General features: G+C 44.6%; 2 protein-coding genes across 2 annotated transcripts; one reads left to right on the forward strand and one right to left on the reverse strand.

Moving 5' to 3' along the window:
* Positions 1–8,295: 8,295 nt before the first annotated feature.
* On the reverse strand, positions 8,296–132,527 carry LOC141153177 (phosphatidylinositol 3,4,5-trisphosphate 5-phosphatase 2A-like). The gene is made up of 23 exons (XM_073637877.1): positions 132,393–132,527; positions 129,786–129,944; positions 119,946–120,009; positions 114,258–114,387; positions 109,100–109,295; positions 53,740–53,827; positions 52,359–52,430; positions 51,627–51,728; positions 51,470–51,548; positions 37,678–37,874; positions 33,424–33,541; positions 33,208–33,304; positions 32,970–33,108; positions 29,046–29,145; positions 27,758–27,843; positions 26,794–26,875; positions 19,894–19,977; positions 19,711–19,809; positions 17,279–17,367; positions 17,088–17,175; positions 16,828–16,995; positions 12,081–12,159; positions 8,296–9,904 (listed from the first exon to the last, which is right to left on the reverse strand). The coding sequence occupies exons 2-23, from the start codon at positions 129,917–129,919 to the stop codon at positions 9,691–9,693; spliced, it is 2,505 nt and encodes an 834-aa protein (XP_073493978.1). The 5' UTR covers positions 129,920–129,944; positions 132,393–132,527; the 3' UTR covers positions 8,296–9,690.
* Positions 132,528–135,779: 3,252 nt separating this feature from the next.
* ARR3 (arrestin 3) lies at positions 135,780–199,246 on the forward strand. The gene is made up of 16 exons (XM_073637878.1): positions 135,780–135,831; positions 167,733–167,761; positions 168,044–168,074; positions 168,160–168,220; positions 168,308–168,352; positions 168,679–168,875; positions 168,972–169,031; positions 170,075–170,142; positions 180,486–180,621; positions 186,037–186,121; positions 188,731–188,803; positions 191,775–191,912; positions 192,083–192,166; positions 195,731–195,754; positions 195,948–196,016; positions 198,615–199,246. The coding sequence occupies exons 2-16, from the start codon at positions 167,745–167,747 to the stop codon at positions 198,706–198,708; spliced, it is 1,182 nt and encodes a 393-aa protein (XP_073493979.1). The 5' UTR covers positions 135,780–135,831; positions 167,733–167,744; the 3' UTR covers positions 198,709–199,246.
* Positions 199,247–257,014: the final 57,768 nt, after the last annotated feature.

Genomic DNA, 257,014 nt, shown 5'->3' on the forward strand with positions numbered 1-257,014 from the left:
CCCAAAATGATATCAGTAAAAATGTGCTCCATCCGCGGCTGTTAAAGGCACATGATGGATGATTAAATCATGACATATGACGTAAATCTACTTCATATGTCGTGAAGGGGTTAGTGAAATGCTATAAAGGTAAATCCCTCGTTTAGGCCTTGTGGGCTTCAAGAGTCAAGCCTATAGATCCACCTGGCTTCTTCTTGCAGCAGGGCTCTGTCTAGATTACCCTTTCTAGGTCCCAGATTTGTCTTTCTAAAATAGTACCACAATATATGTTTTTTCTGTACACAGTCAGTGATCTTTAACACAAAAGAGATGTTTAGCTACTGTTTAATAGATAAAATGTCTTTAATTTGGAATTAATGTATTAGCAGTAACCAGAATTAAATACATTGCAAAGAAGAACTGGTGTTAGGTCATCATTACCATGTAGCATACAGTTTATTATTATTTTCTTAAAATGCAGAAGGAAATGTAACAGCTGAAAAGATTGAAAAATACATGAGTAGTCTAAATTCATGTAAACATATCCACTGCCAAAATATAAATGTGTCTAAAAAATATATACAGACATAAATTTTACAACATAAGATTCTCAGCCTTTCAACATGGGGGAGCCCTAGGAATTTTTTTCTCTTTGACTCTGATTCCCATCCCTATAAAAAGCATTAAAGATGCTTAATGTGAGGGAAGGTAGAGCCTTGAGTTGGCCATACATATTTGGTCGAACCTGCCTCTTTCAGCTGGCCCAGCTGACCATCTTCTGTTATATAGGAACCCTCCAAAAGAGTGACACTGACAGCACATAAGATTTCATGCAACTCAATGACCCCGATTCATCAATGATGAGGAGGAGTGATGGAGTTAGATGCTCGTGGTGCATACCCCTCCATGAATCAGGAGCGTCTGACAAGTGCATCTCGACACAAATTCTTCTCCAGTCCTGACCTGGAATAAGATTTCAGGCGTAGTAAATGCCACAGCTCGTCATGAATTAGGCGAGCTGTGACGTCACACCCCAACACAACCCAGCCCTACCACAGCTCCACCATTTTGGTGTAGCTTGAAGAAATTGGTGTTAAAACACCAAAAGTCACCAAATTTTTGCAGAACCTTAAGTTGAACAAAATTGTTACGACTTTTCAAAGCAATTTTTGCCACAATTCTTCCAAAATTGCTTTGATGAATCGCAGCTAATGTATTCCTTTATTCTGCACCTGGTAAAAGGTAAAATCAGTCAGTTCAGCAGCAATACAAAAAGTCTCTGTAGCGATAGAAGAAAAATGAGCTTAAAGGGAACCTGTCAGCTGATTCATGCCCAAACCCAGGCAGCAAGAATCAGAGCACGGCAGGTATGTTTTTCTTGGGCATTTTAGATAAAATATAGTTTGAAGATCCGTCCAGGGACCATAGTCTGGTGCTTCCTTTGGCTGCTTTTTCCCAGTGCTGTGAAAGGTGATTGACAGGTCTATCGCTGTGGGAAAGACCTGTCAATCACCTGGAGTGGCACTGAGAGAAGCCAGCTGGGGACAGCGCCAGACTAGTCTTGTCTCCGGTTATGGTCACAGCTGGATCTTCAAACTATATTTCTGCAGTTTTGTTTTATTTAAATGCATGTATTATTGGCTAAAAACAATTTTTGCATTTTTCTCAAAGTATCTTTACATGATTTTAGCTATGAAATAATATTTTTTTTTCCCATGATGTGGTGAGTGGTGTTATCTTCTACTACAAGGGACTTTCAGTGACTTTTTGTATAATGACAGAGCACCACTGACTCAGACAGCTATGTGTATGGACTATACCTGTGTATATCATTGTGCATTTATGGGAAGAAGACGGTAAGCCAACTGGCTTCCCTTTTGCCTGTTAAAATATGTTAAAGTTAAAACTACCTTGAAGAATCTAATTATCATGACCCGTATATGTTTTATACCCTAGTTTTTCTTCCATTTCCTTCCCTCTCCCCCCACTCCTTTATTCTATAATATTACTTAAGAATTTTTGTTCTTTAGGGTTTTAAATTGATATAGAAAAATGTATAATTTCTATTACACACCCTGTTATATAATTCCCCTTTTATTTTCTGCATTCCCTACGAATTATGCAATGTTATAATAAAATCAATAAAATTATTTGGAAAAACAGCAAAGATAAGCATTATAAAGTGTGCTGTCAGAATGAGCTCGCTGATGGATACTCATTTAAACATTCTGCAGCCAGTGATAGACAGAGCAACACATGTATTTTGCAAACATGTATGACGTCCTATTTTACACATAAATAATGTAAAATAATAATGCCCAAATATCACTTTAATACTTTTATAGCATTAGGCATTAGCAGCCATCTTGTTGAGCAAAATGAATGGAGTAGCAGTGCTGGTGACATGTTAGAAGCATTTTAGACCTCCTTCGTAATAAAAATACACTGATTGCCATTCATAATGATAGAAACTGTCTATAGGCCCATTTAGACAAGTTAAAATTTAGGGAACAAGAATTTGTAGGAACGCTTATTCCCAATTATCGGCATGTCCGCACACTTTGGAAAACACCCAATGAATTAGCAAAATGCTGGTTTGTGTTAAGGGCTCATCTAGTAATAAGGTGTATTCTCTAAACTGTAGATCCGGGTGAGGAGCATGGACAGAGGCGATGAGGAACCCGGCACGGACTAGTACATAGGAAGCAGAGACATGGAAGAAGGGAGCAGGCCCGGCCCTGGAGCAGGGACAGGTAAATGACAGCACCCACCTTTTAGAGACCCTTCCAGAAGAGACTGTTAAAAAAGAAAGGGGATGATTGGTATGACATCTAATGAGAAAGACTGGAGCATTAATATGGAGTGCTGCAATATGTTTAATTCCTGGAGTAGCCAGAAAGAAGAGAAGAAAGGGATTAGACATTTCGGCAAAGTACTTTCAAAACAAGGTAACATCTTTTAGGTGGAGAATTAGAAGAAACAGAAATAGAAACAAGAAAATGTTAGGGGTTCAATTATATATGGTGGTAAGTCATCAGAAGTGTTATTTGGTTTAAAGAACCTGGAAAGGGCACGTTCTACATTTGTTTTTGGTTGGATAGTAGGTGAGGATGAAATCAAACCACAAAAATAAGTGACTATTGAGCTTTATGGAGATGCATCCTATGGGCTGACTGAAGATACTCCAGATTTTTGTGGTCTGCACATTATAGATGGTCACCAGAAACTTAGCTCATTCAAGTGAATATCACCATTCCTCTAGAGTTAATCTCATTGCTAAATTCATGACTGCCAATGAAGCAATTCTGCTCTAATAAAAATAATTTCTTCAAGTAGAAAACTCAGTAATAATTTCAAGATTCTGAAGTATTTAGTGATAGAACTGCTTCTACATCAATAGTGGATGCATCCACTTCAAGGAAGAATAGTCTGTCAACACTAGGATGTTATAGTATCAATGTAGTCGAAAAACAAAATTCAAATTGCTTGAACAGTTGAGCAGCAGAATCCAACCACTTCCAAGAATTAGATCCCTTCTGAGTGAGAGCCATAAAGGGAGCCACCACTTGGGTATAGTTGTTAATGAACTGGCAGAAAAAGTTTGCAAAGCCTAAGAACTGTTGGATAGCTTTAAAGGGGTATTCTCAAGTTGTCTCTAAGGCTATGTGCCCACGTTGCGGACCTGAAGCATATTTTTTACGCTTCTCCCTGGCGGGAAAATCGCATGCGGATATTACATGCGGTTTTCCCGCCAGGTAGAAGCGTTTGTGAGGGAGAAGCGTAAAAAATATGCTTCAGGTCCGCAACGTGGGCACATAGCCTTAAGCAATGCAATCAGTTTGGCGTTTCCTTACATCTTGATTTCTAGCAGATTGGGTTCTCCTTCTTGAGTGACAGCACTGGTGAATAGGACTGTAGTCCTGGTAGAACTATAAGACTATGTGCCCATGTAGCAGATTTGATGCAGAGCGTTTTTGCCTCTCTCTGGCAGGAAAAAACGCATGCAGATTTACATACGTTTTTTCTGCCAGAGAGAAGCGTTTTTTCAGCGTTTTTACATGCGTTTTTTCAAGCACTTTTCCAAGCGATTTTGAGCATCACTTGGAAAAGTGCTTGACAAGTGGGTCACACTATATAAATCCATGCAACCGGCATGTATTTATATTGTGTGACCAACTTAGATGCTTTAAATGCAGCATCTATAGTAAAAAAAAAGAATTAAAAAGTTAAAAATGAAAAAACCTGTATATTCACCTCTCCAATCTCCTCCCGGCAGCGATCCTCTCTCCTTGGCGTCCCGCGGTGTACTTGCAGGACCTGCGGGGTGACGTCATTTAGTCAGCTGATGGTCACGCGACCATCACCTGACCGCTGACGTCAGCGGTCGCGTGACCATCAGCTGACTAAATGACGTCACCGCAGGTCCTGCCAGTACACCGTGGGACGCCAAGGAGAGAGGATGCGGCCGGGAGGAGACCGGAGAGGTGAGTATACAGGTTTTTTTATTTTTAACTTTTTTATTTCTTTTTTTCACTGCGTGGTAGCAGGGATGAAGAGGAGTTGTAGTCTCCTCTTCATTCTGGATACCACACGCACCGCGATTACACCGCAAATTTGCGGCTATTGAATTTAATTGAAACGCAGCAAATCCACATATACCTGCGGGTTTGCTGCGTTTCAATGTTCCTCCATAGCCACGAATTTGCAGCATAATCGCGGTAGAAATGGTCATGCTGCGTTTTGCAACGCAATGTGAATCCGGCGTGCTAATTAGCACATCATGTGCACAGCACATCCGAATTCACATTGCTTAGTATGGCGTACGGTTTTACAAGCGTTTTCGCGGCTGTAAAAACGCCGCAAAAACGCTACAAAAACGCTACGTGGGCACATGGCCTAAAGCTCAGAACACGTTCTGCTATAAAACAATTAGCTATAAGTGGTCTGTTCTGATTCTACACTGTTATCCCTGTATTTATACATAGAGATAACAAGGCTTTTGAACAAGCACACAGCTCCAGATCTGCTGTGAAAGCAGCTGGACTGGTAATTTATAACTGCATCTCTTGAGAAGATGAGAGGGAGAGGGGGGAGGGGAGCAGCTAACTGCCCTATAGAAATCAATGGACTGGAGAGAACTGGCTGGGATGTTAAGAGTTAACCCCCCCTTCTGGAATGTAGTTACTGCATAGTCTTGGTCAGGCACTGGGTGCCAAGCTCCATGGAAATGAGTTGTACACTATAAAAGATAAAATATCTCATTGCAGGAGAATGATAACAGATAGTAAAAAGCAAGTAAATTGCAAACTTGCTTAATTTCATGCTAACTAATTAAAGAAATGTAATAACTTGAGAACATCCCTTTAAGACCAACAAGTTGTGACCAATCCAACATGACAGAAATTTTCTCTGGATCCATATGCAGACCTTAGGAATAGATGTTATAGCTGAGAAACAGCAATTCAAGAAGCCCAAATAAACATTCTTCTAGCTTGCCATAAACATGGTGTTGACATAGAGTAATCTATTCAAAATAGAGCGGACATGAAGACAGTGCTAATCCAAGTCTCTGCGGAAGACTAGGCTTTCATCCAGATAGACTAGTACATATTGGTACAGGATGTTGTGCAATATTTCCTAAAAAAATGATGGAATACAGCCTGTTTACTGCATAATCCAAAAGGCATTATAAGATATTCCTCATGACCATCATGGGTATTGAATGCAGACATCGATTTTTCATTGTCTTTAACCCCTTCCAGACTGGTCGATTTTCCATTTTTGTCACTTTCATTTTTTCCTCCCCTTCTTCCAAAGGCCATAACTTGTTTATTTTCCCATCGGCATATCCATATGAGGGCTTGTTATTTAAGGGAGGAGTTGTAGTTTTGAGTTTAGCTTGATTCATTTTACCATATAATGTACTGAAAAACAGAGAAAAAATCCAACTGCAGTAAAATTGCAAAAAAAAACCCCAGCAATTCTGCATTTGTTTGGGGGTTTTATTTTTACAGCATTCATTGTACTATAAAATTAACCTGGAAACACGATTCTCCAGGTCAATACAATTATGGGAAAAACAAACTTGTAAAGTTTTTTTTTAAAGTGGTTAAAAAAAAACAGAAATTTATTTTAAAAAATAAAACTTGCTTGTATCACCATTTTCCTAGATCCATAATATTTTTTTTACCTTTTTATTGATACCATTTTTAGGTAGATACAATGTTTTGTTATTACTTTTCTGTCGTAGTTGTGGAAATTGAAAAATCACAATTCTGGCATTACGATTTTTCTTTCTGTTTACAGCATTTACCGATCATGTTAGTTAATTTTATATTTTGATAGATCAGACTTTTACAGAAGCAGCAACACCACATATGTCTATTTTTCCTCATTTTTATTAGAAGAAAAGATGGAGGTGATTTGAATTTTTACATTTTTGAAATTTTTGTTTTCATTTTTTTAAACATTTATTTCAATGTATTTATTTTAGTCTAATTCTACTGTATTGCAGCATATTGTAAAAATCATTGTCTCCTATGAAGCCCAGCCACAGGCTGGTTTTCACAAATACACCATTGTGCCAAGGGCAATGGAAGTATCTTGCGCTGCTGATTAAATGACAAGGAAAAAACACAAAGTGAGCTGGGGTTTAAGTTGGTATACATGCTACATATAAATGCATGTTCATGTTACTGTAAAAGTCAGAAGGCCGGTAAAACCTAGGATTTACCGGTCAATCTGGACATTTACCGAGGCCGTCGGTAAAAGCTCAAAATGAAAAGTAAAATTGGACTTTTACCTGTGAAGTCTTGGTAAATGTTGACATTTACCGTCGAGCGTGGTAAAAGTTGCACAACCTTTAGCCAAAATAACTGCGAACAACCGCTTACTGTAACCATCAATGAGTTTCTTACAATGCTCTGCTGGAATTGTAGACCATTCTTCTTTGGCAAACTGCTCCAGGTCCCTGATATATGAAGGGTGCCTTCTCCAAACTGCCATTTTGAGATCTCTCCACAGGTGTTCTATGGGATTCAGGTCTGGACTCATTGCTGGTCATCTTAGAAGTCTCCAGTGCTTTCTCTCAAACCATTTTATAGTGCTTTTGGAAGTGTGTTTTGGGTCATTGTCCTGCTGGAAGACCCATGACCTCTGAGGGAGACCCAGCTTTCTCACACTGGGCCCTACATTATGCTGCAAAATTTGTTGGTAGTCTTCAGACTTCATAATGCCATGCACACGGTCAAGCAGTCCAGTGCCAGAGGCAGCAAAGCAACCCCAAAACATCAGGGAACCTCCGCCATGTTTGACTGTAGGGACCGTGTTCTTTTCTTTGAATGCCTCTTTCTTTTTCCTGTACACTCTATGTTTATGCTTTTTCCCAAAAAGCTCTACTTTTGTCTCATCTGACCAGAGAACATTCTTCCAAAACGTTTTAGGCTTTCTCAGGTAAGTTTTGGCAAACTACAGCCTGGCTTTTTTATGTCTCGGGGTAAGAAGTGGGGTCTTCCTGGGTATCCTACCATACAGTCCCTTTTCATCCAGACGCCGACGGATAGTACGGGTTGACACTGTTGTACCCTCGGACTGCAGGGCAGCTTGAACTTGTTTGGATGTTAGTCAAGGTTCTTTATCCACCATCCGCACAATCTTGCGTTGAAATCTCTCGTCAATTTTTCTTTTCCGTCCATATCTAGGGAGGTTAGCCACAGTGCCATGGGCTTTAAACTTCTTGATGACACTGCGCACGGAAGACACAGGAACATTCAGGTCTTTGGAGATGGACTTGTAGCCTTGAGATTGCTCATGCTTCCTCACAATTTGGTTTCTCAAGTCCTCAGACAGTTCTTTGGTCTTCTTTCTTTTCTCCATGCTCAATGTGGTACACACAAGGACACAGGACAGAGATTGAGTCAACTTTAATCCATGTTAACTGGCTGCAAGTGTGATTTAGTTATTGCCAACACCTGTTAGGTGCCACAGGTAAGTTACAGGTGCTGTTAATTACACGAATTAGAGAAGCATCCCATGATTTTTCAAAGGGTGCCAATACTTTTGTCCACCCCCTTTTTTAGGTTTGGTGTGTAATTATATCCAATTTGGCTTTAGGGCAATTCTTTTTGTGTTTTTTTCATTGAAGACAAATTAAATGAAGAGAATAATACCAAAGAATTTGTAATTGCAATTATTTTCAGGAAGAAACTGAGTATTATCTGACAGAATTGCAGGGGTGCCAATACTTTTGGCCAGCACTGTATATGCTATCAGGTACATTGATAGCAGAAATTACCTAGTTACTTTTAGGTGGATTCAACAGAGCGGAGAGAGGATTCACAGGTCTGATCTCGGAAAAAGGAAATAGATTGAGTAAAGCAGACAGGGGGCAGAAGGCAATTAGCCAGCTTGCTGGATCAGAGTTTTACATTAGATGAAGTAAATTACTGTAAAAGCATGTGGTAGCTAAGTTCTAGACTTTGCTGAATACTCAGGAAGGTGGCAGCTGGCTGAGGAGGCCTAAAGAGGCCTTGTGTGATGATGTCAAAGGCGTGGACAAGTACAGAGAGAGGCAGCCATATGAGAAGGGAGCAAGGCCCGGTGCTGGAGCCGGGGCAGGTGAGTTACAGTTAGTCAGTTGCGCTAATTTTTAGGCAGGCTTAAAAGTCATTGTTATCAGCAGCACATTTTCTTGTGTAAACAGGTGAAATGCTGCCAATAATATGATATTCTTTGGGCACAGAACAATCATATTATTGATCGTTCTGTGCGCATAGAGTGTTTGTTGGCCTGTATAAACAGCTTATATACAGCCAAAGGTCATTTAACATCCTGGATCATGCCATAATAACCCATCATAACAGGACTTTATCAAACATGATTGTTATATGCATGTACGATATGCACCCAGCTGTTCCCAATATATGGTAGTCTCCACAAGATCATATAGTTGAATGTTGTTGCCTACACCAAAAGCAAAGAAAAATATATAAATGACTCTCAACAAAGCATGAACTTTAGTTTACATCCGCCATAACTGTATGAGGATAATTTTCATTGTATATATAGCATTTGAAATTCAATAAATCTTTGTCTGTAATTCTTCGTGTTTTTTCACTGCAGTCACAAGATGTATGATTTCCTATTTGTTTATAGTCGACCATAACAACCTATTATTTTTTATATCTAAGTAAAAATGGATTCGATGCATATTTTACAGAATGGCAATAATTTTAGTGAAAATGTATACAAAGAAGAGATGCAGATTAACATGCATTTTTTTCTCATGATTAGACTGATAATTCCAGAATGTGTTTCATTACATTCCCGGAAATATTGTTTCATGGATTGTAATAAAAGTGCTTCCTTCCACCATGAAAGCCTTTACCCATGCCAGTTGGAAGTTTGTTGTTCACACCCTCTTAGTGGATTTTGGGTGCTACAGGCTGAACGGCTTTGCTGGTAAGGCAATTTGTTTTTTATTTTTGACCACCATTTTTTTTTTCAAATATGTGCTCAAATATGGCATTAGTGATGACGACCATAAAAAGATCAAATGTTGCTATTGATAATTTATTTTTTTCAAAATATATTTCTCTGAATTGTGTCTTTTTGGACACAATCACAGAAATCGTTGGTCCGTTTTGTATGGTTAAACCCTAAAAATAAACATAAAAACCATATACATTTCCTTTTTTGTATGAGTGCTGTCTTTCACCGGAAGGTGGGTCTCTTAGTGTGAGATGATGCAATTGCCCACTCTAAGTCATCCCGAAATAATTTTTGTCCATGTTCTGGTGTTTTTTCTCCACTCACTAATGCAGAACGAGGCCTTGGAGATGTTGGCGTGGAAGAGCCACTTAAGCTCTCGAACATAAAATATTCAGCGTTACTGTAACTTTCACAGCAGATACTTGCAGGACGTTGTCTGTAAAGAAAAATACATTTTGCAGCAAAGTTGCTTATAAGAAATATAAATAGTAAAGGCCGTGGTGGCCAAAAAATGCACAAATCCTGAGATATTAAAAGGAATTTATCAGTAGGATTAACCCTCCTAAGCCATCTATACGGGCATGTAGGTCATAGGAAGCTGAACAAAATGATACCTTGATATCTGCAATCTGATATCTTATACCAGAGAAATCCATATTTATCTTACTATGTGAATGAGCTATTAAGATCTTTTGGCCGGACACAAATCTCCTTAAGAATCTGCCTCCTGAGCTTATTTTAAATGTAAGCGGGTGTTACCAGTGTGAGACATATAATGACTGACAGTCTGCTTTTCTGATCTCACTGCAGAGCTGTGCCTGATTATAACTAACACAGTATAGTAGAGATGAAATGTCTCATTACAAACACATTTGCAGTAGCAGTCATTGTCTCATAGTGTTGTCAGCTCTGCTGAAGACCAGTGCCTATTTTCAACTTACACAGTATAGCAGAACTGAACATTGTCTCATACCAAACACATTTGCAGTTGTCCTCTCACAGTGCTGTCAGCTCGGCTGTACTGCTCTTCCCCCCACGCTGGCTGAGAGAGGACTGCGGCTACAAATGTGTTTGTAATGAAAAACCTCTTCTCACAACTTTGAACAAAGCTGCTTGATACCGCACAGGCATTATCCATGCATAGTGGATTGTATTGCACAGGAAACCAGGCTGAACAACATACATATATTGGGTAGGGTGATCTATATCTACAAACCTTTTTATATTACTGTGTTTGTAATGAGACAAAGTTCAGCTCTGCTTGATCTTACTGACAGATTCCCATTAACATAAACATTTAGGCTTCACTCGGACATCAGTGTTGCACGTACGTGATGTATCTGCTTTTTTATGGATGTACCGTCATATGCACCCATTATAATCTATGCAAATCTCATGGAGACAAATCTGTTTTTTTCTGGTATGGTGAATGAAAAGTACCATTAGAAGTTTATGTGTCCGTGAAAAATGCATGCAGCACACAGATGGCTTTCGTGTGCTGTCCAAATTTAACATTGCAAACGATAGGAGAAGCTTTGTGATATTTTTATTTATGTACCAATCCATGAAAAACACTTATGACACTGATCAAACGCTGATGACGCATTAATGGTAAAAACGGATGCACAGGCTGTACACTGATAACACACTGATCCAAAACACTGATGTTAAATCAACCTGAAGCACTTTGGAATTTCCTGTGCTCTTCGAATATTTAAATAGTTTGGACTTTTACAGGCCTGACAATGTCCATTGTGTTTATTTTTATTTTTTACATTTTTTTTATTTTTAAAGGGAATCAGTCAGCAGGTTTTGCTATGTAATCTGAGAACAGCACAATGTAGAGACAGACAGCCTGATCATAGGCCTCCAGGTGTTTTGCCAACCCATCAATACCACCCTGTCTAATCTTTAGGCAGCATTCATTGTGTAGTGTAAATGGCGTGACAACTTCATTTTGTGATTTATTATGATTATAGTGATTTTAAGTTTATATTTTGTTATATTTAAATAATAAAAACACTTAAAATGTTATGGGTCTTTGAATGCGGTAATAGAAATAATTTTTTTACTTCGCTTTTAACGAAGCCGTGTGAAATTTTTAACGTTTTCATTATTTTCGAGCAACCTATGCTCTGCCTCCCTATACTGATTGGCGGACATACAACATTTCTAATCCAAACCTTATACTAAATTTTGAGTTCTAATTGTATTAAGCCCAAATGTTTACGCCATGTGTGCGTTGCAGCCTATCGGCGGCTGTGGCCATCACAGTTCTATTAGGGCAGATGTATGATGGAACTGTGAAAGCTGCAGCCGATCATTGGTACTGATAGACTGCAGTGCCCACATGGCAAAAACAAAATCAGGAGATGATCGGGATACCCAACACCGACATAGGAGGAGTTGGTCCAATCTGGGAAGTAAGTATGCTTTTTTTTTCATTTTATTCAGCACATATCTCCAATAGAGAAAACCCCTAAAATTCATCCAGCGTCTGTCACACAAACAATGATTCATTTTCCTAAAACTACAGTAGTATTTTCTTCACTGAAAAAAAGGTGCATTCAACAAGGCTTACTACGGAGAATTACACACGTACGGCACAATACCTGGTGAAACGTGATGATGATCGTGACTTGCCGCAGAGAGATTCAGCAGCACATGCGACCTGGGCAGCATTTCCTCTCACTGTGGAGTCACCAAACAATATAAATGAGCAGGGAAATTATGGAAAATTGTATTCTAAAGCTTACTGAAGATATATTAATAATATATCAGTCTTTTAGGACATAGACATGGCATCAGATCTCAAGAGGTTTTCTTATGCAGAAAAGTCTGTCTATATGGATATAAAGTAGGGCATAAGGCAGTCCTAGCTGGTTGCCCTCTGACCAAAACCCCCTCCTGTAAGGCGTATTTAATAAATTTTAAATTCAATGTGTATAATCAACTATTTGACATATATGTGTGTAGATATACAGTATATATATATATATATATATATATATATATATATATATATATATATATATATATATATATATATATATATATATATACAGTACAGACCAAAAGTTTGGACACACCTTCTCATTTAAAGATTTTTCTGTATTTTCATGACTATGAAAATTGTACATTCACATTGAAGGCATCAAAACTATGAATTAACACATGGGGAATTATATACTTAACAAAAAAGTGTGAAACAACTGAAAATATGTCTTATATTCTAGGCTCTTCAAAGTAGCCACCTTTTGCTTTGATGACTGCTTTGCACACTCTTGGCATTCTCTTGATGAGCTTCAAGAGGTAGTCACCGGAAATGGTTTTCACTTCACAGGTGTGCCCTGTCAGGTTTAATAAGTGGGATTTCTTGGCTTATAAATGGGGTTGGGACCATCAGTTGTGTTGTGCAGAAGTCTGGTGGATACACAGCTGATAGTCCTACTGAATAGACTGTTAGAATTGGCAAGAAAAAAGCAGCTAAGTAAAGAAAAACGAGTGGCCATCATTACTTTAAGAAATAAAGGTCAGTCAGTGCGAAAAATTGGGCAAACTTTGAAAGTGTCCCCAAGTGCAGTTGCAAAAACCATCAAGCGCTACAAAGAAACTGGCTCACATAAGGACCGCCCCAGGAAAGGAAGACCAAGAGTCACCTCTGCTTCTGAGGATAAGTTTATCAGAGTCACCAGCCTCAGAAATCGCAGGTTAACAGCAGCTCAGATTAGAGACCAGGTCAATGCCACACAGAGTTCTAGCAGCAGACACATCCCTTCAACAACTGTTAAGAGGAGACTTTGTGCAGCAGGCCTTCATGGTAAAATAGCTGCTAGGAAACCACTGCTAAGGACAGGCAACAAGCAGAAGAGACTTGTTTGTGCTAAAGAACACAAGGAATGGACATTAGACCAGTGGAAACCTGTGCTTTGGTCTCATGAGTCCAAATTTGAGATCTTTGGTTCCAACCACCGTGTCTTTATGCGATGCAGAAAAGGTGAACGGATGGACTCTACATGCCTGGTTCCCACCGTGAAGCATGGAGGAGGAGGTGTGATGGTGTGGGGGTGCTTTGCTGGTGACACTGTTGGAGACTTATTCAAAATTGAAGGCATACTGAACCAGCATGGCTACCACAGCATCTTGCAGCGGCATGCTATTCCATCCGGTTTGCGTTTAGTTGGACCATCATTTATTTTTCAACAGGACAATGACCCCAAACACACCTCCAGGCTGTGTAAGGGCTATTTGACCAAGTAGGAGAGTGATGGGGTGCTATGCCGGATGACCTCCACAGTCACCAGACCTGAACCCAATCGAGATGGTTTGGGGTGAGCTGGACCGCAGAGTGAAGGCAAAAGGGCCAACAAGTGCTAAGCATCTCTGGGAACTCCTTCAAGATTGTTGGAAGACCATTTCCGGTGACTACCACTTGAAGCTCATCAAGAGAATGCCAAGAGTGTGCAAAGCAGTCATCAAAGCAAAAGGTGGCTACTTTGAAGAGCCTAGAATATAAGACATATTTTCAGTTGTTTCACACTTTTTTGTTAAGTATATAATTCCACATGTGTTAATTCATAGTTTTGATGCCTTCAGTGTGAATGTACAATTTTCATAGTCATGAAAATGCAGAAAAATCTTTAAATGAGAAGGTGTGTCCAAACTTTTGGTCTGTACTGTATATATATATACATACCAGACATGAAGCTTGCCTTTATTACCCCCAAGGTGCAACAATGTCCTGGATTTTAGTACTGAACTCCGATTATTTTCCTGTTCTCATGTTGTCATACCAGTAAAACTTGTGTCCACAGATGATGTATTGGTATACGCTGGTGTGAAAAAGTGTTTGACCCCCTTCCTGATTTCTTATTCTTTCACATATTTGTCACCCTTAAATGTTTCAATCACAAACCAAATTTAAATATTAGACAAAAATAATACAAGTAATCACAACAGGCAGTTTTTAAATGAAGGTCTTTATTATTAGGGGGAAAAGAAATCCAAACCTACAGGACCCTGTGCAATCAAGAAATCACTTACCTAGGACCTGCCTAACAAAGTGAAGCAGACCAAAAGATCCTCAAAAGCTAGACATCATGCTGCAATCCAAAGAAATTTAGGAACAAATGAGAAACAAAGTAATTGAGATCTATCAGTCTGGAAAAGGTTATAAAGCCATTTCTAAAGTTTTGGGACCCTGGCGAATCACAGTGAGAGCCATTATCCACCTTCCCAGGAGTGGACAGCCTATGAATATTACCCCAAGAGCGCAGCAACGATTCATCCAAGAGGTCACAAAAGACCCCACAACAACATCTAAAGAACTGCAGGCCTCACTTGCCTCAGTTAAGGTCAGTGTTCATGACTCCACTAGAAGAAAGAGACTTGGCAAAAATGCATGCATGGCAGAGTTCCAAGACACAAACCACTGCTGAGCAAAAAGAACATAAAGGCTCGTCTCAGTTTTGACAGAAAACATCCTGATGATCGCCAAGACTTTTGGGGGAATACTCTGTGGACTGAAGAGACAACAGTTGAACTTTTTGGAAGGTGTATGTCCCATTACATCTGGCCTAGAGGTAACACAGCATTTCATAAAAGGAACATCATACAAACAGTAAAATATGGTGGTGGTAGTGTGATGGTCTGGGTCTATTTTGCTGCTTCAGGACCTGGAAGACTTGCTGTGGTAAATGGAACCATGAATTCTGCTGTCTACCAAAAAATCCTGAAGGAGAATGTCCGGCCATCGGTTCGTCAGCTCAAGCTGAAGCGCACTTGGGTTATGCAGCAGGACAATGGTCCAAAATACACCAGCAAGTCCACCTCTGAATGGCTTAAGAAAAACAAAATTAAGACTTTGGAGTGGCCTAGTGAAAGTCCTGAACTTAAACCGATTGAGATGCTATGGCATGACCTTAAAAAGGGGCAAACATTTTTTACACCACTATATATCTCATATTATTTCACTCCTTTGACTTTCCTGTCAGTTTTCTTCTAAAATTATCCTTGCTCACTTCTCCAAACAATGGCGCTGACTTTGTCCCTCAATTTAACTCTCTAACTGACCCTAAAGCCCTGTTCACACTGCATTTCTCCAGTGAGGCTAGGGCAAGGGTCCCCAACCTGTGGCTTGCAAGCCCATGATGTGTGCTCACGGCTGCTTGCAAGCTTTGTGCATTAGCAACTATGAAGAGCAGGTCTCCAGATGGTGAATTTTGTGAGTAGTCCTGCAAAGAAGAGCAGATCTGGATGTGCACATTCTGGCCTTGAGGGTTTGGAGATAATTTAAGTATGCTAAGCTGGAGACCATATGATGCTAACTGTCAGAGGAGGTGCTTGATGTCACCGCTATTCATTTCGGCTCTTGCACTGTCCTTGTGAGACCCTGCGCCTGTGAACTGAGGTAACTTTACAGACTTCATCTCAGTTCACAGCCGCCGGGCGGGAGACCTGCTTCAGTCTATGGTGCTTCGTTCTCTGAACAGGGCTTCATACACTGGACCACGGAGAACGAGATCTTCGTGCAACCTCGATGTGAACTACGGCAGGCCGGAGTGTTTTTTTTTTTTTTAAATAACTGGGTTATTAATGAGGGTGTCTGACAGATGCTTCTCCATTACTAACCCATGGTCTTGATTTCAGCACCAGTTGCTGACATCAACCCCAAAACCATCACCCCGGTTGCCAATGTACCAGGGCAATTGGGAAAAGCCGAGGCTAAGCGCCAGCATTGGCACATCTAATGGATGTGCCATTTCTGAGGTGGCTGAGGGCTGGTCTTATTAGGCTGAGAAGGGTGAATATCCATGGACCTTCCCAGCCTATTAATATCAGCCCGCAGCTGTCTGCTTTGCCTTTGCTGGTTATTAAAAATAGGAGGGACCCCACATAATTTTTTTGGTCCCCCCATTTTTAATAACCAATAAAGGCTAATCAGACAGCTGCATGCTGATATTAATAAGCTGGGAAAGTCTGTGGTTATTGGCCCCTTCCCAGCATAATAAGACCAGCTCAGAGCTGTTTGCTTTTCCTTGACTGGTTATAAAAATAGGGGGGACCGCACATAGTTTTTTTAAAATATTTATTTATTTCTTTAACACGCTTATATAGGTGGGGTCACGTGGTGCACCGGACAATCACAACCATGCCAATAATTAAGGAACTTGTTTTTACGGATTTGAATTCCACCCTTTGTCAGAACAGTTGTGGTATGAGGGGTCCTTCCCAATACAACACACATATTTGCCCACACACATTGGGGTAAATCTAAAAGAGGTATAAAAAGAATTAAACTAGATCAAGTAATGTAAATGACACTTGTCGGGAGGCCAAAAATGTTACAACTTTTCTCACTTTCTCTGCCTGCCATGTTAGGACTTCTCTTGGGATTAACTGCTGGGATGTGGCTCATTCTCAGCTGGCCCCTCAGGGACCCCGTTTCTTCTCCTCTCTGGGACAGAAATACTTGAATATGATGCGCAGTATTAATGCTTTCTGACTGTAGGGGCACACAACATTCACCTTGAAGACAAATGGCAAAACAGAAAAGATGGAATAAATAAGCATAAAACATTCAAGCATGCATCATGAGCAATACAGATACTTGCACTTACCATAGGAGTCTCCCCCATCTGTTGGACGAATACTTAAGAGTATGTGCCCAGCACAGGTAGATTGGGTGAGATCTTCAATCAAGGTGAGCTATGAGGATATATACAAAGTAGAGATTTTTTAATGCAGAATTGTGTATTTTCACGTTACAGAAAATATTTCATAATTTCTTCTCAGTCATTCGGCTTCTCACCTCAGGCAGATCTTGCTCTGACCAACCAAGCTTTAAGAATGCTGCCCCTTCTGAACTGTGGGCACTGTTTACACTACTTTGTGGAGCGCCTGAGAAAAAAGACCCGAAAGATATAAAGCAGTAATAAAAATAGGATCATAGGAATGATGATTCATAATGCATCTCATCAGTGTTAATAAAATGGCTGAATCTTGTGCAGTTTGAAATGGGTTGGATTTTGAACACATTATTTTTCTTGATATTTGACCTTTGGGTGAAGCATACAATCAGCCAAAAGTGAATTTCTACCTTTTACCAGCATGTCGCTTTTAAGTTCAAATCTATGTACTAATAACTTTCTTAATTTGTTGTTATTAATGGCTGGAGACCCACTTTTCTGATAGCCGCCTTCCTTGCAGAGACACAGACTATCACTAGAGGAGCTTATTGCATATTGTGATGGCGGCAAACCAGCATGTTATTTCATTGTATGTAGGGAAAGGTGAAATGAACTTTACAGCTGCATTTACACTGAAAGATAATTGTGAATGAGCTTTCTTAAAAAGGTTCTTTTCATAATTATCTTGCCATGTAAACAGGCTGTCGATCACCCCCGTGCAAAATGCTTATTCAATGGGAGAAAAGATCTTTTGTGCAATGTAAAAGATCATCGTTCTTGGCCATGCATTGTCCAGTGTAAACAGGTTTTGAACTGCTGAAAACCATGACAGCCTATGTGCAAGGAGCGATCTATCTGTCAGTGCACATTGTTTACTTTGGTCTGCCTGTGCAAATAGACTATTACACGACCTATGATCCGCAAAGGTTTTCTGATTGGCGGTCATGTCATGCCGCTGGTCAGTCCATGTAAACAGACTCGAAGGTTACAACAGATTATCAGACAAAATGATGGAGCTTATTAAAGAACTAGATGGTGGCCCGATTCTAACGCATCGGGTATTCTAGAATATGTATGCGGCCGACCGGGCGCAATCAGCAGAGCGGTGTTTAAATTTGGCGGCAATATCACTGATTGGTCGCGGCTGGCGACCACGACCAATCAGCAGAGCGGTGTTTAAATTTGGCGCCAATAATGTTGATTGGTCGCGGCCGGCGACCGCGACCAATCAGCTAAGCCGTGTTTAAATTTTGCAGCAATAATGCTCATTAGTCGCGGCCGGCAGCCGCGACCAATCAGCGAATCCTATTAGTGAGGACCGGGGAGCGGCGCTGCCTGTGCGGGTACTTCCGCTGCGATTAGCCGGGAGATGAGCGGCTGCTCGCAGCAGAAGTATCCCGACCGGCGGCGCCGCTTCCCGGTCCTCCCTTCACACTTGCCGTCGGGAGATCAGCGGCCCTAGGCGCTGATCTCCCGACGGTAGCCGCATGGAGGGCTGCGGCGCCGCCGGTCGGAGTACTTCTGCTGCGAGGAGCCGGGAGATGAGCGGCTAGCGCCGGTCATCTCCCGGCTGCATCGCTGCTGACCTCCGTGCGGCAGATGAGCCGCTAACGGCCGCCATCTTTTTCTGAAATCTCGCGTCGCTGATTGGCCGCGGCCGGACCAATCAGCGACGCGGGATTTCCTGGACAGAAGGACAGACAGACGGGATAAGACAATTATATATATTAGACTAGATGGTGGCCCGATTCAAACGCATCGGGTTTTCTAGAATATGTATGCAGTACACCGGGCGCAATCAGCAGAGCGGTGTTTAAATTTGGCGCAAATATCGCTGATTGGTCACGGCGGGCGGCCAATCAGCACAGCGGTTTTTAAACTTGGCGCCAATATCGCTGATTGGTCGTGGCCGGCGGCCGCGACCAATCAGCACAGAGGTTTTTAAATTTGGCGCCAATATCGCTGATTGGTCGTGGCCGGCGGCCGCGACCAATCAGCACAGCGTTTTTTAAATTTGGCGCCAATATCGCTGATTGGTCGCAGCCACCGGCGAACCGTGTTAGCGAAGGACAGAGAGCATGTTTAAATTTGGCGCCAATCAGCACAGCGGTGTTTAAATTTGGCGCCAATATCGCTGATTGGTCGTGGCCGGCGGCCGCGACCAATCAGCGAACCGTATTACTGAGGACCGGGCAGCGGCGCCGTCCCTCTCTTCACACTTGCCGTCGGGAGATCAGCAGCCCAAGCCGCTGATCTCCCGACGGTAGCCGCATGGGGGTCAGCGGCGCCGCAGGTCGGGGTACTTATGCTACTAGCAGCCGGGAGATGAGCGGCTAGCGCCGCTCATCTCCTGGCTGCATCGCCACTGACCTTTGTCCGACAGATGAGCCACTAACGGCTGCCATATTTTTCTGAAATCCCGCGTCGCTGATTGGCCGCGGCCGGACCAATCAGCAACGCGGGATTTCCTGGACAGACGGACAGACAGACAGACAGACAGACGGGATAAGACGATTATATATATTAGATAATGAGTTAACATGGACTGTTATACCTTTAAGGCATAATGATCGGAACTCAATGTATCCTTGGGACCGGCTTTGCGTTTTAATAATGGCTTCAATACTCAGGAATTTAAGGCTATACCTGCAATCTAGACAAGTAAAAAAGGAGATATGAACAGAATTATTCAGAGGAAGCTTGTTATTCTGGCACAACATTATACTTTATATTTTACCTCTTTGAGACAAAGCATGAAGTCCAACATCAAATGTGGTGAACACTGGTGAATGGTCACTGGTTACAATATCATCTGTACAACCTGCAGAATAAAAAAAAATATATAGAAGCTTTATAGCGATGAAGGAAAAATATCAGAACAGTGGGGGTCCGACATACACAATCCAATAATTAGTCGTTATTAGCTCCGGCAGTTGCTTGATGTACATAGTATACAGAGCAGAATACCACAGCTCTGTACACTGTATAGAGGCCATTACCAGGTACTGCAGCTAGCTCCTAATGGAATGAATGGGAGCTGATCTGTGCTGCGCAAGAGTGGACTCTACACAGAGCTGTGCTGCACAAGAGTGGACTTTACACAGAGCTGTGCTGCGCAAGAGTGGACTCTACACAGAGCTGTGCTGCGCAAGAGTGGACTCTACACAGAGCTGTGCTGCGCAAGAGTGGACTCTACACAGAGCTTTGCTGCGCAAGAGTGGACTCTACACAGAGCTGTGCTGCGCAAGAGTGGACTCTACACAGAGCTGTGCTGTGCAAGAGTGGACTCTACACAGAGCTGTGCTGTGCAAGAGTGGACTCTACACAGAGCTGTGCTGTGCAAGAATGGACTCTACACAGAGCTGTGTTGCGCAAGAAAGGACTCACTACTGAGAGGAACAGAAGCAGCTATCTGCAGACCGGACATACACAGAGCTGTGCTGCGCAAGAGTGGACTCTACACAGAGCTGTGCTGTGCAAGAATGGACTCTACACAGAGCTGTGTTGCGCAAGAAAGGACTCACTACTGAGAGGAACAGAAGCAGCTATCTGCAGACCGGACATAACCGCAAGAGAAGTATGCTGCCTCCCAGGGGCGAAGATCAAGGATGTTACCGATAGGATACCGAAGCTCATCAGTTCCAATCATGTCCACCCATTTCTTCTGATACATGTTGGTACCAATGACACGGCAAAGAAGGACCTACCGACAATCTGCAAGGACTTTGAAGCATTGGGGAAGAAAGTAAAAGAACTGGATGCGCAGGTAGTTTTTTCTTCTATCCTTCCAGTAGACGGGCATGGCGTCAGGAGATGGAACAGGATCCTTGATGTGAACAACTGGCTGAGACGATGGTGCAGACAACAAGGATTTGGATTCCTGGACCACGGTGTGAATTATCTCTATGACGGACTCCTTGCCAGAGACGGACTACACCTCAACAAACCCGGGAAACACACATTCGCCAGGAGACTCGCAACACTCATCAGGAGGGCGTTAAACTAGAAGAAGAGGGGATGGGAATAAAAATGCCGGACACGAACATGCAACCAGAGAACATACTAATGAAAGATATGAAGTGCGACAAAGAAGGTCCAAGACAAGATACTTGGAAGGGAGGTAAGAAAATTTCTAATACAATCCACAGGGAGAAGATTGGAACAAAACAAAATCGTGTAAACTGCGTGCTAGCAAATGCCAGGAGCCTGACAAACAAGATGGATGAACTGGAAGCAGAAATATCTACAGGTAACTATGACATAGTGGGAATAACCGAGACATGGTTAGATGAAAGCTATGACTGGGCAGTTAACTTACAGGGTTACAGTCTGTTTAGAAGGGATCGAAGAAGTCGGAAAGGGGGTGGAGTCTGTCTATATGTAAAGACGTGTCTAAAGCCTACAATACGGGAGGATGTATGGGAGGGAAATGAGGAGGTCGAGTCCTTATGGGTGGAGATACAAAAAACAATAGTAAAATAATCATAGGAGTCTGTTATAAACCACCAAATATAGCAGAAGCCACGGAAAGTCTATTAATGAGACAAATAGACGAAGTAGCAAAAAATAACGAGGTGATTATTATGGGGGACTTCAACTACCCCGATATAGACTGGGAAGCCGAAAGCTGTAGATCTCAGAAAGGAAACAGGTTTCTGTCAATTATCAAAGACAATTATTTGTCACAACTTGTGCAGGAACCAACTAGAGGGACGGCCCTTTTAGACTTAATATTAACTAACAGGCCAGACAGAATAACTGAGGTGCAGGTCGGGGGGCACCTGGGAAATAGTGACCACAACATTATACAATTCCACATGTGCTTCAGTAGGGTGCCCAGCAAGGGAGTCACAAAAACACTGAACTTCAGGAGGGCAAAGTTTGATCAGCTAAGAGATGCCCTTCACCTTATAGACTGGGATAGTATCTTTAGTAATAGGAGCACGGATAGAAAATGGGAAATTTTCAAAACAGTCCTACATAGTCACTGTAGAAGGTACATACCTTATGGGAATAAAAGGGCTAGGAATAGGAGGAAGCCAATGTGGCTAAATAAGGAAGTCAAGAGGGCAATGAAAAACAAAAAAAGGGCTTTCGGTAAACTTAAACAAGAAGGCAGCGAGGAAGCGCTAATATCTTATAGGGAAAAAAACAAAATCTGTAAGAAACAAATAAGAATAGCTAAAGAGGAGGCAGAGAGACTAATTGCCAAGGAAAGTAAAAAGAATCCCAAACTGCTCTTTAACTATATAAACAGTAAAAGGATTAAAACTGATGGAGTTGGCCCATTGAAAAATAACCTGGGTAAAATCATAGAGGGGATGAGGGTAAAGCAAACCTACTGAATAGCTTCTTCTCCACTGTTTTCACAAAAGAAAACAATTTATCGGAGGAAATGCAGAGTGATAAAGTAAAAACCCTCCGCTAAATATCACCCACCTAACCCAGGAGGAAGTTCAGAAACGCCTAAATAATATCAAAATAGACAAGTCACCAGGCCCAGATGGCATACACCCCCGGGTACTAAAAGAATTAAGTAATGTGATAGACAGGCCGTTGTATCTTATATTCAAGCACTCTTTATGGACAGGGACTGTCCCACTAGACTGGCGCCAAGCAAATGTGGTACCAATATTCAAAAAGGGGTCTAAAAGTGACCCTGGGAACTATAGACCAGTAAGCTTAACATCTGTTGTGAGTAAATTGTTTGAAGGATTTCTTAGAGATGCTATTGTAGAATATCTTAATGATAATAACTGTCTAACTCCATATCAACATGGATTCATGAGGGATCGCTCCTGCCAAACAAACCTGATCGCCTTCTACGAGGAGGTGAGCTCACAGCTGGACCGGGGAGAGTCAGTGGATGTTGTATACCTTGACTTCTCCAAAGCGTTTGATACCGTGCCACACAAAAGGTTGGTATATAAAATGAGAATGCTTGGTCTGGGGGATAATGTGTGCAAGTGGGTAAATAGCTGGCTGAGTGATAGAAAGCAGAGGGTGGTTATCAATGGAGTAAGCTCAGGGGGTGTCAGGGTTACTAGCGGGGTGCCTCAAGGGTCTGTCTTGGGCCCTATATTATTTAATATATTTATTAATGATCTAGTGGAAGGGTTGCATAGTAAAATAGCAATATTTGCAGATGATACTAAACTTTGTAAAGTAGTTAATACAGATGAGGATAGGGCACAGCTACAGGAGGATTTAGATAAATTGGGGAGTTGGGCCAAAAAATGGCAAATGGGGTTCAATGCCGATAAATGTAAGGTCATGCACATGGGAAAGAAAAACAGCAGTCACCCATACATATTAAATGGGAAACCTTTGGGGAAATCTGACATGGAGAAGGACCTGGGCGTCTTGGTTAATAGCAAATTAAATTGGAGTGCGCAGTGTCAGGCAGCAGCTGCGAAGGCAAATAGAGTCATGGCATGCATCAGAAGAGGAATAGGGGCATATGATGAGAACATTGTTCTTCCTCTGTATAAAGCGCTGGTAAGGCCGCACTTAGAATATTGTGCACAGTTCTGGGCTCCGGTGCTCAGGAAAGACATATTGGAGCTAGAGAGGGTACAAAGGAGGGCGACTAAGGTAATAAAGGGAATGGAGGGACTAGAATACCCAGAGAGGTTGTCAAAATTAGGCCTATTTACGTTGGAAAAGAGAAGGCTTAGGAGAGACCTCATAAACATGTATAAATACATCAGGGGGCAGTACAGAGATCTCTCCCATGACCTGTTTATACCAAGGATGGTGACAAAGACGAGGGGGCACACTATGCGTCTGGAGGAAAGGAGGTTCCTGCACCAGCATAGAAGGGGATTCTTTACGGTCAGAGCAGTGAGACTCTGGAACTCTCTGGGAGAGGAAGTGGTGATGTCCAACTCACTTAATGAGTTCAAGAGAGGCCTGGACGCCTTTCTTGAGAACAATAAAATTACATCTTATGCTTAGTTAATTAATCCAGGGATTTAATCTGACTGCCAGATTGGTGTCGGGAAGTGAATTTTTCCTCAATGATGTAAATTGGCCTATACCACATGGTTTTTTGTTGCCTTCCCCTGGATCAACGCTGCGGAATAGCTGCAGTGCACAAGAAATAGGCTGAACTGGATGGACACTTGTCTTTTTTCGGCCTTATAAACTATGTAACTATGTAACTATGACTATACACAGAGCTGTGCTGTGCAAGAGTGGACTCTACACAGAGCTGTGCTGCGCAAGAGTGGACTTTACACAGAGCTGTGCTGCGCGAGAATGGACTCTACACAGAGCTGTGTTGCGCAAGAAAGGACTCTACACAGAGCTGTGCTGCGCAAGAGTGGACTCTACACAGAGCTGTGCTGCGCAAGAGTGGACTCTACACAGAGTTGTGCTATTCCAGCTCAGTACACTGCTTACATCTGGCCGGTGTGTAAGGGTGTGGACTGTAATGTAGTGTTCCTACTCCTGAAAAAAACAATCTCACAAAGTGAATAGTATCATACTTTTTTGTGTATGTATTGTGATATGTGAAGTGTGAACTATGTCATGCGACTTTAGGAATGTAATGTGTAGTAATACATAGTGTTTTAGGTAATGGAGCTGCTGTGTGGGTACTGTAAAGGTAATGCCTAGTATGAGTAAGGTACACTCCAGCTCGAGCATAAGGTAAGCACAGGATAAGACATAGAATAAGATTTAGGACATAAGACAGAGTGTGATAGGCAATGTAAGTGTAATACTGTTAGAAGATAGTGACTGTAGTTAAGTAGGTGAAAGGTTAAGGTTGCCCAGCAACAGACTGCTGGGGCAGAAAGAGTAAAGAGACAGTTAACAAATTGTCCAGCCCACAGTTTGAGGGCTTAGAGCCATTAAAAGGGAACCACTTCCTGGTTTAAAGAGGTAGTGAGAGAGTTCGTTGGTGACAGTGACAAGGTCAAGTTCAAGAAGCAGTGGGCGGACAGCTAGAGGAATACATTTGGAGTTCGATAGTATGAGACCTTACAAAATATCCTGCGAACATTCCTGCAACCTCCGGAGTCAAAGGCTTGATACAGGTGCAATGGAGAGCACTTTAACCCCTTCCGTATAGATGAAGATGAATGTGGAACCGTGTGACGGAAACTTAATGGATTTTGGAAATACTGAAGAGCCTGATGGGAAATCCTTGGGGGTGAAAGAACCAGTAAATGTAGGGATAGTTCAGGCTCAACAAAAGGAAAATATGAAAGTGTACTGTGCTAGGGACCTAAGAAACGGAAAAGGTTGTGATCAATACTGCGTGTTTCTTTATGATGAAAATGGACAGTTAAGTAAACTTCTTTATTACAAACCAAACTAGGTGTCCCCTGACATGTGTGTGTCTGTCCCTGAGGATGGAGACCAGAAGGCAGTGGAGGCCTGCAGACTGCAAGTGAGTGTGACGCACCCTACACGAGAAAGCACACTGGGCCGGGGACATGAATTTATTGTAAAGTGCGAGGGTGTAATGGAGCAGTATTTAGATCATGGCTACCGCCTGGTGGCACCTTAGAGATGCTGGAGCGCATAACAGATAATTAGTGGAGATGCCAGTGTTGGATCCCTAACTATCTGATAATAGTAATCTATACATCAAAGCCCTTGACCAATCCTTAAAGACATCCCTCCTATTTACAGTAAACATAGCCTACAGAAATACAACTTTTTCTGTACAGTTTATACCTACTGTATTTAGTGTATTAAAGGCATTTTCAAGGTATAGGAAAAGGTCATTTATATCAGAACGGTGGCAGGCCAACACCCGGTACCCCCACTGATGTGAAGTTATTATCTCCAGCAGAAGCAGGATGTAAACTCTGAATGGAGAGGACAGCACAGCTCCATTCAATGTGTAGTGGCTCCTGCCGAGTGCTGCAATGCAGCTCCATTCAATGTGTAGTGTCTGCTGCTGAGTACCGCAGTGCAGCTCCACTCAATGTGTAGTGGCTCTTGCTGAGTACTGCAGTGCAGCTCCATTCAGTGTGTAGTGTCTGCTGCTGAGTACTGCATTGCAGCTCCATTCAATGTGTAGTGGCTCCTGCCGAGTGCTGCAATGCAGCTCCATTCAATGTGTAGTGTCTGCTGCTGAGTACCGCAGTGCAGCTCCACTCAATGTGTAGTGGCTCTTGCTGAGTACTGCAGTGCAGCTCCATTCAATGTGTAGTGGCTCCTGCTGAGTACTGCAGTGCAGCTCCATTCAGTGTGTAGTGTCTGCTGCTGAGTACTGCATTGCAGCTCCATTCAATGTGTAGTGGCTCTTGCTGAGTACTGCAGTGCAGCTCCATTCAATGTGTAGAGTCTGCTGCTGAGTACTGCAGTGCAACTCCATTCAATGTGTAGTGGCTCCTGCTGAGTACTGCAGTGCAGCTACATTCAATGTGTAGTGGCTCCTGCTGAGTACTGCAGTGCAGCTCCATTCAGTGTGTAGTGTCTGCTGCTGAGTACTGCATTGCAGCTCCATTCGTTGTTTACATCCAGCTACTAGAGCTGCTAGCAGCTAATTGTTGGTGTGCCAGGTGTTGGACCCATACCAATCTGATATTGATGTTCTATCCTCAAGATATCCCCGGAGAACCCCTTTAAGGCATATCTTGACAAACGTTTTCACCCAATGTTTATTTTGCCGTCTTACCATAAGAGTTACATTTAACCTCAGTGCCTGGGTATGATGTCCACAGAATACGATCACTCCAGGATGGTGAAAATATACGGGTCTTAATAAAAAACACATTGAACAGAGTAAAAACTATTAGAAGCCTATTTATTATTGATATGGTCAAGCAAGGTTGCCAACTTGACTTTTTATTTTTTTCTGGACAAAAAAATCACAGACAGACAATATTTTTTACGGATACACTTGAAAATTCTAATAAATCATTATGATTATAAGTGATAGGTTTCTACAGCCCATAGTTCTGATATGGAGACATCAGATGCATTCACTGTAAACTGTAAAATGATAGTTACAGTCATAATAATCTATATAAGTTTCTTCAGCTTCAAAAAAAAATCAAGGACGCCTTAAATTTTTTTTTTTACGGACAGGTCAAAACTTTGCCCTATCTTTACAGACTTTCCTGGAATTTCTGGATGGTTTCCAACCCTGTGATCAAGCTCGGAAATAAGGATCTCTAAGTTATCAATATCCACTATGACTGATCTCCTCTTCACTATAAGAGTGCACTATACTGTTCATTAGGGTCCCATCTGCAGGCCGCCACTAACCAGACATTTATGGCATATTGATGATAAGAAAACCGCTTTATACTAGAAAGCTATTGGCATCAGTTGTATTGCAGTCTCAGTGATTCCTTTCTCTGCTATAACTCTCTGAAGTTTTTTAAAAGTGCACAAACTTCTACTGTCACCAAAAAATTCTTCAGTCTATAATTTGTAACATTGCCATGATTTATTTTTACTTTTCCTATTTCTGATAAAGGAAACAATACTACACCTTTTTTTAACTAAGATGCAGTAACATTTCATACTACTAAATCAGATTTTTTTCCTTCATGATTCAGATATGGATAATAGATAGATGAACACATTAAGAAGTAGCAGAGAGAAAATTTATAAATTCAGTAAATTAGTCTCACTCCAGTTTTCTTGGCTTTCTGCAAATCATATGAACGGGAACCTCTCTCGTAGCGACAAGTGGGTGGAAATGTGATTAGATGCTCCTCTGAAGAAAAAAAAAAAATAATAATGATAAGAGAAGGTTCACGGTTAACGCACGATGATGAGCATTTTGTCAGGGGTTGGTCTGAATATCAAAAAAATGGTATGCGAATGTGCCCTTGTGCATATTCAACCACTTTAATGTGGAAAACAAAGTCCAAAAGATGACATTTTGACCTCCAGTTTACCTGTTTTTCAGAATTTTCAATTCAGGGGTAAGATCTGTGAAATTTGACTTCATTAGTTACTGATTTTCCCATTACTGAGATAGGAACTGAAAGTTACTGATCATAAAATTCTATGGGAAGGAGGAGAGGGCTAGAGACAGACACCGATCTCCTGAAATGACCGTTACACCTTAAGATAAGAAGTCAACCCCTTTAAAGAAAATTTGCCATGTCATGAAACGTTATTAACCTGCAGATAGGGGGTTAATCTTCAGGTTAATAGTGTTCTAAAGCTCCCCGGCCGCTGCACAGAAAGCCCGGCTGTTAGAAGGGAATGAGCTTTCTTCTTTCAGGCAGCCTCCGGCTTTCAGTCATAGTGGTGTGGCTTCAACCACCGCTCAGTACATAGTGAGTGGTGGCTGTAACCATACTCTGGCACTGACTGTCAGCCAGCTCTGTACTGATGCTGGGGTGTGGTTACCGCCGCCACTCACTGTGTAGGTAGCGGTGATTGAAGCTGTGCATCTATGACCGAAAGCCGGGGGCTGCCAGAAAGAATAAAGTTAATTTCCTCCCAGAAGGCAGGCCTTCAGTGTGGCGGCCGCATGGGTTCTAAACACTATTAACCTGTAGATTAACCTCATATTGGCAAGTTTATATCGTTTTTTGACATGACGGGTTCCCTTTATACCACACGAAATACTAAAGGGAAAAAAGTTGGACGCACTGATCTAAAGTATTGTTAAATAATTTACATATTGTGTTTGTTCTTCTCTTTCAGAACACGTGAATTACTGAACACAAAACATCAGAGCAGATTTCACAATATATTTACACCAGTTTTCCGATAGGACTACATTAAATTACTTCCCATACTTTCATGGCTGCTATATTAGCTACATTGTAGTCAAATTACTAGTGTTTGTAGCCACTAAACACAACTAGAAAATAACGTGACGTATGGTAGTGATATTAATATACAGGATGCAGTAGCCATGTATGTTTGCCAGATCTATGGTAGTAGAACAGTGTTTCTCACTGAATCCCAGGAAGATTTTCTTTTTTTCACGTTCTTGGTTCAGTTGATCGACAGGAAGCAATAGTTGGTGCTGACCACTGTAGATGCACTGCAGCACATCCTACATGCAAGGAACAAAAATCTCTGGATCAGGTGTAAGAACTATTGTAACAAAACTGGCTTATGATTTACTGTGGAATATTGTAGGACTGAAGTGATAAACTGAAATGTACCCTCCAGAGAGCAGCACAGGTATCCTGGGAAGTGTTGGCACCGTGCATAGGTACTATGATAGGGCAATAGATTGTTTAAATGACACAATCCCCATTTGGAAGTCATTCACTTTAGAAGATCTTTGAAAGGGGTGTTAGGCATGTTGGACTTTTTGCTATAAAGGGAATGTGTCATCAGAAAAATGGTTAATTTTTTTGTTCACACCACAATCTTCACTAAAAATAAAAATGAGAAATCTTTCAAGAAATTCACATGTCCATTAGCAGCAATGAGCAGACTCCAACCCTGTCTTTTGTAAGGCCCCCTTCACACGTCCTGATGATACCGGTACCGGAAAAAAACAGTACTGGTGTTATCAGTGTTGCGTGTCTGTTTGACATTCTTGTGTACACGTGCGTCATCCATGTCACATCTGTGTGCCATCCATGTGTACGTGTGCATCATCCATGTGCTGTCCGTGTGCTGGCCATGTGCTGCCCGTGTGACACGTAGACATCTAATTTCACAACACCAAAACACATTATAAAAAATGGCACCATTTAGTGCCTTATATGTTAACCTAATGTTACAGCTATTAAACTAATAAATAAATGAAAAGAATGATGTGAGTTCCCACCTTTTTTATAACCAGCAAAGGTAAAGCAGATAGCTGAGAGTTGATATTATCAGGTTAGGAAGATCCATGGTTATTCGGCCTTTTCCAACCTAAAAATACCAGCACACAGCCGCCCCAGAAGTGGCACATCATATTAAAAGCCTCAATTCTGGCACTTTGCCTTGGCTCTTCCTGATTGCCCAGGTGTGTTGACAATCGGGGTAATGGTAGTTGGGGCTGATATCAGCTGTGAATTGTCCAAAAACACAGCTGACATCAAGGCACCCCCATTACTAACTCAGTACTAAGAAGAAAAAGACACAAACACAAAAATACTTTATTTAAAAAAAAAACTCCTGAACTTTTTCCCTGGTTCACCAATATATATATATAAAAAAATCCCACGCAGGTCTGACATAGTCCACAAATGGAAACTTGAAAAACATAAAAAGAGAAAAATAAAAACAAAACTCTGTCTCTAGTTCATGAATTTATTATAAATAACGTTCCCATGCAGGTCTGACATAGTCCAGAGCTTCCCACAACGTTCCCCAAATCCATCATCCAAAGACTATGGAGCCTCATTCTGAGGCTTCATAGGCCTTAGCAGCAGCCACTCCCGGCTCATGCTAAGCTCCGCGAGACCAGGCAACTGTGAAGAGCGGTGATGTCGGTAACGTTACTGCTCTTCACAGTCGCTAGGTCACACAGAGAGCAACGTGAGCTGGGAGTGGCTGCTGCTAAAGCCCATGGAGCCTTAGAATGAGGCTCCATAGGCTTTAGACAACGGATTTGGGGAACAAAGTGGGAAGCGCTGGACTACGTCAGACCTGCATGAGAACTTTTTTTTAAATAAATTGGTTAACAAGGGACAGTGTCTTGTTTTTTATGTTTTTCAGGTTTCCATTTGTGCACTACATCAGATTTCCTGGACTACATCGGACCTGCGTATTTTTTTTTTAATAAAGTGATGAAACAGGCAGTGCTGGGGGACGGAGGAGAGAATTGAAAGTGTTGAATAGCTGTTTAGGGTTGCGAGACAGGGAGGATATGAGAGATGAGAAGTAGGTTTGTTTACTGCAGTGAGTGTGGACTTGAAAGTAGTGAGTAACTGTTGAATGCGATGAAGTGCACGTTGGAGTGGGACCTTTTCAATCTCCGCTCAGCAACCCTGGAAGCCCATCTCAGTTCTTTAGTCAGGCTGGTGTGCCAGGGTTGCCTGTTGATTGTGCAAGCTTTGGTATGTAGACCGAATCGAGAGCTGCAGCTGTTCTGGTATTATATAAAGTGGCAGCATCATCTGCATCGTGTAAAGAACTTATGTCTATAAAAGGGAGAAGAGATTCAGAGAGTGACTGTTGGTCAAGGTGTTTGAGGTTTCTGCGAGGGTGTGCAAGTTTGTGGAGTGAGGATTGTGGACCTGGGGAGGAGAAGGAAGAAAATGTAAGTAGGTTGTGATCAGAAAGAGGGAGAGGCACGTTAGAGAGGTTAGATAGGGAACAGAGGTGGGTGAAGATGAGGTCCAGTGTGTGACCCTCTTTGTGAGTGGGTGCGAAAGACCATTGAGCAAGGCCAAAGGAGGAAGTGAGAGATAGAAGCTTAGAGACAGATGAGAGAGAAGTGTCAATGGGGATGTTGAATTGCCCATGATGATAGTGGGGATGTCAGCAGAAAGGAAGTAAAGTAGCCAGGCGGTGAAGTGAACGAAGAAAGTGGTGGCTGGCCCTGGGGGCCAGTTGGAGGCTGGAGGAGGATTAGATGCGCACATAGTGCACCTCAAAAGAGGGGAGAGTAACAGAGGGTGGCAGTGGAATTTGAGTGAAGGAGCAGTTATCTGACAGGAAAAAAACAATTCCTTCGCCATACTTGCCGCTGGGGCTGGGGTATGTGAGAAAGGTGGAATCCACCGTACGAAAGTGCAGCTGGAGAGGCTGGGTCAGAGGGGTTGAGCCAGGTTTCGTTGATGCAGAGGAAGGAAAGTTTGTTAGTAATGAAAAGATCATGGATGTAGGAAAGTTTGTTGCAGACGGAGAGAGCATTCCATAGAGCTCCTGTTAGTGCGACTGGGGAAGCGGGGGCAGGGCGGATGGGTATAAGGTTAGAAAGGTTGCAAGAGTTTGTGATAGATCATGGATGGGAGGTAGATGAGGAGGACCAGGATTTGGAGAGATATCGCTGGCAGTGAGGAGGAGCAGATAAAGTGTTAACAGGTGGGAGCAGGAGAGAGCATGAGGTGGCTGTCTGTGTTCAGAGACACAGGATTGACTGTTGAGGAACAGTTCTCAGGAGGAGGTGAGATGGATGAGGAGGATGGAGGGAGAGATTACCAGTTTCTTACTAGGTGAAGGGATTATGGGGTTAGTAGAAAATGGAGGACTGTAGGGGAGAGAGTGAAAACAGAAACATTGTTACTTTCACTGTGCATCCAGTTTCCTTCAGTTCCCTTCTGGTTCAATTCAGGTCTTATTCAGTGCATTAAACTTGTATGACACACTTGTGTGATACACTGGGCAGACTCCCTACTCACAATATATGTGCTAGCAAATGCATTCAGGTGTGAAGCAGGGGGGATAACTAAAAATCTTTAATTTCTATGTCACACGAACAGCACACGGATGTCACACTTATGTCATCCGTGTGCACGTATGCGGGACGTATTATCATCCGTGCTGCCGGGAAAAAATGGACACGTCTACGTGTGGTTCACATGGACACACGGTCCGTGTGAAAACACGGACATATGCGTAGCCCCATAGATTATAATGGGTGTGCATGTGTACGTGTCTCTGGTACTTGTGAAAACGGATGCCACAAATACCAGAAACACGGAAGTGTGAAGGGGGTCTAATGAAGCATCTAAAAAGCATGTGCAAAGGTCATTGTGAAGGAAGGGGAGGCAGGGGAGCTGTGACATTTCCTATTATGATTGGTGGATATCCTATGTAATTGTGTATAGAGGTGGTATCTGTCAATATAATCCTGCCTCTGGTGATAATGAGCTTGCTGAAAACTCTTCCTGAAAGGGCAGGAACTATGTGTGTAAAATAAACCTGATTTAAACAATAGGTCATTTTATGAGGACACATTCCCTTTTAGACTTAGTTCTCTGGCTATACCTGAAAAGGCATGTCTAGTTTATAGTTTAAGTCGCCAGCCCAAAACAGATATGTTAGTCTCAGAGGCAGCTGGAAGCTTCTTAAAGTTTCATCTCCAAGTGTTAGACCTCGTAGGATATCTCCAAAACTCTGGTTCCTCCTGCAACAATTTATCTGATAAGGACAAGACTCTGAGAATCAGGACAACATGCAATGAGAAATACAGTACATATACCCATACAAAGATGGATCTACTCACTTTTGGACTTTCTCTATTCCAGACATAAGGTGACAATTAACAAAACCCATTGAAACCCCGTTGATATTGAAGGAGACACCAACAGCTCCTCTGATGCCTGCAATAATTATTAAAGTGTTAGTATCTGCAATGAGATCATTAGGTTTTCTCCATTATACTGTATATTATATAATGAACACATCGTAGGATCACATTATCCCATGTTGAGAGTCATACCCAAGGTGTTGCTGATTCCCGTTCTCACAGTTGATGTTTGCACATTTGAGACAAAATATTCATATTCTTCTTTTATCAGTAATGTAAGTTTTATTCCACCAAGGGAGTGAACACAAACCTTGGTAGAAAAAGAAGAAAAACCACTGAAATATCTTGGTAAACACACAAGCTGAGCATACGCACATTCCATTTCCTTATTTAATCTAAATTAGAGACTTTAAGGCTGCGTGCCCACGTTGCATATTACAAGCGTATATGCTGCGGAATTTCCGCAGAGTAAATGCTTGTAAAACGCATGTATATCCGCACCCCATGGTCCCCAATGGCATTCCGCAATGTCAATGCCCATGCTGCGGATTTTTCCGCAGCGTATATGCTGCGGTCAAAAATCTGCAGCATGTTCATTAATTTTGCGGAAGCGCAGCGGAATCAATATGCGGATGGTACCCAAGTCTGGAGGACAGGAGACTCTCATCCAGACCTGGGTACCAAAGAACCTGTAAAAAAAAGAATAAAATAAAGTTTATACTTATCTTCTGATGTTTTCCCTCCGTCGCGCTATTGTGTGAAGGACCTGCCACGTCATTGAGTTATGTGCCATCACATGACTCAATGACTTCACCGCAGGTCCTGCACACAACAGCGTGAGCCGCTCAAGACTCCGGACGGGGCAGAGAATGCATCGGAAGGTGAGTATAAACTTTATTTTTTACCATTCTGATTCTTTTTTTTTAACTATTACTTGGTCACACTATATATGCCGGTTGCATGGATTTATATAGTGTGAACAAGTTGTCAAGCACTTTTCCAAGTAATGCTAAAATCACTTGGAGAAGTGCTTGATAACCCGTATGCGGAAATGCATGCAAAGACGCCTCACAAACGCTTCTACCTGGCGGGAAAACCGCATGTAAAATCCGCATGCGATTTTCCCGCCAGGGAGAAGCGTAAAAAATATGCTTCAGTTCCGCAACGTGGGCACATAGCCTAAAGGGTTTTCCCACGAGCAAAAGTTCATTTTAAAAATTGTCTGTGTCTGACCGTGTATGGAGCATACCACATCTCCTGGGCAGGGGAAGAAGCAAAAGACAATATAGACATTACAGTATGAGATCGCAGAGGACTCATTTTGTGAGGTAAAACATTTCATTTTGTGAGGTAAAACATTTCACTGCCTGCTTTTAAATAATATTTTACCTCACAAAATGAATCCTCTGTGATCCCCTGTTGTAAATCTGCATTGTCTTTTGCTTCCTCCTCTGCCCAGGAGCTGTGGTATGTTCCGTATACGGTCAGACACAGACAATTTTTAAAATGAACTTTTGCTCGTGGGAAAACCCCTTTAAATCAGTTCTCAAACACTTGTGACAAAGTCCCTGGTAGTGTGTCACAAGGGAGGTATGTGTCGCTGAGACTCTTAAGCTCAGTGATGTGAAAACATGAAAGTTCTCCTGCACAAGTAGGTGCTGAGAGAGTTAATAGAACCACATTTACAAGGGAATGTTTTTATTGGATAACGAAAGTGCAGGGCGGGACGTTATCCACCATCCCTCCCAATCAGGGGAGTGTCTGGGCTTTAAATAGCCAGCCCTGACACTCAGGTGTGTTCAGTACCTGGGGAAACTTTGCTCCAGGAAGGTTCTAGCACGGGGTGTGCTGAACCTGTGCGTGGCTAACTGTGTGTGGCTACCTGTGTGTCTGGTCAGATCTTGGCTGAGATACAGACAGTGCTGCAAGTTTGGTATTTTGTTTTGTCTCTTTAGCTGAATGGGCTGTGTTTTCTTTTTTGGACTCCATGGTAAATTATGACTGCTAAATAAACTAACCCGAAAATTTAAAGAGACAGTATCCCATGTTTTACCTCCGCATACAGCTGAGCTTGTCGCTATACCACACATTGAATACATAGATATTAATGGTTTTAAAACTATAATAATAATCTTTATTTATATAGCGCCAACATATTCCGCAGCGCTTTACAATTCAGAGGTTCATATACAACAGTCATAAGTAACATAGCTAAAGATAATACAATAATTAAAGCAAAAATAATAACGACCCTGCTCGTAAGAGCTTACAATCTACAATGAGGTGGGGGTAACACAAAGTACAGGGACTTATTTACAATGAAGGTCCAGCCATCATGAGGGGATGAGGGATAGATAGAGGCTCCATGAGCTTGTCAAGCCAGTATTTGTAGTGCTTTTGGGTGCGGTGGAGTTTGATGGAGACTTATGTTTGGAGAAATAATGAATGGGCTATAAAAATATAAAGGACTTCAATTAGGGAATGTGAAAGGCCACCCTAAACAGGTGTGTTTTTAGGGAGCACCTAAAACTGTGCAAGTTGTGGTTTGTCCTAATTTCTTGGGGTAGAGCATTCCAAAGAATAGGTGCAGCTTGGGAGAAGTCTTGGAGAGGTACGGATTAGTGCAGATGTTAGTTGAAAGTCGCTTGCAGAGCATAGAGAATGGGTAGACCGATAAACAGAAATGAGGGAAGAGATGTAGGGGGGTGCTGCACTGTGGAGAGCTTTGTGGATGAGAACAAGCAATTTAAATTGGATCCTATAATGTATGGGCAGCCAGTGCAATGACTGTCACAGAGTGGAAGTGTCCGAGTAACGATTAGTCAGATAGATGACCCTGGCTGCAGCATTAAGGATGGACTGGAGAGGAGAAAGTCGAGTGAGGGGGAGGCCAATTAATAGAGAGTTACAGTAGTCAAGATGGGAGTGGATCAGGGCAACAGTGAGGGTTTTTGTTGTTCCCAGGGTGAGAAAGGGGCAGATTCTAGAGATGTTCTTTAGGTGCAAGCGACAAGAGCAGGTAAGAGATTGTATATGGAAGGTGAAGGAAAGATTGGTGTCAAACACAAAGCCCAGATAGCGCGCCTGCTGGCTCGGCGTTATTGTGGTGCCACTCAAGGAGAGGGAGATGTCGGATTTAGGGAGGCAAGTAGACGGCGGGAGCAGAAAAAGTTCAGTTTTGGAAAGGTTGAGTTTTAGATAGAGAGCGGACATGATGTTGGAAACTGCGGCCAGACAGTCACTGGTGTTACTCAGCGCTAACTATTCTTTTTTTTGTGCAAAAGTAGAACGGACATCACTAACACTGCAACGTACGTTCCCCTAATTTTCTAGCTAAAAAGTTACTCAGTGCTAACTATTGTTTTTTTCTGAAAAAGAAAAACGGACGTCACTAACACTGCTACATTCGCTCTCCTAATGCGCTAGCTATTAATTTACTTGGCGTTAACAATTTTTTTTGTGCAAAAGAATAACGGACATCACTAACACTGCGATGTCCGCTCCCCCTAAGGTACCTGCTACAAAGTTACTTGGCGCTAACTATTCTTTTTTTTTGTGCAAAAGAAGAACGGACATCACTAACACTGCGGCGTGCACTCCCCTAATGTGCCATCTAAGAAGTTACTCAGAGCTAACTAACACTGTGATGTCCGCTCCCCTAATGTGCTAGCTACGAAGTTATAAGGTGCTAACTATTCTTTTTTTTTTTTGTGCAAAAGAAAAAACGGACGTCACTAACACTGCGATATCCGCTCCCCTAATATGCTAGCTACACAGTTACTTGGTGCTAGCTATTCTTTTTTTTGTGCAAAAGAAGAATGGACATCACTAACACTGCGGCGTACGCTCCCCTAATGCGCCATCTAAGAAGTTACTCAGAGCTAATCATTCTTTTTTTGTGCAAAAGAAAAATGGACATCACTAACACTGCAACGTCTGCTTCCCTAATGCTCTACTTCCATACCTATAAAGCAAAAACATATGCATCGTTTTCATGGATTGTGTGAAACAAGTACAGAAAGTTCACAGAGAATTTAACAGAGTGACACTGAATAAATCACAAACTAATATTAAAATACGACCTGCAAAAATATATGTACTATAAAGGCAAATATGCAGCCATGTTTAACATGTTTGATAAACAGTCAGGAAAATTAGCTGCTAGCAAACAGTTGACAGCTATCTGATGTTGGAAATCAGGGAGCCAAACTGCTTGTCTTTTTTGGACAACTCATCCACAAATCACATACCGCCAACAATTTCTATTGACACATTTTAAAACCATAAGTCATTAAAATAATTAATGATCTAAATAAATATGTGTATAAATCTGTTGGATCTACAGTGCCATATTCCCTCCATTATATATAGATACTAAATCTTTTATAAAGGGATCTTTGTGTACATTTCACACCTTGTCAAGAAAGTTTTGCATTTAGAACTTACTAATTTATATTGTTTCATTGTTTGAGAGATCAATGTTGTTCTAAGGAACTCGGCCCATTCCCGGTCTCCTTGTGGATTTTCCTGAGTTCCAATCATGTACAAGTCATGGGACGCACAGACAGAAACGCTATCCAGGTTCTCTTCAATCTTCTTTGCGGATAGCCATGAAGAAAGAGAACGAGGGGGAGTTGAGGCACCTGAAGAGTCAAAGCATTAATTATTGACCGTCTTCACAATGTTCATAGTATATCTAATGCCTTTGAAAAATTATTTACCATTCTCCTGACTAATAACTTTCAACAATGAGATCCCTTTGCTGTGTTGTAAGCTGTTTATGGATCATGGCTTTTGCTATAAAATGCAACTAAGAAAATGTAAAGAAAATCCTACTAGAACAGCTAAACTTTATTTGGGGTTAATCAGATTCACTGTAAATGATGGCAGCTGTGTACTGACTACTATTTAACATGACTTTAAATGTGATTCGCTAATTCTGACCACAACCACATTCTCAATTATAAAAGGGGTTCACACTTATGCAACAAAATTATTTTAGTTTTATTATATTTCTTTTTTCCAGCTTAAAAGATTTCAGTTTATTTTTCAAATGAATTGTGCAGACTATGGGTGGAAAAAGTTCTGAAATGATTGTTCTTGTTAAGATTTTTTTACATGACAAAAACCTTGCATTTCAACAGGGGTGTGTAGATCTTTTTATACTCACTATAGCTTCCCAAGATGTGGGTACATATAAGCTAACTGAGCTCACCTTGTATAAGATACGTACATGTGGTTTACTTTTGTTTTCTTTTGTTAAATACCTTGGTTCTACATCCAGGTTTGGTTGTATCTGCTCACTTGTGTTTGTGCTTATGCTTACTACAGTTATTTGTTTAGAAATAGTCTGATCACTTTCAGTTTTCATTTTCATACAATCATAGAATCATAGAATGGTAGAGTTGGAAGGGACCTCCTGGGTCATCTGGTCCAACCCCCTGCTCAAAGCAGGATTCACTAGATCATCTCAGACAGATGTCTGTCCAGCCTCTGTTTGAAGACGTCCATTGAAGGGGAACTCACCACCTCTCGTGGCTGCCTGTTCCACTCATTAACCCCTTACTGACATCTGACGTACTAATACGCGTCTGTGCACTGGGACTTAATGCCCAGACCCGTATTAGTACGTCATATCTTTAATGCGGCACCGCGACTTAAGTCGCGGTGACAGCATTAAAGTTACGGTGCCATCCTACCTCCTGGTAGATGGCGTCATCATCCCGGGGGCTGTCGCCGACCCCCCGCACCAGCGATCGCTGTGATTGGCTGTTCAAATCTGAACAGCCAATCACAGCATTTCTCACTGTTTCCGGCAATGTGATTGCCGGAAACAGTGATCTGCAGCCTAGGATCGGTGCTCCTATGAGCACCGATCCTAGACTGTTGCTAGGACACCCCAGCCCTGGCCCCGGACTGCTATGATCGGTGCGATCGCCGATCACATCGATCGCACCGATCGTAGCGCGACCGCGCGGTGACAGGGCGGTCATGGGGCGGTGACCGGCTTGTGACCTGCCTGTCACCGCCCCATGACCCCCTGTAAAGTGATTCAAGCCCCCAGACTGCTGTGATTGGAGCGATCGATGATGACATCGATCGCTCCAATCAGAGTACTTGAATACAGGTGACCAGGCGGTCACAGGGAGGTGTCACCTTTCTGTGACCCCCTGTGGTGCGTGCTCTGCTCCAGCCATGTCTGATTGGTGCAATCAGTGTCACCAATCAGATGGCTGGGGCACAACATGCACCACAGGGGGTCACAGAAAGGTGACACCTCCCTGTGACCGCCTGGTCACCTGTATTCAAGTACTCTGATTGGAGCAATCAATGTCATCAATGATTGCTCCAATCAGATTACCTCCACCTGTCACCACCCCATCATCACCCTGTGACCGCCCTGCAGACCCTCACATTTGGTGAGGATTTCTACAGAGCGATCACATCTGATGTGTCTGTGCTGGGCCTTGTAGTGCCACAGAATATTCTGTGACACCACAAGACCATCTTCTCACTGTTCCAGTCGCTGCTGCTGCCGCTGCTCCTGGATCTTCTGTTCCAGCGTCCTGGATCTTCTGTTCCAGCGTCCTGGATCTTCTGTTCCAGCGTCCTGAATCTTCTGTTCCAGCATCCTGGATCTTCTGTTCCAGCGTCCTGGATCTTCTGCTCCAGCTCCTGGATCTTCTGCTCCTGACCTGCTGTGGTTCCTGCTCCAGAGCCTGCTGCTGATCCTGCAGAGAAGACTTTGGTAAGTCTGTTCTCCCCTCATCCACCCCAATCCCCCCTCCCCCCTATTTTTACCCCCCCCTTACCTTTTTTTCTGTGTCCTGCAGCGGTCTCCAGCTCTGGTCCGAGTATCCAGCTCCACTCCCGGTCACCAGCGACGGGCTCCTGGTCACCAGCGCCGGGCTCCCGGTCTCCTGCTCTGGGTCTTCTGTTCCAGTCCTGCAGACCCTTTGGTAAGTCCATCTCTGATCTCCCCTCATTCACCCCAATCCCCCTCTTCCCACTCCCCTGTCTTTTTACCCCTCTTCCCACTCCCCTGTCTTTTAACCCCCCTTCCCACCCCAGTGTCCCTGTTAATTCTTTTGCTTCTGATCTCCAGCTCCAGTACCGGTCTCCTGCTCCGGGCTCCTGGTCTCCTGCACCGGGCTCCTGGTCTCCTGTTCCGGGCTCCTGCGCCGGGCTCCCGGTCACCAGCTTCGGGCTCCTGGTCTCCTGCACCGGGCTCCTGGTCTCCTGCACCGGGCTCCTGGTCTCCTGTACCGGGCTCCTGGTCTCCTGTTCCGGGCTCCTGCGCCGGGCTCCCGGTCACCAGCTTCGGGCTCCTGGTCTCCTGCACCGGGCTCCTGGTCTCCTGCACCGGGCTCCTGGTCTCCTGCACCGGACTCCTGGTCTCCTGCTCCGGGTTCCTGGTCTCCTGCTCCGGGCTCCCGGGCTCCTGCTCTGGGTCTTCTGTTCCAGTCCTGCTGACCCTTTGGTAAGTCCATCTCTGATCTCCCCTCATCCACCCCAATCCCCCTCTTCCCACTCCCCTGTCTTTTTACCCCTCTTCCCACTCCCCTGTCTTTTTACCCCCCTTCCCACCCCAATCCGCCTCACCCCAGTGTCCCTGTTAATTCTTTTGCTTCTGATCTCCAGCTCCAGTACCGGTCTCCTGCTCCCGTCTTCCTGCTCCGGGCTCCCGTCTTCCTGCTCCGGGCTCCCGGTCTCCAGCGCCGGGCTCCCGGTCACCAGCGCCGGGCTCCCGGTCACCAGCGCCGGGCTCTCGGTCACCAGCGCCGGGCTCCCGGTCACCAGCGCCGGGCTCCCGGTCTCCAGCGCCGGGCTCCCGGTCACCAGCGCCGGGCTCCCGGTCACCAGCGCCGGTCTCCAGCGCCGGGCTCCCGGTCACCAGCGCCGGGCTCCCGGTCACCAGCGCCGGTCTCCAGCGCCGGGCTCCCGGTCACCAGCGCCGGGCTCCCGGTCTCCAGCGCCGGGCTCCCGGTCTCCAGCGCCGGGCTCCCAGTCACCAGCGCCGGGCTCCCGGTCCTGATAGAAGAACAGAGAGGACTTTGGTAAGTAATCTGATCTCCCCTCATCCTCCCCTCTTCCCACTCCCCACACATTTGTGCGCACATCCAGCAGCCGCCGAGTGTTGATCGGTGGCATAGTTCACCAATCCACACTCGTGCTCGCTGTTTGCACCACATACAGTATTTCCTTTTTCCACACACTCTAAATAAAGTACTGACACACACACACTCTCAAAGTATTGACACACACGCACCACATACATAACAAACAATGTCCTGCTCATCCCAAACTCAGTATTCAGCGAAGGAGGCTTACGCTATTCTTGCCTCCGACACTGACACTGACAGTGAGGGTGAGGATCCCACATTTCTTTGTTTCTCCGACTCCTCGTCGTCTTCCTCCTTCTCTTCTTCCTCCTCTTCCTCAGGTTCTGCTGGCCCGCCCCGCCGTCGTCGCAGGAGAGATGTTCCAGCGCCCCCCACTACTGAGCCTATATGGACTTCACCCCCCGAAAATTATGAGCCGCTGATTCCTGATTTCGTAGCGGAATCAGGAATCAAGTTTGACACCACCGGCCTCACAGAAATAGACTTTTTCAAAGTCTTTTTCTCTGAGGATTTTATAAACCTCATGGTGGGCCAAACTAATTTATACGCTCATCAATTTTTTGAACAAAACCCCTCTTCATCATTTTCTAATTGGTCTCCTGTAGACGCAGTAGAAATGATGAAGTTTTGGGGCCTGGTCCTTCTTATGGGGATCTTGAAGAAGCCCGAGCTTCGGCAATACTGGAGTGTTGACGTTTTGTATAACACTCCAGTGTTCCGAATGGTCATGCCCCGGACACGTTTTGAGGCCATCCACAAGTTCTTGCATTACCAAGATAATGCAAGGTGTCCTGCACGCGATGACCCGAACTTTGATCGTCTTTTCAAAGTTCGGCCAGTTATCGAACACTTCAACAACAAGTTTGGTGAAGTGTACGTGCCCCAAAGGGACATCTGCGTGGATGAGTCCTTAATTTCTTTTAAGGGGCGGCTTGGATTCCGGCAGTACCTGCCCAGTAAGAGGGCAAGGTATGGGATCAAGCTGTATAAACTTTGTGAGAGTACCTCAGGATACACTCACAAGTTTAGAGTTTATGAAGGGAAGGACTCCCTGATTGAACCCCCTGAATGCCCCCCTGTTCTGGGAGTGAGTGGGAAAATTGTGTGGGACTTGGTGCACCCACTGCTTGATAAAGGTTATCACCTCTACGTGGATAACTTTTATACAAGTATCCCGCTCTTCCAGTCCCTCTCTGCGCGACGTACCGCAGCCTGCGGTACTGTCCGCAAAATTCAGAAAGGCCTCCCAAAGACGCTAATTGGGCAGCTGCTCAAAAGGGGTGAGAGCAGAGCCCAATGTAGCGACCACCTGTTGATGGTCAAGTACAAGGACAAAAGGGATGTCCTTTTCTTGACCACCATACATGGTGATGGCAGCACACTCAGCACTGTACGAGGTTCCACTACACAGGTCGTCAAACCAGACTGTGTAGTGGGGTACAACAAGTACATGGGGGGAGTTGATCTCTCTGATCAAGTCCTCCAGCCATACAGTGCTTTGAGAAAGGCCAGAGTGTGGTACAAGAAGCTGGCCGTGCACATTGTACAGATGGCAATGTACAATGCTTTCCTTCTGTCACAATGTGCAGGCCAGACTTCTGCGTCGTATCTTCAGTTTCAGGAAACGGTTATCAAGGCCCTGATATTTGGCAGCGGTGACAGAGCGGGCCCCAGTACTTCTGGAATTGAAGGACCAAGAATTGTACCAGGCCAGCATTTCCCAGGGCAGATCCCTCACAGCGGAAAAAAAGGAAAGTCACAAAAGAGGTGCCGAGTGTGTTATAAAAGTGGAATACGCAAGGACACCATTTATCAATGTGACACCTGCCCTGACAAACCTGGCCTGTGTATGAAAGACTGCTTCAAAAGGTACCATACTTCGATGGACTATTAAATTAATTTCTGAAGTATGACAACCTGACGAACACTGCACAGCTGACGTAGTGTTCGTCAGGTTGTCATACGTCACTTGTGTAGTGTTCGTCAGATTGTCCTACACAACTGATGTATAACACTACATTACAAAATTCAAAAATCAACTAACACTACCAAAAAGGGGGCACTTGTTAGGCATTTCACTGTTTAGGCACATCAAGGGTTCTGAGAACATGACCTGACGCCCGCAGACCATTCCATCAAAGTCTGCGTTCAAAAGCGTCACTCCTTCCCTTCCGAGCCCTTACATGCGCCCAAACAGTAGTTTTTTCCAACACATGGGGTATATGAGTACTCAGGAGAAATTGCACAACAACTTATGGGGTGCAATTTCTCCTGGTACCCTTGTGAAAATATTTTTTTTTGCATTTTTGTGGAAAAAATGTTTTTTTTTATATTTTCACAAGTCAACATTATGATTTTCTGTGAGGCACCTGGGGATTCAATGGGCTCACCACAAATCTATATAAGTTCCCTGGGGGTCTAGTTTCCAAAATGGGGTCACTTGTGGGGGAGCTCCAATGTTTGGGCACACAGGGACTCTTCAAATGCAACATGGTATCCGCTAACAATTTGAGCCGACAATTTGTTAGCGGATACTATGTTGCATTTGAAGAGTCCCTGTGTGCCCAAACATTGGAGCTCCCCCACAAGTGACCCCATTTTGGAAACTAGACCCCCCAAGGCACCTATCTAGATGCATAGTGAGCACTTGTAGCCCTCAGGTGCTTCACAAATTGATTCATAAAAATGAAAAAGTGAAAAAAAAAAACACTTTTTCATTTTTATGAATCAATTTGTGAAGCACCTGGGGGTTCCAAGTGCTCACTATGCATCTAGATAGGTGCCTTGGGGGGTCTAGTTTCCAATATGGGGTCACTTGTGGGGGAGCTCCAATGCTTGGGGACACAGGGGCTCTCCAAACGCAACATGGTGTCACTAACAATTTGAGCCGATTTTCCGTTAAATTTGTTAGCGGACACCATGTTGCATTTGGAGAGTCCCTGTGTGCCCAAACATTGGAGCTCCCCCACAAGTGACCCCATTTTGGAAACTAGACCCCCCAAGGCACCTATCTAGATGCATAGTGAGCACTTGGAACCCTCAGGTGCTTCACAAATTGATTCATAAAAATGAAAAAGTGTTTTTTTTTTCACTTTTTCATTGTTACAAATCAATTTGTGAAGCACCTGGGGGTTCGAAGTGCTCACTATGCATCTAGATAGGTGCCTTGGGGGGTCTAGTTTCCAAAATGGGGTCACTTGTGGGGGAGCTCCAATGCTTGGGGACACAGGGGCTCTCCAAACGCAACATGGTGTCGCTAACAATTTGAGCCGATTTTCCGTTAAATTTGTTAGCGGACACCATGTTGCATTTAGAGAGTCCCTGTGTGCCCAAACATTGGAGCTCCCCCACAAGTGACCCCATTTTGGAAACTAGACCCCCCAAGGCACCTATCTAGATGCATAGTGAGCACTTGGAACCCCCAGGTGCTTCACAAATTGATTCGTAACAATGAAAAAGTGAAAAAAAAAACACTTTTTCATTGTTACGAATCAATTTGTGAAGCACCTGGGGGTTCCAAGTGCTCACTATGCATCTAGATAGGTGCCTTGGGGGTCTAGTTTCCAAAATGGGGTCACTTGTGGGGGAGCTCCAATGCTTGGGGACACAGGGGCTCTCCAAACGCAACATGGTGTCGCTAACAATTTGAGCCGATTTTCCGTTAAATTTGTTAGCGGACACCATGTTGCATTTAGAGAGTCCCTGTGTGCCCAAACATTGGAGCTCCCCCACAAGTGACCCCATTTTGGAAACTAGACCCCCCAAGGCACCTATCTAGATGCATAGTGAGCACTTGGAACCCCCAGGTGCTTCACAAATTGATTCGTAACAATGAAAAAGTGAAAAAAAAAACACTTTTTCATTTTTATGAATCAATTTGTGAAGCACCTGGGGGTTCCAAGTGCTCACTATGCATCTAGATAGGTGCCTTGGGGGGTCTAGTTTCCAAAATGGGGTCACTTGTGGGGGAGCTCCAATGCTTGGGGACACAGGGGCTCTCCAAACGCAACATGGTGTCGCTAACAATTTGAGCCGATTTTCCGTTAAATTTGTTAGCGGACACCATGTTGCATTTAGAGAGTCCCTGTGTGCCCAAACATTGGAGCTCCCCCACAAGTGACCCCATTTTGGAAACTAGACCCCCCAAGGCACCTATCTAGATGCATAGTGAGCACTTGGAACCCCCAGGTGCTTCACAAATTGATTCGTAACAATGAAAAAGTGAAAAAAAAAACACTTTTTCATTTTTATGAATCAATTTGTGAAGCACCTGGGGGTTCCAAGTGCTCACTATGCATCTAGATAGGTGCCTTGGGGGGTCTAGTTTCCAAAATGGGGTCACTTGTGGGGGAGCTCCAATGCTTGGGGACACAGGGGCTCTCCAAACGCAACATGGTGTCGCTAACAATTTGAGCCGATTTTCCGTTAAATTTGTTAGCGGACACCATGTTGCATTTAGAGAGTCCCTGTGTGCCCAAACATTGGAGCTCCCCCACAAGTGACCCCATTTTGGAAACTAGACCCCCCAAGGCACCTATCTAGATGCATAGTGAGCACTTGGAACCCCCAGGTGCTTCACAAATTGATTCGTAACAATGAAAAAGTGAAAAAAAAAACACTTTTTCATTTTTATGAATCAATTTGTGAAGCACCTGGGGGTTCCAAGTGCTCACTATGCATCTAGATAGGTGCCTTGGGGGGTCTAGTTTCCAAAATGGGGTCACTTGTGGGGGAGCTCCAATGCTTGGGGACACAGGGGCTCTCCAAACGCAACATGGTGTCGCTAACAATTTGAGCCGATTTTCCGTTAAATTTGTTAGCGGACACCATGTTGCATTTAGAGAGTCCCTGTGTGCCCAAACATTGGAGCTCCCCCACAAGTGACCCCATTTTGGAAACTAGACCCCCCAAGGCACCTATCTAGATGCATAGTGAGCACTTGGAACCCCCAGGTGCTTCACAAATTGATTCGTAACAATGAAAAAGTGAAAAAAAAAACACTTTTTCATTTTTATGAATCAATTTGTGAAGCACCTGGGGGTTCCAAGTGCTCACTATGCATCTAGATAGGTGCCTTGGGGGGTCTAGTTTCCAAAATGGGGTCACTTGTGGGGGAGCTCCAATGCTTGGGGACACAGGGGCTCTCCAAACGCAACATGGTGTCGCTAACAATTTGAGCCGATTTTCCGTTAAATTTGTTAGCGGACACCATGTTGCATTTAGAGAGTCCCTGTGTGCCCAAACATTGGAGCTCCCCCACAAGTGACCCCATTTTGGAAACTAGACCCCCCAAGGCACCTATCTAGATGCATAGTGAGCACTTGGAACCCCCAGGTGCTTCACAAATTGATTCGTAACAATGAAAAAGTGAAAAAAAAAACACTTTTTCATTTTTATGAATCAATTTGTGAAGCACCTGGGGGTTCCAAGTGCTCACTATGCATCTAGATAGGTGCCTTGGGGGGTCTAGTTTCCAAAATGGGGTCACTTGTGGGGGAGCTCCAATGCTTGGGGACACAGGGGCTCTCCAAACGCAACATGGTGTCGCTAACAATTTGAGCCGATTTTCCGTTAAATTTGTTAGCGGACACCATGTTGCATTTAGAGAGTCCCTGTGTGCCCAAACATTGGAGCTCCCCCACAAGTGACCCCATTTTGGAAACTAGACCCCCCAAGGCACCTATCTAGATGCATAGTGAGCACTTGGAACCCCCAGGTGCTTCACAAATTGATTCGTAACAATGAAAAAGTGAAAAAAAAAACACTTTTTCATTTTTATGAATCAATTTGTGAAGCACCTGGGGGTTCCAAGTGCTCACTATGCATCTAGATAGGTGCCTTGGGGGGTCTAGTTTCCAAAATGGGGTCACTTGTGGGGGAGCTCCAATGCTTGGGGACACAGGGGCTCTCCAAACGCAACATGGTGTCGCTAACAATTTGAGCCGATTTTCCGTTAAATTTGTTAGCGGACACCATGTTGCATTTAGAGAGTCCCTGTGTGCCCAAACATTGGAGCTCCCCCACAAGTGACCCCATTTTGGAAACTAGACCCCCCAAGGCACCTATCTAGATGCATAGTGAGCACTTGGAACCCCCAGGTGCTTCACAAATTGATTCGTAACAATGAAAAAGTGAAAAAAAAAACACTTTTTCATTTTTATGAATCAATTTGTGAAGCACCTGAGGATTCCAAGTGCTCACTATGCATCTAGATAGGTGCCTTGGGGGGTCTAGTTTCCAAAATGGGGTCACTTGTGGGGGAGCTCTAATGTTTGGGGACACAGGGGCTCTCCAAACGCAACATGGTGTCCGCTAATTATTCAAGAAAATTTTACAATCAAAAAGTCAAATGGCGCTCCTTCCCTTCCGAGCCCTGCCGTGCGCCCAAACAGTGTTTTTTCCCCAAATATTGGGTATCTGCGTGCCCAGGGGAAATTGCACAACAAATTTTGGGGTCCATTTTTTCTTGTTACCCCTGTGAAAATAAAAAAAAATGGGTCTAAAGTAAAATTTTTGTGAAAAAAGTTAAATGTTCATTTTTTTCTTCCACATTCAAAAAATTCCTGTGAAGCACCTGAAGGGTTAATAAAGTTCTTGAATGTGGTTTTGAGCACCTTGAGGGGTGCAGTTTTTAGAATGGTGTCACTTTTGGGTATTTTCTGTCATAAAGACCTCTCAAAGTGACTTCAAATGTGATGTGGTCCCTAAAAAAATGGTTTTGTAAATTTTGTTGTAAAAATGAGAAATCGCTGGTGAACTTTTAACCCTTATAGCTCCCTAACAAAAAAAAATTTTGGTTCCAAAATTGTGCTGATGTAAAGTAGACATGTGGGAAATGTTATTTATTAACTCTTTTGTGTGACATATCTCTCTGATTTCAGGGCTCAAAAATTCAAATTTTGAAAATTGCAAAATTTTCAAAATTTTCGCCAAATTTCCGTTTTTTTCACAAATAAACGCAAGTGATATCGTAGAAATTTTACCAGAATCATGAAGTACAATATGTCACGAAAAAACAATCTCAGAATCAGGGGGATCCGGTGAAGCGTTCCAGAATAATTACCTCATAAAGTGACAGTGGTCAGAATTGTAAAAATTGGCCTGGTCATTAACGTGCAAACCACCCTCGGGGCTTAAGGGGTTAATCACCCTAACTGTCAAAAAGTTTTTTCTAATATCTAATCTGTGTCTCCTGCCATTTAGTTTCATCCCATTGCTTCTAGTCTTTCCTTGTGCAAATGAGAATAAAGATGATCCTTCTACAATGTGACAGCCCTTGACATATTTGTAGACAGCTATTAAGTCTCCTCTCAGTCTTCTTTTTTGCAATTTTACAGTGAGTTCTTTATCTGTCACAGGTTTTCTGGATAGCAGTTCTCATTCTAGACTCGAAACATACAACACATCTTTTACTAGTATGGCTAAATTCTGTCCATTGTTAGTGGGGCACATGAGGACTTTATGTTCAATATCTTCTAAATTTATCTACTTTCATCAATAAAATACATTTTTCCCTTGTTATTATAGTTAAGTCCTATGAAAATGCTTCGGTCATTTGTCATATGACTTGCTCCGGAGTCGATGCATAAACCTTGTAATGTCCAATTATTTGTTACTTTTAATGTTATATTCCATTTATCTACACATGGATCAGAAATTGTAGCTTTAACCTTTGTTTGGTGCTTTTGGACATAATTTCTGTTGTTCCATTTTCCATATTGTACAGTTTTTCTTTATGTGTCCTTATTTAATGTTCTTGTTTCTTTCTTGTGTAACCTTGTATACATTGCTTTAATAGTGATTCCACTGTCACCTTTTGCGGAGTCATGTATACATTCTTTTATTTGTATTCATCTAGCCTGGTTATTACAAATTCTAGTGTCTAGTGTCCAGTCTGTGTCAGCGCTTGTTTCTAGTACATTAATTTGTAACCTGTATGTGTCAGGTAAACCGCATATCAACATGGTTGTCTTTTATATCCTTACCCACTGATCTCAGTTGTGTGATTACTTCTGACATTATATAAATATGTTCCTGCATATGTTTTTTTTGCTGAGTCTTATTGTGTCTCATTTCCTTAACAGAAATAATTGCTTCCTTAACAAGTGTTTTTGCAATGCATTCCATGTGCCATTAGCAGACTTCTCATATCTTATATGGATCCGTTGGTCATCCTCCACTAATATGCTGCCTGTCTGGTTTTCTTGTTCCATTCCTAAAGTCTCTCTTTAGTAGTAACCTCCCACAAGTCATCTCTGAATAATAACGTTTACACTTTAAACTTTCAAAGCTGATAATTGTGTCATGGCTCGACTCTGGGACTCGATTCAGTGACCTCTGGCTGTGTGATTGGTTTCCCTTTCTGTTAGACCACAGCTTGTGTTTTCTCTGTCCAACTGCTGATAATGCTCTTGTCTTTCTTTTGCTTTGCTGTTTTGCTTCTGTGCAGGTGTTTTCACTTCCTTCTTTGGTTTGTCCTATTACATCTTCTGAGGGGCTATTTATACTCTCCAGGCACATACCGTCTTTGCTGGCTAATACAAGTTAGATGGTTGTTTGGAGTCCCAGCTCCCCAGTCAAGGATTATCTTGCTGAGGTTTTCTCTATTGCTTCTCCTGCGGTTTGTTTGTGTTTTCCCCTTTCCAGCACTCTTCCCATTTTGTTACATTTAGAGTTTGGGGGGGGGGGGGTTCTCTTGTTGTTGTTTTGGGTTACACTCTGTGTATAGTTAAGGCTGCAGTTAAGGAAACTCAGGGTCAGCCAACGTTGAGTGGGGGCGCCATTGCATAATTTTAGGGTGCCAACCTCTGTGGTCAGACAGGGACAAATCAGGGTCAAATTAGGGATTTGGATAATCTGTAAAAGAACCTGTGGTGTGCAGGTTTAACATCTTCCCTGTTTTTTCATTCCCGTGCGAGTGTTAGGGCTCAGTCATAACATTTTGTCATTTTTCAGCTTGGTCACTGTAAGATTAAGCTATGAACCAAAGGCCATTTTTATTCTCTTATATATTTATATATATAGACTGAAGTTATTTACTTATATATCAGAGATATGAACCTCTGAAAGATTCCTTGTATCATCCTATTAACCATGCTGTGCTCTTTCTGCGTCTGGGTCCATAACCTGCTGCAGATTTCAGCTTTCAGTAGAATCATCTAATACTCACCAATACTCAGATATTGTGGAAGAATGAACTGTTTGACATACAGCAACCATTATTTCCATCATCTCAACATGGAGGATATATAGAGAGTTGACACAAATAAAACCAATATTACAATGCAGTCTAGAGGAACTAAAGGCCCCGTCACACTTAGCGACGCTGCAACGATCCCGACAACGATACGACCTGTCAGGGATCGTTGCTGCGTCGCTATGTGGTCGCTGGTGAGCTGTCAAACAGGCAGGCTCACCAACGATCAGGGGAGCAGCGACATCGTGGAAAGAATCTTTCCACGATGTCCTGCTCCTGGTTACGAGCCTGCTGAAGCAGGAGCAGGCTGGTAACCATGGTAAACATCGGGTTACTAGGGGCACTCGCGCACCTAGTAACCCGTTGTTTATCATGGTTACCGCTCTGCTACGGTGAGCGGTTACCGCTCACTTTAGTAGGCTCGTAACCATGATAAACAACGGGTTACTAGGTGCGCGTGTGCCCCTAGTAACCCGATGTTTACCATGGTTACCAGCCTGATCGCTGCTCCTGCTGGTCACACACAGCGATGTGTGCTGACCAGCGGGAGGGCAACGACCAAAAAATGGTCCAGGACACTTTGCAGCGATCAGCGACCTCACAGCAGGGGCCTGATCGCTGCAAAGTGTCACACATAGTGACATCGCTGGTGAGGTCGCTGTTGCGTCACCAAAACCGTGACACAGCAGCGATCTCGCTAGCGATCTCGTTATGTGAGACGAGGGCTTAAGAGTATGTTAACAATCTCCAATAGTTAACACAGCACATCTGCAATTTACTTAACATAGTCTCTCCAGGATAAATCTGAAGCTATTGCTATTTTGCCAACACACAGAAAGGAATGTTTGATACCTAATAATTTGGGCGTTTAAAGCAATTTATCTAATTGGTGCTTCAAACACATCCTTGTTATATTTACCCATATTCCAGGTCCCGACAAATACAGACAGACTTTGGGGAGCACTCTTTTGGGTTCGAAACTGGTCACTTTGTTTTAGCTATAGGAAAAGTATCATAGTCAGTCTAATGAGAACCATCAGCTACATTGCTAAAGCATCCTTTAATTTCCTACTTACATGTTGATATTCTTTTGCTTTGAATGTCTTAATACCGGGTGAATGACAAGATGCCAGAGGAGTGGAGCAACCAGAAACACCCTCGTTGTATGTCTGTTTGACCTGTAAAAGTTTAAAAAGTAGCACCAAAAATAAATGAACTTACACTAATACTAATTCAATTAATAAACTTGAATTAAATTTGACCCAAAAAACTAATAATCACGACAATTAGATAACAAATGAGCCCTTATCCACTACCCTGGTAAGTAAAAAATGAGAATTTGTAAAGAATGTATCCTCATAAAAATAGATCTAAAATAAAAAATTAAAAGTGTTCTGAAAAACATTAGTGCCAATGATATATTTGTGAAGTGTTCTAGCGCTTTATGCATCAAAGATATATATTATATTATTATTATTACAGCACAACATAATACACCAACAATTTAATGTCTATGGAGACCGCCGGGCTGTCCCCCTGACATCTAAACATGGGAGACTTATATTATAGAAGTAAATAACAATTGAAAAAATAATAGATAAGCCATTAATAAAGAAAAAATAATGTAGAAAATGGATCAAATGATTTTCTCTTTTCTTATTATCTGGTCTTATATTTAATGGGGAAGCTGGGAATCGCGCTCCTATCTGATACTGATGACCTGTTCTAAGAATAGGCTAGGAATGTTATAAGCCCAGAAAAATATTTTTTTTAATTTTCATCTGATCTTTTTAATTTTTGCAAATCACCTTGTGTTCCAGAGCAGAAGATAACTGCAGGACAACCGGAATGCTGCACAGGAGACCGTCAAGTATATCAACCTGAGGTGAAAAAGAAGAAACCATGATTGAAAGCACTAAAATATAAAGAGAAGTCTTCAAGGAATATTAACTTTCTCAAGCACTTTCACATTGCTAAGAGAACCTGTCACCTTCCATATCAATAATTAATTACATGTCTGATATTTATTTTTACCTTGTTACTTTCAATAGTATACACAGCTGTATGTTTCGAAACAGGTAAGTATTCATTGTGTGTCAGAGTTTTGAATAAACTAAGGCTATGTTCACACACAGAGTTTTTGCTGCTTTTTTTTCTGCAGTCAAAACCTGCTGTCTTGGCAGTAGAGACACTGCGTTCAAAATGCACGTTTTTCAGCTTTAGTGCATCTTTTTCAATGTGTTTTGTTGCTTCTTTTGCAGCGTTTTTTTGGTTGCGGATTGCAAGTTGCATTGTCTACAGTACGTGTTAAAATTATTTTTTTTCACAAAAAATGCCACAAACACTCTGCAAAAATGCTGTGAAAAATGTTGCATTTTTTTCTGCAGCGTTTTTTCACTTTCTTGATGCTTTCTATGGGTAAAAAAAAGCTGCAAAAATGCTAAAAGATTTGACATAGTGCCGATCTCAAAAACACAGCAGTTCTTAAATTCAGCCGGGAAAAAAACAAACAATCGTGTGCACGAGATTTCTGAAATCTCATCGCTTTTGCTAGTACTGTAAAAAGCCGCTTTTAATTTGCATAAAAAGCTGAAAAAAATGCGGCATGTGAACATAGCCTAACACAGATCTGATTCCTTAGGGTACGTTCCCATGATGAGCTTTTGATGTTGCTGCATTTCTGCACTTATTAAGTAAATTTGGTTACTTGTGTTTTTCATTGCATTTTTCAGTGCGTTTTTTTACATGCTTTTTTATTGCGTTTTTGGCGCTGAAGTTTTTTTCTCTTTTTGGTATGTCATGGTTTAAATAAAGCTGCTTTTTTATATATTTCCCAGTATTTGGCTTTGACTAAACTTCACTTGTGCAGATTACACACAAATCACATGCATTTTTTACCTGCTGATTTTTTGCATTTAATGCAAATCTATGTGCAAAATCCGCACTGAAAACTTAGTGTACCTACAAAAGAAATTGACATGTTGCGGATCTGAAACACGCACCGCAGGTCAGTTTACGCTGAGTAAAAAAGAAGCGCAGTGTTCAGGAGATTTCTGTTAATCCCATCCACTTTGCTGGAACTGTAAGACGCTGCGTTTTTGACACAGTGAAAATACACAATGTCAAAAATTCACCAAAAACTTATCGTGGGCACAAAGCCTAAAAGTACAGTAAAGATCAGTTACAGACCTGGTCACTGGTAGGAAGTAATAACATAGATGTTTGTCCAAAGACTTGATCGAGTGTCTTCAAACTGTGCAACGTGTCTTTAACCTCTCTGGAAATAAGTCAAAAAAGATAATAATGACATGAAGTTAGCAAAGTGTAAATCTGCTTGGACCATAAGTGGATGTTATGTGCATACAGTATATTACCAGTTATTATAAAATAACACACATTATAAAATGTATCCTTTGTCTTGCATGTTATAATCCACCGCTTAATGCCATGTAGTATATTACCTAGTAGCTCTGATTCACAGGTGGGAGAGTGTAGCCAGCTGTACACATGCACTCATATAAAAAAGTGAGAATATATAGATATTCATTTTTTATTGAAACAGTCTATAAAGATAAAAGATAAGTCAACTCATATTTATTACAACCTTATGGTGGATGCCCTTTTTTATTAAAAATATTACAAAAACATTATCAGCCCCATACTAGACATTTTTCTAAATATTTAAAAAAAACTCTAAGACATAAACAGAATAAACATATACCCTGCTGTAAGTAAATCAGTAAAAGCAATAGTGCATATAAACAGGGTACTTAGTAAACACCGTTTTTGATCAAAAAAGCGTAAAAGCCATCCCACCAATGCCAAGGTGTGCACAAATTTGGGAATATTTAGAAATCAGTAGTGGAAAGAAAATCCATTGTCACATCTGCTCAGGGACCTGCTCTTCCAATGTCTGTTCCCGTTACTAGGTGCCGCTGCATGCATTCTGCCGGAGGGGCAGGTGATAGGTAAGATGTCAGGACCAGAAGATCTGAGTGGCGCATACTCCTTTCAGCCATTGAGACTGGGGTTTCTGGGACCTTTAGTGTCATCCTGTCTGGCAGTGTGGGTGCTGTCCAGATGGAGTAATCAGCTCCCTGCCCTGCCCGGGCCACTGACTCACAGTGTAATGACTAGGCCCTTCACCATAGTTTCATACTGGAGTCTCTGACCAGATCAAGGACATATTAGCTCAGATCCATTCTCCTGACTCCCACAACTCAACCATATCTCTGGCAATCCATCTGAATAGGCGGTTACACAAAAATAGACAGGAACGCACTGCTAACGCTGTACCACCACCTAAAATGTTGTACCACCACCTAAGACATGTGTACTATTACCCTTCCTGAGGAGCCTATGCAGATTGAGGTGACCAACTCTCATCAACAACAAGGGATCAAGCAATAAAAACAGTTTTTTGGAAGCAACAGTAGAGAGTCAGGATGTTAGATGTATGTCTGCTAGGGTTGAGCGAGTATGTTTTGTCCGAGTATGCTCGGGCCGAGCTCCGAGTATTTATAGCTGCTCGGTGATATGGTTGAATCGCTCCCGTGTGCATGATTTGCAACTGTTTGACAGCTTTATTACATGGGAGGAATGTGTAAGAAATAGACATTCCTCACATGTAATAAAACTGTCAAACAGTTGCAAATCATGCACACGGGAGCGATTCAACCATATCAGCGAGCAGCTATAAATACTCGGAGCTCGGCCCGAGCATACTCAGCGAAAGGGTTAATAGAACGTACTCGCTCAACACTAATGTCTGCCCAAGATAATTACTGCCAGATTGACGACAGTGCCTAGGTGGGCCCTCCCACCCTGTACCATGGACCAATTTAACTTATGTATAGTGAACATTACTTACACTTCTAATGATCGCGATGTGATCAATGGATATGAGATTTTCTTAATAAATTCTAATTAATCATTTCCATGTACCTTTCAGGATGCAGTTCCTTCCTTCTATCTAGTACAGTTGAACAGGTGCTCAGTACTTTGCTCTAAAGAAACTTGCACCCTCCACAAATTAAACCATTTCCTAAAGGTATGCTACCTATTCGTTTGATGATTTGTTTCTGAAAAAGCTAAGGCGACACTGCGTCGTCGGGGTGGTAGCCCAGGCACACACAGATCTTCACTACTACAATTGTAAGTTATACTACAGAAACTTCTCATTGACTTGCTCATGTCTCTTGTATGCATTATATGGATATTTACATGAATTATGTCTTGTTACTCCAACGGAGGGTCCTTCCTGTAGTCCCATAAGCACTTGCACCTTATACCTTTCTATTAATATCTCATTATAATACTATGACTATCAGAGACTCTTCCTAAAAACAAATATACCTTTCCACCTTACATAATCACTAATTTCTGATACTATAAAAACTATGTAACGCCGTATTTGGAAATTAACAAATCAATATAGGCACTATGCACTTTATGAATCCGATTTCTATATATATGCTATAATATTGAATTTGTGGTGATTCTTAGAGTCTCTCTGAAATATTTAATTGTAGACCTGATATGCCTGTTTGCTACAGGTAGAGATACCTATAGGCTTGATTTTTACTTTATTTTTATATTTTGAAACATCAATAAAATCTACATTTTAATCATATTAGTGTCAGTACCTTCGTGTACAGGGACTCATTGTCTCTGGAAGTGATATAATATGATCCATATCAGGGAAGGGGACGAGTGGAAGACTGATTTTAAAGGGAACCTGTTATGTCCCCAAACACTATCAATCTGTAGATACAGGGTAAATCTGCAGGTTAATAGTATTACAGTGCTGTTCAGCTGTCTTATTGAGAGCGCGACTACCGGGAGAAAATTAACCTTATTCCTCTCTAGAATATCCGATTTTCAGTTATAGAGGCTTGCCCGAAGCAGCTACCGTCACTGCTCAAAGCATTGTGAGAGTAGTCTGTAAGCACCCGCAATAATAACTCGCTCTGCAAAGATGTGATGTAGAACAGGCTAGAAATAGCATGCTCAACCATAAAAGATTCAACCCTAGGCAAGCTAGATGATCATCGTTCTTTTCTTGATTTCATTTTGTTGTGAAGTTCAGACTTGGAACTAAAGACATTAAAGCCAACGCACTCTTTCTGTCTGTCTCAGTTTGAGGACTGTGAACTACCGTATTTTTTGTACTATAAGACACACCGTACCATAAGACGTAACTAGGTTTTAGAGGAGGAAAATAGAAAAAAATAATTAAGCAAAAAATGTGGTCATGATGCACTGTTAAGGGTGAGGGGGTCTGCTGCTGACACTGTTATAGGGGTAATGTCCCGCAATTCTGTTATTATCCCCATCCTGGTATATATGGCCCCCTCCTTCCTGTTATACATGGCCCTCATCCCCATCCTGATATGCATAGCACCCATCATCCCCATCCTGGTATGTATGGAACCCTTTATCCCTCATCCTGGTATGTATGGCACCCTTCATCCCTCATCCTTGTATGTATGGACCCCCTCATCCTGGTATGTACAGCCCCCCTCATCCTTCTTCTTGGTATGTATGTCACCCTTCATCCCTCTTCCTGGTATGTATGGCACACTTCATCCCTCATCCTGGTATGACCCCCCTCATACCTCTTCCAGGTATGTATTGCACCCTTCATCCTGGTATGTATGGCCCCCCTCATCCCCATCCTGGTATGTTTGGCACCCTTCATCCCTCACCTGGTATGTTTGGCACCTTCATCCCTCATCCTGGTATGTATGGCCCCCCTCATTCCTCATCCTGGAAAGCATGGCCCCCCTCATCCCTCTTCCTGGTATGTATGATCCCCTTCATTCCTCTTCCTGGTATGTATGGCACCCCTCATCTCTCTTCCTGGTATGTATGGCACCCATCATCCCTCTTCCTGGTATGCTTGGCACCCCCTGATCCCCATCAGGCTGCAGACAAAAAAATAAAAAAATATGCTCATCTCCTCTCTCCTCCAGTGCTGCGTCCTGCTCTGCTGCGGACAGGGATCTCACTGTGTGAGCCGCGCATGGCGTAACTGCCATGTGACCTCACACTGTGAGATGCTGTGCCGTAATAGTCACTGCTCCCCACGCCAGGACTGTGTGCATGGGGAGCAGTGTCCATTCAATTTCCTTAATAGCGCACACAGTACCCGGAGCACTGCTCCTGCTGCGGCTTGGCAGTCGCGTTTGCCCGCTATTAAAGACCATGAATATTCACTTTAACCCACCCCCATGGGAGTGGGGAGGGGTGAATATTCATGGTCTTTAATAGCGGGCACACAAACCGCAGAGCGGCAGCAGGAGCCGCGCTGCGGGTACTGTATGCCAGATATTAAGGAGAGTGAATGGTCACTGCTCCCCACGTCCATAGTCCCGGCGTGGGGAGCAGTGACTATTCCGGCACAGCATCTCACAGTGTGAGAGTGCATGGTTGTTACGCCATGAATGGCTCACACAGTGAGATCCCTGTCGGCGGCAGAGTGGGACGCAGTGCTAGAGGAGAGAGGAGTTGAGCATAATTGTTTATTTTTGTGTCTGCAGCATGATGGGGATCAGTGGGTGCCAAGCATACCAGGATGAGAGATGAAGGGTGCCATACATACCAGGAGCCGCGCTGCAGGTATAGTGTGCACGCTATTAAGGAAAATGAACATTCACTGCTTCCCACGCCCATGGGCGTGGGAAGCAGTGAATATTCATTTTCTTTAGCAGCAGGCACAGTGTTGGATGTAGCAGCGGGCCACTACCTCCTGTGTCCCGCTCCTCTTCCGCTGCTGCTCCCCCCACCACCCACACCACCCACAGCCACAGTATATTATATATATATATACAGTACAGACCAAAAGTTTGGACACACCTTCTCATTTAAAGATTTTTCTGTATTTTCATGACTATGAAAATTGTACATTCACACTGAAGGCATCAAAACTATGAATTAACACATGTGGAATTATATAGTTAACAAAAAAGTGTGAAACAACTGAAAATATGTCTTATATTCTAGGTTCTTCAAAGTAGCCACCTTTTGCTTTGATGACTGCTTTGCACACTCTTGGCATTCTCTTGATGAGCTTCAAGAGGTAGTCACCAGAAATGGTTTTCACTTCACAGATGTGCCCTGTCAGGTTTAATAAGTGGGATTTCTTGCCTTGTAAATGGGGTTGGGACCATCAGTTGTGTTGTGCAGAAGTCTGGTGGATACACAGCTGATGGTCCTACTGAATAGACTGTTAGAATTAGTATTATGGCAAGAAAAAAGCAATGTACAATTTTCATAGTCATGAAAATACAGAGAAATCTTTAAATGAGAAGGTGTGTCTGTACTGTATATCATAGAATGGTAGAGTTGGAAGGAACCTCCTGGGTCATCTGGTCCAACCCCCTGCTCAAAGCAGGATTCACTAGATCATCTCAGACAGATGTCTGTCCAGCCTCTGTTTGAAGACGTCCATTGAAGGGGAACTCACCACCTCTCGTGGCAGCCTGTTCCACTCATTAATCACCCTAACTGTCAAAAAGTTTTTTCTAATATCTAATCTGTGTCTCCTCCCATTTAGTTTCATCCCATTGCTTCTAGTCTTTCCTTGTGCAAATGAGAATAAAGATGATCCTTCTACAATGTGACAGCCCTTGACATATTTGTAGACAGCTATTAAGTCTCCTCTCAGTCTTCTTTTTTGCAAGCTAAACATTCCCAAATCCTGCAACCGTTCCTCATAGGACATGGTTTGCAGACCAGTCACCATTCTGGTCGCTCTTCTCTGAACTTGCTCCAGTTTGTCTATGTCTTTTTTAAAATGTGGTGCCCAAAACTGTACACAGTATTCCAGATGAGGTCTGACCAAAGAGGAGTAAAGACCGATAATGACTTCACGTGATCTAGACTGTATGCTTCTGTTAATATATATATATGTCGAACTATAAGACGCACCCCCCACTTTCCTCCAAAATTTTGTCTGAAAAATATGGTAGTTTCTATTCTCAGGTATAGTTGTACCCTCTGTTTCTCTAGATCTTGTAGAGGAGATCCGTAGGTGCCAAAATTTAGCCCCTGACTAATACTTCTACCCAAAAATTATTAGTTCCTCCCAAGTTTCCTCTACATATTCTTCATGTTTCTGTGCTTGCAAGTCACCCTAGAATTAATATTACTTGTGAAATTTGTGCCCAAGCCAAGATATCCTGAACCCGTCCCATTGTTTTTCTCCAGCCTCTACCTGCTCCTAGGAGCAGGGCCGGTTCCAGGTTTTTCTGGGCCCCGGGCGAAAGAGTCTCAGTGGGCCCCTTTAACACATACCACGATTCATGATGCACAGATACCGCAGAGAATACAGAATACTGGCCCCCATAAAACGCTCCGTACAGGATACTGACCCCCATAAAACGCTCCGTACAGGATACTGGCCCCCATATAATGCTTCGTACAGGATACTGGTCCAGTTATAACGCTCCATACAGGATACCTGCCCCCATATAATGCTCCATGCAGGCTGCCCCCCCCTATAATGCCCCATGCAGGATGTCACTCCCCATATAATGCCCCATGCAGGATTTCACCCCCCATATAATGCTCCATTCAGGATGTCACTTCTTCCCCCCATATAATGCGCTAGGCAGGATGTCTCTTTTCCCCCCATATAATGCCCTATGAAGGCTGTTCCCCCCACTATAATGCCCCATGCAGGATGTCACCCCCCATATAATGCCCCATGCAGGATATCACTCCCCCCCCCAATATATTGCCCCATGCAGGATGTCACCCCCATATAATGCACCATGCAGGATGTCACTCCCCATATAAAAATAGAAAAAAGAGAGGGGTCGCTCACTGGTCTATTCGGGTGCTCTGAAGAAAAAAGTAATCTCAATTGCAAAAAGAACTTCGGCACTCCATACATGAATATATAACAAATATTGTATCTAGACTAATGTCACTTTGAAAAATGAAGTTTTTTTGCGCATAATTTGGCCAATTTATGTGTGCCCATCAACCATATAATGCCCCATGCAGGATTTCACCCCCCATATAATGCCCCATGCAGGATGTCACTTCTTCCCCCCATATAATGCCCTATGCAGGATGTCTCCTTTCCCTCCATATAATGCCCTATGCAGGATGTCCCTTCCCCCCATATAATGCCCCATGCAGGATGTCACCCCCCTTATAATGCCCCATGCAGGATGTCGCTTCTCCCCCCATATAATGCCCCATGCAGGATGTCACCTCTCCCCCCCATATAATGCCCCAATGCAGGATGTCCCTTTCCCCCCCATATAATGCCCCATGCAGGATGTCCCTTCCCCCCCATATAATGCCCCATGCAGGATGTCTCTTCCTCCCCATATAATGCCCCATGCGGGATGTCCCTTTCCCCCACCATATAATACCCCATGCAGGATGTCCCCCCCCCATATAATGCCCCATGCAAGATGTCACCTCTGCCCCCCATATAATGCCCCATGCAGGATGTCACCTCTCCCCCCATATAATGCCCCATGCAAGATGTCACCTCCCCCCCCCATATAATGCCCCATGCAGGATATCACCCCCCTCTCTTTAAAATGCCCCATGCAGGATGTCACCTCCCCATATAATGCCCCATGCAGGATGTCACCCCCCATATAATGCCCCATGCAGGATGTCACCCCCCATATAACGCCCCATGCAGGATGTCACCCCCCATATAACGCCCCATGCAGGATGTCACCCCCCATATAATGTCCCATGCAGGATGTCACCTCTCCCCCCCATATAATGCCCCATGCAGGATATCACTTCTCCCCCCCCCCATATAATTACCCATGCAGGGTATCACCCCCTTTCTTTAAAATGCCCCATTCAGGATGTCACCCCCCCATATAATGCCCCATGCAGGATGTCACCCCCATATAATGCCCCATGCAGGATGTCACCCCCCATATAATGCCCCATGCAGGATGTCACCCCCCCCACCATATAATGCCCCATGCAGGATGTTACCCCGCCATATAATGCCCCATGCAGGATGTCACCCCCCATATAATGTTCCATGCAGGATGTCACCCCCCTCCTCCCATATAATGCCCCATGCCTCCGTACATAAAAAAAAAAAAAATGATATACTCACCTCAGTCCTCCTCACCTGCTGCCGCTGCTCAGGTCTGGACTGCAGCGTCGCCGGCGTCGTCCCACTCTGCGCTGCCTGTGATGGCTCAGGGGAGGGCGCGGTGGAAAGACGTCACCGCACCCTCTGACCTGAGACGTCACAGGGAGTGCACAGCAGGAAGACAGTGGATCTGCGGAGGCACAGGGAGAGGTAAATATCCGGCTGCCGGGGCCCTGAGCAAGCGGGGGAGAAGGGCGGGCGCCCATAGCCCGGCAGGGTGCCCGACCGCGAGTGGGCCCCCCGCCTGCTCAGTGCCATGGCACTTGCCCGGGTGCGCCAGGTGCTGACGCCAGCCCTGCCTAAGAGTCCTTGGACTCACCTCTCCATGGACTTCATTTCTGACCTCCCAGAAGGGAAGACTTATCTGGGGAGGTGGTTGACAGGTTCAGTAAATGATGTAATTTTGTCCTGTCTGTGTTGCCTAACTCTCAAACCTGAAGTAAGTTATTCATTAAACACATTGTGCACTCTCATCGTATTCTGGAAAATGCAGTTTCTGACCAGGAGACCCAGTTCATTTCTAGATTTTGGAGACATTGTGTAAAAAGATAAATTCTGAATATCTTTTATCTTTTGCCTATCACCCAAAGACCAATGGTCAGACAGAACTTATTAAACGCTCAAGCAATATATTCGGTGATATATCTCAGATGATTAGTCTGAGTAGAACATCTTCTGTAGAGATGAGCGTTGTTCTACTCGAACTGTTCGCCAATCTCAAATTCGAGCTGTTTTGGGCGGTGTTCGAGCCGGTCGGCGAACACGAACAATTTGAGAAAAATTCGGCTGTTCGAGGTTATGTTCGATAACTGTTCGTGCACCAAAATCATAACTGGATTTTTTTCTCAGTAATGATGAAAATTAATGTTAATACGCAGTTTGAGTGTACAGCGGGGCGGGGGGAGGGGCAGGGGATGGATCTCTGCAGGAACAATGAAGATCTCCATTTTTTTTTCTCTTTCCCGCATTTGCAGTGGGGAGGTGCAATCTGTCAGCCTATCAGCAGCGCACACACGGAGCGAAGTGCTTTTTTTCACACAAGCAAGGGCATGTGTGATTGGCAGTGTATGTCACATGTCCTTGCCCTATAAGACCAAGCCATTTTCCCCGTCGCCACCATTTTCTCACTGCTGCAGCTGCGTGTTAGACGGCACCGCTGTTGCTGTGTGCGCTATACCTTGTTAATTTCAAGCCAATTTTCGCACAAATATACAGATAGCTTGGGAGTAGGGAATAGTTGTGATTGCAGTCCTTTTAAGGACTAGGTTACAGCATTTCCTACGACTTTTATCAAGCAGGTCTGTGCTCTTAAATAGATAGATTGTGGGAGTAAAGACTAATTGTAATTGGAGTCCTTTTCAGGACTAGGTTACATCAGTTCCTATCAGTTTTTGCCAGGCAGGTCTGTGCCAGTGCTGTGCAAGTTTTTTTCACAGCATTTGGCTGAATCTAGCAAAGCTAATCCTTTTTGGCCTATTGCAGAGTGTGTTAGTCAGTGGAGTAGCCTATCTGTGTTGCAAGATATACCACCTGTGTATAGAATACCAATTTTTTTACTGCACCTAGTGAAGTAAAATCTTTTGGGCATAGCATCATTCTATTAGTCCATCTATACTGACCTCCATCAGGTTGCAAACTGAATATAATTTTTTTCTGCATCTAGCTCTGAAAAAATATTTGGGCTTCTAGCGGTGTGTGGGACTTGGTCTATTAGTCCATCTATACTGACCTCCATCAGGTTGCAAATTAAAAATAATTTTTTTCTGCATCTAGCTCTGAAAAAATATTTGGGCTTCTAGCAGTGTGTGGGACTTGGTCTATTAGTCCATCTATACTGACCTCCATCAGGTTGCAAATTAAAAATAATTTTTTTCTTCATTTATCTCTGAAAAAATATTTGGGCTTCTAGCAGCGTGTGGGACTTGTTCTATTAGTCCATCTATACTGACCTCCATCAGGTTGCAAATTAAAAATAATTTTTTTCTGCATCTAGCTCTGAAAAAATATTTGGGCTTCTAGCAGTGTGTGGGACTTGGTCTATTAGTCCATCTATACTGACCTCCATCAGGTTGCAAATTAAAAATAATTTTTTTCTTCATTTAGCTCTGAAAAAATATTTGGGCTTCTAGCAGTGTGTGGGACTTGTTCTATTAGTCCTTCTATACTGACCTCCAGCAGGTTGCAAATTGAATATAATTTTTTTCTGCATCTAGCTCTGAAAAAATATTTGGGCTTCTAGCGGTGTGTGGGACTTGGTCTATTAGTCCATCTATACTGACCTCCATCAGGTTGCAAATTAAAAATAATTTTTTTCTGCATCTAGCTCTGAAAAAATATTTGGGCTTCTAGCAGTGTGTGGGACTTGGTCTATTAGTCCATCTATACTGACCTCCATCAGGTTGCAAATTAAAAATAATTTTTTTCTGCATCTAGCGCTGAAAAAATATTTGGGCTTCTAGCAGTGTGTGGGACTTGGTCTATTAGTCCATCTATACTGACCTCCATCAGGTTGCAAATAGAATAAAAAAATTTTCTGCATCTAGCTCTGAAAAAATATTTGGGCTTCTAGCGGTGTGTGGGACTTGGTCTATTAGTCCATCTATACTGACCTCCATCAGGTTGCAAATTAAAAATAATTTTTTTCTGCATCTAGCTCTGAAAAAATATTTGGGCTTCTAGCAGTGTGTGGGACTTGGTCTATTAGTCCATCTATACTGACCTCCATCAGGTTGCAAATTGAATAAAAAAAATTTCTGCATCTAGCTCTGAAAAAATATTTGGGCTTCTAGCGGTGTGTGGGACTTGGTCTATTAGTCCATCTATACTGACCTCCATCAGGTTGCAAATTAAAAATAATTTTTTTCTGCATCTAACCCAGCCAATAGTTTTGGCCTAATACCATAGTTTGGCCACTCAGCTCTGCTCGGTTACCATCCATTGTTTTTTTGTGCAAACAACTCCAGAGTTGTGAATTAGTTAACCACCAAAATGAGTGGAAAAAGGCCTGCTGCTGGTGGAAAGGGGAATAGGCGTGTTGGGAAGGGGAAAAAAGGTTGTGTCCGTGGGGTAGGTGCAGAAGAAAGACCATCTTCCAGCCAAACTAAAATGTCTACTTCTTTTAGCGGACAATGTGATAAGATCCCTTTCTTACGGCCACGTCAATCGCTACAAATTCCAGATGAGGCACAAAAACAGCAGGTGCTTCAACGGATATCAAGTGCTCCTTTAAGTGGGCTCTCCTCCACATCAACTTCAACATCACAAATACTCCAGTCCTCAAAGGTGTCACCCAAATCGCACTTGCTTCCTCACAGCTCCCAAATCTCCAGCTGCCCGTCTGAGTATGAGGTAGAACAGATGGTTGAGTCTGCAGAGCTGTTTACTCATACTATAGCCTGGGAATCAGAGGTCGACTCCAGCGCTTCTGTGAATCCAGACGAGGAAATGATCTGCACTGATGCCCAGAATCTTTATGAGTCGGATCCAGGACCAGACGCAGAAGGTTCTGACCATAATGTAGACCCTCATTCCCAAACTGTAACTCCTGTTGGTGGAGACAATGAGGAAGACGATGATAAGACTCAAATACCTGATTGGAGCGACAACTTTAGTTTTTTGTCAGGGCAGGAACAGGTTGGCTCTGAGGACGACGGGTGTGATAACGCACAGGGTGATGATGATGAGGTCGGAGATCCCACTTACTGTCAACCCACAGTCAGCCAAGAGATGAGGTCAGCAGAGGAGGTGGAGGAAGATGCTAGTGACGACGAGGTCAGGTTGCGCCTTCCTGGACAGAGACGTAGTACTGGAAGCACGTCAACAACTGCATCCTCAAACACAACTCTGCCTCTCACCACAAGTCGTGGTGGCTCTTCAGGTCGCATGGGTGCTAAGCCTTGCATAGCCTGGGCATTTTTTCAGATCATAAAGATGACCCAACTCGTGTTATCTGTAACATTTGTCAGCAAAAGCTAAGTAGAGGCCAAAAAATACATAGTTTGAGTACTTCATGCATGAACCGGCACATGGACATGAAGCATAAGTTGCAGTGGGAAGCTCAGTGTGCTACAATGCGGCCTAGCCGGCCGGGCCAACCACCGTCTGCCATATCTTGTGCATCCGCGGCCTCTTCATCCTCTGTGACTGGGGGGACAGCAGTCACACCTGTTTTGGGGCGCAGACCTGCCACCTCTTTACCCGCAACAGCCAGCGTGATTGGCAGGTCATCATTTTCTTTGGAGGTGGTAACACCAGCTGGTCTTGAGCGCTGTCCGACATCGATAGCACCACCTTTGGATCAAGGCAACCTAACATGTCCGCCTGCATCTTCCTCACAGACCGGCAGTTTGCCGGGGACACCCTTATCAACCCCGTCTAAGCACAATAGCCAGCCCTCGGTCCCTCAGATGTGGACAAGTAAAAGACCATTTCCTCCTAGCCATGAGAAAGCTAAGAGGTTGAATTTCACCATCTGCAAGCTCTTGGCTACAGAAATGCTGCCTTTCCGCCTGGTGGACACAGAGGATTTTCGAGACCTTATGTCCGTCGCAGTGCCCCAGTACCAGATGCCCAGTCGGCACTACTTCTCAAAGAAAGGTGTGCCTGCGCTCCACCAGCATGTCGCACACAACATCACCGCTTCTTTGAGAAACTCTGTGTGTGACAGGGTGCATTTCACCACAGACACTTGGACGAGTAGGCATGGACAGGGGCGTTACATGTCGCTGACTGGGCACTGGGTAACTATGGTGACAGCAGGACAAGGGGCTGCTGTCCAAGTCTTGCCGTCCCCACGAGTTGTGCGTCAATCCTCTTTATGTCAAAGTTCCTCCACTGCTTCTGCCTCCTCAACCTCCTCTCGGTCTTCCACCTGCACCCAAAGCCTGTCTGGTCATGCCACAAGCTTTCTAACTGCGCAGAAGGGATCCTGCACACCTCCTTACTATGCTGGCAGTAGGGCTCAACGTCATCAGGCGGTTTTTACATTGAAATGTCTGGGAAATGTGAGTCACACAGCTGAGGAGTTGTGGTCAGCTCTGGAGAACCAATTTCATGAATGGTTGTCTCCACTGGACCTGAAACCAGGGAAGGCCGTGTGCGACAATGCTGCAAACCTGGGTGCGGCCCTTCGCCGGGGCAATGTCACACACGTGCCTTGTATGGCTCACGTGTTGAACCTGGTTGTCCAGCAATTTTTAGCCCACTATCCCAGACTAGATGGCCTTCTGCAGAGGGCACGGTCGCTGTGTGCTCACTTCCGCCGTTCGCATCCCGCAGCTCAGCGACTTACATCTCTACAGAAGTCGTTGGGCCTGCCACTTCACCGGCTAAAATGCGATGTGCCTACCCGGTGGAATTCAACTCTGCACATGTTGCAGCGACTGTGGCAGCACCGACAAGCCCTGGTGCAATACGTTCTGACGTATAGCCTGGGCCAACGAGATTCAGAGGTGGGGCAAATCACGCTGGAGGAGTGGTCTCAGATCAGGGACCTATGCACCCTTCTGCACAGTTTTGAAATGGCGACGAAGATGTTTAGTGCTGACGATGCCATTATCAGCATGACTATTCCGGTGATTTACATGCTGGAGCACATGTTAAACAGAATTCGGAGTCAGGTGGTGGCACAAGAGGAGGTGGAGGAAGTAGAGGAGGAGGAGTTGTATGCGGAAGGGCTAACATCTGCAAGGTCCAGACGGTCGGCAGCACCAAGGCGGCAGGCATGTGAGGGTGGGGGAGATGATTTTACCAGGGCGCATGGTAGCAGCCAAACTAGTGAGGAAGGTGCAGGAGCCCAGGAAGAAGTGGAGGACGAACTGATGGAAGACTCATCAGATGAGGGAGACCTTGATCACATTTCTGTTGTGCGAGGTTGGGGGGAGAGGACAGAGGAAGGAAGCATGATTGTTACCTCGCCACCAACACAACAGGGACTTGGTGCTCCTGGATGCGCAACACACATGAGTGCCTTCTTGCTGCACTACCTGCAACATGACCCTCGAATTGTGAGAATTAGAAATAATCCTGACTACTGGGTTGCCACACTGTTAGATCCCCGGTACAAAAGTAAATTTGCAGAAATTATTCCTGCCATAGAAAGGGATGCACGCATGCAGGAGTATCAGCAGAGACTGTTGCAGAATCTTACATGTGCTTTTCCACAAAATACCAGTGGTGCACGTAGTGAATCTCACAGTTCCAACTTGCCAACCGTGGAACCGTCAAGTGTTCAGCACTCAAACCGTAACAGAACCACAGTATCTGCTGGTAACATCAATTTTGCGGAATCATTTCACCACTTTTTTAGCCCATCCTTTGCAAGGCCACAGGAGACAAGAAGTCTGACACATAGTCAACGCCTAGAGACGATGGTACAGGAGTATCTCCAAGTAAACATTGAAGCCACGACTGTGTCACTGGACCCTTGCTCTTTTTGGGCTTCCAATCTGGATAAATGGCCGGAGCTAGCCACTTACGCCTTGGAGATCTTGTCATGCCCCGCAGCCAGCGTTCTGTCTGAACGTGTGTTCAGCGCTGCTGGTGGTGTGCTGACAGATAAGCGCACGCGGCTCTCCACTGATAATGTAGACAGACTCACGTTCATAAAGATGAACAAATCATGGATCCGAAACGACTTTTCTACCCCTGTGTCATCCTGGGGAGAGTAAAAGCTTGATGATTGGTTAAAATCACCCTACCAACCGTTTTAAGCTTTCAAATTACTAATCATGTTTATCTGTATCTTGACTGGAAAATAATTTGGGCTTTGTAGCAGTGTGCAGCACTGATCCTATTAGGCCATCTATAATAAGCTTCACCAGATTTAAAATTAAAAATAATTTTTAGCTGCATCTAGCCCGGAAAATAATTTTGGGGCTCCGAGATGCGCAAGACACATAAGTGCCTTCTTGCTGCACTACCTGCAGCATGACCCTCATATTGTCAGAATTCGAAGTAATCATGACTACTGGGTTGCCACACTCTTAGATCCCCCAAACTTTTCGATCAACCTTTTCATTTTAATAAAGACCAAAAAAATGGTCATTTTTGAAATTATAAGCATTAGCAGGTTGTTAGAAACTGAAATCAAACAGTTTTCAACTCAAAACTTTATTCTAGGTGATGTTACATTTTCACATAGGACCCCTTGTTCGAAAGGAGCTTCTGAACTCTCTCGTCCATTGAATTTGTCAGGTTTTGGATGGTTTCTGCTTCAATTGTTTTGCATGAGGACAGAATACCCTCCCAGAGCTGTTGCTTAGATGTGAACTGCCTCCCGCCATCATAGACACTCCTTTTAATGATGCTCCAAAGGTTCTGAATGGGGTAGAGGTCAGGGGAGCATGGGGGTCACACCATAAGTTTGTCCCCTTTTATGCCCATATCAGCCAGAGATGCAGATGTTTTATGTGCAGCATGAGATGGTGCATTATCATGCAGAAAAATGATCTTGCTGTCAAATACACGGTTCTTCTTCTTGAACCATGGCAATAAGTGCTGTTTGAGAAAATCCACATACATTATGGAGTTCATCTTTAGCGCCTTCAGGGATCCTAAAGGGGCCGACAATCTCTCTCCCCATGATTCCAGCCCAAAACATTACTCCACCTCCTCCTTGTTGGCGCTGTAGCCGTGTTTGCGTGGGGTGTCCATCAACCAGCCATCCTCCACTCCATTCATCTGGACCATCGAGCGCTGCACGGCACTCATCCGTGAACAAAACAGTTTTGAAATCAGTCTTCATGTAATGTTTGGCCCACTGGAGCCGTTTCTGCTTGTGTGAAGTGGATAGAGGAGGTCGACAGGATGGCGTATGCACAGCTGCAAACCTCTGAAGGACCCTGCATCTTGTTGTTCGGGGGACGTTGGAGGCACAAGCAGCTTCAAAAACTTGTCTGCTGCTATGACAAGGCTTTTTTGCCGCTGCTCTTTCAACCTGACGTAATTGCCTGTAGGAAAGAGTCCTCAATTTGCCCTTATCAGCACGCACACGTGTGTACTGTGAATCAGCTACATACTTCTTGATTGCCAAGACACTTCATCCTGATCATCGCACAATGTTGATTGTAGTCATGCCTTGACCTAAACACTCCACAATTTGTTGCTTCTCAGCAGCCGACACATCCTTTTTCTTTCCCATTTTGGCAGAAAATGTAGGCTGCTTAATAATGTGAGAGAGCCTTCTTAAGTAGTCTTGCCTTTCATTGGACACACCTGCCAAACTAATTAGCACAGGTGTCTGCAATTGCTTACAGTGATATAAAGAGCCCTGACACACATCACCATCAATGAGTTTAACTGACAAACAAACAAATTCTTCCCTTATCACTCCTAAACACTTTTTGCATAATAATTTGGAACGCGGTGTACATGTGCTTTTCCACAAAACACCAGTGGTTCACGTAGTGAATCTTACAGTTCTAACTTGCCAACCGTGGTCTGTATGGAATTGTTCAATAAAGGGCCCAAAATTAAGATAACATAGATGGGAGAGGTCTCTATGAATAGGAATTCCTAAGTATTTGATACCCTGTGAGGGCCAGGCAAAGGGAAAGTTGGACTGGATGGAATCCTATATGGATTTAGGGAGGGAGACATCGAGGGCCTCAGACTTCGCTGCATTGATTTTAAAATTTTACCATGTAACAAAGTGATCTATTTCAGCCATAACAGCAGGGATGGATATATGTGATTGAGTGATATATACTAGGACATCATCAGCAAATAGAGAGCACTTGTACTCGGTGCCTCCCACCTCAATCCACCTAATATTGGGGTTATGGTGAATTGATGAGAGCAGGTGCTCCGTCACTAGGATGTATAAGAGAGGGGACAGAGGACATCCCTGCCTTGTCCCATTGGTGATTGTGAAAGGTGATGAAAATGTTCTGACGCACCCCCTGGGCCTTGGGACACCCGGAGCCGGACCCTTTTTGGTGGATGCTGGTGGTTGTAGTCTTCGTGGCGGCGATCCGGTTCCGTGGCTCAGGGCGGTCAAACCAGTGGCGGAACTATTTATGTGGTTTTGATGTTTAAATGTCCGACTACGCCACCCGTGGATTGCGGTCAGAGTGAACCGCCGCTACAGGGCAGACCGCTAAGGCTGGTGTTGTGGGTGCAGCAGAGCGTAGCATAACTCCCCACGGGAGGAGTATAGCCTCAGGGCAGTGTATGCGGAGGATGGGGGTGATGGTGCAGGGCAGCAGCAGTAACGACACGGAGTCAGTGATGCAGTTCAGGGCCTTTACTCACAGTTCTTATTATCCAGACCACGTCTGCAGGTAACGGCTGCCCACGTCGTACTGTGCTCACCAGGTGAGGGGCTCAGACAACTCCCAGATAACTTTGGAGCGCTTCACAGGACCCCATTTGTGTGTCCTTTGTCTGGCCTTTCTTACCAACACTTCTGTCCGGCTGCCTCGGGCCTCCTCTTGGTAAACTTGGCGCCAGTTTCCCTGACCCTATGTGGTGCCTTCCTAGCGGGTGGAGCAAGGGGCTGCGCCACATAAAATGTCAGAGCCTCCGGTTTCTAGCTGAGGGTCGTTTCCTGCCTCCACTAGTTCGGGGACCGGTCTCCCCCTTTGGCCTGACCCCTCCACGCAGGTGGATTCGGGCGTGCGGTGGCGACTCGCCCGTCCGCACCCCTGGGATCCCTTCATTCCTCGTTCCTGGAGCCTTCTCCGCTCCTCTTCCTTCCTTCTCCCTCTTGCAGGCCTGGGCCTCTGTTACTAGGCCCGCCTCCGGAGCAGAGCTCATGCAGAGCCCCTGCTCCCTGCCACTTCTGCTCAGACTTCTCTGCACTGAACTAAGATGGTGCCCACCTTTTATACTCCCTTCTCAATGCACCCAGGAACTGCTTCCTCCCTGCTCCTGCACTACAGGGTTCCCCTTCCCCTAGACCCCTACCCCAAGCTCTTTAAGAGAATCATATATGGCGTGCCAGGAGACTCTATGGAATGCTTTCTCAGCATCCAACGAGAGTATCTAATTACAAATTTTTAACTGCATCTAGCCCAGGAAATACTTTGTGCCTAGTAGCAGTGTCTGCTAGTCAGCGGATTATCCCGGCTGTTAAGCAAGCTACACCACCTGTAGTTTAGACACTTAATTTTTTCAAAGGAAATGCTTCGGGACCATGGGATACTTAGTGAAGAGCATCAGGAGGCACCCCAAGGCATAGGGGCTGGGACTGGCAGTAGGATGCCTTGCGGTGGACAGCCGAGCTCGATCCTTATAAAAGCTTTTTAACTGCAGCAGCTTTAGTGGACGCTACTGGAGCTGGAATTACGCAGCTGCTGGCATGAGACTTGCCCTCCAATAGATCCTTGTAAATGGATTTAAAGTGTATTCATTCAAATTAGAGAGACAATTTAAATTAAAAAGCTTAGAGCTGCCTCCACCACAGGGGGGCTCGCTCGACCCACCAGCGGACAGGCACCAGTATTGGGAGAGGGGGGCTGGCCGTCAGGGTTCACCACGGCTCTAGCACAAACCCGGCGACACGGAGGTGGCACGGGCAGGAGCGGACTGGCCGTGTCGGCTTCTCACTTTTTGGATTTTAGAAGGGCATGACATGCCTATATCTGTGTCTCCCCCTCCTTTTACTCCTCCACCTCTTTTATTTTCGCATGACTATATGTACTTGTCACTTTTCCATGTGTTAGTTATGTCTTCTGAGCAGTTTGTCAGCTTTTGGACACCTTTGAAGGTGTTTTCTATGTGTTTCTATGTGTTTTTGTTTGCCTGCCATTGGTTTTAACGGTGTTCGAAGGTGTTCGACGAACAGTTCGACGAACAGTTCGGCGAACACACGGGTGTTCGACGAACCGAACCGAACTCGAACACTACGGGGGTGGCTCAACACTAATCTTCTGTTAGTTGGATTTGCTACTTAATATCAAGAATCCATTAAAGCCTTTCCATTTCTCTGCAATCTTAGGTTGCATCCTTATGTTGGTTATTTTTCAACCACCACAGAGTTGAAAAATCTGTAGCTAAATTAAAGGTTATCTTGTCTGAAGTCAGAGAGAACTTGAGGAAGATGCAGGGTAGTCAGATCTCAGCAGCTAGTAAGAGACGTTTTAGGGGCTCAAGTTTTGGTGTTGAGGATGTAGGAACCACAGGGTAGTAGTTGTGGAGAGGGGCTGATGTGTTCTGATACACCGCACGTATTGATGTTCACTGTCCGTTTGTCTTGAGCTGTCCCTTCCATAGCGGACCTTCTTGGCCTATGAGACCCTCGCAGTTTTAAGAATCACGTACTGTCTATTTCCCGTCTGACTTCCCCTTCAGTGAAGGCTTTTTGTGGACCGTAGGTCCCGAACGTTAGGAAATGTCTGTTTCAGAATATCTGAATACGGGTCCTTTGCTGCTGAACAGACTGTGTCACTGGTGCCCCCTGGACCACCAACTCCTCTCTTCTCACATCTCTCTCACTTCCTCTAGAACTGCCTGCAACCAGGAAAAAGTCTCAGTCCTTCACTGAACCTGCTCCTCCCACACTGAGCAGCTCCCAAACCCATTAACTCTTTCCTGACTTACAAATACATCTGCTTCAAGCTACAGTGCCCCCCTTAGCCTTACTTTTCTACTATTCTAATACCCTACCTGCACTAACCTATACTGACCCTATAACTGACACATCAGACAATTGATCATAACACATGTTAACATTTAAAACAGGATATACCATTATGTGCAGACACAAAGAAAAAGGTGCATGACCAGGTCCTGGTCACCTTCTTACATGCCTCCCTCCTAAAACATGGTGGTCCCGACCATGAGAGCACCTGTAAAGACACCAATGCACATTTTAAAATTTCAACCACAATTTTATATAAAATACACAATATTTTAACACGTTTTCATCAATCTTCGACCTCGGTCCCACTCGGTTGGGACCCTGGAACATAAAGGTCAAGTCCCTTTGGATATGGGTCAGTCTGACCCGGTCCCCTTGCTCCTGGGACCCACAAAAAAAATGTCCATCACAGGCCCGCTGGCCAACAAATCCTGCTCTGACAGTCCTGGAGCAGTGACTCGGCACGATCCTCGGGTCGTCCTGACAGTTTCTCCCCCTCCCTCCTTTTACTGAGTACGGTCCCTTTAAGGACCATGTACTGCTCAATAGCTCCTATATTAGGGCACAGTCCATGGAGCAGATGCACACAGTCCTTCAATTAACCCTATTAGGGTTCAGTCCCGTAATCCAGCAGGGGAATACGCAACCGTGCGCTACAGAACTTGGAGGGGGGGGAAACACACAAACACAAAGTTATCTTCTGGCCGTCCGGTCAGCACCATCTCTTCCTGGTGCTATCAGGGCTGCTTGCCCTTTAAGAGACGCAGAACAGTCTCTTTTAGTGACCACATCCTTGGCCACCTCCAGTCATCACCGGGCTGAACAGGGGCTCCTGCCCCTAGGAACGCAGAACAGTTCCTTTTGCTTTTCCCGTGCAACTAGCACAACCAGATACTTTTAAAGTAGCCGTTCACACTGGGATTCCCCTGGGACCGCCGTAATGGGCCACTCCCTGGCCTTGAATATAGATGATGGTGGTCCCAGAGGATGAATCACTGGAGACCGATCCTCCGCTGTTGTTCCGGATCCTTGTTTCCGATGCTGACAATCTCGGGGACTCCGACCGCACGCTCCCTTGAGAACCGGCTGTCGCTCCCAGTGACTCCAGCGCAGGGGATCCTACTCTGGGGTTTATGTTTTCACTCTGGCCCACAGCTAGCTGTACTGCGGCCACCACAGTCGGCCGCACAGGTTGGTTCATCGCCTGTTCCACTATCTCGGGTAGGACAGTGACGGCCACCGCGTACGGCCCTCGGGGCCCATATTCTTTGATGAACTCGACTCGGCTACCCACGAGCAAGGGACCGGGGACATCAATAGACCCCTTGTTGACATATATCTTCTCGCCGGTCCCCGCTTCTTGTAAGAAACCGTAGCCGCGAGACAAGTCGAAGTGTCGCACTAGGCCGCAAGTCATCTGGCCGGACATTGCTCCTCCCCCCGGCCTCCGCAGCTCTTCACGGATGCGGCACTCCCACCTCTTCTTTTCGGCGATTACCCCGGCGATCCACCGGGCCTCCTCTTCCCCGGGGGGTACTCACTACTTCCTGGTAAGTAGGGGGTTGGGGGCTGGAGACAGGGCCCGCGTTGCGACTCACCGCTGTCACGGTCACCGGAGCTGGCTCGCCGTCATCTGCTGGCACCTCCGCTGCCGTTGTTCCTCCGGCCGCCTCTTCCTGTACCGCTACTTGTTTCCCTCCTGGGCTTGTGATCACGAGCCCCTTTAAAGCCTCCGCTAGGGAGACGGTATCCCCCCGCGTATCGTGGAAGGGGTACCAGCCTGGCACAAACGGTAAACCGCTCTCTATGGGGTAATCATGGAGGTCAAAGACTCCCCAGCGGCCTCCTGGGCGTTCTTCCTTCTCCTTGCGCTCCCTGCGCCGGCTCCACTCCATTCTCCCGAAGCCACCATGATGAGACATGTTCCCAGGCTGTCGCTGTTTCACTGTCTCTTCTCGCAATGGCGCCGTACTGCTCAGTACAAGGGGTCCTCCTCCTAGGCTCCGCCCGTTCCTGGGTGGAGCCTCCTTCGCCAATTCTTCCCACTCCATTTCTGGGATCTTCAATGGTAGGCGGAATTTCTTCTTTCTTCGCCGTGCCCATCGTGGGCGAATACCACTCACAGGGGGCCGCAGTCTGAGTCTGGCCCGGCGTCCATGCCATACCGCTCTCCGCGCCGTTTTGAGCTCAGGACGCCCACAATGGGCAGAACCATCGCCAGTCTCCGCGCCATCTTCCGCCATCTTGACATGTGCGCTCCCCAACTCTCTACGTTTCATTTTTCCATCCTCAGGCGCCTCATCTGCGCTGCGGGTCCTCTCCACTCCGCTCTCTTCATGCTAGGTACTCGCATCCTGCCGACTACGTCAATTTTGTAGGAACCTCAGGGTAGTAGTTGTGGCGAGGGGCTGATGTGTTGCCATACCCTGGTCCCCTGACAAAGATAAATGTCCCAATTCTACTGTATTATGCTTGTGGTGCAGAACACTCACGTTTGAATTGCAGATCTCTGCTGTCTTCGGTTCTTTCACTTCAGGAACCGCCGCACACACATTTAGGGACTTCCATTCCGTTTTATAAAAAAGAACTTTACTAGAACACTTGAAATCAACTCCATACAGCATGTAGCATTGATCACATACTTTTCCAGGGTTACCGTCTGATACACCGCACGTATTGATGTTCACTGTCCGTTTGTCTTGAGCTGTCCCTTCCATAGCGGACCTTCTTGGCCTATGAGACCCTCGCAGTTTTAAGATTCCCGTACTGTCTATTTCCCGTCTGACTTCCCCTTCAGTGAAGGCTTTTGGACACACACTTCTCAGTGGATCCTGTGGACCGTAGGTCCTGAACGTTAGGAAATGTCTGGTTCAGAATATCTGAATACGGGTCTTTTGCTGCTGGACAGACTGTGTCACTGGTGCCCCCTGGACCACCAACTCCTCTCTTCTCACATCTCTCTCACTTCCTCTAGAACTGCCTGCAACCAGGAAAAAGTCTCAGTCCTTCACTGAACCTGCTCCTCCCACACTGAGCAGCTCCCAAACCCCTTAACTCTTTCCTAACTTACAACTACATCTGCTTCAAGCTACAGTGCCCCCCTTAGCCTTACTATTCTACTATTCTAATACCCTACCTGCACTAACCTATACTGACCCTATAACTGACGCATCAGACAATTGATCATAACACATGTTCACATTTAAAACAGGATATACCGTTATGCGCAGACACAAAGAAAAAGGTGCATGACCAGGTCCTGGTCACCATCTTACAGAGGACAAGGAGTAGTTGACACAAAAAAATAAGATTAAGGCTCCTTCTGCTAATCTGGATCCAAAAATTATTTGTCCTTATCAAATACTCAAGTTCATCAAACCTGTTTCAAATGTACCCCTTTAAGTCATATAATTCGCCCTGTCAGAGATCCCCTGATAGTCAAAAGCAACGTGGAGTATGGATTGCAGAGAATCCTGGATTCTCGTGTGGTGAGAGGGTCCTTACAATATCTGATGCATTGGAGGGATTATGACCCAGAAGATAGATCCTGGGTCGGGCAAGTAATATCAATGCCAATAAACTTATCACAAAGTTTCATCTACTGTTCCTGGATACACCTGGTCCTAAGAGTCTAAAGGCAACTTTAAAAGGTGGGTCACAACTCCTTCGGTACCTGCTACTGTGATATCTGCTACTGTCACCAGGCACTGTTGTATTCATTCTACTAAGCGGTGCTGGTGATAGAGAAGACGTTAGGACCAAGAGCTCTGGGCAGTACATGGCTCTTTTGTGCAACTGAGCCTAGGGTTACTGGGACCTGTAGTGCCATCCAGTCTGACAATATGGGGGTGTGCGCTGTCCAGCTGGAATAGCGCGTTTCCAGCGTTGGCCAATAGGACAGCACCACACCCTACTAATATTCTCAGTTTACTGCTGTTAGCCGCCAGATATACTGTAGTTTTACTTGTCTGATTTACTTTTCTAGATTTTAGCTCTTGTTATTCTAAAGCTTTTTCCTGTTAAAGACCTTGTCCATTCCCTGGTTACTCATCTGTCTTCTGATTTTGTACCTTTACTGCTCTGATCCGGCTACCTGTTTGCACCATCGGCCAGAAGCAGACTTCATGGCCTCAATGCTGTGGCCTCTGTGTAAGTCCAGATACCTATACAGAGGTTAAAGGGTGAAGTCCATGGCAACCCCAGAAATCTGACTTGCGCTAAGCCTATCCTGATAGCCATTTTTAGGGCTACTACCACGTGACTACTTACAGACCCACATTATACCCATCACTTAATAAAACCTAGAATAATCTTTAGCATCCTTAAATAACTAATAATACAATAAATTAAATAAATGCAAAAAAATAAATTAGACATTAAATTTATTTTATTAACAAAAAAAGTGAAAATCACAACTCTCAAAAAGAATTAAAAAACAAACAAACAATAAAAACACCTTCAGGCCAGTGAATACAAAATTGGATGGAAAACAAAGGCAATCATATTTTCCCCCCAAAAAAACAAGCACACAAATATTACAAGATGGTCCATATAAGCCACAAATTCTAGTTACAAGGCAGTCAGAAATATGTCATACACATATAAGTATCCAAACAGCTCATTAAACATACCCACCATGAGCCATAATTGTCACAGTACGTGTAACTGTCCTTTACCCAAGTGTTTCATGTTATCACTTCGTCAGCTGGTATTGGAATAGTTCCCTCCACCAGTTTAAATAATGTGCATTCACTCTGTAAAAAATTGCTTTAGGCTAAACTATACAGTACAGTGCATGTCACGTGACCACATGATCCGCTCCACCTAACCCCGATGCCCCGTCAGCCACGCTGTGCAAGTGCACTGCAGGAGAATCATATCTGGACCTAGGAAGAGGTAGGAGGGAAAGCGTGTCATCACGTAAATGTGCAATGCCCAGAAATTTTAGTGCACCAGATTTAGTGAGGGCAAAGGAGTTAAAACGAGTCTCAAAGTTTGTGTTGTGATTATTGATTCTAAATGATTGCTATAGTGATGATTTACAGGGATGATTTACCATGAAAGGATTACTAGCAAATGTAATTTACCATGAACGGACTTAATAATAAGTAAGAAAAACTCGTCTAATGTCAAAAGATGAATTAACAAAATAAGGAAATTATCAAATATCACTAAATATATAAAGTTAAAGCATATATACAGTACAGACCAAAAGTTTGGATACACCCTCTCATTTAAAGATTTTTCTGTATTTTCATGACTTTGAAAATTGTACATTCACACTGAAGGCATCAAAACTATGAATTAACACATGTGGAAATATATAGTTAACAAAAAAGTGTGAAACAACTGAAAATATGTCTTATATTCTAGGTTCTTCAAAGTAGCCACCTTTTGCTTTGATGACTGCTTTGCACACTCTTGGCATTCTCTTGATGAGCTTCAAGAGGTAGTCACCGGAAATGGTTTTCACTTCACAGGTGTGCCCTGTCAGGTTTAATAAGTGGGATTTCCTGCCTTATAAATGGGGTTGGGACCATCAGTTGTGTTGTGCAGAAGTCAGGTGAATACACAGCTGATAGTCCTACTGAATAGACTGTTAGAATTTGTATTATGGCAAGAAAAAAGCAGCTAAGTAAGAAAAACAAGTGGCCATCATTACTTTAAGAAATGAAGGTCAGTCAGTGAGAAAAATTGGACAAACTTTGAAAGTGTCCCCAAGTGCAGTTGCAAAAACCATCAAGCGCTACAAAGAAACTGGCTCACATGAGGACCGCTCCAGGAAAGGAAGACCAAGAGTCACCTCTGCTTCTGAGGATAAGTTTATCCGAGTCACCAGCCTCAGAAATCGCAGGTTAACAGCAGCTCAGATTAGAGACCAGGTCAATGCCACACAGAGTTCTAGCAGCAGACACATCTCTACAACAACTGTTAAAAGGAGACTTTGTGCAGCAGGCCTTCATGGTAAAATAGTTGCCAGGAAACCACTGCTAAGGACAGGCAAGATGCAGAAGAGACTTGTTTGGGCTAAAGAACACAAGGAATGGACATTAGACCAGTGGAAATCTGTGATTTGCTCTGATGAGTCCAAATTTGAGATCTTTGGTTCCAACCACCGTGTCTTTGTGCGATGCAGAAAAGGTGAACGGATGGACTCTACATGCCTGGTTCCCACCGTGAAGCATGGAGGAGGAGGTATGATGGTGAGGGGGTGCTTTGCTGGTGACACTGTTGGGGATTTATTCACAATTGAAGGCATACTGAACCAGCATGGCTACCACAGCATCTTGCAGCGGCATGCTATTCCATCCGGTTTGTGTTTAGTTGGACCATCATTTATTTTTCAACAGGACAATGACCCCAAACACACCTCCAAGCTGTGTAAGGGCTATTTGACCAAGATGGAGAGTGATGGGGTGCTACGTCAGATGACCTGGCCTCCACAGTCACCAGACCTGAACCCAATCGAGATGGTTTGGGGTGAGCTGGACCGCAGAGTGAAGGCAAAAGGGCCAACAAGTGCTAAGCATCTCTGGGAACTCCTTCAAGATTGTTGGAAGACCATTTCCGGTGACTACCTCTTGAAGCTCATCAAGAGAATGCCAAGAGTGTGCAAAGCAGTCATCAAAGCAAAAGGTGACTACTTTGAAGAACCTAGAATATAAGACATATTGTCAATTGTTTCACACTTTTTTTGTTAAGTATATAATTCCACATGTGTTAATTCATAGTTTTGATGCCTTCAGTGTGAATGTACAATTTTAATAGTCACGAAAGTCCAGAATAATCTTTAAATGAGAAGGTGTGTCCAAACTTTTGGTCTGTACTGTATATATATTTATACATCACCACATTATTTACCAAAACCTTATTCAAAATAAATACATTGAAATTAATAGTAAACTAATTCATAATTTGGTATATATATATAAGATATAGACGTAAGATAGTACAGAATTTGCAGAGTCCATTTTGGAAACTACACCCATCACTGAATTCATATAGGGTTGTAGTGCCAAGTTTGGACCCAAAAGGTGCTGCAGAAAAGTTTATAGCATTGTGAAGTGAAAATGCTGAATTACCCTAAACTGTAGATCTGTAATAGTTTCTGAAAGGCCTCTTATGCAGAGATTGCTTTTACATTCCTGCTTCTCAAGCTCCACTAGTTTGTTGTTGAGCGTGTGAATTTCTTCGTATAGCTTGTCCATTTCTTTTTTGTGGGGGGCGTCAAGGGCCAAGGACACACTGTCCGTTCTGTCTTCTAGGGTGGAAATGTGAGCGCCAGGCTCTCTGATCTCATTTATGAGATCTGTAGTAAGTTTAGCAGACTTTTTGGATAGTTCATTATGTAAGATAGATTGGATTTGGGCCAGAATGTCTATTTGTTTGTCTGAAGTGGAGCTTGGTAGCTAACAAGGTACTGGGGTCAGCATCCATTACATCAGGTGAAGAAGAATTAGACTATTTGTCTAAGAGATGTGGCCCAGCAGGCACTGTTTTGTCCAGGTTTTCTGATGCCTTGCTTTTGCTTCTGGGCTTTGCTGAAAATGAATGGCTAGGCAGGTACTTGGGAGACGAGTAGTGGCAATAGTGATGGTAGAGGACAGTGCAGCCAAGGTGGGATTTTTCAAGAGAGAAGCATAGGTTGCACTGCATTCTTCCAGTAAGGGGGAAGAGCTGTCAGGACATAGTCGCCTAGTGGGTTACAACTCAGAAAATTATATCTTAATCACCATAGGGTACAGTTTTTATGGTCGTAGAGATAGGAGAGTAGTCTCCAAAAATATTACAGTGAAGCCTCTATTTATGGTGTAGTATGCTAAATTCTCAAAACCAGAGAAGATCACCTTAACGGAGATCCCCAACAAATTAAGGCTATGCCCTCAATGTAGGTTGACTTGATTGATACAGCAAGCTAGATTTCTATGCTTTTTGGTCTGTGTGGTATGCTTAGAGGCCACTAGGTGGCAGTGCTGGCGCAAAAATGCTCTAGGGGAGTGATTATTATGAGTGATTATAATAAAACCATAATAAAGATGGTTAAAAAAAAAAAAAAGAAAAGACAGCGTTCTGATGCAAAAACCCCAGCAAGCTAAAGCACGGTGTGTAAGGACAGAAGAAAAGGACCGTACTTGTTGTTCATCTGGAAGGCTGAAGCCGTGGCAGTATGTGCGCCAAGTTCTGCATCTTGTCAGCAAAGGATAAATGAGGAGCTGAGGACTCAGAAGCAATATAAGTCTCAGTCTGGTGACAGCCAGGTGTATGGCCATGGGACCTAGAGGGGGTTGGGATTCACCTCTCTGCATCTAGACCTACAGGCCTTAAGTGGTCCCAGCAGGCTGTTGCAGGATCTGAAAAGCTGTGTGGCAGGTGATGAACAAGAGTCCTTCTGTTCGACAGTTTTTGTCCGAGGGCTCAAGGATCATCCACTAGATCCGTGGGAACAGATGATGCAACTTGTGGTAGGCATGTGGCCGAGTAAGCCTCCGGTGAGGCTTACTCTAACTGTTAGGTCTGTACTTGCACTATCAAGATGAGGATTATGTAAGGCTGATTCCCATGGATAACAAATTTAAAGCTGTGTCTGTCTCCCTCGGCTGCAAGCCATGCCCACCCGCCATATTTTTATAAATGGAACCAGACTTTTTTTTTTACTTTTTTTACTTCGTCCCTCGATGGAACTTGACTTTTCCCTAATTTGATCACTAGTCTCCTACTCTGCAATACTTCTGTGTTGCAGGGTATTAGACCTGTCAGTTTTATACCAACAGGCAGCCTGTTAGACCCTGCTTATTGCAGGGACAAAGAGGCCACCATAGCTGGCTCACTCCAAGGCCATTACATGGCAGCCATCAGCATCTTGTGATCATGGGTTGCCAATAGGGTTAAAGCTAAAGCCTCCTTCTTCAAATAAACATCTGGATGCCACTGTTGTGATTGACAGTGGTATCTAAGGGGTTAAACTACCGCAATCAGTACGAGAACCAATCACAGCCATTAAAGCAAGGTGTCAACTATAATAAACAGCCAAGACGCCATTACTTAGCCTGAGGTTGCTATTACAACCATCGAAATCATGCAATCACGGGGTGACAATGTGATTAAAGAGGGAGCCAACTCACAAACATAACCATCTAGATGCCGCTTTCACTATTGACTGTAACATACCTGGTGGCGGGCTTGCATGGTGCACCATCTCCCACTATGCAAGATCGCAAACTTGATCTTCAGTCCAGTCTGCTAGCCTGGCTTCTATTCATGCTGTCTGCTTGTCTCTGTTCTGACTGCTTAGGGCGACGGCCCGGTCACTTCCCGTTTCTTGTAGCTGCTGTGGGCACACCCCTGGTGCTTCCCCAGCCTATTGCTGTCTGTCACTTGATATTTAAACCAGCTCCACCTTGGAGCTGATGCCTGAGCAACTCTATCATTCAGTGTGCTTCTTGTCTCTGAATGTGCCAGGTCCTGTTCTGTTCTTGCCTGTCTGCCAACCTGTGGGCTGTATTCCCAGGCCTGTCTGAACTATCTCCTAGCCTGTTGTCTGTCCGCCTTCCTGGAGGCTGTATTTCCAGGCCAGTCTGAACACGCTCCTAGCCTGTTCATCCCGCCTTCTGGGGGCCGCATACCCAGACCCGCTCCTGTATCTCGCTGCAGTGTCAGTTCCTGTCTGAACACTCAGTTCCTGTCTGAACACTCTCCTAGTCTGTTACCTGTTTTTCTCTATGTCCGTACCTTCCCTTTTTCTGCAGAATCTGAACCTGCACCTAACTCCTACTCGTTGTCGCTGTACTTCCGTTTGTGAGTTTAGAGTCCACTCGCTACTTCATTGCAAGTATCTTGTGTGTATCTGGTTCTGCCTTTCCCTTCCAGTCTGTTCCGTGTGAACAGAGCCCTGTTCCCTCTGCTCTGCCTTGCTCACTGCTCCGGCGGTTCCTGCCTGCTCTGCCTTGCTCACTGCTCCAGCGGTTCCTGCCTGCTCTGCCTTGCTCACTGCTCCGGCGGTTCCTGCCTGCTCTGCCTTGCTCACCGCTCCGGCGGTTCCTGCCTGCTCTGCCTTGCTCACCGCTCCGGCGGTTCCTGCCTGCTCTGCCTTGCTCACTGCTCCGGCGGTTCCTGCCTGCTCTGCCTTGCTCACTGCTCCGGCGGTTCCTGCCTTCACTGCCTTGCTCACCGCTCCGGCGGTTCCTGCCTGCTCTGCCTTGCTCACCGCTCCGGTGGTTCCTGCCTTGCCCACCGCTCCGGCGGTTCCTCTCTGCTCTGCTTGTCTACCGCATCTGCGGTTCTGTTCCTGAATCCCAATCTGTACTGGACCCTAGCCAGCGTGTGCTCCAACCTGCTAGTACCTCCCCGTCTGCATGCCAGCCGTACTTGTCAGTACCTTCCTGTCTGCATAACAGCCGTGCCTGCCAGTATCCTCCTGTCTGCACGCCAGCCGTACTTGTCAGTACCCTCCTGTCTGCATACCAGCCGTGCCTGCCAGTATCCTCCTGTCTGCACTCCAGCCGTGCCTGCCAGTGCCCACCTGTCTGCATGCCAGCTGTGCCTGCGAATACCCACCTGTCTGTGTGCCAGCCTAACCTGCCTGTTCCTGTATTCCCCGGTGTGGGTCAACAGCCGTGTCCGGGGTCTGGCCAGGAATAGCACCTGGTCCCTCTGTTCGGTTGCTCCCTGGTGCACGGCGTCGTTAGCCGTCGTGCGACCTTGGTCGGATCGGGTTGATACTTAGTTACGCCCCTCCAGGAACTCTCCGGTTCATGGCACAGTGGAATCACTAAATCACGCACACGTCAGTCAGCCCGGGCGTGTGCATAACATTGACAGTGGTATCTAAGGGGTTAAACAGGTGGCATCAGTTACAGGAGTGTGTCAGCTATAATATATAGCTGACACCTACTGATGATTAGAGATGAGCGGTGTTCGACTAGAACTGTTCGCCAATCTCAAATTCGAGCTGTTTTGGGCGGTGTTCGAGTTGTTCGACGAACCCGAACGATTTGCAAAAAATTCGGCTGTTCGAGGTTATGTTCGATAACTGTTCGTGCACCAAAAGAGTGTCCTGCATGTCTGGCGCTATTTTGAGCACCAATCATGCAGGGATTGCCTGCCACTCACTGTAATGCCACAGCCATGGTGGTTGTGGCATTACAATGATTGCCCAAATCGATGGGAACAGTGCCAACAGTGAAACATGAAAAGCGGCAATTCAGCAGCGGCATAGACCGGTACCCGACAATTTAGAACAGAAAGAATAGAGCATGACACATAGATTAGATAGATAGAAACAAGTCAGCCACATATATACGAAGTACAGTGACAGTGTTGCTTACTGTACTTGTCATTTAGTGTAAAGGATTTATCAAAAAAAATAATAGTGTTTTCATGCACCGTCTCTTTAAAAAAGCCGGCCGGCAATTCAGCAGCGGTACCCGACAATTTAGAATAGAAAGAATAGAGAATCACACATAGATTAGATAGATAGAAACATTTCAGTCACATATATGAAGTACAGTGACAGTGTTGCTTACTGTACTTGTCATTTAGTGTAAAGGATTTATTAAAAAAAATAATAGTGTTTTCATGCACTGTCTCTTTAAAAAAGCCGGCCGGCAATTCAGCAGCGGTACCCGACAATTTAGAATAGAAGGAATAGAGAATCATACATAGATTAGATAGATAGAAACATGTCAGTCACATATATATGAAGTACAGTGACAGTGTTGCTTACTGTACTTGTCATTTAGTGTTAAAATAAAGGATTTATTTAAAAAAAAATTGGCGTGGGGGTCCCCATAACTTTAGGCTCTAGCGGAGGTTAAGCAGACGGCTGGGGCAGATGTTTGAAGCCTGGGAGGGGGGTAATACCCATGGAGCTTCCCAGGCTACTAATATCAGCCCCCAGCTGAATACCTAGCCTTTACTAGCTATTAAAATGGGGGACCCCCCCAAAAAAAATGACGTGGGGTCCCCCCTATTTTAATAGCTAGCAAAGGCTAGGCAGACAGCTGGGGGCTGATATTAATAGCCCAGGAAGGGTGCCATGAATATTGGCCCCCTCCCAGGCTAGAAACACCAGCCGTCAGCCGCCCCAGAACTAGCGGTGTTTCAATTTGGCACCAAAATCGCTGATTGGTCGCGGCTGGCAACCGTGACCCATCAGCAGAGCGGGATTTAAATTTGGCGCCAATACTGCTGATTGGTCGCGGCCGGCAACCGTGACCAATCAGCCGAGCAGGGTTTAAATTTGGCGCCAATACTGCTGATTGGTTGCGGACGGCGACCGCGATCAATCAGCAGAGCGGTGTTTAAATTTGGCGCCAATAATGCTGATTAGTCGCGTCCGGCATCCGCGACCAATTAGCAGAGCGGGGTTTAAATTTGGCGCCAATCTCACTGATTGGTCGCGGCCGCTATTTAAATGTGGCGCCCAAATCGGTGATTGGTCGCGGGCAGTTTCCGCGACAAATCAGCAGAGCGGTGTTTAACTTTAGCGCCAAGATCACTGATTGGTCGCGTGCGGAGAGCGCGACCAATCAGTGAATCGTATTGGTGAGGACCGGGGAGCGCCGCTGCCTGGTCGGATACTTCCGCTGAGAGAAGCCGGGCGATGAGCGACTGCTCGCAGCAGATGTATCCCGACCCGCAGCTCCGCTCCCCGGTCCTCCCTTGACACCCTAGCCGCTGATCTCCCCACAGTATTCGCATGGTGTTACAAAGATCCGGACATTTGTGTTAAAAATCGCTGATTGGTCGCTGGCGCTGCCCGCGACCAATCACCGATTTGGGCGCCAAATTTAAATATCGGCCGCAACCAATCACCGATCTTGGCTCCACATTTAAACACCGCTGTGCTGATTGGTCGCCGACGCTGGGCGCGACCAATCACCGATTTTGGCGCCACATTTAAATAGCGTCCGCGACCAATCAGTACAGCGGTGTTTAAATGTGGAGCCAAGATGGGTGATTGGTCGCGGTCGATATTTAAATTTGGCGCCCAAATCAGTGATTGGTCGCGGGCAGCGCCAGCGACCAATCAGCGATTTTTAACACAAATGTCCGGACCTTTGTAACACCATGCGGATACTGTGGGGACATCAGCAGCTAGGGTGTGAAGGGAGGACCGGGGAGCGGCGCTGCGGGTCGTGATACTTCTGCTCCGAGCGCCCGCTCATGTCCCGGGTTCTCGCAGCGGAAGTATCCGCACAGGCAGTGCCGCTGACATCCATGCGGCTAGGGCGTGAAGGGAGGACCGGGGAGCGGCGCTGACATCCAATTGGTCGTGGCCGCTATTTAAATGTGCCGCACAAATCGGTGATTGGTCGCCGTCTTGACCGCGACCAATCACTGATCTTGCCGCCAAAGTTAAACACTACTGTGCTGATTGGTCGCGGACGCTGCCCGCGACCAATCACCGATTTGTGCGCCAAATTTAAATATCAGCCTCATGCACGTCACTGACAGCGTGGGAAAATTCTCCTGCACTCAGCGCTTCAGCGTGAGAATTCTCCCACGCTGTCAGTGACGTGCATGAGGTGAGCCGAGCTCATTGGACATGACCTCGGCTCATCTTTATGCCGTCACAGCCAAACACTGAGGAGCGCAAGCATGCCTGCGCTTCTCAGTGTCTGCGGGATGACAGGCTGGATGGCAGCGTTCCGCTGCGGTCCAGCCTGTCATCTCGATGTAGCAGAGCTGAAGCTGTCGTGGGAACCATGGAAAGGTAAGGATGATGTTGCTTTATTATTTTACTTTTATTGCAGGAGATCGTTGGCTTCAGCTGGAATGGGCGTGATGGTAAGTATGGTTTAATTTAGAACAATAAAGAATTGTGTGTTTATTTCAATTAAAGGACTTTATTCTGGGTGTTTGTGTTTTCTTTTAACTTTGACTATGGGGTTAGTAATGGGGGTGTCTTATAGACGCCTCTCCATTACTAACCTGGGCTTGATGTCAGCTGGCATTATAAGCTGACATCAACCCCAGCCCTATTACCCCACTGCCACCGCTACAGGGCAGTGGGAAGAGCGAGGCTAAGTGCCAGATTTGGCGCATCCTACGGATGCGCCATTTCTGGGACAGCTGACGGCTGGTGTTTCTAGCCTGGGAGGGGGCCAATATTCATGGCACCCTTCCTGGGCTATTAATATCAGCCCCCAGCTGTCTGCTTAGCCTTTGCTAGCTATTTAAATAGGGGGGACCCCACGTCATTTTTTTGGGGGGGTCCCCCATTTTAATAGCTAGTAAAGGCTAGGTATTCAGCTGGGGGCTGATATTAGTAGCCTGGGAAGCTCCGTGGGTATTACCCCCTTCCCAGGCTTCAAACATCTGCCCCAGCCGTCTGCTTAACCTCCGCTAGAGACTAAAATTACGGGGAACCCCACGCCAATTTTTTTTTTAATAATTCCTTTATTTTAACACTAAATGACAAGTACAGTGATCAACACTATCACTGTACTTCTTATATATGTGACTGACATGTTTCTATCTATCTAATCTATGTGTGATGCTCTATCTTTCTGTTCTAAATTGTCGGGTACCGAGGCTGAATTGCCGGCCGGCTTTTTTAAAGAGACGGTGCATGAAAATGACGCGCCCCTGGGCCTGTGTCGCGCTGCGTTGCGCACGCGGGAGCCTACCCGGAGCCGGATCAGTGGAGGGTTGTAGTCTCGTGGCGGTGACCCGGTCCGTGCCCAGGGAGTCAAACTAGACGGCAGTCTATTAGTAGTAAATAGTTGAGGACTACGCCACCCGTTGAGTGCAGCCAGGGAGCTGCTGCTGCAGGGCAGACCGCTGAGGCCGGTGGTAGGATTGTGCAGCGTGATAGTATAACCCCCAACGGGAGGGGTATGGCCTCAGGGCAGCCGACGTGGATGATGGGGGTAGCAGGAACCACTCAGAGACGGTACGGTGTAGTTCAGGGTCTTTACTGGTAACAACGACAGACCCTCCCGGAGTACTTGCTAGCAAACGGGGCCTGGTCAGTCTTTGAGCAGATGGGATCTCCCCTGGCCAGGCGTAGTTGTAGGCCTCCCAAACTGACTGTACTCTTCTGGCTACCTTGCTAGAAGCTGATGTAAGTAGCCCACGTCCCTGAGTGTACCGTGTGGTGCTCACCCGTATGGCCGGTGACTCGGGGCCTTCTAATGGCTTCCGCTCCACGATGGCGGTGCTGGTCCCACTCGTGTGACCGTGCCTTCGGGCTTCTGGGCCAGAGGACCTGAAATCCCCTGCCTGACGGATTCTGCTGCTGGGTAGGAGTTAGTCCCCACAGCCTCGGACTCCGGGTCCGGTAAAGAATCTTCTTAGTCAGGGCGAACTCTGCAGCTGCCAGCCCCTGACTCCTTGTAACTCTGCTGTTTCCTATGCTGCTTCTTGTCTCCACTCTCCTTGTCTGACTCTCCCTGCCTCAGCCCCGGGTTTATACAGGGGAAGTTCTTCCCCTCCCAAGACTGGGCAGGAGGTGTGGCATGCACAGGATCCCTGACCAAAGGACCTCCCACCTGCTCTCAGACATAACATTACATTACTGTGGAAAACCAGACCCCTGGGGTGCCACATTCCCCCCTAGTGAAATTTAGTACTCCGGGACTAAACACATTAGAAAAACATAACAAAGTATAACAATAACAACACAATAAGAAAAACACATAAGATGGTTACGGCGTGTCCGCAACCGGGTGCAGTCTTTGAAGAAAAGCAAAGGTGTCCATTTCACCAACACAGGGAGACGTAACCAGGTAGGGGTCTGTCCTACCCCGAGTCCTTAACAGTCTCTAGTCCATCCTGGGTTACGCTCCAACTATATACAAGGATTCCCGGTAAATCCACCAAGGTTTCCTAAAAACAACTGGAAACACAAAATTATACACAAGCAACAATACACAGATAAACATAAATAAAACTATTTTTACACTTCAAATTCTCCAGCGTGCGGGTAACTGGCCTCTAGTGGCCCTAGTGGACCTACGGAGCTGACTGTCTGGCCCCGAACTACAGGGTGTAGGAGCTGTCAAGGGTAAACTGGGCAGCTGTCTACCGGCTCTTTGTCTCACTAGGGGTACGGCAGGCTCACTATAAGCAGAGGGTTGATTCTCCTGTTCTACTCGTGTGGAGTCTTCTGCCTCCTGGACCGGCTGTTCTTCCAGCTCTACCCGTTGCTCCATTGGTTCTTGGGATGATGGTTGGAGGAAGGTGAGTACGGGTACCACAACTGCACCATTGACTTGAGTCCAAGACCGAGGGAAGTCCCCGAGCACGGTACTAACCATATCTTCCCTTTCTCCCACGGGTCGATGGTTTTCTTGTTCCTCTTCAGGGTTCCTCAGTTGTTCGGGACACTTCTTCAGGTGGTCCCGGGACACAATGGCTGTGGTTTCCCCTCCGTCTTTACTGATGGTACAGACCTTCGGGTTCTCGTGGCTTGAGGGCAGTACGGTGTACGGGTCCTTCTCCCACTGGTCATCCAACTTGTGGAGCCGTCTTTTCCTCTTCAAGACCTGCTCTCCGGGTACCAGGGGAACAGCGGGAGCATACTGGTTGTAAGTCTTCTCTTGTCTTTCCCTAGCCTGACAGAGACTTCGCTCCACGCTCTCTTGTACTCTCCGGTACTGCTGCTGCCTCTCTGTGTCCCAGTCTGTTTCTGGTGAAGTGTCCTCAGGTGTCAGGACTCCCATTTCCAGGTCAACAGGTAACTTACCAGGTCTCGCCCTCATTAGGTAAGCCGGGGTACAGTTGGTGGAACCTACCGGGATGTGGTTGTATAGGTCCACCAGATCGGGCAACTTCTCAGGCCACAGACTGCGTTCTTCCAGGGGCAATGTTTTTAGAAGATCCATTACCACCTGGTTCATTTTTTCACAAAGTCCATTAGTTTGCGGATGGTAGGGTGTCGTCCTTATCTTCCGGCAGCCATACAGATTGCAGAATTCCTGGAAGACCTCCGCTTCAAAGGCAGGTCCCTGGTCCGTCAGCACTTGGTCCGGGTACCCGTGTGGACGGCAGAAGTGCTGCTGGAAGGCTCTAGCTGCTGTTTGAGCCGTTAAGTCCTTGACGGGGACGACAACCAAGAACCGGGAGTAATGATCCACGATGGTTAACGCGTAGACGTAGCCACTTCTGCTTGGGGTCAGTTTTACATGATCCAAGGCTACCAGTTCCAACGGTTGCCGGGTGACGATGGACTGCAGGGGAGTCTTCTGGCTGGCCCGGTCCTTCCTTCTCAGATTGCACGGGCCACAGTCTCTGCACCACTTCTCGATGGTTCCCCTCATGCCTACCCAGTGGAACCGCTCGCGCAGCAGGAACTCCAGCTTTTTCCACCCGAAGTGTCCAGCTCCGTCGTGGTATGCCTCCATCACCATGGCTGCGTCTCTTCGTGGCACCACTACTTGCCAGAGTAGTTCATGCGTCCGGGAGTTGACCATTCTGCGGCACAACTTCCCCTTGTAAAGGAATAGTCGACTCTTCTCCGCCCATAGTTGTTTGGCTTCCTCCGGAGCGTCTGGTTCAAGGCGAGCCTCCGGCCGAGTCAGCATCTCCTTCACTAGTCGGACGGCAGGGTCGCTGTCTTGCGTTTCCGCCCAGTTGTAGTGGGGTAAGGGGTTCAACGTAGCAGCCTGCTTACCCCTTACCCGGTGGGAATACTGGATAGTCCCATGACGGTGGAACGCAGGGAGTTCAACTTCTTCCAGTCCCTCCGGATCTTCTCCTTCGTCCGGCAGGTTGGGCATCCTGGACAGGGCATCCGCGTTAGTATTGGAGCGTCCTGCCCGGTATTTGATTGTGAACTCGTAGTTGGACAGACGGGCCATCCACCTCTGCTCCAGGGCACCGAGTCTTGCCGTGTCCAGGTGTATCAACGGGTTGTTATCCGTGTATACGGTGAACCGGGAAGAAGCGAGGTAATGCCTAAAGCGCTCGGTGACTGCCCATACCACGGCCAGGAACTCTAGCTTAAATGAGCTGTAATTCTCGGGGTTCCTTTCGGTGGGTCGCAGTTTTCGGCTGGCATAGGAGATTACTCGTTCTCCCCCCTGCTGAATCTGGGACAGTACGGCTCCTAGCCCGATGTTACTGGCGTCGGTGTAGAGGATGAAGGGCTGGCTATAGTCCGGGTACGCCAAGATTTCATCCCCCGTGAGGGCCATCTTCAGCTGGCGGAAAGACTCTTCTTCTAGCTCTTCCCATTTGAAGGGCGGCTTCTGGTTCTTGGCCTTCCGGGACTGGCCTATCAGGAGGTCCTGCATAGGCGCTGCCTTTTTGGTGAAACCGGGAATAAACCTTCGGTAGTAGCCTACCAACCCTAGGAACTGCCGCACTTCTTTTACGCTGGAGGGGCTTGGCCATCCCTTAATTGCGGTGATCTTATCGGGGTCGGGAGCCACTCCGTCAGCGCTCACCACGTGTCCCAGGTATTGCACCTTTGGTTTCAGGAGGTGACACTTGGAGGGTTTCACCTTTAGGCCGTAACTCGCCAGAGCTTCGAACACCTCCGCCAGGTGTTTCAGGTGGTCCTCATAAGTTTTGGAGTATACGATGACATCGTCCAGGTACAACAGGACCGTCTCGAAGTTTCTGTGGCCCAGACAGCACTCCATTAATCGTTGGAAGGTTCCTGGGGCGTTGCAGAGTCCGAACGGCATGCAGGTGAACTCGCTAAGTCCCATCGGGGTGGTGAATGCGGTCTTCTCCCGGTCCGCCTCTGCTACAGGAACCTGCCAGTACCCGCTAGTGAGATCCAAGGTAGAGAAGAAGTTAGCAGATCTTAAAGCAGCCAATGACTCCTCTATCCTTGGTAAGGGGTACGCATCCTTGTGTGTGATACGATTGATTTTCCGGTAATCTACACACATCCTCATGGTGTTGTCTTTCTTTTTGACTAAAACTAGTGGGGCTGCCCAGGGGCTACAGCTATCCCGGATTACCCCAGCCTCCTTCATGTCTCGAAGCATCCCCTTGGCGTGTTGGTAGTGTGCAGGGGGTACGGGTCGATACCTCTCTTTTATGGGAGGATGATCTCCCGTGGGGATGCGGTGTTCTACCCCCTTGACCCGCCCAAAGTCTAACGGGTGTTTACTAAACACTCTCTCGTACTCTTGAACCACCCGATAGACTCCTTGTTTCTGATGTGAGGGAGTGGAATCAGTACCCAAATGTAGTTGCTGACACCAGTCCTCCATGTCTTTCTTAGAGCCGTTACCTTCCTCCGGGTGAGATGGAGGCAAGGGTTCCACAGATTGTATAGAATTTTGATTAGTGGTATATAATTTGGCTAGCGTGGCATACCGGGGCAGGTACACTTCCCTCTCCCCGATATTTATTATGCGAATGGGCACCCTCCCATGGCGTACATTGACCACCCCCCGTGCTGTCAAAATGGTGGGCCTACTGTCTGAGTAAACTGGTTCTACCATTGCCTGGTAATCTCTTCCTCTCAGACCAATAGCTGCCCGGCACCAAATCATCATTTCACTTTTTGGGGGCATGGCAATAGGAAAAGGGTCACACATTCTTACGCTACCAATCTCACCGCCGGAGAGTTCCACTTGTTGCCGTTGCATCAGTGCCCGGATCTCTTTCTGGAGCACCCGCTGCTCGCCGGAGCTGGCGTTCTTGGCAACCTGCTGTAAAAGGAAAATCACCTCTGCAAGACAATTTTCAATTACGTTAGTTCCTAGAGTTATTTTTGGGTGACTCTCATGTTTATCAATATCTACAATGATCAGTCCCTGTGCGGCCAGTTCGACTCTACCGATTTTGAGGGCCACCTCTTTAAATCCGATCTGTGGCACGGGCTGGCCATTGCTGGCGATGATACTCAAGTCGTCGTCAGGGTAGTGGGTAATATCCGAGTCATTCCAGTACTGCTTGAAGAGCACGTACGGGATGGTGGTGACCTGTGACCCGGTATCCAGTAGGGCACTCATGGGAATGCCATCCAGTACCACAGGCAAGACTGGACGTCCTCCCACATATCTGTCGCGCCAGTTCGATGGGCCTGGTGATCTTTTTCCTGGGGGTTGGCCCTCTACCCCAGGTTGTGCCCGTTTAAAGAACAGTACCTTTCCATATGTCCGGATTGATTGCAGCGGCGGCAGATGGGTCGTCCGTCCTCGCTGTATCGGTCACTGGGTCTTCCTCTGGCCGGTGGGGTCCTCCTTGGTCGACGCCACGGGATGTCCTCCGGTCCGGATGCCAGCTGGATCTTCCCTGGGGTGGAAACCTGTAAAGACTGCACAGTTCGGGTTAGCGCAGCAACGCTCTTAGCTAGCTCTTGGACCTGATGGTGTAGGTCTGGAGCCGGGTCATTGTCCAAAGCCTGCGCATCAGCTCCCACAGGCCCTGCTGACAAGGGCGCCGCCTCCTGGTAGTAAGTGGTAGTGGGGCGTCTGTGGGTCACAACGCCACCTGGTGCCGGTTCTCGGAGCACCCGGATGGCTCTGTCCTTGAACTGTGCAAAGTCCAGATGGGGATCCTGTAAGGCCATTGCCCGCAACTGGGTTCGGTGGGCATTGCAATATAAACCCTCTATAAATTGTTCAGTCAACAGCTTGTCCTCGTTTCCCACCCCATCAGGGTCGGTCTGCTTTATGGCCCTCAGGGCCTCTTGTAGGTTTAGTGCATAGTCCCTTATACTCTCATGCGCTCGCTGCTTGCACCCGTAGAATCTAAGCTTAATCTCGGCTGAGGTGCGGGTATCAAAGGTGTCCTTCAGCCGGGTTAGTATCCTTGCGACAGTCTTCCTCCCAGGTGGCCAGGATTTTACTTCCCTTTTGGCTGCCCCGGTTAGTTGGGCCACCAGGATGCTCACTTTTTGCTCTTCTGTGAGGGGGTACACCTGGAAGAGGCTATCCAGCTTTTCTCTAAAGTCATGCAGGGTATGTGACTCCCCTGAGTACTGGGGTAGCCAAGCTGCTCCCGGGATATAGGGCATGGTGAAGGGCATAACTGCAGCAGCGGTAGCGCTGGCGGGGGTTGGGGCAGTGAAGCTCTCCTCCGTATCCGACATCTTCCTCCCCCCTAGTGGACCGTGGCCTACCTTGCGATGATCCTCTTCCGTAGGCCGCGGCTCCGCAGTGGATCGTCAGGGTTGAGGACCTTCCGTCGCGCTCCTGTGACGTCGGCGTCTGCTGGGCTCCTTCCAGGACCTTACGCAACGTCCGGACGTGAGGCGGGGCTTCAGTTCTCGCGCGCTTTCAGAGTCCACGCCCCTCTTCTTCCCGCGCGGCGTCCCCAAGATGGCGTCCAACGGCGGGAAAACTCCACGGATGGCGGGAAGAAGGCCGAAGATGGCGCCGGATGGCGGGAAACTTCACCGATGGCGGGAAGAAGGTAGAAGATGGCGCCGGATGGCGGGAAACCTCCACGGATAGCGGGAATCTTCACCACTGGTAAGTTTGAACAGTCTTTGCTTTTCAGGCACGCAGTACCCGGTGGTTGCGGGCACGAGATCCTGCCGACTACGCCAAAGTTGACGCGCCCCTGGGCCTGTGTCGCGCTGCGTTGCGCACGCGGGAGCCTACCCGGAGCCGGATCAGTGGAGGGTTGTAGTCTCGTGGCGGTGACCCGGTCCGTGCCCAGGGAGTCAAACTAGACGGCAGTCTATTAGTAGTAAATAGTTGAGGACTACGCCACCCGTTGAGTGCAGCCAGGGAGCTGCTGCTGCAGGGCAGACCGCTGAGGCCGGTGGTAGGATTGTGCAGCGTGATAGTATAACCCCCAACGGGAGGGGTATGGCCTCAGGGCAGCCGACGTGGATGATGGGGGTAGCAGGAACCACTCAGAGACGGTACGGTGTAGTTCAGGGTCTTTACTGGTAACAACGACAGACCCTCCCGGAGTACTTGCTAGCAAACGGGGCCTGGTCAGTCTTTGAGCAGATGGGATCTCCCCTGGCCAGGCGTAGTTGTAGGCCTCCCAAACTGACTGTACTCTTCTGGCTACCTTGCTAGAAGCTGATGTAAGTAGCCCACGTCCCTGAGTGTACCGTGTGGTGCTCACCCGTATGGCCGGTGACTCGGGGCCTTCTAATGGCTTCCGCTCCACGATGGCGGTGCTGGTCCCACTCGTGTGACCGTGCCTTCGGGCTTCTGGGCCAGAGGACCTGAAATCCCCTGCCTGACGGATTCTGCTGCTGGGTAGGAGTTAGTCCCCACAGCCTCGGACTCCGGGTCCGGTAAAGAATCTTCTTAGTCAGGGCGAACTCTGCAGCTGCCAGCCCCTGACTCCTTGTAACTCTGCTGTTTCCTATGCTGCTTCTTGTCTCCACTCTCCTTGTCTGACTCTCCCTGCCTCAGCCCTGGGTTTATACAGGGGAAGTTCTTCCCCTCCCAAGACTGGGCAGGAGGTGTGGCATGCACAGGATCCCTGACCAAAGGACCTCCCACCTGCTCTCAGACATAACATTACATTACTCTGGAAAACCAGACCCCTGGGGTGCCACAAAAACACTATTATTTTTTTAAATAAATCCTTTACACTAAATGACAAGTACAGTAACCAACACTGTCCCTGTACTTCATATATATGTGACTGACATGTTTCTATCTATCTAATCTATGTGTGATGCTCTATTCCTTCTTGTCTAAATTGTCGGGTACCGGTGTATGCCGTTGCTGAATTGCCGGCCGGCTTTTTTAAAGAGAGCGTCTTCTGAGCAGTTTGTCAGCTTTTGGACACCTTTGAAGGTGTTTTCTATGTGTTCCTATGTGTTTTTGTTTGCCTGACATTGGTTTTAACGGTGTTCGACGGTGTTCTAAGGTGTTCCACGAACAGTTCGACGAACAGTTCCTCGAACATCCCGGTGTTCGACGAACCGAACCGAACCCGAACACTACGGGGGTGGCTCAACACTACTGATGATGAAGTTGGCTCTGCTTGTGAGGCAACTTGATTCCCATAAACATTGGGTGCCGGAAAAGGGTTAAGCAGGAGGATAAGGGAGGGAGTATAGCAGTATGAATTGTAGTTCAATAGGTGTCAGAGTCATTTCGATACTTTTTGTGTTTTAGAGAAATGGACAGTAATCCACAACTCCTCTTTTAAGAAGGAATTGAATAAAGTTTTGCTGTAAGCAATGGAAAAAGCATCATTCCTCGTTCTTTGTATGAAGGTTTATTTGTGGAAGATTCAGTAACATCAGCATTATACTTGTTACCAAACATCCACAAAAATATTATGGATCCACCAGGCCAACCCATTCTCTTTGGCAATGGGGGTCTGTTTGAGCTAATGTGTAATTGTGTTAAACCGTTAATGTGTGCTATGCCTTCATACATACAGAACCCTACAGTAAACAGACTGAATGATGTGATCTTAGAAGTGGATTAGAATGATCTGGAAGTCATGAACTTTTATCAAAGGAAAACAAATTTGGATCAGGATCTCATTGAGTTGCCGACTACACTTAAAATTTGTATTAACACAGTTATATTCTGATCAAAGATCATTATTTTTTGCAAGAGAGAGGTACTACTATGGAGGCAACTTGTGCACCCTCATATGCAAATCTCCTTGGGTTTTTGGAGTGTGGTATCCCATTTTTATCTGGTCAAAACATGTTGTGAAGTCCTGCTGCTGATACGTTTTATTGATCGCAACACTGGAGACCATGAGACCAAAGGGCCTCAATGAATTAACTAATTTTGCATCCTTTTTGGCTGTTTTTGTCTTCTGTTGTCCTACAGTTCTAGATGGGTGTGGAGTGTTAAACTTACTTTATGTCTTTATCTTATATACATACTCTAATTTATGATTTAGTTTAATATTATTTCAATGTATTTGTTTTGATTACAGTAGTGGTAACTTATGTGATAATGCACTCACTATATATATAATCCTATATATTTAGTTAAATTTGATAATTTCCTTATTTTGCTAATTCATCCTGTTACGCCCACGTCCGGACTGACTAGCGTGAGCGTGGTTAGTGATCCCACTGGACCATGTACCGAGGAGTGCCTGGAGGGGCGTAACTAAGTATCAACTCGGTCCGACCAAGGTCGCACGGCGGCTCAGTCGACTCCGTGAACCAGGCAAGAACCGAGCACAGGGACCAGGTGCTACTCCAGGTCAGACCCGGTCACAGCTGTTGACCCACACCGGGGAATGCAGGAAAGGGCAGGCACAGCTGGTATGCAGACAGCTGGGTACTGGCAGGCATGGCTGGTATGCAGACAGGCGGGTACTGGCAGGCACGGCTGGTATGCAGACAGGAATGTGCTGGCAGGCACAGCTGGAATGCAGACTGGCAGATACTGGCAGGTATGAACGCAGGCTGGATAGGGACCAGTACAGACTGGGATACAGGAACAGAGCCGTGGGTGCGGTGGACTAGCAGAGCAGAACCGCAGGCGCGGAGAACAAGCGGGGCAGAGCAGAGCGAAACTGCAGGTGCGGTGGACAAGCAGAGCAGAGCGAAACCGCAGATGTGGTGAACAAGCAGAGCAGAGCAAAACCGCAAGTGTGGTTAACAAGCAGAGAAGAGCAAAACCGCAGGTGCGGTGAACAAGCAGAGCAGAGTGAAACCGCAGGTGCGGTGGACAAGCAGAGCTGAGCAAAACCGCAGCTGCGGTGGACAAGCAGAGCAGAGCAAAACCGCAGGTGCGGTGGACAAGCAGAGCAGAGCAAAACCGCAGGTGCTGTGGACAAGCAGAGCAGAGCGAAACTGCAGGTGCGGTGAACAAGCAGAGCAGAGCAAAACTGCAGATGCGGTGAACAAGCAGAGCAGAGCAAAACCGCAAGTGTGGTTAACAAGCAGAGAAGAGCAAAACCGCAGGTGCGGTGAACAAGCAGAGCAGAGTGAAACCGCAGGTGCGGTGGACAAGCAGAGCTGAGCAAAACCGCAGCTGCGGTGAACAAGCAGAGCAGAGCAAAACCGCAGATGTGGTGGACAAGCAGAGCAGAGCGAAACCGCAGGTGCAGTGGACAAGCAGAGCAGAACAGAGCAGAAGGTGCAGGCAGACAGGACAGGGCTCTGTTCACATGGAACAGACTGGAAAATACAGGAAGATAGTTAGAACACAGGATGTAGATACAGAGGCAGGGAAACGGGACAAACAGAACCAGATACACACAAGGTACTTACAATGAAGTAGCGAGTGAACACAAAACTCACAAACAGAAGTACAGAGACAACGAGTTGGAGTTAGGTGCAGGTTCAGACACTGCAGGAAAAGGAAAGGTTCGGACATAGAGACAAACAGGTAACGGGCTAGGACACAGTTCAGGCAGGAACTGAACCAGGAACAAGATGCAGGAACGAGCCTGGGAACTCAGCCCCCAGGGTGGCGGAAAAAGACTAGAAGTCACAGATACAGGTAACAGGCCTGGGTATACAGCCCCCAGGGTGGCGGAAACAGACAAGATACAGGACAGGACCTGGCAGCTCAGTTGCAAGGAATACACTGAAAGTGTTGCTCAGGCACCTCCTACTGGGTGGAGGGGGTTTTAGTATCCAGTGACTCACAGCAATAGGCTGGAGAGGCATTAGGAGTGCGCACACAGTAACTATAAGAATCAGGCAGTAATGGCGCCGCCGCCCTAAGCAATCAGACAAGAGACACAGCAGGTACTGGAGCAAAGTGTGCAGCCTGGACTGATAGGTAAGATGGTGGTCTTGCATGGTGGGAGGTGGTAAAACATGCCAGCACGCCACCAGGGATGTTACAGTACCCCCCCCCCCTTAACGCCCCCTCTTTTCAAGCCTGCAAGGATTTTCTGCACAAAATTTGGAGGCAAATCCTTCTCTTCAAGAAGATTACCTCTTCTGTCCACTAGAGGGAACGAAACTGGTCTCAACATCTTGGTGACTAGGATGCTTTCTCCCATCAAGCCATCCTCAGCAACAGATGAAGTGAGTGAAGAACCAGGAACAGGACACAGGAAAGTTTCTCTCCATTTGTTAATATCGGGTAGCACCCCAAAGGATTCAAGGGACAACTGGAGATCCTCCACCGGGTTGGAGGGGTGCAGAGACTCGGGGGTAACCACCGCCTTGATGTACACTTTGCCAAGCTTACTGGATGAAGTGGGCGAAGTACCAGGTACAGGGTGCAGAAAAGTCTCTCTCCATTTATTATCAGGTTGCACCCCAGAGGATTCAGGAGACAACTGGAAGTCCTCCGCCTGGTTGGAGAGATGCAGAGACTTGGAGGTAGCAACCGCCTTGATGGACTTATTGCTAGATTTATTAGAGATGGAGGATCCTTTCTTAGGGACCAACTTCAGTCTGGTTTCTGAGATGACACGTCTGCGAGGCGGGGTGGTAGCTGAAGCCAGATCATTGGTACAATCATCGAGAATGAGTGGGGACAATGCCTCCGCTTCCCTTCCTTTGGAGACTTCAGCGCACAGTGAGTCAGCGACTAGAAGATCTGGTGAAGAAGAAGAAGAAGAAGAAACTGCTGATTGTCCTGAAGATATGGGGACTGGACACCCCTTTTACCTCAGCAGTCCCCCAGGAAACACCATGCAGGATCTCCAGACCTGAGTGGGCACTAGATCTCTTGGCTCTGGACAACCTGTGGGTAAACCAGACAGCCCCTAGAATGTGAACTTCTTCATGTGTAATGCTCCAATCTGGAGCTTAATTTGTACAGACATATTTTGACTGTTTCTAAGTAGGGCTCGTCCTTCCGCTGACAATGCCCAAACCAGATTCTGGAGTTGTCGGATGGGAATCAGACACCGACTCTTCAAGGCTTTATGCCCGAAACTTCCAGTTAATCCGAGGCCTTCACTTGCCACGGAGACAGTCACGGTCATCTGTGGAAAGAAAACACTAATGCCAAGGGCAGCCTCTCCTACAGGCCTTATGTCTTGGGATTCTCCAACCTTCGCTGGACAAAGACCATCAGGGTGTCCCAAACAACCGCAGTGGGACCGCAATCCGATTTTGTGACTGAGTTCCGGCCTCTGCTTTGCCTGACGAACATGGTCATCCTTCATGGATTCTGTGCGGGTAGCTGCCTCTACAGGCTAGGGAACAGGTGGTCTTTGGGAGGACAGAACCTGGCGTGACGGTTTACCTCTACGCCTTACACGTCTGGACTGCCTCTTGAGGTTAGGAAGAGAAGTATTCTGTGGAGCATTGTCATACTGTGTGGATTCTGTGTGGGCAGCAGCCTCTGATGGCTGGGGAACTGGTGGGCTACCTACACGCATCACCCATCGGGACTGCTCCAGGATATTGGGAAGGGAAGTTTTAGCAGAAGCTTCAGGGTTAGGGTCATCGAAGACCATTAGAAAGGCCACCAGGAAGGCCTGCAGGTCAGAGACGATAGGATCCCATGCTTTCCATAGGGGGGTGATCCAATTCAAGGCATCACCCGCTAGGTAGGGCATCAGAAATGCTACTTTAACCCGATCAGTGGGAAAATAGTGAGCATAGAATTTGTAATGCAGCGTGCATTGCTCCACAAATGCACGGCTTTGTTTTGGATCCCCATAGTACCGTGGTGGACCCACAGGAACGAGTGCTGATTGTTCCATTTGGGCTGGTGCGTAAATCGCCTGGACTTCAGCTTGAGAAAATGTTTTTCCTTGGTGCACGTATTCGCCAGACAAGGATTCAAATGTCTCCGAGAGCAAAGGGCCGTGGGGCTCAATGGGGACCATGGCCTGAGCAAACTGTTATGCTCACACCCGGACTAACTGGCGTGAGCGTGGTTAGTGATCGAACTGGACCATGAACCGAGGAGTGCCTGGAGGGGAGTGACTAAGTATCAACTCGGTCCGACCAAGGTCGCACGGCGGATCAGTCGACTCCGTGAACCAGGGAGTAACCGAGCACAGGAATCAGGTGCTATTCCAGGTCAGACCCCGGTCACAGCTGTTGACCCACACCGGGAAATGCAGGAACAGACAGGTTAGGCTGGTATGCAGATAGGTGGGTACTGGCAGGCACGGCTGGTATGCAGACAGGAGGGTACAGGCAGGCACGGCTGGTATGCAGACAGGCGGGTGCTGGCAGGCAAGGCTGGAATGCAGACTGGCAGATACTGGCAGGTATGAGCGCAGGCTGGATAGGGACCAGTACAGACTGGGATACAGGAACAGAGCCGTGGGTGCGGTGGACTAGCAGAGCAGAACCGCAGGCGCAGAGGACAAGTGGGGCAGAGCAGAGCGAAACCGCAGGTGCGGTGGACAAGGAGAGCAGAGCGAAACCGCAGATGCGGTGAACAAGCAAAGCAGAGCGAAACCGCAGATGCGGTGAACAAGCAGAGCAGAGCAAAACCGCAGGTGCGGTGAACAAGCAGAGCAGAGCAAAACCGCAGGTGCAGTGGACAAGCAGAGCAGAGCAAAACTGCAGGTGCGGAGGACAAGCAGAGCAGAGCAAAACCGCAGGTGCGGTGGACAAGTAGTGCAGAGCAAAACCGCAGGTGCGGTGGACAAGCAGAGCAGAGCAAAACCACAGGTGCGGTGGACAAGCAGAGCAGAGCGAAACCGCAGGTGCGGTGGACAAGCAGAGCAAAACCGCAGATGCGGTGGACAAGCAGAGCAGAGCAAAACCACAGGTGCGGTGGACAAGCAGAGCAGAGCGAAACCGCAGGTGCGGTGGACAAGCAGAGCAAAACCGCAGATGCGGTGGACAAGCAGAGCAGAGCAAAACCGCAGGTGCGGTGGACAAGCAGAGCAGAGCGAAACCGCAGGTGCGGTGAACAAGCAGAGCAGAGCAAAACTGCAGGTGCAGTGAACAAGCAGAGCAGAGCAAAACCACAGGTGCGGTGAACAAGCAGAGCAGAGCAAAACCGCAGGTGCGGTGAACAAGCAGAGCAGAGCAAAACCGCAGGTGTGGTGAACAAGCAGAGCAGAGCGAAACCGCAGGTGCGGTGAACAAGCAGAGCAAAACCGCAGATGCGGTGGACAAGCAGAGCAGAGCAAAACCGCAGATGAGGTGGATAAGCAGAGCAGAGCAAAACCACAGATGCGGTGGACAAGCAGAGCAGAGCGAAACCGCAGGTGCAGTGGACAAGCAGAGCAGAACAGAGCAGAAGGTGCAGGAAGACAGGACAGGGCTCTGTTCACATGGAACAGACTGGAAAATACAGGAAGATGGTTAGAACACAGGAGGTAGATACGGAGGCAGGCAAACGGGACAAGCAGAACCAGATACACACAAGGTACTTACAATGAAGTAGCGAGTGGACACAAAACTCACAAACAGAAGTACAGAGACAACGAGTTGGAGTTAGGACAGGACCTGGCAGCTCAGTTGCAAGGAATACACTGAAAGAAAGTGTTGCTCAGGCACCTCCTACTGGGTGGAGGGGGTTTAAGTATCCAGTGACTCACAGCAATAGGCTGGGGAGGCATTAGGAGTGCGCACACAGTAACTATAAGAATCAGGCAGTAACTGCGCCGCCGCCCTAAGCAATCAGACAAGAGACACAGCAGGTACTGGAGCTAAGTGTGCAGCCTGGACTGATAGGTAAGATGGCGGTCTTGCATGGTGGGAGGTGGTAAGCCATGCCAGCACGCCGCCAGGGATGTTACACATCCTTTGACACTAGATGGCGTTTATTATGATGCTAAATATTCTCAATTGTTTTAATTGTCCACAAGTTTATTTAGTCCCTTCATTGTCATTTACATACATGTATACTAGTAATATTTTCATGGTAAATTATACGTGTAAATCATCTACTACAATCATGTAGGATCAATAATCACAACACAAATTTTTAGATCCATTTTGATTCATCTGCCTATCATTTTACTCTTCCTAAATATGGCTCTTAAAGAAGTTGTCAAACCACTAAATCCACATTTTTGTTTAAGCTAATCTGTGCTGTGTTGTAATATACCACACCTCTACAAAAAATTTTTTGTTTCTGCCTTTGGTTCCTCCTGAATTTCACTTCATTCCCTGCACCCACTTTGTTTACCTGTGGCCCTACCAAATATGACAGCTTCCTGTGCTGTATTATCTAACTTCACAGTCACAGCTGGCACTGCCCGGCCTCAGTGTCCAGCACCGCCCTCTGCCCACCCACTGCCCACTCACTCCAGTATTGGAAATAACAGAGCAGTGTTCTCATGTGTTGAAAGCAGCATAATCAGTGCACTCCACATATATGCATACTGTATATACCACATAATACACCTCAGCTGTTGCAGAACCTCAATCTATAGTGATGTATACGCATACAGTACAGAACAAAAGTTTGGACACACCTTCTCATTTAAAGATTTTTCTGTATTTTCATGACTATGAAAATTGTACATTCACACTGAAGGCATCAAAACTATGAAATAACACATGTGGAATTATATACTTAACAAAAAAGTGTGAAACAACAGAAAATATATCTTATATTCTAGGTTTTTCAAAGTAGCCACCTTTTGCTTTGATGACTGCTTTGCACACTCTTGGCATTCTCTTGATGAGCTTCAAGAGGTAGTCACCGGAAATGGTCTTCCAACAATCTTGAAGGAGTTCCCAGAGATGCTTAGCACTTGTTGGCCCTTTTGCCTTCACTCTGCTGTCCAGCTCACCCCAAACCATCTCGATTGGGTTCAGGTCTGGTGACTGTGGAGGCCAGGTCATCTGGCGTAGCACCCCATCACTCTGCTTCTTGGTCAAATAGCCCTTACACAGCCTGGAGGTGTGTTTGGGGTCATTGTCCTGTTGAAAAATAAATGATGGTCCAACTAAACGCAAACCGGATGGAATAGCATGCCGCTGCAAGATGCTGTGGTAGCCATGCTGGTTCAGTATGCCTTCAATTTTGAATAAATCCCCAACAGTGTCACCAGCAAAGCACCCCCACACCATCACACCTCCTCCTCCATGCTTCACGGTGGGAACGAGGCATGTAGAGTCCATCCGTTCACCTTTTCTGCGTCGCACAAAGACACAGTGGTTGGAACCAAAGATCTCAAATTTGGACTCATCAGACCAAAGCACAGATTTCCACTGGTCTAATGTCCATTCCTTGTGTTCTTTAGCCCAAACAAGTGTCTTCTGCTTGTTGCCTGTCCCTAGCAGTGGTTTCCTAGCAGCTATTTTACCATGAAGGCCTGCTGCACAAAGTCTCCTCTTAACAGTTGTTGTAGAGATGTGTCTGCTGCTAGAACTCTGTGTGGCATTGATCTGGTCTCTAATCGGAGCTGCTGTTAAACTGCGATTTCTGAGGCTGGTGACTTGGATAAGCTTATCCTCAGAAGCAGAGGTGACTCTTGGTCTTCCTTTCCTGGGGCGGTCCTCATGTGAGCCAGTTTCTTTGTAGCGCTTGATGGTTTTCGCAACTGCACTTGGGGACACTTTCAAAGTTTGCCCAATTTTTCGGACTGACTAACCTTAATTTCTTAAAGTAATGATGGCCACTTGTTTTTCTTTACTTAGCTGCTTTTTTCTTTCCATAATACAAATTCTAACAGTCTATTCAGTAGGACTATCAGATGTGTATCCACCTGACTTCTGCACAACACAACTGATGGTCCCAACCCCATTTATAAGGCAAGAAATCCCACTTATTAAACCTGACAGGGCACACCTGTGAAGTGAAAACCATTTCCGGTGACTACCTCTTGAAGCTCATCAAGAGAATGCCAAGAGTGTGCAAAGCAGTCATCAAAGCAAAAGGTGGCTACTTTGAAGAACCTAGAATATAAGACATATTTTCAGTAATTTCACACTTTTTTGTTAAGTATGTAATTCCACATGTGTTAATTCATAGTTTTGATGCCTTCAGTGTGAATGCACAATTTTCATAGTCATGAAAATACAGAAAAATCTTTAAATGAGAAGGTGTGTCCAAACTTTTGGTCTGTACTGTATATACCACATAATACACCTCTGCTGTTGCAGAACCTCAATCTATAGTGATGTATACACATATATACCACATAATACACCTCAGCTGCTGTGGATGGATGAGGGAGAGATGGATGCACACAGCACATTATACTCACCTATGTAGTAGCCTTTTCCTTCTTGGTCCATCCAATCAGCTGAATCATTCTCTTTCTACCTCGCACTGTGAGCTGCAGGCTGGAAGAGGAGCAGGGGGAGGGTCTGGCAGAGAGTGGGGGTGGCGTCAGTTGCGATATCACTGACTAGTCTCTGTCAGACAGGAAAACTCTAGTCTGGGAGTGAGCAGATCCTCCAGAATCAGGAGAGACCTGTTCACATGACTAGGTGTGCTATCTAGGAGACCATGCAGAATGCTGACAGGGAGTATATTACAAACTGTCAGCATTCTGCAGCCTAGATACACACACAAATTATACAGCACAGAAAGCCCGGACAACCCCTTTAAGTTTCTAGGAAGTGCAAATGATAATGTGCTTCCCCTCTGACCCCTCCCTAGCGCCACCTATGGTTCTCGTACTGCACACATGTACACAATGTGACTTCTTGAATACTGCGGTTGGGTCTAGCGGATCACATGGATGCGTGACATGCACTGCATAGTGTTGCAGTAAATGAACATTATTTAAACTGGCAGTGGGCACAATTTCAGTACCCCCTGATGAAGCGATAATGCAAAACTCATGTTGGGGTACTGGACAGTGTTACATGTGGTGTGGAAGTTATAGCTCATGGTTTTGTGATTCATCTGGCTACTTACTGTATATCTAGTGTTATATCAGTGCTTATTCTACATGTTCTGGAAAATTACTTAATAATGTATAACATACGACCCCAATTCCAAAAAAGTTGTGATGCTGTGTAATATGTAAAGAAAACAAAAATTAAATGATTTAGAAATGGAATTAAAATTAATAGAGTTAGAGATAAAGATAGATACATCAGTCATAAATGATAATATAAAGGCATGGGCAGACGTACAGGGGCCCAAAGCTCTGGGGGGGGCGGCCCATTGCCAGATTGCCCTCATCATTAGTGTTGCACTGGGCATAAAGCATTCCGTTAGTTCCACTGTGTACAGTAGAAAATAGCAGCGGAGCTGCAGGAAACCGTCCTCACCTTCCTGCCCGACGCTTTATCTATGACTCAGCACGCCACCTGCATCATTTTGGAAGTACTTGACCAGAAGGGGAAGGAATTGTGAAATGCTTTGTATTGGAGCAGCTTTGATGAATCTTAACAATCTACTACAATTTTTTGTCATTATACCAAATGGTCATTGAGTGTGAAGTGAAAACATGTTAGAAGATTGAAGCTCACCCAAAAATGGGCATATCGGCAGGACAATGACTCTAAATACAGTATAACAGTACATCCCCCCAAGGAATGGATTCTAAAAGAAGACCTGCAGCAAATCGCTTTGATGTTCTTTATATTTTAATGTAATTTATCTTATACTTCCCATATCAATATCGTATTTGTTTTTAAATATATGCTTCAAATAAAAAGATGCTTAAAAACACTAACATCTATTACTAAAGCACACTGTTATCTCATGGTTAACTTCCATATCCTTCTGTGGTTTATACAAGTGCACTCAATTTCGGCTTGGTTATCATTAAAAGGCTCGCTTAGATGTGGAAACTGCATCACATACTTTTCCTTGAAACATCACAAGATTGCTAACTATTACATTTCATCTAATATGAATTGTGATCTCTATTTGCATATATCCACGTGCTACAACACGTGGGCAGACCTCTGCTAGAATCTATGGTCTGCCATTCATTAACCACATAGTTATTAATCTCTGCATGTAAGTTTAGATTTACACTGCATACATACAAATTATTATACAGTATGATATATATATATATATGCTCCTTCATCAGGTTTAGCTTCTACTATCCGGTGTATTATAGTATTGTTTAAATAACCATAAACATAAACCTATGTTCTATGCGATATCCCTTATAGTGCGGCAGTGTTCACACTGTGCGGTAATGAGGCAGTGACTCAAGGAAAGTTAAACTTAAATGTCTTTATTTGCAAAATCTCACAACTTAAATGCAAATGGTGTCCTCCGGATCACAGCCGGGTGGACCAAACAGTCCATGTAAACTGGTTGCCGTGGGCGACGGCAGCGCCGTTTTGCCCTGAGATGCACCAGTTACGTTGCCTTTACAGGCCTGTGTTATGCCTTCGCACAGGCTTTCAGTGCACAGAGCCTCCTGCTCTGCAGTTTGCAAACAAACCACTGACACCCAAACCTGCAGGTTTTTAAATGAAAACTGTGGCCATGAGCCACTTGTAAGACCCGGGCTGGAGGGAGCGATCCGCCCCACTACCATCCTGTAGATCACTCAAAAAATAAAAGCCCATGTCGGGTTTTCTTAATCCGACCTGGTCAAATAGCTTGACCAAGTTTAAACTTTATTTTATTTTACACTGCAAGCACAGCTGTGTCTGTGATTGTAATGCACTCCAGTGGGTTCAATAACCTTCAATGCGCATCCTGGGGGATACATACCATCCCTCGCATATGATCCCTCTCACTGCCTCACACCCTGTATAGACAACACAAGGGTGCACCCTTTATGATATACAGTACATGTCACAAAGATATAGACAAGGCCGTACTGTCCACAACCGCAGACCACCCATCATCACAATTTCAACGGTATCCACATCCTCAGCATGCAGATGCTATTGAATAGAATGGTGGAACAAAGAACCAAAACCTCTGCGCGACTCGGCGTCTGAGAGTCAGCCCGCTGGAGGCACAATGACGGGACTACATTGTGCTTGCTGTGTGGAGCCTTAGTCCTCATGCTGCACAGACCCGAGCAGCGTGAAAGGGAAATGAGGGTAGGTGAGTAGCTAGTGTTGGTATATGCAACAGTTGTGGACTTCTTTGTTTGTGTGAAGGAGGACTTTATGCTGATCTGACAGTAGATGGCAATGTTGTATAAAGTTTCCTTTTTTACTGCATTGTAAAAGAAAAAAGTCTCTCTTGTACTTTCTGTTTTGTTGTTACTTCCTGGTGCAGTACTGAGTGACTGTGCGTTTTTTCCTTTACCTTATGTTCTGAGAAGTAAAAGCTTGCTATCCCATGTAATCTGCTCTGTGAAGTTTTCTACTATCCAGAAGCTGTGCAACAGCTAGGTAGTGTTTTTTTTAAAAAAATGTCAGTACTTGTTGGGGCCATCATACTGAGTGGGGGGCTGTGGGGGCCATCAGACTGAGTGGGTGGCTGTGGGGGCCATCCTATTGAGTAGGAGGTATTGTGGGCATCATACTGAGTGAAGTGCCATCACACTGAATGGGCATTGTGGGAGAATCATACTAAGAGACCATCCTCCTGTGAGCACCATATTTATGTGGGAGAATCTACTAAATGGGGGCCATCATACTGTGAGCGCCATATTTATGTGGGGGGAAGCTACTAAATGGGGGCCATCATAGTATGTGGGGGCTTTATACTGTACATGTGAGGGGAATGTGGGGTGAAATTGTGGAGGGTGATTCACTGTCCATATCATACTCTGTATGTCGGGGGGAATTTTTGGGAGCATAATACTTTATAATGGCCATGAAAGGGGTACTGTGGGTGAGAACACTAAGGGGCTTCAATAGGGGTATAATTGCTCTGAATGTAATTCAATACATGTCCCTCTCCCTGTTTATAAAAGTTGGAAGATATGACCCCACCTACTCCACAAAATATTTCTTTTGGGGGGGAAGAATGGCACAATAAGATGTTTCGCTATGGGGTCCTGTGATTTCTAGATTTTGTTTTCCTTGTTAAGTATTACCACTTTTTTATCTTAATACAATACCTTCATAAGTACAAACATTATAATTCAGATGCAGATAAAATTTGGCACATAAGAGCTCAATATAGGTAATATATGCCAACATTACATCTACACTGCTATGAATTATGATACGGTGTCCTTATAAGAGAACATCTTTATCATATTCCTCTCTTGTTTTCTGTCCCAATACTACCAACCTGTAAAGATTTTTGCACTTCTTCTCTAATTCTGCCATCAGACTACAGTTGCCCAGTTCTTGCCTCCTTGTAGCTGGCTGGGATTCTTGTAAAGTTGTATTGCGGATTTTATTTGACCCATCACGCTGGGAAAAACTACATTTTGAATCTGTGTTCATTATCTCCTTCCAGCATTGACATTTGCAAACATGGTCTCCTAAAAGAAAAATATGAAAAACAAGTATACTACACAATTTGCATCAATTAATCCATTGATTTCATTTTTCCCAATGTGGTAGTGCTGAAGGAAAATTTTGCTTTCTCTTCTCAGCCTTACAGACTACAGATGATCACTAGCGTTTCATAGTGGTGGGCCAGCCTGTGATGGGTTTAGTTTTTATCATTGTAATAAAAAAGGATCCTATAAAAGCAATTAAAAAACAAACCTTTAAATGAGTTGTCTGCTATCAGAAAAAACTGTTCTTCGGGGAGTATGCTTTATACTAATCCAACTTGGATGCACCGCTGAGCCTCTGCCACTGCTCCCAATGTCTGATATTGACTGCATTGATGACGTCATGTCGACAGTGCGGCAGCCAATCACAGAGCTCGGTGGCTCTGAAAGGTGCAGAGCAGTTGAGCTCAGTGATGTCATGTCAGTACTGCAGCCAATATCACACACCAGGAGCAGGAGCGGCAGAGACTCAGCGAGGGGCCTGAGACAGTGAGTAAGGCAGTTTGTTTTTTATCATTTTAACACATTATAGGGAAATGTTATTGTGAACAGAAATTGATTGTTAGGAACTTATTTCATTCTGGAGGGCCTGGAACATAATATGCCAGTCTGTAGATGTATATAACATGTTCACAAATATAAATGATCGTTTCACATATCCACCAAGTTCAACTTTTCTCACATCAATTATACATCCATGTTCTTTATTTTACCGCTGGAGTGGCATCACTAATGTAAGTTCCCTGCCCCTTGAATATATTTACCAGTCACTATTTTCTTCTGTTGTCCACTCCGGTCATCTTCTGCAGGTTGTGATGACCAGCCGGATCGCTCCAGTGATTGCTGGGTATACCGGAAGTCACTAGTCAATGTAGGTCTATGAGAGCCAGAAGGAGGCCAGTACAAGGTCAGGATAAGGCTCTCATTGACTGACATTGAGAGGTTCTGACTATTAGCTCTAAATTCCAGTCAGTCAGGAGCTGTGGTCACAAGACGCCGGAGCGGCTCTGGAGCGGCACTCGGAAGAGCAGAAGATAGTGACTGGTAAGTATATTACTAGGGGCAGGGAACATGCATTAATGATATCACTCCAGCGCTGAAATATTAAAAAATGCCGGAGTGATGCTTTAAATGCTACATTTTTATAACCCTCAATGCCCAATGTCTTTATGCCCTTTTTGTGAATGCAATCATTGTATCTACAACCTCAATTTCAAGAAAATGTTTAAAATGTAAATAAATCAAGAACATAGTGATTTGGAAACCTCTTATAGCCGTATTTTATTCACAACAAAACAGAACACAGATTAGAAGGTGAAAGTTAGATATTTTTCCATTTCATTTGAATGGGACAATTGGGACAGGGACATGTCTACCATTGTGTAGCATCCCCTCTTCTTTTTGCACCAGTCTGTAAACATCTGGGAAGACCAATTGCTGGAGTTTGTGGACAGGAATGTTGTCCCATTCTTGTCTGATGTAGGATTCTTGCTGCTCCACAGTCCTGGGTCTTCTCTGCCAGATCTTCCGTTTCATAATTTTCCGAATGTTTTCTATTGTTGAAAGGTCTGAACTGCAGGCGGCCGGTTCATCACCCGAACTCTTCTTCTGTGGAGCCATGCTGATGTGATGGATGTAGTGTCTAGTTTAACATTGTCTTGCTGAAATATGCAAGGCCTTCCCTAATATAGACATTGTCTGGACGGGAGCAGATGTTGTTCTAAAATCATTATACAATGCTCAGCAGTAGCGTAGCTTCCAAGGGAGGTAGACGAGGTGGTTGACCCAAGTCCCTTACCCTGAGGACCCAAACCGGAGTGACCACCACTCTTAACTTTATCAGTATCAGTGTGTACAGTATACCGATACAATTAACATTTTTGGTACAACAGACATGGTTTCCCTGGACTGCCATCATTCTCCGTTCTGTAGGCTGTTTGTCGCTTTAAAAAAAATTGTTTGTCACTATATTCCAAGACCACTAACTTTATTTACTGTTCCATCGACGCAGCTGGGTGTGGGCTTGTTTATTTGTGTGCCAAACTGTGATACTATTTGGGGATACATACAATGTTCTGCTAGATTTTTATTGCCTTTGTTGAGTCGAGCCATAGGATCAAATACTTAATTAACCTCAAGACATAGGAGATTGAGAGAAAAGACCCACAAAGTGTATTATTTCACCTTACATAAGGTTGTTTAGATCAAAAGATGGCTGCCATTTCCCGTTTCATCACACCATGCTCTGTTCTGGGAAGAAGCTGCATTCTATAGAAGGACTAACCAACCCACCCTGATGACCTTATGGACTACGCACCCTGATGACCTCATGGACTACGCCCCCTGATGACCTCATGGACCAACCCACACTAATGACCTCATGGACTACGCCCCTTGATGACCTCATGGACCTCGCTCCCTGATGACCTCATGGACCACGCCCTTGATGACCTCATGGATCACGCCCCCTGATGACCTCATGGATCACGCCCCCTGGGCTAACCAATGAATACATCTGGTTACTCACATTCTAGGGCTAACCGAGCCCCTATTGACAGTTTATATAAATCTATGTTGGAGTTGAAAAAAGGAAACTTGTAGCTGTGCCATAGCTAATCAAGGAGAGCTTACATCCGACTGTGTGTGTCTGATGATATTCTTTCTTGCATGCACTTGATCATATCCATTAGGCCAGGAGCAGGCAACTAGTGAACATATTAAACTGTTCACCCTAACACCTTCTCGGCATAGATGCATTGATTAAAAACACTGCAATTTTGTTCTTTCGATTTATTTTTAATTTACAATGTTTAACTAATGGGTTCAATAATTTTATATACTCAAAGATTGAAGAGGAGTGATTCAAATGTTGATGTTTATTTTTTAATAACTTTTTTTTACCTCACACTGGGTCCTTTTTTATCCCAATGTCAGTCCTTAAACCTGCTTGCACTATATACAGGTGCTTCTCATAAAATTAGAATATCATCAAAAAGTTAATTTATTTCAGTTCTTCAATACAAAAGTGAAACTCATATATTATATAGAGTCATTACAAACAGAGTGATCTATTTCAAGTGTTTATTTCTGTTAATGTTGATGATTTTAGCTTATAGACAATGAAAACACAAAAGTCATTATCTCAGTAAATTAGAATACATTATAACAACAGCTTGAAAAATGTTTTTAAAATCCGAAATGTTGGCCTACTGAAATGTATGTTCAGTAAATGCACTCAATACTTGGTCGGGCTCCTTTTGCATCAATTACTGCATCAATGCAGCGTGGCATGGAGGCGATCAGCCTGTGGCACTGCTGAGGTGTTATGGAAGCCCAGGTTGCTTTGATAGCAGCCTTCAGCTCGTCTGCATTGTAGCGTCTGGTGTCTCTCATCTTCCCCTTGACAATACCCCATAGATTCTCTATGGGGTTAAGGTCAGGCGAGTTTGCTGGCCAATCAAGCACAGTGATACTGTTGTTTGTAAACCAGGTATTGGTACTTTTGGCAGTGTGGACAGGTGCCAAGTCTTCTGGAGAATGAAATTTCCGTCTCCAAAAAGCTTGTCGGCAGAGGGAAGCATGAAGTGCTCTAAAATTTCCTGGTAGACGGCTGCGCTGACTTTGGTCTTGATAAAATACAGTGGACCTACACCAGCAGATGACATGGCTCCCCAAACCATCACTGATTGTGGAAACTTCACACTAGACCTCAAGCAGCTTGGATTGTGGCCTCTCCACTCTTCCTCCAGACTCTGGGACCTTGATTTCCAAATGAAATTCAAAATTTACTTTCATCTGAAAACACCTTGGGCCACTGAGCAACAGTCCAGGTCTTTTTCTCCTTGGCCCAGGTAAGACGCTTCTGGCGTTGTCTATTGGTCATGAGTGGCTTGACACAAGGAATGTGACACTTGTAGCCCATGTCCTGGATACGTCTGTGTGTGGTGGCTCTTGAAGCAATGACTCCAGCAGTAGTCCACTCCTTGTGAATCTCCCCTAAATTTTTGAATGGCCTTTTCTTGACAATCCTTTCAAGTCTGCGGTTATCCCGGTTGCTTGTGCACCTTTTTCTACCACACTTTTTCCTTCCACTCAACTTTCCATTAATATGCTTGGATACACCACTCTGTGAACAGCCAGCTTCTTTAGCAATGACCTTTTGCGGCTTACTCTCTTAGTGGAGTGTGTCAATGACTGCCTTCTGGACATCTGTTAAGTCAGCAGTCTTCCCTATGATTGTGGAGCCTACTGAAACAGACTAAGGAACATTTTTTAAACGCTTTGGAAGACTTTGCAGGTGTTTTTTGTTAATTATTCTAATTTACTAAGATAATGACTTTCGTATTTTTATTCGCTGTAAGCCATAATCATCAACATTAACAGAAATAAACACTTGAAATAGATCACTCTGTTTGTAATGACTCTATATAATATATGAGTTTCACTTTTGAATTGAAGAACTGAAATAAATTAACTTTTTTATGATATTCTAATTTTGTGAGAAGCACCTGTATTGCAATAGCTCGGTCCCGCAGTAGATAGTGAATGACAGCCTATGCAAGCCTGTGTGCATTTAGAATATGAGGCAGCCACCCCACGGATGTTTGGTGGGTTAGTAAAGGTGGTTTTATTAGTATTTTCAACCTGTGCTGCCCCCGCCTTTATCATAGGGGACCTGATGCATCCCGTAACGCTTTTTTGTCTAGACATGGTAATGTAAGTATGGCTGCTTTTTTATCTGTGATGTCTCCTATGAAGTCCAGCCAAAATTCTTGTCAAATAGACACCTTTATGAACCCCTAACTGCTTAACCATTTCCCTCTGTGAGCATTCAAAGGATTAAACTGTAGCGATCAGAGCTAACTCCAGTCACTGCTGGTCAATAACAGATGACAGCTGTATAATACAGAATGACACATAGATATATAAAGGTGGACTACATACCAGCTTTAGCCTCTCCTTGCCTACCAACAGGGTAGTGTAATCCAGTCACCAGCCCATTCCCCTTGCATCTGTATGCTGCAATGAGTTCTCTGAGACTGGGGAATTTTTTCACCTCAATTCCTTCCACAGACTGAATGATAAAGGAAAAACACTTGTATCAAAATAGAAAACAGAACATGAAGCCATCACTGATAACACTAAAAGCTATGGAAAAGGCAAATACAATCCTACAGATAGCAAATCTATTACCATACGTTTTTCCATGGGTAAACACCTTGGTACTGGACACTGGTACCAAACTGGAACCTGAAGATAACCTATTATCACAGGGTGCAGAGATTATGCCCCAGGACTCAGCTATGGATTATATCCCCAGGATGGGTCATCAATATCAGATTGGTGGGGATCTGACACCTGGCACCAACACCAATCATCTGTTTGCCTCTCCCACCATGGTTGAATGTTCATAGTGGGTATAGCCGCAACAGCACAGCTCTATACACTCCCTGTGGCTAATCTTGGGTACTGCAGTTCAGCTGCCATTTATTTCAGTAGAAGTGGAGCTGCAGCACCCAAGAATGGCCACTACTTAATGTACAAGGCTGTGCTGTTTTGGCTCTATACACTGCCGTGTAGTCACTACAGGGCTGAAAACAACTGGTGGGTGGCGCTGCCAGGTGTTAGACCATCATCAATCTGATATTGATTTCCTATCTCATCAATATCTAATTCTGGGACAACCCCTTTACCTGTGCCAATATACTCAGCTTTAGTTGTCAGAAAGCCTATTTTAAGTATGATTTGCTAAGTAGAGATGAGCGGATCTTTTGAAATTCAAATTCGCCTACTTCACCAAATTCTCCTAAAAAATTAAATTTATGGCAAATAAATTCGCCTGAATTTTAATACTGGAAAACTTGCAATTGCTTGAAAAATACACAAGGGGGAGAGGAGAGAGAGGAGACAGAGAGAACCCTGCTGGCCATAAGAGCTTAGACTCTTCAGAAGAGAGAGGACCCTACTGACCATAAGAGCTTATGCTCTACAGGAGAGAGAGAGCACCCTGTCGATCATAAAAGTTTACACTCTACAGGAGAGAGAGAAAGGGCCCTGCTGACCATAAGGGCTTACACTCCACTCTACACGAGAGAGAGAAAAGACCTCCGTGGACCATAAGGGTGTACACTCTACAGAAGAGAAAAACATCTTTGAACCCCAAAACATCTTTGAACCTCCACCATATTTGACTGTAGGCACTATGTTCTTTTCTTTGTAGGCCTCATTCCATTTTCAGTAAACAGTAGAATTATGTGCTTTACCTAAAAGCTCTATCTTGGTCTCTTGGTCTCATCAGTCCACAAGACACTTTCCCAGAAGAATTTAGACTTATTCACGTACATTTTGGCAAACTGCTGTCTAGCTTTTTTCTGTCTCTGTGTCAGCAGAGGGGTTCTCCTGGGTCTACTGCTATAGCGTTTAATTTCATTCAAATGTTGATGGATAGTTTGCACTGACACTGATGCACCCTGAGCCTGCAAGAGAGCTTGAATTTCTTTGGAACTTGATTGGGGCTGCTTATCCACCATCCAGACTATTCTGCATTGCAACCTTTCATCAATTTTTCTCTGCCGTCCACATCCAGGGAGATTAGCTACAGTGCAATTGGGTTGTAAACTTCTTGATTATTTTGCGCACCGTGGACAAAAGAACATTAAGATCTCTGGAGATGGATGTGTAACCTTGAGATTGTTCATATTTTTCAACACTTTGGTTCTCAAGTCCTCATACAGTTCTCTTTTCCTCTTTCTTTTCTCCGTGCTTAGTGTGGCACACACAGACACACAATGCAAAGATTGAGGTAACTTCTCCCCTAGTTTCAGGTTTGTTTTTCATATTGTCCATGACGCACCCCCTGGACCTGTGTTGTGCAGGGGAACCCGGAACCGGGCCTGTTGTAGAATGCTGGGGGTTGTAGTCTCCATGTGGCGGTGACCCGGTCCGTGCCCAGGGTGGTCAAACCAGTGGCAGTCTTAATGTATAGCAAATGTCCGACTATGCCACCCGTGGATTGCGGTCAGTGGGGACCGCCGCTGCGCTGCCGACCGCTGAGGCTGATGTTGTCTGCGCAGCCGAGTATGGGATAACTCCCCACGGGAGAAGTATTGCCTCAGGGCAGCTAATGTGAGAGATGATGGGAGTGATGGTGTGAGGGTCCCAGTGCTAATGGTGCTGGTGCGGCAAGGAATCACAGAGACGTGAGGTGCAGTTCAGGGTCTTTACTGATGGTACAAGGCAGACCCTCCCGGGAGTACTGGCTAGTATAAGGGGCCTGGTCAGTCTGCGAGCAAGCAGGAGTTCCCCTGGCCAGGTGGAGTTGTAGGCCTCCCCGTTTATCTGCACTCTTCCTGGCTACCTTGCTGTCAGCAGTTACAAGTAGCCCATGTCCCTGAGTATACCGTGTGGTGCTCACCCGTATGGCTGGTGATTTGGGGCCTTCTGTTAGCCTCCGCTCCTGGATGGTGGCGCTGGTCCCTTCTTTGTGACTGAGCCTCCGGGCTTCTATGGCCAGAGGACCTGGAATCCCCTGCCGGCTGGTTTCTGCTGCTGGGTATATATCAGTCCCCACAGCCTCGGACTCCTGTGTCCGGTTTTAGTAACTTCAGCCAGGGCGAGCTATATCTCTGCTCACAGCCCCTGGCCTTCAGCTGCTGCTCCTACAGAGCTCCTGTTCTCACTTTCCCTCTCCAGGCTCTGACTGCTCTGCTTGTTCTGCAGGCTCTGTCTCACCTAATCCCGCCCCAGACCCAGTTTATAAGGGCAGATTCCTCCCCTCCCAGGTCTGGGCGGGCAGTGTTGCATGCTTAGGGCTCCTGACCAGAGAAACCTCCCACTTGCTCTCAGACATAATATCTCTATTACTGTGGCAACCAGACCCCTGGGGTGTCACATTCACCCCTGTTACTTGCCACAGGTGGGTTTGAATGAGTATCACATGCTTGAAACAAAATTGTTTACCTATCTTTTTGGAAAGGTGCCAACAATTTTGTCTGGCCCATTTTTTGGGGTTGTGTGAGAAATTATATCCAATTTGCCTTTTTTTCTCTGTTTTTTTGTGTTGCTCCAATACACACAAAATAAATAAACATGTATAGCAAAACATGTGTAATAGCAATCATTTTCTGGGAGAAATACTTCATTTTTTGGAACAATTTCAAGAGTGCCAACCTTTTTGGCCATGACTGTAGATACTTTGTAGGAGTGATAGGCAATATCATTAGGAACAGATTACCGTACTTTCTAACCTGACTGCAATATATTAAGTTTCTAAAGATAAAATGTCCTTCATTGTGAAAATTGCTTTTGCATTATGAAAAACCCTTTGAGAATTCTAGCAAAGTATGTCTACAACAACCAAATAATGACTTGTACACCCACAGATTTCTTTCTTTTGATATTAAATACACATTATTCATTTCTGACACGTGGGAATTGGTTGACACATACTGTTGGGTAATAAAATTTGCTTTAAGCTGTAACACCTCTCATTTCTGTGGCTATGAAAGGAAACCAAATCATGAAGAGTATGCAGAAAATAATGTGGCGAGAAAGAAAATGTGGAGGGTTAGATCAGATATACAAAGAGATGCATTGTATTTTTCTTATATACTTGTGGCTAAAAGTTTTCACTGACTCAAATTTTCATCATCACAAATTTTGCTGCTTTAGCGTTTTTAGATATTTAGTCAGAAGAAAATTATCAGCATTTCATAGGTTTTTACACTTTTATTGATAAATACATCAAGTTCATGGAAAGACTCGATATTTACAGTTCCGATCCTTATTTTTCAAGACATCTGCAATATTTTCCATGCTGGATATAAGCTTTTGGGTCAAATTCTGACAGATCACAGTCCTTTGTAGTCTAATTAGTGCTTAGAGTTTATCAAAATTTCTGGAGTTTTGTTTGTCCATCTGCTTTTTGTGGATTGACTGAAGGATCTCAATGGGAATGAGATCTGAGGACTATTCTAGTCAATTCCCTGACCCAAAATTTCAATTTTTTTTTCATCAAGCCATTTACAATTTTTCCTTGTGACATGCTGCTCCATCACGTTGGAAAAAAGCATTGTTCAATAGTAAATTGCTCCTTCGTGGGAGAAGTTGCTCTTGGGGAATGTTTAGACACCATTTTTTTTATTCATGGTAGTGTTCTTATGCAAAATTGTGAGTGATCCCACTTCCTTGGATGAAAAGCAACTCCACACATGAATGGTCTAGGATGTTTTACTGCTGATATGAAACATGACTTATGGTAGTGCTCACCTTTTCATCTCGAGACAACCAGTCTTCCAAACCTCCCCAAAAAATCTGAAGGGGTCTTCATCAAAGAAAATAACTTTACCCCAGTCCTCTCCAATCACTGTATAATTCCGGTAGCATGTCTGTTTCTCCTTGACGTTATTCGCGGAGGGAAGTTGTTTATGCTGCTATTGTTGATATCAGAGTAACCTCTAAGCACTTGCTATAATTTCTTGGAAGCATTCTTCAAAGTAATTGAAGCTCTCTTTTTGAAGGTCTTAATAATCCGATAATTGCTTAAATTAATGGGCAATATTACAAACAGCAATGTCCTTGCCTGTAAAACCTTTTTGATGCAAAGCAATGATGACTTCACATGTTTCCTTGAAGGTAACCATGTTTAACAGAAAAATATTTCAAGCATCACCCTCCTTCTAAAGCAACCAGTCAGCTGTTATAATTCAATCAGCATGACATAGTGATATTAACCATCTTGCCTTCGTTAACACTGTCTCTTGTGCTAGCAAAAAGATCACTGAAATGATGTAAGCAGGTCATTTTGTAACAGGACTTTAAAGTAGTGGAATGTTTTTTTTTGTGATTAAGTTAATTTTCATAGCAGGAAATAACTTTTGCAATGTTTTGGAATTCATCTGATCACTTTTCATAACAAGCTAGGGTTAATGCAAATTGCCACTATAAAAACTGGAGCTGCAAACTTATGAAAACCGTAATTTGTGTCAGCATCAAAACTTTTAGCCATGACTGTACATTGGTTAAACATCTCTTAATGATGACAGCAGCTCATGATTTTGATCATATGTTAAGCCATTTGGAATGGAGGGGAGGAACTCAGTGTGGATTATAGTGTTTTGGGGGCAATAGCAGCCTCAGTGGATCAGAGTACATGTAGAAACCAGATATACAGTGGGGATAAAAGTATTTAGTCAGCCACCAATTGTGCAAGTTCTCCCACTTAAAAAGATGAGAGAGACCTGTAATTGACATCATAGGTAGACCTCAACTATGAGAGACAAAATGAGAAAACAAATCCTGAAAATTACATTGTCTGATTTGGAAAGAAATTTTTTTCAATTTTTTTGTGGAAAATAAGTATTTAGTCACCTACAAAAAAAGTTCATCAATACTTTGTTATATATCCTTTGTTGGCAATGACAGAGGTCAAACGTTTTCTGTAAGTCTTCACAAGGTTGGCACACACTGTTGCTGGTATGTTGACCCATTCCTCCATGCAGTTCTCCTCTAGAGCAGTGATGTTTTGGGGCTGTCGCTGGGCACAATTGGTGGCTGAGTAAATACCTTTTTTCCCCACTGTACATATTTTATTACACATTTATGTACAATATGCTTTGTTTTATACATACGCACCTGAACTGAGAGTAATCCATTCTCATCTTGTAAGACACGATAGGTATGCACCTGCTGAAGGTACCTTATGGTAAACAAAAAAAATATAACACTTTCTTTGTAATCTTTTTTGTAACTTAATACAGTAAGTATAACATGATAAATCCTTGTATATGAGAAAGAAAAGCTAACAAAACAAATGTGTTCAATTAATATCCATTATCTTAGAATAGAGCAATGCCGGCGCTACCGCCTTCTATTGTGTACATTTTCTGAAATAAGCGAGAAGTCGTCTGCTGCAGTTTGCTTCCAATTCAGCGAATAAAACAGATGAAGATGCAAACTACGCTATGTGCACTTAAAAATATTCCCAACAATTATTAACAAACACATAAATATAGGATATATGTTAGATTGGATGATCCTATGAAAGTTGTCATCAAGAGTCCAAATATGTTGCGCTCCGGTAATGATCCAATCAACAAAGATAAAGGTAATGTGTCCTGATTGTCTCTTTATATGTGAACACGTGGTATAAACGAAGAAAGATGCCCCTTGATTCTTACTTTGTGTATAAACAATCAGTATAGATGAAGATAATATATCCTGATGTCCTCATAGAGCTGGAGTGACAGAGGCTTCAGATCTACAAATAGCTCTTCAACCTCATTTACATATCAATTCAAACACTGATTTCTCAGTAGCTGTGGAAAGGACTGGCCATATGAAGGTAATGTCCCAAGAGCATTTAAAAGAGCTAGAGCTACATGTACTGTACATATAAATCGTTGGAGGGGGGTGATGGGTAGAAATCCTGCTGACACATTCCCTTTTAAGAAAACTAAGAAAGAATGAGGAAACACATGGAAGTTAAGCCTGACCAGCCTAGACTTAATTCATGTTTAAGGTTAATATTTTAAGTACTTGAAAACATGTTTAAGTTGGAGGCAGAATAGATGTATGGAAACAAGGTAGACAGTGATGGAAGCAACAAGCACTTTGTTCACACTGCCATTTACTAAATTGAAAAGCGTAAGATAAATATTTAATAAATGCACTTTTATATGACATGTAATGCCGTGAGATATTGTAAAAACTAAAAATCTTTAATAAAATCATGCATAAAAAACAATATATAACTACATAGTAACATAGTTTTTAAGGTTGAAGGAAGACTAAGTCCATCTAGTTCAACCCATAGCCTAACTTGTTGATCCAGAGGAAGGCAAAAAAAAACCATGTGGCAAACATTAAGCTCCACATTGGGGAAAAAAATTCCTTCCCGACTCCATACGACAATCAGACTAGTTTCCTGGATCAACGCCCTATCAAGGAATCTAGTATATATAACCTGTAATATTATACTTTTCAAGAAAGGCATCCATGCCCTTCTTAAACTTTAACAGTGAATCACTCATTACAACATCATGCGGCAGAGAGTTCCATAGTCTCACTGCTCTTACAGTAAAGAATCCCCGTCTGTGATTATGATTAAACCTTCTTTCCTCCAGACGTAGAAGATGCCCCCTTGTCCCCGTCTCAGGCCTCAGAGTAAAAAGGTCTTTGTACTGTCCCCTCATATACTTGTACATAGTAATAAGATCACCCCGAAGCCTTCATTTTTCCACAGTAAATAACCCCAAGTGTAATAACCTGTCTTGGTATTGCAGACCCCCCAGTCCTCTAATAACCTTGGTCGCTCTTCTCTGCACCCGCTCTTGTTCAGCTATGTCTTTCTTATACACCGGAGACCAGAACTGTACACAGTATTCTAAGTGTGGTCGCACTAATGACTTGTATAGAGGTAAAATTATGTTCTCCTCATGAGCATCTATGCCTCTTTTAATGCATCCTATTATTTTATTTGCCTTTGCAGCAGCTGCCTGACACTGGCCACTAAACGTGAGCTTGTCGTCCACCAATACACCCAGGTCTTTTTCAGTTACAGTTTTGCCCAGTGTTTTACAATTAAGCATATAATTATACATTTTATTTCCTCTGCCCAAGTGCATTACCTTACATTTATCCCCATTAAAGCTCATTTGCCATTTATCAGCCCAAGCTTCTAGTTTACATAGATCCTCCTGTAATATAAAATTGTCCTCCTCTGTATTGATTACCCTGCAGAGTTTAGTGTCATCTGCAAATATTGAAATATTACTCTGTATGCCCCCTACAAGGTCATTAATAAATATGTTAAAAAGAAGGGGGCCCAATACTGACTCCTGTGGTACCCCACTGTTAACTGAGACCCAGTCTGAGTGTTTTCCATTAATAACCACCCTTTGTTTCCTATCACTGAGCCAGTTCTTAACCCACATACATATATTTTCCCCTATCCCCATTGTTCTCATTTTATGTATCAACCTTTTGTGTGGAACCGTATCAAAAGCTTTTTAAAAGTCCATATACACAACATCCACTGCATTTCCTTGGTCCAGTCCAGAACTTGCCTCCTCATAAAAACTGATCAGATTAGTTTAACAGGAACGGTCCATCGTAAACCCATGTTGATATTGGGTCATGAAGTTATTCTTCTTCAGATACTCTATCATAGCATCTCTTAGGAAACCCTCCAGGATTTTACCCACAGTAGAGGTTAAGTTTACCGGCCTATAATTTCCAAGTTCAGTTTTTGTCCCCTTTTTGAATATTGGCACCACATTTGCTATACGCCAGTCCTGTGGTACAGACCCGGTTATTATGGAATCTTTAAAGATTAAAAATAATGGTCTATCTATGACGTTACTTAATTCCTGCAGTACTCGCGGGTGTATCCCATCCGGGCCCGGGGATTTGTCAACTTTAGTGATTTTTAGACGCCGCCGTACTTCCTGCTGGGTTAAGCAAGTGACATTTAATGGAGAATTTTTGTTATCACTAATCATGTTTTCTGTCATGCGATTTTCTTGTGTAAATACGGTTGAAAAAAAATCATTTAGCATATTGGCTTTTTCCTCATCCTCATCCACCATTTCACCCAGACTATTTTTAAGGGGGCCAACACTATCAATTTTTAGTTTTTTACTATTTATGTAGTTAAAGAATATTTTGGGGTTATTTTTACTTTCTCTGGCAATGATTCTCTCTGCCTCAATCTTTGCTGCCTTGATTTGTTTTTTACATAATTTATTTAATTTTCTATATTTATTTAATGCCTCATCACTACCTACTTGCTTTAGTTCTCTAAATGCTTTCTTTTTGTCACTTATTGCGCCCCTTACAGCTCTATTTAGCCATAGTGGTTTCCTCCTATTTCTAGCATGTTTATTCCCAAGGGGTATATATTGTGCACAGGTCCTATTCAGGATGTTAATAAATGTCTCCCATTTGCTTTGTGTAGCTTTATGTCTCAGGATATCGTCCCAGTTTATTGCACTAAGATCATCTCTTAACCATTGGAAATTTGCTTTCCTGAAGTTTAGTGTCCTTGTAACCCCTCTACTACACATCTTATTAAAGGTTACATGAAAACGTATTATTTTGTGATCACTATTACCCAAGTGACCCCCAACTCGTATATTTGATATGCAGTCTGGCCTATTGGTTAATATTAGGTCTAGCAGTGCCCCCCTTCTTGTTGGGTCCTGAACCAGTTGTGAAAGGTAATTGTGTAGCGCCCCAAGGGCTCGGCCGCTACAGGGGTATTGCACCTCTGCCAGAGGTGTGGTATTCCACTCCCAGGTAAGGATGGAGTATGGACCAGGGCTCAGTTAGCTGCATACAGCACACTCACCCCATTTCCGAGGGACAGTTCAACGATGCTCCCATTAGACAGAAATGCAGGCACGACAGACCATGTCCCTGGCTGGAGTGGGGAGGGGGGAGGAATACCCAGTGATGTAGGAGCAGATAGAGGTTGGTTCCTGAGCGTAGGTAGGAGCTCATTGGTTGCTGGTCACCTGAGCTCACACACTAGGGAAGGGTATAAAAGGTGGGCACCATCTTAGTTCTGGGGGTCGAAGAAGTCTGTTCAGTGAAGTTCAGTGAGTGGAGAGGACAGGGAGCAGAGGCTCTGTAGGAGCTCTGCTCAGAGGCAGGCCTAGAGAAAAGGCCGGGAACAGAAAGGAACAAGAACAGAGAGGAACAAGAACAGAAAGGAACAGAAACAGCAAGGAACAGCAGGGAAGGAGAGAGAGAGTAACAGAAGGGCTCAGGAACAAGAAGGCAGAAGGGACCCTAAGAACCCACGAGAATATAGGGTGAAGGGTCAGGCAGATTAAGGGTACCGGATCCCAAGTTGGTGGAGGAGAAACAACCCTCAGCCAAAGACCGGAGGTCGTGATCATTTATTGGTGCGACACCTCATTAAACCTGCTAGGAAGGCACCATATAGAACAGTGGGGAACGGGATCCACGTTTACCCGCACAAGTTCGCGGCAGCTGGACAAAAGTGGGTCACTGGTGAGGCAGGCCAGAGAAAGGATAAAAGGGGGTCCTGGGCCATGCTCCTGAACTGCCTGGGGGTTGGCGGAGCCCCTCACCTGGTGGACACCGCACGGCTTCGGTGGTCACTACCTGTACAGAAGTGACCCGGAGAATCTGAACTGTGAGTAAAAGGCATTGGACTGTAGTGCGTTGTCTGTGTACTCTGTCGCTCCTCCCGCACTAACGGTACTGGGACTCCCTGCACCATCACCCCCACCATCCACTGCGCTGCCCTGGGGTTACACTCTTCCCGTGGGGAGTTATACAATCTCAGCTGCGCATACCATCAACCTCAGGGGACTGCCTTGCAGCAGCGGTTCCTAATAACCGCAATCCACGGGTGGCGTAGTCGGACATTACCAACAGCACATAGCAGACTGCCATTGGTCTGACCACCCTGAGCCATGGAACCGGGTCGCCACCACTACCCCCATCGTCTCCCTATTGCCCAGCTCCGAGTGCCCCACGGCCCAGGGGGCGAGTCAATTGTCTCCCATAGTAGTCAAAAACCTATTTCCTTTGCTTGAACTACATGTTTCTGTCCCCCAATGTATTTCAGGGTAGTTGAAGTCTCCCTTAATAATGACTTCTCCTTGAGTCGCTGCTTCATCTATTTGCTTTATGAGGATATTCTCCGCTACTTCCATTATTTTTGGAGACTTATAACAAACTCCTATCAGTAATTTATTATTTTTTCCCCCTCCCCTTATCTCCACCCACAGGGACTGTACATTTTCATTAGATTCACATACTGTATATCCTCCCGCAAGACAGGTTTTAAGGATGATTTTTCATATAAACCCACTCCCCCCCCTCGATTGTTTGTACGGTCATTTCTGAACAGACTATAGCCCTGTAAATTAACTGCCCAGTCATGGCTCTCGTCCAGCCACGTCTCAGATATCCCTACCATGTCATAATTATTTTCCAACAAAATTAATTCTAATTCCTCCATTTTGTTGGTGAGGCTTCTGGCATTAGTGTACATGCATTTTATGTATCTCTCTGTACCTCTATTCCTTCTTACTTTATTGACTGTTCTAACCCCACCCCCAATTTCTTTATTTGTGCCTAGGTCACTATCTGCACTATCTTCCCCACCTATAAAATGAATACCCTCCCCCCCAATCCCTAGTTTAAACACTCCTCCAATCTTCTAGCCATTTTCTCCCCCAGCACAGCTGCACCCTCCCCATTAAGGTGCAGCTGGTCCCTAGCGTAGAGTCTGTAGCCAACTGAGAAGTCGGCCCAGTTCTCCAGGAACCCAAATCCCTCCTTCCTAAACCAGTTCTTGAGCCACTTATTTATCTCCCTAATCTCCCGTTGCCTCTCTGGCGTGGCACGTGGTACCGGTAGTATTTCAGCGAATACCACCTTGGAGGTCCTTGCTTTCAGCTTGCAGCCTAATTCCCTGAAATCATCTTTAACCCTTTCGCAACCTTGGGTTTTGTCGTTTTTGCTTTTTCGTTTTTTGCTCCCCTTGTTCCCAGAGCCATAGCGCTTTTATTGTTTGGTCAATATGGCCATGTGAGGGCTTATTTTTTGCGGGACGAGTTGTACTTTTCAACGCCATTACTAATTTTACCATATCATGTACGGGAAAACAGGAAAAAAATTCCAAGTGCGGTAAAATTGCAAAAAAAGTGCAATACCACAGTTGTTTTTTATTTATTTTTTTTACCACGTTCACTGAATGCTAAAAATGACCTGCTATTCTTATTCTCCAGGTCATTACGAGTTTGTAGACACCAAACATGTATAGGTTCTTTTATATTTAAGTGGTGAAAAAAAATTCCAAAATTTGGTAAAAAAATAAAAAAAAAATAGCGCCATTTTCCGAGACCTGTAGCGTCTCCATTTTTCGTGATCTGTGGCTGGGTGAGGGCTTATTTTTTGCGCGCCGGGCTGACGTTTTTATTGATAACATTTTGGTGTAGATCCAATGTTTTGATCGCCCGTTATTGCATTTTATTGCAATTTTGTGGCAACCAAAAAATGTAATTCTGGCGTTTAGAATTTTTTTCTCGTTACGCCGTTTACCGATCGGATTAATTCTTTTGTTATATTGATAGATCGGGCGATTCTGAACGCGGCGATACCAAATATGTGTATGTGGGGTTTATTTTTTATTATTTTATTTTGAATGGGGCGAAAGGGGGGTGATTTAAACTTTTATATTTTTTTTATTTTTTTAAAAACTTTTTTTTTTCACTTACTGCATGCTTCAATAGTCTCCATAGGAGACTAGAAGCAGCAGTTGTCTGATCGGTTCTGCTACATACAGGGGATCGGCAGATCCCCTGCATATAGCAGAATTGGTCCTGTGCTATGAGCGCCGACCACTAGGTGGCGCTCATAGCGAACAGATCATGACAACCACAGACCCTGCTGCAGACCCTGGGTTGTCATGTACGCCCATCGGCGACCCGCGATCACGTGACGGGGTCGCCGGTGGCCAGGGCTTAGGACGCGCTTCCAGGAAGCGCGCGTTAAATGCCGCTGTCGGAGATTGACAGCGGCATTTAACAGGTTAACAGCCGCGGGTGGATCGCGATTCCACCCGCGGCTGTTGCGGGCACATGTCAGCTGTAAGAATCAGCTGACATGTGCTCCGTTCAGTGAGGGCTCAGCGCAGCAGCCCTCACTGAACGGGCAGTACGCAAATGTGCGTACTAATACGGCATGGGCTCTAAAGGGGTTAAGGACCTTCCACCTACCTCTAAATTTGTCATTTGTGCCAATGTGCACCATGACCGCTGGGTCCTCACCAGCCCCTCCCAGTAATCTGTCAACCCGATCAGCGATGTGCCGGACTCGAGCGCCAGGTAGGCAGCACACTGTTCGACGATCCCTGTCTTTGTGACAGATTGCCCTATCTGTTCCCCTAATAATTGAGTCCCCCACTACCAGCACCTGCCTGGCCTGCCCTACTCTCCTATTTCCCTCTTTACTGGAGCTGACACTCCTCCGGCTTTTAGGGGACATGCCTTGCTGCAGTAGTGCTACCCCTGTACCGTCACTCCCTTCATCTGCCAACTTTGCAAACTTATATACAGTATATGTATATATCAGCATCCTCCAGTGAATAAACTCTATATACAAATACTGTATATACCAGCAGCAAAGAAACTGTATATATAAGTATATACCAGCACCCAGCAATAAATAAACCATATACATGAATATATCAGCAATGATGAAACCATATACATAAGTATATATAAGCACACAGTAAGGAAATAATGACACAACAGGCAGAAGTGAATAAACCACATATGTAATCACAGTAAACATTGCAGTAATCACCCCCCCCCCAGATTATAATCACTGCAATTATAGCAGTAATCATCCATACCTCTTACCCCAATATTAACATAGTAGCAATAATTTGCAGTTATCATCCATCATATGCCATTCGCCATCCCCACTGTCCCTCGCTGTTTATTGTCACAGTCAGTAATCGTGATGATGATGTGCAGTAATCATCCATCACTGCGCGTTTCACGATAATCTCGCAGTGTGAAAAGGATGCCAGTCATCCAATCAATGAGAAAATCTCCCATTCATCGGGATAAAATTATTTTTAGGCTGGCTTAAAAATTATCATTCTTGGCAGCACATTGTCCATTGTAAAGCAAGGCATGTGCTGTTGAGAACAATGACAGTCTAAGTGCACAGAACACTTAACACTGCAAATCAGCTAGTTTCCTAGCTAAAAGACTGCGGGGTATGAATATTTGCTGCACATGATACTTACTGTGGGGGGATAAGTAACAGAGTACCCATGATATGCAGTAAATAATCATCCGTCATCACTTGCTCTTAGTCCCTTCCAGACCATAACTATGGCATAAACTGCACTAATAATCTCATAAATATAAACAGCTGAATATTATGAGATTATTAAATGCTGCTCATGCCATGGTTATTGCCTGAGGGGTAAGTGGTGTTGTCAGGGGGCTTATTATATTAATGGTCTGGGGCTTAAAATAACTCTCAGACAGTAATGAAAGCAAGTCCTACATATTCATAATATAATAAGCCCCAGCCACCAAATTAAGTGGTATAATATTCAAAGCTTCATACCGACACAGTTAGCAGGCAACTACTGGAGAAGGAACCAAGGTGCTGACCCCAAAACAGTATAATGTTCCCCCATTCTGGCCCCATTGTTGCCCCCATACAGTATTATGTCTCCCATTGTGACCTCAATATAATTATAATGACCCTATTGTGGCCCCCATATTGTATAATGTCCCCCATTTTGGCACAGATAATTATTTTTTCTCTGCTCTAGGTGTAAAAAGAAAGTCTCTTCCCTGCATGAATCATCCCACTCTTCAACTCCTGACCCAGCTGCTCCACTCCTCCCCCACGCTGGGGACTTTTGCAGTGACTTATGACTCATGCAGGGAAAATAAACTTCCTGTTTGTATATAGAGCTTGGAAGGATTCAGCTAGTCTATTTCTAATCATGTGATGTCATAGACCTAATGGGAAAGAGAAGAATTAACTTGGTAGAAAGGCAAAATGAGCAATTGTAACTACCCAGTGCTATATAATATGATGACGCAATATATGAAGAGGATAAAAACTTTGATAGGCGTGCTTCCTTAAAAATAATAAAAGTTTATAAACTTACCATATCAATCTCCTGCCAGACCTCTTCCAGTAATTGGCTATAGCAGTCACATGCTCATTTAAAGCGAAGAAGTACAGAGACCAGTGGAGAGGCAGCAATGGAGGAGGCACAGCAGGGGGTTGGTAAGGTGACAATACTTTATTTTATTATTTTAAGCATTAAAGTGGAGCTTTAAACAACCACTTTAAAAAATCCCCTTTAAAAAAATACACTGGGCAGTCTAAATGTAACAAATGTATAAAGATCCCAAGGACCTAATTCTTATCTCTGAACTCCATTCCATTTGCCAACAGTGATCCCATGAACGTCCCGTGTTCTGCATTGCAATGTATTGCCAGGACTCCTAACTCAGAGAAGCATCACAGCTGGACTCTTATATGCCTTGTTATCATACAGTGCACAGATTTACCAGCTTACGACAGGGGAAGGAAAGTGAGTTCAGAGATAAGAATTACATCTTTAGAATCTATGTCTGTTCGTTTATCCACTCATATATGGATTATATGGATTTAACCTAAAAGTTGTAGTAGTTAGGGGCCATTTTTCATGGTGACAGATTCCCTGTAAGTAACATCAGCAGCAATTGATACTGAATAGGGATGTTTTTTGCTGAACTTCATGGATTGTTTTATTGTCTCCAAATCTGGGTTTATTAGCAAGTTCTCCGAGTCTGTGAGCAGCTCAAGCCTGACATAAATGCATTGGCCATTAGCTGAAAGCCTTATATCCACTATTAGAACATAAAGAAGAAATATAAAAGAAGGACTAAAACAATGTAAATAATCACTCACATAAGGCAGATGGCAAATGCCCCACTGACAGATTCACTCTGCCGCACAAGAAAGGCTCCATCTCGTCCATCACGGGTCAGCAACTGTTCTGCATACATTTGGCTTAATTCTGCATGGTACCAACATTCACACATGCTCTCTATGGGCTCTAAAAAAAGGCTTTAAAATAAAAAAAAGTAAAATTTGAAAATATTATATAACATTATCACAGTTTTCTAAATGTGACATAACATGAAAGCTAAATTCAGGCTTACTGGTAGGTACTTCCAATTGATAAACAGTGTTTATTTTCTTATGGTTTGAAGATCCAGGCTATATATATATATATATATATATATATATATATATATATATATACAGTATATATACATATTGAAATGCACATCTCTTTCATATATTTATCAAGACAATTGTTTAGATGCTTTCCCTGATTATAGAATTTGACATGCAACACCACTAAAATTATTACCATTATTATTATTATTGTGAATCTGAATCTATTTATGACATTTTCAAGCCAATTAATATAATCATGAGAATGTTATTTTAATGGTACAATGTGATCTCTTTCTTCCAATAGAATAGATATGTAATTGATAACCCCAGTATAAACATTACCGAACCCTGATCTGTGCATGTCCATAATTAATATGAAGGTCAATTTCATGTAAAACATTTTATTAGCTGTTGTTCTGCTTAAAAGGTTCTTTGAAAAATGGAAGCATAAAATAAAGGATATGAGTAAATCTACTGCTAGGGTTTTTGGGCATAAATTGAATACTGGCTGAGAAACATATAACATTATTAAATAATTAAATCTAAAAATCTATAGATAAATTATAGTCAGATAGTTTAATAATTATTTAGAAGATGTTATAAATAATAACTTCAATCCTACTTTTTTTATGTTTATTTCTGCAATTTTTTTGTTCTTGATTTTGAACTTTCAGTGCTGAAACTTTTTAAGTTACTTTCAGTGGAAATCTGAACCTTAGTTATGGAGATATACTCATGTAAGATTATGGATATTCTGTGTACATAGACTACATGTATGAAGTATGGGCCCCCACAGAGGCCCCTTGGACTCTTGACTTATGAACCTTATCTGTATCTAGCCTTCAAGATCTTAATGGAGTTTTTACTAACTGTATTGTAGATTACCAGTGAATATAGTCAAGTGTTATTCCCTAAACTCCTATATATAAGAATCCTAATTTTTTTTTACTGACTCGTCTTCACTGCTAGTTATAAGTAAAGTGTTAGTAAATATAATACGAAAAAATACAAGATTACACAGCTCTTTACTCCCCATCTAGAAAAGACAATTAAAGCTGACCACCCTGCTACCTGTATAGTACAGAAGATGATGGATTCATTCTAGGAACAATCCTCAAAGTGATTTACCATGTCTCTATAACAGTGTGCAGCTGCTGTATTTTCTTCTATTTTTATAATTATTTGTAATTTTTGCAAGAAAAAAACATTTTTTTCTAAAGTAATATTAGGGGAAAAAAATTGCCATTTCTGCTACAGATTTTCCACACATTTACATTTGCAATTCAAATCCACTACAGCGGTCAGTTTCCACTTTAGATTTTCGCTGCTATTGTACAAAGAAGATTTTTCCATACAGAAATTACGCTTAGTGAGAACATACCTCTACACTTAGGTCAGTACATGCTCTCTGAGCACATATAACCTTACCCTAATACCTTACTCTGGATGAGAGATAAATATATATCTATCTTGTTTTAGGTCCGCATGGATATTTATTACTATTATTACTACTATTCTTATGGTTATTGTAACTATTATTATGTTGCTTGATTTTGTCTAGATCAGTTTATATTTTTATGCAGTGATATTTGTAAAGGAGATAAAAAGGAGTTGGTAAAATGACAGCACTTTCTTCAATATCAACCTGAAATTATTGAAATCACATCTTTATTATATTTCGTATATATGTTGTTCTGTTTTGGGAATTGATTTATTTTCTTGTTACACTTTTAATACAGTCCTTAAGAAATGGTAATACACATAAAAACATCCACGCATCAAAGTTTTCTTTTTGCTGTTATTGTAGATGTCATGGCTAATTACTATGTCAGTGACTCATTGGCCTGGAAATATTTATTTGTTACTATATATATATATATATATATATATATATATATATATATATATACACACACATATATAGTGTAAACTGAATACCTTGCAAGTGTTCTTCTTAAGAAAAAGAAAACTTTGTGATATACTGTGCCCCTATGGGCATAAACAGTTTGATAAGTATGAGCCACCTATCCCAGTAAATTCTAAAGAGCAGCACTATAGTATATAGGTACGTAAGTGATATCTAATGTATGGGATACATCTTAGCGCTTGCAGTTCTCGTCCTCTTGTATTTGCAAGCATGAAACACTGCACTGCCACAGCGGGGGCCAATGCCGTCATTCAATTCCTTATGTAACATCAGACACATGAATGGTAGATGTGTTTTCTAATATAACATACGTAGATACAATAATCCATTAGCCATATCACTGACTTGCAGTGTATCAATGGCTGCAGCTAATGTAATGTTGGGAAGTTTGGAAAAATGCTCACCTGTTATAGTATTGGTTTACAGCTGTAAAGTAAATGTACTCCACTGCTTGTATTGCAGTTAAAGCATGGTATTAAGGAGGATTGAGTCGGAAGGAAACCATAAGGCGTCTCATAACCCACAGACCTGTGGCTTTAGCTAAAGCATGAACGCTGTGCAGTTACATAGCTCTTAGATGAGGGAGTTACTTAATGACACGTGATGACACGCAAGGCAAAGATGCACAAAAATAGACTAATCTGGTACACAGCAAACACAGGAGGCAAATAGGGTGGACTGTATTACCCTTTCTACTGACAAACTGAAGTTGAGACTTCATAGGAGTTTTTTTGTGTCTTTCTTTTCACTCGTTTTAGTGGAGAATCGAGGATTGAGAAAATAAAGACATTGACAAACAGTTGAGTGAACAGATACAGTTTACTTAGGGGTAAGATACAAAGAAACACACAAAATATCAAAAGATACAATGGAAGGATAACAAACACAGAAGTAAATAAGCAATCACCTGGTCCCATAGTCCTTGGGTTGGAGGATTGCACCAACACCCAGTGAATGAGAATGAGAGTAGCGTAGGTCCTGGTCACGTTGTTGGCGTGTCAGATAGGTTCAATTCCCATCTGTCTATCCCATCCTTATATACCCTGCTTTACAGTTTTACTATACACACCGTTAATGGAAAATCCCCAGTATTATAGGAGCTTCGACCACTCAGTCCTAATTAGTATATATAGTTTTATTAACAGGTGGACTTTCTATCAGTTACATCATAGTCTTAAGATTTCTTTGATATTCCTTATACTTAGACTATTATGAATATTGATGGAACCATGAAATCACCACTGGTCCATTTGGAACTGGTAAAGCTGTAAAGCAGTGGGGGTATTTTTATATAATTCACAGAAACTTCTTGTTTGGTGTCACAGTTTTTGAGAATGGGTTGATTTACAGTTCTGCAATATTCTTAATAATTTTTAACAATAGATCAGGTCAATGTAATGCCAAGCTGTTAGTGTACTTGGAATGAAAACTCGAGGGATCTGGCTACGTACATTATGCCACCCCACACCATAATCTCCGAAGTAGGACCGGTGTGAAGTTCCCTTGTGATGGCCTCTTCAGGGTGTTGCCTGTGGTCTCATCAGATTTGAAAAATAACACATGGTGATCTATCCCACAATGCAAGTGAAACTAGATATCACATATCAAGCCTAAGTTGTCAAATGGTGTCTACACAAACTATGAGAAGGCATTTGCATGAGATTGGGCTACAAGCCAGATGTCCAGCTACAGTTGTTCCATTGACCTCAAGCCACCGCTCTCAAAGGCGATCATGGTACAGCTCAAGACGGCAATGGAGGCTGCAATGCAGGACTATCCTCTTCAAGGATGAGTCCTGCTTTTGTCTGGAGACAACGTGGCCAACGCCATGAAGAGGCCTTCACGAGGCAACATGAACGTTTCCCAGGTGTTTTCGAAAACAAGAACACTAGCCACATTTTGCAATTTAAAAAAAAGAATTCCTCCCACCTGCCCCCATGCTCACGAAGCAGTGTACTCTTCCACTGACATATCCGACGCAGGGAAGGGGTAGAGCTATGCATGGTAGTGACATCATGCATCGCCCAAACATGCACGATGACTTCAGCTACCGGCCTCTAATGAGATGGTGACATGTATAGGTATTGCAGTGTAGAGAGCTACTGGCTGTCTGCACTGCAATAAATTATACTGAATGTGCATCCAAGAACACAGATTCAGCTGAAAAAGGTGTTGGCGTTGTTGGGCCTTCTTCCTCCCTGTGCCTGGTTGCGGTTATATCCCTGGTCTCAGAATCTCAGGTGCAGAATGTAGCCTCAGGGGCCGCATGAGACCCGCGAGCTGCGTGTTTGTGATACTTAGCATAACTTATTCACAAATACAAGGTGTGACAACCATTTTTGATGGTTAAAGTTGATCTGTCATGTTGAAATTACTGCCCAACTGATGGACAACATGTATACAGATTTGCAGGAAAAATCAATGTACTGTACTGTATTTTTTTTATTTATTTCCTTGTTACTCTTGGCTGAGGTCATCTCATTGACAGGATACATTGTAAGACGTTAGGTTTAGATTTCAACCTCTCAAAATTGCAGGATCTCCCAACAACTTTCACTGCTGGAACGTTCAGCCATTCATATTGTCTGTATACTGTACTGTATGTGTGGCTTTAGAAACAGATTTGTCTTTTGGAAGACCCAAATCTGGAAATAATGGAAATATAAAGATTTACTCAGGTGATGACATAATCAATACGGCTAATTTCACATGTCTATGAAACACGGTCCATGCTCGGACCGAAATACTTGGCCCAACAGCTGGGCCACTTCATAGCCATATATGAGGCAGTTAGCTCAGGTGGTTGGGCCAGGTATTCTAATCTAAAGCGGGACTGTGTGAAAGTGCCCTTAACCTGATCCAAAAAACCTTCCCACCTTCAGGCATTCTCACTATCAGTTTCATTATACCTTTAATTATAATACTGATAGTGTGTTTAGGTTATTATACAGGGTGGGCCATTTATATGGATGCACCTAAATTAAATGGGAATGTTTGGTGATATCAACTTCCTGTTTGTGGCACATTAGTATATGGATGGTAACCATGGTGGCCATTTTGAAGTCGGACATTTTGGATCCAACTTTATTTTTTTCAATGGGAAGAGGGTCATGTGACACATCAAACTTATTGAGCATTTCATAAGAAAAACAATGGTGTGCTTGGTTTTAACATAACTTTATTCTTTCATGAGTTTTTTACAAGTTTATGACCACTTATAAAATGTGTTCAAAGTGCTGCCCATTGTGTTGGATTGTCAATGCAACCCTCTTCTCCCACTCTTGACACACTGATAGCAATACCGCAGAAGAAATGCTATCACAGGCTCCAGTATCCGTTGTTTCAGATGCTGCACCTGTACATAGTAATCTTATGTAAAAATAAGGAGAATCGTAAAATTCATACACGGCCAGGATGCATCTATAAAGCTCCATCTAATAGACTAAATAGGAATGCCCCAAGTCTCAACCTTTTGTCACATGTTGGGATTTGCAGATGGATGGTGTGTTGTTCTACGTGCACCAACCTCCACAACACTGCTTATGTGACCATATAATTCTTGATAGCTGATTCCAATATGTTCAACTCTAGACCAAAAGGTTAAGTAGTATTTCTCCCCCCTCATCTTGTAATCCCCTGAAGCTTAAGCTTCTTCGGAAATTTATTTATAAATTACTGTTACGACTTACTACTGCTTCACGGGATTCGTCAGCTAATAGGATTTAGATTACCCCTCCCATTCTTAGAGATTGCGAATCTGAAGTATATAAAGAGAAGGCAGGTAGGATGTCAATAGCAGATAATATCCGTAAGCCGCAAAACACACTACCAATCCAATTTCAGGTAAGGAGTGCATATTTTATAGCAATTGTACCCATAATTGTCCGCATAGCATTGACTTAAGGTTGGGTTTATGACTGATATAACTTATCAGTTATAGGTTTGTATCTGTTAATTTTAACTGTTAAATAATTTGTACTCTTTTAGATTTTGCACATGTCACTTACATTGGAATATAAGGAATAGATGTAAATGTCCTTAAACAGTGAGTGTACAGTATACATTGTCCACACTTTCTTATATTGTGCATGATGCCACTGAGAGTGGCTCCAAGCCATTGAGTTGAAGTGGTTGGTAGTATAGTAAGCAACCTTTTTTTTATTATTTTCTGGACAACCTATCCAAAAATCATGGACTGCTGACATTTTTTACAGACACAATGGGTGCCATAAAAAATAATGAAATATTGATACATGTCTATAGCGAAATATACAGATCTAATCACTTTCGCCGCCTTGACTGTAAACTGTAAAATGATGATAATAACATCATACTAATAGAAAAAAATATCACAAATGCTTCAAATTTTTTTTACGAACACCAGAAGAAAAATGCCCTATTATTACAGATTTTCTTTTTGTTCTGGAACTTATGGATGCTTGACAACCCTGGGTGGTAGAGAAGGGACTTTTTCCATGAAAGCTATCTCTCGGTCCGGAGGCGCAAACACTTATTATTTGTGGGATATCATCCATCTTTATTGATGCTGGTCGGACTTTTTTGTTCAACTGTTCTGAGTATAATTTTCTTTATCAATACATTTCATCCTATAATAATATGTCCAATATATAGATATCTTCAGTTGTGTTAGTTTTAAGTGAATACCTAAGCTTGATAAGACTGAGGAGCCACTATTTTTCATCCTTGCCATTTGCTATTTTTCATCCTTGTCATTTGCTATTTTTCATCCTTGTCATTTGCTAAATTCTTGAAAAGTTAAAAAGCATCAATATTTTCCCATCCCCCATCTGAACTGTCCAGCTTTTACGTATGGTAAGAGCCATGACCTTACAATGTACCAGAATGGAATCACGTCATTTGGTTTTTTGACCTTGAGAAAGGTGCCTGTCCGGTTTGGAGCTCCAAGGCTCCTCATTTTCCACAGCGCAGCCCGCATAACGTGATTCTCTCCATTCTTCGATATATCTCCTCGAACCAAGGGGCAGCAGCAGATATTCGTGCTTAAATAGGTGTTGTGCCTTCACACAACTCCACTAAGTGACCGCAACCACCCCATCAGTGGTGTTCTGTTTAAACGGTAATGCCCTAGGGTGCGCCTTTGCCCCTTTCTAGAGTTCTTCATGATCTTACAATTGTGATTTTTGTTTTTGTACCGAGATCATTACATTTTACTTATGCTCTACAAAGTCACATTTATTTTAGATCTGGAAACTGAAAGAATACAAAAAAGCACTCTATACATATGTTATGCTATACTGTCCACCATACAGTCATCATGATGAGGTAATGAGAGTTTTACAGTATTATTAAATTCCTGGAACGGTCTATGACCAAATCCTTCCCTTGACAATTATTTCTAATGCAGTAGGAATCGTGGATACTTGTAGTCACCTGATTCTGGGAGAATTGTAGTGTTAAATGGCCAGCCGATAATGACTAAAGAATAAGAAATAACAGAGAAGAAATAAGAGTTATTTATAAAGATTTTGCCTACAGCAACGTCCCCTGTTTCTATGTATGTTTTCTGTTAAGTGGATGTTTTTGTGTCAGATTTTGGATCTGAGTAACTTTTTTTAACAGTTTTTCCTGAATTAAATTGTGTATGTAGTTGGAGAAATGACGTATATTCTTTATTTTAAGGCTGTGGCTATGCAGTAACATTAGACGATGGTTCTATAATAGAGGGACATCACAATTGTTGCTTTGGTAGAGTGAGAAATTGCAGTTTATCAAGATGCAATTGCCATAAATGAGAGCAATTTAGTCCTAAGACTATTCCTTGGGTCAAAATACATGTACTGACTGGGCATACAGATCTATATGGACACAGACAACAAAAAGTCATCATAATTTCATGTAAATAAGTGTGTCAGCTCCTTACCAAGTATTACTGGTCACTTGTATTTACTAAATGGAAGCTCATCTGAAAAGAGAAGACAAAGTTAATGGACCCAGCGACTTTAGTTGCCCGAAAGAAATGTTAAACTAAACTGGTTTTGATCATATATATCTGAACATCTGGTTGTTTTACTGCAAAATGTGTACTTTACAACTCTAGTTTGGTTCTTATATTAGAGAGAACACTAATTGAACACAGCAAATCATATATATCAACTTGAATAAGAGGAATAAACCCTGTAGTGCAATAGTGATATATATTTGCTTGGAAAGAATGGCAGACCATTCAGAAACATAGGGGACATAGGTGGAAAAGACAAAATGCCTTTATTATCTGGTGGCACTACCAGAGAAGAATGGCCGCACTTCATAAAACCAATACAGAATATTATAAAAACAGTGAATCAGGGACCATACAGGAAAGAAAAATCTCACAAACGCATATTTCAATATATAAAGAGTGACACAAAGCCATCAATATTGTGGAGTGTACAATGCTTTGCTGATTGTGATGTGATGTGTTCATTGTGACTTGTAGGATTGCTGCTTCCAATAGGTGGCGCTATAGAGTTCAAGTCCTCTTTTTCTCTGAAGAGGCAATTTGCACAATGCTTTGATGTGATCTGTTAACCAAGTGGCTAACCAGAATAAAAAAACACAATGGGTTCACCTACCACTCAAATATGTGTGCTGTCATATACTACTACTATTAAAATAGACACCCTGTGAATTGACCAGGGAGTGCATACACCAGAAAGATTTGTCATAGACAGAGTGCAATGCATGCAGACATGCTGCAAACTCTAAATAGCACAAGGGTACACCATAATACAGCAAACATGTACACTTATAACCACTTGTAATTATAGTAGTAATGGAGGAATTACCTGTATGGTACAATGGAATAGTGCGGCGCACACCCCGATGCGCGTTTCAGAACGAGTCCTTCGTCAATGTTTAATAAAGGTATTTTATCTTATCCACCTATGTATCCTATGTTTCTTTGACCTTTTGTTCGGTTTTCCTCTTTTGTCTTTTTAGTGTGGTTCTTATATACATAACATGCTTCAGATTAACCACCCAACTAAGAACCTAATCGAAAACCAAGTCAAAATGTAAAATTCTCTTTCTGGTGTATTTAATGTGTCTACTTGTCTTGATCCTTTGCTCAATGCCTTCGTTTTCATCCGTTTTGTCATTATCTGTTTTTTTTTCCTATTGTGAACAATTGTTGATGTAATGAAAAACTATCACTAATATATTGCAAAGTGTGCAAGAGTGATGCCAGCTAAAAATCAGCGGGATCTACTGAAAAACTATTTACGTGGGAAATATCTGAAGGAAACAAAGATTGAGCATGCTGGACATTAAAATTCATGGTCCTTTGCTGCCCAGAAGTGAAGTAAGAAGTGTCAGGCGGCAGCTTATTCGCCTACTGCACTCTGGCTTATAGGGAATGCATGCAGATGGGAAAAATTATGGAAGATAGTGGTTGGCAGAACAAAAATTTGGCTGAAATTATGTGCGTGTTGTTATGGTTAATATTTTATACCTTGTTTGGATTATCAGTAAGACAATTCTATATATCTATATTGTTGGGAAAATCAAGAGTTAAAAGTTATAGCAACATGTATTTCCAAGAGATGTTCTCATAATAGGGATAAAATAATGTTTGTAGATTTGTACTTATCAAACACCTGTTTCTGGGATAGAGAGACTGAGACTGCGACCCTGGATTTATACAAGACTTGTGGGTTAGATAAGCAGGCGCATTCGGGGAAGACAGTTCAATACAGTGTCTACGCTTCAAATATTTTTTGTATGATAACTAACATTGTGAGAAGTCAATTACGCAAATAGATATTAATCAATAAGAAATAGACAAGTATATCTGAGTGGCTCTATTGAATTCTAAGAGTATAAAAAGTCCGGTGATGTACAATAAGTTAGAAAATGCTTATGACCAATGCATTGTCCACTTGCTGCAAGATAAGAATAAAGAAATACCTTGATTTAGTTGACATTGTACCTGGGTGAATACATTTTTCTAACAGTGAATTCAGAGCATATCTGAAAATTCAACTTTTGGACAAGCTTACGAAGTGCCATGGGCCCCTAAAGTTATTCTTATTATATTAACAAAATGTACCGTAGTTTTGAAAGTAGAATTAGGCTTTAAGGTGTAAAACTACTTACTGCAATTTTTGATCCATACATAGTATTTTGATCTGATAGATCAAGGCAACATATTGTCCAACCATAGTGCTCAACCGTGCGCCCACAACCACGTTTCACAAAAAAAATAGTAACACACAGTCATTCACACTTACCATAATTACTCAAACACAACACCTACATACAGCGTACAATACATAAAATAAAGACTACATCAGTGACTCATACTGGACTCAACTTTCTGCCACTTTTGCCACAAGTTCTATACTTTGCTTATCATCCATGATTGAGAAAGTTTGGGTAACGGTATTTTGAAACAGTGAAGTTTCTCCATATCAACTTCTTGAACGTCAAAGTCCAAATTGCTAACCGTGACATCCTCTCTGTGGTATAGTATAATTTGTCCTCTTAATAGGCTGAGTGTAACAAATCACATCGCTATAAAGATTTCTTTATACACCTTTAATAATAATAACAATAGTAATAGAAATAGGGACCTTGCAATATTTCTTAGAAGAATCCAACATGATTTTCCGGGGAATCACCAGTGGATCTACCGCTTTTTAAACAGCCAATAAAACAGCCATTGGTCATTTAAATTTTTTATGAGTGACACTTATACCTCGTTATGGTGAACACCAGTCCAAATATCTAAAATGCCTTTGTATGCATCCAAATTAGATTGATGGTAGTCCAAGTCTTTGTCCAAGTCTCTGTACACATGCTGATCTGATGCCATATAATTTTTTTTTGTTTACAAGGCAAAACTCCATACTCTTAGTAGCAGTTGTACCTGGTATTACAGTTTTGTTTTATTCAAGTGAAAGGGACCAAGCTGTAATGCGATGCCAAGCACAGCCACCGCTAAAAGTGCAGAGCTGTGGAATATGGATCTGTATAACCAATGAAGGGAGAGTCGTGCATGCTGGGTTGCCATAACGCCTTCAAAAATCTGATCAACGGGCTTAACGTTAGTCAGACTTCTCCAAAACCTATTGAATTTTGATGGCCATTTCAAAGGATAGTCCTTTAATTTTGGAAAGCCAAAAACCCATGTGAAGGAAAGATTTTAGAAATTTAGATAGATGTAAAACTCGGCACTCAGATAGGATATGATCAACAGAAGAAATGTATTCAAACAATCCAGTGGATCCAGATAATATTAATGTTTCGGTCCTATATCTGGATCTTCATCCGAATGAAACAAATTGCGTGGAGTGATCAAAACATGAAAGTAGCACTATGGAGGGCGCAAAATCCGTCGCTGTATGCAATGTGATCGCATCTTCTATTTATCATATCCTATCTGGGTGCTGAGTTTTACATCTATCACTATTATTAAGGTATGTGCACATGTTAAGTATTTGGTGCAGAAATATCTGTACCCCTTGGCGGAAAAAAGCTGAGGCAAAAATGCGCGTTTTTTACTTGCGTTTTTAGTGCAGATTTTTCTCCACTCATTAGTATGGGTGAAATCTGCAGCAAAATCTATGAAAAAATTGACATGCTGCAGATTTAAATTTGTAAGTCACAGATAAGCAACATGTGCATGAGACTTTAGGATTCTCATTCACTTTTCTGGCATCAGGATACCCTTCAGGTTTTGTGACAAATCTGCACTGAAAAAAAACATAACAAAAACGGAATGTGTGCACGCCGCCTTATGGGTGGGAACCCTACTCGGGCACCTTCCCACATTTTTGGAGTACTGTATACCACTTCTTCCTTTAAGAAACTTAGTCACAGAATGTCCCAGGCCTTAATATTCTGTTCTCTTCTCATACTTCCTGGTAATCACATTGGGATAAAATATTTATTATTACTGTATTATTCCCGTTTGTCCAATGATTTATACAACAACCATTGTTTTGCATTATTATCACATTTCACAAAACTGTTATTACTAGTGATGAGCGCAAGTGCTCGTTACTGGAGTTTGCCTAGGGTGCTCGGGTATGCATCGAGTATCGTGGGTGCTCGAGTGACATGTTCGAGTCCCCGCGACCGTATGTTTCGCGGCTGTTAGACAGCCACAAAACATGCGGGGATTGCAAGTGTTTGTCAGGAAATCCCTGCATGTTTTGTGACTGTCTAACAGCTGCAAAACATGTGGTCGCGGGGACTCGAACAACCGCAATACTCCGAGCACCCTCTGCAAATTTGCGTAACGAGCACTTGCGCTCATGACTAGTTATTACTTCTGCTGCAGTGGGGGGCACATCCTGTGACCATCCTCTCGATCTGTCACATTGCTAGAGCCCCTGTGGATTCCATCATGCTGCTAAATTTTTAACAGTTTTTTTTAACTTGGCAGGAAATTGTTACTTACTTTTAGTTTATTATTTCTGTTGATTTCTCTAGAGTCATTTAGTACAGATCTAGTGCAGATTAATTATTCCTACAAGTGTCGTCTAGTGGCGTCTGGTTACAGAAAATCAGCATAGTATTGCCCTCTACTGTACAGTGTATTTCTCCTTCCTTTTACAATCCCATAATGTAGTCACTGCCGTCATAGTGTGTGTTTGCTGTGTCTTACAATCTGTATTCTGTTTTTCGCATCCTTATATTTAAGTAGTTACCAACTTTTATCTTTTGTTCGCAAAGAAATATCTTAAATCAGTCTCCTAAATCTTGTAGCATCTTGCCAGTCTCTGTACTTTCTGTTCTGTCTGTACAAATATGTGACCCCTATAGCCATGAATTTTGGGGCTTTGAGTTACTAGCATAAGCTTTATGTTGAAAACAGAATTGTAACTGAACATTTATAGCATTCCTGTTTCCAGGAAAATAAGTTTACTAACTTCCGCTCAAGAGAAGGGGGAGTCCCACATCAATGTTGGCTTAGGCAGAAACTGACGCTGATGTAGAGATAGCATTGAGGCACTGAGCGCTGCCCTGTGGCACTGGCATAGCAAGGAATAGGGAGAAGGGTATATTAAGAGGTGTTGGCAAGAAATGCATCTATCAGCATGTGTGTAGACAGAGGTAACTGCTAAGAGTGCTTCAAAAATAGTAGGTCAGACTCTGCTCTGCAATATGGGCCAGATGTTAAAGGGAATCTGTCACCACTTTTGAGTTATCAGACCTCTACTATGGCCATACAGGGTATAGAAAAGTAAATCTATACATACCTGTATGTCCCATAGCAGAGGTTTGATTGCAGAGAAAAGCATGTTCACTGTGGCGGTGCACTGCGCCGCAGGTTTCTATTGCGTAAGCGCCGGGGAGTCATTTTCACTTCTCGGCGCCTGCGCAATAGAACCCTGCAGCGCAGTGCACCGGCAGACGGGACCTGGATGAAGCAAAGCGCGCTCTATGTGAACGGTGCTTTGCGCATGCCCGGAAAGTCAGGGAGCACAATGCATGTCACAGGGCCCTGTAAAGTGCAGGGCAGGTGGGGAACATGATAATTAAGCATACAGGCGGGGATTGCTTGGTGTCCCCTGGACGCCAAGCCTGTGCAAAGTAGAATTGATTAAAGCACTTTTCTCTGCAATCAAACCTCTACTATGGGCTATACAGGTATGTATAGATTTACAGTGGGGAAAAAAAGTATTTAGTCAGACACCAATTGTGCAAGTTCTCCCACTTAAAAAGATGAAAGAGGCCTGTAATTGACATCATAGGTAGACCTCAACTATGAGAGACAAAATGAGAAAACAAATCCTGAAAATCACATTGTCTGATTTGGAAAGAAATTTTTTTAAAATTTTGGTGGAAAATAAGTATTTGGTCAATTACAAACAAGCAAGATTTCTGGCTCTCACAGACCTGTAACTTCTTCTTTAAGAGGCTCCTCTTTCCTCCACTCATTACCTGTAGTACTGGCACCTGTTTGAACTTGTTATCAGTATAAAAGACACCTGTCCACAACCTCAAACAGTCACTCTCCAAACTCCACTATGGTGAAGACCAAAGAGCTGTCGAAGGACACCAGAAACAAAATTGTAGCCCTGCACCAGGCTGGGAACACTGAATATGAAATAGGCAAGCAGCTTGGTGTGAAGAAATCAGCTGTGGGAGAAATAATTAGAAAATGGAAGACATACAAGACCACTGATAATCTCCCTCGATCTGGGGCTCCACACAGGATCTGACCCCGTGGGGTCAAAATGATTTCAAGAACGGTGAGCAAAAATCCCAGAACCACACGGGGGGACCTAGTGAATGACCTGCACAGAGCTGGAACCAATGTTACACAGGCTACCATCAGCAACACACTACGCCGCCAGGGACTCAGATCATGCAGTGACAGACGTGTCCCCCTGCTTAAGCCATTACATGTCCGGGCCCATCTGAAGTTTGCTAGAGAGCATTTGGATGATCCTGAAGAGTATTGGGAGAATGTCATATGGTCAGATGAAACCAAAGTAGAACGGTTTGGTAGAAACACAACTCGGAGTGTTTGGAGGAGAAGGAATGCTGCGTTGCATCCAAAGAACACCATACCTACTGTGATGCATGGGGGTGGCAACATAATGCTTTGGGGCTGTTTCTCTGCCAAGTGACTGATCCATGTACATGAAAGAATGAATGGGGCCATGTATCATGAGATTTTGAGTGCAAAACTCCTTCCATCAGCAAGGGCATTGAAGATGAAACATGGCTGGGCCTTTCAGCATGACAATGATCCCAAGCACACCGCCAGGGCAACAAAGAAGTGGCTTCGTAAGAAGCATTTCAAGGTCCTGGAGTGGCCAAGCCAGTCTCCAGATCTAAACCCTATAGAAAACCTTTGGAAGGAGTTGAAAGTCCGTGTTGTCCAGCGACAGCCCCAAAACATCACTGCTCTAGAGGAGATCTGCATGGAGGAATGGGCCAACATACCAGCAAACAGTGTGTGTCACCCCTGTGAAGACTTACAGAAAACGTTTGACCTCTGTCATTGCCAACAAAGGATATATAACAAAGTATTGAGATGAACTTTTGTAATTGACAAAATACTTATTTTCCACCAAAATTTGAAAAAAAATTCTTTCCAAATCAGACAATGTAATTTTCAGGATTTGTTTTCTCATTTTGTCTCTCATAGTTGAGGTCTACCTATGATGTCAATTACAGGCCTCTCTCATCTTTTTAAGTGGGAGAACTTGCACAATTGGTAGCTGACTAAATACTTTTTTTCCCCACTGTACTTTTCTATACCCTGTATGCCCATAGTAGAGGTCTGATAACTCCAAAGTGGTGACAGATTCCCTTTAAGGCAAGAGGTCAGCTATTCCTTTTGACATATACATCATATTTATTTCATGAAGAGCAGGTCATAATAATAATTTTTATTTCTATATCGCCAACATTTACATTGTTATGCAAATTGATTACATACAGGTGCTTCTCACAAAATTAAAATATCATCAAACAGTTAATTTATTTCTGTTCTTCAATACAAAAAGTGAAACTCGTATATTAACCAACTTCACCTGCCAGAAGTGTAGACTACTGGCTCTTTTAGAAGAAAAGGTGCGGGGACTGGAAGAAAGAATTGCGACATTAAAACTCATCAAGGAAAATGAAGACTTCCTGGACAGAACAGAAGCGTCACTACTGGTCACGGAAAGTGAAGGAAGCGTCAGAGAACCTCCAGAGGCAGACAAGTGGAGGCAAGTGACCAAAAGAAGCAAGAAGACCATGGAGACACCACCAACCACACAACTGAGAAACAGATTCCAAGGACTTGTGGAGGACGAAGATGGCACTCCTAAGGATGAGGCACTACCAGCAAGCAAAGAAGAAAAGAGCACCCAGAAACACCCAGAAGCGACAAGAAAAAGGACAGCCAAGAAGGGAAGAAGAGTGGTGGTGGTGGGAGACTCACTACTGAGAGGAACAGAAGCAGCTATCTGCAGACCGGACATAACCGCAAGAGAAGTATGCTGCCTCCCAGGTGCGAAGATCAAGGATGTTACCGATAGGATACCGAAGCTCATCAGTTCCAAGGATGTCCACCCATTTCTTCTGATACATGTTGGCACCAATGACACGGCAAGGAAGTACCTACCGACAATCTGCAAGGACTTTGAAGCATTGGGGAAGTAAGTAAGAGAACTGGATGCGCAGGTAGTTTTTTCTTCTATCCTTCCAGTAGATGGGCATGGCGTCAGGAGATGGAACAGGATCCTTTATGTGAACAACTGGCTGAGACGATGGTGCAGACAACAAGGATTTGGATTCCTGGACCACGGTGTGAATTACCTCTATGACGGACTCCTTGCCAGAGACGGACTACACCTCAACAAACCCGGGAAACACACATTCGCCAGGAGACTCGCAACACTCATCAGGTGGGCGTTAAACTAGAAGAAGAGGGGATGGGAAGGAAAACGCCGGACACGAACATGAAACCAGAGAACATACTTGTTATGTTCTGCTACCAGAGCTAAGGAAAGAGAGGAGATCTGTCCCTACGATAGAACTCAGCTTGATCCCTACGATGTAACAGGGGACCTGATCCTGCGATCAGACCTGCTAAAGTCCTAAGCTAGTCTGTACGGAGACCTATAGATGTGGGGAAGGAATCCCTACAAGTACTAAGGACTGGGAGGAAAATGGGACACCTCCTAACAGAAATAGTAGCAGACAGACGAACAAACAAAATATAAAGAACACAGAGGTCCGTAGACCAAGCAAACTTACAGAGTAGATACAGAGCACAGGCTAGCTAAAAAGTAGTTATTCAATGAAGTCCAGCAAAGCCAGAAGGGCGGAGCAGGATTAAATAGGCCAACAAGGTCATGTGACCAGCAAAGGAAAAAACCTAAGAGCAAGGTTCTAACAGTACCCCCCCTTCTAAGAGGATCCTCCGGATCCCCTAGGACCAGGCTTATCAGGAAATCTCCTGTGAAACGCTCTGATAAGTCTGGACGCGGAAACATCATCCGACCTCACCCAAGAGTTATCCTCGGGTCCGAAACCTTTCCAGGCCACAAGATACTGCAAACTACCTCTATACCGTCTAGAGTTAAGGATGCGAGAAATTTCATATTCCCCGTCCTCCACCACCGGAGGAACAGAGGCAGAGGCGTCACAATCCGATACAACCGCTTTTTTCAACAGAGAGACATGAAATACCGGATTAATTCTCCAGGAGGTAGGAACCTCCAACCTAACAGCAGATTGGTTGACAACCTGAAGCACCTTAAAGGGCCCTACAAACTTGGGACCCAATTTCTTAGAAGGAATCCTCAACCGCAGATTCCTAGAGGACAACCAAACCATGTCACCAACAGCGAACAAAACCTCCTGTCGTTTCCTATCAAAGTAGTCTTTAGATTTTCTGTTGGCCTCCTGAAGATTACCACGCACATCCGTCCAAACTCTCTCTAAATCACCGGAAAAATTCTCCTCCTCAGGCACGGCAGATCCCAACTTGGAGAACGACCCAAACGACGGATGTCTCCCAGAACAACAAAAAAAAGGCGAACAACCAGCAGAAGAAGATGTATGGTTGTTAAGAGCAAATTCAGCAAGTGGCAGAAACTCAGACCACCCCTCTTGATTGTCTGCCACAAAACAACGCAAGAACTGCTCAACATCCTGGTTTTTCCTTTCTGTCTGGCCATTAGATTCAGGATGATATCCGGACGAGAACGACAAATGAACTCCCAACCTGTCACAAAAGGCATGCCAAAAACGAGCCACGAACTGAGGACCCCTATCAGAAACAATGTCAGTAGGAACGCCATGAAGTCTGACAATTTCCTTGACAAAGGCCTTAGCAAGAGTTTTAGCGCAGGGCAGTTTGACGAAGGGAACCAAGTGACACATCTTGCTAAAACGGTCCACGACCACCCAGATGACAGTAAAACCCTCAGAGGGGGGAAGGTCAGTTATAAAGTCCATAGCCAAATGTGTCCAAGGAGCACTGGGAACCTCCAAAGGACAAAGCAACCCCGCAGCAGGAGTATGTGAGGACTTAGATCTAGCACATATAGTACATTGACGCACCCACTTAATGACTTCCTTCTGCCATCCAGGCCACCAAAAACTGCGACTCACCAGTCTCTTGGTCTCAGAGATTCCGGGATGACCTGCCAACCGAGATTCGTGACACTCAACAAACAAATCTCTCCTAAAGGTCCCAGGCACAAACAACCTCCCATGAGGAGTGTTAGATGGGGCATTCTCCTGTGCTTTAAGAATCTCATCTTCCAAAACGGAGTCCAAAGCAGCTATCACAACACCTTCTTGTAAAATGTTCTCCTCTTTCTCAGCACCGACTATGGGAGAAAAACTGCGAGACAAGGCATTCTTAGTACCAGGGATGTAAGTAACGGAGAAATTAAACCGCGAGAAAAACAGTGCCCACCTAGCCTGACGGGCATTCAGGCGCTTGGCAGCATCAAGATATATCAGATTTTTATGATCCGTAAGAACCTGAACGGGAAATTCCGCACCTTCCAAGAAGTGGCGCCAGTGTTCAAATGCGAGTTTAATAGCCAATAATTCCCGATTACCAATATCGTAATTCAGTTCAGTCTCCGAAAAATTTTTTGAAAAAAGGCACAGGGATGTAATCCATCCCCGTTATCCTGAGACAATACTGCGCCAACCCCCACAGAGGAAGCATCAACCTCAACCAAAAACGGCTTAGTCACATCAGGCTGTATAAGGATGGGAGCAGAGGTGAACCTCTCCTTGAGATACACAAAAGCTTCAATGGCCTCAGAAGACCACTGAACCGCATCAGCACCTTTCCTGGTGAGATCGGTCAGAGGTTTGACAATACTAGAAAAATTTTTTATGAATTTTCTGTAATAATTGGCGAAACCTAAAAACCTCTGTATCGATTTCAAACCAATAGGCCTAGGCCATTCCTGTACAGCTTGAACTTTAACCGGGTCCATCTCAAAACCTTCGCTGGAGATAATGTAACCCAAAAAACTAATTCTCTGTACAGCGAACTCACATTTCTCCAGCTTAGCAAAAAGCGAATTGTCCATTAATAACTGTAATACCTTACGTACGCTCCGCCAATGAGACTCCAGATCCGGCGAATAAATCAAAATGTCATCCAAATACACAACCACATTTTTGCCGATCAAAGGTCTAAGGATGTCATTAATAAGATTCTGAAAAAATGCAGGAGCATTAGTAAGACCAAAAGGCATAACCAGATTCTCAAAATGACCCACAGGAGTGTTAAAAGCAGTCTTCCATTCGTCACCCTCCTTCATGCGCAACAGATTGTATGCCCCCTTAAGGTCAATTTTAGAGAACCACTTGGCCCCCATTAACTGGTTAAACAGATCAGGAATCAATGGCAGTGGGTAAGGATTGCGTACAGTAATTTTGTTAATCTCACGAAAATCCAGACAAGGACGTAAACCGCCGTCCTTTTTTTTTACAAAAAAAAATCCAACCGCCACAGGAGACTTAGAGGGCCTAATGTGACCGGCGGCCAAACTTGTCTGTATGTATTCCTCCAAAGCCTTCCTCTCAGGAATAGTAAGGTTAAATAAACGACTTTTAGGAAGAGTCGCTCCAGGGACAAATTCAATAGAACAATCATAGTCTCTATGGGGAGACAAAACCTGCGATTCCTTCTCAGAAAAAACTCTCCAAAAATCCTGAATAGGAACAGGCAATTCTCCCCTATCCAAAGCTGCAATACGCCCGTTACAACACTTGTCATAACATTTATGGCTCCAGGATTTAATTTCACTGGTAGACCAATCCAGTACAGGATTGTGAAATTTTAACCAGGGCAATCCCAATATTACTGGAGAAGGCAAGTTATTCAAAACTACCAAATCCAATTTCTCATGGTGAACACCATTAATAGTGAGAGGAAATTCACAGACCTTGAGAGTAATATTCTTCAAAGGGGAACCATCCACAGAAACCACAGCAATGGGGGATGATAAAGGTTCGGGTTTTAAATTGAGTCTTTCCAAGAATCCCCCATCAATTACATTCAGAGTAGACCCACAATCAACAAACACCCGAAATTCCATTAATTTTTCCTGAGCAATCGTGGAAGCAGCTAAAAATATACCCTTGGAATTTAAACAGGCAATACGAGCATGACTGACCATTTTTTTTTCTTTCTTCATACGAAGCTCACAGCCTTTAATCAAATGACCAGATTTTCCGCAATAGAAACACAAGCCTTCAGAAAATCTATGGTCTTTTTCTTGAGAGCGAGGTGCCACCGATCCAATCTCCATCGGTTCACCACTGTTAGTACACACATTCTCATAACCAGAAACTGACATAGCAGAGGATTTGCTCTCATTAACCCTTGCACGCAGTCTCCTATCCACCCGTATAGCTAATTGCATAGCCTGTTGCAAATCTTCAGGCGTAGGATAAGCAATTAGCAGGTCTTTAACCCTTTCATTGAGCCCAGCAAGAAATAGACTTTTCAGAGCAGAATCGTTCCACCCTGTTTGAGTAGACCAACGACGGAAATGAGTACAATATTTTTCCACATTACCTGATCCCTGTCTCAAACGTCTTAACTCAGTCTCAGCTGATGCGACACGGTCAGGATCATCATATAATAGCCCCAAAGCAGAAAAAAAACTATCCACTGATCTGAAGCATGTATTGACGCGCCCCTGGGCCTGAGTCGTGCAGCGTTGCGCACGCGGGAGCCTACCCGGAGCCGGATCGGATAGGGGTAGTAGTCTCGTGGCGATGACCCGGTCCGTGCCCAGGGAGTCAGACTAAGTGGCGGTATATTAGCAGTAGATGTAGGACGACTACGCCACCCGTTGAATGCAGCTATGGAGCTGCCACTGCAGGGCAGACTGCTGAGGCCGGTGGAAGGATGGTGCAGTGTGGATGGTATAACCCCCAACGGGAGGGGATGGCCTCAGGGCAGCCGACGTGGATGATGGGGGTAGCAGGAACCACTCAGAGACGATGCGGTGTAGTTCAGGGTCTTTACTGGTGACAAAGATAGACCCTCCCGGAGTACTGGCTAGCGGTCGGGGCCTGGTCAGTCCTTGAGCAGATGGGATCCCCCTTGGCCAGGCGGAGTTGTAGGCCTCCCCAACTAATTGTACTCTTCTGGCTTCCTTGCTAGAGGCGGGTAAAGGTAGCCCACGTCCCTGAGTGTACCGTGTGGTGCTCACCCGTATGGCCGGTGACTCGGGGCCTTCTAGTGGCTTCCGCTCCACGACGGCGGTGCTGGTCCCACGCGTGTGACCGTGCCTTCGGGTTTCTTGGCCAGAGGACCTGAAATCCCCTGCCGGTCGGTTTCTGCTGCTGGGTCAGGGTTAATCCCCACAGCCTCGGACTCCGGGTCCGGTGTAACTCTTCAATCAGGGCGAGCTCTTCAGCTGCCAGCCCCTGATTCCTTTTAGCACTGCTCCCACTGAGCTCCTGATCTTTCTTTCCTAAGCTGCTCCTCTTCTTCTCTACTCTTCTTCTCTACTCTTCTTCTCTCTAACCCTGCCTCAGCCCCAGTTTTATATAGGGGAAGTTCTTCCCCTCCCAGGACTGGGCAGGAGGTGTGGCATGCATAGGATTCCTGACCAAGAGACCTCCCACCTGCTCTCAGACATAACATTGCTATTACTGTGGAGACCAGACCCCTGGGGTGCCACATTCCCCCCTAGTGAAATTTAGTACTCCGGGACTAAACATACTTTTGTAAACATAACAAGGTGTAAACAATAACATTCTGATAGAGACAACACATAAGGTGGTCACGGCGTGTCCGCAACCGGGTGTAACTTTTGAGGAAAACAAGGGTGTCCATTTCACCAACACAGGGAGACGTAACCAGGTAGGGGTCTGTCCTTAACAGTCTTTCAGTCCGTCCTGGGTTACGCTCCAACTATATGCACAAAGGATTCCCGGTAAATCCACCAAAGACTCCTATAAATAACTAGAAACACATAATTATACACAAGCAACAATAAACAGGTAAACATTAATAAAATAGCTTGAACATTTAGATCCTCCACCGTATGGGCAGCTGGCCTCTAGTGACCCTAGTGGACCTACGGAGCTGGTTGATTGGTCCTGAGCTACCGGGTATAGGAGCTGTCAAGGGTAAACTGGGCAGCCGTCTACGGACTCTTTGGCTCACTAGGGGTATGGCAGGCTCACTATAAGCAGAGGGTTGATTTTCCTGGTCTGCTTGTGTAGGGCCTTCTGCCTCCTGGACCGGCTGTTCTTCCAGTTCTACCTGTGTCTCCGTAGGCACTTGGGATGCTGGTTGGAGGAACGTGAGGACGGGTACCACAACAGCACCATTGACTTGAGTCCAAGACCGAGGGAAGTCTCCGAGCACAGTACTGACCATATCTTCCCTTTCCTCTATGGGTCGAGGGTCCTCTTGTTCCTTTTCAGGGTTCCGTAGCTGTTCGGGACACTTCTTTAGGTGATCCCGGGATACAATGGCTGTGGTTTCCCCTCCGTCTTTACTGATTGTACAGACCTTTGGGTTGTCGTGGCTTGAGGGCAGTACGGTGTACGGGTCCTTCTCCCATTGGTCGTCCAACTTGTGGAGCCGTCTTTTCCTCTTCAAGACCTGCTCTCCGGGCACCAGGGGAACAGCGGGAGCATACTGGTTGTAGGTTTTCTCTTGTCTTTCCCTAGCTTGACAGAGACTACGCTCCACGCTCTCCTGTACTTTTCGGTATTGCTGCTGCCTCTCTGTGTCCCAGTGGGCTTCTGGTGAAGTGTCCTCGGGTGTCAGGACTCCCATCTCCAGATCAACAGGAAGCTTACCAGGTCTTGCCCTCATTAGGTAAGCCGGGGTACAGTTGGTGGAACCTACAGGGATGTGGTTGTATAGGTCCACCAGGTCGGGCAGCTTCTCAGGCCACAGACTGCGTTCCTCCAGGGGCAATGTTTTCAGGAGATCTATCACCACCTGGTTCATTTTCTCACAAAGTCCATTAGTTTGCGGGTGATAGGGTGTTGTTCTTATCTTCCGGCATCCATACAGGGTGCAGAACTCCTGGAAGACCTCCGCTTCAAAGTCAGGCCCCTGGTCCGTCAGCACCTGCTCCGGGTATCCATGCGGACGGAAGAAGTGCTGCTGGAAGGCTCTAGCTGCTGTGTGAGCCGTTAAGTCCTTGACGGGGACGACAACCAAGAACCGGGAGTAGTGATCCACGATGGTTAACGCGTAGACGTAGCCACTTCTGCTTGGGGTCAGTTTTACATGATCCAAGGCTACCAGTTCCAACGGCTGTCTGGTGATGATGGACCGCAGGGGAGTCTTCTGGCTGGCACGGTCCCTCCTTCTTAAGTTGCATGGGCCACAGTCTCTGCACCACCTCTCGATGGTTCCTCTCATGCCTACCCAATGGAACCGCCCGCGCAGCAGGAACTCCAGCTTCTTCCATCCGAAATGCCCAGCTCCGTCGTGGTATGCCTCCATCACCATAGCTGCGTCTCTTCTTGGCACCACTACTTGCCAGATTAGTTCATGCGTCCGGGAGTTAACCATTCTGCGGCACAGCTTTCCCTTGTAAAGGAACAGTCGACTCTTCTCAGCCCACAGTTGCTTGGCTTCCTCCGGAGCGTCTGGATCAAGGCGTGCATCTGGCCGAGTCAGCATCTCCTTTACCAGACGGACGGCAGGGTCACTGTCTTGCGTCTCCACCCAGTTGTAATGAGGTAAGGGGTTGAACGTAGCGGTTTGCTTACTTCTTACACGGTGGGAATACTGGATAGTCCCATTACGGTGGAACGTGGCGAGCTCAACTTCTTCCAGTTCCTCTGAATCTTCCCCTACGTCCGGTAGGTTTGGCATCCTGGACAGGGCGTCTGCGTTGGTATTGGAGCGTCCTGCCCGGTATTTGATTGTAAACTCATAGTTGGACAAGCGGGCCATCCACCTCTGCTCTAGGGCACCGAGTCTTGCAGTGTCCAGGTGTGTCAACGGGTTGTTATCCGTGTACACGGAGAACCGGGAAGAAGCGAGGTAGTGCTTAAAGCGTTCGGTGACTGCCCACACCACTGCCAGGAACTCTAGCTTAAATGAGCTGTAATTCTCAGGGTTTCTTTCGGTGGGTCGCAGTTTTCGGCTGGCGTAAGCAATTACCCGTTCTTTCCCCTGCTGGATCTGGGATAGTACGGCTCCTAGCCCGATGTTACTGGCGTCGGTGTAGAGGATAAAGGGCTGGCTGTAATCAGGGTACGCCAGGATTTCATCCCCCGTGAGGGCCATCTTCAGCTGGCGGAAGGACTCTTCTTCCAACTTCTCCCATCTGAAGGGCGGCTTCTGGTTCTTGGCCTTCCTGGACTGGCCTATCAGGAGGTCCTGCATAGGAGCTGCCTTTTTGGTGAAACCGGGAATGAACCTTCGGTAGTAGCCTACCAACCCGAGGAACTGCCTCACTTCCTTTACGCTGGAGGGGCTTGGCCATTCCTTAATTGCGGTGATCTTATCAGGGTCGGGAGCCACTCCGTCAGCACTCACCACGTGTCCCAGGTACTGCACCTTTGGCTTCAGGAGGTGACACTTGGAAGGTTTCACCTTTAGGCCGTAACTTGCCAGAGCTTCAAACACTTCCGCCAGGTGCTTCAGGTGGTCCTCGTAGGTCTTGGAGTAGACGATGACATCGTCCAGGTATAACAGGACCGTCTCAAAGTTCCGGTGTCCCAGACAGCACTCCATCAATCGCTGGAAGGTTCCTGGTGCGTTGCAGAGTCCAAACGGCATGCAGGTAAACTCGCTAAGTCCCATCGGGGTGGTGAATGCGGTCTTCTCCCGATCAGCCTCTGCTACAGGAACCTGCCAGTACCCGCTAGTGAGATCCAAGGTGGAGAAGAAGTTAGCAGATTTTAAAGCAGCCAAAGACTCCTCTATTCTTGGTAAGGGGTACGCATCTTTGTGTGTGATACGGTTAATTTTCCGGTAATCTACACACATTCTCATGGTGTTGTCTTTCTTTTTGACCAAGACTAGTGGAGCTGCCCAGGGGCTACAGCTATCCCTGATTACCCCAGCCTCCTTCATGTCTCTAAGCATCCCCTTGCCGTGTTGGTAGTGTGCAGGGGGTACGGGCCGATACCTCTCTTTTATGGGAGGATGGTCTCCCGTGGGGATGTGGTGTTCTACCCCCTTGACTCGCCCGAAGTCTAACGGGTGTTTACTAAACACTCTCTCGTACTCTTGAACCACCCGGTAGACTCCCTGTTTCTGGTGGGAGGGAGTGGAGTCAGTACCCAAATGTAGTTGCTGACACCAATCCTCCATTATTTTCTCAGAGCCGTTACCTTCCTCCGGATGAGATGGAGGCAAGGGTTCCACAGACTGTATAGAATTTTGGTTGATAGTATATAATTTGGCTAGCGTAGCATACCGGGGCAGGCATACTTCCCTTTTCCCGATATTTATTATGCGAACGGGCACCCTCCCATGGCGTACATCAACTACCCCCCGGGCTGTCAAAATGGTGGGCCTACTGTCTGAGTAGACTGGCTCTACCATGGCCTGGTAATCTCTACCTCTCAGACCAATAGCTGCCCGGCACCAAATCATCATTTCACTTTTCGGGGGTATGGCAATAGGGAAAGGGTCACACATTCTTACGCTACCAATCTCACCGCCGGAGAGTTCCACTTGTTGCCGTCGCATCAGTGCCCGGATCTCTTTCTGGAGCACTCGCTGCTGGCCGGAGCTGGCGTTCTTGGCAACCTGCTGTAAAATGAAAATCACCTCTGCAAGACAATTTTCAATCACATTAGTTCCTAGAGTTATCTTTGGGTGACTCTCGCGCTTGTCAATGTCCACAATGATCAGTCCCTGTGCTGCCAGTTCGACTCTACCGATTTTAATGGTCATTCTTTAAATCCGATCTGCGGCACGGGTTGACCATTGCTGGCAATGATACTCAAGTCGTCGTCAGGGTAGCGGGTTATATCCGAGTCATTCCAGTACTGCTTGAAGAGCACGTACGGGATGGTGGTGACCTGTGACCCGGTGTCCAGTAGGGCACTCATAGGAATGCCATCCAGTACCACAGGCAAGACTGGACGTCCTCCCACATATTTGTCGCGCCAGTTCGATGGGCCTGGTGATCTTTTTCCTGGGGGTTGGCCCTCTACCCCAGGTTGTGCCAGTTTAAAGGACAGTACCTTGCCATATGTCCGGGTTGATTGCAGCGGCGGCAGATGGGTTGTCCGTCCTCGTTGTATCGGTCGCTGGGTCTTCCTCTGGCCGGTGGGGTCCTCCTTGGTCGACGCCACGGGATGTCCTCTGGTCCGGATGCCAGCTGGATCTTCCCTGGAGTGGAAACCTGTAAAGACTGCACAGTTCGGGTTAGCGCAGCAACGCTTTTAGCTAGCTCTTGGACCTGATGGTGCAGGTCTGGAGCCGGGTCATTGTTCAAAGCCTGCGCATCAGCCCCCACAGGCCCTGCCGACAAGGGCACCGCCTCCTGGTGGTAAGTGATAGCTGGGCGCCTGTGGGTCACAACGCCACCCGGTGCCGGTTCTCGGAGCACCCGGATGGCTCTGTCCTTGAACTGTGCAAAGTCCAGATGAGGATCCTGTAAGGCTATGGCCCGCAACTGGGTTCGGTGGACATTGCAATATAGTCCCTCTATAAATTGTTCGGTCAACAGCCTGTCCTCGTTTCCCACGCTGTCGGGGTCGGTCTGCTTAATGGCTCTCAGGGCCTCTTGTAGGTTTAGTGCATAGTCCCTTATACTCTCAGGTGCTCGCTGCTTGCACCCATAGAATTTAAGCTTAATCTCGGCTGAGGTGCGGGTATCAAAGGTGTCCCTCAGCCGGGTTAGTATCCCCGCGACAGTCCTCCTCCCAGGTGGCCAGGACTTTACCTCCCTTTGGGCTGCCCCGGTTAGTTGGGCCACCAGGATGCTCACTTTTTGCTCTTCTGTGAGGGGGTACACCTGGAAGAGGCTATCCAGCTTTTCTCTAAAGTCATTCAGGGTATGTGACTCCCCTGAGTATTGGGGTAGCCAGGCTGCTCCCGGGATATAGGGCATGGTAAAAGGCATGACTGCAGCAGCGCTGGCGCTGGCGGGGGTTGAGGCAGTGAAGCTCTCCTCCGTATCCGACATCTTCCTCCCCCCTAGTGGACCGTGGCCTACCTTGCGATGATCCTCTTCAGTAGGCCGCGGCTCCGCAGTGGATCGTCAGGGTTGAGGACCTTCCGTCGCGCTCCTGTGACGTCAACGTCTGCTGGGCTCCTTCCAGGACCTTACGCGACGTCTGGACCTGAGGCGGGGCTTCAGTTCTCGCGCGCTTTTGGAGTCCACGCCCCTCTTCTTCCCGCGCGGCGTCTTCAAGATGGCGTCCAACGGCGGGAAAACTCCACGGAAGGCGGGAAGAAGGCTGAAAATGGCGCCGGATGGCGGGAATCTTCACCGATGGCGGGAAGAAGGCTAAAGATGGCGCCGGATGGCGGGAATCTTCACCGATGGCGGGAAGAAGGCTGAAGATGGCGCCGGATGGCGGGAATCTTCGCCACAGGTAAGTTTAAAAGTCTCTTTTTTCAGGCACGCAGTACCCGGTGGCTGCGGGCACGAAATCCTGCCGACTACGCCAAAAGCTGACGCGCCCCTGGGCCTGAGTCGCGCAGCGTTGCGCACGCGGGAGCCTACCCGGAGCCGGATCGGATAGGGGTAGTAGTCTCGTGGCGATGACCCGGTCCGTGCCCAGGGAGTCAGACTAAGTGGCGGTATATTAGCAGTAGATGTAGGACGACTACGCCACCCGTTGAATGCAGCTATGGAGCTGCCACTGCAGGGCAGACCGCTGAGGCCGGTGGAAGGATGGTGCAGTGTGGATGGTATAACCCCCAACGGGAGGGGATGGCCTCAGGGCAGCCGACGTGGATGATGGGGGTAGCAGGAACCACTCAGAGACGATGCGGTGTAGTTCAGGGTCTTTACTGGTGACAAAGATAGACCCTCCCGGAGTACTGGCTAGCGGTCGGGGCCTGGTCAGTCCTTGAGCAGATGGGATCCCCCTTGGCCAGGCGGAGTTGTAGGCCTCCTCAACTAATTGTACTCTTCTGGCTTCCTTGCTAGAGGCGGGTAAAGGTAGCCCACGTCCCTGAGTGTACCGTGTGGTGCTCACCCGTATGGCCGGTGACTCGGGGCCTTCTAGTGGCTTCCGCTCCACGACGGCGGTGCTGGTCCCACGCGTGTGACCGTGCCTTCGGGTTTCTTGGCCAGAGGACCTGAAATCCCCTGCCGGTCGGTTTCTGCTGCTGGGTCAGGGTTAATCCCCACAGCCTCGGACTCCGGGTCCGGTGGTAACTCTTCAATCAGGGCGAGCTCTTCAGCTGCCAGCCCCTGATTCCTTTTAGCACTGCTCCCACTGAGCTCCTGATCTTTCTTTCCTAAGCTGCTCCTCTTCTTCTCTACTCTTCTTCTCTACTCTTCTTCTCTCTAACCCTGCCTCAGCCCCAGTTTTATATAGGGGAAGTTCTTCCCCTCCCAGGACTGGGCAGGAGGTGTGGCATGCATAGGATTCCTGACCAAGAGACCTCCCACCTGCTCTCAGACATAACATTGCTATTACTGTGGAGACCAGACCCCTGGGGTGCCACAGTATCACTAGGTTGCAAAGAAAAGGCCCACTCCTGAGGCTCTTTGCGCAAAAGTGACATTATGAACCCTATGCGCTGGGATTCATCCCCAGAGGACTTGGGTCTCAAACGAAAATACAATAAGCAAGCATTTTTAAATGAAAAAAATTCTCGGTGTTCACCAAAAAATAAATCCGGCAAACATACCTTAGGCTCCAAGAAATGTGCTCCAGGACAGTTACTCACGTGCTGACGGAGCTCGGCCACCTCCAGAGAGAGTCCCTGCAGGCGATGAGCCAAATCCTGAACCGACACCATGATGGAACAGAAAAATCTTTCCTTAGAGAATTTGCAGGCTGGACTTACTGTTATGTTCTGCTACCAGAGCTAAGGAAAGAGAGGAGATCTGTCCCTACGATAGAACTCAGCTTGATCCCTACGATGTAACAGGGGACCTGATCCTGCGATCAGACCTGCTAAAGTCCTAAGCTAGTCTGTACGGAGACCTATAGATGTGGGGAAGGAATCCCTACAAGTACTAAGGACTGGGAGGAAAATGGGACACCTCCTAACAGAAATAGTAGCAGACAGACGAACAAACAAAATATAAAGAACACAGAGGTCCGTAGACCAAGCAAACTAACAGAGTAGATACAGAGCACAGGCTAGCTAGAAAGTAGTTATACAATGAAGTCCAGCAAAGCCAGAAGGGCGGAGCAGGATTAAATAGGCCAACAAGGTCATGTGACCAGCAAAGGAAAAAACCTAAGAGCAAGGTTCTAACAATACTAATGAAAGATATGAAGTGCGACAAAGAAGGTCCAAGACAAGATACTTGGAAGGGAGGTAAGAAAATTTCTAATACAATCCACAGGGAGAAGATTGGAACAAAACAATATCGTGTAAACTGCATGCTAGCAAATGCCAGAAGCCTGACAAACAAGATGGATGAATTGGAAGCAGAAATATCTACAGGTAAGTATGACATAGTGGGAATAACCGAGACATGGTTAGATGAAAGCTATGACTGGGCAGTTAACTTACAGGGTTACAGTCTGTTTAGAAGGGATCGAAGAAGTCGGAAAGGGGGTGGAGTCTGTCTATATGTAAAGACGTGTCTAAAGCCTACAATACGAGAGGATGTATGGGAGGGAAATGAGGAGGTCGAGTCCTTATGGGTGGAGATACATGGGGCAAAAAACAATAATAAAATTATCATAGGAGTCTGTTATAAACCACCAAATATAGCAGAAGCCACGGAAAGTCTATTAATGAGACAAATAGACGAAGTAGCAAAAAATAACAAGGTGATTATTATGGGGGACTTCAACTACCCCGATATAGACTGGGAAACCGAAAGCTGTAGATCTCAGAAAGGAAACAGGTTTCTGTCAATTATCAAAGACAATTATTTGTCACAACTTGTGCAGGAACCAACTAGAGGGACGGCCCTTTTAGACTTAATATTAACTAACAGGCCAGACAGAATAACTGAGGTGCAGGTCGGGGGACACCTGGGAAATAGTGACCACAACATTATACAATTCCACATGTGCTTCAGTAGGGTGCCCAGCAAGGGAGTCACAAAAACACTGAACTTCAGGAGGGCAAAGTTTGATCAGCTAAGAGATGCCCTTCACCTTATAGACTGGGATAGTATCTTCAGTAATAGGAGCACGGATAGAAAATGGGAAATTTTCAAAACAGTCCTACATAGTCACTGTAGAAGGTACATACCTTATGGGAATAAAAGGGCTAGGAATAGGAGGAAGCCAATGTGGCTAAATAAGGAAGTCAAGAGGGCAATGAAAAACAAAAAAAAGGGCTTTCGGTAAACTTAAACAAGAAGGCAGCGAGGAAGCGCTAATATCTTATAGGGAAAAAAACAAAATCTGTAAGAAACAAATAAGAATAGCAAAAGAGGAGACAGAGAGACTAATTGCCAAGGAAAGTAAAACGAATCCCAAACTGTTCTTTAACTATATAAACAGTAAAAGGATTAAAACTGATGGAGTTGGCCCATTGAAAAATAACCTGGGTAAAATCATAGAGGGGATGAGGGTAAAGCAAACCTACTCAATAGCTTCTTCTCCACTGTTTTCACAAAAGAAAACAATTTATCGGAGGAAATGCAGAGTGATAAAGTAAACCCTCCGCTAAATATCACCCACCTAACCCAGGAGGAAGTTCAGAAACGCCTAAATAATATCAAAATAGACAAGTCACCAGGCCCAGATGGCATACACCCCCGGGTACTAAAAGAATTAAGTAATGTGATAGACAGACCGCTGTATCTTATATTCAAGCACTCTTTATGGACAGGGACTGTCCCACTAGACTGGCGCCAAGCAAATGTGGTACCAATATTCAAAAAGGGGTCTAAAAGTGACCCTGGGAACTATAGACCAGTAAGCTTAACGTCTGTTGTGGGTAAATTGTTTGAAGGATTTCTTAGAGATGCTATTGTAGAATATGTTAATGATAATAACTGTCTAACTCCATATCAACATGGATTCATGAGGGGTCGCTCCTGCCAAACAAACCTGATCGCCTTCACAGCTGGACCGGGGAGAGTCAGTGGATGTTGTATACCTTGACTTCTCCAAAGCGTTTGATACCGTGCCACACAAAATGTTGGTATATAAAATGAGAATGCTTGGTCTGGGGGATAATGTGTGCAAGTGGGTAAATAGCTGGCTGAGTGATAGAAAGCAGAGGGTGGTTATCAATGGAGTAAGCTCAGGGTGTGTCAGGGTTACTAGCGGGGTGCCTCAAGGGTCTGTCTTGGGCCCTATATTATTTAATATATTTATTAATGATCTAGTGGAAGGGTTGCATAGTAAAATAGCAATATTTGCAGATGATACTAAACTTTGTAAAGTAGTTAATACAGATGAGGATAGGGCACAGCTACAGGAGGATTTAGATAAATTGGGGAGTTGGGCCAAAAAATGGCAAATGGGGTTCAATGCCGATAAATGTAAGGTCATGCACATGGGAAAGAAAAACAGCAGTCACCCATACATATTAAATGGGAAACCGTTGGGGAAATCTGACATGGAGAAGGACCTGGGCGTCTTGGTTAACAGCAAGTTAAATTGGAGTGCCCAGTGTCAGGCAGCAGCTGCGAAGGCAAATAGAGTCATGGCATGCATCAGAAGAGGAATAGGGGCATATGATGAGAACATTGTTCTTCCTCTGTATAAAGCGCTAGTAAGGCCGCACTTAGAATATTGTGCACAGTTCTGGGCTCCGGTGCTCAGGAAAGACATATTGGAGCTAGAGAGGGTACAAAGGAGGGCGACTAAGGTAATAAAGGGAATGGAGGGACTAGAATACCCAGAGAGGTTGTCAAAATTAGGCCTATTTATGTTGGAAAAGAGAAGGCTTAGGGGAGACCTCATAAACATGTATAAATACATCAGGGGGCAGTACAGAGATCTCTCCCATGACCTGTTTATACCAAGGATGGTGAAAAAGACGAGGGGGCACACTATGCGTCTGGAGGAAAGGAGGGTCCTGCACCAGCATAGAAGGGGATTCTTTACGGTCAGAGCCGTGAGACTCTGGAACTCTCTGGGAGAGGAAGTGGTGATGTCCAACTCACTTAATGAGTTCAAGAGAGGCCTGGACGCCTTTCTTGAGAACAATAAAATTACATCTTATGCTTAGTTAATTAATCCAGGGATTTAATCTGACTGCCAGATTGGTGTCGGGAAGTGAATTTTTCCTCAATGATGTAAACTGGCCTATACCGCATGGGTTTTTTTTGCCTTCCCCTGGATCAACGCTGCAGAATAGCTGCAGTGCACAAGAAATAGGCTGAACTGGATGGACGCTTGTCTTTTTTCGGCCTTATAAACTATGTAATTATGTAGAGTCATTACAAACAGAGTGATCTATTCAAGTGTTTATTTCTGTTAATGTTGATGATTATGGCTTACAGCCAATGAAAACACAAAAGTCATTATCTCAGTAAATCAGAATACTTTATAGCAACAGCTTGAAAAATTATTTTAAAATCCGAATTGTTGGCCTACTAAAATATATGTTCAGTAAATGCACTCAATACTTGGTCGGAGCTCCTTTTGCATCAATTACTGCATCAATGCAGCGTGGCAAGGAGGTGATCAGCCTGTGGCACTGCTGAGGTTATGGAAGCCCAGGTTGCTTTGATAGCAGCCATCAGTTCGTCTGCGTTGTTGGGTCTGGTGTCTCTCATCTTCCTCTTGACAATACCCCATAGATTCTCTATGGGGTTAAGGTCAGGTGAGTTTGCTGGCCAATCAAGCACAGTGATACTGTTGTTTTTAAACCAGGTATTGGTACTTTTGGCAGTGTGGACAGGTGCCAAGTCCTGCTGGAGAATGACATTTCCATCTCCAAAAAGCTTGTCGGCAGAGGGAAGCATGAAGTGCTCTAAAATTTCCTGGTAGACGGCTGCGCTGACTTTGGTCTTGATAAAACACAGTGGACCTACACCAGCAGATGACATGGTTCCCCAAACCATCAGTGATTGTGGAAACTTCACACTAGACCTCAAGCAGCTTGGATTGTGGCCTCTCCACTCTTCCTCCAGACTCTGGGACCTTGATTTCCAAATGAAATGCAAAATTTACTTTCATCTGAAAACAACACCTTGGACCACTGAGCAACCGTCAAGTTCTTTTTCTCCTTGGCCCAGGTAAGACGCTTCTGGCGTTGTTTATTGGTCACGAGTGGCTTGACACAAGGAATGTGACACTTGTAGCCCATGTCCTGGATACGTCTGTGTGTAGAGGCTCTTGAAACAATGACTCCAGCAGCAGTCCACTCCTTGTGAATCTCCCCAAATTTTTGAATGGCCTTTTCTTAACAATCCTTTCAAGGCTGCGGTTATCCCGGTTGCTTGTGCACCTTTTTCTACCACACTTTTTCCTTCCACTTAACTTTCCATTAATATGCTTGGATACAGCACTTTGTGAACAGCCAGCTTCTTTAGCAATGACCTTTTGTGGCTTACCCTCCTCGTGGAGTGTGTCAATGACTGCCTTCTGGACATCTGTCAAGTCAGCAGTCTTCCCCATTATTGTGGAGCCTACTGAAACAGACTAAGGGACCTTTTTAAATGCTTAGGAAGTCTTTGCAGGTGTTTTTTGTTAATTATTCTAATTTACCGAGATAATGACTTTTGTGTTTTCATTGGCTGTAAGCCATAATCATCAACATTAACAGAAATAAACACTTGAAAGAGATCACTCTGTTTGTAATGACTCTATATAATATATGAGTTTCACTTTTTGTATTGAAGAACTGAAATAAATTAACTTGTGGAGTGTGTCAATGACTGCCTTCTGGACATCTGTCAAGTCAGCAGTCTTCCCCATTATTGTGGAGCCTACTGAAACAGGCTAAGGGACCTTTTTAAATGCTTAGGAAGTCTTTGCGGGTGTTTTTTTGTTAATTATTCTAATTTACTGAGATAATGACTTTTGTGTTTTCATTGGCTGTAAGCCATAATCATCAACATTAACAGAAATAAACACTAGAAATAGATCACTCTGTTTGTAATGACTCTATATAATATATGAGTTTCACTTTTTGTATTGAAGAACTGAAATAAATTAACTTTTTGATGATATTCTAATTTTGTGAGAAGCATCGGTATCTCAGAAATCCATGGCAAATCCAAAGAATACTCCATAAAAATCCAAAATATGTGGATCCCATTTTTAATTTTACATCAAGTGCCTGTGTGTTGCTTATATGGAGAAGAGAATGCTCTAGGATGAACTAAGAAAAAAAAGGCAAGCTGAAGAAGCTGTCATTTTCTGCACATTTTTTTGCTGGAAAACTTTGCGTCCCGGCGTTCCTATAGATGTTGCTTTAACAAGTACCACCAGGTGTGGTATGACTTTCTGTTCTATATGGTTGGGCAAAATAAGTGCACATGAGCACTCATGCCTTATCATCATCTTCTAGAAGGCCACAGCACCATACGAACTTGCCTTTCCACCACAGTCACACATTAGCCACCTGCTGCCCACATGCCACCAGTTGTAAATCTGTATGTGCCTTATGTAGACCTGGTGATGACAAATGGTAGTACTTTACATTTTCTGCCTAGATCAGACCCTTGGTAATCCACGTGTCTGTAAATCAGCAATCTTATTAATACTCTTAAAATAGATCATGTAAAGTGGCTGCCGGACACATGTGATGTAAACCTGGAGTAATGCTCTAGTACACACAGTACTAAGAGAGGTTAATCGGCCATGACAGGGCCGGGTTTAATGTAAGCATCTGAAGAGTTGGGTGGGACTGCTGCTGCTCACTCATAGGTGTGGTTCACATTGTAAATTGGGACCTGTTTGTCTCACAGCTGCTTTGTGTGTGTGTGGAGGTGTGCAAACCTCCAGAATTGTTTGCCTTTGTTAAAGGCCTGAGAAGCCAGACAGTAATCCAAGCGGGCGAACCCACACCATTGTATGGACACTTTACTTTATGTTTTACTTTATGCTGGACAACGGCTGTATTTAAGTTTTCCTGTGATGCAGTTTATGAGGAATGAAATAAACCAGACAGACTTTTAAATAGAAATGGTTCCTGTCATACCTCATCCCGCTCCCAAGTGAGTAGCATTCTTACATCTGGAGTTAGAAGTGCAGGCAGCATTCCCAGGGAACAAGTGTGACTGCTACAGAAGTGCGGCATGTCTTGGGTTAAGGCTGCTATAAGCCAGGGAGCAACGTCAGAAAGCATGGAGGATCTGATCATGCACCTGATGAAAGTCCAGCAGCAACAACAACAGCTGGCACAACAGGAGACAAATAAGCTACTTATGCAACACCTCCAGCAACAGATCCAACAACAGCAGCACCAACAACAGCAGCAGATTGAATTACTCACAGAGGCGGTTAATGGCACGGCGGCAACTCTGACTCCAAGATCACATGATGATTTCTCTGTCCGGAAGGCGATGAGGAGAGCCTTGCAGAAAATGACCCTGGGTGACGACACAGAGGCCTTTTTAATCGTTTGTGAAAAGGTTGCCGATAGGGAGAAACTCCCGCCAGAGCAGTGGGCTGAAGTTCTGGTGCCATACTTAACAGGGGACCCACAAAACGCCTACTATGATTTAGCCTTACAGGACGCCAAAGAATATGTGAAATTGAAAACAGAAATTTTGGTGCGCTTGGGAGGGACAATGACTGTCAGGGCACATCGTGTCCACCGCTGGGCATATCACTGTGACAAACCCCCTCGCTCCCAAATGCTTGATCTGCTGCACCACATCCAAAAGTGGTTGCAGCTGGAGTCCTCTACCCCAGCGCAAATGGTAGAACGAGTTGTAATGGATCGGTTCGTGTACTATCTTTCCGATGCCGATGCAGACTTGGATTGCCCAGGGAGATCCCCGGAATGCCGATGACTTGGTCAGACTGTTCAAAAGATATCAGGGGGTCGATGGTTACTTGGGGAGGCAACCTACTCCATACTGGGGGTCCCATTAGGGGTGGATGCTCAAAAGGGAGTGGGGCATCCAAAGTCCAAGGGGGCGGCGAAGGTCATGTCGAAAGTCTCGTCGGGTATGTAATTTGCTGGAAATGTCACACCCCAAGTCATATAGCCGCCTGTTGTCCCCTGACCCTCAAGCAAATGGACTGTAGCCTGGGACGCCGGTGTTCATACTATGCATATCCAGCCTGCCGTGTGGACTGTCCACCCGGCAAGGGGCCCCAAGCTTGTCCCGTAAAAGTGAATGGTCTGCAAATGACTGGACTACTAGACTCAGGGAGTTAGATGACTCTCGTGAGGGCCACACTCCCTCTCCAACTGATCCCTGGGAAGAATGTGGGCACTAAAAAAGTTTCACCACACCCAGAGTATGACGACTTACCCTTCTGTGTAATGGTGGGGGATGAGGAGGTAGTATTCCCTGAGCCCGACATTTCTGAGATAGGGGTGACCAGAGAAAATTTTGGGTTTGTCCAACATAGGGACCTAACTCTAAAAGAGGCATTCAATAATGTAACTGTTATCAACAGCACAGCGCAGGAACCTGGAACATCAGATTTCCCTATTTTATGATGAGTGGGGACTTATTATACCAGGTTACTAAGGTTAGAGAGTAAATAGTAGAGCAATTGTTGGTACCAGGACCCTATTGACGGAGGGTGTTGGACATGGCCCATTCCCATGTCCTGGGTGGCCATCTGGGTGGAATGCTTAGCCATAAAGTGGGCAGTGGGCACATTGCGTTACTATCTGTTAGGGCCTAAATTTAAATTAGTGTCAGACCATGCCCCACTGAGGTACATGAGGGAGAAAAAATGGAAAAAATGCTTGTATCACCTGCTGATTTCTAGCCCTGCAAGATTTCTGCTTCCATGTGGGACATAGAGCCAGGAAGTTACATGGTAATGTTGATGCTCTCTTGAAAATCACATGTCTAGTGGTAGAAGGTGCCAAGCCCCATGGCGGCTTTAGGCAGAGGGGGGAGGTATGTAAGGTGGCTATCAGATACATAGTGGACAGGAGACATGTATCAAAGAGATGGATGTGCTCTGTGATGTAAACCTTGAGTAATGCTCTAGTACACATAATACTAAGAGGGGTTAATCGCCATGACAGGGCCGGGTTTAATGTGAGCAGCTGAAGAGTTGGGCAGGACAGCTGCTCACCGTATCTCCACCCATGGGTGTGGTTCACATTGTAAATTGAGACCTGTTTGTCTCACAGCTGCTCTGTGTGTCTGGAGGTGTGCAAACTTCTAATACTGTGTGCCTTTGCTAAAAGCCTAAGAAGCTGCACTGTAAGCCAGCAGGCGAACCTGCACAATTCTATGTATTCTTTACTTTATGTTTTACTCTTTGCAGAACAAGTGCTGTATTTAAGTTTTCTTCTGATACGGTTTATGGTGAATGAAATAAACCAGACAGACTTTTAAATAGAAACGGCTCCTGAGATATCTCATCCTGCTCCCAAATGTATAGCATTGTTACAGTAATTATTAACCACAATTTCCACTTTTATTGTCCAGCAGTTAATCAGCTTTATGAAGACAACATTTTATGATGTCTCATAAATGATATTTGGTTAGATATTTATATTTCAATTACTTGTAGGTGTATGGCCCTGGTGGTCGTAATCTTGCATGGCCCTTGTATGTTTAATATTCTTCTTATGCTGTCTATCACAGGTCTGAATCAATATGGCAGAAGGCTCCAAGTAAGTAAAAAATTATAGCGTCGTAGTTACACTGAACATCGTAGTTTTATCTTTAGTTAATTATCCACCCACTAAGTGGTGCAATAAATGAATCAATGAGTACAGAATGAATGGAAATTTATGGAAGATTCTTCCATATTCTTGATTTATTAAAGTTAACCCCTACCCATTTTAAAGACACCAACTTTGCCTGTTCTAGTTTTAGAAGCAGACCATTCATTTATAGCTATAGCTACAAGTTTCCTTTTCACTTTTACTGACAATTATTATATTTCGTTGCAGAGTTTTCAAGAAAACCAGTGCTGATGGAAAGGTAAGAACACAGTTTTTCATTTTTCACAAATAATATAGGATAATAGCAAACGATAACCAAACCGACCGTTTCTCTCTTTTTCTAGTTATCGATGTATCTTGCAAAGCGTGACTATGTGGATCATGTGGAGACTGTAGAGCCTGTAGGTCAGTCGTTATACAATCTTTATAGAATTACTAAACATAAGTTCTGTAATATTTCAATCAATCCTCACGATTTTCATCCTCTTGCAGATGGGGTAATTTTAATTGATCCTGAACTTCAAAAAGACAAGAAAGGTAAACGAAAAGTTCCAGCTGGTTTGTCCGAGACATGATATCATTATTTAGATTGTGTATAGTAAAACACATGCTACAACATTTAAGGTCATTTATATTTTATGTGGCAATACAGTTCAATTTGCAGAAGAAAATGTTCCAACTTTTTCTCCAAACTTGTAGACCAGTGCAGTGAATGTAGTACTAGTCTCAGTCATATTGTTGAATATCAAAGTGAATATGACTGCGTTTATTTCATAAATATGGCATACCATGTAAATTTGGCTGATTCTTCTCTTTTACTAACCATGCCATATTTACAATTCCTCATTCTGTCATTTATTTAGTGTTTGTGGTACTAACCTGTGCTTTCCGCTATGGTCGGGATGACCAGGAGCTCATTGGCTTGAGTTTCAGAAAGGATCTGTATGTACTGGCCTGCCAAGTGTATCCCCCACTACCAGAGGACAAGAAGCCACTAACAACGTTACAGGAGAAGCTGCATGCCAAGCTGGGGAATAATGCCTTTCCTTTCAGCTTTACTGTGAGTAATTTCACTACGTAAGATTATTAACAAGAGTTATGATTTCATATCAAATTTTATTTTACTTTATTTATTTTTCTTTATATAAATTTTTAGATGACCAAGAACTTGCCATGTTCTGTGACACTGCAACCCGGACCAGAAGATTCTGGGAAAGTAAGTAGTGAAATGCTCACATGTGTCATTTACGAAAATTTTCTTTGCCTCAGACTTTAACCAAGTGTTCACATTTGCCAACAAATGTGGTATAATGCCAGTGAATAGAAAGTTAAATATTCCATATGCATAATATGGAAAAATCCATTGTATTATGAGGGATGAAATCCAAAGCAAAATCAGTGGCTGATACAAGAGTAACCAATTCAGCACTACCCTTCTGTTAATATCTGCACGCTCATGTAAGCTTTTTATGGGAATGGTATTAATTCACACGTGCTTTAATGTCTTCACATTCCATGGGTCAAGTGGTTAATTAGTTCAGTCATTTCTGATAATATCACATTTTTACTTTTCCATGTTTTCTTGCCATAGAGCTCCACCATTATATTATATTATGTAGTGCTTTTCTGCAACAAATATTACAATGTTTGTGCACATTTCCTTATGAATATAACAATATTTTTATTTTATAATGGTACACTTCTGGATATGAAAAACTGGGACAAGATTATTTTTAATATTTTGAGCTAATTTTCTGAGTGTGTATAGAGCAATGTCTTCCCCAGATAGTGGAATGGATTTACAGAGATTAGAAAAATGATCAGATATTCATTTGTTGTCAAACTATTAATTTTGATAATAAATTAAGTTCTCAATCCACACCAGTGTGCACGTTAATGTGGACATTAATCCTTTAACCTTACATGATGTATATATACAGTCATGGGCGAAAGTGTTGGCACCCTTGGAATTGTTCCAGAAAATGAAGTATTTCTCCCAGAAAATTATTGCAATTACACATTTTGTTATACACATGTTTATTTACTTTGCGTTTATTGGAACAACACAAAAAAAAGGAACACAGGAAAAAAGGCAAATTGACCATAATTTCACACAAAACCCCAAAAATGGTCCGGACAAAATTGTTGGCAGAGTCAACTTAATATTTGGTTGCACAACAATTGGAATAAATCAAAGCAAGCAATTGCTTCCTATAACCAAAAACAGGCTTCTTACACCTTTCAACACCTTTCTTGCAGCCCTGTGGAGTGGATTTTGAGGTGAGAGGTTTCTGTGGAGAAAATGCAGAGGAGAAAGCTGACAAAAGGTAAGAGCTTCGGAGTAATGAGTCAGTCTTACATAACCTAAAGGGATGTGAATCATCCTCCATCTTCTGTCTTCCATTTTTTGTGGGTACTCCTGATTGACAGTACAGGCCATCAGCATTGTTGCATCTCAGAACATACTGTAGACTGGGGTAATAGAGCAGAATAACTAGACCTTGACCGACAGCGCTGCAGCTGGCTTGGGTGGAAAATACTGTATTGTTGTTGCCTACACCCAGGAGTTATTCTATATAAATGATTAGGACTGGAGTGAGGTGGCCATGATCAGGAGTTAGCAGGCATGCTCCAGGATGTGAACTTCTGAAGTCCCGAACGGCCTCAATGTAAACTTGCAGGTAGCAAGCTGAGTGTTATGTACATGCGGTAGTAAACACCGGGTAAAAGAAACTAACTATGAGAAAACTGCACAAACCCCACCTGGTTCCTATACAGTCTAAAGTATCCGGTTAGGCAGCCCCAGCAGCTTCAGCGCAACCTGGAAAATCCCTGAAGGCAAAACTAAAGGTGACCACTCGGACCTGGCTCCCTGAAAGGCTGCCAAGTGTATCTCGCACCTCCTATGGAACCGAGGAAGAGTGTAGCAATAAGAAAGAAACCCCAGCAGTACACTTATCTGACTGGGTTAGATACTCAAAGTAGAATCCACTAAAGCCCATCACCAGCAGAGAGGACTAGCAGGGGGGAGGTTTAAATAGTATCACCCGCAGTGTGAAAAGACAGGCTAGATAACAAATGAAAAACACCTGCTGTCCAAAAGGAATAGACAAAGGCAAAAGGTAATCAGCGCCCAGACAATGACAGAACCTGCTGTGGCTCAGTGGACAGAGATGTTGACAGAAGAGCAAAGGACTGCCAGATCAAATCTTGAGGCATGACAGTACCACCCCTCCATGAGGAGCCACTGCTGGACCCGCCGAGATCCCCATCCCCCGACGTCGATGCCAGAACTCTTTTATCAGACGAGCCGCATGCAGACCGTCCACATTAAACCAGGAGTTGTCCTCCAGGATGTAACCCTTCCACTTAACCAAGTACTGCAGCCGGTGTCTGACAAGTCTGGAGCCCAAAATTCGCTCTGCTTCAAACTCCTGATCCTCCTCTAAATCCATCTCAATAGTGTGCTTTTAAGCAGAGAGGAATGAAAGGAACTATTGATCACGCCACCGGGAGTTGGAGTTTGACCGTCACAGGATTAAGGATTTTAATTATCTTATAGGGACCAACACACTTGGATCGTACATGGAGACATACATTTTTTGATGATAACCACAGAAATTCTCCTACCCTAAAAATAGGAGCCCTCCTGCGTCTACGGTTAGCAGTTCTCTTGGCCCAGTCAAAAGTCACAGAAGACCTTTTTCAACCTCCTTCCATATCTTAATCAAGCGTAAAGAAAATTTCTCCTCCTCTGGTACAGAGGACTACAACCCCAAAAATTCCCAAATACAGGATGAAAACCTCCACAACAAAAAAAAAGATGAGGTATAGATAGACGTAGAGGTGCGATTATTGAGAGCAAATTCAGCAAGAAGTAGAAATTCAACCCAATCCTCCTGATTAGATGAAACAAAACATCTTAAGTACTGTTAAACCTCTCTCTCTGTCTGACCATTAGTCTTGGGGTGGTAACCTGAGGAGAACGAAAGCTTAATACCTAATCTGGAGCAAAAACTACGCCAGAAGTTGGACAAAACCATGTAATTTAACGATGTGTGAGATGAACAGTGCAGCCAGACTTCTAGCCGTCTGCAATTTCGGCAGTGGGACCAAATGCACAATTTTACTGAAATGGTCTACCACCACCCACACTACCGTATTACCCCCTGAATTAGGCAGATCAGTGACAAAGTCAATGGATAAGTGCATCCAGGGCTGAGCCAGGATCTCGTTAGGCAAGCGAAAACACGCTGGGGTTTGACGAGAGGCATTGGCCCTGGCACAAACTCTGTACTTCCGGACATAATCATCAATGTCTTTTTCGAGCGTTTTGCCACCAAAAGGACCTAGCTATTGCTCTACAGGTGGTCGAAGAACTCGGGTACCCAGCCAACACAGAATCATGTACTTCGTTAAGAAGATCTGTGCGTAACGAGGACGGTACAAAAAGCTTGTTCAGGGGTAAGCCCTCCGGCGCACCATCCTGAGTGTCCTGAATGCATTGTCTGAGATTGATCCCCAAAGCACCCACCACCACCACTGCACTAAGACTTTTAACAGGATTCTCGTCCCTCAACTCCAGAACAAAGCTACATGACAAAGCATCAGCTTTGACATTCATAGATCCAGGGAGCTAAGTCACTGAAAGTCAAATCAAGCAAAGAAAAGAGCCCATCGGGCTTGTCTAATATTAAGGCATTTTGCAGCATTTATTTTATTTTATTTATTTTACTCACTTATATAGCGCCATTAATATATAGAAGGTTTTTATGATCAGTAAAGACCGTTACCGTATGTCTAGCCCCCTATAACCAATGTCTTCATTCTTCAAATCCTCTCTTAACCACCAAAAGTTTTCAGTCCCCAATATCATAGTTAGACTCAGCTTGTGAAAATTTCTGGGAAAAAAAGCACAAGGATGAAGGTAACCATCTCTCTTTTGTGAGAGAATGGCACCCATTCCCACAGAAGAGACGTCTACCTCCACCATAAAAGGCAAGTCAACCTCGGGTTGACTGAGAACAGGAGCTTTCGATAAGGCTGTCTTCAGAGCAGCAAAAGCATTCACAGCCTCATTAGACCAAGAAGAGAAGTCAGTACCCTTTTTGGTCATATCGGTAAGGGGTTTAACTATAACTGAGAAATTCTTAATGAACTTTTGGTAATAGTTAGCAAAGCCTAAAAATCTCTGAAACACCTTAAGGTTGGTGGGTTGCACCCAATCCAGGAAAGCTTGTACCTTAAAGGGATCCATCTGAAATCCCAATTCCAAAACCAAATGACCCAAAAAAATGAATCTGTTGCATCTCAAACTGGCATTTCTCCATTTTTCCAAACACGATTGCCACAAAGAACCTGTAGAATCAGTCGAACGTGCTCCTGATGCTCCTCATGAGAATGTGAGGAAATCAATATGTAATCCAAGTAAATAACTACAAATCTACCCACCAGAGGACAAAAAATTTCATTTATGAAGTTCTGAAAAACTGCCGTGCATTCGTCAACCCAAACAGCATAACCAAATTCTCAAAGTGGCCCTCTGGTGTATTTAAGGTGGTTTTCCACTCATAACCCAGCCGAACGCATATGAGGTTATATGCTCCCCTCAGATCAAGCTCCCGCTAGTTGATTAAAAAGGTCAGGTATAAGATAAGGATTACGGATCGTAATCTTATTAATCTCCCTAAAATCCAGACATGGACGCAAACCTCCATCTTTTTTCTTGACAAAGAAAAACCCCACATCGACTGGAGAGGTGGACAGACAGATATGCCCCTTGCCCAGACTCTTTTGAATATACTCTTCCAATGCATCTCTTTCGGGAAGAGAAAGGTTAAACAGGCGAGAATTAGGCATTTTGGCAACAGGTATGAAATTGATCGCTCAATCATACGGTCTATTCGGGGGAAGGACTTCACACTTAGTCTCAGAAAACACATCCTCAAAATCCTGAACAAACCCTGGAAGATGAGATCTCACAAACACCAAGGACTTTGATAAACAAGTAGATGAGCAAAACTGTCCCCAAGACCTAATCTCACAGGTCTCCCAATCAATGGTAGGGTTGTGTTTAACCAACCAGGGCATACCTAAAACTAGTTTAGCAGGTAAGGAAGGAAAAAACATTAATGAAATGAATTGTGTGTATAATACTCCTACTCTCATGCATACTTTCTCGACCTTAGATGTAACATGACTTTGAGTGAGGGGAGAGTTGTTAATTGCTGATAGTTGAATGGGATAACCTAGTGTAGAAATATTGTAACCACATTCAATCGCAAAATTACAGTCAATAATATCTAAGGCAGAACCAGAATCAACAAATACGGAAGTAACAATCAACCCAGTTTCAGTCTCCAATGATACTTGTAGGAAAAAAAACAGTTGTATGCATGAAAGATAATTTCAGACTCTTTGAACCTGTATCTTTACACCTTAAAGTTTATTCCTTTCAAGAAATTTTTTTTTTGAAGCACTGATTCATAACGTGACCAGAATGACCACAGTATAAACAAAAACGAGGAAATGCTCCCAGTTCCGTTCCCTCATTGGGACCTCAGCAAGCACCAATTTGCATAAGTTTGTCCATGTCTTCCAAAGAGGAGGAAAAAGTAACTGGCACAGCTTTAAATGTGTCTTTATCCCTCAGATGTCTGTCTAAACGGACAGCCACTGACATTGCCTCCTCCAGCGACATCGGGGAAGGGCTGTAAACCATCATGTCTCTAATCTGTCTAGAAAGAACCTGGCAAAACTGGCTGCACAGAGCTGGGTCATTCCAGCATGTCTCCACTGCCCAACGCCTGACTTGAGAGCACAAATCCTCCACTTTACGATTACCCTGAACTAACCTACGAATCATGGACTCAGCAAACGCGATCCTATTCCATTTCTTTTGGTGTTTTTTTTTTGTTTATATCATCCGCTATATACACAAAAACCATTGGTGGATTTAGAAAATACAATTGAATACTCAGGGCAGCAGATGGAACAAAATAATGGTAAAAACTGTCCACTTTTTTCTTGTTGATAAGTCTTCTATAATGTACAAATCCTGTTACTTGTAGCCACAATCATACAGGTAATTACAGAGGAAAGCCACATTACATAATGAACCACCAGCATTAGATGGCGTTACTTTGTAACACACAATTTGAAATAAACATGCGACAAATACCTGAATTAAAAAAAAAGGCCAGAAATATGAATGACTAACTGTTGTTGGGGGTGACAAATGCTGCTAATAATTACACCAAGACATGAAAAATGAAAAGCCATAGCTGAAAGTTCACTTAATGAGGTACAAAGACATATAAAGAATTTCAACATCTGGGCTCTGATTGATCAAAGTGTTTACGTCAGAAATCTGATTTAAAACACTTTGAAAAATTGCACATTTTTTGTACAAAGGTTGTGCAAAAATATTTGACCTTTGGTGTTTTCATGCTAGGTTCAGCCAACTCTGCCAAAATTGGCAGAGCTGGAGCTGAATGGGGCGTGGCGATGCCCACTCAGTCCCTGGCTGGAGTAACATTAATGATGAGGCGACTCTTCATAAATCAGAAGCTTCAGACTCCAACACAACCCCTCATCAAGGGCGACATGATAAACACCGATCTTGATGAATCAAGGCCCTTGTGTTTTTTAACTGAAGACACGGTATTATTTTGTAATTTGTTTTGAAATCTAGCTAGATCTCCATGTATGCACTTTCTGTTGGGGAACAGCTTGTACAAGCAGTTCTGTGTATATAGTTCATTTATATAAGAAGCACTACATGCCAGTTTAGCTAGTGGGCTGAATTTCTGAAACAAATAAAGTGGGGCAAGACATGTGAAGACTACAATATATGACCCCTTAAAGGTTTGTTCCTGTCTCAGACATTTATAGAATATCCACAGGATCATGCCAGTTTATCTGGATGTTGCTATCATAGTTATATTCATATATATCCCATAAAAAGGTGCCTCACCTGACTAATTGACTTGTTAATGATGCCCTATGATGAACCCTAACTGAAATATGGGGGATACGCAGAGAGATACAAAGATGAAAGACTAAATTACATAAATGTTTGGATGAACATCTCAAAAGCAGTGAAGATAAAATAAAGGGGAAAAATTAAAAATTTCAAAAGGTAGAAGAGAAAACAAGAGGATCTGCCATCTTGGACCTAATTCTTACCAACAGGGAGGAAATGGCTGAGGAAGTAAAGATTGCTGGGAATTTAGGAAACAGTGATCATGCTATCCTCGAATTTTGGATTACAAGAGGAGGAAGACCTGCGGTAACTATAGACTTTAAGGTTGGACTTCAGAAAGGCAGATTTTAATGGACTAAGAAAGAGGGTAGGAAAGGTCCATTGACTGGATGTTCTAAAGGACAGAAATGTCCAAGAAGGATGGGAGATTTTGCTAAATTAAATTCTCACTGTGCAATCAGTAACAATCCCAAAGAGAAGGAAGAATTGAAAGTATTTAAAGAGACGGATGAACAAAGAACTTAAACACTAGCTAAAAAGGAAAAAATAAATGTATATCAAATGGAAAGAGGGGGCATATCTAAAGAAGAATATAATGCTGTCTGCAGGGAATGCAAGGGCAAGGGTTAGAAGAGCTAAATTCAGTAATGAAGTGAGGCTTGCAAGGGAGACCAAAAGCAACAAAAAAGGATTCGGGGGGTATGTCAAAAGCAAAATACTTGTAAAAGTCAATGATGCTATATGATTATTACAGGATGAAAAGGGTGAAGTGGTCAAAAATAATGTTGAGAAGGCTGAACTTTTAAATTCCTATTTTGCATCTGTTTTCTCTAAGAAAACAATTGTAACATCAACTGATCTTCACGGTGCTATCGAAGGAATAAATTAATCCACACTATCTATAAACAGAGAGAAGGTGAGAGAACACTTAGCTAATTTAAATTAATCTCCTGGTCCAGATTAATTACATCCTAGGGTACTGAAATAGATAGCAGAGGAAATTGCAGAACCACTAGCCAGAGTCTTTGAAAATTCCTGGAGAACAGGAGAAGTTCCAGAAGATTGGAGAAGGGCAAATGCTGTCTCTATCTTCAAAAAAGGAAAGAAGATGGAGTCAAGAAATTACAGGCCAGTAAGCCTTACTTCTTTACCAGGAAAGATCTTTGAACAAATTTTAAAACAGCATGTACAGTGGCTTGCGAAAGTATTCACCCCCTTGGCATTTTTTTGTGTTTTGCTACCTAACAACCTGGAATTTCTGTTTTTTTTAGGGTTTGCATCAGTTCATATAAAGAACATGCCTACAACTGTGAACATTTGTTTTTCTTTTTATTTTGAAGTAAACAGCAGATAAGACAAAATAACTGAAACTTCAGTGTGCATAACAATTCACCCCCTAAAGTCAGTACTTTGTAGAGCCTCCTTTTGCGGCAATTACAGCTTCAAGTCGCTTTGGATAAGTCTTTATGAGCTTTCCACATCTTGCCACTGGGATTTTTACCCATTCCTCAAGGCAAAACTGCTCCAGCTCCTTTAACTTAGATGGTTACCACTGGTGAACAGCAATTTTCAAGTCTGACCACAGATTCTCAATTGGATTAAGGTCTGGGCTTTGACTAGGCCACTCAAAAACATTTACACGTTTCCCCTTAAACCACTCGAGTGTTGCTTTAGCAATATGCTTTGGGTCATTATCTTGTTGGAAGGTGAACCTCCATTCCAGTCTCAAATCACTGACAGACTGAAACAGGTTTTGCTCAAGAATATCCCTGTATTTTACACCATCCATCTTCCCCTCGACTGGGACCATTTTCCCTGTTTCTGCTGCCGAAAAACATCCTCACAGCATGATGCTGCCACCAACGTGTTTCACTGTGGGGGTAAGTAAAGGCTTTTTTCTGCCCACTCTTCTATAAAGGCCACCTCTATGGAGTGTACAGCTTATTGTGGTCCTATGGACAGATATTCCAGTCTCTGCTTTGGAACTCTGCAGCTCATTCAGGGTTACCATTGGTCTCTGTGCCGCCTCTCTGTTCAATGCCCTCCTTGCCCGGGCTGAGAGTTTTGTTGGGTGACCCTCTCTTTGCAGCTTTGTTGTGTTACCATGTTCTTTCCATATGATGATAATGGATTTCATGGTGCTTCGGGAGATCATCAGAGATTGGGATATTTTTTTTATACCCCAACCCTGACTTGTACATTTCAAAAACTTTGTGACTCTGACTTGTTTGGAGATCTTCTTGGTCTTCATGATGTTGTTTGTTTAGTGGTGCCTCTTACTTAATGGTGTTGCAGCCTCTGTGGCCATTCAGAAAAGGTGTATATGTACTAACAGTCCATGTGACACTTAGATTGCACACAGATGGACTTCCTTTCACTAAGCATGTGACCTAGGAAGGTAATTGCTTAATTGCTTGCACCAGAAATTTCTAAGGGCTTCATCGCAAAAGGGGTGAATACATATGCACATGCCAATTTTTAGTTATTTGATCCAATAAATGTAATTTATGCCTATATTTTTCTCAATTCAGTTCACTAACTTAGACTATTTAGAGCTGATGAATCACACACAAATCGGATTACAAAAATATTTAAACACAATTGGTAATGTAACATAATAGGTAAAAAGCCAATGGGTTGAATACTTTCGCAAGCTTCTGTATGTAAGTACTTGGATAAGAATACAGTAATTAATCAGAGCCAGCATGGGTTTGTAGCAAGCAAGTCATACCAGACTAATTTCATTCTATGATGGAATCACTGACTGGGTGGATCAAAAAAATATCTGATATCTCAACTTCAGAAAAGCATTTGATAAAGTATCTCATACTGTCCTTATTGAAAGAATGATCAAGTATGGGATTGACAAGGCTATGGTTAAGTGAATTCATAACTGGCTCAGTGATCGTATTAAAAGAGTGGTAATAATTGGTTGCACATCCAATTGGAAGAGTGTTTCAAGTGGGGTACCACAAGGCTCTGTCCTGGACCCAGTGTTGTTCAAGATTTTTATAAATGATCTAGAAAAGGAAACTGAAGATAAACTAATCAAATTTGCAGGCGATGCAAAGCTAGGAGGGATAGATTAACATTAGAAAAGACAGAAAGGGAATTCAGAGGGATCTCGATAAGCTTGAACAATGGGCAGCGACTAATAGAATAGTATTTAACAGGGAGAAATGCAAGATTCTACATCTGGGCAAGAAAAATGAAAATTACATCTACAGAATGGTAGGAATAGAACTAAGCAATAGTACGTGTGAAAAAGACTTGGGTATACTAATATATCACAGACTGCACATGAGTCAACAGTGTGATGCAGCAGCAAAAAAAGGCAAACACAATTCTGGGATGTATTAACAGAAGCATATAGTCTAGATCATGTGAATAAATTATCCCCCTCTACTCCTCCTTGGTCAGACCTCATCTGGAATACTGTGTCCAGTTCTGGGCACCACATTTTAAAAAGATATATTGAAAAACTGGAGTAAGCTCAGAGAAGAGCTACCAGGATAGTGAGCGGGCTGCAAACTATGCCCTACGAAGAACGGTTAAAGGATCTGGGAATGTTCAGCTTGCAAAAAATAAGGCTAAGAAGAGACTTAATAGCTGTCTACAAATATCCGAAGGGATGCCACAGTGTAGAGGGATCATCTTTATTCTCATTTTCACATGGGAACACAAGAAACAATGAAATGAAACTAAAAGGCAGAAGATACAGATTAGATATTAGAAAAAACTTTTTGACAGTGAGGGTGATCAATGAGTGGAACAGGCGGCCACGAGAGGTGGTGAGTTCTTCTTCAATGGAAGTCTTCAAACAGAGGCTGGACAGTCATCTGTCTGAGATGGTTTAGTGAATCCTGCATTGAGCAGGGGGTTGGACACGATGACCCTGGAGGTCCCCTCCAACTCTAACATTCTATGATTCTAAATAGGGACAGAACAAGTGAACCTGGGCTTGTGATTTGTATATGGACTTTAGGAATTGACCTGCAACATCTAACATCTATATTATACCCTGTGGAAATGTTTTAAATGTCCATAATTGAAATACCCTATCAAAGAATAGTTGCCTAACACCCTAAACTACAGCCTCAATAAGTGCAAAGTCGTAAATCAGCACATACTGTGTTTATTTTACTTACTTATATAGCACCATTAATTCCTAAGCACAGACATTACAGACATTATTAATAAAGTCCCCATTGGGGCTCCCAACCTAAATTCCCTATCAATATGTCTTTGGAGCGTTGGAGGAAACCAGAGCACCCAGAGGAAACCCACGCAAACACAGGGAGAACATACAAACTCCTTGCAAATGTTGTCCTTTGTAGAATTTTAACCCATGACATCAGCACTGCAAAGCAATAGAGCTAACCACTGAGCCACCATATGCATCCACTAATGAACTAAATACCCAATATGCTTTACCAAATAGAAACCTGTGACTGGGCTGCTATTTATTGATCACTTGCACCCTAGGTCGGGCATAAAGGTGCCAACAAAAATCTTGGAACTTGGAAATGATGTGATGAAACGTAAGACTGAGGTTCATAGTATGCTTTTACCATGGATCTACAGGATGTCTATAGCATATTACTGCTTGCTACATGGAGTCACAAAGTAGTGTCCTGTTTAATGAATATCAATTTTAGATTTATTCTCATATTCTTTCACCACTAGGAATTTAGTACGTCTTATTATTAGGAAAATCCAGTATGCCTCAGATGCCAGAGGAAAAGGCTCACAAGCAGAAATCACCCGTCAGTTCATGTTGTCAGACAAACCACTGCAACTGGAGGCCTCATTAGATAAGGAGGTAACATCTCTCATTAATTTAATGACTTGTGCATATCTTCATATTTTAGCATTCATACTTCAATGTAGGAAATAAATTCATGCTTATCTGCGCAATCATGAAAAAATTCCAAATATTACTGTATGTGACAATTAAAGAAAATGTCATGAAGACAAGGGCGAAATAGAAACTGAAGTGAAATATATACAAAACCGTGAGATGTTACATGGGGGGATGTGAATTAATTATTAAAGAAGAGCTCCCATCAATGTTTCATTCTCTTAGTATATTGCAGCCATCATATTATATAGCACTGTGTACTTACAATTGCTCATTTTGCCCTTCTACCCAGCTAATTCTTCTCTTTTCTCTTCTCTATGTAGAAACAGGAAGTCTCTTGTCCCAGCAAAAATCTTTCCCTTTTTCAACTCTTGACCCAGCTGCTTTTTCCTCCCCTGCCAGGGACTTTTGTACTAGTGACTCATGACTCATTGAGGGAAAATTGATCTCCTGTTTCTACATAGAGCTTAGAAGGAATCAGCTAGTCAGTTTTTAATCACGTGATGTCATAGACCTAATAGAAAAGAGAAGAATTAACTGGGTAGAAGGGCACAATGAGCAATTGTAAGTACACAGAGCTATATAATATGATGGCTGCAATATATTAAGAGGAGAAAAACTTTCATGGAATTGCTTCTTTAACTTACACTATGTCTTATATTATAGAAGCATGGTACATAACAGGTTCAAAGTATATGTAAAATGATGAGCCATGGGTGGACCCAGCAAAAGTGACTGACACATCACAGCAAAAGGTCCCTGATCTTCTTCGGCTCTTCCCCATACATGTACAAATGTAAAGCGATGAGAGGGCTGAAACTGCAGGAGATAGTAGTACTACACATCTGTCTGTGGCCATTTCATCTATACTTCCATCCTGTAAAGGAGAAGTTGTGTATACAGTTATATGAAAAAGTTTGGGCACCCCTATTAATCTTAAGCTTAATGTTTTATAAAAATTGGTGTTTTTGCAACAGCTATTTCAGTTTGATATATGTAATAACTGTTGGACACAGTAATGTTTCTGCCTTGAAATGAGGTTTATTGTACTAACAGAAAATGTGCAATCTGCATTCAAACAAAATTTGACAGGTGCATAAGTATGGGCACCCTTATCATTTTCTTGTTTTAAATACTCCTACCTACTTTTTACTGACTTACTAAAGCACTTTTTTTGGTTTTGTAACCTCATTGAGCTTTGAACTTCATAGCCAGGTGTATGCAATCATGAGAAAAGCTACTTAAAGTGGCCACTTGCAAGTTGTTCTCCTGTTTGAATCTCCTCTGAAGAGTGGCATCAAGGGCTCCTCAAAACAACTGTCAAATGATCTGAAAACAAAGATTATTCAACATAGTTGTTCAGGGGAAGGATACAAAAACCTGTCTCGGAAATTTAACCTGTCAGTTTCCACTGTGAGGAACATAGTAAGGAAATGAAAGAACACAGGGACAGTTCTTGTTAAGGCCAGAAGTGGCAGGCCAAGAAAAACATCAGAAAGGCAGAGAAGAAGAATGGTGACATCAGTCAAGGACAATCCTCAGACCACCTCCAGAGAGCTGCAGCATCAACTTGCTGCAGATGGTGTCACTGTGCATCGGTCAACTATACAACGCACTTTGTACAAGGAGAGTGATGCGAAAGAAGCCGTTTCTGCAAGCACGCCACAAACAGAGTCGGCTGAGGTATGCAAAAGCACATTTGGAGAAGCCAATTTCTTTTTGGAAGAAGGTCCTGTGGACTGAAGAAACCAAGATTGAGTTGTTTGGTCATACAAAAAGGCGCTATGCATGGCGGCAAAAAAACACAGCATTCCAAGAAAAACACTTGCTACCCACAGTAAAATTTGGTGGAGGTTCCATCATGCTTTGGGGCTGTGTGGCCAATGCCGGCACCGGGAATCTTGTTAAAGTTGAGGGACGCATGGATTCCACTCAGTATCAGCAGATTCTTGACAATAATGTTCAAGAATCAGTGATAAAGTTGAAGTTACGCAGGCGATGGATCTTTCAGCAAGACAATGATCCAAAACACCGCTCCAAATCTACTCAGGCATTCATGCAGAGGAACAATTACAATGTTCTGGAATGGCCATCCCAGTCCCCAGACCTGAATATCATTGAACATCTGTGGGATCATTTGAAGAGGGCTGTCCATGCTCAGCGACCATCAAACTTAACTGAACTGGAATTGTTTTGTAAAGAGGAATGGTCAAAAATACCTTCATCCAGGATCCAGGAACTCATTAAAAGCTACAGGAAGCGACTAGAGGCTGTTATTTTTGCAAAAGGAGGATTTACTAAATATTAATGTCACTTTTCTGGTGAGGTGCCCATACTTATGCACCTGTCAAATTTTGTTTGAATGCAGAGTGCACATTTTCTGTTAGTACAATAAACCTCATTTCAAGGCAGAAACATTACTGTGTCCAACAGTTATTACATATATCAAACTGAAATAGCTGTTGCAAAAACACCAATTTTTATAAAACAATAAGCTTAAGATTAATAGGGGTGCCCAAACTTTTTCATATAACTGTATATAACATTACTGACAATAGACAGCACTATGCAATTATCATACATACGATGACGCAATTTGTAGTTTCTAAACCATGATACATTATAGAGGTGTTATTTTTTTTGTTACACTAGGGCCAAATGTACTAGTTTGTCTTATTTTAGTGTCCTTATTCATTTAATTTTTGTTTCTAATAAAGTACTAAACATACAGTCATGAGAAAAAAATAAGTACATCTTGCCTGACTTCTATGATTTTACATATTAGAACATAATAAAAAAAAGCATCTGGTCCAGAGAAGATCTTAAAATTAGATAAATACAACCTCAGATGAACAATAATATAATGAAAAATTACACGATATTAATTATTTATTTAAAGGGTTATTTGCATCCTTATAATGGGAATTTTTGAATAGTGCTTGTAAATACAAGCAATATTGCAATTTACTGCTTATTAAAATGTTCAGCTATTGCCTTGGAAACTGAGCACAGCTGCTAGACAGCAGAACATGTGCAGTGCTTACAAGCTCTTTCATCTTGAGCTTGTAAGCACTGTTTTAAAGGTGTCAAAGGATTGCTAGAGTGCACGGTTAGCTCCTAATCCCATCCATGTTCAGCACAGTGCTTACAAAAAGTGTTAATATCTCAAAAGTGGCTGTAAATTTTAAAAAGCAGTGAATTTCAAAGCTGCTTGTTTTTACAGGCACTATCCAACAATATCCAATTATGAAGCTAGGAATAACCATTTAACAAAAACTAGACCAGAATGCAGCAGCAGTGTCGGAAAAATAAAATAGCACCAATAACCTGTAGCCTATAGCAGCAATAACTTGAAGTAATCATTTTCTTTATGACTTTATCAGTCTCTCACGTCGTTCTGGAGGAATTATGGCCCACTCTTTTTTACAACATTACTTAAACTCCTTGGGGATTTGTGGTTATTTGTTTGTGCACAAATTCTCTTAAGGTCCCACCACAGCATTTCAATTGGGTTGATGTATGGACTCTGACTGGGCCATTGCAACTCTTTGTTTTCTTTTCCAGCCACTTTGATGTAGATTTGCTGGTGTGCTTAGGACCATTTTCCTGTTAAATTACCTTATTTCAGCCAAGCATTAGCTTTTGAGCAGATGGCCTTACATTTCATTTTAGAATACTTTGGTACAGAGGAGTTCATGGTGCCCAAGTCCTATATAAAACAAGTCCAAATCATCACTGATCCACCACCATGCTTGCTAGTTGGTATGAGGTTTTTTTGCTGATATGTTGTGTTTGGGGTTTGCTAAACATGGCACATAGCATTATGGTCAAACATATATATTTTGGTCTTGTCTGTATAAAGGACATTGTTCCATAAATTGTGTGGTTTCTTCAGATACAATTTTGCAAACTTTAGCCATACTGCCATGTTCTTTTAAGAAAAAAAGAGGCTGTCTCCAGGCAGAGCTTCCAAACAAGCCATTCTCGCCCAGCCTTTTTTATTTGTAGTATCATGAACTTGAACATTTAACATGCTAATTGAGGCCTTTAGAGTCTGAGCATCATGGTTCCACCCCTCACTGTGTCTGGGATGCAGTTACTGACAGCTCAGCCATCCAATCTTGTACAGGGGTGTGCTGAAGCTGTCAGTACTGTGATTGAGAGCTCGACCATCCAATGTGGTACAGGTGCGTGCAACAGCTGTCAGTGTGGTGATTGACAGCTCCGCTGTCCAATCTGAGACTGGGAGGCACTGGCTATCTTCAGGTGTTCATTATCTCAGTTGAATGCATGGCTCCTTAACTGAGCTGTTTGTCCCAGATCTCTGCCAGACTGCATCAGCTGTCAGTAACTGCATCACAGACACAGTGAGGGGTGGAACCGTAACAGTAAATGTGACGCTGAGTCACTTTTCACGGCCAGGCCGTGAGACGGGATAGTCAAGGAGTCCGAAGTCAAAGTCAGGAGAGTACGTCATAAACAGAGGGAAGAGGCAAAGGCGTAGTCAGGTACTGTTCCGTAGATCAGAATGCCAGGAGGAAAGCAGATCAGAGCTGAAGGGGTTAAACAGAAGGATGGTCAGAACAAGTTCCAAGGTCAGGCAGCAGAAGATCGATAAACAGAACTCAAGGCACAGAGAACAAACCTCACACTAGCTGAATGTACGTCTGGCAGAGATCTGGGGGAAACAGCTCAGATAAGGAGCCAGGCATTCACCTGGGATAATGAACACCTGAAGATAGCCAGTGCCTCCCAGTCTCAGATTGGACAGCCGAGCTGTCAATCAACACACTGACAGCTATTGCACGCCCCTGTACCAGATTGGATGGTCGATCTGTCAATCACAATACTGACAGCTCCAGCACACCCCTGTACAAGATTGGACGGCTGAGCTGTCAGTAACTTCGTCCCAGACACAGGGAGGGGTGGAACCGTGACACTGAGCTGTAGAACTTGTTTTTTGTTTGCAATTTCTAAGAGCATCACAGAGTCTAACCAACCGCTCCTGGGAAGATTGTTATTGTGTTAACAAAGACCAAGACCAGATGATTTTTTTTTTATTATGTCCTGATATGTAAAATCATAGAACTTGTGTTTTCTCATGATTGTATATTATTAAGATCCAAAGTGATAATCAGTGATCACTAATTGCGTAAATGTCTATGCATGTATAACAGACCTCTCTAGTTGTTATGTATTGATAATGATCGTATTCACATGCAAGAAATTATCATGGAAAATTCAACTTTTTTTATCAGAACAATTGGTTAACTATAAAATAGCGGCAAAACGAACAACAAAACCCGAGTTTATCTCCTGGCCCAAATACACATTTAGCTTGCATTTATATTTATATCTCTCTTTTTATCTTTGTAGATGTATTATCATGGTGACCCAATCAAAATCAATGTGAAAATTAACAATTCGACCAACAAAATTGTGAAAAAGATTAAGATCACAGGTATTTATAAAGTACAGAAGAATGTAAGTCAGACATGATTTTAAAGGACTGGTCTTTAAAAAAACAACTAATTGCCATTTGAGGGGACCTGTTACGAGCAATATGTAGTTTGAGCTGCCGAAGTGTTATAGAGAAAATTCATACATGCTTTTGTTGGAAAAGATTCAGTTTATCTTCTAAGCTATTGATTTCAATTCCTGCTCATGCCGTGCTTAGGATTCCAGTGGGTAGTCTTATCAATGATTAATAGCTAACTCTGCATGCACACCTAAAGAGGAAAGCTGCCAGTCTACGAGTGAGACCACCCACTTGAATTCTTAGCTTAGCATGAGAAAAAAATAAAAAAAGTTATCCTGAATCTTTTCAAATAAGGCTATGTTTCAGTATGCTAAACTCCTTTTTCTTTATAACACACTGCACTGAGATTGAACAGCACGTTCAATGTTCACTTTAAAGCGGTTGTCTGGTACTTTAACATTGATGGCCTATCCCTTAGGATAGGTCATTAATGTCTGATCGGTGTGGGTGCGACACCCGGCACTCCCACCAATCAGCTGTTCTCAGTGTTGGCAGCGGATGGAACTGCTTAGTAGCGGAGCTGCACAGCTCCATCAACGGCATAGTGGCCGCGGCCGGTTACTGTACATCCGCCACATATTCAAATCAATAGGGGGCGGACGTGCAATACCAGGTCACGCCACTATTCCATCAACGGACCTGTGCAGCTCCTTAAGTAAGCAGTTCTGACTGCTGCCAACACCGGGAACAGCTGATTTGTGGGGATGCCAGGTGTCGAACCCCAAGGATCAGTCATTGATTGCCTATCTTATGGATAGGCCATCAATTTTAAAATCCTGGGCAACCCCTTTAACAAAGAGAGTACATACACTTAACATTATACTCTCATAGTCCATTTAGTTCCTAAGCCAGTCTGTATGGACTGTATATATTTTTTCAGGTACAAAACATAAACTTTAAGACTATGCTCACAGGATGCAATTGTGCTATATTTTTCTGCCTTGATGTTTGCCACAAATTTTTGAAAATCATGACAAAATCAATGTGCTTTTACTCTGACTTGAAAATTTTTTTGAAAAAATAAGCAAAATGAATACATTATGTGAGATGCCCTAACATTGTTGTCCCCTATATCTAAATATGATAATGATGTGCTGTTCATGGGGAGGGAGGGGGAGTGCCACTGTCATGTCACCTATTATTACCATGATGGGAGGTCAGCATTGTATAGCATCCCTTGAAATAAATTATATTTAAAGGGGTAGTCCGAGACATGCATATCGATGACCTATCTGTAGGACAGGTCATCAATGTGAAGTTGGTGGGAGTCCAACAAAAAATCCATTTTGGGAAAAAGAGGTTAAATATAAAAGGGAAAAGAAGAACCCCCTTATTGAAAATAGTTGCCTCAGTCTTCCTGTAGGTAGTCCCAAAATGACATGAGAGGGATTTATATCATAAAATATAAACTTTATTAGACAATATTTATTTTGTTACACAGTAGCAATAAAACAGGTGTAAAAGGAGGGGGGAGGGGGAGGGGAGAGGACAGCTAAAGAAGGCAGGGTGAGGTGGAAAAGCCCTGCAAAGAGACTAACATCCCTGGAGCAGCTTACAATATATAACAGGTGTAAGTATATGCTGCCAGCTAGGTAATACAAAAATAGAAAATCCTAGCATAGACCATACCAGATAATATCAAGTCAGGTTATGCAGAGGGGGCCAATGACGATAAGGGAATAAAACATATCATATGTAGCAAAGATGGTAATTAGCTATAAGTTCAAGAATTGCGCTTTCAAAATACCCATATCGTCAGATCAAAGCAGTAACATTGTAAGGTTTCCATTACCTTGAGTCATGCTGGTCAGGTCTGGGGCAGCGTGGAGTAAGATGCTGGGGGTGTGTGGCAGCCTCGACGCGCGTTTTGCCCGGAAGTGGCTTCGTCAGGTAGTCCGAGACATGTATATCGATGACCTATCTGTAGGACAGGTCATCAATGTGAAGTTGGTGGGAGTCCAACACCTGGACCCCCTTAGATCAGCTGATATCTGCTCTGGCAGTGTAAGGAGAACACCATAACTCTGGAGCAGATTGCAGCCTATTGGTGAGGTCACTGGGTATTGAACCCCCTACAGATAAGTTATCAAAATGTATGTAAGTACTGAACAACCCCTTTAAGGAAATAATACAATTTTGAAATTATAGTACGTCATTTGGGCTTTTATAAGGCATCAATAACCTATTATCTGTGATTTTCTTGATTTTTTTACCTACCTATGGGTAGGTGTCCATTGATTAGTTGAAGAATAAACAATTCTTGCTGTCATACTATCGTTCACTGCATTCTGTGACAGCTTCCTATGTAGAAAATGAAAATGCATCTGTCCATTAGTGCAGCATGTAATTCCCCAACCTTCCTCATCATCAGCACTCCATAAACTATCCTTCTCCTTTCATTTATACATCTACATTCACCCACCACCATTTCCAGTCCTCCAGCATTTTTGTTTTGTAAAATACTTCACTTTATGTAACCACACAGAATATTGTAAATGCAGTAAATGTGTTTTTTTTTGCTATCTCACTAGTGGAGCAGGAGACAGATGTGGTGTTGTATTCACTGGACAAGTACACAAAGATTGTTTTAAACGAGGAAATGAAGTGAGTATACAAAATACTATGGTTCAGAGTCTACCTCCTTCTTCAGTTTAAATGACACGGAAAACACATTGTTTGTAACCAATAAGAAATGTGGCTCGGCATCCCGCTTTGCCCAAATTTATTACATTTAAGGCTGTATTCACACTGTGGGCCTCATTTATCAAAAGTGTCTAAAGAAAAATCTGTTTGTTGTCCATAGCAACCAATCAGAGCTCAGCTTCCATTTCGTAAACAACGCTAGCGAAATGAAAGATGTGCTATGATTGGTTGCTATGGGTAAGAAAAATAGCTTTTCTTTTTTAGATAGTTTAGATAAATCTGCTCCTTGTAGTTAGCTTCATGACGTCAGTGTTCCCTGATTTCAGTCTCATATTTCAGCGGAATAATACGCCCTCCTATACTGCAAACATTATATAGTAATGGTTTGTGGAACTTGATAAAAAGTTCAAGATGTTGACTTGGCCTCCAAATTCTCCAGATCTCAATTCAAACATGCAAGTGAAGGATAGCTGAAAAACAAGTCTGATTCATGGAGACACCTACATACCAGAGCTTTTATTATATCCCATTCTAAATCCATAGGCATTAATATGGAAATGGTTCCTTAATTGTAGCCATAATAGCCTCCTGTGACGACATAGCTTTTAATCTTAATTATCCAGACATCTAACTTCAGTAGGCCAGGAGAAATACACTATTATCTTTCTAGTGACTTTTGAATTCATGTGTTTTTCTATGGTGGGTCAAGAAAGACAGCGACTTAGGGTCTTTGAACAATGATGTTTGCTAATATGCTAATTACATTTTGTACTAGGCCAGCTAGTTTGTTGACTTTCAGAAGCCGTGGGGTGCAAACTATGGAAATTGATTAAATGCTCAAACAATGAGACATGAGCCCCTGCCACTTTCCCCCCTGACCTGTGAATGATGATCTGAGCCACAGATGTAAATATAAAAAGGGATTTCTATCGTACTGCAAAGAGAATCAGAGACACTCTTCAGAACAGCAGCTAGGACACATGGCTCCTTCAAGAGGGATACAGATTTGACTTTATAGGATGTCAGCTTAGGGACCCTGGCCCCAGCTGAAGGGATACGGATCTGCTACATTTACCATCACTAACCCTATGGAGACATTTGGGGAAGCCAGAATTGTGACCCTCTGGTCAACTGGTCCCATGGATATGTTCTGAGAAGCCAGATTGAGACCATCCGGTCATCTGGTCCCATGGATACATTTGGGAAAGCCAGGATTGTGACCCTCCGGTCACCTGGTCCCATGGATATGTTCGGAGAAGCCAGGTTGGGGCCATCCAGTCACCTGGTTCAATGGATATGTTCGGAAAAGCCAGGGTGGGACCCTCAGATCTCCTGGCCTTGTACCTCAGTGGACTGTCAGCTTCCTAAGCTTGCCGCTACCTCTCTGTGGGTGTCCACCCAAAGCGGGGTGCCACTGGTTGAGGTAGTTGGCTCTGGAAGTCCCAAAGTCGCAGCTGCTCTATTATGGGCAGGTCAGCGGAAGGGTGATACTGTGTAATTTTGCACTATCTTGGGTATTTGCTGGCACTGTTCTATATGTTATTGTCTGTTTGGTGGTTGAATAAAGTATTGCCACACTGTTTTACCCTCATCCTGTGTTGTCTGAGTAGTATTATGCCCATAGAAGATCCCATGTCTTCATACCTCCACTGATGTTAGACAAGAGGGCATGAGTCACAATCTTCGGGTCAGGGCTCTGTGCATCCAGTCAAGTTGTTCTACTCCAAACTCACTCAACCATGCCTTTTTAAACCTTGTTTTGTGCACAGTCATGTTGGAACAGAAAAGAGCCTTCCGTAAACTGTTCCCACAAAGTTTGAAGAATACAATTCTCCAAAATGTCACTGGAAGAAAGAGACACAAGCCAATCCCCAAAAGAAACCCATAGCATTATTCCTCCTCCACCGAACTTTACTCCAGAGTCCAGTGGTGGCATGCTTTCTATCACTCAATCTGAAGCTTGACATTGTGCTTGGTGATGGAAGGCTTCCATGCAGCTGTGCTGCCATGAAGCTCCCAGTGCAGTATTTGTGCTGATGTTAATGCCAACAGAGGTTTGCAGCCCTGCAGTTAAAGGGGTTGTCCGGACTAAATTAATAAGTCTGCAGCACTCTGTGTGACTGCCGACTTATGAATCCCTCTCAGTGCACGCACTGTGTGCTGTGAGGATTTTTCAGTTTCTGAGCCGGGACTGGTGGATACATATGCATTATGCATACTCCCCGGCCACAGCCCATCTAGTGGGCCCGGCCTCGCTCCATACACTTGTATAGAGCGAGGCTGCGCCCACTAGACAGCTGCACCCACTGGACAGCCGCGTCATTAGACAAGACGCGGCCTTGCTCACAAGTTTATTGAGCGAAGCCGTGCCCACTAGATGGGCTCTGGCCGGGAGTATGTATGCATATGTACCTGCCTGTCCCGGCTCAGAAACCGGCAAATCCCAGCAGTGCACAGTGCGTGCGTGGGGGGAATTTATAAGTCTGCAACTGCACAGAGTGACAGCAGACCTATCAATTTAGACCGGTCAACCCCTTTAAAGGAGTCAGCAGTGTGTTGACAACTTTTGTGCACTATGCACCATCGGCACTCGGTGACCCTGTTCTGTAACTTTATGTGGTCTGCCATTCTGCAGCAACTAAACACTTCAGCTTTTCAGTAATAACACTCATAGTTGATTTTGGAATATTTAAGAGAGAAGAAATTGCATTAACTGACTTCAGGTCTCCAGAGCGACTCATTGTTTCACAAATGTTTGTAAAGGCAGACTGCACGGCGATGGGCTGGATTTTATACACTTCTGGCATTGGAACTGAATGAAAAACCTGAATTGAAAGATTAAGAGGAGTGTATCATTACCATTGCCCTTATAGTGTATAATCTTTATATCTTTTAAATATGACAATGACTTTTTTCTCCTATTTCTCTATAGCGATACTGTAGCAGCAAATTCAACATTCTCACAATCATATTCAGTGACTCCGTTACTGGCAAATAACCGAGAGAAGCGTGGCCTGGCATTGGATGGCAAGCTAAAGCATGGAGACACTAACTTGGCATCATCAACAATGTAAATTTACAATTAATACCTGCGTTATCCAATTTTTTTTATTGATGTCATTTAAGTACATTTTCTACTTTGTAAGTTTCATATTAATAATAATTACTGTGAATATAGTCATTTTACTTTTAAAAATGTAAGTAAATTATATTTTGTTATTTGTTTTTTGTTTCTCCCAGTATGCGCCCTGGAATGGATAAGGAGGTGCTGGGCATGCTTGTATCTTACAAAGTCAAAGTCAATTTGATGGCATCCAGAGGCGGGTAAGTGAACTAATAAAAATACAGAGGTCCCTTTAAAGCATTCCCCATGATTAGACAGAAAGGAGAGAGGGAGGGAGACTCTTTATAGCCTCTCTGCACTATTGCTTATCAAGGAGAATGTTCTAAAGGGGCCCCATGTATAAGTCAGTATTCCCTTATCAAATTAGACAGCCCCTTTAGACTGGCCATGCATATTAGATTAAAGGTGCTGTCTTGTCCATGAAGCATTCTTTGTATTCACTCTACAGTGGGTACGGAAAGTATTCAGACCCCTTTACATTTTTCACTCTTTGTTTCATTGTAGCCATTTGGTAAATTCTAAAAGGTTCATTTTTTTTCTCATTAAAGTACACTCTGCAACCCATCTTGACTGAAAAAAGCAGAAATGTAGACATTTTTGCAAATGTATTAAAAAAGAAAAACTGAAATATCACATGGTCATAAGTATTCAGACCCTTTGCTCAGACACTCATATTTAAGTCACATGCTGTCCATTTCCTTGTGATCCTCCTTGAGATGGTTCTACTCCTTCATTGGAGTCCAACTGTGTTTAATTAAACTGATAGGACTTGACTTGGAAAGGCACACACCTGTCTATATAAGACCTCACAGATCACAATGTTGTCTGATGAGACGAAGATAGAACTTTTTGGTGATAATTCTAAGCGGTATGTGTGGAGAAAACCAGGCACTGCTCATCACCTGCCCAATACAATCCCAACAGTGAAACATGGTGGTGGCAGCATCATGCTATGGGGGTGGTTTTCAGCTGCAGGGATAGGACGACTGGTTGCAATTGAAGGAAACATTAATGCGGCCAAGTACAGAGATATCCTAGATAAAAACTTCTTCCAGAGTGCTCTGGACCTCAGACTTGGCCGAAGATTCACCTTCCAACAAGACAATGACCCTAAGCACACAGCTAAAATAACAAAGGAGTGGCTTCAGAACAACTCTGTGACCATTCTTGACTGGCCCAGCTACAGCTGACCTAAACCCAATTGAGCATCTCTGGAGAGACCTGAAAATGGCTGTCCACCAATGTTCACCATTCAACCTGACGGAACTGGAGAGGATCTGCAAGGAAGAATGGCAGAGGATCCCCAAATCCAGGTGTAAAAAACTTGCTGCATCATTCCCAAGAAGACCCATGGCTGTACTAGCTCAAAAGGGGGCTTCTACTCAATACTAAGCAAAGGGTCTGAATACTTATGACCATTTTTCAGTTTTTCTGAAAAAAAAATTTGCAAAAATTTTTACATTTGGTTTTTTTCAGTCAAGATGGGGTGCAGAGTGTATTTTAATGAGAAAAAAAAAATTTAGAATTTACCAAATGGCTGCAATGAAACAAAGAGTGAAAAATTTAAATACTTTCCGTACCCACTGTATGTGACTGCAAACTGCCAAATCGTGACAGTGTGCAATGAGCACACTGTCACAGTTCCCCTGTATGCCCCGTGCGAGTAGGGGTTCACATGACTGTATATGTGTGATTTGCAAACTTGCAGTTACATACCTACAACCGTATTTTTCGGATTATAAGGCTATGTGCCCACGATGCAGAAATGAAGCAGAAAATTTCTGCAGCATTTCTGCATCTCCCTGGCAGAAAAAACGCATGCAGATTGTGCATGTGTTTTTCCTGCAGAATACATGCGGAATACATGCGGAATCACATGCGTATCCACATGCGTTAACGCATGTGTTTCCGCATGCGGACTGAAAAGCACTTTCCAGGCGATAGCATCACTTGGAAAGTGCTTGACAACTAGGTCACACTGTATAAATCCATGCAAACGGCATGGATTTATACAGTGTGACCGTAAAAATAAAAAATAAAGCTATACTTACCCCCGATGCCGCCGCGTGTGCTGTCGCGCTCCTTTCTGGTTCCTTCCTGGCTTGCCGGCATCTTGCGAGACAGCCTGCGGTCACATGACCGCGACGTCATCTCAGGTCCTGGAAGGAGAAGCGCTGCAGGGGCCGCCGGACAGGTGAATATAAACTTTATTTTTTATTTTATTCTTTTTTTTACAGGTGCAATGGTACCCAGGTCTGGATGAGAGTCTTCTCTCCTCCAGAACTGGGTACCATCCGCATATTGAAACGCATATTATCTGCTTGTACAAATGTACAGACACGGATTATATGCGTCTCAATGCAAGTCAATGGCGGCGCTTCCGCTGCGCTTCCGCAAAATTAATGAACATGCTGCGGATTTATGAGCGCTGCAGAAACGCTGAGGAAAAATCCGCAGCATGTGCATTGACATTGCTGAATGCCATTGGGGACCATGGGGTGTGGATTACCATGCCTTTTTGATGCGTTTCCGCTGTGGAAATTCCGCAGCGGAAACGCATGAAAAACGCACCGTGTGCACGCAGCCTAAGACACTTTTTTTCCCAAAAATTTGGGAGGAAAAAAGGTGATGCGTCTTATAATCCAAAGGTACGGTATTTTACCTTCGGTGGAGCAGGGTCACAGCTTCAGGAGATCGGCTAAGGCAGAAGCAGGGCGACGCTTTGTGCCCCGTCCTCTCAGAAGAAGTCAGGGGTGAGCGGATGTCCCCTCTCCCGTACATATCGCTGTGGTGGGCTTCAGGAAAATGGCCGTAGATTGAGATCTTGGGAGATGGGATCTCATCTCTTGAGATCTCAATCTGGGCATGCGCCGCCTCCGGCGGCCATTTTCCCAGGGCCCACTGCAGGGATATATATGGGAGAGGGGACCTCCAATCACCGTTGACTTCTTCTGAGAAGACGGGGCACGCAGCGTCGCCCTGCTCCTGCCGCAGCCGCCGACCTCTTGAAGCTGAGACCCTGCCGCCCAGTCCTCCTGAATCAGTTACCCTTCTTAGAGGATGGAGCCCACAACATTGCCCCACTCCTGCTGCCGCCAACCTCCTGAAGCAGTGATCCTGGCTCTTGTGACCCCGCTCCACGGCCCCCCAGGTAAGCTACCGTTTAAAACGGATTATAAGGTGCACTATTTTATTTTTAAAAAAATGTTTTAGTATTTTCCACTCCAAAATTTGGGGTGCGTCTTATAATCTGGTGCATCTTATAATCTGCAAAATATGGTAGTTTCCTCTGGTTTCTCTCAACTGAAGAAAATAGACAGAATATGGATGAGACTGGTCAGCAAGTGTCCACAGGTCTGCAAGTCACATATATATGCAATCACTTGACCACCCAACTGCATGGGGCATACAGGGCAATGGCGACAGTGTGTCACATAGCATGACTGCAGACTTTTGCTTCTTAGACTGACAACCAGTTTAATGGCTACACCTCTGTCTCGTCCCTCTGTACCATGTACCTGCGTCTCTGACCTTCTGGTCAGCTGCTGCAGACCCGAGGATTGCCTTGGAGTGGTACCTGGTGACTACCGGCAGCAAAGCCTATCCTCACCCGGTAGTGACTTAGTTACACCCCTCCAAGGTAAGCCCGGCCCGTGTCGCAGTGGGTCCACACCGACCAGCATAACAAAATGGATTTACAGTCATCAGCAAAAACAATGTTACTGTCATGTTTAGTCACTAATATTTTTTTTCTCCATTTGCAGCATTCTAGGAGATCTTATCTCAAGGTAAATCTACAATTAGTTACATATTTAATACACTTTATGTTATAAAATTTTACTACAACCATATGACGGGAGGCTTTGAGAAAAACATTTGGAAATTGTAATTTCTGCAGTGTTTGTATCAAATAATAACTTTCCTCTATAAGGACCTACATATCTAAAAATTCTAACTAATTCTGTATCTATTATCTTCCAGTGATGTTTTTGTGGAACTGCCTTTTAATTTGATGCATCCAAAGCCATGTGATGGTGAGTCTAGATATAGGTCATGAAGAAATTAATATTTAACAGTATATTGAGGACATTATTGACATAGGTCACATATAGAGATGGTGTTAATCGATTTGCATGTTCCTAATCATCTGCCACAACAGTAATTGTGGCCACTGCATGGGAGCAGGAGTACTGGCTTTTACCTGATGGCACCTGCAGCTCTTCTTTTAATTAGCCGTCTTGGTGCAACGTCACATATGTGTCATACTGCAACAATGACGTGACATCGAGCCGGCTAATCGTAAGAAAACCAGCGGTTATCATCGGGTAAGATGCTCCCATGCTTCCAGGTAAGGTACTCCTGCTCCCATGTAGAGACCACACGTCAAGGTTGTGGCCGATAGAATGGATTGTGAATCGATTCGCACCAACTCTAGTTACATATTAATTCAGTATACCCTTGTTCTGAAACTAATAGTTTGTATATATGTTACATAGTTACAAAAGTTGAAAAAAGACCTAGATCCATCAAGTTCAACCTTTCTCCACCAATTATACATTGCTATTCTCTATATTTGTTGCCCTTTACCTCTACCACCAGATATGTTAACCACAAACTTAAAACAGAAGCTTATATATTTCTAGAGTTTCTAACAAAATTGAAATTGTAAAATGAAAATAGCAACTTTTCAGAAGAGAATTAGATATCAGAAGATATGTTAGAAATCTTCTTCAGAAATATATACACATCAAAACCAATAGAGAGCTACACTTGCTTTGAATTGGCTATCCGACTTTATTAAAATTTTTACTAACGGCACTTAACGTAATAAAAGAAATAAATGAGGCACAAGCTGCCCTGGTACTCTGCCGAGACCCGAAGTATTCATATTCAGAATTCCCTTTACCTCCCCCCAAAAAAATAGTTTGGCTAGCTTATGAACTGTATGACTTCAGAAGAGATACAGTACATGAAAAGAGTTAGCTATATATAATTAAATAACATAAAAGAACGTATGCAAAAGAGAAGTGTGATAAATTATATGAAACTCCAAGTTCTGGGCTAGACTGGATCCTATCTAAAGGTGCCTATATACCAACCACCCATACATATGCGGGCTTTGTTCAGCTGATTCAATGGGGAGAGGATAATAAGCCACTGTTCAGACTACTTTTGTGGTGGCTTATCACCCGCAAGAACAAAAGTATCTGGAGTTACAGTTCAAAAGGATGGATCCTTCATTTCTCCAACATCAAATTTTGAGGGAGAATCAGGAACTCCCCATACATCTTACTTGACCTTAGGCCTTATATATATATATACAGGTATGTGTGTGTATGTATATGTATATATAATATATATATGGTCTAAGGGAACTTTTTCACTTAACGCCAATGGTAGAAATACACAGGTACAAAATTCGATTTGCAGCTAACAAACAGTTTTATACTATACCTTTATGGGTTTCTCTTCTTTTTATGCTTGTATTTTGGACTTCTACAGTTTCAGCAAGGTAAGAGGGAAAATTTATATTTATATATATATATACATATATATATTATTTTTTTAATATAGCATGACTGGGCATACTTATTTATTTATTATGCTTACTTATATAGCAAGACATATTCAGCAGCGCTTTACAGATATCATTGCTGTCTCCATTGTGGCTCACAATCTAAATTCCCTGGCGGTATGCCTTTGGAGGGTGGGAGGAAACCGGAGTAACCCACACAAACACAGGGAGAACACACAAACTCCTTGCAGATGTTGTCCTTGGTGGGATTTTAACCCAGGACCCCAGCGCTGCAAGGATGCAGTGCTAACCACTGAGCCACCGTGGTGCCCGCATACGTTATTTTTTTGTAAATTGAACTGTAGGAAAATAAGATTTCAGTCACCCATTTGCATCATATACATACAATAGTTTCCTAGGTCATACTTTGACCCTTGAATTTTTTACCCATAGCTTTGTATGGTATACAATGACATAGTACTCCTTACTTATCATCTACTGAGGCTTCCTGGCTCATCCCCACCTCTTTATCCTGGCGTCCGGTGATGATCACGCAGACCGTGCCATTGTTATCGCATGTGTCACATAGCAGTTGTTGTGAGCTAAGAATGATAAAACATATACAGTATGTGCACATGAACCCAGGAATGAGGGAGACGTATAGCTCTGAAAGAGATGAGGGATAATCCATTACTCTTGGATTGGTGGGAGTCTAATTGCTGGAAACCATACCGTTTCTGAGGATAAAGGGTCTTTAGTGCTAGTTTAGCGCTTTTAAAGTTGTTCCATGCTCAGACGTGCTCTACGTCACTGACTGTGCAGGGTACCGCAACATGGTTCCAATCCCTTAAATTGTGCTACGCAGCAGTTCCTTAGACGGGAGCACTCCCGCTATGAAGAGGCACAGTGATAGCCAGCGGTATAGCCATTTATTTCTTCAGGCAGCAGTATGCCATTCATTTAAGAGATGGGAAAAAACACACTGCACAAAGAATATGGAAGTATCGTTGAGTATGACCTGGGAAAATCAGTGGATTAATACTTCAAAGATTACTGTTTGCATCACATTTGTTTTAGAACCCTGCTAACAAATATCTGTTCACAATTCATATACATCTGTTATTCAATTCTAGTGCAGAGGATGTGGTCATTGAGGAGTTTGCAAGACAAAAGCTGCAAGGAGAACAAGACGATGACGATGAAAAGGAAGAAGCAGATAAAAGCTGATGTGATTCCACTTAGGCTATGTTCACACGTTGCGTTTTTGCTGCAGTTTTTTCTGCAGGCAAAAAATGCTTTCTCGGCAGTAAAGAAACTGCTTACAAAAAGCAGGTTTTGCTGCATTTCTGCTACGTTTTTCAGGATCCCAAAGTTCAGCTTTGCTTCCACCACAGAAGCATGAACAGAGGTCACCAATGCAAGACCAATGCAATGAAGCCATACTACCATTTTTGGGAAAAAAGGCAATTTGATTAAATTATTCAGTGGAAAAAGATTTTTATGTCTGAAAAAATAGTGACTATTCTGAACAAAAATGTTCATATGAGTTCATGAAAAAATACACAATTGCAAATGTAACAGTGGGGGGTGAATTGGTCAGGAATAGTTTACCTAAGACATTTGCAGTGCATTGAGTTTGTAGGACACTGTTTACTTTCACACTTTGGTCAACTCTTCAGTTGATCAGGTATTGTTCAATTTCACACCTTGGTCGGCCAATGTTTACACATCACTAATTTTATTAAAGTGTAGTAATCCTAATTAAACTGTCCTAATCCTAAACTGCCATTCTCAGATGATGAGACCAAGATACTATGGTTTAAACTTGGGAAAATCACAAAAATAAATGTGTTTCACATCCTGCTGTACATGCTTTTTTCACTAAAATCACAGCAAAACTTGATATCTGCATTTTTTTTGCTGCATTTTGGCTGTGACTTTACACTTACTCATTGCTTTCTATGGGTGAAAAAATGATGCAAAAATGCTGAAAAAAGTGACATGCTGCAGTTTTCAAAAACGCAGCAGTTCTCCAATTCAGTCAGAAAAAAAACAATGTGTGTGCATGAGATTTCGGCTGGTACTGTAAAACACAGCTTAAAATTTGCAGAAACTTGCATAAAAAATGCAGCAAAAACGTAACATGTGAACATAGCCTTACTGGTTTTAAAAAAAAGTCTTTCACACATTGTCCCCTTCCGTCACAATCATCTGTGGATCTGAAAATTGTAGTGATCACTCACACAAATAGCATAATTTGTTAATTTCTATATGTTCTTATCAATCAGAAAGTTCAAAATTAATAAAATAAAATGTGACTTCCCATTTTTTGTCTGGTCTACTCAATATCTATGGTGTGCATGAAGATAACATAGCTTTTTTATATATATCACCAGTCAGATAACAGCTGGACTTTTAAATACACGAGTCTTGAGTACATCAACTTTCTTGAGTCTTATCATCATCAAAAATAATATGTGATTCATGCAATTTTACTGTCCACCATTATCATTCACAGACACAGGACCATAAGCATGTAACTTATAGTGTCCCTGCAGTAAAAATTATTGATTTCTTTATTCATTGCCACTGTGATATCCAAAATGCTAGATGCTTCTTTGAAAAAGTTATAAGATTAATTATCTGTACTAGTTCTTTTCCGTCTGACTGAAGACCAGAAATGCTTGCTGCAATACTCTATTCAGTATAAAATAAATGTAACCAGATTGACCCCTTCACAAACTCACTAAGACCCTTGAGCAGCATTTCTTCTAAAGTTTCAACATCTATTAACATACGTTCAAAGTTGCTCAAATAAGAAAATGTATGAATTTGGCATTGGCTGGAATTTTAATAGGAATCTCTAAATCCAGGTTTATAAAGGGCAGTTTTCTACAAATTCTTATTTAAAGGGTTTTACGCAGAATCACATTACATTTCATAAAGCAGAGTGTATGCATAATTGTTGTTAACAAACTAAGACCAACAAAAAGTTTCTTTTTGTGCCTTTGTGTCTTTTTTCATTTCTATATACCCCTTGGGGCATCCGGCTTCATAATGCAGAATAGAGGGTCCTATTCTAATTTGATAAAACTACATTCCAAGCAACATTTTCTTCTCCTCAGTGCAGCAGACACTTCTCTCCTCTCCAATGTGCTCCTGACTTGCCCCACCTCTCTGACTTATCATCAAGCTAATCTAAGTGTAGAATTCATCTTATGCCTCTGTGCACTCTCTGCTCCTGTACAGTACCCTGCCTGACTGATTATATCTTCTGCCATCTAGATCAGTATAGCTGCCTGTATGGTTGACATCTATCGCTGGTTCTAGAAGAACTCTCCTGAAGTTCTCTACAACAGCAGAGTACAGCTTTGCTTGTTGCCTGCTGCAGACAGGTCAGTTTTATGAAACTGCAAATTCTCTATTGATGCATATGGCAGAAGATAATTTTCTGTTATATGCATCAACAGTACAGTATTTGCAGTTTTACATCACTGGTCTCTCAGCACCAGGCAACAAACAAATCTCAACTAATCTCAGTCCCCGTATATAGAGCCCTATTCTGCCATATATCCTCCTTTCTATCTCCTGTATACAAAGCCATCTCCCACAGTACATCTCTCCTCTCAGCATCCTGTATACAAAGCTCTCTCCTCCAGTATATCTTTCTTCTCAGTCCACTGTATACAAAGTCCCATCTTGCAGTATATCTCTCATCTTAGCAATTTGTATACAACTCATCTTGCAGTATATCTTCTCAGCCAGTCTAAACAAAGCTTCATCCTGCAGTACATTGTTACTTTCTCCCCTCTCCTGCAGTATATCTCTCATCTCAGCCCCATGTATACAGCTCTATTCGGCAGTATATTTCTCCTTTCAACCCCCTATATACAGCCCTCCTGCAGTATATCTCTCCTCTCTGTCCCCTGTTTTCAGCTCTGCCCCATTCAGTGATATCATCCTTCACAGTGGAAGCTCTCTTCTAGACACGTCCCAGAGCACAGCTATGCTGGTAGGAAGTCAGCTGAGAGAGACTGCACTACGCATGATTGACAAGCAAAGCAGTAGAATTATAGGACAATTCAAAGGCAACTGAACGGTATACATAGCCTAGGGGGGCATCCTTAGGGGGAAGAGAGGTGATATGAGCAAAATGAGGCAGTTTAAAAAATGTGTACATTATTATACAAACCAAATTGTCATTTTGTGAATAACCCTCTAAGCCAAAGATAGGAGTGGATCCTGATGATATAATTCCCAAAAAAGGGAAGATGGAGGCAAAACTCAGAGTAAATGACTCACCCAATGGAATTTATCAGCTCTACCCATTCTTCAAATTAAACTTTGAAACATTTATATTTATTAATTAATACTAAGAAATGAGAAACGTGTCATCCTACTAAAACATATTGTTTTATCTCTGCTCCCACCTCCTGGTCTTCTGGTACTCTTCCTTTGCCCCCCTCCAACTTCCCAATCCCCCTGCCTTTTTCTTTTTTTTTCTCTCTCTTTCTCTTTTGGTATTGTGTTATTTGTGTTCATATTATACCTGTTGATTATTGCCCTTTATTAAACATCTTCTGTGTTTTGCTGGTGGGTTCTCTTTGAACATTGTGTATTGCATACATTATAAGCAGAGTCAATTGTGTGCTTTTTATATTGTTAATGACAATTAACATTAAAGAAGTTGTCCACTACTTTTACACTGATGCCCCATTCGTAGGATAGGGCATCAATGTCTGATTGGCCGGGGTCCCCCACCCGGCACCCCGCCGATCAGGTGCTATCAGCTGCCGCCAGCTGGAAGTGCTTACTTGCGGACTTTGGCCATCTACTTGTAGTAGCCACTGCGGAGTACTGCACATCTGCCTCCTATTCAATTCAATGGGAGGTGGATGTGTAGTACCCCGCAGCAGCCACTACAACTACATGGCCAAGCTCCGCAAGCAAGCACTTCCGGCCAGCAGCCACCACCGTCACGATAACAGCTGATCGACAGGGTGCCAGGCGCGGGATCCTGGTCAATTAGACATTGACACCCTATCCTACGAATGGGGCATCAATGTAAAAGTAGTAGACAACTTCTTTAATAATTTTTTTTTTTTTTTAAAAAGTAACCTACCTGAACCACATTCCACATTTCTGAGAAAGCATACTCTCAAATATTGAGCCAGGAAAGAGGACACTAAGTGAGCAAGGCACGACTGTGGGTCCCCGCCAGCCTCTTACTACCTGACTTTTGACTGTCAGGTCTCCATACACACATATGACCCATCCTCTATGATTACTCCACTTAGTTACCTTGTTCCCAGATCCCCGTTCAAAGAGTAACACACTGTATTGCCACAGTCTCAGTGAGAGTGCTGAGTGGGAGCAAGGATCCCAAATCGCTTGTAAGGAAGGCAGATAGGCAGTCCCCCGTGGACAAGCGCGACTATACTGTATTCTCTCCTATACAAGGGTGTATAAAGAAGACCATGCTGCAGTCACAGTGAGAGTGATATGCAGACCCAGCTCCTGCACTCCTCTCACTTTGACTGCTATGTACAAAGAAACTGCCCACGCACTATGAAGACTCTGCTAGCCTCCTCACACACACACAAACTCATTGTTGGGTGATCTGTACAACATAAATACATTACAGTTATAAGCATTTGTTACAGTAAATTTTAGTACCTATTTTCTCCATGAATTCATCAAAATATGGGTTCTCTGGGCAAAATTAAAATCTTACCAGTGTCTTGGTATATTAAAAAAAAACAAAGATATACTCACCTACCTGCACTTACCGGGAATCCGCGCAAGCTACTTCATGGACTATATATGTACGATGCTCAGCATAAATGAGTACACTCTGTGACAGGGTCAATGGTGTGATATACGAGGGGAGGTATGTGCCAATCAGGTTGCTAGCCTGTGTGAACTGAAACCTACTAAATTTCTGCCAGCATGTTATATGCTGGGGGGTTAACTCAATTAAAGGATGTGGTTTTATGGGAATGGTAAAGAGGGTGGGAGGCCATTCCCCCTACCTCCCCTCAGGGTGTAGATGAGCAGGGTTAAATGCTCAGTCAGTTTTTTTTCTCTGTACTGTGTGGTCTGGAGAGTCTCCAGGCTGTGTTGGGCTGAAGCCAAAGAGCAACATCGGAGGACTGGTGTTGCTGAGACTTCACTGTGCTACCTGGAGCGGGCAAAGCCTCGTTGGCTAAAGTACTCTGTTATACTTTATCTTTTGTTTTCCCGTTATCCCCAAGAGGGACTGTTTATTTTTATGGGACACTGCTGGAGTTTATGCCACACAATAAACCCACAGAAAGTTTACCCGAACCGTGTGTCCTGTGTCTGCCTCTGGAGAGCCGAGCAAGTCGCTTTACTACAGTTGGTGTGAGAGTACCTGCCATAGAGAATGGTGGATGTCCTGGGTGAAGGCCGTCAGCCAGCCAGTGATGTCCGGCAACATGGAAGAGCTTATTAAGCATTTAGTCCAGGGACAGCAGCAGCAACATCAGCAGCACTTGCAACAATTACAGCAACACCGGGAGCTACAGCAGCAGCAGATCCTGCAGCAGCAGCAGCAAGCTCAACAGGAGATGACCAAACTATTACTACAACAGATCCAGTTGCAGCAAAAGGCACAGCACCAGCAGCAGCAGTAACAGCAGATACAGCTTCTGGCAGACGCCATCCAAGGCAGAGTAACCGCCCCACCCCCAGGGCCGACTGATGACACACACGTCAGGAAGGCGGTAAGACGGGCCATCCAGAAGATGACCCCCGGGGATGATGTAGAAGCCTTTCTGACAGTCTTTGAGAGGGTGGCTAATCGGGAGAGACTTCCATCAGAACAGTGGGCAGAGGTTCTGGCTCTATATTTGTCAGGTGAACCCCAAAAGGCATATTATGACTTGGCACTGCAGGATGCCAAGGAGTATGCCAAACAAAAGACACTGATCTTGGCATGCCTAGGAGTAAATATGGCGGTGAGAGCCCAACGAGTCCACCACTGGGTGTATGCCGGCGACAAACCCTCTCGCTCGCAGATGTTTGACCTACTGCATGTCGTTCAGAAGTAGTTGCAGCCAGAGTCCTCTACTCCGGCCCAGATGGTCGCACGGGAGGTGACTGATAGATTCATGCACTCCCTTCCCAAGTCGGTGCAGACTTGGGTTGCCCAGGGCGATCCCCAGAATGCAGATGACTTTATTGGCCTGATAGAGCGGTACCAGGTAGTTGAGAAATCCCTTAGGAAACCGGATATAGTCACTTCCCAGTTCTGGGATACCCAAAAGGGGACGGGTTCACCACAGAAGGGGTTTAGAGCCACCAATGGGGGGCATCCCATTTCTACTTAAGGTGCTGCAAGGACTGTTGTTAAGAATATAGTCTGTTGGTGGTGTCACAACCCTGGACACGTAGCCGCCCAGTGTCATATGTCCCCTGAGCCCATGGACTGCAGTCTCGGCAGACGGTGTTCCTATTATGTATATCCATCCCGCAGTGTGGACTGTCGACCCGGCGAGGGGCCGCAGGCGTGTGCCGTGTCCATTAATGGAGTAAAGGTGCTTGGACTGTTAGACTCTGGGAGTCTGGTGACCTTAATCAGAGCTACCCTTCCCCACCAGTTGGTCCCTTCCAAAACTGTTGGTGTTCGGTGCATCCATGGGGATGCCAAGAACTACCCCGTGGCCACAGTGACAGTGGGAAGAGACTGTGATGCGCAATCTCACAAGGTTAGGGTGGTTAAGGGCCTAATAAATCCCATCATGCTGGGTCGTGATTTTTCTTTATTTTGGGACTTGTGGGGAAAGGGAACCGGACTAAGTAGCGTGGGCAAAAGCCAGGTCCCAGGAGAAGAACCCCCGACGAAGTCTCAAGTGGATGACTTCCCACTGTGCGTTCTTGCCGGCGATGAGGGCGAGACGGTGACTGATGTGTCTGGAGATAACTTTGGGACTGCTCAAGTTCGGGACCTGACCTTAAAGGGGGTGTTTGACCAGGTTACTGTATGTAATGGGGTTGCCCAAGAGCCAGGGGCCGACACCAGGTTCCCCCACTTTGCAGTTCAGGGGGAGTTGTTATATCGGGTGGCCAAACTAAGGGGCGGTGAGATAGTGGAACAGCTGCTAGTGCCGGGGCCATACAGATGGAGGGTGCTAGATATGGCCCATTCACATGTTCTGGGGGGACACCTAGGGGTTGAGAAAACTCAGGAGAGGATATTAAGAAGGTTTTATTGGCCAGGGTGTTACCAAGAAATTTTGAACTATTGTAGGTCCTGCCCCACCTTCCAAATAACCGCTCCCACTTCCGTAGTCCATTAGTTCCATTACCAGTGATAGAAATCCCCTTTGAGAGGATTGCTATGGACATAGTAGGGTCCTTAGTCAAATCTGGTCAAGGCCACCAATACATTCTGGTGATAATGGATTATCATATATACCTATCATATATACCAACTATAGTGGATTTAAAACGTAACTTTTACTATCAAGAATAAAAGATTTGGCAATCCTCAATACAAAATTGACAATACACATAACAAATATGTTAAAAACTAGAAAATATGCCCATGTCCCTGTATAGGATCATACTCTGGCAATAATCAAAAAAGTGGCAACAAGGCATCAGTGAATACCTATATAAATATAAGATATTACAACAAAACCAGACAATAAAGTCCAGAAATTGTATACAGTAGGGACAATGGATATAAGGAAAGATCTCACCAAATTCACTGGTCTCCAAATTCCTCCAACAGGTCCTCATCCATAAAGGCCCAAATCATGGAGTCCAAGGGGTTGATTATCCCTGTCAGTCCCTATAATCTTGACTGACCCTCAAACCCCAAGACTCCCGCCCTTACAAGGGCAGTCCACAGCTGACCCTGAAAACCTGGACAGCCCTGAACTGACCCTATGCGCCTCCCGACGCGTTTCTTCAAAAATCTTGAGTCATCAGGGGATTGGCACAAAAAACTGTAGAATATAGGGCTGGGAACCCTCTATCTGGGTTGTAATTTTAGGCAATGGCTATGATAATGGATTATGCGACCCGGTATCCAGAAGCGGTACCGCTAAGTAACTCTTTGTGCAAATGCATAGCCAGGGAACTGGTCCATATATTTGCCAGGACCGGTCTGCCAAAGGAAATCTTAACGGATCAAGGGTCCCCATTCATCAGAAAGGTAATGAAGGAGCCGTACAAGGTCCTCCAGATTACCCAGCTGCGAACCTCCGTTTACCATGCGCAGACAGATGGCTTAGTAGAGTGCTTTAATAAGACCCTGAAAGTGATGCTCAAGAAGGTGGTAGAGAAGGATGGATGTGACTGGGACTACCTGCTGCCATTCCTGCTCTTCTCAGTAAGGGGGGTTCCACAAGCCTCTACCTGCTTTTCTCCGTTTGAGCTGCTGCATGGATGACAATCGCGAGGGCTCCTGGATATCGCTAAGGAAACTTGGGAAGCCGAGGTTACGCCACACCGGAGAGTCATTGAACATGTCACCCAGTTGCAGGAAAGAATAGCAAATGTGATGCTGATTGAAAAGGCGCACCTCCTCCAGGCGCAGGAAGCCCAGGCAAGGGTCTATAACCGATCGGCGAGGCTGAGGCAGTTTCAGCCCGGGGACCGTGTTTTGGTGCTAATCCCCACAGTCGAGAGCAAGTTCCTGGCCAAATGGCAAGGTCCGTACGAGGTGGTGGAGAAAGTCAGCGAAGGTAATTACAAAGTCCACCAGCCTGGCCGAAGAAAGCCACACCAAGTATACCATGTAAGCTTGCTCAAGCCGTGGCGGGACCAGGAATCTGTGGAAACTCTTTGCCTGGGAGCCGCTCCCGAAGGCAAGGTGGAGGAGGTCACTACAGCAGAAACTCTATCGCCGGCCCAGAAGCAACAGTGTCAAGAACTACTACAGCAGAATCGGGAGCTGTTCTCAGAGTTGCCGTGGCATACTCAGGTGGTAGAACATGACGTGCTAACAGAGTGAATCTGAAGCTGTACAGGATTCCGGAAGCACGCCGGGAGGTCATCTCGGCCGAGGTGAAGAGGATGTTAGACCTCGGTGTGATAGAGGAGTCAAAGAGTGGGTGGTCGAGCCCAATCGTCCTCGTGACAAAACCTAACAGAGAGTGGAGGTTTTGTAATGACTATCGCCGGCTGAATGAGGTGTCCAAGTGTTACATGTAGCCAATGCCCCACGTCGACGAACTCATCGAGAGGCTTGGACTGGCGAGGTACATCACCACTCTTGACCTGACGAAGGGCTATTGGCAAATAGGGCTATTGGCAAATCCCCATGTCCCAGACAGCCAAGGAGAAGACGGCTTTCTCGACACCCAATGGGTGCTTTCACTACACTCGGATGCCGTTCGGACTACAGGGAGTCCCAGCCATCTTCCAGAGGGCTATGGATCGGATCCTAGCCCCACATAAGAAGCATTCCGCAGCCTACCTTGATGACATTGTAGTCTTTAGCTCAGACTGGGCTAGTCATCTACCTAAACTACAGGCCATTCTGGATGCTCTAAGGAAGGCGGGATTTACCATAAATCCAAGAAAATGTGCCGTCGGATAAGAGGAGGCCAAGTACTTGGGCTATGTCATCGGGAGAGGCAAAATAAAATCGCAAGTCAATAAAGTGGAAGCAATCCAGACCTGGCCGCAACCGCTCTCCAAGAAGCAAGTAAGAGCATTCCTGGGAATGGTGGGATATTACTGGCGGTTTATCCCAAATTTTGCCATGATTGCCGCGCCACTGACAGATCTCCTAAAAGGCACCAGATCAACCATGGTAAGGTGGATGGAGGAAACAGAGACCGCGTTTCAACAGTTAAAGCTAGCACTGTGTAAGCAGCCGGTCCTGGTTGCACTAGACTTTAAGAAAGAGTTTACTCTCTCAAGAGATAAATGGGGAAGAACATCCCATTCTCTATCTGAGCAGGAAGCTTTTGTCGTGCGAGAAGTACTACGCAATAGTAGAAAAGGAGTGTTTAGCCATAACGTGGGCCATAGATACTCTAAGATATTACCTACTAGGTCAAAAGTTTAAGTTGGTGTCAGACCATGCCGCTTTGAGATGGTTGAGGGAAAAGAGGGGTAAAAATGCCAGGGTAACTAGATGGTTCCTAGGTCTTCAGGACTTTAACTTTCACATGGAGTATAGGCCCGAGAAGTTACACGGGAACGCAGATGCCCTCTCTAGAATTCTCTGTCTGGTATCGGAAGGTGCCCAAACCCGCGGCTTTGGGCAGAGGGGGGAAATATGTGACAGAGTCACTGGTGTGATAAACTAGGGGAGGTATATGTCACTCAGGTTCCTAGCCTGTGTGACCTGAAACCTACTAAATTTCTGCCAGCATGTTATATGCTAGGGGGTTAACTCACTTAAAGGGTGTGGTTTTATGGGAATGGCAAAGGGGGTGGGAGGCCATTCCCCCTACTTCCCCTCAGGGTGTTAATGAGCAGGGTTAAATGCTCAATCAGTTTTTTTTCTCTGTAGTGTGTGGTCTGGAGAGTGAAGTCTCCAAGTTGTGTTGGGCTGAAGCCAGAGAGCAACACCAGAAGACTGGTGTTGCTGAGACTTCACTGTGCTACCTGGAGCGGGCAAAGCCTTGCTGGCTAAAGGACTCTGTTATGCTTTATCTTTTGTTTTCCCGTTAATCCTGAGAGGGACTGTTTATTTTTATGGGACGCTGCTGGAGGTTATGCCGCACAATAAACCTGCAGGAAGTTTACCCGAACCGTGTGTCCTGTGTCTTCCTCTGGAGAGCCAAGCAAGTCGCTTTACCACAACTCCAACAGATTTGTCAGAAAACCTTTAGCTTCCTTTCACACTCAAAAAAAAAAATTTTCCTAACAAATTCATTCAAAACCATGTTGAAAAAAATAATTACAACCTAACAACCTAAGGAAAGTCTTAGGAGCAATGCTAAAGTTTAGACTACAAAATTCTATTTAACAAGAGTTCAAACACAATTAAGTCTAATTGTTCATTAAACAGGTGACCAGCAGACAGTTCACTATAAAAGGATGTTTCTTAACTAAGAAAATCCCTTCCCATAGCATTTTGTCAGCAATGGCACCACGTGGAAAAGAAATGTCACAAGACCTGAGAAAGAAATTAACATCTTTACACAAGAAAGGTGAATGCTACAAGAAGATCAGCAGAGCTTTACTTATCAGTCAGAATACTGTAGCAAAAGTGATAACAAACATTTTATAAAGATGGAACTGCAACCATCTCACAGAGACATCCAGACTGACCACTGATGTTAACACCTAAACAAGAACATTTTCTGATGAGAAGGGTTGAAAAAAATCGACATACAAGTTCACAGCAGTTAACTAAAGAAGTAGTAGGCCAAAATGGGATGAGTTTTTCCCAAGACATAATATGGCTTACACTGCAAAGGAATGACATGCAAGGGTGTCATCCTCGAAAAAAGGCTCTCCTAAAGCTCATACGCAAAAAAAACTGCCTACAATTTGCCAGGGTCCATGCTGAAAAATATGAAGGCTGCTGGAACTGTATACTCTGGAGTGATGAGATCAAGATGAATGATTTTGGAACTGATTTCTTCAAATCTGTATGGCATAACAAAGGCGAGGAGAGCAAAGAAAAATGCATGCACAGGGTGAAAGAGATTCAGTGGCCAAGTATATCTCCTGCTCTGAAACCAATCGAACACCTATGGGGAAGTCTGAAAACACAAGTTGAGTGTCATAAATGGAGTTATAATTACAGATCAAAGACTGGGGGCCTTGGATCTCTTTCTTACCAACCCTCCCCATTCTGAATAGGAAATTGAAGCAGGTTATCTGATAGAGAGCAGACATGGAGTATGTACACAGGATAATTAACAAGTAGCTGACAGTTGTGGAAGAGTAAACTTTGACTGTGTACATCCTAATTGCTAAAGAGGTGCGAATCAAAGCAAGGTGACAAATACTGCTTCATAAGCAGACTAAACAGCTCCATGTCAGAAGACCTTATATGACAATGAAAGTGCAATTTTTTCCATGCCATTTTTATATAATCTGGGTTTGACGTAATCCATGGCTATATCCATGATCGGGAAGCCAATGCGCATCGGTGGGGGAAATTACAAATGTTTTTGAAGCAGGCAAGCCACATGAACCATCTGTGTATATTGTATCCCATGATTCAGTACCCGTAATAGGAATATTACCTGGATAGTCTTTTTTAAGTGTGTATTGCTCTTGTATTTTTAAGGGTTGAGGTGTGTTTTACCTTTTAGATTGTATAAAACAGGTGCGCTGTTTGGAGCGTTACTCAGGACTCCACTGGTTACTATATTGTAGTCTTGAAAATTTGGCATAAAGCCTATTGATATTTTTATTCAGGTGAGGGCCACATTTTATGTTCTCTATATTGTTTACAAAATATTAGATGCAGTTGTTTTTGGTGTGGGGTGTAATCTTACTGTCATGTTATGGGTTAAAAAATGTGCTATGAAACTTGGTTGGAAATTGTTTTTGTGTTCAGTGAGATATTGAATAAAATCTTACTTTCAAAGGGGGTGTACTCATTTATGCTCAGTGTGACATGCAGTAGTAGTGCTGTTGCTTTAAAAGCATTCAGCAACTATTAGAAGTAACACAGGCACATGAGACAGGAAGTGTTGTGTTCCAGAAGCATCCAGCAAGCAACTAGAGGGGTTAACACAGTCTCAGGAGAAGGGGAGTGTTTTAGTAGAGCCCCTGGGGGATTGTGGGGAAGTTGTTTACTGTCTGGCCTGAGCCCAAGAGAAAGGTGGTTTATGATCTGTATCTCACAGAAGGCAAGTGAAAAGGATTCAAGTCAGGAGTGAAGCTAAGCACAGGTCAGGTAGAGTTCCTGAACTAGCAGTGCAGAGTATTGTCAGGCAGAAAGATAAGGACTGGAAGAAATGGTGTCACAGGGATCATCTCCCTCAGCAAACCCTCCCCCCTCCTCCATCTCACTGTGCTGTAAAGAATACTGTGTTCATTAATGTGCCTTTGCATTAGAACTGTGCTGTTCTGTACTACTAGGATAGACTGTGTACTGCTGTGCTGCAAAGGAGACTGTAATGTTATTACTGGAGCCTGCTGCTCAAAGTGGCATTTGCATTGCACTGGCTGTGCCTCATTAAATGTTACTGTTCTACAGTTTATGAAGACTCGTGTCAGATGTGTCTTGTCAGCAATTGAATCTGTTGTGTGCCTGAGAGAAGCTGCAGCCTATGGTCGCCCTGAGTAACGGGTCCCCCAGGATTCCAACGAATTCATGTAACCGGTCTCGCCCCTATCTGAACTTAGGCGGCATGCATGTAACATCAGAATTGTATATACAGTCCTGTGCAATAATTTTAGGTGTGAAAAAATGCTGAAAAGTAACAATAACAATGTAAAAAGTAACAATGCTTTCAAATATAGTGCTAATAGTTTATTTTTATCAATTACTAAAATGCAATAAGAATGAACAAAAGAAAAATCTAACTCAAATCAATATTTCGTGTGATCATCTTTTGCATTCAAAACAGCATCAATTCTAGGTACGCTTGCACACCGTTTTTGAAGGAACTTGACACATAGGTTATTCCAAACATCTTGGAGACCTAACCACAGATGTCGCTTCTAAAAATCATTCTGTCTCTTCATGTAATCCCAGACAGACTCCATAATGTTGAGATCAGGGCTTTGTCTCATAACAAAAATGTTGGCAGCCATTGCTCTCACAGCTCTTCTATATTGTACAATATTACAACACTGGCTGCCTGTTAGATGGAAGCTGAAACTGAGGGGAACCTGCAGAGGTGTCAGTTATAATCACACACAGTTCTGCAGTGAGAGGTGGGAGAAGCTCATCTTGCTTCTCCATTCTTTTCTCTACACAGAATCATATGAGCAGCACCTGTCATCTTCCATCTCAATAATGTAATAATCTGTCTTCACTCGGTAGCCGAGATCTCAATCTGAGCAAGGGCCGCCGGAGGCGGCCATTTTCCCGAAGTCCACCACAGTGAAAATGATGGGAAGTCCGGAGTTACTGATATTTTGTGTGTTATTTTTTTAAAAAATTCTGTTTATTGGTCTGTTTATGCTGTTTGTTTTTAATGATAGAGTAGGGACTCGCAAAATCGTGAGGACCCTTGACATTTGGGTTGCGAGCTTACGTATTTTGGCCAAAATATCAGCTAATACCTCATATGATATTTTTGCACTTTTTATCTGCCAGGGCGTGGCCAGGCCCACTAATGGTGACCTCGTGAATGGGGGCTTTGCACCTCTGCAAAGCACGGATAGGGTGCCGTGCATCCCGCTTAATCGAATAGGAAGGACGTTTAATAGGATGCTGGCCAGGCACGGTTGCCGCGAGTGTGTGAATTGCACCCTATTTGCAAGTTTCACCTTGTGCAGTTTTAATGCTGGGCGGTCGCTCCACCAGTGAGAGTGGTTGAGGGTGATTGCTTACAGAATTCTGCACCTGTGTCATCTCCTTCTTACAAAAGGGGGCCGGCCGCGTCCTGGTGTGCATTTGTCTTGAACCCTTGGCTGGTGAGTACCATTGCCTTATTGCTGTTTTCTAATTTGACTTTGGATTTTTTTTTTAAAATTCTGTTGATTGCTCTGTTTATGCTGTTTGTATATTTTGTGAAAGGCCGGGGCCCGCTGAAGCCTCGCCCCACTCCTGCCACCGTCACCAGCTTCCTGCAGCAATAACCCTGCCTACTGGGACCCCGCTCCACTGCAGCCACCCCCCCTTAAGCTACATTCGGATTATAAAATGCACCCCCATATTCCCCCCAAATTTTAGGGGAAAAATGCATTTTATAAACCGAAAAATATGGTATATGAGTTCTTTATATATTTTGCATATGTTGTAAGATTCTATACTTCTGGAAAGATATAGTTAACAGTGTTGAGCGAGCAATAAAATGCTCGGGTGCTCGAAGCTCGGGCCGAGCTCACCGTGATACTCGGGTGCTCGACCCGAGCAACGAGCCCAAAGTTAGTCTATGGGAGACCCGAGCATTTTTGCCGCGGCACCCCCGGCAGTCTGTAGAAAGCCTAAAAACGATAGTGACAGCGCTCAAAAGACATGGGGTCAGCATGGGCATCGCCATGTGGTCAGAGGTATTAAGCCACTTTAACGGGCTCACAATAAAACGTTCAAAAACGAAACTGAAACGGTTTTCCTGTGAAATATGTTAAGGAACTTCCTTTCCAGGGTAAAGACTTGTGTATAAGGTAAAATAAATAACCAAAAACAAAAATACTCCTCCACACCTTGGACTATGTTCACAAGTAGCATTTTTTATGCATTTTTGCACTTTTGTATTGCTTTCAACCGTGACAAATGCATTCACCGGGAAATGTCATTTTAACATTTTACAATCTTATCTGGCCATGTGCTGTGTGACACATGCATACAGTGCTGAAAAGACATGGGAACAGCATGGGGAAGACCCCTGGAAGCATCTCTGACACCCAGGTCACTGCCTAATAGTGTGCCCATCAGAAGTGATCCTTTCCGCATCAGAAGATGCAGACTTGCAACTATCCCCGTGCAAGTCCTTGTCCCAGGGCAGTGTTCAATTGTACCTCCCCCATTCCTTGCAATGCAAGCGCAAGTATGCAGCCTGCCACCCACCCACCCCCAGGCTGCAATACCATACTGCTAGCTTGCTTGCACTTGAAATGGGGCCTTTTAGTTTGGAGGAGGCCGAAGCTGGCCACTACCTCATGGCTGCTTCGGCAGCGAGGTATCCATACTCAGTCCCCAGCCGCCCGGCGGCCGGTTGTCCACGCTCGATCCCCAGTCGCCAGGGGGCAGCCGGGTGTCCATACTCGGTCCCCAGCCGCGTGTCCACACACGGTCCCCAGCCGCCTGGGGGCAGCGGGGTGTCCATAAATGGTCCCCAGCCACCCCTATTTCTCCTTGAAACTTCCCCCACAATTTTCTTAGCCTGGCCTACTTTAGGGCAACATTGGATGAGCCCACCAGAGAACCAGACTCCTCCGGTGGGCCCTGGCTTCTCCATCAGGGAAGTTGAGAGTGCCAAGGTGAGGAGCATGATGATGATGATAGAAGTTAGCATCTGCTTTGTTTTCTTGGAATGCAAGCGTAAGTGTGCAACCGGCCACCCACCCACCCCAAGGCTGCAATACCATACTGCTAGCTTGCACTTGAAATGGAGCCTTTTAGTTTGGAGGAGGCCGAAGCTGGCCACTACCTCATGGCTGCTTCAGCAGCGAGGTATCCATACTCAGTCCCCAGCCGCCCGGCGGCCGGGTGTCCATAAACGGTCCCCAGCCGCCCCTATTTCTCCTTGAAACTTCCCCCACACTTTTCTTAGCCTGGCCTGCTTTAGGGCAGCATTGGATGAGCCCACCAGAGAACCAGACTCCTTCGATGGGCCCTGGCTTCTCCATCAGGGGAGTTGATAGTGCCAAGGTGAGGAGCATGATGATGATGATAGAAGTTAGCATCTGCTTTGTTTTCTTGGAATGCAAGCGTAAATGTGCAACCTGCCACCCACCCACCCCCAGGCTGCAATACCATACTGCTAACTTGCACTTGAAATGGGGCCTTTTAGTTTGGAGGAGGCTGAAGCTGGCCACTACCTCATGGCTGCTTCGGCAGCGAGGTATTCATACTCAGTCCAGGGGGCGGCCGGGTGTCCATACTCGGTCCCCAGCCGCCCCGCGGCCGGGTGTCCACACACGGTCCCCAGCCGCCTGGGGGCGGCCGGGTGTCCATAAACAGTCCTCAGCCGCCCCTATTTCTCCTTGAAACTTCCCCCACACTTTTCTTAGCCTGGCCTGCTTTAGGGCAGCATTGGACGAGCCCACCAGAGAACCAGACTCCTCCGGTGGGCCCTGGCCTCTCCATCAGGGGAGTTGAGAGTGCCAAGATGAGGAGCATGATGATGATGATAGAAGTTAGCGTCTGCTTTGTTTTCTTGGAATGCAAGCGCATGTATGTAGTAGCAGCTAGGCCTGAGGTGGTCAGCGTTTTGGCGCATATCCTACCTCCTCCGAGGATTGCTGGATGTTTTCCTGCTACTGTCCCAGTTCTATGACTCCCGTTAAAACAAAGCTTCAGGTGATGAATGATGGATGAGGTGGTGGCAAAGGAGAAAGAGCAGGAGGAACAGGGACCATTCACATCAATATCAGGCCTGTCAACCACACATGTCTTGTAGGATATGTTTCTGTACCAAAAGGAGCGGTTCGGCTACACAGTTAAAGGGCATGCAGTGAGTGAAATGCCTAACAAAAATTTCGAGGCACTCTAATGCCCCTTGGAAGTGACATGGAGGTCAGAGGGCCTTAACTAAACCGTTTTTTCCATTTATAGCAACTGGGTCTCCTGTGCACTGTTGGCCTAAGCAGTGAATGGAAGGCTTTCCAAAAATTAAGAGGAACTGCAATGCCCCTTGAAACAGACGTGGATTACAGCATACTAAAAACCTTCTACCCATTATTGGGGAGTGTGTCTCCCTTAGTGTTCGCCTATGCATTGAAAAGCAAAAGCTGACTAAAATTAGGAGGAAATGCAATGCCCGTTGGAAGAATGGTGGAGGTCGCAGTGGAATAAAAAGACAATATCAATGCCCCTTGGAAAAGTGGTGGAGGTCGCAGTAGCTTAACAAGACGGTTTTAATGCCCCTTGGAAGAATGGTGGAGGTCGCAGTAACTTAACAAGACGGTTTTAATGCCCCTTGGAAGAGACGTGGAGGTTGCAGTAGCTTAACAAGACGTTTTTAATGCCCCTTGGAAGAGACGTGGAGGTTGCAGTAGCTTAACAAGATGGTTTTAATGCCCCTTGGAAGAGACGTGGAGGTCGCAGTGGAATAGAAAGACAATATCAATGCCCCTTGGAAGAGACGTGGAGGTTGCAGTAGCTTAACAAGATGGTTTTAATGCCCCTTGGAAGAATGGTGGAGGTCGCAGTGGACTAAAAAGACAATATCAATGCCCCTGGGAAAAGTGGTGGAGGTCGCAGTAGCTTAACAAGACGGTTTTAATGCCCCTTGGAAGAATGGTGGAGGTCGCAGTGGACTAAAAAGACAATATCAATGCCCCTGGGAAAAGTGGTGGAGGTCGCAGTAGCTTAATAAGACGGTTTTAATGCCCCTTGGAAGAATGGTGGAGGTCGCAGTGGAATAAAAAGACAATATCAATGCCCCTGGGAAAAGTGGTGGAGGTCGCAATAGCTTAACAAGATGGTTTTAATGCCCCTTGGAAGAGACGTAGAGGTCGCAGTAGCTTAACAAGATGGTTTTAATGCCCCTTGGAAGAATGGTGGAGGTCGCAGTGGAATAAAAAGCATTGGAGAGTGGGTCTCCCTGTAATGCACACGCCCGGGCTGAGCGGCGTGTGCGTGTGATTCCACTGGACCGTGCCGGAGAGTGAATGCCTGGAGGGGCGTAACTAGGTATTCACCCGATCCGACCAGGGTCACACGACGGCCTACGATGCCAGTGCACCAAGGAGGAACCGAGCAGAGGGACCAGGTGCTACTCCAGGACAGACCCCGGACACGGCTGTTGACCCACACAGGGGAATACAGGAACAGACTGGTTAGGCTGGCACACAGACTGGTGGGAATAGGCAGGCACGACTGGTATGCAGGCAGGCGGGAATGCAGGCAGGGGGGTACAGGCAAGCACGGCTAGAGTGCAGACAGGAAGGCACTAGCAGGTAGGAACACAGGCGGGATAGGACCCAGTACACACTGGGACTCAGGAACAGAACCACAGATGTGGCGGACAAACACAGCAGAGTGAGGCCGCCCAGAGAGGTGAGCGAGAGCAGGGCAGGACGAGACCGCCTGGAGCGGTGAGCAAGAGTAGAGTAGGACGAGGCCGCCTGGAGCAGTGAGCAAGAGTAGAGCAGGACAATGCCGCCTGGAGCGGTGAGCAAGAGTAGAGCAGGACAAGGCCGCCTGGAGCGGTGAGCAAGAGTAGAGCAGGACAAGGCCACCTGGAGCGGTGAGCAAAGGGTCAGAGCTGAGCGAGACTGCCGGAGCAGTGAGCAAGGAGTCAGAGCAGAGCGAGACTGCCAGGGCAGTGAGCAAAGGAGTCAGAGCAGAGCGAGACTGCCAGAGCAGTGAGCAAAGGAGTCAGAGCAGAGCGAGACTGCCGGAGCAGTGAGCAAAGGCAGAGCAGGCTAGAACCGCCGGAGCAGTGAGCAAAGGCAGAGCAGGCTAGAACCGCCGGAGCGGTGAGCAAAGGCACAGCAGGCTAGAACCGCCAGAGCGGTGAGCAAAGGCAGAGCAGGCTAGAACCGCCAGAGCGGTGAGCAAAGGCAGAACAGGCTAGAACCGCCGGAGCGGTGAGCAAAGGCAGAGCAGGCTAGAACCGCCGGAGCGGTGAGCAAAGGCAGAGCAGGCTAGAACCGCCGGAGCGGTGAGCAAAGGCAGAGCAGGCTAGAACCGCCGGAGCGGTGAGCAAAGGCAGAGCAGGCTAGAACCGCCGGAGCGGTGAGCAAAGGCAGAGCAGGCTAGAACCGCCGGAGCGGTGAGCAAAGGCAGAGCAGGCTAGAACCGCCGGAGCGGTGAGCAAAGGCAGAGCAGGCTAGAACCGCCGGAGCGGTGAGCAAAGGCAGAGCAGGCTAGAACCGCCGGAGCAGTGAGCAAAGGCAGAGCAGGCTAGAACCGCCGGAGTGGTGAGCAAAGGCAGAGCAGGCTAGAACCGCCGGAGCGGTGAGCAAAGGCAGAGCAGGCTAGAACCGCCGGAGCGGTGAGCAAAGGCAGAGCAGGCTAGAACCGCCGGAGCGGTGAGCAAAGGCAGAGCAGGCTAGAACCGCCGGAGCGGTGAGCAAAGGCAGAGCAGGCTAGAACCGCCGGAGCGGTGAGCAAAGGCAGAGCAGGCTAGAACCGCCGGAGCAGTGAGCAAAGGCAGAGCAGGCTAGAACCGCCGGAGCGGTGAGCAAAGGCAGAGCAGGCTAGAACCGCCGGAGCGGTGAGCAAAGGCAGAGCAGGCTAGAACCGCCGGAGCGGTGAGCAAAGGCAGAGCAGGCTAGAACCGCCGGAGCGGTGAGCAAAGGTAGAGCAGGGGGGACAGGGCTCTGTTCACACGGAACAGACAGGAAGGGAAAGTCAGAACCAGATACCCACAGGGTACTTGCAGTGAAGTAGCGAGTGGACCACAAACTCACAAACGGGAGTACAGTGACAACGAGCAGGAGTTAGGTACGAGTACAGACTCAGCAGAAAAAGGAAAGGTACGGACATAGAGAAACACGGGAAACAGGCTAGAAGAGTATACAGACAAGAACAGACACAGTAGCAAGATACAGGAGCGGGTCTAGGTAGCAGCCCCTAGAAGGCGGGAGGAACAGGCTAGGAGCGTGTTCAGACAGGAAAGACAAGATACAGGAGCGGGTCTAGGTAATCGGCCCCTAGAAGGCGGGAGGAACAGTCTAGGAGCGTGTTCAGACAGGACAGACTAGATACAGGAGCGGGTCAAGGAATGCAGCCCCTAGAGGGCGGGAGGAACAGGCTAGGAGCGTGTTCAGACTGGCCTGGAAATACAGCCTACAGGATAGGCAGACAAGAGAACACAGAAGGGACCTGGCACATTCAGAGTGCAAGAGCACACTAAATGAAACACAATGCTCAGGCAGGGATTGATTGGAGCAGCTGGGTTAAATACCAGGTGACAGACAGCAATAGGCTGAGGACGCACAAGGGGTGTGCCTGCAGCAGGTACAAAAAGCAGGAAGTGATCGGGCGCCGCCCTTAAGCAGCAGAAACAGACACAAACAGACAGCATGGAGGGAAGCCAGAGAGACATTCTGGACTGGAGATCAAGTGCGCGCTCTTGCACAGTGGGAGATGGACCACTATGCAAGGACGCCACCAGGTATGTTACACTCCCATAGTGTTTGCCTATGCCTTCCAAGCAAAAGCTGCCAAAAATTAGGACGGAGGAATGCTGGCAAACAAGAGGCATGCAGTACAGCATCTTAAAAACATTATTCCCATTATTGGGGAGTGAGTCTCCCATAGTCTTTGCCTATGCCTTCCAAGCAAAAGCTGCCAAAAATTAGGACGGAGGAACTTGCAATGCTGGCAACACGGACCAAGGTCACCCTGGTGGTATAGTGGTGGTGGAGGCTGAGGATAAGGAGAAGAGCAAAATACAGCCAAAATGAGGAAGCGTATACCCATGTGTGGGTGTGAAGCGGTGCATGGGAATACACCTCCCGAAATAACACAGTGGATTTGACTTTATGTTACTTTCCTGTCATTTGGTGGTGATGAGAAGTCTGGCCCAATCCAGCCCTTGTTCATTTTGATAAGGGTCAGCTTGTCAGCATTGTCAGTTGACAGGTGAGTGCGCTTATGTGTTATAATTCCCCCAGTGGCACTAAAAACACGCTCCGATAACACGCTAGCGGCAGGGCAGGCCAGGACCTCCAAGGCGTACAGAGCGAGTTCATTCCAAGTGTCCAGCTTGGATACCCAATAATTAAAAGGCACAGAGGAATCACGGAGGACGCTGGTACGGTCGGCAAGGTACTCCCTCACCATCTTTTTAAACTTTCCACTCCTTGTGAGAGTACCCCGCGCCTCAGGGCCTGTAAGCTGGGCGGGTCTCAGTAAACTGTCCTAGAACGTTGACAGTGTTCCGCTGCCGCTGCTGGATTGGAGTTGCGTCTCTCTCGCCTGTACGCCTTGGTTGGGCAACGAACTGTGACCTCTGCCGCTAGCGTGTTCAGATGGGAATTTTTTTAACAGTTCTGCAGCAAGGGCCTTCTGGTACTGAACCATTTTTGTATAGCTGTCCACCTCAGGAATAAGAGAGTGAAAGTTCTCCTTGTAGTGGGGGTCTAAAAGCGTCACCAACCAGTAATGACTGTCACCCAACATTTTGACAACACGAGGGTCACGGTTAAGGCACCGTAACATAAAGTCAGCCATGCGTGCCAGACTGGTAACGGGCAAGACTTCCGTGTCCTCACCAAGATGACGACTGACCACGCTCTACTCCTCCTCCTCCTCCCCCCTGTCCTCAGGCCACCCACTCTGAACCGACGGTATGACAGTTGTACAGGTACTACCGTCTACAGCGTATGAGACCTGCTCCTGTTCTTCATCCTCCTCCTCCTCTCCCTCATTGTCCCCTAATGCACGTTGGGATGAGATGAGGCTGGGCTGTGTGTAATCGACCGCTACGGCTTCTTGATCCATCTCATCATACTATGGCTGCAATGCCTCCTCTTTAATTCTCTGCAGAGAGCGTTGCAAAAGACAGACAAGTGGGATGCTAACGCTAATGATGGCGTCATCGCCACTCACCATCTTGGTGGACTCCTCAAAGTTTGTCAGGATGGTAAATATGTCAGACATCCAGGTCCACTCCTGAGTTCTTATGTGTGGAGTCTGACCTGAATATCGACGGCCTTGTTGCAGCTGGTACTCCACAACTGCTCTCTTCTGCTCACAAATCCTTTGCAACATGTGGAGGGTAGAGTTCCAACGTGTGGGGACATCACACACCAGTCGGTGTGCCGGAAGCTGCAAACGCTGCTGCAACACAGCAAGGGAGGCGGAAGCTGTAGCTGACTTGCGAAAATGAGCTGACAGGCGGCGTACTTTGACGAGCAGATCTGGCAACTCGGGGTACAATTTAAGAAACCGCTGAACCACGAGGTTAAGCACATGAGCCAGGCATGGTACGTGTGTGATCTCGCCTCGACTCGGAGCCGCCACCAGGTTACAGCCATTGTCACACACGACCATGCCTGGATGTAGGTTCAGCGGTCTCAGCCACAGATCTGACTGCTCTTTCACAGCTGTCCACAACTCACAAGCAGTGTGAGGTTTCTCACCTAAGCTTATGAGTTTCAGCACAGCCTGTTGCCGCTTGGCTGAGGCAGTACTGCAGTGCTTCCAGCTTGTAACTGATGTGGTGATATCTGAGATGGAGGCTGAACATGAGGAGGAGGATGATGCGCAGGAGCTGTACACTGTGGGGGCAACTCTGACTGACATAGGGCCCGCAATCCTCGGTGTGGGGAGGATGTGTTCCGTCCCAAGGTCCGACTGGGTCCCGGCTTTCACTATGTTTACCCAGTGTGCCGTCAGGGAGATGTACCGTCCCTGGAGACAAGCACTTGTCCACGTGTCCGTTGTCAGGTGGACTCTCCCAGTAACTGCGTTGTTGAGGGCACGGCAGATGTTTTGGGACATGTGCTTGTGTAGTGCGGGGATGGCACACCGGGAAAAATAGTGTCGGCTGGGGACCGAGTACCGAGGGACGGCCACCGCCATAAGGTTGCGGAAGGATTACGTCTCCACCAGCCTAAAAGGCAGCATTTCCAACGCAAGTAGTCGTGAAATGTGCGAATTTAGGACTGTGGCCTGTGGGGCGCTGGCTGCGAATTTACGCTTTCGTTCAAAGCTCTGGGATATGGACAATTGAACGCTGCGGTGGGACGCGGACGTTGATGCTACTACTTGAGAAACTGCCATAACAAGTGAAGACTGAGAGAAGGGGGCATCTTTGCATGCAGTATGGACAGGGGATTGCCTGGCACGCACAACAGGGGGTTCTATCACACGCACAACAGCGGAAGTAGCAGTGGTGACACCCGCTGACACTGGTCGTGAACCCTGGGGTTCGCCCCACAAAGTCGGGTGTGTTATGATAGGCTACAAGCACTAAGGAAAGACAGATCTGTCCCTACAATAGAACTAAGCTAGATCCCTACAATGTAACGGGGAACCTGATCCTGCGATCAGATCCGCTAAAGTCCTCAGCTAGTCTGAACGAAGACCTATATATGTGAGGGAGGGATCCCTACAAGAACTAAGGACTGGGAGAAAGATGGACACCTCCTAGCAGAAATTGTAGCAGTAAAAAGACAAACACACAACATAGAACATAAAGGTCAAGAGACCTAGCTAAACTGACTGAGAAAGGAAACAAAGCACCTGGCTAGCTTAAGAGTAGAAATTACAATGAAGTCCAGCATGGCCAGAAGGGCGGAGCAGGATTAAATAGGCAAAAAGGTCATGTGACCAGCAAGATAGAAAAAAACTAACAGGAGAGTGCTAACAGGGTGCTTTGCTGCCATGTGCCTGATCATGCTGGTGGTGGTCAGGCTGGTAGTTTTGTCACCCCTGCTGATGCTGGCATGGTAGGTGGTACAAATGGCCTTTTTGGGGTTATCAGCAGAGTCTTTAAAAAAATTCCAGGCTCTGGAAGACCTACCGGTTGTACTGGCAACGTCCCTCGTGTTGGTGTTACGGGGAACTGTTGCCAGCCTTCTGTGTGCGGCCACCACACTGCTTCTTCCTGCCTGTTGGGGTACTCTGCCTCCCTCCCCCTGTGTGCTGCTGGCGTCGCTCTGCGTGTCCTCCTGCCACGTTGGGTCAGTTACTAGATCATCCACCACCTCCTCGTCTTCCACTTGCACACCACGATCCTCCTCCTCACTTTGTGGCAATTGTGTCTCGTCATCATCCACCTCTTGTGACAAATTGCCAGAGTCAACTTCCTGGGGCCGTGGCTGTTCAAATATTTGGGCATCGCTGCATGGGATCTCCTCTTCCACCACTTCAAGCGGAGCAGGCGAGGGGCACAAATATGGAAATGGACCAGTGAACAGCTCTTCAGAGTGTCCAAGTGTGGGATCAGTGGCTGTCTGACGACACTCGGCATGGAGGGAGGAAGGAGCATCAGGGTGAGGAGGAGTATGCGGTCGAGACTCACAGCTACTAAAACTTGACCATGTGGAAGACAGACCGGAGGTGGTGGTACCCAGGTAACTGGAAGTATTATCTGCTATCCAATTAATAACCTGTTCACACTGATCAGTTCGCAATACTGGTGTTGTTCTGTGCTTCCCTAGTAATTCGGTCAAGAAGTGGTAGCGAGAAGACGTGGCTGTTGGTTGTGGCACATTTTCACCTTGGCCACGGCCCCGTCCTCTACACGCACCATCACCAGAACGTCCAGTTCCACGTCCCTTGCCACGCGCCTTGCCCATTGTAAATGAAGTAAAATAGCTTACACTCGCACTATCAATGGAAAAAGGGTAATAAAAAGGAGATTAGAACCGTGGATGAGGAAAACCACAGTTCTATTTGTCTGGCCTACACCAGAATCTTTTAAACAGATATATTTGTGTCTGAACAGTCAGGGAGACACTATTACAGTTTTTTTTTACGGCAAAAAATGCCAAAAGCAGGATAATACAGAGATTTGACCCGTGGAACTGCAAAACCACAGTTCTATTTTAATGGCCTACACCAGACTCTTTTAAACAGATATATATTGGTGTCTGACCAGTCAGGGAGACACTATTACAGTTTTTTTTTACGGCAAAAAATGCCAAAAACAGGATAATACAGAGATTTGACCCGTGGAACTGCAAAACCACAGTTCTATTTTTCTGGCCTACACCAGACTCTTTTAAACACATATATTGGTGTCTGAACAGTCAGGGAGACACTATTACTGTTTTCTTTTACAGCAAAAAATGCCAAAAGCAGGATAATACAGAGATTTGACCCGTGAAACTGCAAAACCACAGTTATAGTTATGTGGCGTACACCAGACTCTTTTAAACAGATATATTGGTGTCTGACCAGTCAGGGAGACACTATTACAGTTTTTTTTTACGGCAAAAAATGCCAAAAGCAGGATAATACAGAGATTTGACCCGTGGAACTGCAAAACCACAGTTATAGTTATGTGGCGTACACCAGAATCTTTTAAACAGATATATTGGTGTCTGAACAGTCACAGACACACTCAATTTTTTTTTTGGGGGGGGAATACCAAAAGGTTAATAAGACTCGTATGTGGACAGTCTGAGTGAGGGAAAAAAAAATACAGGATTTAGATGATGAGTCTAGCAATTTGACCAACAGGAGCACACAGGACTGTAATGCAGCATTTGCTGGTATAACCACTGCATCTCCTATACAGCCTGACTGCCTGCCTGATATCTGGGATGGATATTAGTCCTGAGAAGGACGGTTTGTTTGATTTGGCAGGCTTTAGAGACCCTGCACTACCTATTTCGCACTATATATCTCTCCCTAACTCAGCAGCACTGACCCTACACTGGCTGATCCGGAGCGACTGTGTCCAAGATGGCGGCGCCCAGTTTTAAATACTCGAGGTGACGCTGTGCGGCCAGCCAATCACTGTAATGCCCACAAACAACATGGCTGCGGCATTACAGTGACTGGCTGGCAATCCCTGCATGTTCATTGGCTCTGTAAAGAGCGCCAAATGTGCAGGGCGGAGACCCAAGCTCCCGCCCGAGTAACCTGGAAATGCTCGGTGCTCGCCGAACATCCCGAGTAGCGTGATGCTCGGGCGAGTAACGAGCAGTGTCGAGCATGCTCGCTCAACCCTAATAGTTAATTTAACTGGGACTGTACTAAGAAGACATCTATCTCCTTCCCAAAAGATCTGCCTTTTCGGAGACTAACAAGCTAACTTTACTAATGTAGATTATTGGTTATTACAATATATAATCATGGCTGCTGTTATCCACATAGTCCAGAACTGGAGTAAATTGAGTAAACTCATATATGATAATTTTATTATCAAAGAAGACGAGAAAAGTTTTGAAAAAATAAGGATTAGTGAAGGGCGAGCACTAAAATGCTTGGGTGCTCGATGCTTGGGTGGAGCACATTGGAATACTCGGGTGCTCGACCCGAGCAACGAGCCCAATGTAAGTCTATGAGAAACTCGAGCATTTTTCTGGCGGCTCCCCCTGGCAATCTGCAGAGGGCCTAAAAATTACCCAGATCGATGGCAACAGTGCTCAAATGACATGGGAACAGCATGGGGAAGACCCCTGGAAGCATTTCTGACTCCCAGGTCACTGCTGTCAACAACGTTGTCAGAGGAATTGCGCCACTTTTACGGACTCACAATAAAACATATCAAAATGGATTTTCCTGGGAAATATGTTAAGGAACATCCTTTCCAGGGTAATGACTTGTATATAAGGCAAAATAAATAGCCAAAAACAAAAATACTCATCCACACCTTGGGCTATGTTCACACATAGCATTTTTGATGCGTTTTTGCACTTTTGCATTGCTTTCAACTATGACAAATGCATTCACCGGGAAATGTAATTTTAACATTTTACAACCTTATCTGGCCATGTGGTGTGTGAGACAAGATCAGACACATCCTGTTTCATTTATGAAGGAGGGACTCAGAAAGTCACAAAGCCTATTTTTATAGGGCCATCAGGCGGCCTTTACTGTTTTTAAAGAGCCAGCAGTCGGCCCTCACTATTCTTAGAGAGCCATCAGCCGGCTATGCTTTGTTGTTCCTATTACTAAATAGTGGGTCTCCTATACTGTTATTGCATATGCAGTGAGTGGCAGGTCTGCGCAAAATTTGGACGCACCCCAATACCCCTTTCAAAAATTTGGACGCACCCGAATAACCCTTTGAAGAGACTTAGAGGAGGGCCTCCTGAAAACATTGTTCCCATTATTAGGAAGTGGGTCTCCCATGCTGTTTGCCTATGCAGTCAAGGAAGTGGGTATCCCATTGTGTTTGCCTATGCAGTGAATGTAAGGGTTGCCAAAAATTAGGAGACACCCCAATGCCCCTTGGAAGAGACGTGGAGGTCAGAGGGCCTCCTGAAAACAATGTTCCCATTATTAGGAAGTGGGTCTCCCATAATGTTGGCCTATGCAGTGAATGCAAGGGTTTCCAAAAATTTGGAGGCACTCCAATGTCCCTTGGAAGAGGCGTGGAGATCAGAGGGCCTCCTGAAACAAAGTTCCCATTATTAGGAAGTGGGTCTCCCATTGTGCTTGCCTATGCAGTGAATGCAAGGGCTGCCAAAAATTGGAAGGCACTCCAATGCCCCTTGGAAGAGACGTAGAGGGCCTCATGAAAAAATGTTCCCATTATTAGGAAGTGCGTCTCCCATAGTGTTGACCTATGCAGTGAATGCTAGGGCTGCCAAAAATTGGGAGGCACTCCAATGTCCCTTGGAAGAGATGTAGAGGGCCTCCTGAAAAAATGTTCACATTATTAGGAAGTGGGTCTCCCATTGTGTTTGCCTATGCAGTGAATGCAGGGATTGCCAAAAATTTGGAGGCACTCCAATGCCCCTTGGAAGAGACGTGGAGGTCAGAGGGCCTCCTGAAAACAATGTTCCCATTATTAGGAAGTGGGTCTCCCATTGTGTTTGCCTATGCAGGAAATGCAAGGGCTGCCAAAAATTAGAAGGCACTCCAATGCCCCTTGGAAGAGATGTAGAGGGCCTCGTTAAAAAATGTTCACATTATTAGGAAGTGGGTCTCCAATAGTGTTGGCCTATGCAGTGAATGCAAGGGCTGCCAAAAATTGGGAGGCACTCCAATGCCCCTTGAAAGAGATGTAGAGGGCCTCCTGAAAAAATGTTCACATTATTAGGAAGTGGGTCTCCCATTGTGTTTGCCTATGCAGTGAATGCAAGGATTGCCAAAAATTTGGAGGCTCTCCAATGTCCCTTGGAACAGACGTGGAGGTCAGAGGACCTCCTGAAAAAATGTTCCCATTATTAGGAAGTGGGTCTCCCATTGTGTTTGCATATGCAGTGAATGCAAGGGCTGCCAAAAATTGGAAGGCACTCCAATGCCCCTTGGAAGAGACATAGAGGGCCTCATGAAAATATGTTCCCATTATTAGGAAATGGGTCTCCCATAGTGTTGGCCTATGCTGTGAATGCAAGGGCTGACAAAAATTGGGAGGCACTCCAATGCCCCTTGGAAGAGACGTAGAGGGCCTCATGAAAAAATTTCCCATTATTAGGAAGTGGGTCTCCCATAATGTTGGCCTATGCAGTGAATGCAAAGGCTGCCAAAAATTGGGAGGCACCCCAATGCACCTTGGAAAAGACGTGGAGGAGGGCCTCATAAAAAAATGTTCCCATTAGAAAGGAGCGGGTCTCCTATACTTGTAATGCCCATGCACTAAGTGTATGGGCTGACAAACATTTACCCCTGGGGGGTATACATGAACATGCTGTATAAAATTTTTTTTTTACGGGCATCATAAACAGTCACCCTTTAAAAAAAATTATGTGGGTGTTGCATCACAGACCACGGTCACCCTGGTGATATGGTGGTGGAGGATGAGGAGAAGGAGGAGGACAAGAGCAAATAGCCAAAATCAGGAAGCGTATACCTATGTGTGGGTGCATGGGAATAAAAGAGACTGGATTTCAGTTTATGTTACGCTGCTATCGTTCGGTGGTGTTGAGAAGTCTGGCCCAATCCAGCCCTTGTTCATTTTTATAAGAGTCAGCCTGTCAGCATTTTCAGTTGACAGATGGATGCGCTTATCAGTTATAATTCCACCAGCGGGACTAAAAACCTGCTCTGATAAAACGCTAGCGGCTGGGCAGGTCAGGACCTCCAAGGCGTAGAAAGCCAGTTCATTCCACGTGTTACGCAATAATTATAAGACACAGAGGAATCACGGAGGACGTTGGTACGGTCGGCAAGGTACTCCTTCAGCCTCTTCCCAAACTTTGCACTCCTTGTGAGAGTACCCCACGACTTAGGGCCTGTGCGATGGGAGGGGCTGAGAAAACTCTCCCAGAACTTTGACAGTGTTCCCCTCCCTCTGCTGGATTGGAGTTGTATCTCTCTTGCCTGTACAGTCATGGCCAAAAGTATTGAGAATGAGACAAATAGTAATTTTTCAAAAGTTTACTGCTTCATTTTTTGTAATGGCAATTTGCATATACTCCTGAATGTCAAAGAGTGATCAGCTTAACAGCAATTACTGTACTTGCAAAGTCAATATTTGCCCAGAAAATGAACTTTAACCCCCAAAACACATTTCAACATCATTGCAGTCCTGCCTTAAACGGAGCACCTAACATCGTTTTAGTGATTGATCCATTAACACAGGTGTGGGTGTTGATGAGGACAGGGCTGGCGATCAATCAGTCATGATTAAGTAAGAATGACATCACTGGACACTTTAAAAGGAGTCTGGTTCTTGGTATCATTGTTTCTCTTCAGTTAACCATGGTTATCTCTAAAGAAACACGTGCACCCATCATTGCACTGCACAAAAATGGCCTAACAGGGAAGAGTATCGCAGCTACAAAGATTGCACCTCAGTCAACAATCTATCGCATCATCAAGAACTTCAAGGAGAGAGCTTCCATTGTTGTCAGAAAGGCTCCAGGGCGCCCAAAAAAGACCAGCAAGCGCCAGGACCGTATCTTAAAACTGTTTCAGCTGCGGGATCGGACTACCAGCAGTGCCGAGCATGCTCAGGAATGGCAGCAGGCTGGTGTGAGTGCTTCTGCACGCACTGTGAGGCGGAGACTCTTTGAGCAAGGGCTGGTTTCAAGGAGGGCAGCAAAGAAGCCACTTCTCTCCAGAAAAAACATCAGGGACCGACTGATATTCTGCAAAAGGTACAGGGAGTGGACTGCTGAGGACTGGGGCAAAGTCATTTTCTCTGATGAATCCCCTTTTTGATTGTTTGGGACATCTGGAAAACAGCTTATTCGGAGAAGAAGAGGTGAGCGCTACCACCAGTCTTGTCTCATGCCAACTGTAAAGCATCCTGAAACCATTCATGTGTGGGGTTGCTTCTCAGCCAAGGGAATCGGCTCACTCACAGTCTTGCCTAAAAACACAGCCATGAATAAAGAATGGTACTAGAATGTCCTCCAAGAGCAACTTCTCCCAACCGTCCAAGAGCAGTTTGGCGCCCAACAATGCCTTTTCCAGCATGATGGAGCACCTTGCCATAAAGCAAAGGTGATAACTAAATGGCTCATGGAACAAAACAGAGATTTTGGGTCCATGGCCTGGAAACTCCCCAGATCTTAATCCCATTGAGAACTTGTGGTCTATCATCAAGAGACGTGTGGACAAACAAAAACCAACAAATTCTGGCAAAATACAAGCATTGATTATGCAAGAATGGACTGCTATCAGTCAGGATTTGGTCCAAAAGTTGATTGAGAGCATGCCAGGGAGAATTACAGAGGTCTTGAAGAAGAAGGGGCAACACTGCAAATATTGACTTGCTGCATTAACTCATTCTAACTGTCAATATAACCTATTGGTACTCATAATATGATTGCAATTATATTTCTGTATGTGATATAAACATCAGACAAACACTAATAAAAACCAGAGGCCAGCAGATCATGTGAAAATATAATTTTGGTGTCATTCTCAAAACTTTTGGCCATGACTGTACTCCTTGGTTGTCCAACGAACTGTGACCTCTACCGCCAGCGTTTTCAGATGGGAATTTTTTTAATAGATCCGCAACAAGGGCCTTCTGGTACAGCCTCATTTTTGTATACCTGTCCGCCTAAGGAATAAGAGATAGAAAGTTCTCCTTGTAGCGTGGGTGTAGCGTAGCATGGGTGTTGAAGTGTCACTAGCCAGTAATGACTGTCACCCAAAATTTTGAGAACCCGAGGGTCACGGGAAAGGCAGCGTAACATAAACTCAGCCATGCGTGCCAGACTGCTAACAGGCAAGACTTCCGTGTCCTCACCAAGAGGATGACTGACCATGCTCTCCTCCTCCTCCTCCTCTCTGTCCTCAGGTCATCCACGCTGAACAGACGGTATGACAGTTATGCAGGTAGTACCGTCTATAGTGCATGAAACTAGCTCCTGTTCTTCCTCCTCCTCCTCCTCTTCCTCATTTTCACCCAATTCACGTTGGGATGAGATGAGGCTGGGCTGTGTAATCACCCTGTACAGTTCCTTGCTCCATCTCATCATGCTCCGCCTGCAATGCATCCTCTTTGATTGTGAGCAGAGAGTGTTTCAGAAGACAGAGAAGCGGGATGGTGACGCTAATTATGGTGTCATCGCCGCTCACCATCTTGGTGGAGTCCTCAGAGTTTTGGAGGATGGTACAGATGTCTGACATCCATGTCCACTCCTGAGGTCTTATGTGTGGAGTCTGAACTGAATAACGACGGCCTTTTTAATGTTGGTAGTCAACAACTGCCCTCTTCTGCTCACAAATCCTTCCCAACATCTGCAGTTCCAACGCGTAGGGACATCACACACCAGTCGGTGGGCCAGAAGCTGCAAACGCTGCTGAAGCACGGCAAGGGCGGCAGAAGCTGTAGCTGACTTTCTAAAATGGCCACACAGGCGGCGTACTTTGACAAGCAGATCCGGCAGCTTCGGGTACATTTTGAGAAACCGCTGAACCACGAGGTTAAGCACGTGGGCCAGGCATGGTATATGTGTGAGCTCGCCTCGCCTCAGAGCCGCCACCAGGTTCCGGCCATTGTCACACACGACCAAGCTTGGCTGTAGGCTCAGCAGTGTCAGCCACAGATCTGCCTGCTCTTTCAGAGCTGTCCACAACTCTTCAGCATTGTGCGGTTTGTCACCTAAGCATATTAGCTTCAGCACAGCCTGTTGCCGCTTGGCCGAGGCAATGCTGCAGTGCTTCCAGCTTGTGACTGATGTGGTCATTTTGGAGATGGAGGCTGAAGAGGAGGAGGAGGCGGAGGAAGAGGTGAAGGAGCTGTAGACTGTGGGGGCAACCCTGATTGACCTAGGGCCCACAATCCTCGGTGTTGGGAGGATGTGTTCCGTCCCAAGGTCCGACTTGGTCCCGGCTTCCACTATGTTAACCCAGTGTGCCGTCAGCGAGATGTACCATCCCTACCCACAAGCACTTGTCCATGTGTCCGTGGTTAGGTGGAATTTCCCAGTAATTGCATTGTTGAGGGCACGGCTAATGTTGTGGGACACGTGCTTGTGTAATGCGGGGACGGCACACCAGGAGAAATAGTGGCGGCTGGGGACCGAGTACGGAGGGACAGTCGCCGCCATCAGGTTGCGGAAAGCTTCTGTCTCCATGAGCTTAAAAGGCAAAATTTCGAGCGCAAGCAGTCGCGAAATGTGGGAATTTAGTAGTGTGGCCTGTGGGGCATTGGCTGCTTATTTTCGCTTGCGTTCCAAGGACTGGGGTATGGACAACTGAACGCTGCGCTGGGACAAGGATGTGCTTGCTGATGGTGCTAGTTGAGAGTGTGCAACGACAGGTGCAGGACAGGCGGCATCTTCGCATGCACTATGGACAGGGGATTGGCTTGCACCAAAAACAGCGGAAGAAGCAGTGGTGTCACCAGCAGACACTGTTCCTGGGCCCTGGGGTTCGGCCCACAAAGTCGGGTGCTTTGCTGCCATGTGCCTGATCATGCTGGTGGTCGTCAGGCTGGTAGTTTTGCTACCCCTGCTGATGCTGGCCTGGCAGGTGGTACAAATGGCCTTTTTGGGGTTATTGGCAGAGTCTGTAAAAAACAACCAGACTCAGGAAGACCTAACAGTTGTACTGGCAACTTCCGTCGTGTTGGTGTTACGGGGAACAGTTGCCCGCCTTCTGTCTGCGGCCACCACACTGCTTTTTCCTGCCTGTTGGGGTGCTCTGCCTCCCTCCCCCTGTGTGCTGCTGTCCTCGCTCTGCATGTCCTCCTGCCAGGTTGGTTCAATTACTATATCATCCACCACCTCGTCTTCCACTTCTGCACCCTGGTCCTCCTCCTGACAATTGTGTCTCATCATCGTCCACCTCTTGTCCCACCGTCGCCTTCGTATGACCGTTGCTGCTCAGATATTTGGGCATCACTACACGTGTTCTCCTCTTGCCCCGCTTCAAGTGGACCAGGCAAGAGGCCCGAATCTATAATTGGAAAAGTGAACAGCTCTTCGGAGTGTCCAAGTGTGGGATCAGTTGTCTCCGGGCACTCGGCATTGTTACGCACACTCCCGGACTGACTGGCGTGAGCATGATTAGTGATCCCACTGGCTATGAACCGAGGAGTGCCTGGAGGGGCGTAACTCGGTCCGACCAAGGTCACACGGCGGCTCAGTCGACTCCGTGAACCAGGGAGGAACCGAGCAGAGGAACCAGGTGCTACTGCAGGTCAGACCCCGGTCACAGCTGTTGACCCACACCGGGGAATGCAGGAACAGGCAGGTTAGGTTGACATACAGACATGTGGATACTGGCAGGCACGGCTGGTATGCAGAGAGGTGGGCACTGGCAGGCACAGCTGGCATGCAGACAGGCGGGTACTGGCAGGTAGGAAAGCAGGCAGGATAGGGATCAGTACAGACTGGGACACAGGAACGGAGCTGCAGGTGCGGTAGACAAGCAGAGCAGAGCAAAACCAGCAGATGCGGTAGACCAGTAGAGCAGGGCAAAACCCGCAGGTGCGGTAGACAAGCAGAGCAGAGCAAAACCCGCAGGTGCTGTAGACAAGCAGAGAAGAGCAAAACCCGCAGATGCGGTAGACAAGCAGAGCAGAGCAAAACCCGCAGATGCGGTAGACAAGCAGAGCAGAACAAAACCCGCAGATGCGGTAGACAAGCAGAGCAGAGCAAAACCCGCAGATGCGGTAGACAAGCAGAGCAGAGCAAAACCCGCAGATGCGGTAGACAAGCAGAGCAGAGCAAAACCCGCAGATGCGGTAGACAAGCAGAGCAGAGCAAAACCCGCAGATGCTGTAGACAAGCAGAGCAGAGCAAAACCCGCAGGTGCGGTAGACAAGCAAAGCAGAGCAAAACCTGCAGATGCGGTAGACAGGACAGGGCTCTGTTCACATGGAACAGACTGGAAAACACAAGAAGATAGCTGGAACACAGGAGTTAGATACGGAAGCAGGGAAACAGAACAGGCAGAACCAGATACACACAAGGTACTTGCAATGAATTAGCGAGTGGACACAAAACTCACGAACAGAAGTACAGAGACAACGAGTTGGAGTTAGGTGTAGGTTCAGATACTGCAGGAAAAGGGAAAGGTACAGACATAGAGACAAACAGGTAACGGACTAGGACACTGTACAGACAAGATCTGAACCAGGAACAAGATACAGGAACAAGCCTGGGAACTCAGCCCCCAGGGTGGTGGAAACTGACTAGAAGTCACAGGTACATGTAACAGGCCTGGGTATACAGCCCCCAGGGTGGCAGAAACAGACTAGATACAGGACAGGACCTGGCAACTCAATTGCAAGAAACACACAGATGGAAAGTGTTGTTCAGGCACCTCCTACTGGGTGGAGGGGGTTTAAGTATCCAGTGACTCACAGCAATAGGCTGGGGACGCATTAGGACTGCGCACACTGTAGCTTTAAGAATCAAGAAGTAACAGCGCCGCCGCCCTAAGCCAGCAGACAAGAGACATACAAACAGCAGGTACTGGAGCTAAGTGTTCAGCCTGGCCTGATAGGTAAGATTGTGGTCTTGCATGGTGGGAGATGGTAAGCCATGCAAGCACGCCGCCAGGGATGTTACAGTACCCCCCCCTTTACGCTCCCTCTTCTTCAAGCCTGCAAGGATTTCCTGCAGAGAATTTGAAGGCCGATCCTTCTCTTCAAGAAGATTACTGCTTCTGTCCACTAGAGGGAACGAAACTGGTCTCACCATCTTGGTGACTAGGATGCTTCCTCCCATCGAGCCATCCTCAGCAACAGATGAAGTGGGTGAAGTACCAGGAACAGGACACAGGAAAGTGTCTCTCCATTTGTTAATATTGGGTAGTACCCCAAAGGATTCACGGGACAACTGGAGGTCCTCCACCAGGTTGGAGGGGTGCAGAGACTCGGGGTTAACCACCGCTTTGACGTACACTTTGCCAAGCTTACTGGATGAAGTGGGCGAAGTACCAGGTACAGGATGTAGAAAAGTCTCACTCCATTTGTTATCATGTAGAACCCCGGAGGATTCAGGAGACAACAGGAGGTCCTCCGACTGGTTGGAGAGGTTCAGAGACTTGAAGGTAGCCACCGCCTTGATGGACGTATTGCCAGATTTATCAGAGATAGAGGATCCTTGCTTAGGGACCAACTTCAGTCTGGTTTCTGAGATGACACGTCTGCGAGGCAGGGCAGTACCTGAAGCCAGATCATTGGTACAATCATCGAGACTGTGTGGGGACATTGCCTCCACTTCCCTTCCTTCGGAGACTTCAGCGTACAGCGAGTCAGCGACTAGCAGATCTGGTGAAGAAGAAGAAGAAACTGCTGACTGTCCTGAAGATATGGGGACTGGACACCCCTTGCACCTCAGCAGTCCCCCTGGAAACACCATGCAGGATCTCCAGACCTGAGCAGGCACTAGATCTCTCGGCTCTGGATGACCTGTTGGTAAACCAGACAGCACCTGGAATGTGAACTTCTTCATGTGTAATGCTCCAATCTGGAGCTTAATTTGTACAGACATATTTTGACAGTTTCTGAGTAGGGCTCGTCCTTCCGCTGACAATGCCCAAACTGGCTTCTGGAGTTGTCGGACGGGAATCAGACACCGACTCTTCAAGGCTTTAAGCCCGAAACTTCCGGTTAATCCGAGGCCTTCACTTGCCACGGAGACAATCATGGTCATCTGTGGAGAGGAAACACTAACGCCAAGGGCAGTCTCTCCTACAGGCCTAATGTCTTGGGATTCTCCAACCTTCGCTGGAAAAAAGACCGTCAGGGGGTCCCAAACAACCGCAGCGGGACCGCAATCCGATTTTGTGACTGAGTTCTGGCCTCTGCTTTGCCTGACGAACATAGTCATCCTTCATGGATTCTGTGCGGATAGCTGCCCCAAAGGCTGGGGAACAGGAGGTCTTTGGGAGGACAGAACCTGGCATGACGGTTTACCTCTACGCCTTGCACGTCTGGACTGCCTCTTGAGGTTGGGAAGAGAAGTATTCTGTGGAGCATTGTCATCCTGTGTGGATTCTGTGTGGGCAGCAGTCTCTTCAGGCTGGGGAACTGGTAGGCTATCTACACACATTACCCATCGGGGCTGCTCCAAGATATTGGGAAGGGAAGCTTTAGCAGAAGCTTCAGAATTAGGGTCATCGAAGACCATTAGAAAGGCCAACAGGAAGGCCTGCAGGTCCAAGACGATAGGATCCCATGCTTCCCATAGGGGAGTGATCCATTTCAAGGCATCACCCACTAGGTAGGACATCAGAAATGCTACTTTAACCCGATCAGTGGGAAAACAGTGAGCATAAAATTTGAAATGTAGCATGCATTGCTCCACAAATGCACGACTTTGTTTTGGGTCCCCATAATACCGTGGTGGATCCGCAGGAACGAGTGCTGATAGCTCCATTTGGGCTGGTGCATAAATCGCCTGGACCTCAGCTTGAGAAAAAATTTTTTCCTTGGTGGACGTATTCGCCAGACAAGGATTCAAATGTCTCTGAGAGCGAAGGGCCCTGGGGCTCAACGGAAACCATGGCCTGAGCAAACTGTTATGCACACGCCCGGACTGACTGGCTTGAGCATGATTAGTGATCCCACTGGACTATGAACCGAGGAGTGCCTGGAGGGGCGTAACTAAGTATCAACTCGGTCCAACCAAGGTCACACGGCGGCTCTGTCGACTCCGTGAACCAGGGAGGAACCGAGCAAAGGGACCAGGTGCTACTCCAGGTCAGACCCCGGTCACAGCTGTTGACCCACACCGGGGAATGCAGGAACAGGCAGGTTAGGCTGGCATACAGACAGGTGGATACTGGCAGGCACGGCTGGTATGCAGAGAGGTGGGTATTGGCAGGCACGGCTGGTATGCAAACAGGTGGGCGCTGGCAGGCATGGCTGGCATGCAGACAGGTGGGCACTGGCAGGCACGGCTGGCATGCAGACAGGCGGGTACTGGCAGGTAGGAACGCAGGCAGGATAGGGACCAATACAGACTGGGACACAGGAACGGAGATGCAGGTGTGGTAGACAAGCAGAGCAGAGCAAAACCCGCAGATACGGTAGACAAGCAGAGCAGAGCAAAACCCGCAGATACGTTAGACCAGCAGAGCAGAGCAAAACCCGCAGATGCGGTAGACAAGAAAAGCAGAGCAAAACCCGCAGGTGCAGTAGACGAGCAGAGCAAAACATGCAGGTGCGGTAGACGAGCAGAGCAGAGCAAAAACCGCAGATGCGGTAAACAAGCAGAGGAGAGCAAAACCCGCAGATGCGGTAGACAAGCAGAGCAGAGCAAAACCTGCAGATGCGGTAGACAAGCAGAGCAGAGCAAAACCCGCAGATGCGGTAGACAAGCAGAGCAGAGCAAAACCCACAGATGCGGTAGACAAGCAGAGCAGAGCAAAACCCACAGATGCGGTAGACAAGCAGAGCAGAGCAAAACCCGCAGATGCGGTAGACAAGCAGAGCAGAGCAAAACCCGCAGATGCTGTAGACAGGACAGGGCTCTGTTCACATGGAACAGACTGGAAAACACAAGAAGATAGCTGGAACACAGGAGTTAGATATGGAGGCAGGGAAACAGAACGAGCAGAACCAGATACACACAAGGTACTTGCAATGAAGTAGCGAGTGGACACAAAACTCACAAACAGAAGTACAGAGACAACAAGTTGGAGTTAGGTGCAGGTTCAGATACTGCAGGAAAAGGGAAAGGTACAGACATAGAGTCAAACAGGTAACGGAGTAGGACACTGTTCAGACAAGATCTGAACGAAGAACAAGATACAGGAACGAGCCTGGGAACTCAGCCCCCAGGGTGGCGGAAACTGACTAGAAGTCACAGGTACAGGTAACAGGCCTGGGTATACAGCCCCCAGGGTGGCAGAAACAGACTAGATACAGGACAGGACCTGGCAACTCAATTGCAAGAAACACACAGATGGAAAGTGTTGCTCAGGCACCTCCTACTGGGTGCAGGGGGTTTAAGTATCCAGTGACTCACAGCAATAGGCTGGGGACGCATTAGGACTGCGCACACTGTAGCTTTAAGAATCAAGAAGTAACAGCGCCACCGCCCTAAGCCAGCAGACAAGAGACATACAAACAGCAGGTACTGGAGCTAAGTGTTCAGCCTGGCCTGATAGGTAAGATGGCGGTCTTGCATGGTGGGAGATGGTAAGCCATGCAAGCACGCCGCCAGGGATGTTATAGGCATGGTAGGAGGAAGGAGGATCAGGGTGAGGAATATGCGATCCAGACTCATGGCTTCTGAGACTTGACCGTGTGGAAGACAGGGTGGTGGTGGCTAAGTGACTGGAAGCATTATCTGCTATCCAACCAATAAGCTTTTCACACTGATCTGTGTTTAATAGTGGTGTTCTGCGGTCCCCTATTAATTGCGACAGGAAGGTCGAGCGAGAAGATGTGGTTGTTTGTTGTAGTACAATTTCAGCTAGCCCATGGCCTCGGCCTCTGCATGCACCATCACCATCATGTCCAGTTCCCCGTCACTTGCCACAGGCCTTGCCCATTTTAAATGGAGGACAATATCTTCCACGCTCCCTATAAATGGCTGAATTTGGAGCGAGCGTATATGTGATTTGTGTGACGGACAAACCACAGTTTTAAATAGCTAGCCTGTAGGTAACTATTTTTAACAGTGCTGACCTCGTGTCAATAAGTTCGCTGACACACTGCAACAAAATTTTAATGGAGGCTGGAAATGGCAAAATTTTCAGCGCAATTATATGTGATCCGTGTGAAGGATAAACCACAGTTTTAAATAGCTGGCCTGTAGGTAACTATTTTTAACAGCGCCAACCTCGTGTCAATAAGTTCGCTGACACACTGCAGCAAAATTTCAATGGAGGCCAGAAATGGCAATATTTTCAGGGCAATTATTTGTGATCCGTGTGATGGACAAAAAACAGTTTTAAATAGCTGGCCTGTAGGTAACTATTTTTAACAGCAAACTGGTGTCAATAACTTCGCTGACACACTGAAACAAAACTTTAATGGAGGCCAGAAATGGCAGAATTTTCAGCGCAATCATATGTGATCCATGTGAAGCACAAACCACATTTTTAAATAGCTGGCCTGTAGGTAAATATTTTTAACAGCGCCGATCACGTGTCAATAAGTTCGCTGACACACTGCAACAAAATTTCAATGGAGGCCCTAAATTGCAATATTTTCAGCGCAATTATATGTGATCCGTGTGACGGACAAACCACAGTTTTAAATAGCTGGATTTTTAGCGCTGTAATATGGAAAGGACCTGGCTGTATTCTGCATTGCCAACAAGCTAATGGAGCAGAAAAATGGTGTTCTCTGGATTGCTTTTTAAGCAAATAATCAGGATTAAGATTAAAAAAAGTATTCCTGGCCCCTGATACCTGGGGCTATTTTTACAAATATCTGTAAAAGCTCCAGCAGACAGAACTGGAATGGACTCTCTTGCTATTTGCACTGCAGTCTGCCACATACACCGCCTACCTGCCTAGCACTGATATCTCTGCAGCTGGATTAGTCCTCAGAAGGATTGTGTTAGTTGAGTTGGATATGTGCTTAATATATGCTGGTATACCTACACTAACTAAGAAACAAGCAAATTTCTCCCTAGCTCAGCAGCAGCTCTTCCTACACTGTCTGATTCCGGAGTGACTGGACTGTGACGAGCATGGCGGCGCAAGGTCTGATACAGACCTGATGACGCTGTGCGGCCAGCCAATCACTGTAATGCCACAACCAACATGGCTGTGGCATTACAGTGTGTGGCAGACAATCCCTGCATGTTGATTGGCGCTCTAAAGAGTGCCAAACATGCAGGGAGGAGACCCGAGTTCCCACCTAGCAACCCCGGAAATACTCGGCGAGCGCCGAGCGTCTCGAGTAGTGTTGAGCCACCCCCGTAGTGTTCGAGTTCGGTTCGGTTCGTCGAACACCCGTGTGTTCGCCGAACTGTTCGTCGAACTGTTCGTCGAACACCTTCGAACACCGTTAAAACCAATGGCAGGCAAACAAAAACACATAGAAACACATAGAAAACACCTTCAAAGGTGTCCAAAAGCTGACAAACTGCTCAGAAGACACAACTAACACATGGAAAAGTGACAAGTACATATAGTCATGCGAAAAGAAAAGAGGTGGAGGAGTAAAAGGAGGGGGAGACACAGATATAGGCTTGTCATGCCCTTCTAAAATCCAAAAAGTGAGAAGCCGACACGTTCAGTCCGCTCCTGCCCGTGCCACCTCCGCGTCGCCGGGTTTGTGCCAGAGCCGCGGTGAACCCTGACGGCCAGCCCCCCTCTCCCAATACTGGTGCCTGTCCGCTGGTGGGTCGAGCGAGCCCCCCTGTGGTGGAGGCAGCTCTAAGCTTTTTAATTTAAATTGTCTCTCTAATTTGAATGAATACACTTTAAATCCATTTACAAGGATCTATTGGAGGGCAAGTCTCATGCCAGCAGCCGCGTAATTCCAGCTCCAGTAGCGTCCACTAAAGCTGCTGCAGTTAAAAAGCTTTTATAAGGATCGAGCTCGGCTGTCCACCGCAAGGCATCCTACTGCCAGTCCCAGCCCCTATGCCTTGGGGTGCCTCCTGATGCTCTTCACTGAGTATCCCGTGGTCCCGAAGCATTTCCTTTGAAAAAATTAAGTGTCCAAACTACAGGTGGTGTAGCTTGCTTAACAGCCGGGATAATCCACTGACTAGCAGACACTGCTACTAGGCACAAAGTATTTCCTGGGCTAGATGCAGTTAAAAATTTGTAATTAGATACTCTCGTTGGATGCTGAGAAAGCATTCCATAGAGTCTCCTGGCACGCCATATATGATTCTCTTAAAAAGCTTGGGGTAGGGGTCTAGGGGACCCTTTTATAGCCAAAATCACGGCCCTGTATCGCAATACGTCACCTAGGCTGAAGATAAATGGAACTGTAGCACCCTGAGGACTCGGTTGCTACAGAGGTATTGCACCTCACCCAGAGGTGTGATATCTCACTCTCAGGTAAGGATGTAGTGTGGATCAGGACCCGACACCTGCATGCATTACACCACATTGCCGTGGGGCAGGGCGACCAATATGCCCCTGAGATGGGCACGACAGTCCCTGTCCCTGGCTGGAGTGGGGGGAGGGAACACTGAGGAAGGGGAACCCTGTAGTGCAGGAGCAGGGAGGAAGCAGTTCCTGGGTGCATTGAGAAGGGAGTATAAAAGGTGGGCACCATCTTAGTTCAGTGCAGAGAAGTCTGAGCAGAAGTGGCAGGGAGCAGGGGCTCTGCATGAGCTCTGCTCCGGAGGCGGGCCTAGTAACAGAGGCCCAGGCCTGGAAGAGGGAGAAGGAAGGAAGAGGAGCGGAGAAGGCTCCAGGAACGAGGAACGAAGGGATCCCAGGGGTGCGGACGGGCGAGTCGCCACCGCACGCCCGAATCCACCTGCGTGGAGGGGTCAGGCCAAAGGGGGAGACCGGTCCCCGAAACTAGTGGAGGCAGGAAACGACCCTCAGCTAGAAACAGGAGGCTGTGACATTTTATGTGGCGCAGCCCCTCGCTACACCCGCTAGGAAGGCACCACATAGGGTCAGGGAAACTGGCGCCAAGTTTACCAAGAGAAGGCCCGAGGCAGCCGGACAGAAGGGTTGGTAAGAAAGGCCAGACAAAGGACACACAAAGGGGGTCCTGTGAAGCGCTCCAAAGTTATCTGGGAGTTGTCTGAGCCCCTCACCTGGTGAGCACAGTACGATGTGGGCAGCCGTTACCTGCAGACGTGGTCTGGATAATAAGAACTGTGAGTAAAGGCCCTGGACTGCATCACTGACTCCGTGTCGTTACTGCTGCTGCCCTGCACCATCACCCCCATCCTCCGCATACACTGCCCTGAGGCTATACTCCTCCCGTGGGGAGTTATGCTACGCTCTGCTGCACCCACAACACCAGCCTCAGCGGTCTGCCCTGGAGCGGCGGTTCACTCTGACCGCAATCCACGGGTGGCGTAGTCGGACATTTAAACATCAAAACCACATAAATAGTTCCGCCACTGGTTTGACCGCCCTGAGCCACGGAACCGGGTCGCCGCCACGGAGACTACAACCACCAGCATCCACCAAAAAGGGTCCGGCTCCGGGTGTCCCAAGGCCCAGGGGGCGCGTCAGAACATTTTCATCACCTTTCACAATCACCAATGGGACAAGGCAGGGATGTTCTCTGTCCCCTCTCTTATACATCCTAGTGACGGAGCACCTGCTCTCATCAATTCGCCATAACCCCAATATTAGGTGGATTGAGGTGGGAGGCACCGAGTACAAGTGCTCTCTATTTGCTGATGATGTCCTAGTATATATCACTCAATCACATATATCCATCCATGCTGTTATGGCTGAAATAGATCACTTTGTTACATGGTCAAATTTTAAAATCAATGCAGCGAAGTCTGAGGCCCTCGATGTCTCCTTCCCCAAATCCATATAGGATTCCATCCAGTCCAACTTTCCCTTTGCCTGGCCCTCACAGGGTATCAAATACTTAGGAATTCCTATTCATAGAGACCTCTCCCATCTATGTTATCTTAATTTTGGGCCCTTTATTGAACAACTCCATACAGACCACGGTTGGCAAGTTAGAACTGTAAGATTCACTACGTGAACCACTGGTGTTTTGTGGAAAAGCACATGTACACTGTGTTCCAAATTATTATGCAAAAAGTGTTTAGGAGTGATAAGGGAAGAATTTGTTTGTTTTTCAGTTAAACTCATTGATGGTGATGTGTGTCAGGGCTCTTTATATCACTGTAAGCAATTGCAGACACCTGTGCTAATTAGTTTGGCAGGTGTGTCCAATGAAAGGCAAGACTACTTAAGAAGGCTGTCTCACATTATTAAGCAGCCTACATTTTCTGCCAAAATGGGAAAGAAAAAGGATGTGTCGGCTGCTGAGAAGCAACAAATTGTGGAGTGTTTAGGTCAAGGCATGACTACAATCAACATTGTGCGATGATCAGGATGAAGTGTCTTGGCAATCAAGAAGTATGTAGCTGATTCACAGTACACACGTGTGCGTGCTGATAAGGGCAAATTGAGGACTCTTTCCTACAGGCAATTACGTCAGGTTGAAAGAGCAGCGGCAAAAAAGCCTTGTCATAGCAGCAGACAAGTTTTTGAAGCTGCTGGTGCCTCCAACGTCCCCCGAACAACAAGATGCAGGGTCCTTCAGAGGTTTGCAGCTGTGCATACGCCATCCTGTCGACCTCCTCTATCCACTTCACACAAGCAGAAACGGCTCCAGTGGGCCAAACATTACATGAAGACTGATTTCAAAACTGTTTTGTTCACGGATGAGTGCCGTGCAGCGCTCGATGGTCCAGATGGATGGAGTGGAGGATGGCTGGTTGATGGACACCCCACGCAAACACGGCTACAGCGCCAACAAGGAGGAGGTGGAGTAATGTTTTGGGCTGGAATCATGGGGAGAGAGATTGTCGGCCCCTTTAGGATCCCTGAAGGCGCTAAAGATGAACTCCATAATGTATGTGGATTTTCTCAAACAGCACTTCCTGCCATGGTTCAAGAAGAAGAACCGTGTATTTCACAGCAAGATCATTTTTTTGCATGATAATGCACCATCTCATGCTGCACATAAAACATCTGCATCTCTGGCTGATATGGGCATAAAAGGGGACAAACTTATGGTGTGACCCCCATGCTCCCCTGACCTCTACCCCATTCAGAACCTTTGGAGCATCATTAAAAGGAGTGTCTATGATGGCGGGAGGCAGTTCACATCTAAGCAACAGCTCTGGGAGGGTATTCTGTCCTCATGCAAAACAATTGAAGCAGAAACCATCCAAAACCTGACAAATTCAATGGACGAGAGAGTTCAGAAGCTCCTTTCGAACAAGGGGTCCTATGTGAAAATGTAACATCACCTAGAATAAAGTTTTGAGTTGAAAACTGTTTGATTTCACTTTCTAACAACCTGCTAATGCTTATAATTTCAAAAATGACCATTTTTTTGGTCTTTATTAAAATGAAAAGGTTGATCGAAAAGTTTGGGGGATCTAAGAGTGTGGCAACCCAGTAGTCATGATTACTTCGAATTCTGACAATATGAGGGTCATGCTGCAGGTAGTGCAGCAAGAAGGCACTTATGTGTCTTGCGCATCTCGGAGCCCCAAAATTATTTTCCGGGCTAGATGCAGCTAAAAATTATTATTAATTTTAAATCTGGTGAAGCTTTAGTATAGATGGCCTAATAGGATCAGTGCTGCACACTGCTACAAAGCCCAAATTATTTTCCAGTCAAGATACAGATAAACATGATTAGTAATTTTAAATCTGGTGGAGCTTATTATAGATGGCCTAATAGAATCAGTGCTGCACACTGCTACAAAGCCAAAATTATTTTCCAGCCAAGATACAGATAAACATGATTAGTAATTTGAAAGCTTAAAACTGTTGGTAGGGTGATTTTAACCAATCATCAAGCTTTTACTCTCCCCAGGATGACACAGGGGTAGAAAAGTCGTTTCGGATCCATGATTTGTTCATCTTTATGAACGTGAGTCTGTCTACATTATCAGTGGAGAGCCGCGTGCGCTTATCTGTCAGCACACCACCAGCAGCGCTGAACACACGTTCAGACAGAACGCTGGCTGCGGGGCATGACAAGATCTCCAAGGCGTAAGTGGCTAGCTCCGGCCATTTATCCAGATTGAAAGCCCAAAAAGAGCAAGGGTCCAGTGACACAGTCATGGCTTCAATGTTTACTTGGAGATACTCCTGTACCATCGTCTCTAGGCGTTGACTATGTGTCAGACTTCTTGTCTCCAGTGGCCTTGCAAAGGATGGGCTAAAAAAGTGGTGAAATGATTCCGCAAAATTGATGTTACCAGCAGATACTGTGGTTCTGTTACGGTTTGAGTGCTGAACACTTGACGGTCCCACGGTTGGCAAGTTTGAACTGTGAGATTCACTACGTGCACCACTGGTATTTTGTGGAAAAGCACATGTAAGATTCTGCAACAGTCTCTGCTGATACTCCTGCATGCGTGCATCCCTTTCTATGTCAGGAATAATTTCTGCAAATTTACTTTTGTACCGGGGATCTAACAGTGTGGCAACCCAGTAGTCAGGATTATTTCTAATTCTCACAATTCGAGGGTCATGTTGCAGGTAGTGCAGCAAGAAGGCACTCATGTGTGTTGCGCATCCAGGAGCACCAAGTCCCTGTTGTGTTGGTGGCGAGGTAACAATCATGCTTCCTTCCTCTGTCCTCTCCCCCCAACCTCGCACAACAGAAATGTGATCAAGGTCTCCCTCATCTGATGAGTCTTCCATCAGTTCGTCCTCCACTTCTTCCTGGGCTCCTGCACCTTCCTCACTAGTTTGGCTGCTACCATGCGCCCTGGTAAAACCATCTCCCCCACCCTCACATGCCTGCCGCCTTGGTGCTGCCGACCGTCTGGACCTTGCAGATGTTAGCCCTTCCGCATACAACTCCTCCTCCTCTACTTCCTCCACCTCCTCTTGTGCCACCACCTGACTCCGAATTCTGTTTAACATGTGCTCCAGCATGTAAATCACCGGAATAGTCATGCTGATAATGGCATCGTCAGCACTAAACATCTTCGTCGCCATTTCAAAACTGTGCAGAAGGGTGCATAGGTCCCTGATCTGAGACCACTCCTCCAGCGTGATTTGCCCCACCTCTGGATCTCGTTGGCCCAGGCTATACGTCAGAATGTATTGCACTAGGGCTTGTCGGTGCTGCCACAGTCGCTGCAACATGTGCAGAGTTGAATTCCACCGGGTAGGCACATCGCATTTTAGCCGGTGAAGTGGCAGGCCCAACGACTTCTGTAGAGATGTAAGTCGCTGAGCTGCGGGATGCGAACGGCGGAAGTGAGCACACAGCGACCGTGCCCTCTGCAGAAGGCCATCTAGTCTGGGATAGTGGGCTAAAAATTGCTGGACAACCAGGTTCAACACGTGAGCCATACAAGGCACGTGTGTGACATTGCCCCGGCGAAGGGCCGCACCCAGGTTTGCAGCATTGTCGCACACGGCCTTCCCTGGTTTCAGGTCCAGTGGAGACAACCATTCATGAAATTGGTTCTCCAGAGCTGACCACAACTCCTCAGCTGTGTGACTCACATTTACCAGACATTTCAATGTAAAAACCGCCTGATGACGTTGAGCCCTACTGCCAGCATAGTAAGGAGGTGTGCAGGATCCCTTCTGCGCAGTTAGAAAGCTTGTGGCATGACCAGACAGGCTTTGGGTGCAGGTGGAAGACCGAGAGGAGGTTGAGGAGGCAGGAGCAGTGGAGGAACTTTGACATAAAGAGGACTGACGCACAACTCGTGGGGACGGCAAGACTTGGACAGCAGCCCCTTGCCCTGCTGTCACCATAGTTACCCAGTGCCCAGTCAGTGACATGTAACGCCCCTGTCCATGCCTACTCGTCCAAGTGTCTGTGGTGAAATGCACCCTGTCACACACAGAGTTTCTCAAAGAAGCGGTGATGTTGTGTGCGACATGCTGGTGGAGCGCAGGCACACCTTTCTTTGAGAAGTAGTGCCGACTGGGCATCTGGTACTGGGGCACTGCGACGGACATAAGGTCTCGAAAATCCTCTGTGTCCACCAGGCGGAAAGGCAGCATTTCTGTAGCCAAGAGCTTGCAGATGGTGAAATTCAACCTCTTAGCTTTCTCATGGCTAGGAGGAAATGGTCTTTTACTTGTCCACATCTGAGGGACCGAGGGCTGGCTATTGTGCTTAGACGGGGTTGATAAGGGTGTCCCCGGCAAACTGCCGGTCTGTGAGGAAGATGCAGGCGGACATGTTAGGTTGCCTTGATCCAAAGGTGGTGCTATCGATGTCGGACAGCGCTCAACACCAGCTGGTGTTACCACCTCCAAAGAAAATGATGACCTGCCAATCACGCTGGCTGTTGCGGGTAAAGAGGTGGCAGGTCTGCGCCCCAAAACAGGTGTGACTGCTGTCCCCCCAGTCACAGAGGATGAAGAGGCCGCGGATGCACAAGATATGGCAGACGGTGGTTGGCCCGGCCGGCTAGGCCGCATTGTAGCACACTGAGCTTCCCACTGCAACTTACGCTTCATGTCCATGTGCCGGTTCATGCATGAAGTACTCAAACTATGTATTTTTTGGCCTCTACTTAGCTTTTGCTGACAAATGTTACAGATAACACGAGTTGGGTCATCTTTATCGATCTGAAAAAATGCCCAGGCTATGCAAGGCTTAGCACCCATGCGACCTGAAGAGCCACCACGACTTGTGGTGAGAGGCAGAGTTGTGTTTGAGGATGCAGTTGTTGACGTGCTTCCAGTACTACGTCTCTGTCCAGGAAGGCGCAACCTGACCTCGTCGTCACTAGCATCTTCCTCCACCTCCTCTGCTGACCTCATCTCTTGGCTGACTGTGGGTTGACAGTAAGTGGGATCTCCAACCTCATCATCATCACCCTGTGCGTTATCACACCCGTCGTCCTCAGAGCCAACCTGTTCCTGCCCTGACAAAAAACTAAAGTTGTCGCTCCAATCAGGTATTTGAGTCTTATCATCGTCTTCCTCATTGTCTCCACCAACAGGAGTTACAGTTTGGGAATGAGGGTCTACATTATGGTCAGAACCTTCTGCGTCTGGTCCTGGATCCGACTCATAAAGATTCTGGGCATCAGTGCAGATCATTTCCTCGTCTGGATTCACAGAAGCGCTGGAGTCGACCTTTGATTCCCAGGCTATAGTATGAGTAAACAGCTCTGCAGACTCAACCATCTGTTCTACCTCATACTCAGACGGGCAGCTGGAGATTTGGGAGCTGTGAGGAAGCAAGTGCGATTGGGGTGACACCTTTGAGGACTGGAGTATTTGTGATGTTGAAGTTGATGTGGAGGAGAGCCCACTTAAAGGAGCACTTGATATCCGTTGAAGCGCCTGCTGTTTTTGTGCCTCATCTGGAATTTGTAGCGATTGGCGTGGCCGTAAGAAAGGGATCTTATCACATTGTCCGCTAAAAGAAGTAGACATTTTAGTTTGGCTGGAAGATGGTCTTTCTTCTGCAGATGTTACTGTTGCTTTAACACCTACCCCACGGACACAACCTTTTTTCCCCTTTCCAACACGCCTATTCCCCTTTCCACCAGCAGCAGGCCTTTTTCCACTCATTTTGGTGGTTAACTAATTCACAACTCTGGAGTTGTTTGCACAAAAAAACAATGGATGGGAACCGAGCAGAGCTGAGTGGCCAAACTGTGGTATTAGGCCAAAACTATTGGCTGGGTTAGATACAGAAAAAAATTATATTCAATTTGCAACCTGATGGAGGTCAGTATAGATGGACTAATAGAACAAGTCCCACACACATCTAGAAGCCCAAATATTTTTTCAGAGCTAGATGCAGACAAAAAATTATTTTGAATTTGCAACCTGATGGAGGTCAGTATAGGTGGACTAATAGAACAAGTCCCACACACTGCTAGAAGGCCAAATATTTTTTCAGAGCTAGATGCAGAAAAAAATTATATTCAGTTTGCAACCTGATGGAGGTCTGTATAGATGGATTAATAGAACAAGTCCCACACACAGCTAGAAGCCCAAATATTTTTTCAGATGCAGATAAAAATTATTTTTAATTTGCAACCTGATGGAGGTCAGTATAGATGGACTAATAGAGAAAGTCCCACACACTGCTAGAAGGCCAAATATTTTTTCAGAGCTAGATGCAGATAAAAATTAATTTTAATTTGCAACCTGATGGAGGTCAGTATAGATGGACTAATAGAGAAAGTCCCACACACTGCTAGAAGGCCAAATATTTTTTCAGAGCTAGATGCAGATAAAAATTATATTCAATTTGCAACCTGATGGAGGTCAGTATAGATGGACTAATAGAGAAAGTCCCACACACTGCTAGAAGGCCAAATATTTTTTCAGAGCTAGATGCAGATAAAAATTATATTCAATTTGCAACCTGATGGAGGTCAGTATAGATGGACTAATAGAACAAGTCCCACACACAGCTAGAAGCCCAAATATTTTTTCAGAGGTACTGTAGATGCAGATAAAAATTATTTTTAATTTGCAACCTGATGGAGGTCAGTATAGATGGACTAATACAACAAGTCCCACACACAGCTAGAAGCCCAATATTTTTTCAGAGGTAGATGCAGAAAAAAATATATTCAGTTTGCAACCTGATGGAGGTCAGTATAGATGGAGTAATAGAACAAGTCCCACACACAGCTAGAAGCCCAAATATTTTTTCAGAGGTAGATCCAGATAAAAATTATTTTTAATTTGCAACCTGATGGAGGTCAGTATAGATGGACTAATAGAGAAAGTCCCACACACTGCTAGAAGGCCAAATATTTTTTCAGAGCTAGATGCAGATAAAAATTATATTCAATTTGCAACCTGATGGAGGTCAGTATAGATGGACTAATAGAGAAAGTCCCACACACTGCTAGAAGGCCAAATATTTTTTCAGAGCTAGATGCAGATAAAAATTATATTCAATTTGCAACCTGATGGAGGTCAGTATAGATGGACTAATAGAACAAGTCCCACACACAGCTAGAAGCCCAAATATTTTTTCAGAGGTACTGTAGATGCAGATAAAAATTATTTTTAATTTGCAACCTGATGGAGGTCAGTATAGATGGACTAATAGAGAAAGTCCCACACACTGCTAGAAGGCCAAATATTTTTTCAGAGCTAGATGCAGAAAAAAATTATATTCAGTTTGCAACTTGATGGAGGTCAGTATAGATGGACTAATAGAGAAAGTCCCACACACTGCTAGAAGGCCACATATTTTTTCAGAGGTAGATGCAGAAAAAAATATATTCAGTTTGCAACCTGATGGAGGTCTGTATAGATGGATTAATAGAACAAGTCCCACACACAGCTAGAAGCCCAATATTTTTTCAGAGGTAGATGCAGAAAAAAATATATTCAGTTTGCAACCTGATGGAGGTCAGTATAGATGGACTAATACAACAAGTCCCACACACATCTAGAAGCCCAATATTTTTTCAGAGGTAGATGCAGAAAAAAATATATTCAGTTTGCAACCTGATGGAGGTCTGTATAGATGGATTAATAGAACAAGTCCCACACACAGCTAGAAGCCCAATATTTTTTCAGAGGTAGATGCAGAAAAAAATAGATTCAGTTTGCAACCTGATGGAGGTCAGTATAGATGGACTAATACAACAAGTCCCACACACAGCTAGAAGCCCAATATTTTTTCAGAGGTAGATGCAGAAAAAAATATATTCAGTTTGCAACCTGATGGAGGTCTGTATAGATGGATTAATAGAACAAGTCCCACACACAGCTAGAAGCCCAATATTTTTTCAGAGGTAGATGCAGAAAAAAATATATTCAGTTTGCAACCTGATGGAGGTCAGTATAGATGGACTAATACAACAAGTCCCACACACAGCTAGAAGCCCAATATTTTTTCAGAGCTAGATGCAGAAAAAAATTATATTCAATTTGCAACCTGATGGAGGTCAGTATAGATGGACTAATAGAATGATGCTATGCCCAAAAGATTTTACTTCACTAGGTGCAGTAAAAAAATTGGTATTCTATACACAGGTGGTATATCTTGCAACACAGATAGGCTACTCCACTGACTAACACACTCTGCAATAGGCCAAAAAGGATTAGCTTTGCTAGATTCAGCCAAATGCTGTGAAAAAAACTTGCACAGCACTGGCACAGACCTGCCTGGCAAAAACTGATAGGAACTGATGTAACCTAGTCCTGAAAAGGACTCCAATTACAATTAGTCTTTACTCCCACAATCTATCTATTTAAGAGCACAGACCTGCCTGATAAAAGTCGTAGGAAATGCTGTAACCTAGTCCTTAAAAGGACTGCAATCACAACTATTCCCTACTCCCAAGCTATCTGTAGATTTGTGCGAAAATTGGCTTGAAATTAACAAGGTATAGCGCACACAGCAACAGCGGTGCCGTCTAACACGCAGCTGCAGCAGTGAGAAAATGGTGGCGACGGGGAAAATGGCTTGGTCTTATAGGGCAAGGACATGTGACATACACTGCCAATGACACATGCCCTTGCTTGTGTGAAAAAAAGCACTTCGCTCCGTGTGTGCGCTGCTGATAGGCTGACAGATTGCACCTCCCCACTGTAAATGCGGGAAAGAGAAAAAAAAATGGAGATCTTCATTATTCCTGCAGAGATCCATCCCCTGCCCCTCCCCCCACCCCGCTGTACACTCAAACTGCGTATTAACATTAAATTTCATCATTACTGAGAAAAAATCCAGTTATGATTTTGGTGCACGAACAGTTATCGAACATAACCTCGAACAGCCGAATTTTTCTCAAATTGTTCGTGTTCGCCGAACGGCTCGAACACCGCCCAAAACAGCTCGAATTTGAGATTGGCGAACAGTTCGAGTAGAACAACGCTCATCTCTAGTCTCGAGCAGTGAGATGCTCGGGCGAGCACAGAGCAGTAGCGAGCATGCTCGCTCATCAATAATAAGGATATCATGTTTGATATATTTGGGAGCCCCCAATATGGGTCATGTATCTCTTTGACGAGCCTGGCTACAGTAAGATCTCAATATGCCTTGATCCCAACTCCTTTCCTATGGTTAATAAATTACATCAGAAGGAGACTCTTTATAGTCTTCATAGAAGTAAAAGTGAAGCCTAATTCTTTCTCTTCCACTAAGATCAGAAATTATGATCTGGCAGGTTTAGTTTTGCTTCATCTATATGACACCGCACAGAATATTTGTTGAATTTTATTTCATCTTCTAACAATGTACAAAGTTATATACTTCAATTGTCATACTCTAAATGGATCACAAATTCTTATTTTATTCCTCTATAAGCCATGTACTTTATAAGTTATCGTTCAATAAATCTGTTTGAAACTAAGAATGTAGCTTTTGATTTATTTGTGTGTAAATCAATAGGACAACTCTCATGAGAGACGCTTTGAAAAAGGAGAGATGGCTTGGAAGAACTGGCAATTTCCCAAAGGCCGATGTCACACATCCTGTTTCTTCTGATACGTGAAAAATGGTCTATGTTTTTTTAAGTGTGCTGGACCCATTTTGGGCCGTGATTCAATTTTTACAATCTTTATTGTATCCATTTTTCACATATGAAAAATAATAATAATAATCTTAGCTTCTCAAACACATTAAAAAGGAAAATATGGACAGCACACAGATGACATCCATGTGCAATTTGTTTTCTTCACATGCATTGGTGAGTATGATCCATAATACAGACATGTGAAAAGGCACACTGATTATAATGGGTCCGTGATTTATCCGTATATAAAAAAACTGATGTATGAAACAAACTTAAGCGTACAGGGGTGTGAAAAAGTGTTTGCCCCCTTCCTGATTTCTTATTCTTTTGCATGTTTATTACACTTAAATGTTTCAGATCACAAAACAAATTTAAATATTAAGATAAAAATAACACAAACACAGAATGCAGTTTTTAACACATAGACACTGAGCGGAAACTTCACATTTTTGCAAAGTTTTAGGTTTTTGAGGAGGATGTGGGCTACAGTGCATTGTGAAAGTATTTGGCCCCCTTGAACTTTTCTACTTTTTGCCACATTTCTGCCTTCAAACATAAAGATATAAAATTCTAAATTTTGGGGGAAGAATCAACTACAAGTGGGACACAATCGTAAAGTGGAACGAAATTTATTGGATATTTTAAACTTTTAAAGAAAAATAAAAACTGAAAAGTGGGGCGTGCAATATTATTCGGCCCCCTTGAGTTAATACTTTGTAGCGCCACCTTTTGTTGCGATTCCAGCTGCAAGTCGCTTGGGGTATGTCTCTATCACTTTTGCACATCGAGAGGCTGAAATTCTTGCCCATTCTTCCTTGCAAAACAGCTACGTCTGGACTTTGACTTGGCCATTCTAACACCTGGATACGTTTATTTTTTAACCATTCCATTGTAGATTTTGCTTTATGTTTGGGATCATTGTCTTGTTGGAAGATAAATCTCCGTCCCAGTCTCAGGTCTTTGCAGACTCCAACAGGTTTTCTTCCAGAATGGTCCTGTATTTGGCTCCGCCCATCTTCCCATCAATTTTAACCATCTTCCCTGTCCCTGCTGAAGCAAAGCAGGCCCAAGCCATGATGCTGCCACCACCATGTTTGACAGTGGGCATGGTGTTTTGAGGGTGATAAGCTGTGTTGCTTTTACGCCAAACATATCGTTTTGCATTGTGGACAAAAAGTTTGATTTTGGTTTCATCTGACCAGAGCACCTTATTCCACATGTTTGGTGTGTCTCCCAGGTGGCTTGTGGCAAATTTCAAACAAGACTTTTTATGGATATCTTTGAGAAATGGCTTTCTTCTTGCCACTCTTCCATAAAGGCCAGATTTGTGCAGTGTACGACTGATTGTTGTCCTATGGACAGACTCTCCCACCTCAGCTGTAGATCTCTGCAGTTCATCCAGAGTGATCATGGGCCTTTTGGCTGCATCTCTGATCAGTCTTCTCCTTGTTAGAGATGAAAGTTTAGAGGGACGGCCGGGTCTTAGTAGATTTGCAGTGGTCTGATACTCCTTCCATTTCAATATGATCGCTTGCACAGTGCTCCTTGAGATGGTTAAAACTTGGGAAATCTTTTTGTATCCAAATCCGGCTTTAAACTTCGCCACAACAGTATCTCGGACCTGCCTGGTGTGTTCCTTGGTCTTCGTGATGCTCTCTGCACTTGAAAAAGAACCCTGAGACTATCACAGAGCAGGTGCATTTATACGGAGACTTGATTACACACAGGTGGATTATATGGATCATTACCAGTCATTTAGGACAACATTGGATCATTCAGAGATCCTCACTGAACTTCTTGAGTGAGTTTGCTGCACTGAAAGTAAAGAGGCCGAATAATATTGCACGGCCCACTTTTCATTTTTTTATTTTTTTAAAAAGTTTAAAATATCCAATACATTTCGTTCCACTTCACGATTGTGTCCCACTTGTTGTTGATTCTTCCCCAAAAAATTAGAATTTTATATCTTTATGTTTGAAGCCAGAAATGTGGCAAAAGGTAGAAAGGTTCAAGGGGGGCAAATACTTTCACAATGCACTGTATGTGCACACTGAGCCTTTCTGTTGAGTTTTTTGGAGCAGAAACTACAAGTTTTTGATGTGTTTTAAGTTTGGTGGAGTATTTGGAGAGTTTACACTCAGTTCTGCCCAAAAAAATGATTGAAAAACTCCATGTGCACATAGCATTGGAGAATTTCCACTCATTTTCTGCATTTGTCCAGCATTTTCCAATAATATTTTGAACTTCATTAAGCAATGAAAAAAACGGCATTGTGTTGTTGTTTTTTTGCAGTGGAAACCCTAAAAAGAGCAGTAAATAAAACAGCCTTATCATTGACTTGTATTGTATGTATTGAGTGTCTTCCTTGTGGAAAATGCCTGAAAAATGTACATTACTTCTTATAAATACATGGTGTCTTTTGAAAGCCTACAAATCTGTATATATGAAAAGCATATTGTTTTAGATAATATTTATAGTTATTCTTTTGAGCATATTTTAGCTGGGGGAGAGTTGGAAAAAGAAATAGTGTGAACACACCATAAAGGTATGTGAACACAGAGTTTTTTAAGATAGTCAAAATACATGAGTTTTTACAGCAGAAACTGCTTCAGGGAATTTTCCTTTTTTCCATGTGATGGTGTTTTTGGAGCAGTAAACGGGGAAATCCAGCATGTGCAGGAAATAAGGAAAGTACAGTACAGACCAAAGGTTTGGACACACGTCATTTAAAGATTTTTCTGTATTTTCATGACTATGAAAATTGTACATTCACACTGAAGGCATCAAAACTATGAATTAACACATGTGGAATTATATACTTAACAAAAAAGTGTGAAACAACTGAAAATATGTCTTATATTCTAGGTTCTTCAAAGTAACCACCTTTTGCTTTGATGACTGATTTGCACACTCTTGCCATTCTTGATGCTCTATGCTCTTTTCTTAAGTACTTTTCTATTTGGTGTCCTGTGAATTCACCTCCATTATCACTTCTAATGACAATTGGCTTCCTCTGAAATTTGTTATTCGACTTGGTCACGTAGTCTACTAGTTTACTGAAAACTTCGCTTTTGTTCTTGATCAAGTATGTGACTGTGTATCTTGTGTAGTCATCTATAAAAGTCACCATATATCTATTGCCTCCTGATGTAGTCACTTTCATGGGTCCACATACGTCAGTATGCACCAAATCAAGTGGTCAAGTGCTTTTTGTTTCACTTTCTTTAGGAATAGATATCATTGCGGCTTTTGATTTTATACAACATTCACATCTTATGGTAATTGAGCAATCAGATATCAATAGATCCTGTGTCAATTCTTTCCTTTGTAGCTCCATCATACTTTCAGGATGTCTGTGTCCTAGACGTCTATGCCACATGTGAATACAATTCTTGTGATCATGTGTACACAACTTCATCTGTTCCTTTAATGTGTCTAGATGATATAATTGTTCATCTGCCTTGACATTGGTTATTACCTTGCTTCCTGCTAGGATTGTACACTCATCATCTTTGAATTTTACAGAAAGTCATTTAGCTCTTAGACGTTTTACAGATAACAATCCTCCTTCTAATCCTGGAACATATAATGTAAGAAAGTCCTTACTGAGAACTGGAAGAGCCTGGAAAACAGTGTAGATAATTCTTCAACGCAGAGAATGAAGTTTATTCAGAGGTACGCGGCAGAACAGTTCAGAATGCAGGCAGGGAAAATACACTTGACACTTGCAGGTGTCTAGATAAGAAAAACAGCATTGGGATATCTGGCAATGGTCTGGCCATGGTGTGGCTTCGGTCTGGCGATGGTGTGGCCTTGGTGGTGGACTGCCTGTAGACTGGAAATAGCATGGCGATAGAATGGCCCCGAACAACAGTATCAGAGCCTTTTTATGCAGGATAAGGAGATCACCGGTTAACAAAGTCTCTACAACATCATCAATAGATTCAGCATTCTGCAAGACTCCTGACTTGAAAGCTCCCTCTAAGGGTGTTTTCTTTAAAAATGACATAAACTCTTTTCTAAACTGTTCCTCAACGCTTTCAAGATGTCTTATCACCACATTCTGTTTCTCTAAATGTCCATTCTTCTGTTCTATGTCTCCTGTCCTCAATCTTATTCCTGTCAATCTCTGCTACCCCTCCCATCTCATCAATGACTATTTGTAAAGCCCAGTATTCATACCCATCTTTCCGTACTATCTGTGCTTGCTTTAGAGTTTCATCCATCTTTTCTACTCTCTCTCTCTGAACACTGCCCCTCCCTGGGTGATCACATTAACATGCTGTCTTGCAGGAAATCTATCAATGGACTGATCAAAAGAAATAACTCTCTTACATAAAGCCACTGTTTGGCTACTATCTTTCCCTAACGCCCTTTTCTCATCTAGTTCCCTGCTTTCTTTTGTTAACCACTGCATACAATTTAGCCAAGTGGATTTAACATTAACCCCTTCCAGCTAGGGTGTGCCAGTATGCTTATCTGCCTGCTTTCTGTAACCACTCTATACTGGAGGACTGCAAGGACGCGTTTTCTCTGTTCTGGTATTAACAAGTGCAATTTAAGCAAAAGTTAGATACTTACACCTCTTTGTCTGGAAGACCCTTTGCCGGCCTGAGTCAACCAAAAGAGGTGTGGCCGCGTTTCCAGCCTCTCTCGCTACGCTTGCCAGCCGTCTCCCTCCGCCTTTTACAGCCTCTTTGCTACCGGGCTCACAACGTCTTCTTCACGTCCTTGTAGATAACTCACGTAGAGGTTTCTTCTTGGGTGCACATATATTTTTATAGTCATTCGCTTTTGTAGTTTTCTTATAAATTCTGGCAGGCTTGAAGTGCTCCACAAGAGGTCCTCTATCCGGCTGGCTTACTTTGAGCGATTTACACGTGGCGCCACGCCTTTTCTGCCCTTCCAGTCTCTAGCTCCTCATCTACAATCCTCTCCTTTGGTTCTTCTGAAGGCAGCTCTCCTGAGCCGCTCCTCTTGGCTGGCTGTGCCAATTGTATGAAAGTCCTTACTGAGAACTGGAAGAGCCTGGAAAACAGTGTAGATAATTCTTCAAAGCAGAGAATGAAGTTTATTCAGAGGTATGCGGCAGAACAGTTCAGAATGCAGGCGGGGAAAATATACTTGACACTCGCAGGTGTCTAGATAAGCAAAACAGCATTGGGATATCTGGTGATGGTCTGGCCATGGTGTGGCTTCGGTCTGGCAATGGTGTGGCCTTGGCGGTGGCCTGCCTGTAAACTGGCGATAGTATGGTGATAGAATGGCCCCGAACAACAGTATCAGAGCCTTTTTATGCATAGCTTAAACAAAGGAACTACATATTGCGGTAAAAGGCATATACATGATAACATAATACTTTTTACCAAACTCCATTAAATCCATAAATCCCCATGTCCTTACTTAAGAAATGACATATTGACAACTATATTGTCCTAATTTCTATACAATTACAATAACATTATTTACTACCTTATAACACCACTTATTTACTCTCACATTAACAATACTTGCTAATGGCACTGACATCATTTTATGGTTCCATTGTGACTAGGACATGTGTAGGACATGCATGTCATTAGCTGAAAAACTCAGTTCTCAAATTTCTGAACAAGATGGCTGCTAGGTTTTACATGGCTGTTCAGAATATTAGGACTTCTCATTCTCTTACATATAACACATCCTGTACAAGTATTTTTGAATCATGCCCAAACTTGTTAGAACAGTTTAGCATTCC

Source organism: Phyllobates terribilis, unplaced genomic scaffold, assembly GCF_046119375.1.
Source record: "Phyllobates terribilis strain yellow unplaced genomic scaffold, ASM4611937v1 Scaffold_7__3_contigs__length_470593459, whole genome shotgun sequence".
NCBI lineage: Eukaryota > Metazoa > Chordata > Amphibia > Anura > Dendrobatidae > Phyllobates > Phyllobates terribilis.

Excerpts from the sequence above, each read along its gene's own strand:
- LOC141153177 (XM_073637877.1), bottom strand. The coding sequence starts at position 129,919 with ATGTGTGAATGTTGGTACCATGCAGAATTAAGCCAAATGTATGCAGAA. Across the intron at positions 114,388-119,945 it reads ATGGATTACTCTCAGTTCAG|TCTGTGGAAGGAATTGAGGT; the intron begins GTGCGTATGTAT and ends TTTATCATTCAG. Across the intron at positions 19,810-19,893 it reads TCATGCTTTGTCTCAAAGAG|ATTGCAGGTATAGCCTTAAA; the intron begins GTAAAATATAAA and ends TTACTTGTCTAG.
- ARR3 (XM_073637878.1), top strand. Across the intron at positions 191,913-192,082 it reads AACTTGGCATCATCAACAAT|TATGCGCCCTGGAATGGATA; the intron begins GTAAATTTACAA and ends TGTTTCTCCCAG. Across the intron at positions 192,167-195,730 it reads TTGATGGCATCCAGAGGCGG|CATTCTAGGAGATCTTATCT; the intron begins GTAAGTGAACTA and ends CTCCATTTGCAG.